At 42.5% G+C, this 288,358-nt stretch overlaps 1 protein-coding gene across 2 annotated transcripts; it reads left to right on the top strand.

The window, feature by feature from the left end:
- The first annotated feature begins 46,488 nt into the window (after window positions 1-46,488).
- GABRA1 (gamma-aminobutyric acid type A receptor subunit alpha1) lies at window positions 46,489-265,846 on the top strand. Of its 2 annotated transcripts, none has more exons than XM_063928756.1 (10): window positions 46,489-46,853; window positions 48,637-48,725; window positions 132,951-133,060; window positions 146,450-146,517; window positions 148,140-148,360; window positions 163,941-164,023; window positions 174,999-175,142; window positions 209,319-209,471; window positions 215,146-215,348; window positions 264,593-265,846. In XM_063928756.1, the coding sequence occupies exons 2-10, from the start codon at window positions 48,652-48,654 to the stop codon at window positions 264,896-264,898; spliced, it is 1,362 nt and encodes a 453-aa protein (XP_063784826.1). In that variant the 5' UTR covers window positions 46,489-46,853; window positions 48,637-48,651; the 3' UTR covers window positions 264,899-265,846. The 2 variants fall into 2 exon arrangements, with proteins under 2 accessions (XP_063784826.1, XP_063784825.1); XM_063928755.1 differs by lacking the exon at window positions 46,489-46,853 and adding an exon at window positions 46,980-47,271.
- Window positions 265,847-288,358: the final 22,512 nt, after the last annotated feature.

The raw sequence follows: 288,358 nt of genomic DNA, 5'->3' as shown, positions 1-288,358 counted from the left end.
TGCAGGACTATTGGCATTCCTGGGGAAGGAGGAAATTGACACTGAGGGAGTTGGTGGGGTGGTTTGCGTGAGCTTGGTTACAAGAGGAAGGGATTTACTGGTCAGTGGACTGCTTCCGCTGTCACCCAAAGTTTTTGAACTTGTCACTGACTTATTATGAATGCGCTGCAGGTGACGTATAAGGGAGGATGTTCCGAGGTGGTTAACGTCCTTACCCCTACTTATTACAGCTTGACAAAGGGAACACACAGCTTGACACCTGTTGTCCGCATTTCTGGTGAAATACCTCCACACCGAAGAGCTGATTTTTTTGGTATTTTCACCTGGCATGTCAACGGCCATATTCCTCCCACGGACAACAGGTGTCTCCCCGGGTGCCTGACTTAAACAAACCACCTCACCATCAGAATCCTCCTGGTCAATTTCCTCCCCAGCGCCAGCAACACCCATATCCTCCTCATCCTGGTGTACTTCAACACTGACATCTTCAATCTGACTATCAGGAACTGGACTGCGGGTGCTCCTTCCAGCACTTGCAGGGGGCGTGCAAATGGTGGAAGGCGCATGCTCTTCACGTCCAGTGTTGGGAAGGTCAGGCATCGCAACCGACACAATTGGACTCTCCTTGTGGATTTGGGATTTCAAAGAACGCACAGTTCTTTGCGGTGCTTTTGCCAGCTTGAGTCTTTTCAGTTTTCTAGCGAGAGGCTGAGTGCTTCCATCCTCATGTGAAGCTGAACCACTAGCCATGAACATAGGCCAGGGCCTCAGCCGTTCCTTGCCACTCCGTGTGGTAAATGGCATATTGGCAAGTTTACGCTTCTCCTCCGACAATTTTATTTTAGGTTTTGGAGTCCTTTTTTTACTGATATTTGGTGTTTTGGTTTTGACATGCTCTGTACTATGCCATTGGGCATCGGCCTTGGCAGACGACGTTGCTGGCATTTCATCGTCTCGGCCATGACTAGTGGCAGCAGCTTCAGCACGAGGTGGAAGTGGATCTTGATCTTTCCCTAATTTTGGAACCTCAACATTTTTGTTCTCCATATTTTAATAGGCACAACTAAAAGGCACCTCAGGTAAACAATGGAGATGGATGGATTGGATACTAGTATACAATTATGGACGGGCTGCCGAGTGCCGACACAGAGGTAGCCACAGCCGTGAACTACCGCACTGTACTGTGTCTGCTGCTAATATATAGACTGGTTGATAAAGAGATAGTATACTCGTAACTAGTATGTATGTATAAAGAAAGAAAAAAAAACCACGGTTAGGTGGTATATACAATTATGGACGGGCTGCCGAGTGCCGACACAGAGGTAGCCACAGCCGTGAACTACCGCACTGTACTGTGTCTGCTGCTAATATATAGACTGGTTGATAAAGAGATAGTATACTCGTAACTAGTATGTATGTATAAAGAAAGAAAAAAAAACCACGGTTAGGTGGTATATACAATTATGGACGGGCTGCCGAGTGCCGACACAGAGGTAGCCACAGCCGTGAACTACCGCACTGTACTGTGTCTGCTGCTAATATATAGACTGGTTGATAAAGAGATAGTATACTCGTAACTAGTATGTATGTATAAAGAAAGAAAAAAAAACCACGGTTAGGTGGTATATACAATTATGGACGGGCTGCCGAGTGCCGACACAGAGGTAGCCACAGCCGTGAACTACCGCACTGTACTGTGTCTGCTGCTAATATAGACTGGTTGATAAAGAGATAGTATACTCGTAACTAGTATGTATGTATAAAGAAAGAAAAAAAAACCACGGTTAGGTGGTATATACAATTATGGACGGGCTGCCGAGTGCCGACACAGAGGTAGCCACAGCCGTGAACTACCGCACTGTACTGTGTCTGCTGCTAATATATAGACTGGTTGATAAAGAGATAGTATACTCGTAACTAGTATGTATGTATAAAGAAAGAAAAAAAAACCACGGTTAGGTGGTATATACAATTATGGACGGGCTGCCGAGTGCCGACACAGAGGTAGCCACAGCCGTGAACTACCGCACTGTACTGTGTCTGCTGCTAATATAGACTGGTTGATAAAGAGATAGTATACTCGTAACTAGTATGTATGTATAAAGAAAGAAAAAAAAACCACGGTTAGGTGGTATATACAATTATGGACGGGCTGCCGAGTGCCGACACAGAGGTAGCCACAGCCGTGAACTACCGCACTGTACTGTGTCTGCTGCTAATATATAGACTGGTTGATAAAGAGATAGTATACTCGTAACTAGTATGTATGTATAAAGAAAGAAAAAAAAACCACGGTTAGGTGGTATATACAATTATGGACGGGCTGCCGAGTGCCGACACAGAGGTAGCCACAGCCGTGAACTACCGCACTGTACTGTGTCTGCTGCTAATATAGACTGGTTGATAAAGAGATAGTATACTCGTAACTAGTATGTATGTATAAAGAAAGAAAAAAAAACCACGGTTAGGTGGTATATACAATTATGGACGGGCTGCCGAGTGCCGACACAGAGGTAGCCACAGCCGTGAACTACCGCACTGTACTGTGTCTGCTGCTAATATATAGACTGGTTGATAAAGAGATAGTATACTCGTAACTAGTATGTATGTATAAAGAAAGAAAAAAAAACCACGGTTAGGTGGTATATACAATTATGGACGGGCTGCCGAGTGCCGACACAGAGGTAGCCACAGCCGTGAACTACCGCACTGTACTGTGTCTGCTGCTAATATATAGACTGGTTGATAAAGAGATAGTATACTCGTAACTAGTATGTATGTATAAAGAAAGAAAAAAAAACCACGGTTAGGTGGTATATACAATTATGGACGGGCTGCCGAGTGCCGACACAGAGGTAGCCACAGCCGTGAACTACCGCACTGTACTGTGTCTGCTGCTAATATAGACTGGTTGATAAAGAGATAGTATACTCGTAACTAGTATGTATGTATAAAGAAAGAAAAAAAAACCACGGTTAGGTGGTATATACAATTATGGACGGGCTGCCGAGTGCCGACACAGAGGTAGCCACAGCCGTGAACTACCGCACTGTACTGTGTCTGCTGCTAATATATAGACTGGTTGATAAAGAGATAGTATACTCGTAACTAGTATGTATGTATAAAGAAAGAAAAAAAAACCACGGTTAGGTGGTATATACAATTATGGACGGGCTGCCGAGTGCCGACACAGAGGTAGCCACAGCCGTGAACTACCGCACTGTACTGTGTATGCTGCTAATATAGACTGGTTGATAAAGAGATAGTATACTCGTAACTAGTATGTATGTATAAAGAAAGAAAAAAAAACCACGGTTAGGTGGTATATACAATTATGGACGGGCTGCCGAGTGCCGACACAGAGGTAGCCACAGCCGTGAACTACCGCACTGTACTGTGTCTGCTGCTAATATAGACTGGTTGATAAAGAGATAGTATACTACTAATATTATATATACTGGTGGTCAGGTCACTGGTCACTAGTCACACTGGCAGTGGCACTCCTGCAGCAAAAGTGTGCACTGTTTAATTTTAATATAATATTATGTACTCCTGGCTCCTGCTATAACCTATAACTGGCACTGCAGTAGTGCTCCCCAGTCTCCCCCACAATTATAAGCTGTGTGAGCTGAGCAGTCAGACAGATATATAATATATATAGATGATGCAGCACACTGGCCTGAGCCTGAGCAGTGCACACAGATATGGTATGTGACTGACTGAGTCACTGTGTGTATCGCTTTTTTCAGGCAGAGAACGGATATATTAAATAAACTGCACTGTGTGTCTGGTGGTCACTCACTATATAATATATTATGTACTCCTGGCTCCTGCTATAACCTATAACTGGCACTGCAGTAGTGCTCCCCAGTCTCCCCCACAATTATAAGCTGTGTGAGCTGAGCAGTCAGACAGATATATATAATATTATATATAGATAATAGATGATGCAGCACACTGGCCTGAGCCTGAGCAGTGCACACAGATATGGTATGTGACTGAGTCACTGTGTGCTGTGTATCGCTTTTTTCAGGCAGAGAACGGATTATAAATAAAACTGGTGGTCACTGGTCACTATCAGCAAAACTCTGCACTGTACACTACTGAGTACTCCTAATGCTCCCCAAAATTAGTAAATCAAGTGTCTCTCTAATCTATTCTAAACGGAGAGGACGCCAGCCACGTCCTCTCCCTATCAATCTCAATGCACGTGTGAAAATGGCGGCGACGCGCGGCTCCTTATATAGAATCCGAGTCTCGCGATAGAATCCGAGCCTCGCGAGAATCCGACAGCGTCATGATGACGTTCGGGCGCGCTCGGGTTAACCGAGCAAGGCGGGAAGATCCGAGTCGCTCGGACCCGTGAAAAAAAACATGAAGTTCTGGCGGGTTCGGATTCAGAGAAACCGAACCCGCTCATCTCTAATAAAAACTGTAATATATATCTCTATCCTTCTATACACTACACATATATGTATACAGCAGTGTCACCCGATGTGGCCAAAAGTGCTTGAAAAGGGGGTGTGGCCTTGCAGGAAGCACCCAATTACCTCACTCCAGGGTCGTGTGGGCTGCACCCAGAGACTCTTCCCTCTTCCTTGGCTCCTTCTCAGTTACAGGAGCCAAGTGCTGCAGTATAATGTTACACTGCAGCATCCGGCTCCTGTCACTGTGGATGACTCTGTATTTTGGTGTTACCCCTTGGATGTGGTGTGACACAACATTAGAGGCATGAGAGGTGTCTCCCCCACCCCTTGTGACACCTCTGATCAGAGGCGTAGCGTGGAGACATGACACCAGGAGCAGGGTCATGTCACGGGCCCCCACCCACCACCACACACACATACATACATACATACATACATACATACATACATATATGCATACATACATACATACATATATTCACACACATTTAGGCACAGACATACATAAACACACAAATACAGTATACACAGATATATACACACACACATAAACACACAAATATACACATATATATACACAGACATACACATATACACACAGACATACATAAACACACACATATACTCACACATACTGTATACAAAGATATATATACACAAACACACACATACATGTATACACATTAGCACACAGACATATACACACACATTTACACACAAACACATTTACACACAAACACAGACATATACACATAAACACACACTACACACAGACATATACACACACACATTAATTCTCACCAAGAGGGTAGCAGCAGAGCAGCTCCTCATTCCAGTCTGGAGGGGCGGAGCTTCTATGTGATTGACAGGCTGGATCTCCGTGGGTAGAAAGAAAGGACTGAGGAAAGGGAAGGGATGGCCACCACACTGCCTGCTTGTTCCAGATCACTGAATGCAGATCCCTGACAGCCAGGAAAGTTCTTCTGACAAGCCTTCAAACCTCCCCACTTCCCTAACAACACACCACACTGCACTGCACTACACTAGACTCTCTGCACTGTGCAATCAGTGATATGCAATATGCAGGCAGTGTGGTGGCCACCCCTTCCCTCTCTTCTAGTCATCTCCTCCTACCCCTGCCCGAGATCCCAGCTCTCAGCTGTGCAGTGAGCCGGCGCCTTCTGTCCCCAGCGGCGCCTGGAGCTCAAGCTCCACTTGTTCCACCCTCCCTACGCCCCTGCCTCTGATACACAGGACCTGATTTCTTCTTATAAAGGACATTATATAAAAGTTATGCTAAACTAAATCTTGCAAAGATATGGATTTCCCTAAATTTACTTTGCTTATTTTTCCTATATAATGTACAAAACTAAACGATTCCTTATTAAACTGGTACAGAACAAAAATATTGAAAATTGCTTGGCCAAAGTGGTGTCACTACAGATATGTGGGCAGATTTAACAATGAGTGATATTCTTGTTATTACTCATTACAATTGTTAAATGGTGTTCCAGCCAATCAGCCCAACTGTTGTTCACTAAACACATTACAGGAGCTGATTGGCTGGAGCACCATTTAATATTCGTAACGTGTGATAACAAGAATATCACTCATTGTTAAATCTGCCCCTTAGCAGCTTATGAGGTAAGAGGGATCCATAGTAAACTACAAATAAAAAGTTCAAAATTAATTTTAAAGCATAGTTGCCTTCCCTCCCACAGCTCCCGTTTCAGTCATAAGTCTCCTACTGCCCGGCATTGTACTTCAAATCTCTTGGATTCTTCCAATTCTGCAAGTGGCGCCCCATGGAATTTCTTTGCAAGGACAATGATTTGCTGTAATTCATGTGATTTGCTGTAGCTGCTCAGGAGTACCTTTTGATGACTCTCATTATCCCCCCTTGTGTTAACCCCTAATAGGAGAGACAGAGAGACAGCAGCACATGATCGCACACAAAGTCCTCTTACCTGTGTTGGTGTGCACTCATCCATAGCATGCTGCTGCTGAAAGTGTAAGAATTTTTGTTAGTAAATCTTTCTTTAGTTTAACACATTTGTTTAATTTAATTAGAGTATTTGTTGTCTGGAATGATTTGGCTAATGCTATAATGGTATGGAAAACAGCATATCAAATAAATATAGATAGGACCTACAAATTGCAGACAGTCCAGTGTTCACAATAAAATAACATTTAATACACCAAAAACACACATACTGTATGCTTACGGATGATTTCACCTAAATTCAAATTGCATTTGGAATTTATAGCATAAGCATCACATTTATTGTGCATATTGTGCTGAGTGAGAAGTAAAGAACTATCACAGCGAATATATACTGCAAACAAGAAACCCCATATTGCAGACAGCAATGATAGTATCATCAATACTTTCAAAACTTCCCGAAATATATTGTTACTAATGTTATATAGAAATCTCTCGCAACAGAGAGCATTTAAGAATATACATGCCCATATGTGGAGCTATACATGCCCTTTGGCAAAGTATTACATGCATCCTCAACCGCGCATGTGCTTTGCCAGGCACATCCTCCTGTAATCTCCCTGATTCTAGTTTTCAAAAGTAGGCAAGTATGTTTTAAAGAAATGGAGCAGTCCGGTCAATAGACTAAGGTTTGAATTTGTTAATGCAGCACTTTCTCTTTTCCTTTCACATGTTTAACCCATTGCTCTAGCCCATACACTTTATAATATATGGTAGAAATGACACACTGGAGTAGCAAACTCAGAGATACTGTATGATAGAATGTGTTGTTATTGGACACCAATAGCGAGTCTCCATTGTCTATGTGATTTATTTCCCCAATTTCAAACTTCATGTTAGTAGCCTTACAGTATAAACAGAATTTGGAGAACAACAAACACCAATGCATTCATTGTTGAAGTGTGGCGTAAGTTATAGTAGTGTTACATAAAGAATTGGGTCATTTGTGGTTTAAGTAATCTATTGTTGCTGAATACTGTCATTTGCTCTTCTAGTGCTGTATATCTTGAAAAACTGAGTTTTTCATCATAGTTAAATGTATTATTATTATTACTATTATTAGGTCTTGGTCCATAAATTTTCAGAAAAATATTGTCATTGTAATTGGTTGACTCCTTTTCAGAGTGGAAATTTACAGTATAATGCACCACCATAGTGCTCTGAAAAATGTGACAGTTGGTGAACTCTACTTGTGCACCTGCTAGGTTGTCCAGAAACTGTGACAGTTATTTGCAGCCACCAACTAAGCAGGGATTTAAAAAAAAATTCAACTCCTAAGGGGTGAAAAGGGGAAAAATGTTCTGCTCAGCAAACCTTTGCCCCAGTTGAAACAGGGCACACCAGCTAGTTATTATTATTTTTTAATTTTTTTTTTATTTGTAAGGTACCTCAGTGGTTTGCAGTGATGGACAAAGGGCAAAACTTTATATTTAAAACCTTTTTAAATATATGTTCTAATAATTATATCCCCTTAGTATGCAATAGAGATGAGCAAGAGAACCGAACCCACCCGAACATAGGGTATTCGGAGCGATCCGAGCCACAACTCGGATCTCCCTGCCTGCCCCGGATCCCCAAGTGAGTCAAAACCTTAGGATCCCAGTGTCGGATACTGAGGTTTTGGCTCGGACGCCAGTCTCTATAATAGTCTATGGAAGACCGCTGATTGGCTGAGAGAGAAGTCTGTCACAGCTTTCAGTCAATCAGCGTGTCCCCATAGGCTATAATGAGGCAAAATGTATGCCTCCACCATGCTAATAGCACCGCCACCCACACTGCCGACACTGCCGCCCTCACTGCCGACATTTCCACACTGCCTGCACCCGCACTGCCGAAACTCCAGCACTGAGGACACCTCTGGCACTCCCGCATTGCCGACACTGCCAGAACCCCTGCACTGAGGAAACGGCATGCACTCCTGCACTGCTGACACAGCTTCACCCCCGCACTGCTGACACCTTTATACAGAGGACGCTACCCACACTGCTGACTCCTCCATACAGAGGACCCCACCGGCACCCCCGCATTGCCAACACCGCTGGCACCCCCGACATAGGACACCACTGGGACACCCACACTGCCAACACTGCTGGCACCCCTGCAGTGAGAACACCGTCAGCACCACTGCACTGAGGACACCGCTGGAACACCAACACTGCTGGCAACCCTGCAGTGAGAACTCCATCAGCACCCCTGCACTGAGGACACCCTTGCATTGCTGACAATGCCTGAACCCCTCCCCGCTGCCAACAGCGCCAACATACCCACATTGAGGACACCGCAGTTACTCTCACACTGCTGGCTCCAGAACAATGAGGACACTGCCGGCACCCCTGCATTGCTGACACCACCAACACCTCTAGCCACAGTAAGTACACTATTATTGTATCTGACCTGCACTGTATCTCTACTGTATCCGACACGTACTGTATCTGACCTTGCACTATAGCCAACCCATACTGTATGCTACCTGCACTGTATCCGATCCACACTGTATGCTACCTGCACTGTAGCCAACCCACACTGTAAACTGCGATGTATCCAAACCACACTGTATCCAATCTGCACAATATCCAACCTGCACTGTAACCTACATTGTATTCGACCCGAACTGTATCCAACTCTGTATCCGGCTTGCACTGTATCTTGCACTGTATCTGACCTTGCACTGTAGCCAACGTGCACTGTATCCGACCAGCACTCTGACCCACACTGTATCCAACCTGCTCTGAAACCTGCACTGTATCTGACCCACACTGTATCCAACCCACACTGTATCCGACCAACACTGTACGCGACCTGTACTATATACAACCTGCGATGAATGTCACCGACATTGTATCTGACCTGCCCTGTATCCACCTGCACTGTATCTGACCCACACTGTAACCTGCATTGTATCCGACCTGTATTGTATCTGACCCACTCTGTATCCAACCTGCACTGTAACCCGCAGTGTTTCTGACCTGTGCTGTATACGGCCAGCGCTGTTTCTTACCAGCACTGTAACCTGGTCAATATTTAACTGTGTGTCCCAAAGTATTCCACACTGTACTACGCAGATACAGAATGCTGTTTATTTGCGATTGGGGAGATTTTGAGTAGCTGCTTGACAGAAAGGCTGATTGATCAGGGCTTTACATGGGCACAGGGTGCCAGTCAGCAGTGATCCAGGGCACCCAGGAGGGAGGTACAGACTGGGCACTGAGAATAGGCATGTGCTGGGTGCATGTGCACTTGTGTAGAGGGTTTTTATTCTTTGCTGTTTGGTAACTACTTTAGAGCAATGATATTGTACACACGATTCTCAGGAAATCTCTGCGTTGGATTGTTTTCTATTGATAGTACTTGCAAGTTGTTTTGATTGGTTATTGCTAATACATTACTAATTTGTAAAACATTTCTAAACAGAAATAACTGCTGTGTGTTTTCTCTTTTCCTTAGCCAGGCTTTGGCCTATGTTGGTGAGGTGGTCAAAATTGACTGGAAATGAGTGGAAATTAATGTTATTGAGGTTAATAATACCGAAGGAACAAAAACAGGACAAAACTCTAATTTTAGCTGTTTTTATGATTTTTCTAAAAAAAATAAATACAGATCTAAAACCAAAACCAAAACCCGCAAGGACGGTTTTGGCAAAACCAATCCAGATCTAAAACAGGAAGGAAATTCAGATCCAAAACCCAAGATTTGGCCTGGCGCACACCCCTAGTATGTAAGCACTTACGGGCAGAACCCTCCTCCATTCTGTTCTTACGTAGCACACTCCGGACCCTTATCTCTTTTCCCCTCCTTCAATTGCTCTGACTGTTTACTCACCCATACATTGGGTGCAAGATCACAAGACACTCTGTACAGGTGAAACTCAGAAAATTAGAATATTGTGCACAAGTTCATTTATTTCAGTAATTCTACTTAAAAGATGAAACTAATATATTATATAGACTCATTACATGCAAAGTGAGATATTTCAAGCCTTTATTTGTTATAATTTTGATGATTGTGGCTTACTGCTTAAGAAAACCCCAAATCCAAAATCTCAGAAAATTAGAATATTACATAAAATCAATAAGAAAAGGATTTTTAATACAGAAATGTCGGCCCTCTGAAAAGTATAATCATGCATATGTACTCAGTACTTGCTTTGGGCCCCTTTTGCATGAATTACTGCCTCAATGCGGCGTGGCATGGATTCTATCAGCCTGTGGCACTGCTGAGGTGTTATGGAAGACCAGGATGCTTCAATAGCAGCCTTCTTTTAAGTAGAATTACTGTACTGAAATAAATGAACTTTTGCGCGATATTCTAATTTTCTAAGTTTCACCTGTATGTTCCTGCTATTTCCTCACTGATAAAACCGGAAGTGCTTAGATTATAAGAACAAGTTTTAAATACAAGTGTTAATTAAAAGTTATTTAAAAACAAATAATATGTAAGTATTTATATGAGTATGCATTTGGATTTTATATGGAATATGAATTTTATATAGCTTATAATTGGATTCACTATAATGCCCCTGCCCACCATAGGTTGATATGGATAGGCATAAGGGATAAAAAGCACACAGAGCAGCCACTATGTAACCCCTGTAGGCAGTGTCAGACTGGGGCATGAAGGGCCCACCAGGGGAATGCAATGGTAGGGGCCCATATTTTGGGGTGTGGCCAGTCTCCAGAGGGAGTGTGGCCAGCCGCCACAGAGGCTTGGCTAACCATTAGAGAGGGCATAGTCTGGGCCCCTTAAAAACCAAAAACTGTTCCGAAATTGTCGTGTTTTTTTTATGAGTGAATTAAGTGAAGAACATGACTTTAACCCTATCCCAAATGATTTTAGTTAAAAAAAAGGAAAAAAATATATATATTTTTTTAAATATTTTTCAAACATCGAAACGTCGATCGGGAACATCGCGACCATCGGAACATTGGGAACATTGCGACTATCGCAAGCCGGGACAGCCTGCAGGTATGCAGGGGGGGGTCAGGGGGTGGCTTAGGAGGGTTCATTTACTCTTCCCAGCGGCTGCCATTGTCTGCAGCCGCTGGAGGGGGGGGGGGATCCTGCCGTGCTGACCGATCAGCAGTGATCGGCAGCAGGGCAGACACAGGGGAAGAGTGCAGGGAGACAGAGGGACCTTCCGGTCCCTCTGACAGCAGCAGCGGAGGGAAGTTTCTCTTCCCTGCCGCTGCTAACACTTTCTATCTCACTGGTCGCATCCCGTGCCACCAGGTCAGATAGAGCACTTGCAGGCATGGTCGCATCTGATGCGACCATGCCAGGCAAGTGGTTAATAAATATATATAGTGAATGCTGATAGTGCATGCATGATAATGTACCACATTAATAACTGCAATGCACTATAGCAGCAGTGGCTTTTGAGCCTCATGCGGCTCTTTATTCAAATGTGGCTCCCGACACTCGAAGTCACGTGACCACAACAGATCCAGAAACTGCTGTACTCCAGCCAGACAGGCAGCAGCACTACGGAGACTGAGAACTGAGAGAGACAGATACTAGAGGTGAGACACCCACTGGCATACAGGGGACACATAAGGGGGGCTGTAGTGACACATGAGGGTCCCGGCAGGAGTGACTCAGGAGAGTGCTGCAGGAGTGACTCATGGGGTAGCTGGCTGGAGTGACATACTGTAGGAGTGTGCTAGCAGGAGTGACACATGAGGTAGCTGGCTGAAGTCACACAGTAGGGTATGTGGAAGTGGCTTTTTAAATGTATTTTATGTTGGATCTAGCTTTAAAAATGTATTTTATGTGGATCTGGCTTTTTAAATGTATTTTATACCAGAGGTGTGGCCTAGCAGGCACAAGGCCACACCCCATTTTTGCATGTGCGCCTGTGGCTTGATGTCGGCTCTTTGACGTGCCTAGCAAGATTTTTGGGCTCTTTATTTCTGACTGGTTGGCCACCCCTGCACTAGAGAAAATACACCTTAGTAATGTGCAGTATAAGGTATCATTTATAATGTATAATTCAAGTACACAGTCTGAAACCTGATCCCTAGAGGAGGACCACCCACAGACAGTGGGGCCCACCGGGGGTTTCCCCTGTACCCCTGTGTGCCAGTCCAACCCTGCCTGTAGGAAGTTTTCATGTTGAAACGCACTGGCAGAGGACATAAACGATGTCATCATCCAGTTATAAGGTGATAGGACAATTATCAGGTGGCACTTTCCCAGTTCTCCTCATCAATGCAACTTTTGATGTGCCTTTACCATCCTGATTATCTGGTACATGGACATTTGTCCATTTATATTTGTCACATTGTTTTATATGATATGAATTTTAATTAAATACACTTTAACGCTATAATGCTGGGAGGTTATGAGTCACTAAATTCATTCCTGGTACAGAACCTGTGTAGTATTTGCTAGTTTTGATGTGCTAGGGAACAAGAAAGTCTGGTGTGAGTTAAATATACTCCCAACGTACTGTACCTCCTAACTCTATGGTGGTTCTACACATGTTATATTTACTTCTTTTGGAAGGTAAATGGTGACACCAACAGGACATTTATGGAGAGCCTGTATTGAACATTATATCCCATTTAGCCTAAATGGGAGGTAATGTTCAATATAGCCTCTCCAAAGATTACACACTGATACTGCGGCTTTCAACTTATCTGGTTATGTATAATATATCAATAAGGGTGGTGCAAGCCTGTACCCAGTAACAGAGAACTCAAAGATGTTCTGGAATACCCAATCATTTGTATGTACTACAGTATATAAGACATCCAGGTATCCCAAAGTTAAACCAGTCTCTGTTCATAGTTCAGACTCTTCCTGATGAAGGCTCGTCTAAAGGATAATTCAGTGAACCAAGTCCCTATTCAGCATTGTGAATATTTTTGAACTGTTTTACTTGGTTTACTTTGGGAATGGTTCTTACATACTGTACAGTCAGTCATGTGGACATCTGAGTCCTGAAGGGAATCCCTAATAGCCACTATAGACATAATGAAATGCTGTTCTAGAGTTTCTGATTCTTAATAGTCATTTAATGGCAGTTGTCTTAGTACCATTGAAACGGCATTGCCTGGATTTCACTGCAGCTTCAGTGTTACCAGAATGAACCAGTCTCATGTTCCAATGATGCTATTTCTGAAACAACATGTACAGTAAACTGATTACAGTAGGCTCAGTGAACAACATATACCTCTCCATTATTTATGGCAGTGCTTCCTGTTAACTTAGCTTTAGAATGTGGGTTTCTAAAAGGACAACTTGTTATCAACATGAATCAATATGCCAATGTACTATACGGTGATATCAGTGGCGTAAGTTTGTCCCAGTTGCCTGGAGACAAGATAAATATTGGTGCCCCCCATATATATATATATATATATATACACACACACACACACACACACATATATATATATATATTTATATATATATTATACATAATACATGTGTATATATATATATATATATATATATATATATAGACACACACACACACACACACACACACACACACATATTTCATTGTTATTTGTTTATTTAGCTGCTCAGCCACTCACAATTCTGATTATTTCTCTCACAATTATTTTGCGAATGTCATACCCAGGATTAGAACCCACAACCTATTATACTGGAAACAGGCACCTTACTGATGGAGCTATCTGCTTTTGCATAGGAAGTTTGAGAAATAACTTCATATAGTTAAAAATTCTCATGCTACCTATATAGCAGCAAATAGCTCCATCAATAGTGTCTGCTTCCAGTGTAATAGGTTGTGGGTTCTATTCCTAGCTATGACACTTGTAAAATGTGTATCTGCAATAAAGAGGGTGTGATTGTAAGGTGCAGTGTCTAGTGGGGTAGTTGGATACGGAAGAGATAGCAGCGGCTATCAATTAACTTAATTGAATGTTATCACGCAACAGCAGGAGAGGTGACATCACGCACACTGCATAAGACTTGGCACAAAACAAACTTTATTGTGCCAGCTATCGGCGGTCCACCACTTTGGCTCCTGGCCTCCCAATCTTTCTGCATTCAGCCTGATGACTACAGACTGGCAAAGGCAAGGCGGGAGGAGCGGGGGGGGAGGGGTAGGGGGCTTAAGATGATCTGGACTCCCGGGATTCCTGAAGGTCTGAGCGCCTTTGTCCCCCCCTATCGCCAGGCCTGATGTAGAGCAGGGGTATGAACTTGTAATTCTACAAGTTACAGTTATAGAGATGTATCATTTATCTGGATAAGCATTTTTCAGTTGAGACAGAGAACTTCTATTTGAATAATATAATGGGGGGAATATTGGCAGAATTTGACTCTTGATGTTATGCTGTCAGAAAGGAAAGAAAAAAGTAATCTATTATGATGCTTAAACATTTTGCATCTGGTACATGATGAATTCATGTGTATTGACCATTATAGGAAAGCTGATTGATGAATATTGCTTGGATGCATAGATGAGGAGCAATTTCCTCCTACTATATCTTCAGGCTTCATCTATAACCCTTCTTATTGTGGACATCAGCTAGACCATTTTAATTTAACCCCAGTCACGGCATAAAATGAGAATGTCTTACATGTTTCAAAACTAAAGTAACATAGTAAAAAATACCATTAATATAGTAGAAGACATTTCATCAATAGCAATTACATAACATAGTCAATAAAGCAAGCATTTTGTCTTAATGGTATTTATCTATGACAAAGACAAATTCTTAATACCAGGTGTTGCAATAATCTGATTACTCCTATAAATAAACTATTACCTGTGGACTCTTCATTCACATTAAGACAATAATGTTTGTCTTAAATTGTCATAATTAAATTTCTGTTTTAGAAGAACTTTAACCCACTGCAGAAATAGTAACGTTTTCTTGATGCAAAGATGTTCTTGTGTTTATTTTTCTTGACAGGCATAACTTGCCAAAGAGAATACTTACTTCATCAGGATGCTTACTATTTCAAGATTATTAGAAAGTGAAAGGCATGCATGCATTGACTTTACATATGCTTGAGTAATCTTGATCAAGGTCATCATTATCAATGTAAATATGTGTGTTCATAATACAAGTATTTAGACTAAACACAATTTAACTAAGCAGTATTAGGGACACACTGCACAGAATAATACGTATTGTAAAAAATAATGCATTATAAATTATGAAATAAAAATAGCCTATGTGAGAAAATGACACCAGATAAAATATTAATAATCCGGAATTTACAAAACCCATAGTGATTTGGGGCAGGGATGAGCACAAAGACTCGGCTTGGCACCATCCAACTAAGTACTGTAGATAGTTGTGTGCCTTGGCTTGCTTAATTACAGATGTTTATATTGTAAAGACTGAAATAATTGTGGGGTGAGGGCAAATTAATATTTTAGTCCTGAGAGCATTAGTGACCGCTATATAATACATAAAGTATCAGTGACCACTATATAATAGAGAGCATCAGTGACCACTATAAAACACAGTGAGCATCAGTGACCACAGAGAGCATCAGGGACCACTATATAATAAATAGTGATACAGTGACCACTATATAAGAGAGCATCAGTGACCACTATAAAACAGTGAGCATCGGTGGCCACTATATAATACAGAGAGCATCAGTGACCACTATATAATAGAGATCATCAGTGACCATTATAAAACACAATGAGCATTAGTGAGCACTATATAATAGAGAGTGCATCATTGACCACTACATAATACATAGAGCATCAGTGACCGCTATATAATACATAGAGCATCAGTGACCGCTATATAATAGAGAGCATCAATGACCACTATTAAACACAGAGAGCATCAGTGAAAACGATATAATGCAGAGAGTATCAGGGACCACAATATAATAAGGAAAGCAACAGTTACCACTACAAAAGACAGAGAGTATCAGTGACAACTATATAACACAGGGATCATCAGTGACCACTATAAATACATAAAGCATCAGTGCATATAATATTTTTAAACACTTTAGAATTTGGACCCCTTATCAATAATTAACCCTTCCTGAAAAACCATTAACAACATTAGCATCACAATAGTAACGGGTATGGGTCGTTGGGCAGACACAACTTAGGTCGACAGGCATTAGGTCAACAGGGACAATAGGTCGACATGGTAATTAGGTTGACACATACTAGGTCAACAGGTCAAAATGTCGACCTTTTTTTAACTTTTTTTGGCGTCGTTTTCTTCATAAGGTGATGAGGAACCCCAATTAGTGCACTGTGTCCCCTCGCATGGCTCGCTTCGCTCGCCATTCTTCAGGCAAGGTGCCTCGCTCCACTACTGCTTCGTTCGGCACATGGTTACCATTCCAATCGTAGTCCACGTGAATTGTTAAGTATGAAAAAATCCAAAAAATGAAAAAAAAGGGAAAAACCCATGTTGACCTAATGGCCATGTCGACCTATTGACCAAGTCGCCCTAATGCATGTCAGCCTTCAGTGGTCGACCTAATGACTGTCGACCTAAGCTGTGTCGACCTAACGATCGTATCCCATAATAACCCCATTCAATATTGATATAAAATCATTACTTTCATAATCCACATTGTTAACTAGCTCCAACATACAACAACCCAATAAATTATTTCATGGAAAGTAACATCTGCTATACCTCCTTTAGGGGTACATTTACTAAGCATTGATAAGAGCGGGGAAGTGAGCCAGTGGAGATATTTCCCCATCAACCAATCAGCAGCTCTGTATAATTTTATAGTATGCAAATTATATATGTTACTTCAGTGCTGATTGGTTGCCATGGGTAACTTCTCCACTGGCTCACTTCTCCGCTCTTATCACTGTTTAGTAAATGTACACCTTAGTCTCATTAAACAAACCTTCACCGTAAGTATCCCCAATAAAACATTAACCTCTTACCCCTTTACTCTGTATATTATTCCCTTGCATGTTATTTACCCATTCCTCCCCATACCCTAACTTACTAGTTTGAAATCATTCTTGAGGAAATCCCATCAAGACTGTGAGTGAGGAGGGGCCACCAGCATGGAGACAGGTTCCATGCAGCATTGCATCCTATTATTGAAGCGGTCGGCTCCTGTGCAGGGATAGGATATATACAGTACAGCAGACCGTACTTCCTGCCCACAGCCCCTGTGTCCTGGTTTACCAGAAAATTATATATTGTGTCCCGTGCAATACTGCTGATCCTTGTTCTTACTTTACTACCCATACATCATCTGGGGCATGTGCCCGTATGTCCCCCTATCTTTGCTCCTGATTTGGTGTTACAGTATATTGTTGCATCATTATAGACTGTAAGTCACTGGCAAGTTTAGCTACATTTTAATGTTATACAGTAGATTATAAAGGTCAAGGGTGCATATGCCAAAGTCAAATGTGAATTCATGTAACCATATAATCTACATCAGTTGGTAATGTGTGACCTTTTTTATGATCTCATAATGTTTCTATTGAAATGATAACATCACTAAATATTTGGTGATGAGATTAGTAGAAACAGTCTACAGCAAATAGTGCCTGATTCAGAGACATACAGTACACAAAGCCATGGTTTATGTACATCTCCAATGGTTGCTGTACTATGCATGCGCAGGACCTGTTCTGTGCATGTAAAGAGTGAGTTACTGTATGTGTCATCAGATGCAGTGCCTCCTAATCCACAGACTGATTGACAGGCAGCTGCTGTTTGAGAGTGGGGAGGCGACAGGTAGCATTTACCAAAATGGGGGCTTGTCGTCTCAATTTTGTTGGAGGGCCAAGGTCAGTGCCTGCGTCTTCCAATGCAGATTTACTGGCTTCTGCGGTGTGAATTCCCCGTCCATCCTGAGTAACCTGAGAAATAGATTCGATATGTCAGGAAGAGGTAGGGTAAGGGGAAACGGGAAGGGAACTAGAGCACAAGTGATGGAATATAGATTATATGGTCATGACAACCAGTAGTTTCATAAACCACAATTCTTTTGTAATTATGTCCTTAGGAGAAGGATTATAACCATAACTCATGTGGGGGTGCTCCCCTGAGAGTATATAATTACAATTGTAGAAAGAAGAGAAGAAACTCTCTTTTTCTGGGGGCACTCATTGAAAAATTAGTATATTTCAAATGTAACCTTTATTTGCTCAAGATTAAAATATTATGGCACACTACTAGACATAGACATTAACATATATATATAAGATAGACACTCAAAATGAGAAAAGAACAAAACAAAAATAAAGTAAGAGATAAAGCCACACTAATTATTTGTATGGCTCAGTGTCACTAACGGAGATAGGCGTTGTAATATATTGCCTAATAATAGCCCTGATAGTTTTAATTAAACAGCTTTAAGAGAGGTAAGTAAATCTCAATCAGTTTCATTGTTTATAGATACTCTCCCAATTTTAATTGGTATAGCTTAGTAGGGCAATTAATTGTACAGGTGTGACTTTGTGTTTATACCTCAACACTCCTCCTTACTGATTTCGTGACATACGTTCCCATTGAAGAGGTCTTAGCGAAATATTTAGGTATAAGTGTTCAAATATATTTGGTAAAATCCAAGATACACACATATAAATATGTATGGTATTAATTGATCTTAGTAAAATACTAACCCAGTGCAGTGAAATGAAAGAAATATAAGGTTGTTAAATAATCAATTCCCTATAGAAAAGAAAATACAGTGATCTCAGGCACCCTATTCATTGATTGTTCACTTTTAGAATAGCCAGCTCTTCAGGGTCGAGCAGAATAAAGTCTTAGACAATTGATGTATCACAAGCTGCTAGTTTATTGATATTATTGAGGCCTCAAATGTAGCCAGGTCTGTCAAATCTTTGAATAACAATGTATCAATAGATATCTTCACAGAATAGAGTAGTATCTACAGAATAGAATAGTATCCACAGCTACTAGCATGTAACTCTTTGGGGTTAGAAACATGTGATGGTCTCTCTAATAAATAATATAGTAGGTATTAATCTCACCCCTGAGTTAATAGGATAGAAGGGGCTGGCAATCAATAGAATTAAATGAAATAAAAGAAAAAAGAAAAGGAAAAAAGGCACACCTATCATTGGTGCAGCGGGGTGGCATCTGTTTGCTGTGTGTCAAACATTATACAGCAAATGAGCGTGTCCCGTCTGCATCTAAGGGTTAGAAAGAGCACAGTTGCTTCTGCTTTTGTCACGATTAACCCGGGCACCCTGTTGAATCTCTAATGGATCAGCGCAGGGAGTCCTCTAGATTTATCATAGGCAATGAGAGAGCATGATAAAGAAATTAGAAAGTATATATAATAGTCACAGTAAAAGATAATTATAGAGCACCGATTCCCTTATGTTTGTATGCTACTTCTCTGCATATGTATAACATTGATGCAGAGTGAGCGCTACAACAACAGCGTCTATGGTGCATAGAATTAGGTAGATAGATGGCAGTGCCGGATCCCTAATGATATCAGTGATCCTGATGCCGTACGGTATTGCAGGATCCACTGCTCTACATGCGGACCAGCTACCTGTCATCCGAAATAGGAAGAGATACCTGAGAGTGGGGATTTTTGTCAGCGTGCACGGTTTGCAGATACACTGCACTGGGTATGCGGCGTCCCGTTCGGCTGTCTGAAAGGACGCCCGCCTCAGACAGCTGTTTCGCTATACTTGCTTCCTCAGTGAGACACCCTGTAACCGGATGCAGGTGTCTTTTAAAAGGCAGTCCTCCAATCGCGGACCGGACCGTCTAATTATGCTAATGCTGATTTCTGTCTTAATGCGACCTGGTGCTTTGTGCCTATCCAGGTGTAGGTATTTTGGAAAACGTCTATAAGTTCCCAGTATTCAATACATCCTTATGTAGACGTTTATGATATGAGTGTATAATTGATTAAAAATAGTAAAAAGCTTCAGATAATTTGATAAAGATATATTTGAATAACTAAATAAATATTGGTAATCAATTAATTAATAAATACATACATATGTAAACACTTGACCACAAATTGATGACCAATAAGAGATTATTACAAAAATTTAACAAAAATATGTATATATATGAAAATTGGACAAAATTGTGTGAGTATTAGTAAGAATATTTATACATGTACATAGTTGAAAAAGATTGAATTTAAAACAAATGATGCTAGGGAATGAATTAATATAAAGCTATTATAAAACTATACAGAGATCAAGTAATTAATTGGTACATGGGTGGGTTTGTTTTGTCTCTTATCCCATGTATAATTGAGGGGATATTAGTCATACATGTGTATAAGTATTCCCCCATATATAAATCAGGACAGAAAAATAGAAAAATGGAAAAGATGGAAAAAATCCCCATCATACACGACAAAATAGTATTGATTATTGTTGATATACATATATACATATATGCATACACATACAAATATATATATATATATATATATATACACATACATACATATACATGTGCACACTCATAAAGTAAAAAGATAATATGACATATAGATATATATGACTGAAATGTATAGAAATTATTGTCTTACAAAGTATATTTGGATGAAGAAGATAGCATCCCACAAAGGTTGAGTGTCCTATATAGTGGAGATATTCGGAGAGATGTACAGCAAAGGAGTCTGATGTATAAGCTGGTGGCAAATTGTGCATAATATGTAGTATAAAGTGAACATCTCATTAATCTTAGAATAATTCATAATTAAGTGCTTAGAAATAGGTGATGATATGTTAGACATAGAGAAGAAAGAGTAATATCTAAAATTATAAAATAGAATAGAAAAAGAGAGACAAGAAGAAAAAGATGTGTACAAAATGATATATAAATTGAATTATTAATGTTAGAGAGTCAATTTAGAATAAAGAAAAAGGAATATCCCAAATATTCCAAGGAGTTTATGTTAGGCTGGTGATCAAAGTATAAACGGAGGGTAGTGTTATTATGGTGTTGAGTGAAAATAGGAAGTAAGAAAAGAAAATACGGGGGTCAAATTAGGTTTATGTGAAGTTAGTGATCAAATAAATGTCAATGTAAAGTTGGAAAATTATACAAGTACAAGAATAATAGTAAGAATAATAATAATAGGAATAATAAGAATAAGAGTACTATAAATAGATGAAAATAAATAAAGTAAAAAAGTGAACAAATGATACTGGTAATCATTGGATTCATATATAAATACTGTATTAACACCTGTAGCTATGGTGCTTGTGTATGAAAGAAACAGATAAAAAATAAGATGTGAGAGATTATCAGATTTTAGATACACAAATATTAATAATACTGTTAGTAATATTTATGAGCCATGAATGAAACAATTGGTGAGAGAAAAGAAAGTGTGTCTATAAGAAGACGTTATAATTTATCATTTCATTTAGACCATAAGGACTGACTGTGTTTAGTCTATAGGTCCACTTGCATTCTTTCCGAAGTAATTCCTTACTCAGATCTCCACCTCGTGACCCGAGTCTTACACGTTCCAGGCCAAAGGCCCATAGTTCTTGTGCTTGTCCATCATGGAATTTAATGAAGTGTCTAGCCACTGACGTTAGTTTTTTGTGTTTCAGTAGGTCTGAGGCAGCATTCCTGATATTGCCTACATGTTCTAAAATTCTTTGTTTGAATATGCGTGTTGTCATACCTACGTACTTTAGATTACAACTACATTGTAAACAATATACCACTCCCACGGTGTCACAGTTGATAAATTGTTCGAACTTGATGTCTTTACCAAACCTGTCAATGATTTGACTCCTGTTTGTAATGTAACTGCAGGCTTTACATTTTCCACATGGATATGTGCCTTTTAAGGGAGTTTTTCGAGGTGGATTCCTGATAAAATGGCTAGTAACCAATTTATCCTTCAGGTTACTTGCCCTCCTCCAACTGAAGGAGGGTCTCTCACCCAGGACTTTCTGCAGGTCATCATCCATAAGTAGGATTTTCCAGTGTTTCTGAACCACTGTCTGTAGTTCTTTCCATTCCTGACAAAAATTAGTAACGTATCTTATAGCTGTGGATTCAATAGATTCAATCCCTCTTTTCTCATTTTGCGGGAAGACAAGAGTGTCTCTCTCAATCTTTAGTGCATGATACTTGGCTGATTTTATGAGCTTGTTGCTATAACCTCTCTCCTGAAGTCTAGCTGTTAACTCCTTGCTCTTATCGAGATATGTTTGTTTAGTTGAGCAATTTCTCCTAAGTCTCAAAAACTCACCCTTAGGCAAGTTCTTGATTGTGGGAGGAAAATGAGCACTGCTCTTATGTAGAAGATTGTTAGTAGCTGTATTCTTCCGGAATAATTCAGTCAGAAGATGTCCATCTGTGTTCACATAGAGGTGGAGATCTAAAAAGATTGCTTCTTGTCTGCTGATGGTGTGGGTTAGTCTCAGGTTGTGGTCATTTTTGTTCAGTTTTGTTATGAATCCCAGTAGGTCATTTTCTGAACCTTGCCAGATCATGAGGATATCATCTATATACCTCAGCCACATTATTACGTGGCTGGTGTATATATCATTATTCTCATTGAATATGACCTCTTTCTCCCACCATCCGAGGAACAGGTTAGCATATGTGGGCGCACATGCCGCGCCCATAGCTGTCCCTCGGATCTGGAGATAGTACTTATCATCAAAAGTTAAGTGATTCTTTTTAAGTATAAACTCTAATAGGTCCAACAAGAACTGTTTGAAATCATCTATGCCCTCAGTTTCCAGAAAATACCTAATTGCTTTTACTCCATCATCATGTCTGATACTAGTGTATAGTGATTCCACATCGAGTGTTACAAGAAAGTGATCACTACTAAGTTGTATGTCATGGATTTTACGCAAGACATCCCTGGTGTCTTGTACATAGGATGGTAATGTGTATACATGATGTCAGAGACATTGATCCAAGAAAATGCTCCCCTGTTCTAGAAGGCCCTCTATACCAGACAGTATAGGTCTACCTGGGAGGTTATCAAGGTTTTTGTGTACTTTGGGCAACATGTAGAAAGTGGGAGTTTTTGGATGATCTACTTTGAGGAAAGTGTGTTCCTGTTTACTAATGGTTCCCTTATTGAGAGCCCCATTAATAAGTCTATTGTAGATAATACGAAAGTTGTCCATAGGGTTAAAGAGCATTTGACGATAACATGTCGTATCTGTCAACTGTCTTTGTGCTTCCTGCAGGTATAGTTCTTTTGGCCACAGAACCACATTCCCACCCTTGTCTGAGGGTTTAATCACGACATCATCCCATCCTCGAATTTCCTTACGTGCTCTTCTTTCCTCTGGGGTAAGATTGTCATCAGGTATTCTTTTCTTTATTTTACTATATAGATCATCCATATCCCTAGATACAAGGTTTAAGAAAACACCCACTTCTGGGCAGATATTGTCTTGTGGAGTAAAAGTACTCCTCTTTTTGCAGACATTCCGTCCACTATTGCTAGTGGTGTGGGAATTATCTTGTTCTGCTAAAAGTTCCTCCAGAATATCGAGTGCAGGTGCATCTTCATCGGTTAGGCCTATATTCATAGATGCGGGTATTGTATCTGTGGTACTCTCAGTCGTCCCTACTTCCATTATTTGTGACGGAATTGGGTCATTCTTTGGGGCAAAATTTTTTTTTGAGGAGTAACTTCCTCCCAAATAGGCGGAGATCCTTTTCCCATTGAAACCTATCTAGGGATGAGCAAGGTGAAAATGTCAGACCTTTACTGAGAACCGCCATTTCGATAGGGGAAATTACCCTCGAAGATAGATTGATAATCTTTAAATTAGTTGGACTGGTTGAATCAGTTATTTGGGTTTGCGTGTTCTGGGAGATTGTCTCTGACGTCTGGGGGAGTCCCAGGAATTGGTGTATTTTCCTCTTTTTCCTCCCCCTCCGTATCTTCCCCCTCCTTGATTCCAAGATCTCCCCTTGCTTCCTGAGCTTTCTCCTAAAAAAGCTGCCGTAGGTCTTGACTGTGGGGATGAGGGTCCGTCCGTCTCTGATGATTCTACTTCCGATGAGCTATAGTCCGTCTGAAATTTACGTTCACCAGACCAAGTTGGCCGGTTCCACTTAAAGATATTCTTGGATGTAAAATCCCGTTTGTCTCTCAAAAATGTATCCTTTTTCCGGTCAATAATTCCTTGTTCATAGGATTTAAGTTCCTCTTTAACTCTCTCAAAATTTCCTTGGAAGTTCGTATCCTTTTCCCACTCCTCCAATTTCTTGCCTAGTTTATCTATTTCTTTTTCACATACATCCAGTACAAGTGTATGATGTTTAACAAGGATATGCATAAATTCTGCTGAACATTTCAGCAGGGTTGCTTCCCAATCATCTCTGAGGGTGCCCGTGGCTAATTCAAAAGTGGGGAAGATTTTCAGACGCAGGCCCCTAGGTACAATCTTTTGTTTTAAATAATTATCTAGGGTAGATATCTCCCAATTAACTCTGGTCTGTTTTTGTAATATCACTCTCAATTTTCTCAAATCGTCTCCCCAATTTTTAGTTGATGAGGTTTCAGAAAGTGTAGTAGGAAAAATGTCATTTAAATTTTCATTGATTTTACTTGTAAAGGACAATTCCTTTCTGAGGCTGAATGACATGTTAGGTCTTAGTATGTGTGCTTATCAAATTCTTAGGGTAAAGCCGTAGTATATCGGTATGTATTTTTAAAACAAAATACCGTGCTTCTAGTGATGGAAACCTGGGGTAACCCAGAAACAATATATTCGATATGTCAGGAAGGGGTAGGGGAAGGGGAAAGGGGAAGGGAACTAGAGCACAAGTGATGGAATATAGATTATATGGTCATGACAACCAGTAATTTCATAAACCACAATTCTTTTGTAATTATGTCCTTAGGAGAAGGATTATAACCATAACTCATGTGGGGGTGCTCTCCTGAGAGTATATAATTACAATTGTAGAAAGAAGAAAAGAAACTCTCTTTTTCTGGGGGCACTCATTGAAAAATTAGTATATTTCAAATGTAACCTTTATTTGCTCAAGATTAAAATATTATGGCACACTACTAGACATAGACATTAACATATATATATATATATATATATATATATATATATATATAAGATAGACACTCAAAATAAGAAAAGAACAAAACAAAAATAAAGTAAGAGATAAAGCCACACTAATTATTTGTATGGCTCAGTGTCACTAACGGAGATAGGCGTTGTAATATATTGCCTAATAATAGCCCTGATAGTTTTAATTAAACAGCTTTAAGAGAGGTAAGTAAATCTCAATCAGTTTCATTGTTTATAGATACTCTCCCAATTTTAATTGGTATAGCTTAGTAGGGCAATTCATTGTACAGGTGTGACTTTGTGTTTATACCTCAACACTCCTCCTTACTGATTTTGTGACATACGTTCCCATTGAAGAGGTCTTAGCGAAATATTTAGGTATAAGTGTTCAAATATATTTGGTAAAATCCAAGATACACACATATAAATATGTATGGTATTAATTGATCTTAGTAAAATACTAACCCAGTGCAGTGAAATGAAAGAAATATAAGGTTGTTAAATAATCAATTCCCTATAGAAAAGAAAATACAGTGATCTCAGGCACCCTATTCATTGATTGTTCACTTTTATAATAGCCAGCTCTTCAGGGTCGAGCAGAATAAAGTCTTAGACAATTGTTGTATCACAAGCTGCTAGTTTATTGATATTATTGAGGCCCCAAATGTAGCCAGGTCTGTCAGATCTTTGAATAACAATGTATCAATAGATATCTTCACAGAATAGAGTAGTATCTACAGAATAGAATAGTATCCACAGCTACTAGCATGTAACCCAAAGTGACCTCACCGCTGACCTGAAAGTTCCCACCATTGGTTACAATGGAGCGCATAGGCGCTACATTGTAACACTGCCGTGTGCCGCCTGTCAGACAGTACAGGAGCACACAGCCAATCAGGAGGGTGCCACAACGTGGCGCTCCCTGATTGGCTGAAGAAACCCACTTAGACATCAGTCAGAGGGGGTTTCTGGCATTCGGGGAAAGGGGTCCCATGTGAAAACATGGGTCCCCTTTCAGTTCGTGGTCGGGTGTCCCGTTTTTTTATTTTTACAAGTACGTGGATTACAAATGGATTATCCGAGGAGCCCTCTACACTGGATTTGGTGAGTAGGATTTTTTCAACAGGTACACCATGGATTCTACTGGAGAAGGGGACCGACCCTCGTGTGAACATAAGGTAAGTATGTGTATATGGTGGTGTGTATGTATGCATTAAAGTTATACTTTCAAGGTGTGTGTGTAATGTCTTTATTGGGGTATTTTTTTAGTAGTAGTACTACAGGTACCAGCGGGCCCGGTTTTCCGCCGCATGCTGGTACTTGTGGTTCTCCAAGTACCAGCTTGCGGGGGAGGCTTGCTGGGACTTGTAGTACTGCTACTAAAAACAATATTCATTACTTTCAACAAAGGCTATCAGCCCCCCATCCGCAGCCCATTGGATGGGGGGGACAGCCTCGGGCTTCACCCCTGGCCCTTGGGTGGCTGGGGGGGGACCCCTTGATTGAAGGGGTCCCCACTCCCCCAGGGTACCCCGGCCAGGGGTGACTAGTTGGATATTTGATGCCACGGCCACAAGGCACTGTATAAAAGTGACCCCCAGCTGTGGCATTATCTGTCCAGCTAGTGGAGCCCGGTGCTGGTTTCAAAAATACGGGGGACCCCTACGCTTTTTGTCCCCCGTATTTTTGGAACCAGGACCAGGCGCAGAGCCCGGTGCTGGTCGCTTAAATATGGGGGAACCCCTGTCAATTTTTTACCCATATTTTTGCAACCAGGGCCGGCTCAAAGAGCCCAAGGCTGGTTTGGTTTAGGAGAGGGGACCCCACGCAATTTTTTTTTTTGAAAAATTATAACATTTCCCACCCCTTCCCACTGAAAAACATGCACGGATCTCATGGATCCGTGCATGCCTATACAAACACGGGATAAAAAAGCAGGTCTGGTTTTTTTTAGCACTTTTTCACGATTTGTATTTTAGCACGGCAGTATTTGGCTATTGTCGGCAGTGTTTGTGTTTTGCACTTTTTAGTAAATGACCGATTTCTACCAAATTGCAGGCGTATTTGACCGATGGTGTATTGATTCGTGATTTTTTCCTAGGACTTCCAAAATATTACGAATGCCCTCATAACTGCCGAGATTTTTGCTTAGTAAATTACCGAGATGACACTTTGAAGAAAAAACGGCATCTCGGTCAAAATCGGGACCTTAGTAAATATACCCCTATGTGTACATTGTGCACTATATGGAATAAATATGTAATGTGTTTTTATGGCTTTTCCATGTGATTACAAATACTACCGTAATTACCCATACCATGCGCTAATATGCAGGACCGCGGGAGCGATCATACGCAGATTGCGTATATGTGCACACACGGCAGAACAAGTACGCGCACGGAGGCCATCTGTGTGTAGTTTGTACGTGATGTGTGTACTGAAATATTTTCGACTTTGACACATACAGGTGGTGTCTATTAATAAAAGACACCTCCTGCAGCATTAGCATATTTGGGCACAGCAGCTGCATTCAATGACACAGCTTCTGTGCTTACTGCTACCATCTCTGAATCAGGCATATTATCTATCTACTGTATACATCTTATATATGAGAATGTTTGTTGGTTTGTTTGTTACAGAGGCGTAACTAAGGGGGGTCAAGCAGGGCACGTGCCCTGGGCGCCTTGGCAGGCCCAGCAGAAGGGGGTGCCACTGGCGGCCAGGGCATCATGCCCATTTGCCCCTGCTATCCCTCTGCTATGTGAGGGGAGGAGAGCGCAGCACCTCTCCTGCCACTCAATGTGCTGTGTCTGGTCTCTGTTTAGTTTGTTAGCAATGGATTTATGGTGGGTTTTACTGATCGGCGCTAAAACACTCCAAGGGTTCTCATAAACCAATAATCTTCCACAAACATGGAATGAATTAATAAAATGAATTTTTTAATATATACAATTTTATAACATATTAAAAACATTGAAATAAAAAATAATAAATAATAATATTTGGCTTTATACCAAATGGTACCAATGACACAGTGTGAGGAAATATCAAAAAGTCTCTGGTTGTGGTAAATCTCATAGGTCGGTGGTGCAGTGGTCTAGCTGATGAAGCATTTGAGGTCCTGCACAAAGAGCTCGGCACCACGGCAGATGACTTAAATCACCCTCCACACTTGAAAAAAGTTTGAATACTGAAACGCGTTGTTTGGACAGACTGCTTGGACTGTGGACACAGGAGAAAGAATCCATCTGGAGGGTGATTTTAGTCATCTGCGGTGGTGCCGAGCTGTGTGGGGGCAATGTGTAGCTGTCACTGTGTGGGGCAATGTGTATTGGCACTGTGTGGTAATATGTATCTGGCACTGTGGGGTAATATGTATCTGACTGAGTGGGGCAATGTGTATCTGGCACTGTGGGGTAATGTGTATCTGTCACTGTGGGGTAATATGTATCTGGCACTTTGGGGCAATGTGTATCTGGGACTGTGGGGCAATGTGTATGTGGCACTGTGGGGCAATGTGTATCTGGCACTGTGGGGTCATATGTATCTGGCACTGTGGGGCAATGTGTGTCTGGCACTGTAGGGTAATGTGTATCTGGCACTGTGGGGCAATGTGTATCTGGCACTGTGGGGTAAAGTGTATCTGGCACTGTGGGGCAATGTGTATCTGGCACTGTAGGGTAATATGTATCTGGTACTCTGGGGTAATATGTATCTGGCACTGTGGGGCAATGTGTATCTGGCACTGTGGGGCAATGTGTATCTGGCACTGTGGGGCAATGTGTATCTGGCACTGTGGGGCAATGTGTATCTGGCACTGTGGGGTAATGTGTATCTGGCACTGTGGGGCGATGTGTATCTGGCACTGTGGAGTAATATGTATCTGGCACTGTGGGGCAATGTGTATCTGGCACTGTGGGGCAATGTGTATCTGGCACTTTGGAGTAATATGTATCTGGCACTGTGGGGCAATGTGTATCTGGCACTGTGGGGCAATGTGTATCTGGCACTGTGGGGCAATGTGTATCTGGCACTGTGGGGCAATGTGTATCTGGCACTGTGGGGTAATGTGTATCTGGCACTGTGGGGCGATGTGTATCTGGCACTGTGGAGTAATATGTATCTGGCACTGTGGGGCAATGTGTATCTGGCACTGTGGGGCAATGTGTATCTGGCACTGTGGGGCAATGTGTATCTGGCACTTTGGAGTAATATGTATCTGGCACTGTGGGGCAATGTGTATCTGGCACTGTGTGTACTGTGTAAAAAGGGGACTCTGCCTGCGTACTGTGTAAAAAGGGGACGCTGCCTGCGTACTGTGTAAAAAGGGGACGCTGCCTGCGTACTGTGTAAATAGGGAACTCTACTGCCGTGATGTGCAAAAATTGAATGAAGGTGTGCTGAGAGACGACACAAGGGGTAGGTGTTAGTGTGCTGAGAGGCGACACAGGGGGTAGGTGATAGTCACGTTGGTATGTCCCATTTTCAGTAGCCATGCCCCTTCTGATATGTGGTCACGCCCCTTCTGGAGCATGACCATGCCCACTTTTTCTGTGCGCGCCTTCGACGCGCGCACACATAGTTGATTTTATGTTTTTTGTTTTTTGTTTTTTTTTTGGGGGGGGGGCGCCACTCTTCATCTTGCCCTGGGCTCCTAAAACCCTAGTTACGCCTCTGGTTTGTTTGTTTGTTTGTTTGTCTGATTGTGGTAAACTGAAACTAATGAACTGATTGCCATGCAGCTTTTACCATTGTGTAGGAAACTTTTCCCAGGCAGGTTTTAGACTAAGGGCCGGTCACTGCAGTGGCAGCATGCGCAGGCTGAAGCCCTGTGCTATGTGCGCATGCACAGCAGCCGCACTACGCATGTGCACACAGTGAGATGTGACAGCATCTCACTAGTGCGATCGCCTCTGCCTAACTGACAGGCAGAGGCGGTCATGTGGCGTGTCGGTGGTGTTGCAGCAGCATTTTTGGGGTGCGGGTCGGACAATGCAGCCATGCCAGAACGTTTGCGGGGTGAGTCATGGTGGCTGTATGAAGTCACACACAGCCGCTGTGACTCTAAACATGGCTAGGCTGTGTAGGCAGAGGGTTACTCGGCAGGTGCGAAGGCATCATCGCTGTGCGATGCTTTCGCACGTCTGTGGGAGGGGGGGCAGGACCCGGCATGCGGGGCAGACTTGTCCTGTGCTGGGCGTCCCCCTTCATGTCAGAGGTTTTGATCGTAGATGTGCGTTTTTTCACACATATCCGAGGAATTAGGCCCTAAGTACTGTATCATCACGATTGATTTTCAAGGGGCTGTGGGCAGGGCTCCACTTGGAGGGGCCCCGTCCCCTGTTGTCAGCAAGTTGGCAGTGACAAGTATACGCGCCTCAATAGCAATCAATCGGTCATCAGGGGGCTGTGCGCATGACTTTGTGGGAAGGTATAGTATCACCTGCACTACTCTCGGCAAGTCAGCAGCGACAGGCAACCGACTTCCGTTTTCACCGACTTCCACCTGAGCGGAGCCCGGTACTGCAGATAGTAAAGTTATAAACAGCTTATTGATGTTATTACTTGTAATATATAATTATACTGTCAACATGACGGAATGTATTACAAGCACAACGTACTTCAGTTTTAGCAGCATCAGCAGCACACTTACAATGCTTCCAGTCTACATACAGTTCAAGATGAGCAACCAGTGGACAGAAACGTTGTCTGCTATTGACTGAAAAACTGACAATTGTTCAGCAGTTGGACAATTAAATGTTAATATTGATTTTAGACTCTATCTGGAGTAAGAACCTAGATCAAAGATGCAGAGTTGCCAACTAAGAAAAAGTTGAACTGGTCAGCTCTGAAGAGGTGGATATGGTGAGGTTACTGTCAATTTGTTTGTGTTAGAGGCATGAAAGTTTGCTGGAGGTTACATGAGATCTGTCTTTACTTGTTAATCTACATAATTAACATGGCTGTTAGAACACTTCCTGAATACTGCATTATGCAATTTCCACCGACCCCAAACAGCATACACCTATCTCTCCCTTAGCAAGCATGGAAAAATACAGTATAATAGGGTTGAGGATGCAGGACAGTGTAACAGGTGTTGAATGGGAGACAGTGTGCAAAATGAAGTAAACTTGTATATGAGGCATACTAGTAGGTGGCAAAATATTGGAATTTGGAATTAGACCTGTAAATCCTACTAGACCTAGTGATAAAGAAAGAGACAGCTTTTTCTGTCTATCACGAAGTAGTCAGGGACATGGAAGTTCTGGACTCCAGCATGTACTTCCACAAGGAGGTCTCTGTACATGACAAATGGTGCTCTGACACTTCAAATAGGCTTAGAAACAGATGGATCTGGAGTTTTAGACACCCCCAATATGTGACAACTATTATGCTCATGAAAAGCACAGTATGATTCCATGACATGGCTATTGAGCCTGTTAGAAGATCTCTGCACTGGGTTCTGGATGTGAGCTGTCTGCCCCTCAAACAATGGAAACATTGTTTGAGTTGGCTTTAAGCTACAGGCTGTTATTCATTAATGCACTCTATGTTTCTCTCAGTCTGTGGGCTGAGTTTAGGTTAGTTGGTGGAAATAATGGTGAAGGTGTGCCTAGAGAGGAGGCAATAGACCGTAGACGTAAACTAATCTCTTGGAGTGTTTCTTAAGTTGAGGAGCACCATGAATATAGCAGATCCATCTTTGAATATTTTTCCAGTAGGTTTTTGCAGAATGGACTGCCCTCTCCACCAACCCCTTAGATTGTGTACAGCAAGTGCTGGTGATGGCGTGTGTAATGTGCCATTGACTTGTGAAGGTCTGGTTGCTGTTACTCATGAATTCCATTACATTGTCAGTGAGGTGCCTTGCACCCAGAAGTGTCTTTTTATCCGCTTGATGGACTGCAGTACTCCTAAGGTTTAATAGATAATCCATCTTGAACTAACCAAAGAATAAATATAATAACACTAAGTTATAAATCTAATAACACTCGGAGTTGGAACCCACTAGTGGGAACTACAGCCAATGGAAACTCAGAATCAAAATACAGTAAGATAAAACAAGTCAAGAACTTAGGCCAGGAGTAAGGATCTCAAGACTGTGAGCTACAAGCTCCCAGAAGGGATCATTCCTAGCTTTATACTATCTGGAAGACCCAGGAGCAGTCTGATATCACTGGTCACTATGTGGAACTGCAGCGGAAAGATTGGAGTGTGGCCATGCCCAAGGTCTTGATTACCTAATCCCTATATGCAAACAAATTCACTGTGTGAGAGTGGTCTGTGGGGGTGTTGGAGTCGTTGTGGTGAAGGAATCCCCATAACATCAGCGTACACTTGGTGCTAGTGTCAATTTGTTTTTTATGGCATTGTGGGTATCCCTGTATGTTATGGTAGTAAATATTTACATTTTTTTAGGCATAAGGTCAATACTTTCACAGTGTTAGCTATCGTCTGGTGTACTTTCTGGTGCTGAGTCCATGGTGCTAACCATGTGCAGTAGGCTGCTGGACATGATGTTGCAATATGAGGCTGCTTGTCTTTAGTCATAGGCTTGGCTCTGCACCAGTATGCAAAGTGATTTGCCACAAGTATTGTAGGATTTAATGGATGTGGAACATGATGATGCTCATAAGAATGGCAATCACCACAAAACGCACAGCGCACAAATGTCTAGGTGTGATGCCAGAAGTTACATATATGAGACTTCCTTTTAAACTCCCTAACATTTTTGTTAGACTGCCGTGCAGCATATAGATGTGTATGGCAGTCACTAGTGTTTAACTCATCTCAGATAGTAAGTGTGAACATGTCATATCAATGTTAGTCCCACAAACAATTCTGTCTCTAATCTTAAGCACATTTCTTTGCTAACGTATGCCTGTCCGTGGTGACATTTGTGACAGGTAAGCATATCTCGTCAAATTTTTTAAATAATGTCTCTTTTTCCTCATAGTGTAAGCTTGTAACTTTTTTTTATTTATCCGCCAACCTGTCAAAGCAGTGCATATGCCATTCCTTCTTGAACTTGAGTCTTGCTTCTGTGATGGTGTGATTGATCAGCAGTTCAATGCGTCTGCAATCCTGGGCCACCACTGCCAAAATCTGGCACCATGTAAAGTTGTCTATGTGCACAATAGGACACCAAACAGCTGCATGAATTCTGTCTTTACCCGTTAAACTGCACAACCAACATGGGCATTAGACATTTCCGAAATACACAGTGGATGACATGATGCAACTTCCATCAACTACATACAACATACATCTACAGTTACAAGAAATGGAATGATTAACATAAGAAGTAATGGGACTGGTCACAACAGAAGTAGATTAGGATAAAGTCAGGCTATGCAACTAACTGGGTATGTACAGAGTATTGAAGTGTCAATAATGTCAAGGGAAACATTAGTCAATGTTACTAGAGTCAGCATACAAACTAAACAGAGAGAGGTCAATATATAACATTAGCTACATTATAATTAATAGCATGATGATGATGAAGATGATGATGATGATGATGGCATTGATGATGGTGATAATGATGATGTGTTTCATTGTGGAAGTCATACAGGCAAACACATGAACAATCACGAAAACTAAGGAAAAGTCCTCTATGAGTTTATATGAGATGCGGTCAGCATTCTAATGGATGTGATGCTGGCGGTCATGTGACCGATGCCACAATCCTGATACCACTCCGGAGACCGGTGCCAGAAGATTGACGGCCAGCATCCTGAAGGTAAGTATTGGGGAGTATATTAGGGTTAGGGCCCAAGAGCGTGGTTGGGGGGTTAAGGTTAGGCACATTTGGGGGTTAGGGTAAGCCACTAGAGGGGATGGTTAGCATTAGCTGCTACCCCCCAAGGGTAAGCCCTAGCCGCCACCCTCAGAGAGGTAGCCCTAGCCCTGTTACACCTGGGGGGTTAAGGTAGGGGAGTGGGGGGCTAAAAATACTTACTCCCTCTGCCGTCAGTATCTTCAATGTCAGGATTCCATTTATACAGACCCATAACTCTAAATGACTTTATGACAAATGCTGGTGTAGACATTACAGGATCTATTTGGAGTGAATTCGTGAACATTTCTAGAATGTGTTTGATCACATTTTGTTGCATTACTGTATGTTAGACTTTGCTAAAGTGAATGTTATGGGGGTAATTCCAAGTTAATCGCAGCAGGAAATTTTTTAGCAGTTGGGCAAAACCATGTGCACTGCAGGAGGGGCAGATATAACATTTGCAGAGAGAGTAAAGGAGGGTACTCACGGGAGAGATGTGTGCTGAGCGATCTTGTGATCATTCAGCTTGTGAACCTTGACAAAGACCCCAGCCAGGGGTAGAAACGCGTTGGTTGTTTCCTGACAAGCCTGGAGACGGATGTTAAGGACCGGTGTTAAGTAAGAACTGCATGGTGGGACTATCCGGAAATCCCTGGTTACATCATACATGCGCATTCTGAACTGTCTAAACAGCAGTTCTGAATCATCTGGTAATTAGCCCGTCTTTCCATTGTACTTGAAGGGATTGTGCAATATCTTGGATGTTTTATCATTACTTTTTCTGATTGTATGTTATATATGCTTACTATTAAAACGGTATTACACTATATACATACTTTTTCCTTTTCTATGGTACCCCGTACGTGGAACAACAAGTACCAGCAGAAGAAAAAGACGCGCTAGCTAAGTCCCAGTTTCTATTCTTTGTTGTGCACTTTATGGGTGAGGGGAGAAGGAAAACCTCTTAAGAAACTTGTGAGCTTTACAAGCTGCTGTTGTTGCGCACGAAATTTTCCTATAATTTTTGTATTGTGTAACTACCAGTCCCAATGTCTAGAACAATCACATAATTTTGTGAGGAAAATAAAGGTACAATTGTAATATTTTTGATTTATGGCCGACTGTGGCCAGTTGGGGAGCTGGTCAGCTGGTCACCATCATCCTGTTGTGATGATAAGCCTAACTTTATGTGTAGGCTTGGGGTTGTAGTCTCATCTGCTCAATTGTTATCATGAGCCTGGCCACTGTCTAACATAGGGTCATCAATAAATCTTGTAAGCTGCTTTCCTATATTTAACTGGAGAAAATGACTCAATATTAATGGGTCTATTCATGAAGCAGTGAAAAGAGTGGAGAACAGGATCAGTGGAGAAGTTGCCCTTAGCAACCAATTAGCTTTGAAGGAAGCCTTTATCAAGTACATTCTATAAAATGTAAGGGAGATGTTGATTGGTTGTCATGGACAACTTCTCCACTGGTCTGTTTCTCCACGCTTTTCACTGCTTCATGAATAGACCGCTAAGTGATTTTATTTTAGGATAACAGTGACATCACATGAACATAGTTTTACAAGGTTATAGGCTGGGTTCTACTCAACACAATTTTAGAAATTTAGGAGGTAATTCCAAGTTGATCGCAGTAGGAATTTTTTTAGCAGTTGGGCAAAACCATGTGCACTGCAGGAGGGGGCAGATATAACATTTGCAGAGAGTTAGATTTGGGTGGGTTATTTTGTTTCTGTGCAGGGTAAATACTGGCTGCTTTATTTTTACACTGCAATTTAGATTGCAGATTGAACTAGTGATGTGCACCGGACATTTTTCGGGTTTTGTGTTCTGGTTTTGGATTCGGTTCCGCGGCCGTGTTTTGGATTCGGACGCGTTTTGGCAAAACCTCCCTGAAATTTTTTTGTCTGATTCGGGTGTGTTTTGGATTTGGGTGTTTTTTTACAAAAAACCCTCAAAAACAGCTTAAATCATAGAATTTGGGGGTAATTTTGATCCCATAGTATTATTAACCTCGATAACCATAATTTACCCTCATTTTCAGTCTATTCTGAATACCTCACACCTCACAATATTATTTTTAGTCCTAAAATTTGCACCGAGGTCACTGGATGGCTAAGCTAAGCGACACAAGTGGCCGACACAAACACCTGACCCATCTAGGAGTGGCACTGCAGTGTCAGGCAGGATGGCACTTCAAAAAAATAGTCCCCAAACAGCACATGATGCAAAGAAAAAAAGAGGCGCACCAAGGTCGCTGTGTGACTAAGCTAAGCGACCCAAGTGGCCGACACAAACACCTGGCCCATCTAGGAGTGGCACTGCAGTGTCAGGCAGGATGGCACTACAAAAAAATTGTCCCCAAACAGCACATGATGCAAAGAAAAATGAAAGAAAAAAGAGGTGCAAGATGGAATTGTCCTTGGGCCCTACCACCCACCCTTATGTTGTATAAACAGGACATGCACACTTTAACGAACCCATCATTTCAGCGACAGGGTCTGCCACACGACTGTGACTGAAATGACTGGTTGGTTTGGGCCCCCACCAAAAAAAGAAGCAATCAATCTCTCCTTGCACAAACTGGCTCTACAGAGGCAAGATGTCCACCTTATCATCATCCTCCGATTCCTCACCCCCTTTCACTGTGTACATCCCCCTCCTCACAGATTATTAATTCGTCCCCACTGGAATCCACCATCTCAGGTCCCTGTGTACTTTCTGGAGGCAATTGCTGCTGGTGAATGTCTCCACGGAGGAATTGATTATAATTAATTTTGATGAAAATCATCTTCTCCACATTTTCTGGAAGTAACCTCGTACGCCGATTGCTGACAAGGTGAGTGGCTGCACTAAACACTCTTTCGGAGTACACACTGGAGGGAGGGCAACTTAGGTAGAATAAAGCCAGTTTGTGCAAGGGCCTCCAAATTGCCTCTTTTTCCTGCCAGTATAAGTACGGACTGTCTGACGTGCCTACTTGGATGCGGTCACTCATATAATCCTCCACCATTCTTTCAATGGTGAGAGAATCATATGCAGTGACAGTAGACAACATGTCAGTAATCGTTGGCAGGTCCTTCAGTCCGGACCAGATGTCAGCACTCGCTCCAGACTGCCCTGCATCACCGCCAGCGGGTGGGCTCGGAATTCTTAGCCTTTTCCTCGCACCCCCAGTTGCGGGAGAATGTGAAGGAGGAGAGGTTGACGGGTCACGTTCCGCTTGACTTGACAATTTTCTCACCAGCAGGTCTTTGAACCTCTGCAGACTTGTGTCTGCCGGAAATAGAGATACAACGTAGGTTTTAAATCTAGGATCGAGCACGGTGGCCAAAATGTAGTGCTCTGATTTCAACAGATTGACCACCCGTGAATCCTGGTTAAGCAAATTAAGGGCTCCATCCACAAGTCCCACATGCCTAGTGGAATCGCTCTGTTTTAGCTCCTCCTTCAATGTCTCCAGCTTCTTCTGCAAAAGCCTGATGAGGGGAATGACCTGACTCAGGCTGGCAGTGTCTGAACTGACTTCACGTGTGGCAAGTTCAAAGGGTTGCAGAACCTTGCACAACGTTGAAATCATTATCCACTGCGCTTGAGTCAGGTGCATTCTCCCTCCTTTGCCTATATCGTGGGCAGATGATTAGGCTTGAATGGCATTTTGCTGCTCCTCCATCCTCTGAAGCATATAGAGGGTTGAATTCCACCTCGTTACCACCTCTTGCTTCAGATGATGGCAGGGCAGGTTCAGCAATGTTTGGTGGTGCTCCAGTCTTCGGCACGCGGTTGCTGAATGCCGAAAGTGGCCCGCAATTCTTCGGGCCACCAACAGCATCTCTTGCACGCCCCTGTCGTTTTAAAAAAAATTCTGCACCACCAAATTCAATGTATGTGCAAAACATGGGACGTGCTGGAATTTGCCCAGATGTAATGCACGCACAATATTGCTGGCGTTGTCCGATGTCACAAATCCCCAGGAGAGTCCAATTGGGGTAAGCCATTCTGCGATGATGTTCCTCAGTTTCCGTAAGAGGTTGTCAGCTGTGTGCCTCTTCTGGAAAGCAGTGATACAAAGCGTAGCCTGCCTAGGAATGAGTTGGCGTTTGCGAGATGCTGCTACTGGTGCCGCTGCTGCTGTTCTTGCTGCGGGAGGCAATACATCTACCCAGTGGGCTGTCACAGTCATATAGTCCTTAGTCTGCCCTGCTCCACTTGTCCACATGTCCGTGGTTAAGTGGACATTGGGTACAACTGCATTTTTTAGGACACTGGTGACTCTTTTTCTGAGGTCTGTGTACATTTTCGGTATCGCCTGCCTAGAGAAATGGAACCTAGATTGGTACCGGGGACACAGTACCTCAATCAAGTCTCTAGTTGCCTCTGAATTAACGGTGGATACCGGAACCACGTTTCTCACCGCCCAGGCTGCCAAGGCCTGAGTTATCCGCTTTGCAGCAGGATGACTGCTGTGATATTTCATCTTCCTCGCAAAGGACTGTTGGACAGTCAATTGCTTACTGGAAGTAGTACAAGTGGTCTTCCGACTTCCCCTCTGGGATGACGATCGACTCCTAGCAGCAACAACAGCAGCGCCAGTAGCAGTAGGCGTTACACTTAAGGATACATCGGAGGAATCCCAGGCAGGAGAGGACTCGTCAGACTTGCCAGTGACATGGCCTGCAGGACTATTGGCTTTCCTGTGTAAGGAGGAAATTGTCACTGAGGGAGTTGGTGGTGTGGTTTGCAGGAGCTTGGTTACAAGAGGAAGGGATTTAGTGGTCAGTGGACTCCTTCCGCTGTCACCCAAAGTTTTTGAACTTGTCACTGACTTCTGATGAATGCGGTCCAGGTGACGTATAAGGGAGGATGTTCCTAGGTGGTTAACATCCTTACCCCTACTTATTACAGCTTGACAAAGGCAACACACGGCTTGACACCTGTTGTCCGCATTTGTGTTGAAATAATTCCACACCGAAGAGCTGATTTTTTTTTGTATTTTGACCAGGCATGTCAATGGCCATATTCGTCCCACAGACAACAGGTGTCTCCCCGGGTGCCTGACTTAAACAAACCACCTCACCATCAGAATCCTCCTTGTCAATTTCCTCCCCAGCGCCAGCAACACCCATATCCTCATCCTGGTGTACTTCAACAGTGACATCTTCAATTTGACTATCAGAAACTGGACTGCGGGTGCTCCTTCCAGCACTTGCAGGGGGCGTGCAAATGGTGGAAGGCGCAAGCTCTTCCCATCCAGTGTTGGGAAGGTCAGGCATCGCAACCGACACAATTGGACTCTCCTTGGGGATTTGTGATTTAGAAGAACGCACAGTTCTTTGCTGTGCTTTTGCCAGCTTAAGTCTTTTCATTTTTCTAGCGAGAGGATGAGTGCTTCCATCCTCATGTGAATCTGAACCACTAGCCATGAACATAGGCCAGGGCCTCAGCCGTTCCTTGCCACTCCGTGTCGTAAATGGCAAATTGGCAAGTTTATGCTTCTCATCAGACGCTTTCAATTTTGATTTTTGGGTCATTTTACTGAACTTTTGTTTTTTGGATTTTACATGCTCTCTACTGTGACATTGGGCATCGGCCTTGGCAGACAACGTTGATGGCATTTTATCGTCTCGGCCATGACTAGTGGCAGCAGCTTCAGCACGAGGTGGAAGTGGATCTTGATCTTTCCCTATTTTAACCTCCACATTTTTGTTCTCCATTTTTTAATGTGTGGAATTATATGCCAGTATCAATAGCAATGGCCTACTACTATATATACTGCGCACAACTGAAATGCACCACAGGTATGGATGGATAGTATACTTGACGACACAGAGGTAGGTACAGCAGTGGCCTACTGTACCGTACTGCTATATATTATATACTGGTGGTCAGCAAACTGTGCAAAACTGAAATGCACCACAGGTATGGATGGATAGTATACTTGACGACACAGAGTTAGGTACAGCAGTGGCCTACTGTACCGTACTGCTATATATTATATACTGGTGGTCAGCAAACTGTGCAAAACTGAAATGCACCACAGGTATGGATGGATAGTATACTTGACGACACAGAGGTAGGTACAGCAGTGGCCTACTGTACCGTAATGCTATATATTATATACTGGTGGTCAGCAAACTGTGCAAAACTGAAATGCACCACAGGTATGGATGGATAGTATACTTGACGACACAGAGGTATGTACAGCAGTGGCCTACTCTACCGTAATGCTATATATTATATACTGGTGGTCAGCAAACTGTGCAAAACTGAAATGCACTACAAGTATGGATGGATAGTATACTTGACGACACAGAGGTAGGTACAGCAGTGGCCTTCTGTACCGTACTCCTATATATTATATGCTGGTGGTCAGCAAAATTATGCACTGTACTCCTACTATATACTGTCTACAATGCAGCACAGATATGGAGTGTTTTTCAGGCAGACAACGTATACTGGTGGTCACTGGTCAGCAAAACTCTGCACTGTACTCCTCCAATATAATATTATACTGGTGGTCCCCAGTCCCCACAATAAAGCAGCACACTGAGCACAGATATGGTTTGTTTTTTAGGCAGACAACATATACTGGTGGTCACTGTCAGCAAAACTCTGCACTGTACTCCTGCTATATAATACAGCTGCTCCCCAGTCCCCACAATTAAGCAGTGTGAGCACAGATATATTATGCAGCACACTGAGCACAGATAAGGAGAGTTTTTTTCAGGCAGAGAACGGATAAAACTGGTGGTCACTGATCAGCAAAACTCTGCACTGTACTCCTCCTATATTACATAGCTGCTCCCCAGTCCTCCCCACAATTAAGCAATAAAGCACAATCAAGTTCAACAATAAACGGCGAGGACGCCAGCCACGTCCTCTCCCTAACATTTCCAATGCACGAGTGAAAATGGCGGCGACGCGCGGCTGCTTATATAGAATCTGAATCTCGCGAGAATCCGACAGCGGGATGATGACGTTCGGGCGCGCTCGGGTTACCCGAGCCATATGGGAGAATCCGAGTATGCCTCGGACCCGTGTAAAATGGGTGAAGTTCGGGGGGGTTCGGTTTCCGAGGAACCGAACCCGTTCATCACTGGATTGAACTCACCACACCCAAATCTATCTCTCTCTGCACATGTTATATCTGCCCCCCTGCAGTGCACATGGTTTTGCCCAACTGCTAACAAAGTTCCTGCTGCGATCAACTCAGAATTACCCCCTTAATGTAAGCCATTGTAGCCCTCCAGATCTGTAGCTGATAAAATTGTGAGTATAAGTATGCAAAGACATTTACTACATGTGGAGGTGCTATTCAGTAATAATGTCCATGGGAGTGGTACACTATGGAAGTGGTATGTTATGTCAACAAAAACATTGCAGAGAATGTTCTTGTCAATACCATAACTGTGGCACCACGGAGTGGTTTATAGCTGCGGTGCGAGCGGGTCCGGAATGCGCATGCGCGGTGGCCGCACTGCACGTGTGTGACGTTGCCTGGCGACCCCTGTCGCCGGGTTACGTCACGTACAACGCTGGAAGGGTCACAGAGCCGACAGCAAAGAAGATTGACAAGAAGAAGGCGTTCCTGGGCGGATCCGGACCGTTGGCTGCCGTTTTTGTGGAGTGGTAATGAAAACGCAGGCGTGTCCAGAAGAACGGATGGCGGATGTCTGACGTCAAAGCCGGCTCCAGCATCGCAGAGATTGTCTCACAGGGTAAGTAGTTATAGGGCTGGTCTTGTTCTGCTTGAAACATTTTTAACTTAGCAGGACTGCACAAGCGATCGCAGCCCTGCTAAGCTAAAATACACTCCCCCATAGGCGTGGACTAGTTGATCCCAGCAGCAGCAAAAAGTTGCTGGCTGCGATCAACTCGGAATGACCACCCATATTTTGAGCCCTTTAAAATGCTAATGAAACATTTTATTGGTATTGGCAGTATAACTTTAAACACACTACTGTAATAGCATAATTACAGTTATACAATAGACAGCATTAAAATGCTTTAACTAGCATTTTATCAGGGTCAATATCATGTGTTGGGATTGATAGTTCCGACAAGAACATTGTCTGCAATGTTTTTAGAAACATATTGTACCACTTACATGCAGGTGACTGCTCTTCTGCAACTGTAGACTCAAACATGCATCTAGATTCCGTAAGCACAGAGTCACGGAGTTGTGACAGAGACACGTGAAAGACACACAGAAAAGTTTTCAATATGTATTCCTGGACACAACAGGGAGGTAGCTTAGTGGACACATGGAGATGGTCCATCTTCTGTGTGTGTTATTGAAGCGTAGGGGGCTTGTATAAAGATACGGAATCATTCACACAGGAGGCTATAATTAAATGGGGAATTTGCTCCTGCCATACAGATTGTAGTTTTTGAGCATCTGAAGATGCTCAAAGTGGGTGTCTCAGTCCTTCAACCTGCAGATTCGTGGCTGTACACCAGGTTAGTACTTGTGCATACATTCATACAAGCCATACTGGCAAAATATACAGACATAGGGCCTAATTCAGACCTGATCACTGGGCTGCTAAAATTGTTGTCCTGCAATCAGATAGTTGCCGCCTAAGGGGAGTATATATTCACCGTGCAAGTGTGCGATCACATGTGTACACCGAGCAGCTAAAAATCCCTCAGTCAGCAGACAGCTGCAAATCCATTCACACCTGACTCACCAGTGGATGGTTTTTACCAGTGTGTGCAGTGTGTGCGCAGCCCAGGACTTACTCCTACAGTGCAATGAGAACGGGCTGATGGGGGCCGGAGCTGATGTCACACACCCTCCCTGAAAACACTTGGGAACGCCTGCATTTTCCATGACACGCCAGGAAAATGGTCAGTTACCACCCACAAATGGCCTCCTCCTGTTAATCAGCATACGAATGGCTGAGCAATTGAAATTTTCTCACCAGTCATTGCTGATCGCCCACTGTGCAAAAACGCACAGCAATGATCAGGTCTGAATCGGGCACATAGACACTTGGGCATCTAACTCAGGATAAGACACATAGGGGGTAATTCAGACCTGATTGCTCGCTAGCTGTTTTTGTCAGTCCTGCGTTTGCATAGTCACCGCCCACTGGGTAGTGTGTTTTAGCTGTGCAAGTGTGCGATCGCGTGAGCAGCCGAGCGGTACAAAAAACCTTTGTGCAGTTTCTGAGTTGCACAGGACTTACTCAGCTGCTGCGATCACTTCAGCCTGTCCAGGACTGGAATTGACGTCAGACACCCGCCCTGCAAACGCCTGGACACACCTGCATTTTTCCAACCACTCCCTGACAATGGTCAGTGGCCACCTACAAATGCCTTCTTCCTTTCAATCTCCTTGCGATCGTCTGTGCGCATGGATTCTTTGTAAAACCCATTGCACAGCAGCGATCCGCTTTGAACCTGTGCAACGCACCTGCACATTGCGGTGCATATGCATGCGCAGTTCTGACCTGATCGCAGCGCTGCAAAAAATGCTAGCGAGTGATCAGGTCTGAATTACCCCCATATGGGGAGATGTACTAAGCAGTGATGAGCCAGTGAAGAAGTCGCCCATGGCAACCAATCAGCTGCTCTGTATAATTTTAAAGTATGCAAATTATAAATGTTACTTCAGTGCTGATTGGTTGCCATGGGCAACTTATCCACTGGCTCACTTCTCCAATCTTTTCACTGCTTAGTACATCTTCCCAGTAGTCTCTGTAAAAAAACAGAATTAATAGGACACTGTGATCAAAAGAGCCATTTGCTCCAAAGTGGAATGCTTCAGCAACTGATGTGAAGGTCATAACGTAACCACAGTAGTTGTCCACTGTGCACCAATGAAGTTCATAATTTCAATGTAGTGGCAATGGATTAAGGACATGACATTTTGTATATAAACTATATTATAGATATACCGTACAAAAAAAAAAAATATTACGGTGTGGTGTTCATTCATTTCCTTAACATAATTTATGTACTTAACATTATTGATTTTATATACTTTCTAAAAAGTCTGTCTAGAGGTTTCACTTAACAACTCCTGCAAGTAGCAATTCTACATCATATTTGGCTAACTAGCTCTTACGGAGGCCATGATTATAAAACCACTGATATATAAGCTGGGATTGTCCATCTATGTACATTGAGTGCATGGACTGTGTTTTGACTGCTGTATTCATCAAACCCTCCTCCAGCCACTTTTTAGGTACTTATTCCTGTGAACTAGTCAATACATAAAGATGATTTAGTGCCCTGATTGCTGGGAAGGCTGAAAGGCAGGATGTCAGTTATCTTTCATTTTCACTTAGTGGCTCATGTGCAGTTTATTTGCTTACTTATTTAGGGATATGATGACAGTGTCGGACTGTAGCATGAAGGGCCCACCGGGGGTATGCAGTGGTAGGGGCTAATGATTAGAGGTGTGGCCAGCCTCAAAAGGGGGTGTGGTCAGCCACCACAGAGGTTTGGCTAACCATTATAGAGTACCTGGTCTGGACTCCTTGATAATTTATATAGTAATTAATGTTAGTGCATGCATGATAATGTGCCAGATTAATGACATCAATGTACTGTAGAGAATACATCATAATCCTGTGCAGTATAAGGTAACATATGTATAATATATAATTCAAGTGCACAGTCTAGAACCTGATCCTTAGAGGAGGAGGGCCCCCCAGGCAGTGGGGCCCACCGGTGGTTTCCCCTGTACCCCTGTGGGCCAGTCCGAGCCTGTATGATGAACTGGAAAAGGGAACCAGAGATCATGAAATGCATGTGATGCCAGATGTGAACTTACTGTATGTGTCTTGAAGACACTATCTCAGGACAAAGTACACTTCAATGTAACAAATAAAGTGTTAAGTCTATGTTGACGTTGATGGTGTGTTATTTAAGACCATTCTATGAACAAAAATAAAAGACTCAACCAATTTGTTTGAAAGTTTGGTTCAGGCAGGAAAAAGGTGAACCAATCCTGAAAGCTATTAACCTCAGGAGTTTCACGTTGACACCGCAGATGTTGAAGCGTAATCAGTGGCAGTACAACTAAAATGTCATCTAAACTCTACATCTGTCCCCTATGTGCATAGAGAGGGAGAGAGAGAGAGAGAGAGAGAGGCAGACATTCCCATGGTGCAGAAAACAGGATGTAAATTTGTATATTATTATTATCATCATCATCATTTACTTATATAGTGGCAGCATATTCTGATACAAGACTGGGTAATATCAAAGAGTTAACAGGGCCTTACGTGCAAGCTTACTATCTATCTATCTATCTATCTATCTATCCATCCATCCATCCATCCATCCATCCATCCATCCATCCATCCATCTATCTATCTATCTATCTATCTATCTATCTATCTATCTACTGTATCTATCGCCTATCTCTATTTCCTACACGGGGGTAAATTTACGAAGATGGGAGTTCTATTTAAGATGGGATGTTGCCCATGGCAACCAATCACATTCTACTTTTCATTTATCTAGCACCTTCTTGAAGATAATACCTGGAATCTGATTGGTTGCTATGGGCAACATCACATCTTAAATAGAACTCCCATCTTAGTAAATTTACCCCACGGTCTCTATCCTAGCTTGCATTAGGTTTCAGCACCCTGGACAGCTGCTCTCAGCTGTTAATGCAGTTCTGAGTCAGTCTGATGAACTTGGAAAAACTTTCACAGGACACTACAGAGAATTCAGTAGCACGTACATTACCTTAATACTTTAATCATTTGTACTGTTGTCACGTTCTACTAAACACCTCCAGCATAAAAGTAGCCTCCACAGATACCAAATAGTACAGTCATACAGTAAAAACCACAAACAATAAAGTGCACTCTTACACGCTGACCTGCGGTCTGCAGCTATTTAATTACACACAACTCTGTATATGAATGAGTAATACAATATTCATCACGGGTCTTCCATGACAGCAGCAGCAGCAGAAGTGTTCCTACAGCTTTGATATCCTCCAGATACAGGAGACACTGACCATACAGCACAATAAAAAGGACAGCAGGCAAACGTTACGTGAACTGACTGCCCCCATATACTGTAAGCTTCTTCTTTTTTTTTTTTTCCTGGCAAAATGCAACGTTAATATAAACAAATAAATAAAATCAAAACAAAGCTGCAGATTGCCAAAGGATTTGAGCCTGCATCCAGAGAGAAGAGGATTAAGGGTGAGAGCAGTGCAACACAAGTTGAATTGTGTTGCATATAAAATATGGGCGGATTGGTCTATAGATGAGAGATTGGTACCACCTTCCTTTCTAAAATAAAATCTCTCTGGCATGAAGTCACAGCTTATTTCACATCCGGTTTACCCAGAGACTGTCATGGAATAAGGAAAAAAAAAGAAAAGGGGGAAAAAAATCATTTGTTGTAGCTGCGATCTCTAAACTGGGAAAATAATTTGGGGGGTTGCATCTCTCAAGGAGGGAGCTGCAGCCTGTGATTGCTTCTCCTGGGTGAGTTAGAGGCAGGGCCGTGCAGGACTCCCAGCATCAGCCAGCCACTCTCTCTGCTTGTTCCCTGGCTTCTCCAAGTCACTTTCACAAGACTGGATTTTACAAGCGACCTCCTTTTCTTTTTTTGCCTCCCAACCTGAATTTTTTTTGTGCCCTCTCTCTCTCTCTCTCTCCCCCCAGCATCAGGGGTGTCATAGGTAAGATCATTCTATTTCCTAAATGTCATCACTTTGCATCCTATGTGATTTTTTTTTTTGCAAAATGCTACACTGGTGCTGTAACCATTTTCCTTGTCAGTTTGCAAATCCGCAGCGATCGATGGACAGTTTTTAAGATCACCTGTATTGTTGTATTATTCTGCATTACATGCATACCGAACAAGCCTGCTGGGATTGATAGGGTGGAGAACAAAACAAAAAATATATATATGTATTTGCTTTTATTGGGGGAGCAAATGTGGATTTGCTATTCTACAAGTCTATTCCACTGATACAACCTCGGCTGTCTGTATTTTTTTTTTTTTTTCCTCCTGGCTGTAATTCCTTTGAAAGGCAGTGCATATGGTTTATGCTGGCTGTTAGGATCATGTAGTAGCATTTGAGCATGAGATGTAAGGTAAGCATTACTGGTATTTATTTTCAAGAATGACAAGATTCCTAGGAAGAGAGGGGGATACTGTAGTTTAGCCAAGAAGCACATCTGTGTTTTTTCCAGTGCATGGTACCCTGTCATAGCAAGATTGTGTATATTCAGTGTTGTCTGATGTTCACCATTCATCCACATCTTGCAGCGTTAAATGATTAAACCTCATGCACGTTTCCCATCACAGTACCTTCAGCATGTGCTGTCAGAGTAACAATGAAAGCTGCCATCAAACCCATTTTGTCAGTTTGCCAGTGTTTACATGAGAATAATATATTAACTGTGCTTCATTGGTGTCAGCTACTCAAGGTGTGTGTGTGTGTGTGTGTGTGTGTGTGTGTGTGTGTGTGTGTAGGTGGAGGAGGGCTGTGGGTGTTGATTTATATGTCCTAAAGCCCAGATATCACCCTCAAAATGAGTGTTTGCACAATGGGGGGTACTGTGAGTTGGTTATAGCTGCTAAAGCTCAGAAACTGTGAATGGCTATTTTTTTGCCACTGGTAGTTTCATCTAGATAACTGTGAATTGCAATGTCTGGAACACCACTGACAATATGGAAACTTGTCCTGGCTTGAGTTTGTGTTATTATGCAAATATATGAGTTCTGGGTAAGAGCAGACCCCCCCACCGCCCTCACCCCCAAACAATCATACAATCATAGGGGTAATGGAAGAGCTATGGCAGATTTCTGTGCTTTTATGGCATTGTGCACTTGTATTGTGTTTTAGGCATTTGTTTATTTATTTATTTATTTATTTATTTTAGCCTGAAGGGGGTTGTGTGTCTGAGCCAAAAACTCATGTGTAACAATGTGGGGAATCAAATTATGAGATTAAATTGCAGATCGGAAAATGAATAAGAATTTGACGTAAGAGATAAAGTGTTTGGGAAGCTTTAACTAAACGAGAATGGAAAGGCATTACTGAAACCGCAATGAGGTGAAGTTCTACCCAGATGTCTTTCAAGAATGTTGATAGCTGACTCACTTGATCAACGTTTTTTGCGTTGGGACCAGTTCTCTCAGAAGAATTGACACTTTATTGCATTTTAAACGCATCAATGAAACACAATCCAAATTAGAAGCTACAGTAGCATCAACTGATTAAAAATAACATATTTTCAATGTATATACATATATATATATATATATATTATTTTGATTTATTTTTCAGGGTGACTGGCAGCTTTCCTGTAGTCCTGTAGTGTTGAAACTGTAGTGTTGTATCAGCCATGGATACCTTTGTGAAAGAATATACTTGCAGTATGTCTATAGTGAAAAAAAACAACAACTTTATTTTACCATGTACTTTTATTGACTGAAATTATTTTAATTCACAGCCACAAAAATTTGCCATGAAGAGACAAACCCTCTTGATAGATATTCTATGGGCCTGGACGATACTTTTAAATATTTTAACAGAAATAAGGTGAGTGGATTTCAGGATCATGACTTTTGTGACACACAGTTGCAGGCAAAGCTACATTGTTATCTGATTTGTGTACATACACAATGAACCTTTTGCCTACTTTAAAAAATCAATTGAACTATTTTTTTTAACCCATTACTTTTCTGCAACGTGATCACAAATTCCTCCTATCTGTGATTAAGCGTTAAGATTGGTGAGAACATCACAAATGAATCACTGTTGCATTTAAGATGTGACACAGGCCAAGACTTTGTATCATACACTCATAATGTGCTATTTCCTGTTTATTTGTGACAAATGTTATTTTTAAAACTGATGGCATAATATATACTGGATTTTTTTACTAGATCATTTTGAAATATGTAACTCTGAGTTGAATATGACATTTATGCAGTATGAGCAAATGGATAATGCTTTAAATATATTCTTAAATATCATTTTTCTTGTCAATGGTTATTACAAAATAAACTCTACTTAACCAGTTCTTGGGTCTAGTCAATAAATGGAAACTTTTTTTTTTCACCTCTTGTTTTAATACTGTCACTGAGTTTTGTATCGTTAAAATCAGTCTCAGCAATGTCAGAGGGGCCTGGAAATGATCAGATGCAGTCAAGGTGGCGGTGACTTTGGATGTCATATCTTTGCTCCTCAGGGCAGGTACTGATCACTGCTAGAAGCTCTCCGGTATATTTTATTTTACACATGTTTATCCATCAGGAAAACAAGCCAGTGTCAGTAAAACATATATAATGAACCAGGAAAAATCAGCCACTTGCAGAAAGCTTTTATTTGCTAATGTTAAATCTTTTTTACAATTGGTGTTTTTCTAAGATAAAATGTGTGGGTTTGTAAACCAAATGGTAATTAAATTATCATACGAACATTGATTCTCATTTCTTAGTTTACTTATGTCTTAGTTTGCTTCTATTATGTAAAGATGACTAATTTGTGTATGCAGTATGCTTACTTTTATGTTGATTGCATTTTGGTGGTTGATTTTTTTTTCCTTTTTTATCATGTGTACCCCTATCTATCTATCTATCTATCTATCTATCTATCTATCTATCTATCTATCTATCTATCTATCTATCTATCTATCTATCTATCTATCTATCGTCCTGTCTAAATCATGGTGCTAAAATTCTGAGAAAAATATAAAGTAAGGCACTTGGAATATTTATGGCTGAACCCTATAGAACGTAAAGCACGTGCCACTATGATAATGACCTGTAGATGGAGTCAGTGCACAGTGTTTTAGTATATACTAAAGGTGAGGAAACCCTTTTTAGACTCAAATTCATTAAACAGTAAATACAGTATAATAGAAAAAATAACATGAAATTTCAAAAGTACCGTACCAATAGCCATAACTTTATTATTGCAGTAACCAATGATAGTAATGTTAATTTTAATGTTTGGGAAATGTCATGTTTTATAACAGTCCTTTTTTTTTTTTTTTTTTTGCAAGAGTATGATTTTTATACAAGTGGCTTTACTTTTTAAACTAATATAAGTAGTTAGCGTTTAATGTCTATTTCCTTAGTTTGTCTAAAATGTATCTAATTATAATGTTTTATAGCATGAAAGTCAGATCTCTTCTGTATCAATTCATGAAAGAATATGAACTGTGGCACAATTCATTCTGTCTTGAAAACAAGTTATTCATTGTTTGATAAGGGAATACAGTTTACATTTTGAAGCCAAGAAACCTATTAAGGTTATAATTATTGCTTATCCCAAATTTTCAGCTCATGTTGTTTCTCATCCATCATTTTCTATCTTCGAGTGGATCCCATACTGTATTGGCTGCACAACCACTAAGGTGTTCGTGTAACTGACATTCACCTTAATCTTGATGCCCTTCTATTCTCCTTGAGAATTGCTCACAGATCAGTTTGTAGCAATAGACAATAAGTGTTTATAAACTGCTACTTCTGGAGAATAATTGTAATCCACAAAACTGTAAAGCAACTAAGAAAATAAATAAATAAATAAACAAAATAAATAAACAAATAATAAAAAAGACATCAAAAACATCAAACAAGCACATCTTTTTGAATGTTCAGTGTTGTGTGGGTTTAAAAAAAATATTTGCAAAGCTTCTTGTTATTCCCAATTGTCTCATATTCATATCAAGACTGTATTATTGCATAATAGAGTAAGCAGATACACATTTTTTTTACTTTCTATTAGAGATGAGCGCCGGAAATTTTTCGGGTTTTGTGTTTTGGTTTTGGGTTCGGTTCCGCGGCCGTGTTTTGGGTTCGACCGCGTTTTGGCAAAACCTCACCGAATTTTAATTGTCGGATTCGGGTGTGTTTTGGATTCGGGTGTTTTTTTAAAAAAACCCTAAAAAACAGCTTAAATCATAGAATTTGGGGGTAATTTTGATCCCAAAGTATTATTAACCTCAAAAAACATAATTTACACTCATTTTCAGCCTATTCTGAACACATCACACCTCACAATATTATTTTTAGTCCTAAAATTTGCACCGAGGTCGCTGTGTGAGTAAGATAAGCGACCCTAGTGGCCGACACAAACACCGGGCCCATCTAGGAGTGGCACTGCAGTGTCACGCAGGATGGCCCTTCCAAAAAACCCTCCCCAAACAGCACATGACGCAAAGAAAAAAAGAGGCGCAATGAGGTAGCTGACTGTGTGAGTAAGATTAGCGACCCTAGTGGCCGACACAAACACCGGGCACATCTAGGAGTGGCACTGCAGTGTCACGCAGGATGTCCCTTCCAAAAAACCCTCCCCAAACAGCACATGACGCAAAGAAAAAAAGAGGCGCAATGAGGTAGCTGTGTGAGTAAGATTAGCGACCCTAGTGGCCGACACAAACACCGGGCCCATCTAGGAGTGGCACTGCAGTGTCACGCAGGATGTCCCTTCCAAAAAACCCTCCCCAATCAGCACATGATGCAAAGAAAAAGAAAAGAAAAAAGAGGTGCAAGATGGAATTATCCTTGGGCCCTCCCACCCACCCTTATGTTGTATAAACAAAACAGGACATGCACACTTTAACCAACCCATCATTTCAGTGACAGGGTCTGCCACACGACTGTGACTGATATGACGGGTTGGTTTGGACCCCCCCCAAAAAAGAAGCAATTAATCTCTCCTTGCACAAACTGGCTCTACAGAGGCAAGATGTCCACCTCATCTTCACCCTCCGATATATCACCGTGTACATCCCCCTCCTCACAGATTATCAATTCGTCCCCACTGGAATCCACCATCTCAGCTCCCTGTGTACTTTGTGGAGGCAATTGCTGCTGGTCAATGTCTCCGCGGAGGAATTGATTATAATTCATTTTAATGAACATCATCTTCTCCACATTTTCTGGATGTAACCTCGTACGCCGATTGCTGACAAGGTGAGCGGCGGCACTAAACACTCTTTCGGAGTACACACTTGTGGGAGGGCAACTTAGGTAGAATAAAGCCAGTTTGTGCAAGGGCCTCCAAATTGCCTCTTTTTCCTGCCAGTATAAGTACGGACTGTGTGACGTGCCTACTTGGATGCGGTCACTCATATAATCCTCCACCATTCTATCAATGTTGAGAGAATCATATGCAGTGACAGTAGACGACATGTCCGTAATCGTTGTCAGGTCCTTCAGTCCGGACCAGATGTCAGCATCAGCAGTCGCTCCAGACTGCCCTGCATCACCGCCAGCGGGTGGGCTCGGAATTCTGAGCCTTTTCCTCGCACCCCCAGTTGCGGGAGAATGTGAAGGAGGAGATGTTGACAGGTCGCGTTCCGCTTGACTTGACAATTTTGTCACCAGCAGGTCTTTCAACCCCAGCAGACCTGTGTCTGCCGGAAAGAGAGATCCAAGGTAGGCTTTAAATCTAGGATCGAGCACGGTGGCCAAAATGTAGTGCTCTGATTTCAACAGATTGACCACCCGTGAATCCTTGTTAAGCGAATTAAGGGCTGCATCCACAAGTCCCACATGCCTAGCGGAATCGCTCCGTGTTAGCTCCTTCTTCAATGCCTCCAGCTTCTTCTGCAAAAGCCTGATGAGGGGAATGACCTGACTCAGGCTGGCAGTGTCTGAACTGACTTCACGTGTGGCAAGTTCAAAGGGCATCAGAACCTTGCACAACGTTGAAATCATTCTCCACTGCACTTGAGACAGGTGCATTCCATCTCCTATATCGTGCTCAATTGTATAGGCTTGAATGGCCTTTTGCTGCTCCTCCAACCTCTGAAGCATATAGAGGGTTGAATTCCACCTCGTTACCACTTCTTGCTTCAGATGATGGCAGGGCAGGTTCAGTAGTTTTTGGTGGTGCTCCAGTCTTCTGTACGTGGTGCCTGTACGCCGAAAGTGTCCCGCAATTTTTCTGGCCACCGACAGCATCTCTTGCACGCCCCTGTCGTTTTTTAAAAAATTCTGCACCACCAAATTCAAGGTATGTGCAAAACATGGGACGTGCTGGAATTTGCCCATATTTAATGCACACACAATATTGCTGGCGTTGTCCGATGCCACAAATCCACAGGAGAGTCCAATTGGGGTAAGCCATTCCGCGATGATCTTCCTCAGTTGCCGTAAGAGGTTTTCAGCTGTGTGCGTATTCTGGAAAGCGGTGATACAAAGCGTAGCCTGCCTAGGAAAGAGTTGGCGTTTGCGAGATGCTGCTACTGGTGCCGCCGCTGCTGTTCTTGCGGCGGGAGTCCATACATCTACCCAGTGGGCTGTCACAGTCATATAGTCCTGACCCTGCCCTGCTCCACTTGTCCACATGTCCGTGGTTAAGTGGACATTGGGTACAACTGCATTTTTTAGGACACTGGTGAGTCTTTTTCTGACGTCCGTGTACATTCTCGGTATCGCCTGCCTAGAGAAGTGGAACCTAGATGGTATTTGGTAACGGGGGCACACTGCCTCAATAAATTGTCTAGTTCCCTGTGAACTAACGGCGGATACCGGACGCACGTCTAACACCAACATAGTTGTCAAGGACTCAGTTATCCGCTTTGCAGTAGGATGACTGCTGTGATATTTCATCTTCCTCGCAAAGGACTGTTGAACAGTCAATTGCTTACTGGAAGTAGTACAAGTGGGCTTACGACTTCCCCTCTGGGATGACCATCGACTCCCAGCGGCAACAACAGCAGCGCCAGCAGCAGTAGGCGTTACACGCAAGGATGCATCGGAGGAATCCCAGGCAGGAGAGGACTCGTCAGACTTGCCAGTGACATGGCCTGCAGGACTATTGGCATTCCTGGGGAAGGAGGAAATTGACACTGAGGGAGTTGGTGGGGTGGTTTGCGTGAGCTTGGTTACAAGAGGAAGGGATTTACTGGTCAGTGGACTGCTTCCGCTGTCACCCAAAGTTTTTGAACTTGTCACTGACTTATTATGAATGCGCTGCAGGTGACGTATAAGGGAGGATGTTCCGAGGTGGTTAACGTCCTTACCCCTACTTATTACAGCTTGACAAAGGGAACACACGGCTTGACACCTGTTGTCCGCATTTCTGGTGAAATACCTCCACACCGAAGAGCTGATTTTTTTGGTATTTTCACCTGGCATGTCAACGGCCATATTCCTCCCACGGACAACAGGTGTCTCCCCGGGTGCCTGACTTAAACAAACCACCTCACCATCAGAATCCTCCTGGTCAATTTCCTCCCCAGCGCCAGCAACACCCATATCCTCCTCATCCTGGTGTACTTCAACACTGACATCTTCAATCTGACTATCAGGAACTGGACTGCGGGTGCTCCTTCCAGCACTTGCAGGGGGCATGCAAATAGTGGAAGGCGCATGCTCTTCACGTCCAGTGTTGGGAAGGTCAGGCATCGCAAACGACACAATTGGACTCTCCTTGTGGATTTGGGATTTCAAAGAACGCACAGTTCTTTGCGGTGCTTTTGCCAGCTTGAGTCTTTTCAGTTTTCTAGCGAGAGGCTGAGTGCTTCCATCCTCATGTGAAGCTGAACCACTAGCCATGAACATAGGCCAGGGCCTCAGCCGTTCCTTGCCACTCCGTGTGGTAAATGGCATATTGGCAAGTTTACGCTTCTCCTCCGACAATTTTATTTTAGGTTTTGGAGTCCTTTTTTTTCTGATATTTGGTGTTTTGGATTTGACATGCTCTGTACTATGACATTGGGCATCGGCCTTGGCAGACGACGTTGCTGGCATTTCATCGTCTCGGCCATGACTAGTGGCAGCAGCTTCAGCACGAGGTGGAAGTGGATCTTGATCTTTCCCTAATTTTGGAACCTCAACTTTTTTGTTCTCCATATTTTATAGGCAGAACTAAAAGGCACCTCAGGTAAACAATGGAGATGGATGGATTGGATACTAGTATACAATTATGGACGGACTGCCACGGTTAGGTGGTATAAAAAAACCACGGTTAGGTGGTATATATTATAATAATAATACAATTATGGATGGACGGACTGCCTGCCGACTGCCGACACAGAGGTAGCCACAGCCGTGAACTACCGCACTGTACACTGGTTGATAAAGAGATAGTAGTATACTCGTAACAACTAGTATGACACTATGACGACGGTATAAAGAATGCAAAAAAACCACAGTTAGGTGGTATATATTATAATAATAATACAATTATGGATGGACGGACTGCCTGCCGACTGCCGACACAGAGGTAGCCACAGCCGTGAACTACCGCACTGTACACTGGTTGATAAAGAGATAGTAGTATACTCGTAACAACTAGTATGACACTATGACGGTATAAAGAATGAAAAAAAAACCACGGTTAGGTGGTATATATTATAATAATAATACAATTATGGATGGACGGACTGCCTGCCGACTGCCGACACAGAGGTAGCCACAGCCGTGAACTACCGCACTGTACACTGGTTGATAAAGAGATAGTAGTATACTCGTAACAATTAGGATGACACTATGACGGTATAAAGAATGAAAAAAAAACCACGGTTAGGTGGTAGGTATATAATAATAAATAATACAATTCTGGTCGGACGGACTGCCTGCCGTGTGCCGACACAGAGGTAGCCACAGCCGTGAACTACCGCACTGTACACTGGTTGATAAAGAGATAGTAGTATACTCGTAACAATTAGGATGACACTATGACGGTATAAAGAATGAAAAAAAAACCACGGTTAGGTGGTAGGTATATAATAATAAATAATACAATTCTGGTCGGACGGACTGCCTGCCGTGTGCCGACACAGAGGTAGCCACAGCCGTGAACTACCGCACTGTACACTGGTTGATAAAGAGATAGTAGTATACTCGTAACAATTAGGATGACACTATGACGGTATAAAGAATGAAAAAAAAACCACGGTTAGGTGGTAGGTATATAATAATAAATAATACAATTCTGGTCGGACGGACTGCCTGCCGTGTGCCGACACAGAGGTAGCCACAGCCGTGAACTACCGCACTGTACACTGGTTGATAAAGAGATAGTAGTATACTCGTAACAATTAGGATGACACTATGACGGTATAAAGAATGAAAAAAAAACCACGGTTAGGTGGTAGGTATATAATAATAAATAATACAATTCTGGTCGGACGGACTGCCTGCCGTGTGCCGACACAGAGGTAGCCACAGCCGTGAACTACCGCACTGTACACTGGTTGATAAAGAGATAGTAGTATACTCGTAACAATTAGGATGACACTATGACGGTATAAAGAATGAAAAAAAAACCACGGTTAGGTGGTAGGTATATAATAATAAATAATACAATTCTGGTCGGACGGACTGCCTGCCGTGTGCCGACACAGAGGTAGCCACAGCCGTGAACTACCGCACTGTACTGTGTCTGCTGCTAATATAGACTGGTTGATATTTAAAGAGATATTAGTAGTATACAACAATACTATACTGGTGGTCAGGCACTGGTCACCACTCCTGCAGCAAAAGTGTGCACTGTTAATTAATATAATTGTACTCCTGGCTCCTGCTAACAACCTGCAGTGCTCCCCAGTCTCCCCCACAATTAATTATAAGCTTTTAATTTATACATTGATGACTGTGCAGCACACTGGGCTGAGCTGAGTGCACACAGACTGAGTCACACTGTGTGACTGACTGTGCTGTGTATCGTTGTTTTTTTCAGGCAGAGAACGGATATAGCAGAGAGAAGTGAACGGATATATTATATTAAATAAAAGTTAACTAGCAACTGCACTGGTCACTGACTGTGGTAAACTAACTCTGTCTGCGACTCTGCACAATCTCTCTCTATCTAATCTATCTATCTCTATTCTAATGGAGAGGACGCCAGACACGTCCTCTCCCTATCAATCTCAATGCACGAGTGAAAATGGCGGCGACGCGCGGCTCCTTATATAGAATCCGAGTCTCGCGATAGAATCCGAGCCTCGCGAGAATCCGACAGCGTCATGATGACGTTCGGGCGCGCTCGGGTTAACCGAGCAAGGCGGGAAGATCCGAGTCGCTCGGACCCGTGGAAAAAAAAGTGAAGTTCGTGCGGGTTCGGATTCAAAGAAACCGAACCCGCTCATCTCTACTTTCTATATATCATATTTAATAACATATACACATATAACATATATACAGACACACTAGAGACGAGCGGGTTTGGTTTTACTCGGATTTACCCGGATCTTCTTTTTGGCTCTTGGACGTCATATGTTTTGGTTATCCAATAAGAAAAATCCAGAAAATCAGAAATTGAGATACTGTAATTCTAGTGTTAAGAACCAAGTAAATCCGAAACTGCTCATCTCTAATACACATATATATGTGTGTGTGTGTGTGTGTGTGTGTGTGTGTGTGTGTGTGTGTGTGTGTGTGTGTAAATCAGTCACAATACACAAGTAAATATATTAGTTTACATAGTAGCTTATTACGTAGTTGTAGTAGTATATTTTTCAGTTGTTTCAACCATCTGTGAATATATTGTACACTAGTTGTATGCTAAATAACCACCATCTAGCTTTATTATAAATATTTTAGCTTTACTTAGACCAGGCATGTCCAAACTGCGGCCCTCCAGCTGTTGAGAAACTACACATCCCAGCATGCCCTGACACAGCTTTAGCATTCTCTGACAGCAAAACTGTGTCAGGGCATTCTCGGATATGTAGTTTCACAACAGCTGGAGGGCCGCAGTTTGGACATGCCTGACTTAGACAGATGTAAAAGACATGGGGGGAGGGGTTTGTGGCAGTAAATGCGGGAAATACAGTACTGTGAATAAAGACTGTATAGTAGTTGCCTAGTCTAGCAAAACAGGTTTGGAATTACACTACTGTACTATGACATTCCCCTTGATGATTATGGTAATGTGATCTACAATATTTCACATAGAACCAAATTAAGGTTTGTGGGGACCCCAGGGCAACTGGCTTGTGGGGGCTTCTACCAATAAAATTGTCAGGGCGGTAAATATTATGCATCGCATGTTGCATGGGATACATCCCACAATTTATCGCATGCCTAGCTGTGTTTATTAATACCATATGCATGTAGAATTTCCAAATGTTTATGCAAAGGACAGATTTTCCAAAAAGAGCTGTTTTTGAGGTGTGAGGAATTCCGTGAGTATTATTGCGCCATCAGCCAATGGAGATTTGACCACATTTTAGTGTTAGTACGTCTCACCCACAATAAAATATACTGGAGATGTTATTTAAAAGTATAATGTGTAAATACTCCCAGAAGCACAGATGTGTTCAACACACTTTAGTGCCCCAGTTCATATTATGTTACAAAGAACCCCCAGTTCCCATTATGCCACAGTGCTCCATTGCTAGAGAGATGCCAGGCCCCCGTGTTTTGGTTATGTTTTGGTTTTGGTTTCTTTTAAAATCCCTAAAAACCGATAAAAAATTGTAAAAACAGCAAGTGACTTGGACCTATTTTTGTCACAATAGTATTATTAGAATTAATGCTGTAACATTAATTTTCAGTTATTTCCAGTCAGTTTTGTCCACTTAATCATATACTCTCCTGAATGAACTGGCCCCTGAAATCATGAGAGATGGACATGCATGCAATCAAAAACCCAATGTTTGTTTTTTTAAATCCAAGTTCTGAACTTGAACTTGAACCCGTATCAGTACTCAGCCCATTTGAATTCCCAACATTAATGCCAGCTTGGACTGGGTTTTACTGAGATCCCCAAAGTTCGGGTGTGTTTGGTTTTCAACAAAACTCAACTGCTATCTAGATAGATAAAGTGGACGGAGATATAGTAAAAGCCAATCAGCACCTAACTGCCATGTTACAGGCTGTGTTTAAAAAATGACAGTTAGGAGCTGGTTGGTTGGTACTTTTGGGGCAGATATATTAAGCCTGATGAAGTGATAAAGCAGTGATAATTGCAAGGTGATAAATGCTCCAGCCAATCATTACGGTTTGAAAAAAATGACAGTTAGGAGCTGATTGGCTGGTGCGTTTATCACCTTCCACTTATCATTGCTTTATCACTTCTCCAGGCTTAATACATATGTACCTTTATCTCTGTCCACTTTATCTCTATTCAAGGGTTAGTAAATACATCCCCCCAGTTTAATTATGAAACAGCACATTCTATTAATATAGATGTGTCTTCACTTACCTATTCTCAAATTGCGACAAAGAGCCCAGTTTTTCATAACTTGAAAAATGTGACTAGCTCACACTATGTGTTCCATTGCTGATTATTTTTTACTGATTTTTTTTGTCTACTTTGCACTGGTGATGCATTAAAAACACAAAGTACGTGCACCCTGTACATCACTATTTCATTTGCATGCAGTAGAAGGATATTCACCTGAGAAAAAGACAAGGGACCAGTATGCAGGGCCAGAACAGGTATCTATGCTGCCCTGCATTGACCCTGTCCTTTAATCCTCTTCCAGCATGACATCACATCTAGGGGGAGGGGCCACTGGCTCTAGGAAAAAAAGCACTGCTTAAGAGGATGCTTGGCAATTCCACAGGTTGCGGGGTCCCACACCACACACCCCGCACCCATATATTATACTTACCTCTCCGGAGTCCCGTGGCAGCGGCCCTGCACTGTGGACACAAATCACTTGAAAAATGGCCACCACAGACATTTCCAAGTTATTTGCGCATGTGCACTGGAAATGTTCCTGGGAACAAAGCGTGTGCGCCATGTCCCCAGAGACCTGCACATGCGCAGTAGACTTTGGCATAATGCCAGAGCTTACTCGCTGCTGGAGAGGGGGTGCCCACAACGAAGGCAAAGTCCGTTGCCAGCTATCCATGGTGTGGAATCTACTGTAAGTTGACCAATGCATCTCTATCATATCGTGCAAAAACCCCTGGTGAATACTGACACATCTGTATGGTGAAAACTTTAAAAAATTGTAAACCGGATAGAAATTTGGAGTACATTGGGGTTAATGGTAACATTCTCACTACACCATCTTTCAGTATATAAAATTATTAAAATAAACATATGATTGGCTGCTGAGGATTATGCTCTATAATTACAATGATCCTAAAGTGTGTATAAAGCTATATGAACATTTAATTTTGTCATCCAACTACTTGTAATCTTTCGCATTTTTCCACACTATCCCCTCTCATTCTTAGGTCATTTTGTGTCTAGTTTCTAAATTCCGTTTTGACTGAAGTTCCTTAACATTATGGTATTTGTTCTCTTCTTTATGTCGAACTTTCAAATTTGTCTTCACGTGAGACATTTCAATGAAGCTGCTAGAACTCTATATTCCAATAGTGTTCTGGCTGAAGATCATTAAATCTCGCTAATTATTCTAGAGCTATCTCTAGCTTTTGATATTGTTAATCACCTCCTTCACATACCAAGTCTGATTCCCTTGGGCCTGTGGAGTACTATACTGTCTTATTTTATACATCCCGTCGACCCTGCAACATGTCCTTCAAAGTCTCTATACGTTTTCTCTGGCTAGGGTATAAATTAGTGCTGGGTACTTCTGTTCCTTATATATACTATTTCTCTAGTCAAAATAATCGACAGTGTTGAGTTTCAGTATGATTTTGATCTACACACAGTGTGGGGGGCACTGGGGCATTTGTGTACTGGGATTTCTATGTGGCATAATGTGAATTGGGGCAAAAAAGTGTGTTTAACACATCTGTGGTGCTAGCAGTATGTATACATTATACATTACTTTTTAATAACAACACCAGCATGACTTATTGACAATTTTATTGGTAGGGAGGCCCCACAAGTTATACCGCTTTCACACCGCACAAATAACCCGGTATCGACCTGGAATATTGCCATGTCAACACGGGTCGATGTGCAGTGTGAAAGGGCCCATAGCAAATTCCCGGATCACCTGACCTGGTAATTCAACCTGGTAAAAAAGCTAAATTTTTATACCATAGAGATGAAGCCATGCTAATCGTGTCTCCATCTGTGACTGAGTGCGCCCGGTGAGGCAGACTACTGGGCATGAATGGGACTCGCGTGCGTCGTAGATGCGCACAATCCAAAGTGAATGGGAGCGTCTCTGTGCGCTCGACGGCATGCAAGGTGCAGGCGTGCCCAAGCATTCCGGGCGTCCCCGTCTGCAATGTAGCCACACTCAATGAGCTAAGCTCCATCTGTATATCAATCCTTTGTCAGATTTTACACCCCCTTTCCCATCAATACAACAGTTCAATATACTTGTCTCACATAATTAATCCCAATTTTTTAGCTCTTTAGATAACGTCACGCCTTCATTGACCAAACTATATTCTTTAAATACCTCCAAATACATTATTATTCATTAAGAGAGTTGTAACAGTGGTACTACGCTATGTCCCAACGTTGCTGCCTTAAAACAAGGATTTACCCAGCTTTTTACCTACTTAGGTGCTCACAATTGTTTTTATTTTGCCGTATTAAGTGATCACGGATTTTTAATTGAATTACAAAAAATTCTTCAGTTCTAACCTCCCTTTTTTAATCTAGCAACCCAATGCTCTACTCATTGATTTGCCCCTTTACATTATACTAGGGAGGCCAATTCTGGGCCTTTTTTTTTAATCCCAGGTATTGGGATTAAAAGAAAAAAATCCTGGTATTTCCGGGATACCCGGGATTGGTTTGAAGACCTGCCCAGCCCACTCAAATACTCACCATTGTGGGTGGGAGCCAGGCTTGCAGGCTGCTGGTGGCGAGGTGTGGTCCAGGTAGCGTGGGCGGCTGGTGTCAGACTCACCATCATGTGTGGGAGGGCTCGCGGGTGGCGAGAGGTGGCACGGGTGGCTGGCATCAGACTTTGCAACGTGACCTCGGACATCATGTCATGCTGCACATTACGCACTGCCGGAGGCAGGGGGAGTTAGGTGGAGGTAACCGGGCAGCGTCTGAGCCTCCTGAGGATGCTCAAGGCAGCCCGGCATTCAAAAAATAATGGGGCAGGTAAATCCCACAATCACCAGGAATGGAGCTTCCAGCGCCGGGATTGAATCCCAGCCGTGTTTTGGCCTAAATCCCAGGAACCTGCCAATCCCGATACCGGAATTGGCCTCCCTACATTATACTAATCAACTTGAACATTAGTTAATAAAAGCAACAACTATTTAAAATGTTTAGGAGTCCTCACATCATGGACGGCTCACAAATTCTCTTCATGGACATGGCTGCAGGTTGCACAAATATCGTAAGAGATTAAACAACTACAGCAGCCATTGAGCTGGCTCCAGTTATTACAAATAATAAAGATCCAATTCCATACTGAAATCTCAATGACAAACTACTCTCTTATAAAACTCACACCACTACATACTGTTACAATGTATTTTAAGATTTTAACTATGGGCTGCAGGACTGTAGCTCCCCCCAGTAAAATACGCCACTTCAGTGAGCTCAGCTGAGCCAGTTGCAGTCTATGTGACTGCACTGGCCCATTGGCTACACTGCAACTCTCAGTGACTTCCTATTGAAAGTCCTACCTGGCATTCACATGCAGGACAGACAGTCGCATTGGGATGTGTTTCCTCCCTCCGGACTGCCAGACCGGTCTGCAATTAGTAGAGAGTGTGCTTCCAGTAGGAAGCCCATCCCTGCCTAATCATCAGCCCAATCTGGCTTTTATGGGCTGCAGCAATGCAGTCCATAGAAGCCAGGGGTTTGTGCATGTGCACTCAAGCCACTGTTTGTGCACATGAGCTGGTCCCGGTGCCCGTCAGCTCCATTACGCAGGTGCCGGGACCCATCTGTCCAGGGGCCAGCTCTCTCCTCTCCATCTTATGGACAGCGCCAGCCCCCCTGCCTGAAAAAGGTAGGAGCCATCACTGATTTTAACACAGTGATGATAAATCATTTAGACCTGGAACATACTGTATTCAAAGAAAAAAATAATAGCATAAAAATAATCGCAGGTATTACATTTACCCCAAAATGTTCACTTAAAAAAAAAAAAAGAACAGCCTTATTATATGGTGACAATGAGTTCTTGGTCAGACATGAAATACAGAAAAAACTGACCTTCAATATGATTGCATTGGAATTTCCATTTATTGGCTTATCAAAGTAAAAATAACATGGTATCCTGGGAAAACTGGCATTTGTCACCCCTGAACTTGGGCTACATGACCGTTAATGTGAAATAATTGTAAAGGGAATTATTTACATCCTAAGGAGGAGTCACATGATATCTAGGTCACATGATAATGTCACTTACAGTACCAAGTCTTACACACAGCTTACAACAGAAAATTGGAATGTATAATGTAGCTTGCTGTATGCGCTCTATAGCTCATTAAATAATAAAATAAAACAAGAAGTCATGTAGGTGCATAAATACAGGCAATAGCAAGCTCCTGATGTCTTCCCCAACAGACGTCCTGTGTGTGATACATATTTTAAATAAGTATATACCATTTAACATTTGTAATGTAAAGATTATTTAGTAAAGTGTATTTATTAAAAATCAACTTTGAAACAATATTATTTTATACTTAAGGAGAAGGCTTCAGTCTTTCATGTTTACCATACATCAGCTGAATTGTAGACTCTCAGGGCCATATGTTGTTAGGTGTTGATACACAATAATACTCATTATTGTATAGAATGAAATGTATACACTGTATTAGTTACATTTGCCATCTGCTCCAGAATCAAAATGTTCCCATTATAGACAATAACACTTTCCGTATGTATATAAATAGTGTATTATAATATTCATTTGGCCAGATGTATTGGAATGCGAGACGACCGGATCTCTGAGACGCCGGACGAACTCGTATGTTTTTTAAAGCAGCAAAGTTTTAAAAGGCAAAACCAACCTGGTTTGCTGCTCTGAATGCAACCAAAAGCATTGTATTGGCATGAGGACCTGCATATACCCAGATTGTACAATGTTATATCTTATTGGGCTCCTGGTAGTTGTGAATTTTATAATGTTTTTGCTTGTTTTCTACCAGTGCTGACCTTGCCTTTGATTTTTGACTAGTGTTCCTAATCCATATTTTGTTGCTGACCTCAGCTTGATTCTAACTTTGGTTTTGGATATAATATAATGCACCACCTTGCTAATTATAGCTGAACCTGTCCTGATTTTACATTCAATATCTTTGAATTGTTATCTTGTTTTATTCAAGTGGTTTATTGGGTGTTGTACCCCTATACGACTAACTATAGACATCACTAACTCATACATAACTCATGTGGACAAATAAGTAAGCACAACTTACTTTAGGAAAGTGGGCTGTGTAGTTGACCATGAAGCACATGCTAGCCTGATCAGAGGGTCATGATGGACAATGCTGGATGGTATATTTGAAAGAGCATGTTAGAGGTCATCAAGGTTATGCATGACGAAGATGCATTTAGGGTGTAGTCTACCAGAATGTATGGAATGCAGGGCCGGCTCCACCATTAAGCAGCCATCTAGGGCACCATGATCTAGGGGGCAACCCCTGAGTCTGCCTATCATGAAATGAAGTATGTCTCTGAGAGAGGCATCTTTGTTGAGTTAATACAGGCGGTGGTTGTTAAACTTCTAAGATAACACCTCCAGGGCAGTAGAGAGCCTGGTTGGGCCCAGGTACTTTGCAGGGGGTGTGGCCTGATCACAGAAGGCGTGGTCATGCACCCTTGCAAAAAATACCAAATTTTGTTTATTTTAAATGGTGTGTGTGTGTGTGTGGGGGGGGGGGGGCGGGGGCAGTAGAAGGAGGTCTTGCCTAGGGTGCCGAGGAACCTTTCACCGGCACTAATGGAATGATTTATGTAGCCCACTTGTCAATCTCCCAGTGTCGGCATTCTGGTGTATATATTTGGATATACTGTAGTTTTCTGGATGTTGGCAAGACATCTACGTACCGTTCGGATGCCTTCCTATAGAACAAATAACAATATCATGAACAGAATAGAATATAGTAGGTTTGTTTTTGTGAGTGTTTTTAATACATTTTATGTTAACAAAGTACAAATATCAGACTAGTAATAAAGAAAAGGACATTTGTAAATACAGTAGGATAATGTAAAAGTGTATTGTTAGCATACTTGACATATACAGCCTTTTACAAGTTTGACACTAAGAAGTAAAGGAGAAGGGAGACATTTAGTTTACTATATGTTCTAATTAGTTTCTAGGAATGTTTAACTAATGATAAAGAGCACCTTTTTATTTACCTTATTCTGTCTCTTTCTATGTTGCTGCCTATTTGTTTCTAGCCTTTTACCTTAAAAATAGTGGCCTGTTCATTAAGGTGTACAGGCCGATGGGGAAAGAGTAGTGACTGCCCACTGGTCCTGATTCAGATGCGGTTGCAATGCCAATGCAGCAGCAGTCTTTTTTTTAGTGATGGAACTGCAAGGCATCTCAGGTGTTGATTATTGAAGCAGCTGTCTCAGCACTGATGTCCACCACAGTTAGATACTAAAATTGTGCCACCGCCAATTCTAATGAATAGACCCCAGAACGCATTGTGGAAATGTAGGGAAACAAAGGATCTGATTCTGATTTGGGAATAAAGTAGCAAGTAACTATGGGGTCATTCCGAGTTGATCGCTAGCTGCTTTTGATCGCTGCGCATCGATCAGGCAAAAAAATGTCACTTCAGCGCATGCGTATGCGGCGCAATGCGCACGTGTGTCGTACTAGTACAATGAACGATGTAGTTTCACATAAGGTCTAGCAAAGCTTTTCAGTCGCACTGCTGGTTGCAGAGTGATTGACAGGAAGTGGGCGTTTCTGGGTGTCAACTGACCGTTTTCAGGGAGTATTCGAAAAAACGCAGGTATGGCTGGGCGAACGCAGGGCGTGTTCGTGACGTCAAAACAGGAACTGAACAGTCTCAAGTGATCGCAAGCGCTGAGTAGGTCTGAAGCTATTCTGAAACTGCACAAAATTATTTTGTAGCCGCTCTGCGATCCTTTCATTCGCACTTTTGCTAAGCTAAAATACACTCCCAGTGGGAGGCGGCATAGCGTTTGCACAGCTGCTAAAAACTGCTAGCGAGCGCATAACTCGGAATGACCCCTATGGGCCTAATTCAGAGTTGATCGCAGCAGCAAATTTGTTAGCAGTTGGGCAAAACCAGGGGGGTAATTCCAAGTTGATCGCAGCAGGAAATTTTGTAGCAGTTGGGCAAAACCATGTGCACTGCAGGAGAGGCAGATATAACATGTGCAGAGAGAGTTAGAGTTGGGTGGGTTATATTGTTTCTGTTCAGGGTAAATACTGGCTGCTTTATTTTTACACTGCAATTTAGATTTTAGTTTGAACACACCCCACCCAAATCTAACTCTCTCCACACATGTTATATCTGCCCCCCCTGCAGTGCACATGGGGGGTGATTCCAAGTTGTTTGCTCGCTAGCTGCTTTTAGGAGCATTGCACACGCTAAGCCGCCGCCCTCTGGGAGTGTATCTTAACTTAGCAGAATTGCGAATAGAAATTTCTTCGCAGTTTCTGAGTAGCTCGAGACTTATTCTGCCACTGCGACCAGCTCAGTCCTTTTCATTTCTGGTTTGACGTCACAAACACACCCAGCATTTGCCCAACCACTCCCCCGTTTCTCCAGCCACTCCTGCATTTTTCAACTCGAACGCCTGCGTTTTTCCGCACACTCCCATAAAACGTCCAGTTTCCGCCCAGAAACACCCACTTCCTGTCAATCACACTCCGAACAGCACAGCGATGAAAAAGCTTTGTTATGCCGTGAGTAAAATATCTAACTTTTGTGTAAAATAACTAAGCGCATGCGCTCTGCGAACCTTGCGCATGCGCAGTAAGCGACTAATCGCAGTATAGCGAAAATCGGCAACGAGCAAACAACTCGGAATGACCCCCATGGTTTTGCCCAACTGCTAACAAATTTGCTGCTGCGATCAACTCTGAATTAGGCCCTATGCACCTTGGTAAAACATTGTTGAACCGCGGGGGAGTGGGGGGGGGGGGCAAATATAAACGTGCAAAGAGATTTAGATTTCAGAAGGGTGCGTCCAGTTGTACAGTCTGTACAGTTTTTGCTCCCCTTTCATTGCACATGGTTCGTCCTTGTGTACTTAGTACTTGCTCTTTCTTACTATGGGCAGGGCCGGCAACAGAAATCTTGGGACCCAGTACAGTGATAGCTCTTGGGCTCCCTCAGGTTATATATATGATGCAGCACAGGGACGCTCTGCTCCCCTCCCGACCTCTCACGCCCCACTTTCCGTGACCCTGTAGCTGTATCATGGTAGCAGGATTTGTTTGATCAGATGTATATCTATTATTATCCACATCTATGACTCTTATGGCTGTGTCCGGATTTGCTATCATTTTGTGCTAGAAAGTTTTGATGACAATAATCTGATCTTAGATACATGATTAAGATTTGATGAACGATGTTAACCTAAAGAGTTACTAGTCTTGAGAAAGGTTCGTCATACGGACCGAAACGTCGACATATAAGGCTTTTCGACTTCTTCAATAAAAGTCTTTTTTATGAACGGACTTCATTCATTTCAGCGAGAGTGCACCTTCCACCTAGTGGAAATACTGCTATATATATATATATATATATATATATATATAGTAGAGCAACAGTCCTGCACTCATGAAAACTGGTATATTAATCATGCCTTCACAGAAACTTTCACATAATTCACATACCAGTGCGGCACTCAGCAATCAGAAAACGGAAGCGAACAACCATATGGTAACAACGTTTCAGTGCTCTTTATTCAGCACTATCTTCAGGATACATTAAACAAACAAAGATACAATCTTACCTTATGTACACTTGCACCCATGTGAAGAGGCCGTGGTCGGGCCTGCCGGAAGCCCCGACCCGCGTCCACTCAAAATGACGTCACCCCCAAGGGGGCGATGCCGTGCACCATCACCATAACAACATCAAACAACACCAAATTTTATGCCCTTGCGCATTGTCTTACATTGGGAAGACACAATGTACATTTAAGGAACGTATGACCATGCATCGTTCCACGATTCGAGCAGCTTTGGCAGGGAAAGGTAAATTGGATCACCCAGTAGCTCGCCACTTTGTAGAACAGAAACATAGTTTAGCATCGCTCCGGTACAGAATGATCGACTTTGTACCGAAACCACGTAGGGGAGGTGATAGGAACCGTCTGCTTCTGCAGAGAGAAGCACAATGGATTCACTGCTTATCAGTTTTGAGTCCTCGTGGTCTCAATGAAAATTTTAGCCTTGCATGCTTCTAATATGTGTTTTCATGCTCTATGGTATGTTTCTATCAGTAATATGATACTACTACTAATGTTGTCTCTCTAATTGGATTGTCTGATTAGCCGCTGCTATACATGTTATTTTTTGTTTAGATGTTGTTATGTTGATGGTGCACGGCAGTGTCGTAACTAGACATTTTAGCGCTGTGTGCAAGAAATGGCATTGGCACCCTCCCCCCATAAAGTAAACCGGCGGCAGTGCGTGCCATAGGCGCGCGCAAAAAATATAGGGGCGTGGCTTCAGGTGAAAGGGTTGGGCCACAAAATAATACCAATTCATATAATGGTGCACAGTAGTCTCCATTATTCAAATGACGCCGCACGGTAGCGCCACTACACCAGGTAGAGCCCCTTTTTACACATTACGGCAGAGAGCGTCCTCTTTTTACACATTACGGCAGACAGCGTCCCCCTTTTTACACATTACGGCAGACAGCGTCCCCCTTTTTACACATTACGGCAGACAGCGTCCCCGTTTTACACATTACGGCAGACAGCGTCCCCCTTTTTAGACATCACGGCAGACATCGTCCCCCTTTTTAGACATTACGGCAGACAGCATCCCCTTTTTATACATTACGGCAGACAGCGTCCCCTTTTTACACATTATGGCAGACAGCGTCCCCATTTTACACATTACGGCAGACAGCGTCCCCTTTTTACACATTATGGCAGACAGCGTCCCCTTTTTACACATTATGGCAGACAGATTCCCCTTTTTACACATTATAGGGTGGGATGTACTAAACTTGTCCACAGCGCTAAATGGCCTATTACCGCTCCGGGCACTCTTCTCCATGCTTACCTACCTCTCCAGGCGCCCAGCGCTGCCTTTCTCTTATAACGTTATCTCTGCTAATCACCGCCGGTGAACAGTAGCCCCGCCACTCCTCCATTGCAGCCACTCCGGGCTCGGCGCATACGGAGCCAGAGGAGGACCTGATAGCCACGGCTCGTGTGCCAGGGAGTACATGGACGGTGGTGCCATGGGAGAGGGGGCGGGCCGCGGGAGCATTAGACAGGGATGGCCTGGTTAGTGGGAGCGCAGGGGGAATATGCGCTCTAACTAGGTGTGCGCTGTGGGCAATGCCCCTTCTGCACACACCTAGTTATGGTACTGGCAGGGAGCGAGGCATTTGATGGCGGCCAGTGGTGGTGGATGTGGATGGTGCGCCCACGGCACCATCTGCCCATACCTAGTTACGGCCCTGGGGTGACAGGGAGAAATGGATGAGAGGGGAGAGAGATAGTATTATGAAGAGAAAGAGAGAAAGGCAGGTCAGTCAGAGAGAGAAGGAAAGGGGGGAAGCCAGCATTAGAGTTACCCTACTCACTACAGCACATCCACGAGTCTCTCATGGGGGCGGGCTCTTCACGGCATTAAGCCCCGCCCCCTAAATACCCGCGAATTGCGGCGCTCCCCTCCCCTCCTACATGCTCAGTGTCTGCCTGCAGCAGCAGCTGCCGCTGGGATGGGGGGGACCATGATAGCAGTTGGACCCCCACCCCCTTTTCCCGGCTTGTGTGAGAGAGGAGAGGGACGGGTCAGCCCCCAGCAGCCAGCTGAACAGGAAACACAAAGCGTCCCATACTCCCATTGTACCCGGGGGAGGATGGGGAAGGGGACAGGACGGTCCTCTCCTCCGGAGGACCGGACGGCTACCTCACCTCCTCCCTCCGGACGGCTACCTCACCTCCTCCCTGATTGTGACGGCCAGTACGTCGCCTGCCAAGTACTAATGAGTCAGGCCGACTCATTAGTACTTGGCTGTCTTGCATAATGCCGCAGGCACTTCATTGTAGCTTGTTCTGCCCCCACTGTCTCTGTTGCAGCGCGATCGGAGCTGAGCTGAGAGCTCCGATCACAGCTAGCAGCCAGAGCGGAGCCAACGAGCACCCGTCAGCCACACCACAAACCAACCATCTGCCCGCATCGTCAGTGAAAGAGGGAGGGAGCCGGGACTCCAGCGCTCCTCTCCTCGGGTTGCACTGTAGCTACAGTAAATGGCGGCGCTGGCTGGTGGGTGGTAGTGTAGCGTAGCCCGGCGGGTGCCTGCGGAGATTTTTCCGCCTCACAGCGCACTGCGCTGTGTGCAAAGCCCCTCTCGCCCATAGCTAGTTACGGCTCTGGTGCACGGCATCGCCCCCTTGGGGGTGATGTCATTTCGAGTGGACGCGGGTCGGGGCTTCCGGCGGGACGCCCGACCACGGCCTCTTCACATGGGTGCAAGTGTACATAAGGTAAGATTGTATCTTTGTTTGTTTAATGTATCCTGAAGATAGTGCTGAATAAAGAGCACTAAAACGTTGTTACCATATGGTTGTTCGCTTCTGTTTTCTGATTGCTGAGTGCCGCACTGGTATGTGAATTATATATATATATATATATATGTATATATATATAATCATACATTATGCATTATAAATTGTAGTTTTGCATCTTGAAATCAGTTTTTTTTGTACAACTGAAACATTATTAAAATATGCTGGTCTTCTAATTGATTGTGCCACACCTATGGAGGTTTTATACACATATATAAATATGTATATTTCTCCTTCCTCCCCCACACACACCACAGTCTGTGTCTCCCTAGTGAACTCCATGCTGCATTCCCAGCTTCCCCAGCAAATCCCAAAGCCCTGTATCCCCTCACCAATGCACTCTTACGCTGGGGAAAGACTCACCTGCGCTGCACTCCCCAGTATCTAGACCCGAACTCTGCACAGCAGGTAACATGCGACCGTCACACCCCACCAGAAGAGGCCGACGCAGGGTACAGGAATCCTGGCCAGTGGAGCTGCTGCCATGTCCCATAACCGCCTGCAACAGAGCAGGACACGGAAGAGCAGGCGCACACTCACGCCGCACAGTCACTGTGTGTGAGAGGATCTTGTCACTCTGAATGATGCGTCCACACCGCCTACAGCTCACATCCCTGCCGGGCACAAAGTGGCATGTCTTTGGGGCCCCTCGGATCCTTGGGGCCCAGTACATGTGTCTCCTTTGACCCCCCTGTTGCCAGCCCTGACTATATCGCATAAGTATCAAAACTTGGCGAGAGATAATGTGGAGAGAGATAAAATAACAACATATTACCTCCTGACTGTCATGGCTGTGTTTGAAAAATGTCAGCAGGTGATTGGTTGGTACTTTGGGCCCCATTCAGATCTGATTGTAGATGTGCTACAATTAGCATATCTAGGATCAGAATCTCTGACACGCGGGGGGACGGCCAGCACAGGGCTAGTCAGCCCCACATGTCAGGCCCTACTTCCCCCGTCCACAGGTGCGAAGGCATCGATCGAAGGCATTGCTGTGCTGGCGGGCGGTTACCCACCATGTTTTGGGTTGCAGCGGCTGCGTGTGATGTCACACAGCCCGCCCCTGCAATGGTCACGACACGCCTGCGTTGTCTGGACTGTGCCCCCCCAACAGCATTCTATCGTTATTGCAACGCCCCCACCTGCCCCGCGACCACCTCTGCCTGTCAGTCAGGCAGAGGCTTTCGCAGTTTTTCTCTCTGAGACATATGTCCGTTTATTCTCCAATCAGAATCAGACCCCAAATCAGTAACAAAGAATATATCTGCTGCTTTATGCTTCAGATTACGGGGGTCATTCTGAGTTGATCGCTAGCTGCCGTTGTTCGCAGCGCAGCGATCAGCCTAAAAATCGGCATTTCTGCGCATGCATATGAACCGCAATGCGCACGCGCGACGTACGGGTACAAAGTCCTTTGTGGTTTTGCACAGGTTTTAGCGACGTTTTCATTCAACTGGCGCACGCAAGAAGATTGACAGGAAAGGGGCGTTTCTGGGTGTCAACTGACCGTTTTCAGGGAGTGCTAAAAAAAACTCAGGCGTACCAGGGAAAACGCAGGCATGGCTGGGCAAATGCTGGGCGGGTGTGTGACGTCAAAAGCCAACACACCAACATAGTGATGTGCACCGGAAATTTTTCGGGTTTTGTGTTTTGGTTTTGGATTCGGTTCCGAGGCCGTGTTTTGGATTTGGACGCGTTTTGGCAAAACCTCCCTGAAAAATTTTTGTCGGATTCGGGTGTGTTTTGGATTCGGGTGTTTTTTTACACAAAACCCTCAAAAACAGCTTAAATCATAGAATTTGGGGGTCATTTTGATCCCATAGTATTATTAACCTTAATAACCATAATTTCCACTCATTTTCAGTCTATTCTGAACACCTCACACCTCACAATATTATTTTTAGTCCTAAAATTTGCACCGAGGTCGCTGGATGACTAAGCTAAGCGACCCAAGTGGCCGACACAAACACCTGGCCCATCTAGGAGTGGCACTGCAGTGTCAGACAGGATGGCACTTCAAAAAAATAGTCCCCAAACAGCACATGATGCAAAGAAAAAAAGAGGTGCACCAAGGTCGCTGGATGGCTAAGCTAAGCGACACAAGTGGCCGACACAGACACCTGGCCCATCTAGGAGAGGCACTGCAGTGTTAATGTCCTTACCCCTACTTAATACAGCTTGACAAAGGCAACACACGGCTTGACACCAGTTGTCCGCATTTCTGTTGAAATAATTCCACACCGAAGAGGTGATTTTTTTTTAATTTTGACCAGGCATGTCAATGGTCATATTCGTACCACGGACAACAGGTGTCTCCCCGGGTGCCTGACTTAAACAAACCACCTCACCATCAGAATCCTCCTTGTCAATTTCCTCCCCAGCGCCAGCAACACCCATATCCTCATCCTGGTGTACTTCAACAGTGACATCTTCAATTTGACTATCAGGAACTGGACTGCGGGTGCTCCTTCCAGCACTTGCAGGGGGCGTGCAAATGGTGGAAGGCGCATGCTCTTCACGTCCAGTGTTGGGAAGGCCAGGCATCGCAACTGACACAATTGCAGCACGAGGTGGAAGTGGATCTTGATCTTTTCCTATTTTAATCTCCACGTTTTTGTTCTCCATTTTTTAATGTGTGGAATTATATGCCAGTAATATATCAATAGCAATGGCCTACTACTATATATACTGCGCACAACTGAAATGCACCACAGGTATGGATGGATAGTATACTTGACGACACAGAGGTAGGTAGAGCAGTAGCCTACTGTACCGTACTGCTATATAGTATATACTGGTGGTCAGCAAACTGTGCAAAACTGAAATGCACCACAGGTATGGATGGATAGTTTACTTGACGACACAGAGGTAGGTAGAGCAGTGGCCTACTGTACCGTACTGCTATATATTATATACTGTTGGACAGCAAACTGTGCAAAACTGAAATGCACCACAGGTATGGATGGATAGTATACTTGACGACACAGAGGTAGGTAGAGCAGTGGCCTACTGTACCGTACTGCTATATATTATATACTGGTGGACAGCAAACTGTGCAAAACTGAAATGCACCACAGGTATGGATGGATAGTATACTTGATGACACAGAGGTAGGTAGAGCAGTGGCCTACTGTACCGTACTGCTATATAGTATATACTGGTGGTCAGCAAACTGTGCAAAACTGAAATGCACCACAGGTATGGATGGATAGTATACTTGACGACACAGAGGTAGGTAGAGCAGTGGCCTACTGTACCGTACTGCTATATATTATATACTGGTGGACAGCAAACTGTGCAAAACTGAAATGCACCACAGGTATGGATGGATAGTATACTTGACGACACAGAGGTAGGTAGAGCAGTGGCCTACTGTACCGTACTGCTATATATTATATACTGGTGGAAAGCAAACTGTGCAAAACTGAAATGCACCACAGGTATGGATGGATAGTATACTTGACGACACAGAGGTAGGTAGAGCAGTGGCCTACTGTACCGTACTGCTATATAGTATATACTGGTGGTCAGCAAACTGTTCACAACTGAAATGCCCCACAGGTATGGATGGATAGTATACTTGACGACACAGAGGTAGGTAGAGCAGTCGCCTACTGTACCGTACTGCTATATAGTGTATACTGGGGGTCAGCAAACTGTGCAAAACTGAAATGCACCACAGGTATGGATGGATAGTATACTTGACGACACAGAGGTAGGTAGAGCAGTGGCCTTCTGTACCGTACTGCTATATAGTATATACTGGTGGTCAGCAAACTGTGCAAAACTGAAATGCACCACAGGTATGGATGGATAGTATACTTGACGACACAGAGGTAGGTAGAGCAGTGGCCTTCTGTACCGTACTGCTATATAGTATATACTGGTGGTCAGCAAACTGTGCAAAACTGAAATGCCCCACAGGTATGGATGGAAAGTATACTTGACGACACAGAGGTAGGTAGAGCAGTCGCCTACTGTACCGTACTGCTATATAGTGTATACTGGGGGTCAGCAAACTGTGCAAAACTGAAATGCACCACAGGTATGGATGGATAGTATACTTGACGACACAGAGGTGGGTAGAGCAGTGGCCTTCTGTACCGTACTGCTATATAGTATATACTGGTGGTCAGCAAACTGTGCAAAACTGAAATGCACCACAGGTATGGATGGATAGTATACTTGACGACACAGAGGTAGGTAGAGCAGTGGCCTTCTGTACCGTACTGCTATATAGTATATACTGGTGGTCAGCAAACTGTGCAAAACTGAAATGCACCACAGGTATGGATGGATAGTATACTTGACGACACAGAGGTAGGTAGAGCAGTGGCCTTCTGTACCGTACTGCTATATAGTATATACTGGTGGTCAGCAAACTGTGCAAAACTGAAATGCACCACAGGTATGGATGGATAGTATACTTGACGACACAGAGGTAGGTAGAGCAGTGGCCTTCTGTACCGTACTGCTATATAGTATATACTGGTGGTCAGCAAACTGTGCAAAACTGAAATGCACCACAGGTATGGATGGATAGTATACTTGACGGCACAGAGGTAGGTAGAGCAGTGTCCTTCTGTACCGTACTGCTATATAGTATATACTGGTGGTCAGCAAACTGTGCAAAACTGAAATGCACCACAGGTATGGATGGATAGTATACTTGACGACACAGAGGTAGGTAGAGCAGTGGACTACTGTACCGTACTGCTATATATATAGTTATACTGGTGGTCAGCAAAATTCTGCACTGTCCTCCTACTATATACTACAATGCAGCACAGATATGGAGCGTTTTTCAGGCAGAGTACGTATAATACTGGTGGTCACTGGTCACTGGTCAGCAAAACTCTGCACTGTCCTCCTACTATATAATACTGCTCGTCCCCAGTCCCCACAATAAAGCAATTAGAACATCTGAGCACAGATATTTGCAGCACACTGAGCACAGTCAGATATGGAGCATTTTTCAGGCAGAGAACGTAGATATTTGCACTTGCAGCACACTGAGCACAGATATTTGCAGCACACTGAGCACAGATATTTGCAGCACACTGAGCACAGATATTTGCAGCACAATTTGCAGCCCACTGAACATAGAAACTGAGAGGACGCCAGCCACGTCCTCTCACGATCATCTCCAATGCACGAGTGAAAAATGGCGGTGACGCGCGGCTCCTTATATAGAATACGAATCTCGCGAGAATCCGACCGCGGGATGATGACGTTCGGGCGTGCTCAGGTTAACCGAGCAAGGCGGGAGGATCCGAGTTACTCAGACCCGTGAAAAAAAAGGTGAAGTTCGGGCGGGTTCGGATCCCGAGGATCCGAACCCGCTCATCACTAATTAGAATCAACGCACACGAAGAGTAAGTCCAGGGCTGGTCTTGTTCTGCACAAAATGTTTTTGCAGGCGCTCTGCTGCACAGGCGTTCGCACTTCTGCAAAGCGAAAATACACTCCTCGGTGGGCGGTGACAATGCGTTTGCACGGCTGCTAAAAACTGCTAGCGAGCGAACAACTCGGAATGACCCCCTACATACAGTATTCTGCTAATAGCTTACTTCTGTAAAAGTACAGTTCACCACAATGTCTATCTCTCAGTGGAGGCAGAACAACTGAATATGAGGGTTGTTAATACAGAATTCCACAACATACCAACGCACCGATTATTAAATAATTTCTCACATACAGTAAATGTATAAATATGTTGTCTGATACGCATTACAAATAACAACTGGTAACTGAAATCATTGTAGAGCTTCCCTTATTGTTTGCAGAGTAATTTAACCATCCTGGTGATTTCATCAGCTATCACTTAATTTTATAATACAAATGACACCGCCATTCATTTTGAACATTAGGGCAGAAAGACATCAAAGAACTGTATTGTGAAGAACAGATAACAGCCACATAATTAAGCTGTCTTTCCACAGTAAAATACACTTTAAGCTACATGATGAAAGGTAAATAGAACTAAAATATATGTAATGATGGTTTTTCTTTAGAACAAAACTGCCACCTATTGAAACTCCTTTGCTTATTTACAGTACCTGTTTTTTGTTTGTTTGTACATTCTCAATAAGAAGTCACAGCCATAACGTGAATTATTCACAAATTCAATTTGTATTACGGATAAACAATTTGAGAGGTATTTTTTATTAATATAGTTATTATTATTATTATTATTATTATTATTATTATTATTATTATTATTATTATTTCCATAGCTGATTTAAATGGTTGGATATATTTGTATCCATTTGTCTTCCTGTCTATTGTGGAAAAGCAACATTTTGAAATACAATTACGCCGGCATGATTTCAGAATACTGTAGCATTGTTTCAACAATGGAGCTAATTCAGACCTGAGCGTTGCTGTGCATTTTTGCACAACGGGCAATCAGGTCTGAACTGCGCAATGCACAGGCGCCGCAGTGCACCGACGCATGCCAGAGATGCGATTGGCATCTCAGCCCAGCGATCACCTCTGCCTGATTGACAGGCAGATGCGTTCGCTGGGCGGGAGGGGTCGGGCCAGGTGGCATTGGGCCACTATTTTGGGGGCATGGTCCGGGCAACGCAGGTGTGCCCGGCCATGCGGGGGTGGGCTGCCGCTGTGACTCGGAGAACGATGGGTAGCTCCCTGCCAGTGCGCACAGGAGCTGCACTGGTAGGGAGCTACTCTTCAGGTACCAAAGCATCGCCACCATACAATGCTTTTGTACCTGTGCAGGGAGTGGGGGGGGGGGGTGGCGGCAGAGCCAGACGGTATCCGTTCACATGGTCGACCATGTTATGGTCGACAGTCATTAGGTCGACCACTATTGGTCGACATTGATATGGTCGACATGGACACATGGTCGACACATGAAAATGGTCGACACATGAAAAGGTCGACATGAGTTTTTTTACTTTTTTTTCTTTTGGGGCCCGAAGCATGGTGAGCGAAGCGAGCCATGCGAGGGGACGCGGTGCACTAATTGGGGTTCCCAGTCACTTTACGCAAAAAACGACACCAAAAAAAGTAAAAAAAAACCATGTTGACCTTTCACGTGTCGACCATTTTCATGTGTCGACCATGTGTCCATGTCGACCATGTCAATGTCGACCAATAGTGGTCGACCTAATGACTGTCGACCAAAACATGGTCGACCATTCATACCGGAACCGAGCCAGACATGCTGGGCGTCCCCCTCGCATGTCTGTGAAAGTGATTGTAGATGTGCTAAATTTAGCACATCTACGATCAAGTCTGAATTACCCCCAATTAGAGATGAGCGCCTGAAATTTTTCTGGTTTTGTGTTTTGGTTTTGGGTTCGGTTCCGCGGCCGTGTTTTGGGTTCGAACGCGTTTTGGCAAAACCTCACCGAATTTTTTTTGTCGGATTCGGGTGTGTTTTGGATTCGGGTGTTTTTTTCAAAAACACTAAAAAACAGCTTAAATCATAGAATTTGGGGGTCATTTTGATCCCAAAGTATTATTAACCTCAAAAACCATAATTTACACTCATTTTCAGTCTATTCTGAATACCTCACACCTCACAATATTATTTTTAATCCTAAAATTTGCACCGAGGTCGCTGTGTGAGTAAGATAAGCGACCCTAGTGGCCGACACAAACACCAGGCCCATCTAGGAGTGGCACTGCAGTGTCACGCAGGATGTCCCTTCCAAAAAACCCTCCCCAAACAGCACATGACGCAAAGAAAAAAAGAGGCGCAATGAGGTAGCTGTGTGAGTAAGATTAGCGACCCTAGTGGCCGACACAAACACCGGGCCCATCTAGGAGTGGCACTGCAGTGTCACGCAGGATGTCCCTTCCAAAAAACCCTCCCCAAACAGCACATGACGCAAAGAAAAAAAGAGGCGCAATGAGGTAGCTGACTGTGTGAGTAAGATTAGCGACCCTAGTGGCCGACACAAACACCGGGCCCATCTAGGAGTGGCACTGCAGTGTCACGCAGGATGGCCCTTCCAAAAAACCCTCCCCAAACAGCACATGACGCAAAGAAAAAAAGAGGCGCAATGAGGTAGCTGTGTGAGTAAGATTAGCGACCCTAGTGGCCGACACAAACACCGGGCCCATCTAGGAGTGGCACTGCAGTGTCACGCAGGATGGCCCTTCCAAAAAACCCTCCCCAAACAGCACATGACGCAAAGAAAAAAAGAGGCGCAATGAGGTAGCTGTGTGAGTAAGATTAGCGACCCTAGTGGCCGACACAAACACCGGGCCCATCTAGGAGTGGCACTGCAGTGTCACGCAGGATGTCCCTTCCAAAAAACCCTCCCCAAACAGCACATGACGCAAAGAAAAAAAGAGGCGCAATGAGGTAGCTGTGTGAGTAAGATTAGCGACCCTAGTGGCCGACACAAACACCGGGCCCATCTAGGAGTGGCACTGCAGTGTCACGCAGGATGTCCCTTCCAAAAAACCCTCCCCAAACAGCACATGACGCAAAGAAAAAAAGAGGCGCAATGAGGTAGCTGACTGTGTGAGTAAGATTAGCGACCCTAGTGGCCGACACAAACACCGGGCCCATCTAGGAGTGGCACTGCAGTGTCACGCAGGATGTCCCTTCCAAAAAACCCTCCCCAAACAGCACATGACGCAAAGAAAAAAAGAGGCGCAATGAGGTAGCTGACTGTGTGAGTAAGATTAGCGACCCTAGTGGCCGACACAAACACCGGGCCCATCTAGGAGTGGCACTGCAGTGTCACGCAGGATGTCCCTTCCAAAAAAACCCTCCCCAATCAGCACATGATGCAAAGAAAAAGAAAAGAAAAAAGAGGTGCAAGATGGAATTGTCCTTGGGCCCTCCCACCCACCCTTATGTTGTATAAACAAAACAGGACATGCACACTTTAACCAACCCATCATTTCAGTGACAGGGTCTGCCACACGACTGTGACTGATATGACGGGTTGGTTTGGACCCCCCCCAAAAAAGAAGCAATTAATCTCTCCTTGCACAAACTGGCTCTACAGAGGCAAGATGTCCACCTCATCTTCACCCTCCGATATATCACCGTGTACATCCCCCTCCTCACAGATTATCAATTCGTCCCCACTGGAATCCACCATCTCAGCTCCCTGTGTACTTTGTGGAGGCAATTGCTGCTGGTCAATGTCTCCGCGGAGGAATTGATTATAATTCATTTTAATGAACATCATCTTCTCCACATTTTCTGGATGTAACCTCGTACGCCGATTGCTGACAAGGTGAGCGGCGGCACTAAACACTCTTTCGGAGTACACACTTGTGGGAGGGCAACTTAGGTAGAATAAAGCCAGTTTGTGCAAGGGCCTCCAAATTGCCTCTTTTTCCTGCCAGTATAAGTACGGACTGTGTGACGTGCCTACTTGGATGCGGTCACTCATATAATCCTCCACCATTCTATCAATGTTGAGAGAATCATATGCAGTGACAGTAGACGACATGTCCGTAATCGTTGTCAGGTCCTTCAGTCCGGACCAGATGTCAGCATCAGCAGTCGCTCCAGACTGCCCTGCATCACCGCCAGCGGGTGGGCTCGGAATTCTGAGCCTTTTCCTCGCACCCCCAGTTGCGGGAGAATGTGAAGGAGGAGATGTTGACAGGTCGCGTTCCGCTTGACTTGACAATTTTGTCACCAGCAGGTCTTTCAACCCCAGCAGACCTGTGTCTGCCGGAAAGAGAGATCCAAGGTAGGCTTTAAATCTAGGATCGAGCACGGTGGCCAAAATGTAGTGCTCTGATTTCAACAGATTGACCACCCGTGAATCCTTGTTAAGCGAATTAAGGGCTGCATCCACAAGTCCCACATGCCTAGCGGAATCGCTCCCTTTTAGCTCCTTCTTCAATGCCTCCAGCTTCTTCTGCAAAAGCCTGATGAGGGGAATGACCTGACTCAGGCTGGCAGTGTCTGAACTGACTTCACGTGTGGCAAGTTCAAAGGGCATCAGAACCTTGCACAACGTTGAAATCATTCTCCACTGCACTTGAGACAGGTGCATTCCACCTACTATATCGTGCTCAATTGTATAGGCTTGAATGGCCTTTTGCTGCTCCTCCAACCTCTGAAGCATATAGAGGGTTGAATTCCACCTCGTTACCACTTCTTGCTTCAGATGATGGCAGGGCAGGTTCAGTAGTTTTTGGTGGTGCTCCAGTTTTCTGTACGTGGTGCCTGTACGCCGAAAGTGTCCCGCAATTCTTCTGGCCACCGACAGCATCTCTTGCACGCCCCTGTCGTTTTTTAAAAAATTCTGCACCACCAAATTCAAGGTATGTGCAAAACATGGGACGTGCTGGAATTGGCCCAGATTTAATGCACACACAATATTGCTGGCGTTGTCCGATGCCACAAATCCACAGGAGAGTCCAATTGGGGTAAGCCATTCCGCGATGATCTTCCTCAGTTGCCGTAAGAGGTTTTCAGCTGTGTGCGTATTCTGGAAAGCGGTGATACAAAGCGTAGCCTGCCTAGGAAAGAGTTGGCGTTTGCGAGATGCTGCTACTGGTGCCGCCGCTGCTGTTCTTGCGGCGGGAGTCCATACATCTACCCAGTGGGCTGTCACAGTCATATAGTCCTGACCCTGCCCTGCTCCACTTGTCCACATGTCCGTGGTTAAGTGGACATTGGGTACAGCTGCATTTTTTAGGACACTGGTGACTCTTTTTCTGAGGTCTGTGTACATTTTCGGTATCGCCTGCCTAGAGAAATGGAACCTAGATGGTATTTGGTACCGGGGACACAGTACCTCCAACAAGTCTCTAGTTGGCTCTGCAGTAATGATGGATACCGGAACCACGTTTCTCACCACCCAGGATGCCAAGGCCTCAGTTATCCGCTTTGCAGTAGGATGACTGCTGTGATATTTCATCTTCCTCGCAAAGGACTGTTGAACAGTCAATTGCTTACTGGAAGTAGTACAAGTGGGCTTACGACTTCCCCTCTGGGATGACCATCGACTCCCAGCGGCAGCAACAGCAGCGCCAGCAGCAGTAGGCGTTACACGCAAGGATGCATCGGAGGAATCCCAGGCAGGAGAGGACTCGTCAGAATTGCCAGTGACATGGCCTGCAGGACTATTGGCATTCCTGGGGAAGGAGGAAATTGACACTGAGGGAGTTGGTGGGGTGGTTTGCGTGAGCTTGGTTACAAGAGGAAGGGATTTACTGGTCAGTGGACTGCTTCCGCTGTCACCCAAAGTTTTTGAACTTGTCACTGACTTATTATGAATGCGCTGCAGGTGACGTATAAGGGAGGATGTTCCGAGGTGGTTAACGTCCTTACCCCTACTTATTACAGCTTGACAAAGGGAACACACGGCTTGACACCTGTTGTCCGCATTTCTGGTGAAATACCTCCACACCGAAGAGCTGATTTTTTTGGTATTTTCACCTGGCATGTCAACGGCCATATTCCTCCCACGGACAACAGGTGTCTCCCCGGGTGCCTGACTTAAACAAACCACCTCACCATCAGAATCCTCCTGGTCAATTTCCTCCCCAGCGCCAGCAACACCCATATCCTCCTCATCCTGGTGTACTTCAACACTGACATCTTCAATCTGACTATCAGGAGCTGGACTGCGGGTGCTCCTTCCAGCACTTGCAGGGGGCGTGCAAATGGTGGAAGGCGCATGCTCTTCACGTCCAGTGTTGGGAAGGTCAGGCATCGCAACCGACACAATTGGACTCTCCTTGTGGATTTGGGATTTCAAAGAACGCACAGAAGGCACAACTAAAAGGCACCTCAGGTAAACAATGGAGATGGATGGATTGGATACTAGTATACAATTATGGACGGGCTGCCGAGTGCCGACACAGAGGTAGCCACAGCCGTGAACTACCGCACTGTACTGTGTCTGCTGCTAATATATAGACTGGTTGATAAAGAGATAGTATACTCGTAACTAGTATGTATGTATAAAGAAAGAAAAAAAAACCACGGTTAGGTGGTATATACAATTATGGACGGGCTGCCGAGTGCCGACACAGAGGTAGCCACAGCCGTGAACTACCGCACAGTACTGTGTCTGCTGCTAATATATAGACTGGTTGATAAAGAGATAGTATACTCGTAACTAGTATGTATGTATAAAGAAAGAAAAAAAAACCACTGTTAGGTGGTATATACAATTATGGACGGGCTGCCGAGTGCCGACACAGAGGTAGCCACAGCCGTGAACTACCGCACTGTACTGTGTCTGCTGCTAATATATAGACTGGTTGATAAAGAGATAGTATACTCGTAACTAGTATGTATGTATAAAGAAAGAAAAAAAAACCACGGTTAGGTGGTATATACAATTATGGACGGGCTGCCGAGTGCCGACACAGAGGTAGCCACAGCCGTGAACTACCGCACTGTACTGTGTCTGCTGCTAATATATAGACTGGTTGATAAAGAGATAGTATACTCGTAACTAGTATGTATGTATAAAGAAAGAAAAAAAAACCACGGTTAGGTGGTATATACAATTATGGACGGGCTGCCGAGTGCCGACACAGAGGTAGCCACAGCCGTGAACTACCGCACTGTACTGTGTCTGCTGCTAATATAGACTGGTTGATAAAGAGATAGTATACTCGTAACTAGTATGTATGTATAAAGAAAGAAAAAAAAACCACGGTTAGGTGGTATATACAATTATGGACGGGCTGCCGAGTGCCGACACAGAGGTAGCCACAGCCGTGAACTACCGCACTGTACTGTGTCTGCTGCTAATATATAGACTGGTTGATAAAGAGATAGTATACTCGTAACTAGTATGTATGTATAAAGAAAGAAAAAAAAACCACGGTTAGGTGGTATATACAATTATGGACGGGCTGCCGAGTGCCGACACAGAGGTAGCCACAGCCGTGAACTACCGCACTGTACTGTGTCTGCTGCTAATATATAGACTGGTTGATAAAGAGATAGTATACTACTAATATTATATACTGGTGGTCAGGTCACTGGTCACTAGTCACACTGGCAGTGGCACTCCTGCAGCAAAAGTGTGCACTGTTTAATTTTAATATAATATTATGTACTCCTGGCTCCTGCTATAACCTATAACTGGCACTGCAGTAGTGCTCCCCAGTCTCCCCCACAATTATAAGCTGTGTGAGCTGAGCAGTCAGACAGATATGTAATATATATAGATGATGCAGCACACTGGCCTGAGCCTGAGCAGTGCACACAGATATGGTATGTGACTGACTGAGTCACTGTGTGTATCGCTTTTTTCAGGCAGAGAACGGATATATTAAATAAACTGCACTGTGTGTCTGGTGGTCACTCACTATATAATATATTATGTACTCCTGGCTCCTGCTATAACCTATAACTGGCACTGCAGTAGTGCTCCCCAGTCTCCCCCACAATTATAAGCTGTGTGAGCTGAGCAGTCAGACAGATATATAATATTATATATAGATAATAGATGATGCAGCACACTGGCCTGAGCCTGAGCAGTGCACACAGATATGGTATGTGACTGAGTCACTGTGTGCTGTGTATCGCTTTTTTCAGGCAGAGAACGGATTATAAATAAAAGTGGTGGTCACTGGTCACTATCAGCAAAACTCTGCACTGTACACTACTGAGTACTCCTAATGCTCCCCAAAATTAGTAAATCAAGTGTCTAAACGGAGAGGACGCCAGCCACGTCCTCTCCCTATCAATCTCAATGCACGTGTGAAAATGGCGGCGACGCGCGGCTCCTTATATAGAATCCGAGTCTCGCGATAGAATCCGAGCCTCGCGAGAATCCGACAGCGTCATGATGACGTTCGGGCGCGCTCGGGTTAACCGAGCAAGGCGGGAAGATCCGAGTCGCTCGGACCCGTGAAAAAAAACATGAAGTTCTGGCGGGTTCGGATTCAGAGAAACCGAACCCGCTCATCTCTACCCCCAATGTTTCAATAGGATAATAGTAGTCATGAAAGCTCAACTGTAGCAAACAGGAAGGGAAGTGAGAGTCCACACTACAATGGCAGGATTTTATTTAAAGCAGTGGCACAATGTGGGGGCGGGTTCGGGGTTCTGAGTAGCTCGAAGCCCATCCTGATGTGCCAAATTTCTTTTTGAGAGACAGAGACAGCTATGTCTCTGTCTCAGCACAGTGACTGCGATCGCAGATGTGCCGCCACAGGGGGTTCTCATAAATGGAGCTTTCTGCATACAGAATGTTGGAGGGGCGGGGGAGCTGCTGCAGCTGCCCCACCCCCTCAGTCTCAGCCCAGGGTATGAGATTACTGTATTTAAGTATATATGTATGTATGTGGAATACACACCATTTACTGGCAGACTGGATGCCAACTGTCAGTACCGACAGCAGCATCCTGTCAGTTGGAATCCCGGCGCAATCGCTCGCCACAGGTTTTATTCCCACTGATGGTGGCATCAGGGCCGTCTCAACAGCAGTGTAGGCTCCTGGGCACAGCAATGCACTGGGCCCCCTACCCATCCTCCAGCGGGGTTCCGGTATGAAAGATAGATAGTGTCTAGTTAGACAGTCAATAGATAGACACCATATGTTAGATGGACGGGTGGTCTTCTGTATGCCGGCGGTCGGGCTCCCGGCGCTCAGTATACCGGCGCCGGGAGCCCGACAGCCGGCATACCGACACTTATTTTCCCTCGTGGGGGTCCACGACCCCCATAGAGGGTGCCCGTAGCGTGGAGAGCGCAGCGAGCCCGCAAGGGGCTCATTTGCGCTCGCCACGCTGTCGGTAAGCCGGCGGTCAGGCTCCCGACGCCGGAATGCTGGTCGCCGGGAGCCCGACCGCCGGCCAGCCGTAGTGAACCCAGATGGACATTAGGTCGACAGGGTCAAAAGGTCAACAGGATCAAAAGGTCGACATGGAAAAGGCCGACAGGTCAAAAAGTCGACAGGTCAAAAGGTCGACAGGGTCAAAAGGTCGACATGAAAATGGTCGGCATGAAAAAGGTAGACACCATGTTTTTTGCATTTTTGTGGTTTGTGTGGATAGTTTTGTCATCTGGGACCCACAATTGTAGAAAGGCATACCCTCGCGGGGCTCGCTTCGCTCGCCACGCTTCGGGCACGGTGGCTCGCTGCGCTCGCCACAAGGTTTATAGCCATTTCTATGCCGACATGGATAGAGAAAGTATGAAATAATCCAAAAACAGGTTACATAAAAAAAAACCATTTGTCTATCTTTTTTATGTCGACCATTTTCATGTCGACCTTTCGACCATGTCGACCTTTTGACCATGTCGACCTTTCGACCATGTCGACCTTTTGACCCTGTCGACCTTTTGACCCTGTCGACCGAATGTCTGTCTAATATATGGTGTCTATCTATTGACTGTCTAACTAGACACTGTCTATCTATCAAACGGATAGGCCTCCAGCGGTAGGGGTGGGGGGTACTATCAGCGACACCTTTGATGTCCTGAGGGCGGTAGGGGGTGTTCTGTCTTCCTCTCTGCATGTAGGACCTGGGGGTCTGGGACTGAGGGTCGACAGCACAAAGGTCGACACACCTTAGGTCGCCGCCAATTGGTCGACACACCTTAGGTCGACATGAACAAAAGGTCGACATGGACACAAGGTTGACAGGAACAAGGTCGACATGAGTTTTTTATGTTTTTTTGGTGTCGTTTTTTTCGTAGAGTGACCGGGAACCCCAATTAGTGCACCGCGTCCCCTCGCATGGCTCGCTTCGCTCGCCATGCTTCGGGCATGGTGCCTTCGCTTCGCTCGGCACACTTTACCGTTCCAATCGTAGTCCAAGTGGATCGTTAAGTATGAAAAGGTTCAAAAAAAGAAAAAAATCGTGAAAAACTCACGTCGACCTTTTTTCATGTCGACCTTGTTCCTGTCGACCTTTTGTCCATGTCGACCTTTTGTCCATGTCGACCTAAGGTGTGTCGACCAATTGGCGTCGACCTAAGGTGTGTCGACCTTTGTGCTGTCGACCTGGAGTCCGGATACCGGACCTGGGGGGTAATTTAGAGTTGATCGCAGCAGCAAATTTGTTAGCAGTTGGGCAAAACCATGTGCACTGCAGGGGGGGCAGATGTAACATGTGCAGAGAGAGTTAGATCTTGGTGGGGTGTGTTCAATCTGAAATCTAAATTGCAGTGTAAAAATAAAGCAGCCAGTATTTACCCTGCACAGAAATAATATAACCCACCCGAATCTAATTCTCTCTGCAAATGTTATATCTGCCCCACCTGCAGTGCACATGGGGGGTCATTCCAAGTTGATCGCTCACTAGCTACTTTTTGCAGCCATGCAAACGCATAGTTTCCGCCCAGTGGGGAGTGTATATTTGCTGTGCAAGAGTGCGGTCGCATGTGCAGCCGAGCGGTACAAAAATAGTTTGAGCAGTTTCTGAGTAGCTCAGGACTTACTCAGCCACTGCGATCACTTCAGCCTGTCCGGTCCCGAAATTGACGTCAGACACCCGCCCTGCAAACGCTTGGACACGCCTTAGTTTTTCCAAACACTCCCAGAAAACGGTCAGTTGCCACCCACAAACGCCTTCTTCCTGTCAATCTCCTTGCAATCGGCTGTTTGAATGGATTCTTCGTTAAATCCATCGCAGAGCAATGATCCGCTTTGTACCCGTACGACGCACCTGCGCATTGCGGTGCATACGCATGCGCAGTAGTGGCTTGATTGCTGCCCTGCGAAAAATGGCAGTGTGCGATCAGGTCGGAATGACCCCCTTGGTTTTGCCCAACTGCTAACAAAGTTGCTGCTACGATCAGGTCTGAATTAGGCCCTTGGAGCAGTAATTTCTGCTAATTACTCCTTTACTGCACAGATGGGGCTAAACTGTAGAAGGGAGCATTTGGCTGAATGAAGAAGTCCTGGTACATGACTTCCAGGGTGGTAGGGGGTGTTTAATATGTAGGGGAGGGGTGGATAGTGGAGTGAGCTTAATATTTATCATTTTCCGGTGGGAGGGCAGCTTGCTTGACTGCAGATATCTCAAGTTCCTGAAAATATATTTCTTAGCTTTGAATGGGATAAAAAAAAACTAGAGAGTTACAAGTTTCAGAAGGTTCTGGGGACCAGAGTTCAGAAGCCAGAGCAATTCACCAACAAAAATCTAAAACTGCATATTAGGCGTTTGGAGCTGGAGCAAGGACCAGCTGCTTGAAGGCTGATATCTCTGGTTCTGGGCATAGTAGAGACAAGCTGCCAGTGTCCACCAAAAGTGGAGAGTCCCAGATTTTGGCTTATACCTCAGAAAAACTCTAAGTCAGACAGAACCCGAGATATCTGGCTGGGAAGAGAAATTAACAGGTTCGGATGGGGACAACTGCTTTCAAGTCGGATATCTCCAGTTCCCCAGTGCCGATTTTCAAAAATCTGGTACCCCTGGAAAGAGGGGACCCTCAGCTATCAGCCTAGGGCACTTATACTCCTGGGGCCCTTGGGCAAGAGCCCATTGAGCCCATACGAAAAGACGGCCCTGGGTGGCATGGAACCACCCAGGTGGGAATACCATGCATTTGTTGGGATTCCAACAGCCGGTATAATTACTGCATCTCATGTATGTATGTATGTATTTATTTATTGTGTGTATATATACATTTTGTGGATGTGTGTTTGTCTGTGTGTGTGTGTGTGTGCGTGTGTATATATATATATATATATATACACACACACAGTACATATGTATATATGGTATGTGTGAATAGTGTGTGTGTGTGTGTGTGTGTGTGTGTGTGTGTGTGTGTGTGTGTGTGTGTGTGTGTGTGTGCATGTGTATGTATGTATGCAGCATCTTCTGTTCCTCAGAGTTAGGGGGAGATGTTTCAAATCTTGGAGAGAGTTAAAGTAGCGAGAAATAAAGTACCAACCAACCAGCTTCTAACTGTCATTTTACAAGTTATGCATGAAAATGGACAGAAAATTATAGTCTGCTACTTTATCTCTTTCCACTTTATCTTTTTCCAAGGATTGATACATCCCCCCTTGGAGTGTCAACTGGCTATGACATCATCACCTAGCACACACTCCTACGTAACACTGACTTTAACAAGAAACTGGTGGGTGCTTCTCCTTCAAGTCAGAAGACAACACTTCAGAAGCAGGGCCACCAAAGGTCACATTATGTAACTCATTGAGTGGTTTCGGTTACGGCTAAACATTGGGGCCCTAGTCAGATTTATTTGACTAGGTTTGCCTAATGGTAGCACTGGCCCTGGTAGGACATAGCATTGTACCAACTAAGCATACAGATAAAAATGTTATACATTACTTCCTGCACACAATCAACTTATTCAGTAAGGATTGCAAAATTTGCGAATCACAATCTGGCTGATTATCGAACGACTGCGCATGCACGAGTAATAAATAGCGACAGAAAATGTGTACACATTGTGATTGTAATGCAGACGCTGTTTGACTGACAGGAAGCTGACATTTCTGGGCGGAAACCTGTGGTTTTCTGGGTGTGTCTGAAAAAACGCAGGCGTACCCAGGCATATTTAAGGAGGGCCTCTTACATCAGCGATGACCACTTTCTGCCTATTGTGTCACAGGAATTGTGGACGACCTTGCCTAGCGCAGATGGAAAAATCTTTGATGTCTCGGTAATTGCATATGGTTTTGCGTTTAGACCTCGTATTGCGATGCATTCGCAATTTCTGCAATGGGCGTATTTTCTCTATTTCTGGGGGGAACTATTTGATCGCAGTAACTGTTTGATAGCAGAAACTGCAATCCTTATTGAATAAGGTCCAATGAACATTACAGGTACTTCACACAAAGCATTCCTGTGGTACTGTATTTTAAACATAACAGCAGAACATGTTACAGAGTAATTCCACATTATAAATGCTGGCATATTACACATTCCATTGGGTTCCAAATCTGTCTTGAGATGAGAATGAAGAGAAGGAGGTCACCAAATCCATGTGGAGTTTTGGCAACTAATTACTATCTAAAAGAAGATAGGCAGTCTCCTAATCCGTATGCCACGCATGATAAAATCAGGGCATAATATTAGTAATGTATTTCTAGCTATTCTGAATCTGAAGCTGGGTGCTGTATGGTCTATTGCGATAGAAGCTTCAATATATAAACACAGAGGTCTGATGAAAAACAGTCGGTGGAAAGTACTGTACACGTTATTATATTCAGTTGATACAGTATGTGTGGTACAGCACAGTAATTCTATTTCATAGTATATACTCCATCCAAAAACAAAATAAAAAATTCTTATTTACAAGATTTTGGAGGGACATTTACTAAGCAGTGATAGAAGCGGAGAAGTGAGCCAGTGGAGTGGAGAAGTTGCCCCATCAACCAATCAGCAGCCCTGTATCATTTTATAGTATGCAAGTTATAGATGTTACTTCAGTGCTGATTGGTTGTCATGGGTAACGTCTCCACTGGCTCACTTCTACGCTCTTATCACTGCTTAGTAAATGTTTTCCTAAGTTCTGTGCCCCAACACAAACTGTTATGAAAAATGCAAAACGTTTCTCGGAATTTCAGTGAATGTCCAAACATTACAGAACAAATTTTTTTTTTTATCACTGTGATTTTTATAATGTTGGTTTCAGGGGCAGTGTAAAAGAGGAGATGGCCTGTGTGCTGTTTCTGTAAGGTAGGGTTGCACGGTAGACCCTGTCACTGTGCTGGATTCTACTGCTGAAGCACAGGTCTCCAGGAACATGGCATCATGCCACATTCCCAATCGCTTCTCAACTGCGCATGTGCATGTTTCCGGGAGTGTGGCCATGTGCTCATGATATCTGCAGTGCCAGACACTGATGAGGTTAGTATAATGTATGGGGGCAAGGTGTGCGGTGTTGGCCCCCCTGGATACAGATTGGTGGGGAGGGGGGGTGCACTGTAGACCCTGCACACATTATATATATATATATATATATATACCCATGGTTGGTTGCAAATGTATGGTAACACTTCCACTGGTCTGCAAATAGATGTGTCCTCATACATCTAGCCTCAATACGCCAATCATCATGAGATGCCAGGCGTGAGTGTGCATCCAGGTCCCATACAACTCTGCTAGCATTAGGCATCTTTCTTTATTTGCCTTTGTCAACGTGATGCAACTAGGATGCCCCAGGAGTCTCTGCTGATTAATTTGATAAGCGACACATGTATATTGTGTGTGGCTGAGTCTGTATACTGAGCACAATGGAATTTTTTTGAGAACTTTTTGGAAAAAAGCTGCAGCTCCTACTTTGTAGCACTTTGTGTACAGATTCAGAAACTCAGTTGCACACAGATATAGAAGTGTCATATATCACATTTATTAGCACAGTTTCCTGGTGCATCGCAGCTGTATCGCATTGTGATTAAGATGCATTTTCATAAAAAAACGCAAAGAAGAGGCCCGAATGCAGTAATAATGTATGAGGGCACATCTGTGCATGAAACATGCATTTTTGGGCTTCAAATTAGCAGTAACTCAGCACACACACAAAAGAGACCCTCCCTGTGGAAATGTCATGAACATGTAGTGGGCGTTTTGCCAGTGTTACATATACTGAGCCAATGCCTATGCCAAGTGGATGCCTATTTCAGATGGATCTCTTGCACCAAGCGTGGGCTGTAGGAGTAAATGCCGATACTCCAGTGATGATGGATGCATTCTTGTAGGGCGATGCAATGTGTAGATATACTGATGTGTCCTCATATTTCATTGCTACAGTCTCACAAATCAGTCTCTCTTGGCACGTGAGACTCTGCTAGCATTGGACATCTTTTTTGCATCTTATTTGCTGAAAATGCATCTTAGTCACAACCTGGTGCAACTAGGATGCAACAGCAAACCGTGCTGTTTAATTTGATATGTGACACTTGAATATCAGAGTGCAACTAAGCCTCTGAATCTGCTTATGAAGTGCTATGATGCAACGGCGCATTTTTTTCCATGACAAGGTTGTTGTGCTTCATATACTGTACCTACTCAGTTGCACACAGTGTTGCATATCAAATTAATCAACACAATCTCCTGTTGCATTTTCAGCAAAAGCAGCTGCAAGACCAGTGGCGGCTCCTACTTACTTACAGGAGAGTGGTTGTCACTATCCTCGTGCACAATGGAGCTGACAAGTGCCAGGACTGTAGCATGCGCACAAGCCGTGTTGCGACTGTACATGAGCATAGCAGCGGCTCTTATGGACTGCAACGGCTGCAGCCCATAGAAGCTGGCAAGGGTTGTACAAAAAATAGGGAGTGGCTTCCTACAGGAAGCTCGATCTCTGCTTATTGCAGCCCGGTCTGACAGTCCCAGAGGGAGAAAACACCTACCAATGGGACTGCCTGTAGTGTCTGTGACTGACAGGTAGAACTTCCAATAGGAAGTTACTGCCAGTCACAGTGAAGCCAGTGCAGTCACAGACTGTAATCTGGCTCCCTGACACTGATTGGGGTGGAGGAGTTTACTGAGGGGGCTGCAGTACTGCAGTCCATAGGTAAAATACGATACTGCATAAGACACTAGCAGAGTTGCACAGGACCTTTGGGCATTGTGCTTGAATTGGGCGGTACTGGAATCTTCACAGTTAAATGGAGAAAAATGGAATGTTGTGTAGGTTTCTGGTTGCATGTCTAATAAATCTTTGGTAAAATCTAGTATACTGTACCATCAGAATTGGTGAGCAGTCAGAGAGGATGGCAGCTCATTTACTATAAATGATCTTCTTTGTTTGGATCTTTCTCATAGCAAGACACACAACTAATATGTATCCCACATTAATCTGTGGTGCTCATAAATAATTGACCTTGCAACATTCTTATTCTTTGCAGTGAATACTTTTTAAAGGGGATGTTCAAACAAACCAAAAATACTCATAAAACTGAATCCTTTGTGCAGTATTGAACTGTATATTGTCTAAAACATAATAGCTGACAATAAAGCAGAAGTTCTTAAAAGAGCTCAAATACAATGCTATGTAATGGGCTTGGGTAGCATTATGTGTTTACGTGGAGTTCCAAACAGGACTATCTGGTGTGCCACGGACTTTGCGACTCAGCCACGCAGGTGTCTTTTTCTTTAAATATGCATCTTATTTATATCACTAATGTGCAAGGGTGCAATAACTACTGGGACTGGCACTAAATGTCCTTCTGTGTCTGACTAGTCTCAAATCTGTGACTTCTGCCTGTATTGTTATGCTTAATATCTGACTTAATATCAATTCCTTTGTGACAAAATCACTAATCCATTATCCCTGTTACACTGTGAAAGACTTTATTTGTAGCTATCATGTGAATAAGTATGAATTGCTACCCATTGTGGTGCATCTAAGTCCCATTCAAATTTTGTAAATACAGTAGGTTTAGTCCACCCCAATTATTAGGACACAAGTCTAAAAACAATATTATGATCATGATAAAAGTTGTGTGTACAGTATGTATAAATTCAGTAATACAGGGATGTAATATCACAAGACCAGGGTTGGACTGGCCCACTGGGGTACAGGGAAAACCACTGGTGGGCCCCACTATCTGGCGGCTCTATCGCCTCCTCTAGGGATCAAGTTCCAGACTATGCACATGAATTATACATTATATACTGCACAGGACTATGGTGTATTTTCTGTAGTGCATTGCTGGAATTATTCTGGTACATTAATATGCATGCACTATCAGTATTTACTATATACAAATCAAGGAGATCAGCTTATGCACTCGCTAATGGTTAGAAAAACCAATGGGTCACACTCTTGAGACTGGCCAAAACCCTAAACATGGGCCCCTACTACTTCATTCCCCCGGTGGGCCCATCATGCCCCAGTCCGACACTGCACAAGACAATACTAAATTCCAATAGAATGGTTTGTAAGCATTGAATGGGGCAGATATGGAGTAAGACCACGTGGGATCTGGGGCAACTGATTGATTTAGACTGCTTCTTCCATTAATTCATCCAAAAAAACAAAAACAAAAAACAATAGCATAGGTTTGGGTCTGGGAGCCTCAGTGACCAATGAACCCTAAGTAGAAGCTTAGGTTGGCCAATGTATGATCTGGCCTACAGTATGGCGTGTCAGATATCTTTAATGGATGACGATTAAGTTATGGCTATTTATTTTAGAAAATTACAGTACACATTGAGGGAAATTGGTAGGAGCCCTATAAATGGCTGATATTATATGATGTCTTTGTGGACTGATTAAACTTTTGTGCAATTTCAGCAATGAATCAATAAAGGTCCTAATTCTGAGTCACACATAAATCTGTTCATAGATGCGTCTACTAATTTCTCAGGGCGGCAGCTGGGTGTCAACAATGCAACGGCACACAAGAGAATAGTTTTGTGAGTGTGTCAGGCATGGATGGATTGGGGGCCGACGGGGGCGTGCTGTGGGTCAAGGGGGCGTGGACTCATGGCACGCCCCCATTTCCATGGAAATGGGCAGGGGCGTGTTGCGAGTCAAGGGGTGTGGACTCGCGGCACGCCTCCATTTCCATGGAGATGGGCAGGGGGCGAGGGAGCGTCCACCCCCGAGAGCCGGAGGCTGCACTGCACGTGGCCTTCCCGACTCTCTGAATGACAGGACCGGCCCACCAGCCCATCGGCCTTTCTGGCATTTGCCAGAAGGGCCAGATGGGCAGTCCGGCCCTTATGTCAGGATATGTCATGGCCTGCTGCCAGGAATTCATCCTATTCTGAGTCATGCGTGTATACAGTGATCACCAGCAGGGCCATTTTAATGTGTAGGCACTCTGGGCAGCTCCCCAGGGACCCATGATTCAAGATACCGTCAAGAAGGGGCAGACTGGGCTGGGATTATTTGGCCTGGGCCTCCTGAGCATCTTGTAAGTCAGGTAGAGATTGCTACTCAGCCACTCTCATTCAGAGTGGTGAGGCAGCATTCTCTACCTGCCTCAAAGCCTACAGCCAGACAGTGAATGGCTGTCAGGATGCTAATTGGTGGATAGCTCGAGCTATCCACCAATCAGAGTGCTGACACCCATTCACCTAATGGAAGCATGTGGAGAGAAGGCACAGGATGAGAAGGCGCGGGGAAGATATTTATGGGTGTATAAGCTCATTAGTATTCTGTTTGCATTCTGCTCACAGCAGGTACCCGGAGTTGCGTTCCCATTCCGTGTGACTCAGACTCAGCCTCAAAAGCTGTATCTTTTTTGTTGCAATTCCTTCTGTTAGACTATTATTCATAAACAAAAATAAGCCAAATCATACTTAAAAACCTTAGTTGGGTCTTTAAATATGCACTGCAGTACTGGTGATTTAGAAAATAATCAGCTTCGTTCAAATACTCTGGACAATTCTATACCATAATTCTACCCCTTCATCTACAGATTTTATCCCCAGGCTAGGCTTATTTTTTTTCTTTTAGATCAATAGAAATGCACTCTTGTATACAGAAATGTCTCTTCTTTTTCCATCTTTTCAGATGACAGATTTCTTGGCATTTTCTGCAGATAGTTTGATTAAAAACAAATATCTATGAATCTACATTAGTCATCCGTGGGCTAAAATTCTGATGTTCTCCTAGTAGGATAAGTAATTAATTCATTGTATAATTCTTTGTTGATCTACATAACGTACATTTCAGGAGTTTTATCTCAGCATTAATCTCAGTCTATTAAATATATACAGTAATTTACCTCACTACTAAAAAATAAAAATAAACTTAATATTTTTATTAAACATTTATTGATTGTAACAAATGATATTTATACATGGTAACTCTATTTGCGGGGATACTAGCTCCGGAGTATAGATTGAGATTCCAGTTGTTTCTTCCACTTACATAGAAAGTGCTGTACTTAAAATAAAGAATAATTTCACATTTGGACAATGTGAGATAATTTACAGGAACTGCAGTGATGAGTCAGAAATTGACATATTGCAAAATGTCTTACAAAGATCTAATAAAGCAAAATATCCAACACTATTATTAACAAGTCGGAAATATCTCATTCTAAAGATTCTGACCGATACCGTTTGGTACACTATACGGTATCCGGTCTCTAGGTCGACAAGACTTAGGTCAACAGTGTCTAGGTTGACCACTATTGATTGACAGTAACTAGGTCGACAGGGTTTCTAGGTCGACAGAGTCAGTAGGTTGACATGTTCTAGGTCGATAGGTCAAAAGGTCGACATGAGTTTTATACATTTATTTCCTTTTTTTTACTTGTTCATACTTTACGATCTACGTGGACTACGATTGGGAATAGTAACCTGTGCCAAGCGCAACGGTAGCAGAGCGAGGCACCTTGCCCGAAGCCATGCGAGGGGACGTGGTGCACTAATTGGGGTTCCCAGTCACTGTATGGTGAAAACAACACCAAAAAAAGAGTTAAAAACTCATGTCGACCTTTTGACCTGTCGACCTAGACCATGTCGACCTAGAATCCCTAGAATCAACCTAGTTACTGACAACCAATAGTGGTCGACCTAGACACTGTCAACCTAAGTGTGGTCGACCGTCAATACCACACCCACACTACACTATATGGCCAAAAGTTGTGAATACCCCTTGTAATTAGTGTATTTGGCCATTTCAGATATACACAGGGATGCAAAGAGAAATCCTGGGCCCCAGTACAACAAGTTCCTAGGCCCCTGTGCCCACCCTGGAGGGGGTGTTACCACAGCATGCTGGGGGTATGGCCACACCTCTATGGGGGCATGTCTAGCACATGAGAAGCACCCACTCATAGGAGCATGGTATGCCTCCCAGCCAGGGGAGTAGAGAGTGGGCTGGGCCCAAGTAATTTTCAGGGCAAATGGCCTAATCACAGGAGGCGTGGCCATGCACACTTAGAAAAATAATACAGACAAAAATTGTATTTTAAGCACTTCCCTGGACACACTGCAGTCCTAAATACAGCAGCGTGTTGCTGGGCTGTGAAGAAAAGCTGCAGCTGCTGCTTCCAGCTAAGAGGGGGGGGGGGGGTGGAGGACCTGGTCCCCCACTGGTCCCCTCCATCATACCTGGGCCCAGGTAATTTGTACCTTCTCCCCTCCCTCCCTGGATATACCCAGTGCATTATATCAAGAATACAGTAATGCAATTTCCAGTGTCAAACTTTAGCAGAGAATACGGAAGAGCTCAATGACTTTCAATATAGCAAAGGGTGCAACTTTTTCAACAGTGTACTTCATCAAATGTTTGCCCTGTTAAAGCTATCCTGGTCCACAGTGTGCTCCGCAATTGGGGGTCATTCCGACCCGTTCGCACGCAGTGGTTCTTCGCTGCGGTGAGAGCGGGTCGGAACTGCAGCTGCGCGGGGTCCGCATTGCGGGCAACGAGGCCAGTACCGATTAAAGCAATCGCAGGAGCAAATGCAAGAAGATTGACAGTGGGAAGGAGGATCGGGGCGTCTAATCACCGTTTCCCGGGCGTGGTAAGGCGATTGCAGGCATGTCCAGGCGTTTGGAGGGTGGATGTCTGACGTCACAGTCGGGACCTTCATCGCTGGATCCGTCGCACAGGGTAAGTAGCTGTAAGGCTGGTCTTGTTTTGCTTGAAACTTTTTTAGCATAGCAGGACTGCACAAGCGTTCGCAGCCCTGCTATGCTAAAATACACTCTCCCATAGGCGGCGTCTAGTTGATCGCACGAGCAGCAAAAAGTTGCTACATGCGATCAACTCGGACTGACCATCATTGTGTAGTGGAAATGTGTAGGACCAAAACCAGCTCAGGTGATTAATCCGTAGGTTACACAGGGTCACAGAACAGGGAACCCTGACTGTTGAAGGGCATAGTGCAGCTGATTCCACAGATAGGGAAATTACGCAGTGTAACAAATTTCGGTACCATGTGAAGGTGCAGGACTTGTACTGCGCATATGCAGTATAGGTCCTGCGCCATAATACGTACTAAGGCTGCAGACATCAGGTGATCAACAGTCTGCAGCTATTTGAGGGTGAGGTGGGGGCGGCGATGGTCTCCGTTCTGATGGAGATTTTCTGGCTTCAGCGACAGAGCTTGGCAGCTGGTCTGCATAACCTCATGGGCTACACAACCGGCTGACGGTGTCACAGGTGATCCGATGCTGTATTGTCGTATGGCAAAGGATCACACATGCATGCAGGAAGCATGTACTTATACCAGATGCCTCCTGCTGCATTAGCATATGTTAGTGTTGCTGCTGCTTCCAATGAATTACTTATCCTCAGTTGCAGCTCTCGCCACTGAGTTCCAAAAGCCTGTGCACCAATGTTATGGGTGTGTTATGGGAGTGTTATGACTAGAGATGTGCACCGGAAATTTTTCGGGTTTTGTGTTTTGGTTTTGGATTCGGTTCTGCAGCCGTGTTTTGGATTCGGACGCGTTTTGGCAAAACCTCCCTAAAAAATTTTTGTCGGATTCGGGTGTATTTTGGATTCGGGTGTTTTTTTTCAAAAACCCCTCAAAAACAGCTTAAATCATAGAATTTTTGGGTAATTTTGATCCTATAGTGTTATTAACCTCAATAACCACAATTTCCACTCATTTCCAGTCTATTCTGAACACCTCACATCTCACAATACTGTTTTTAGTCCTAAAATTTGCACCGAGGTCGCTGGATGACTAAGATAAGCAACCCAAGTGGCCGACACAAACACCTGGCCCATCTAGGAGTGGCACTGCAGTGTCAGACAGGATGGCCGATTTAAAAAATAGTCCCCAAACAGCACATGATGCAAAGAAAAAAAGAGGTGCAATGAGGTAGCTGTGTGACTAAGCTAAGCGACCCAAGTGGCCGACACAAACACCTGGCCCATCTAGGAGTGGCACTGCAGTGTCAGACAGGATGGCACTTAAAAAAATTGGCCCCAAACAGCACATGATGCAAAGAAAAGAGAAAAAGAGGTGCACTGTGGTCGCTGGACGGCTAAGCTAAGCGACACAAACACCTCAATATCACAGGAATTATTTGTTCGAATCAATGGTATTATTGGTCCAAATCACTGGAAGAAAATGACAAAATCACTGGAATTATTTGTTCTAATCAATGGTATTATTGGTCCAAATCACTGGAAGAAAATGACAAAATCACTGGAATTATTTGTTCTGATCAATGGTATTATTGGTCCAAATCACTGAAATAAAATGACAAAATCACTGGAATTATTTGTTCTAATCAATGGTATTATTGGTCCAAATCACTGGAATAAAATGACAAAATCACTGGAATTATTTGTTCTAATTAATTGTATTATTGGTCCAAATCACTGGAAGAAAATGGAATGGATGGATACTTGCAGTGACACAGAGCTGCAAGATACAGCAATGGCCTACTGTACAATTATATACTGTTAGTCACCAAAATACTGCACTGTAATACTAGAAGCTATAGAAAAGTATATATATTATTGTATATATCAGTACAGAGCGGTGTAACTGTGACCCATGTGTGTCCTGACAAGCAGTATAGAAGCTATAGAAAATAAGAAAAGTATATATATTATTGTATATATCAGTACAGACAGAGTGGTGTAACTGTAACACATGTGTCCTGACAAGCAGTATAGAAGCTATAGAAAAGTATATATATTATTGTATATATCAGTACAGAGCGGTGTAACTGTGACACGTGTCCTGACAAGCAATATAGAAGCTATAGAAAATAAGAAAAGTATATATATTATTGTATATATCAGTACAGACAGAGCAGTGTAACTGTGACCCATGTGTCCTGACAAGCAGTATAAAAGCTATAGAAAATAAGAAAAGTATATATATATTATTGTATATATCAGTACAGACAGAGCGGTGTAACTGTGACACATGTGTCCTGACAAGCAGTATAGAAGCTATAGAAAATAAGAAAAGTATATATATTATTGTATATATCAGTACAGACAGAGCGGTGTAACTGTTACCCATGTGTCCTGACAAGCAGTATAGAAGCTATAGAAAAGTATATATATTATTGTATATATCAGTACAGAGCAGTGTAACTGTGACACATGTGTCCTGACAAGCAGTATAGAAGCTATAGAAAAGTATATAAAATATTACTGTATATCAGTAGAGAGCGGTGTAACTGTGACACATGTGTCCTGACAAGCAGTATAGAAGCTATAGAAAAGTATATAAAATATTACTGTATATCAGTAGAGAGCGGTGTAACTGTGACACGTGTCCTGACAAGCAGTATAGAAGCTATAGAAAAGTATATATATATTGTATATATCAGTACAGAGCGGTGTAACTGTGACCCATGTGTGTCCTGGCAAGCAGTATAGAAGCTATAGAAAAGTATATATTATATAGTGGTGGTCTGCAGTCCCCAAAATGCAGCACACTGATCAGATATTTGCAGCACACTGAGCACAGATATGGAGCGTTTTCAGGCAGAGAACGTAAATATTTTCAGCACACTGAGCACAGATTATTTGCAGCACACTGAGCACAGATTACGGAGCTTTTCAGGGAGAGAACGCAGCCACGTCCTCTCCGTTCAATCTCCAAAGCACGAGTGAAAATGGTGGCGATGCGCGGCTCCTTATATAGAATACGAATCTCGCGAGAATCCGACAGCGGGATGATGACGTTCGGGCGCTTTCTGGTTAACCGAGCAAGGCGGGAAGATCCGAGGCTGCCTCGGAACCGTGTAAAATAGGTGAAGTTCGGGGGGGTTCGGATCCCGAGGAACCAAACCCACTCATCTCTAGTTATGAGTGTGTTATGGGCATGTAATATTGTAGGTGTGTTATGGGCATGTTATGGGAGTATTATAAGAGTATTATGGGAGTGTTGTGGGAGTGTTGGGAATGTTATTGGCGTGTTAAAGGAATGATGTGGGCGTGTTATGGGCATGTTTTGGGAGTGTTGTGGGTGTTTTATGGCCTTATTATGGGAGTGGTATTGGAGTGTTATGTATAATATGTATCATGAGCATGTTGTGGGCATGTCATGGTCATGTCATGGGAGTATTATGGGAGTATGGACTTATGGATATCTGCAAACGGCGCATGCACCACAAAGAGCAGTTGCCGAATGCCCCCGATACTGGCCATACAAACACATGTGGGTCGGCTTAGAAGTGCAGGTAGATTGATCCCATCCATGTACAGATCTTTCTTTGTGTGAAATGGTCATTTCTGAGTGGCAGCTGATCAGTTTCAAAGAACCACTTCGTGGGTGTGTTGTGGGCATGTTATGGGTATGCTATGGGAGTGTTATGTGTGTGATAGGGGAGTGTTGTGGGTGTGTTGTTGAAGTGTTATGGTCCTGTTGTGGGCATGTGACGGGAGTGTCATGGGTGTGTTGTGGGTGTGTTATAGGTGTGTTATGGGAGTGTTATGGGTGTGTTATGGGTGTGTTATGGGAGTGTTATAGGTGTGTTATGGATGTGTTATGGGTGTGTTATGGGTGTGTTATGGGAGTGTTATAGGTGTGTTATGGATGTGTTATGGATGTGTTATGGGAGTGTTATGGTTGTGTTATGGGTGTGTTATGGGAGTGTTATGGGTGTGTTATGGGAGTGTTATGGGCAGGCAATGGGAGTGTTGTGAAAGTGTTGTGGGAGTGTGGATAGTGTGTTACAGCAGTGTTATGAAGGTATTATAGGTGTGTTATGGGTGTGTGGATAGTGTGTTATAGGAGTGTTATGGGATTGTTATTGGTGTGTTATAGTAGCGTTATGAGTGTATTATAGGTGTGTTATGGGTGTGTTATGTGGATGGGCTTAGAAGTGCAGATAGATTGATCCCATCCATGGACAGATCTTTCTTTGTGTGAAATGGTCATTTCTGAGTGGCAGCTGATCAGTTTCAAAGAACCACCTCTTGGGTGTGTTGTGGGCATGTTATGGGTATGCTATGGGAGTGTTATGTGTGTGTAAGGGGAATCTTGTGGGTGTGTAGTTAAAGTGTTATTGTCCTGTTGTGGGCATGTTACGGGAGTGTTATGGTTGTTTTATGGGAGAGTTATGGGTCTGTTATAGGTGTGTTATGGGAGTGTTATGGGTGTGTTATGGGTGTGTTATGTGTGTGATAGGGGGGTGTTGTGGGTGTGTTGTTGAAGTGTTATAGTCCTGTTGTAGGCATGGGACGGGAGTGTCATGGGTGTGTTATGGGAGTGTTATGGGTGTGTTATAGGTGTGTTATGGGAGAGTTATGGATCTGTTATAGGTGTGTTATGGGAGTGTTATGGGTGTGTTATGGGAGTGTTATGGGTGTGTTATGGGAGTGTTATGGGTGTGTTATAGGTGTGTTATGGGAGTATTATGGGTGTGTTATAGGTGTGTTATGGGAGTGTTTTGGGTGTGTTATGGGTGTGTTATAGGTGTGTTATGGGAGTTTTATGGGTGTGTTATAGGTGTGTTATGGGAGTGTTATAGGTGTGTTATGGATGTGTTATGGGAGTGTTATGGGAGTGTTATGGGTGTGTTATGGGAGTGTTATAGGTGTGTTATGGGAGTGTTATAGGTGTGTTATGGATGTGTTATGGGTGTGTTATGGGAGTGTTATGGGTGTGTTATGGGTTATGGGTGTGTTAATGGAGTGTTATGAGAGTGTTGTGGAAGTGTTGTGGGAGTGTGGATAGTGTGTTACAGCAGTGTTATGAATGTATTATAGGTGTGTTATGGGTGTGTTATGGGAGTGTTATAGCAGTGTTATGGGTGTATTATAGGTGTATTATTGGTGTGTGGATAGTGTGTTATAGGAGTGGTATGGGAGTGTTATAGGTGTGTTATAGCAGTGTTATGGGTGTATTATAGGTGTGTTATGTGTGTGTTATGGGTGTGTATTATGTGGGTGGGCTTAGAAGTGCAGATAGATTGATCCCATCCATGGACAGATCTTTCTTTGTGTGAAATGGTCATTTCTGAGTGGCAGCTGATCAGTTTCAAAGAACCACCTCTTGGGTGTGTTGTGGGCATGTTATGGGTATGCTATGGGAGTGTTATGTGTGTGTAAGGGGAATCTTGTGGGTGTGTAGTTAAAGTGTTATTGTCCTGTTGTGGGCATGTTACGGGAGTGTTATGGTTGTTTTATGGGAGAGTTATGGGTCTGTTATAGGTGTGTTATGGGAGTGTTATGGGTGTGTTATGGGTGTGTTATGGGAGTGTTATGTGTGTGATAGGGGGGTGTTGTGGGTGTGTTGTTGAAGTGTTATAGTCCTGTTGTAGGCATGGGACGGGAGTGTTATGGGTGTGTTATGGGAGTGTTATGGGTGTGTTATAGGTGTGTTATGGGAGAGTTATGGATCTGTTATAGGTGTGTTATGGGAGTGTTATGGGTGTGTTATGGGAGTGTTATGGGTGTGTTATGGGAGTGTTATGGGTGTGTTATAGGTGTGTTATGGGAGTATTATGGGTGTGTTATAGGTGTGTTATGGGAGTGTTTTGGGTGTGTTATGGGTGTGTTATAGGTGTGTTATGGGAGTTTTATGGGTGTGTTATAGGTGTGTTATGGGAGTGTTATAGGTGTGTTATGGATGTGTTATGGGAGTGTTATGGGAGTGCTATGGGTGTGTTATGGGAGTGTTATAGGTGTGTTATGGGAGTGTTATAGGTGTGTTATGGATGTGTTATGGGTGTGTTATGGGAGTGTTATGGGTGTGTTATGGGTTATGGGTGTGTTAATGGAGTGTTATGAGAGTGTTGTGGAAGTGTTGTGGGAGTGTGGATAGTGTGTTACAGCAGTGTTATGAATGTATTATAGGTGTGTTATGGGTGTGTTATGGGAGTGTTATAGCAGTGTTATGGGTGTATTATAGGTGTATTATTGGTGTGTGGATAGTGTGTTATAGGAGTGGTATGGGAGTGTTATAGGTGTGTTATAGCAGTGTTATGGGTGTATTATAGGTGTGTTATGTGTGTGTTATGGGTGTGTATTATGTGGGTGGGCTTAGAAGTGCAGATAGATTGATCCCATCCATGGACAGATCTTTCTTTGTGTGAAATGGTCATTTCTGAGTGGCAGCTGATCAGTTTCAAAGAACCACCTCTTGGGTGTGTTGTGGGCATGTTATGGGAGTGTTATGTGTGTGTAAGGGGAATTTTGTGGGTGTGTAGTTAAAGTGTTATTGTCCTGTTGTGGGCATGTTACGGGAGTGTTATGGGTGTTTTATGGGAGAGTTATGGGTCTGTTATAGGTGTGTTATCTGTGTTTTATGGGTGTGCTATAGTAGTGTTATGGGTGTGTTATGGGAGTGTTATGGGCATGTAGCGGGAGTGTTATGGGAGTGTTGATAGTGTGTTATAGGAGTGTTATGGGTGTGTTACGGCAGTGTTATGGACATGTTATGGATGTGTTACGGGAGTGTTGTTGGAGTGTTGTGGTAGTGTTGATAGTGTGTTATGGTAGTGTTAATACAATTAGTAATGTGTAGCACTCAGCCTATTAGTAATAATTATAGTGTTTCAAACAAATGACAAAAAATTTGATTAATGAGAATTAGTTTGTTTACTAAAGTCACTCTTACAATTTAAACATTTTCTTTATTGTGTGTTGATAGTCAGGAAAAAATGCAAATATCTAGCTAGAATAGGTAAAGCAGGGCAGGGGTGTATCTGGAGGTCCGAGCACCCCGCCCCCCATACTTGAAATATGGAAGTCGCGTGTGCCAAAAAGGGGCGTGGCCACACAATAGTACCCTTAATTCATATTACACCACACAGTAGTGTCCCTTACTCTCATTACACCGCACAGTAATGTTCGTTATTCATATTATGCTACACAGTAGCACCATGGACGGATTCACAATGGGACAGATGGAGCTGCAGCCGCAGGCCCCCACTGAAAATAGGCCCACGGGCTCTCCTGCAGTCATCACAACACCTCACTCTCTTCCCTGCCACCGGAAATAACACCACGTGAATATCCATGCCACCAGCCGCAAGACAGAAGCCCCTCCTACGTCAGACTCAGCGATCATGCATCCACACTCCCATACCACCCACAATGAGGCCACACCCCCTGGAATACCAACCTAACTGCCCCCTCCTACATGGGGCAGCCAGAAAGTCTGGCACAAAGTGAACCTTAGATGTGGATCAGTCTGTTTATGAGAAGAACCCCTAATTAGAAGAATGCGAGCCATTAGTTCAATAGTAAGCAGTAAGCAAGAAAATAAAATAAAAACCATTAATAATAACTTATACCAATGTCTATGCAGCTAGAGCCCTATGCAACAAACACTGCTGTATTCCAATCACTCACCATATGATTTAAACCATGTCTCTGCGATCAGACTGCCATTGTTCACAATGCTGACACTGGGCAATTGCAGATCTTGCTTGCAGCACTCGACAAGTTTTCCAACTGTTCTTGGTGCCTGGGTCCAGCACCATTCCGCAGTCCGCACTACAATCAAGTAACTCTGTAAAACTGCAGCTCCCAGCAGCCATTGCTGCGAGGAGCTCACAGCAGCAATGGCTGCTGGGAGCTGTAGTTTTGCAGAGTTACTTGATTGTAGTGCGGTCTGCGGAGCAGTGCCGGACACCGGTGCCAAGAACAGTGGCTGCCGCTTCTGCCTTCTGTGATCTTTGCCGGGCATCCCTGCCAGTGGGGGATACAGGGGCATAGTGAATCTACCCCCTGGCCGTGGGTGGCACAGCCAGGCGGTGCCCCTCCTTTGCTGCTGCCCCTGGTGAGTGCCTATACTGACCAATGGGTAGATACGCCCCTGAAGCAGGGTAAGTTGTGGAAGCGATCTAAAAGGAAAGTAAGGAATGGAGAAAAGACGAAAAGCGGAGAGGGGAGGATGGGAAAAGGAAAAAATAGGGAATGGAGATGAGTATGCTGAAGATGGAAATAAAGGAATGAATTGATGAATAAAAATAGAAATAAAACTACGTGAATATAAAATAAATGAAACAAGAATGTTTTTATAAAATTGGATTATGAAAAATGCACTGTGTGAGAGTAATCGGAATGAGTAATGGCAACAAAGTTCTTGATATAGGTCACAGTTCCGGAGTATTAGCGTATACATGAACAGTCTTTTGTAGTGAAATATAGGCTTTGTGGCTCCAATAAGTGTATTACAGTTCTTAATGCAGGCTTGTTAATTGACGTGGTTGGTGAGTGGCGGCGTCCTGCTCACTCATTGTTTTACCTTTGGTAGCGCTATCGGGATTAAAAAATTTTTTACGGTAGTGTTAGTGGCGTGTTATGGTAATGATGTGGGCGTCTTGTGGGCGTGTTATGGCCTTGTTATGGGAGTGGTGTGGGAGTTTTATGGTTGTATTATGGGCATGTTGTGGGCATGCTATGGGAGTGTTATGGGAGTGTTATGGGAGTGTTAATGGTGTGTTGTGGGCATGTTATAGGAGTGACGTGGGCATGTTATGGGAGTGATGTGGGCATGTTATGGAAGTGATGTGGGTGTGTTATGGGAGTCATGTGGGCGTATTATGGGAGTCATGTGGGCATGTTATGGATGGGATGTGGTTGTGTTATTAAAATTATGACGGAGTGTTATGGGAGTGATGTGGGCATGTTATGGGAGTGATGTGGGTGTGTTATGGAAGTGATGTGTGCATGTTATGGCAATGATGTGGGCGTGTTATGGAAGTGATGTTGGCATGTTATGGGAGTGTTGTGGGTGTGTTATGGAAGTGATGTGGGCATGTTATACGAGTGATGTGGGTGTGTTATGGAAGCGATGTGGGCATGTTATGGAAGTGATGTGGGCATGTTATGGGAGTGACTTGGGCATGTTATGGGAGTGATGTGGACATGTTATGGGAGTGATGTGGGCATGTTATGGAAGTGATGTGGGCATGTTATGGGAGTGATGTAGGGGTGTTATGCATCTGTTGTGGGACTGCTATGGGCATGTTATGAGAATGTTATGGGCATGTTGTGGGCCTATATATATACATGTGTCTTAATGTATCTTGTCTCAGTATGCCATGCAGTGGGAGATGCCTGGGGTGAGTGAGCACACAGGTCCCATTCAACTTCTTTAGTGCTGGGCATCTTTTTTTTGCTGAAAACACATTCTATATGCATCGCTATATGACTAAAGGGGGGTACTCACGGAGCGATATTCTAAGCAATCTGACTAGATTGATTAGAATATCGGCATGATCGCTCCGTGTGTAGCCCCCTCAGCGATAGCGATGCGCGGCCCCGCACTTCGCTATCGCTGCTGCTAGATTGGCCTGCATGCAGGCCAATCTAGTGGGTCGCTCACTTCACCCGCTGGGTGAAATGAGCGCCCCCCCCGTCTCCCCCCGCACGCTCAGCACAGATCGCGCTGTGCTGAGCGGCGGGAGAGATGTGTGCTGAGCGGTTCGCTCAGCACACATCTCTCCTGCATCGGCCCGTCTATATGGGCCTTTAGATGCACCAGCAGCTTTTGCTAATTTAAATGATATGAAGCATGCCTATATTATTTGTGCTGTGTCTGCATACAAAATGGTATGTTACACTGTTTTCTAACAAAACACTGTAATGTTGCATTTTGTAAGCAGATGCAGCTGCAGTTACACACAGAATATAGTCATGCTGAATAGCAATTACATCAGAATATTCTGCTTGTGCTTGGATGCCATAGGCAACGCCATCTTCAATGCACTATAGAATTCCTACAGTGAACACTATCTAATCCTCTACAACTGTTAAGCCAGGGCTTGGTCAATTGGGAAAAAGTCTCCCCGTTTCTTTGTGCATGATGTACACCAATGAAATGCCAGCTGTACCTAACAGAACTAACCAAATACCAAATGTCTGACTGTGGCCCATGTTTACATCCCCTGCAGGATGAGCTCTGTTGTGTGTATTTTAACACAGAGAATGATGGACACTTGTATGTTCTGTTATATTTGTAAGAGCATAAACTTAAGGGTATATTCAATTACAGTCGAACCCTCTCAGAAGGAGAGGCTCCGACATGTCAGTATTCAGTAGTGGGCCGTTTCCACCCATTTCCCCTCCCATTCTGACCATTCATTTCTGCCCTCTCTTATGGGCGAAAATGAATAGTTGAAAACGGACCATTTTCGACTACGGTGGGGTCGAAAGCACGTGGATTATGCTCAGCCATGTGGTTTTTGACTTGTCAGAAGTTCCGAAAAGGCATAAAAACAGCACTTCAGTTGAATATTGAAGTGTCGGAAAGTTCAGATTATCGACGGAAAGTACCATCTTTCTTCCCTGTCAGAACTTCCGACTGTTATTGAATATATCCATAAGAATAAGGAATAGTAAAGGGAGGAGCCTATGGCAGGAGCCATATGCTGAGCGGGGGTGGTCCTGTGTGCTTTAAATGCCAGGGCCTATAGTCTCAGTCTGGCCCTGCATTTTATGGACATAAAATATTTAAAGAAGTAAATTTTTGTCATATGTAACATAATAATACAACATTGGTGCCCTTGTGGTATTTGTATTGTGAGTGTTTTGCTTTCAGACCCACAACGAGGAGCAGCCAACCAAACTATTTGCTGATATTAGACATTTAATGAACTATGGTGGTCATTCCGAGTTGATCGCTCGCTAGCAGTTTTTAGCAGCCGTGCAAACGCTATGCCGCCGCCCATTGGAAGTATATTTTAGCTTAGCAGAAGTGCGAACGAAGGGATCGCATTGTGGCTACAAAGTTTTTCGTGCAGTTTCTGAGTAGCTCTAAACCAACTCAGCGCTTGCGATCACTTCAGACTATTCATTTCCTGTTTAGATGTCACAAACACGCCCTGCATTCGCCCAGCCACACCTGCATATTTCTTGGCGTGCCTGCGTTTTTCCGAACACTCCCTGAAAACGGTCAGTTGACACCCAGAAACTCCCACTTCCTGTCAATCACTCTGCGGCCAGCAACGTGACTGAAAAGCTACGCTAGACCCTGTGTGAAACGACATCGTTCATTCTAATAGTATGTCATGTGTGCGCATTGCGCCGCATATGCAGGCGCAGAAGTGATGATTTTTTTGCCTGATCGCTGCGCAGTGAACGAATGCAGCTAGCGGTCAAATCAGAATGACCCCCAATGTGTGTCCTAATACAGTAGCACAGGATAAGAGATATATTTTTTGTGTTTTGTTGCAGTAGACAAATCAAAAGTTGGTGATTTTAATCCACAATGTAAGAAAATATTATAGTATTACATGCATGAATGTTATGATTCCTATATATTGGCCATTTAGTGTCCAGGGATATACCCTTAGAACCATTCCATTAATAATTAAGTGTTACTATATTTATAATACAGTTTCTACACAGAGAGCCTCGCATTTAAGATGCTTTTGACTGGGATCAGAGCCCATTATTGTATTAAATCTTAATCTCCTCCTAATCTTGATTTTTTTCTAGATCATTGAACTTTTCACAGCAGTACAGAACATTTTAAGAGTGCACTGATGTTGTGGGCGTCGGATATCTATTCAATATCCTGTGTGATTAGGTTAGTGAGGGCAAAGCTGCTTGAGACAAGGGCAGCGTGACAAGGTAATCTTGGAGCCACAGACTGAGAGTAGTGATAGAAGATTGTGCTGTCAAATTAATCTCTGCGTGAAATAAATTGATACATCCAGGTGTATAGAAGGAAATTTAAATAAACATTAAAGGCGGATACATACCTCACAACTGTCCCGATTTTGGCATGACAGTCCCATTTTACTGAGAACATCCCGTTATCCCACCCATAAATCCATGGTGGGGGGGGGGCGCAGTTGGGAAACTCTCACTTACTGTGAATAGATGCTGTGCGTACAGCGTCTATTCAGATTCAGTATGATTTACCAGCGACCGGTATGCCGGCTGTCAATATACGACAGTGGCATACCGGACGGCAGTATGCTGGCAGCGGGGCGTGCGCAAAGAGTCTGCTTCAGTTCTGAGTGGCTCGATGCACTTGCCAAAGGATCTATTCCCAATCTATGAGTGTCGTGGACACCCATGAGTGGGAATAGTCCTGTAGCGCCGACGGCATTGGCGGTGGCTGGCGGCATTCCCGGCTGTCAGGATTCCGGCATCAGTGTCCTGACTGCCAGGATCCCGACAGCGGGCAAATTAAATCGATCCAGTCTGTTCACCGGAAGAGGGGACATGCCAGCAACTCACAAGGTACTGGGCATGCCTCCCAGCAGCTAGCCACGAGGCCACGCCCTCTAAATTGGGTCACAAACAGAAGGCACGTGCATTTGTCCCTCTTCCCATTCTGCAAAAGTTGGGAGGTATGCGTATATAAGAATCAGTTTAGGAAAACATTGAGAATGGTGTATCTAGTATCAATGAGCTTGATTCAGATGTGGTTGGAGGTGCAATCGTTCCTACTTACATGAAAGCAGCAGCAGCAGTGAAGCATTATTAAAGTAATGCAGCAGGAGGCATCTGGTAAAAGTAGATACCTCCTACTTGCTTTAGTGATCTGCGCTGCATCTTAAGACGCAGCATCAGATCACCTGCAACACAATCGTCTGGCTGTGTGATCCATAGGGTCACTCAAGCCGGCTGGTCACCACAGTTCCTACAAATAGTCCAGGAAATTTCCATCTTGCAATGGAGATCTTGGTCTCGGGGGTTTCCCCCAAAATGAAGGGCCCTCTTCACCCCTCCCATCACCTAAACAGCAGCAGACTGTCAATCCGACACATGACCTGTACTACATATACGCAGTATGGGTTCGGCGTATCCACAAAGTACAAAACATTGGTACATTGCGTTATATACCACACCTTCAACCACCTCGGAACCAGCCCCGTATTGATAGAAAGTTGATAGGTTTTAAATATGGATTAGGCAACTGTGAACAGGGTTATTTAAATTGAAGATGGACTACCTGGTTATACTGTGTAAATGATTGCTGCTTTAGAAAAATGGGAGAACTCACAGTCCCTACTTCTCGCAGGATAGTACATTCCCCACATCATGTTAATCTTGCTGAAATTTAAGTGCGTAACAGTGCAGACTTAACGTTGCTGATCCTGCTGGTAAGCTTCATTCCCTGTACCAAGATGGCCACAGAGGCTACTACTGAATATGTTTGGAGCCATCTTGGGACTGTGTTAGAGTGCCACAATGAACAACAGTAGTTATCCACTTAGCTCTGGGGAGACCCTGCAATTACCTGCTGTTTTAGATGCTGTTCCAGTATTCTGTACTGCTACCCGGTAACTACTGTGCATTCCCTCTCTGACTGATGAGTTATATGACACCCCTCTCAGCTAAAGATCTGCTCCATCTACCAGTGTGTATAACAGTGAGTACAGCTATACATGCTATTAAGTAACTGGTTCACTGGTTAAGTAACTGGTCTGTTGGCAGATGTAAAGCAGCCACTAGTGTGTACAGAAACTCTGCTATATCCTTAAACCTGTACACATATATTTCTAACAAATCTGATAATAATTGGCTTTATAAAATAAAAACTGTACTAATTAAGGTTTTATAATAAGCTTTAAGCTGATTTTTTTTCTTTAACTAATCAATCAATCAATCAATCAATCAATCAATCAATCTTAGATTGGGGGAAATAGGAGTATACAAATTGAATTAAATTCTAGGCAACAGATTTGCGAATCAAGTGAGGGAATTTTATTCAATTGAATAAAGCTTGTAATAAGTGTGTGCAATCAATCATAGAAAATAAGTATATAAACTAAAAGAATGAATTGTATTCATAAGATTATTATAATAAATTATAGTAGAAGATATACAAATTGAACGCAAGAAATAAACACTTAAAAGAATTGAAAGAAAATATTACTGTATGGAAAACTGGTATGCAGACTGAATGAAAGAATGGGTATATAGATTGAATGGAAACACTAGGGGAAAGTAAGGTGCAACAAACGTATTAGGAAATTGAGTTAGTGGATAAGAATAAAACAATGTTAAGGAGAAACAATGGTACAGAATAATTTATAATTGTTTTGCTGTAATGGCCAAAAAACAAGAAGATTAATGGATTGAATACATGTTACTAAAGTAAATAATGACCATTGCAAGATAATTGATGGTGTGAAAACAGAATGTGGAGAATGTACTTGGAATTTTTCATGATATTGACAAGAATGAGCCATTAAACAAAGGGAGTCTGTAGTGATACATATAATAAAAAAAACCTTTTGCAATACAAGGGAAAGCCAAGTGAAAAATAAATATAATTGGCAGGGGAATGGATGAGCACTTGTATTGACTGTTTGTTGAGACTAGATTTACTAAAGTGCAGATTTATAGAAGTGGAGAAGTTGTCCATAGCAACCAATCAAATTCTACTTATCATTTATCTACGGTAGCACCTTATAGAAGATAATACTAGAATCTGGTTGGTTGCAATGGGCAACAGTTCCACCTCTATAAACCCACACTTTAGTAAATATACCTCTTAAGGGCTCTACACATTTACAGATTACATTGAAAGATATGAACGATCTCGTTCATTAATGAATGAGATATCGTTGATATCTTTCAGTGTGTGTGCATCAATAATGTACGATGCGTGGCCCCGCACTCCTTCATCATTGGTGCTGGCTCGTTTTTGCCTGCAAGCCAATATGGACAATATCGTCCATATTAGCATGCAGGGATCTGGAGCCGGGTGATGGGGGGAGTGAAGAAACTTCACTCCTTCCGTCACCCCCCTCCCCCGCGCGCCGCCGGGTCATCCTTCGGGCACCTTGGCGGCAAATCAGCCAGTGTGTAGGGCCCTTTAGAGAGGGGAAGAGCTTGGTTCAAAGGTAAAAACTGGAATGAAAACCTGGGTTAATTTTTTTATACTAGTGGGTACAGTATGTAATGACTTCAAAGAAAAAGAAAGGAGATTTCAAATTATTTGGAATTGGTATAAGCAGTGTTTATAGTAAAAGTTAACATTTTAAGACAATCGGGAGAATTCTGAGAATCTATGGAGATTTGTGGTCTAGAAATATGAAGACACATGCCTTAGGACATGGAACAGAATGAGGCAAAAAAGGATATCATATTATGAGAAAAGAAAGCAGGGAAAATTGGAATCCTGAAAACTTCTGTTTGTTAATGAATGCAATGGAATAAAGTTTTGTAAATTCACAAGGGAAAAATGACTCGTGACATTGTACAGTACGATGAACAAGAAGTGTTAACTTCATTATTTTGTGCTGCTGTGGAAAGGATTGATGACCCCAGACATGGTGACATAACTCTGCCTGGGAGAGTGACAACTTTTTATAGAAAGGTTTCACATGGTTTAAAATAAAGATGTGCAGCGGGCATTTTTCGTGTTTTGTGTTTTGGTTTTGGATTTGGGTCCACTGTCGTGTTTTGGATTCGGACGCGTTTTGGCAAAACCACCCTTTCGGATTTTTGTCGGATTCGGATGCGTTTTAGATTCGGGTGCTTTTTTTTTTTTAAAAACCCTCAAAAACAGCTAAAATCATAGAATTTGGGGGTAATTTGGATCCTATAGTATTATTAACCTCCATAACAATAATTTCCACTCATTTCCAGTCTATTCTGAACACCTCACAATATTATTTTTAGTCCTAAAATTTGCACCGAGGTCGCTGGATGACTAAGCTAAGCGACCCAAGTGAGCGGCACAATCACCTGGCCCATCTAGGAGTGGCACTGCAGTGTCAGACAGGATGGCACTTAAAAAAATAGTCCCCAAACAGCACATGATGCAAAGATAAATTAAAGAAAAAAGAGGTGCAAGATGGAATTGTCCTTTGGCCCTCCCACCCACCCTTATGTTGTATAAACAGGACATGCACACTTTAACAAACCCATCATTTCAGTGACAGGGTCTGCCACACGACTGTGGCTGAAATGACTGGTTGGTTTGGGCCCCCACTGAGCACTGATGATACTGAGCACTGATGATACTACGGAGAACTGACACTGAGCAGCGCGATTAGCACAAGACACAGTACTAGTATTAGTAATGTAGTATTACTGAGCAGCACAAGACAATGAGCAGTGATACTGAGCACTGATGATACTGAGCACTGATGATACTACAGAGAACTGACATTGAGCAGCACGATGCAGCACAAGACACTGTACTAGTATTAGTGAGCAGCACAAAAGCACTCTGGAATCGTCACCCCCCCAGATACCACTGTGACTGGAATGATGATGACCGATGCACAGTCACAGGACACTACTACCACAGCACCCTACAGCAGCAAGATGCCGCACAAGAGAGACACTGTACTAGTAACTATTACTGAGCAGCAATAAGCACTGATACTGAGATTTGACACTGAGAGAATGTAGCCACGTCCTCTCTGTACCCTCTACAATGCACGAGTGAAAATGGCGGCGACGCGCGGCTCTTTATATGGAATCCGAATCTTGCGAGAATCCAAAAGCGGGATGATGACGTTTTGCCTCGTTCGGGTTTTCCAAGTCACGTGGGAACAACCGAGCCTGGCTCGGACCCGTGTTTGACACGTGAAGTTCAGTAGGGTTTGGTTCTCAGAGAACCGAACCCGCTCATCTCTAGTTTAAAATCATGAATACAGTAGCACTATGTAGATATTTATGTACAGAAGAAAAGCAAAATATGAAAGGGAAGCACTGTATACTGTACCAGGGCTGTATCAAAGGGGGTGTGACCACTGCTGCCACCCAGGGAGGTTGGCATATTTGCTGCGCCAAGTGGTACCTGTACCCTGCTTTTGGTTGCTTGGAGAGGGAACTGGGCATTTCCTTATATTGTGCTCAGCACCCTGCATTCTGATCATGGCACAGACCTCTGATATGCCATGGAATGGCACTGCTGTATACATAAAGGATAATGAAAAAATTATTTGTGGAGTAACAAGGTAAGAAAAATGAACACTAAGAACTAGTAAGAAGCAGGGCTGCCATCGGGGGGGGGGGGGGGGGAACTGTGAGTACTGTAATCCCAGGCCACGCCAGGGAGAGGGATCCACCCAGCCTGCACTGGCAGCCACTGTCACTCTGAACAGTATCGGGCTGCTGGCAGCCATCCAATGGTATACCAAGTTACAGCATACAGCTGTGCAGGCTCTCATTGACTGGCCAGCATGCAGCCTGCAGGGAAGGAAGAGGCACGCACATGGAGGATAAGTGCAGGGACCTGCTATCATTCATCAGCAGCTTTACTTCTCTACTATTGCTGGATCCTCCTCTCAGCACTGCCTCACTGGGTTGTTCAACTCTGGGGCTGGCTACTGCTTTCACTGTCCCCTAATAACCTAGGTTCTGGCATCAGGCTGCCACTGCAGGCTTCATTTTTTGCAGAGCCGCACCCAGGGCTTGGCTGATTGGCGAGGCGTCGGGCTCTCAATAGCTGAATGGGAACTGGTCAAACTTGTTACTTGGCTACAATTACTTGTCGTGACCACTGGCTGTCCCCCATCAAACCACTTCGTTCTCACCAACACCTCAGGTAAGAGTATGGTTGGAGGGGGTCTGTTTGGGGATGGGGCCTGCCTATTTTGGCAGTCCTGGGCACCACAATTTTTGATGGCAGCCCTGCTAAGAAGTAACATGTAATAATCTGAATTTGTGAAAAATCTGAGAAAACACATTTGAAATTTACTATGCCAATTGGATGGTAGTAGTAACCAAGGGTCTAAGGGGCTGTGAGAGAGAAGAGAAACTGTGGTGGCAAATAATACTGGCTCATGAATAATATGTGGAAAAGTTGAATGAACAATTTACTCTAAACTAGAGGTAGGGCAGTTTCTTGGGCCGGGTGCGCAATTGCACGGGGCGCCGTGGCCACTGTTTTCAGCAGTATTCTATGCGGTCTAGCCAACGGCATAAAATACTGATCAAATGTCCTACACAAAATGGCCACCACCATAGAGGAAACAGATGCTAGATGTCCTACTGGACCTGTAACATATGCAGGGACGAGGACCTTGATAACCGGAACGGAGATGCTGTAGTGCTGCGGTCGCCAAATGGGAGGCAGCCCGCGGTGTGAAACCCCTTGACAAAAAGCAAAAAGGTATCCATTAATGGGCAGGCAAAGGCATAACTGGGGCATTATAAATTATGTTGGGCTGTGCGGTGTGGGGCATATCATACACAGTAATGCCCCTGACACTTTATTATGCCCCATGCAGTACTGCACAGGACAAGTTATTATGCACCACAGAGTACAGATAATTATTGTGCAGGGGGAATTATTGTGTGGCATATTATGGTATGTGGGCATTACTATGTGGGGCCTATTATGGTGCTGGGGGAATTATTGTGTGGGGCATATTATGATGTAGGGGGCATTATTGTGTGGGGCATATTATGGTACGGGGCATCACTGTGTGGGGAATAATTTGGTGCAGGGGGCAATACTGTGGGGCATAATTTGGTGGTATTTTATTCTTTCCTGCAAGACCACACCCATTTTAGTGAGGCCACGCCCATTTTAGCGAGGCCACATCCCTCTCTGTGGGGGGCTCACATAAAAAATTACTTTTTTAATGTCTTGGGGGGGGGGGTGCATTTTTGTACGTTCGCACTGGGAGCCAAAATTTCTGGAAATGGCTCTGACAAGAAGTATGAATGATAACATGAATTGATTAGGATGCTGAGACAGGAGTGTAAGGGAAAGTGAGGTGAGCACTTAGGAATAGAGGAAGGTAGTTGTGAATGAACAGAAATGAAAATAAAGATGAAACTGATTACTAGCAGAACTTAACGGAGAAGTTTCAGACATAAACTGAGTGGGAAGAAAAGAGAGGACAATTTATTGGAGATAAATACCATAAGACAGGAAACTGCAGGTCTTAGCATTGGCAGGTGTTGGGCTTGCTATTGCGGCCACGGGTGGTGGGAGTATCCGAACCAAATCTTAACAACAAATCTGTGGATGCAGCTGTGGTAAATTAGAGTTTAGAAAGCCTTCCATCAAACTGCGGTGGGGAAAATTAACTGTATTAGAGTAAATTAGTAGTAAAATAAACATAGGAAAGCAGAGAGGGAAATGAGCAAGAAAAACAGCAAGATAGGGAGCGTCGAGAAATAAATAATGGAATAAGGGTGGGCTGCATGGTGGGAAGACTCCAGAAACTGTCAAGAAGACATAGGAAATGAAACAAGACAGGGTATAACTAAGTACTCCTCCCCTCCCACAGCCCAGTGCAAACTTACCAATGTCACACTCAAAGCAACATAAAAAAAGTCAAAGTAATTATTAAACAAGACATCATATGAACCCTCCATCCATAAACGTTATATTACAGACTACATTCAATACAATTCCAATTTATAAAATTACTATCCCACAAATGTGGCACACAAAAATAATAATGCTACCAATTCAAATAACATTGGGGGTCATTCCGAGTTGTTCGCTCGTTATTTTTTTGTCGCAACGGAGCGATTAGTCGCTAATGCGCATGCGCAATGTCCGCAGTGCGACTGAGCCAAGTAAATTTGCTATGCAGTTAGGTTTTTTACTCACGGCATTACGAGGTTTTTTCTTCGTTCTGGTGATCGTAATGTGATTGACAGGAAGTGGGTGTTTCTGGGCGGAAACTGGCCGTTTTATGGGTGTGTGCGAAAAAACGCTACCGTTTCTGGGAAAAACGCGGGAGTGGCTGTAGAGACGGAGGAGTGTCTGGCCGAACGCTGGGTGTGTTTGTGACGTCAAACCAGGAACGAAACTGACTGAACTGATCGCAGTTGCCGAGTATGTCTGGAGCTACTCAGAAACTGCACAGAGAAGTCTATTCGCAATTTTGCTAATCTTTCGTTCGCAATTTTGATAAGCTAAGATTCACTCCCAGTAGGCGGCGGCTTAGCGTGTGCAAAGCTGCTAAAAGCAGCTTGCGAGCGAACAACTCGGAATGAGGGCCATTATGCATTAAAAACATACATTTTTACGCTAAATTAGTTGGGGTTTTTCAATACTTTATTTTTAAAGAAATAATGGGGCAGATGTATTAATTTGGAGAAGGCATAAGGAAGTGATAAACCAGTGATATGTGCAAGGTGATAAAGGCACCAGCCAATCAGCTCCAATATGTAAATTAACAGTTAGGATCTGCTTGGCTGGTGCATTTATCACCTTGCACATATCGCTGGTTTATCACTTCCTTATGCCTTCTCTAGGTCAATACATCTGCCTCAATGTTTGCACCATAATCAAAGCAATTTCACTAGCAGATTCTTATCAAAACCCCAACTGCTACATGTATAAACGTTACCTGTGGTGAAATGATGGCATTATGTCATGGCAGCAAATTCACAGCACCATGCATTACAGTTTTCTCTCACTATATTTCCTGGAAGTCTTGTTAAAAAAGTATGGTAGGTAAGTATGGTGTGTGCTCACATTGTGATACCTTCATGGGCAGGGCCATCTTAATGTATAGGCACACTGGGCAGGTGCACATGGAATTCACAATTCTAAGGGCCTTCAAGCAGAGACGAGCTGGGCCAGAGGGCACCTGTCTCCCAAGACGGGTGCCTTCGGAGCTTTTTGGGAGGCAGGTAGAGAATACTGCCTGGCCGCTCTTATTGTGAATTACGTCCAATCAGAGTGGCCAAGAGGTATCCTCTGCTTACCTCCCAGCCTGCAGACTGACAGTGAGTGGCTGTCAACTTGATGATTGGTGGATGGTTGGAGCTTTCCAGCAATCAGAGTGCTGATAGCCATTCACTGTATGGAAGCTTGTGAAGAGACGGTTCAGAATTGCAGGAGAGGGAAGTTATGATTTTATTTTTATTCCCATGAATGGGTGTGTAAGGGTCCCAGTGCATTGTTTTGCCCCGGGCCTTCAGTGCTGATAAGATGTCCCTGTTCGTCAACCAGGTGCGCCCAGGGCTGGATTGAGCCTTGGGTATGCAGGGGCCACATAAGACAGAGGGGCCCAGGAGAAGTGTAACTGGGGGTGTATATTAGATTCATTAGATTATGTGCATACCTCCCAACATGACCCATTCCAGGAGGAACAAAATGCTCTCTATCTGGACTACTCTCTTAATATATAATTGATGTCACATGTGTTGAACTATTTAATTGATAAAAATGGGTTTTTAACACATATGATTGCAATCATAACTTAAGAAGGAAGTCCAGGTAGAGAGCATTTTGTCCCTCCTTGCAGGGCCGGTTCTGTGATCTGTGGCGCCCCGGGCAAAATATGGGGGGCGTGGCTTCGATTGGGGGCGTGGTCAGCTCGCTGAAAGAAAAAATAAAAATAAATAAAAACTATACTTACCATCCCCGTTCCTGATCCAGACCCCCTCCGCCGGCGGCGCCGCTCTTCTCCTCTCCTCTGTTCTCTTCGATCTATGGGAGAGACGTTATTACGTCTCTCCCATAGAACAGCATAGACACTAGAGGTCAATTATGACCCCTAGTGTCTGTGCCACTATGCTGTGCGGTGCGCGATGACGACATCGCGCATCGCACAGTAGAGGTCCTCAAGACGAAGGGAAACTAGACCGTAGCGTCTACTTTCCCTTCATGGAGAGGACCTTTGCTGTGCGGTGCGCGATGACGTCATCGCGCACCGCACAACTAAGGTCCTCTCCATGAAGGGAAACTAGACGCTACGCATCTGGTTCCCTTCAAAGCGGGGGGGCACAGCAGGGCACTACGGGGGGCACAGTGGCGGATCTTGCCCTGGTGCGGCGCCCTCCGGATGGCGCCGGCGCCCTCCGGAAGGCGGGGCCCTGGTCAAAAGTACCGCTTGCCCGTGGCAAGAACCGCCACTGCCTCCTTGAATGGGTCATGTTGGGATGTATGGCTTGTGTGTATTACATTTAACACAATGTTGTACAGTATATTAGATTTAGCTCCATCTAATTGACAAACAACTATTTTATAACATTGTTTTGTAGTGGAACAAAGAAAACTTAAACAACCTTAAACTACACATAGAAAAATAAAATCTATAATTTATCTTGTCACATGCAAGAACAGCAGCAGCCTCTGTACTACTTACACACTGGGACAGGACTCAGGAGGTCCCACTCTTGACCCTCATAACAAGTTACACAGAACCTAGACATCCAGGTAGGGAGGTGGAGAAGCTGAGATTCTTGTGTCACTTAGAGCTCACTCCACATTCCTATCTCTCCTATGGTAGCGTAAAGCTTCATCAGTAGCTCATGAAACCTGATGCTCCTGTGTTTCTGCCTGCACTGCATACTCTACTGCTCACATTCTGGCTGTCTGATTCTGTTGCTACATTAAAGGGAAAGCTAGTAATGTCAGTGTGCTCTGGCTGGGGGGCCCCCTGCAAGGGGGGGCCCGGGGTACAGTATGCCCTGTGACCCCCTCTTATCTGGCTATGGGTGTGTCGTACAGTCCTTACAAGTTCCGGAGTTAATCGTGATAAGTATTGCATTGCTGCCAGTGCTCTTTAATATGCTAGAAGGAAGACTGCCAGTATGGTACAAAAATTAGAGATGTACGGCAGGCACTTCTCATGTTATGTGTTTTGGTTTTGGTTCAAATTCCCCACTTGTGTTTTTGGTTTTGGATTGGTTTTGCCAAAACTACCCTTTTCGTGTTTTGGTTTTGGATCTGGATGATTTTTGAAAAAAACGTAAAAATGGCAAAAATCACAGAATTTGGAGGTAATTTTGATCCTATGGTATTATTAACCTCAATAACATTCATTTCTACTCATTTCCAGTCTATTCTGAACACCTCACACCTCACAATATTGTTTTTAGGCAAAAAGGATGCACCGAGGTGGCTGTATGACTAAGCTAAGCGACACAAATGTGCGGCACAAACAATTGGCCCATCTAGGAGTGGCACTGCAGTGTCAGACAGGATGGCAGATATAATAAAAAGGCCCCAAACAGCACATCATGCAAAGAAAAAAAAGAATTGCAATTAGGTAGCTGTGTGACTAAGCTAAGCGACACAAACAATTGGCCCATCTAGGAGTGGCATTGCAGTGTCAGACAGGATGGCACTTAAAAATAGTACCCAAACAGCACATCATGCCAAGAAGTAAAAGAGGGCAATGAGGTAGCTGTATGACTAAGCTAAGCGACACAAGTGTGCGGCACAAACACCTGGCCCATCTAGGGTTGGCACTGCAGTCCCACTGCACAAATGGCAGATACCGGACGTACGTCTAGCACCAGTATAGTTGTTATGGCCTCAATAATCCGCTTTGCAACAGGGTATATATATATATATATATATATATATATGGCAGTATCACTGGAATTATATGGCAGTACCACTGGACATATGAGGTAGGATCACTGGTCTGGACTTATATGCCAGTACCACTGTAATTATATGGCAGGATCACTGGATTTATACGGCAGTACCGCTGGACATATACGGCAGCACAGAGACACCACCACTGAACTGATGCCGGACAACACAGCACCACTGCAATGGACTGGACTTATACAGCAGCACTGGACATATGGCAGCAGAGGACACCACCACTGTGACTGGACTGATGCAGCACAGCACAACACACCACCACTGGACTGATGTAGGACAACACAGCACCACTGGACTGGACTTGTACAGCAGCAAAGGACATATGGCAGCAGAGGACACCACCACTGTGACTGGACTGATGCAGCACAAGACACCACCACTGGACTTATGCAGCACAACACAGCACTACTGGACTGAACTTATACAGCAGCACTGGACATATGGCAGCAGAGGACACCACCACTGTGACTGGACTGATGCAGCACAAGACACTAACACTGAGGACACTGAGGACGGAGACAAGTCCTCTCTCTACACTCTCCAATGCCGGAGTGAAATTGGCGGCGACGCGCGGCTCCTTATATGGAATCCAAACCCTGCAAGAATCCGACAGCGGGATGATGACGTTTTGCCTCGTTCTGGTTTCCGAGTCAGGCGGGAAAACCCGAGCCTGACACGGATCCGGGCTCAGGTGGTGAAGTCCGGTAGGGTTTGGTTCTCTGAGAACCGAACCCACTCATCTCTTACATAAACATGCTCTTCTATATATGCTTTAGTTTCAAAGCATTTTTACATTTACAATTATCCCGAGAATGGCTTCTTCTAAAACTAATAAAGATCTCTATTCTTAATATTGTTGTAGCTCAGAGCAATACTGCACAAAAATCCATTATCCTTATTTTCACCTTAATTAAGAAAAAGAACATTAAGAGGATATTAAAGCACATGCAATGAACAGTCAAATGGCCAGTTGGTTCTGAAATAAAGATATGTAAACTGTAGAAAAAACTTTAATGCTTTTGTTTCATATCTTGCTTTAAACTCTATACTAAATGTAGGATTGATTTTTGTATGTGTGTGTGTGTGTGTGTGTGTGTGTGTGTGTGTGTGTGTGTGTGTGTAGTTACATTACCGTTTTTCTGAGCTACATTAAATTTGAAGCAGTCTGACCTGATGCAAAGATACTCAGAACTCTCTGATCGTGTCTACCCTATAAGCTGTCTATGAAAACTGCAGGGATGCAGAACTTGTCTTACAGGAGATTTAAAGCCCATTGAATTCAAAAACAGAATACAATGTACTGTATGTATTTGCAGGCTCATAGACATGGGCCTACACATGGCAGAATTATAGGGGTGGCAGAATGCTCTATGTTCCTTCCTTTTTTCCCCTTGTATATAGCTGCTAATAAAGATAATATGATTATTTAATTGACAGGATACAAGTATTTGTTGAAATCATAGAGTCTGTGGAAAAAAGTGGATTGTACTGTATGAATTAGCTTGGCTGATGAGAGTTAAAACTAACACCAGACATTAGGGACCTGTCCCAACTGTGTCACACACAAAATGGCCACAAGTGTAGATGGCAACAGCAGCCAGATGTACCACCTTATACTAATGCAAGTGTCCACAGAGCTTCATGCATATACTGTAGCTGCACTGTACATTGTTTTTTTTCTGTGGAGCAGTAACATTAGTATGGGCACCTACACTTACCCCATGCTGAGGGAAATAGATAGGTAAGAGAAGGCGTTCTTTTGTCATATGCACGTCTCAGGATGACAGGGAAGTCTTGCTACAGTATATACTCATCAAATGCCCATGAAACTGATCTATTGCATGGATTTGACACCCAGACACTGAGGTCTGGCTGTGCATGGAGTGCAGTTTTCTGGAAAAAAAAAAGTTATCTGTATATATATACTGATATACTGTATCTATATATATATCTATATGTATATATATATATATATATATATATGTATATATACCCCTTCACAAATCACGGCACTGGAGACAGGTTTCAAATGCAATAAAAAGCCTGTAATTAAGGTAGACGCACGTTTCAGAGCTTCCGCTCCGTCCTCAGTACCATACAAGATATGTATGGTACTGAGGACGGAGCGGAAGCTCTGAAACGTGCGTCTACCTTAATTATAAGCTTTTTATTGCATTTGAAACCTGTCTCCAGTGCCGTGATTTGTGAAGGGGTGTATGCTGTTTTACACTGGCACGGGGACCCATTGCTGATTGAACTCTAGAGTGCCGGCTGCTATGGACAAATATATATGTATATATATATATATATATATATATATATCTCCAACCTAGGGGTGGAGATTCATGTGTGCACCACATTCCTGGAAATGGCCGATGCGGTAGATTCCTGTATGTGTAGAATAGGGTTAATTTTTAATGAGCCCTTTTGTGATCATAGCTCTCCCATGCAACCCCCTCTCTAACCTAATTTACGTTAAACCTGTGTCATCTTTTTCATTGGGGTGCTGGTGACTGTCTCACCTTTAAAAGCCAGTAGTCAGGTGAGCTTTAAACCAGGTAAACACATGAGTGGAGTTGTGTTGGTGATTTTCTCACCTTTAAAAGCCAAACGTTTGTTGGCAGGTGAGCTTAAAACCAGTTAAGTACATTTTCTCCTATTGGATAGCAGTTTCCAGGTTTCCAATAATTCTATGTGAAAAATGTATGTGATAGAGTAGGACTTGCAGTGAAATGGGGTCCCATGATGTGGGCTTCAAGCTTAAATGCATTGCACAATTCATGAACTAAAACCCCATTATTTATTTAGCTATGTATTAAAGTTTCGAAGTGAATGAGGTTACTGAGGAGAGTGCTGGGTCCTCTGTATATGTCTATCTATCTCTCTATCTATCTATCTATCTATCTATCTAGATATAGATATATACTGTATATCTTATTAAAAGAAGAGACACATGTGTGACCCCTTTCCTTTTGTCACACAATACAAGCTGCAATGTCCTTAGCAGGGTTGAACTGGGCCACAGGGGTACAGGGGAAACCACCGGTGGGCCCCACTGCCTGGGGTCCCTCCTCCTCCTCTAGGGATCAGGTTCCAGACTGTGCACTTGAATTGTACATTATACATATTATTTAGGGTGCATTGCAGTTATTGATATGGTACATTATCATGCATGCACTAGCAATATTTACTGTATATATTTATCGGGATCCGGTCTGAAGATCGACAGTGTCTAGGTCGACAATGTTTAGGTCGACCACTATAGGTCGACAGTCACTAGGTCGACATGGATGGAAGGTCAACAGGGTTTCTAGGTCGACGTGTGCTAGGTCGACAGGTCTAAAGGTCGACATGAGTTTTTCAATTTTTTTTTCTTTTTTTGAATTTTTTCATACTTAACGATCCACGTGGACTACGATTGGAACGGTAAAGTGTGCCGAGCGAAGCGGTAGCAGAGCGAAGGCACCATGCCACAAGCATGGCGAGCGAAGCGAGCCATGCGAGGGGACTCGTTGCACTAATTTGGGATCCCGGTCACTCTACGAAGAAATCGACACAAAAAAAAACCTCATGTCGACCTTTAGACCTGTCGACCTAGCACATGTCGACCTAGAAACCCTGTCAACCTTCCATCCATGTCGACCTAGTGACTGTCGACCTATAGTGGTCGACCTAAACATTGTCGACCTAGACACTGTCGATTTGATGAACCATACCCATATTTATCACGGGGCCCATGCCATGATTAGCCATGCCTCTGTGGCAGCTGGCTACACCCCTAAGCATGGGCCTCTACCACTACATTCCCTTGGTGGGCCCTCCATGCCCCAGTCTGACACTGGTCTTTAGTATATACTGTAGACCTCCTTTCAGATATACAGTGGCACAGCAGCTGCATCAGTCTTTTCTGGATGTGTGGGGGTGATCACACTGATCACACCCCCATTAATCTGGTCCTGACTGTGGAAAACAATAGTGCCACCCTACGTTTTTTTTTTTTCAAAGGCCTTTACATTAGGCCATGCCCCATTCTCTATGGCCCTGCTGTTATATGAAGCTGCGGGACCAATCCACTTAAAAAAAGTTATTAAGTGAGACGGCCTCTGAAGTAGATACAGATAATTGTATAATATACCGCATGTATCCAGCAAAATGGAGAGTTAGCAGTTAATACTAATCCAGAAATAGTGTCCCATAGTAAACAAATAAGGAATCAATAAAGGACTCAAACCCACCAGAATATGGATAACAGGAACAACTGACACCGCTATACAAGCAGTTCACCTGATAGTATATGAAGCATTCTTGGCTTGCAGCCATCTAGCAATGGAGTGCTCATGTTCCTTCTAATTTAATGTGCAAAAGTAACTAATGAATGATAATACAGCTGATAGGGATGGTATTTCCCAATCTTCTGAAGAATAGCTGTCCACTGACGCGTTTCTCCTGATTAATATTTCCAAAGCAAAAATTTCGAACGTTTCTAAAAATGTAGCTTGAAATTTTATCACTATGTTTACATCCTTCTTTTTATATTATGGTTATATGCCATTAGGTCGACACGTATTAGGTCGACCTGAACGTTAGGATGACAGGTACTAGGTCGACAGGTCAAAAGATTGACATGAGTTGTTTTTTTAAATTCATTTTGGGGATTTTTTTCGTACTTAATGATCCACGTGGACTATAATTGGAACGTTAATCTGTGGTGAGCGAAACAGCAGCGGAGCGAGGCACCTTGCCCGAGGGGACATGGTGCACTAATATGGGTTCCCCTTCACTTTACGGAGAAAACGACACCAAAAACAGTCAAAAATATCATGTCGACCTTTTGACCTGTTGACCTAGTACATGTCGACCTAATGCCCATGTCGACCTAATGCATGTCGACCTAATGGCAATGTTAACCTTCAGTGGTTGACCTAATGAGTGTCGACTAAGTTGGGTTGACCCAACGACCCATACCCCACAATTTGTGGTGTATTGCATCATGATGGCCCAGCCCCAGCTGCCACAAACCATGACATTCCACAGTGGTGCCACAATGACATGATATAAAGAATCAGATCTCTGATGGAGTCCATTCACAGTCTACCAGAGTTTTCATAGCAAGTCACATTTTATAAGGTTATCATTTTTATATTGCCCAGGTTAGAGAAAATAATGGTTATAGCTGATGACAAATGAGGCTTAGAATTACATATTCATGCCATACCTGTTTACTTTCAGCATTGAACTTTCTGACTCCTAATTAAATTTTACAGTCATTGATGGTGTCCCCACTGTGAGAGAAATTTATCAAAGTTTGGAGCGAAGTACAGTAGAGAAAGATAAACTACCGACCAATCAGCTACTGTCAGGTTAAAGGTTGTGTTAAGAAATTGTCAGTTAGGAGCTGATTGGTCGGTCATTTATTTATATCCACTTTATATCTCTCCAAGCTTTGATAAATCTCCAGCTGTTACATATTATTAACTTAAAATTTAAAGAAAATAATATAAATTCTCATAGTGGAGATGTATGCTATATGTGGATATTAGACCATTGCCAAGCTCTTATTATTCAAGAAGTGTTTGTTATACAGGAAGTGCTTGTGAAACAGGAAGTTTCTATGCTGCCATTGTTCAGTATGCCTGAACAATGGCGGTGGCGGCTCCAGAAGAGGGGCTGCAGGTCAGTTAAAATTTCAAATAGGGGAGCCACACCAACTGTCACCAACTGCCATTTCAAACTGACTTACTGGCAGTTGGTGTGCCTCCCCTATTTGAATTTTGAACGGAGCTGTAGCCCCACCTCTAGAGCCACCCCTGGTAAAGACACACTTCTTCAGTCCTGTGGTGATTTGCACCTACTGTATACCACTGTACACATAGCACATTGATGTTGAGGCACACAGTTATATTTTATGTGCTACATTTTCAATGAACAGTGATCAATTTACACTGCTCAAGTGACTCAGAATTATGTGTCACTAAGTTACATATTAGTGTGATTACATACAGTACATTTTTATGTATACACTCATTTTTTATTATACTAATCAGTTTATTTATTTTTTCAAGGTGAAGATTACTATATCAATCTTTGGTGTATTTATGTAAATGATATCAAATGACCGAATTGTATATTCATATGAGTGTAAATGATTGTGTTATATATTATGTGTTATATTTTACTGTACAGAAAGAATTGGTCTCATGTTCATAATTCAGTCAACTGATATATTTTATGTTTTGACCAAATACATATTAATGGTGTAAGGTGTGTGGTGCACATGATCCCCTGGGTCAGGGAGAGCCCACTGCCTGCATTCATTGTTGCATTTACTTACCTGTATTGGACATCCTGCAAATAGCATGGACGATTATTCCGGGGATATATTTGGAAATATATCGCTGACTCCATATTTTGGAAATAAGAAGCATTGTGCCAGTGCCATATTGATGAAGAATGTGCCGGAAAATACAGCGTTTGCGTGATGCTGTGGGCACATTCATCTTCTCATGGGCCCCATATTGGGGGGGTCATTCTGATCTGATCGCACGCTGCCATTCATCACAGCGCAGCGATCACGTCAAAAAAGCGTATGCTCCACCGCCACAATGCGCCAGTGCATGGCTGAGAGCCTAGCAATCGCCTCTGCCTGATTGACAGGCAGAGGCGGTCTCTGGGTGGGAGGGGGCGGCATGGCGGAATTTGGCTGCTGTTGTGTGGGCGCAGTCTGGCCAACGCAGGCATGGCCAGACCATGCGAGGGGCAGGCCGCAGCATCTGCGTGACGTCACACAGCCGCTGCGACCCGGGCAGGGATGAGTAGCTTCTGGCCAGCACGCAAAAGCTGCGCCTGGCCGGGAGCTACTCCTGAAGTGCGAAAGCATCGCCACTGTGAGGGGGGGAGGGCCTGACATGCAGGGTGGACTAGCGCTGTGGTGGACATTTCCTCGCATGTCAGTGTGACGGATCGTAGATGTGCTGAATTTTGCAGGGCAATTATCAGGTCTGAATTAGGCCCATAGTCTTAATAGTTCTCTGTTTTGACCATAGAGTCATCTTCTAGCTATGGTCTAAAATAGTATCTTTAAAAACTACTGTTTTCACAGTGCTTACATTTTAAGGTTCTCCTAATTTTACTGCAGGATAACTTTAAGAACATGTTAATACAGTATATAAAACTACTCTAACCAGTGATATTTCTCTAGATGTTTCTTCACTTTAGATTTAATTACCAGTGGTATAAGGATTTTCTGGTTGTCTTGAAACTTGTCTTTGGAACTGGATTATTTTTTCATCCCTTTTATCCCCAAATCATCAACAAAATATAGTAATACAGTACTACAGATATAGAGAACTAAGTTTTTAATAAAATATATATGTTACCTAGTATATAGTTCTTTCAACTCTACATTGCAGCATTGTAACTTGTTTAGCCAGTGGGACAAACAAACCTCAGTCCTACACTGCACTGGCCCCATTTTATCCATTGAATCTGGAGAAGAAAGAAAAGGCAATGCGAAAGCTGTGCATCCTTGAAATTCAAGGTTTGCTTTTTATGTTGTACAGTATACTGTTTTTCACTAGTGACTACATGGCTTTGATTTCACATTATTCATCTCCTTGTACATATCCCTACGACTGCAGAATTCCTAGTCTACCACTGTTTGTCTTGTTTAAGAGCTAAACAAAACATGCCTGTGTATTATTAACCCCAGTGGACTGCTATTTATAAGATACAAGCTGTTCTACATATAAAAAAATAAACATAAAGGTTTTTTAAATAAAGCTGTGATTGTGGTGGGAACTATTGTTTTATGTATTACTGATATCCAAGCCTATGTTATAACATGACAGCACAGGATTTTGCATATATAAATATTAAGATGAAAAAAATGAAAAGTTTATTTGAGAAGAGCACAAAGTAAGCTAGTCCATTTGAACCAGATGTGAAAATATATGAGAAGTGATTGTGATGAGCAACACTGGCTTAATGCTCTGATAGATGGAGGCTTAACAGAGATTGCAATCAACAATCTCTGAGTCTGAAATGGCTGATAACAGAGCAAAATAGCTCAACCTTCAGTGCATAGAAAAAAAAACCCAGTACAAATACAGTTGTCATATTGTTAGACGTGTTTGTGACTTTTACATGAGATCACCTACATGAATATCGGACATCTGAGGAACCCTGAGGATGTCCAGTGGAATCATGCTGCAGCCAAGAATGTAGCTACTGGTTGTTTCATGTCCAGAAAATGGGGCCAACTGCTTTCTGGAACACTTTAATAGCCACCCATAAATGCCTTCAGCAGACCAAGGGGTAAATTTACTAAGATGGGAGTTCTATCTAAGATGGGATGTTACCCCTGGCAACCAATCAGATTCCAGGTATTATCTTCTAGAAGGTGCTAGATAAATGAGAAGTAGACTCTGATTGGTTGCTATGGGCAACATCCCCATCTTAAGTAGAACTCCCATCTTAGTAAATTTACCCCCAGATGTGCACATGAGCAGAGCATTTACTAGGCATGTGCAGATCTTAAAACATTGGTCCTCATTCCGAGTTGATCGCTAGCTGCCGTTGTTCGCAGCGCAGCGATCAGGCTAAAAATTAGCACTTCTGCGCATGCGTATGGTGCGCACTGCGCACGCATGACGTACTTTCACAAAAGCCGATGCAGTTTTACACAAGCTCTACCGACGCTTTTCAGTCGCACTGCTGGCCGCAGAGTGATTGACAGGAAGTGGGTGTTTCTGGGTGGTAACTGACCGTTTTCGGGGAGTGTGTGTAAAAACGCAGGCGTGCAAGATAAAAACGCAGGAGTGGCTGGGAAAACATAGGCGTGGCTGGCCGAACGCAGGGCGTGTTTGTGACGTCAAAGAAGGATCTAAACAGACTGAAGTGATCGCTAGCTAGGAGTAAGTCTCGAGCTACTCAGAAACTGCACAATCTTTTTTTGTAGCAGCGCTGCGATCCTTTCATTCGCACTTCTGCTAAGCTAAGATACACTCCCAGATGGCGGCGGCTTAGCGTTTGCACTGCTGCTAAAAGCAGCTAGCGAGCGATCAACTCGGTATGAAGGCCATTGATGTTTAGCAAAAACATGTCAATAGCAGCCACCTCTTATTCAGCCACATACTCACCACTTTATATCCCATGACATCTCTTGGACAAATTCTTAACCGATCTGTCGTACAATAATTTATTGCCATACTAATTCACTTGTGTTAATTTGGTGCACTGTAACTGCATGTAATCCTCTAGTCCTGTCCTAAAGAATTCTAAGAGACATATTCAATTATTACTCTGGGCCAATTTAATTATCAGGGATTAACCTACATGACAATCCATGAGGGCGTACCCCAAGGGTGTACATTGCAGCTTCAAGAGCTGCAAAGAAAAGTCCACAAGAAAAAGGTAGTATCGAGGGTTAATGCACGGGGATACCCATTAATTTTGCAGTTTATGTGGAATCAGCAAGTTTTCACACAACTCCTGATTTTCGGTGCTGGGAAAAGGCCGTTTGATTGAGTATCCTTTCCCCACGCAGCACAGTAATTAGGCGGTAATTAGGTGCAGTGTAAATGCTGCATTTAATTGAATATGCCTCTAAATACTGAAAATCCCAAGCGATGCAATCAATTTTTAAAATGCAACCTTGTACCTTCTGCCTCCTATGTCCTAGCTTTATTTTCATTCATAAATTATATCTTACTTACACATATTAGAAACACGATCTAAACATCAACTGAAATTTTGATGCTATTGAATATGCACCAGTAATTGACATATAAACAGTAATTAGTGCATATTCAATAAGAGATTGTAGAGATTGCCTTCTATGTCTGTTCACATCGATATACTGTATCATGAATATTCATTCTTCCCATCATTTCTGGAATTAATTTTTTAATATACAGTATGGTATATGTGTATTTTCTTTTATTGATGGAATTATAATATGTTATAAACAACAGTAACTACAACATTAAACACTTAGAGACAAAGAGAAGAGAAAACAAAACAATACAGCAGAAAGATACAAAACCATTGAAAAACAGACAAAAACAGTCAATTATGAGGACCGACATAGGGACTAGGGGTGGTATTCAACTATTCTCCCTCTTGGGGGTCCGCAAGGTGCTCATTTGCGCTCGCCCAGCTGCTGGTATGCTGGCGGTTGGGATCCTGACGCCGGTATACCATACGACACCCACAATGGATCCAGATTAAATACATCCTCTCTGCATACCCCTGCTATACTGCACTCTTATGCAAAGGTTTTTGTAATTCTAATTAGAAGATTATACCAGGAGGCAGATTATGACCAGACTAGGTTAATAAATGTATGGCTATTCCTCAGTTGTTTATACACACAACATACAGTAACTGTGATGCCACATCTTAAGCATTCCTCAGTGCCCTACACTTTGTACCAGCCCCAAGTATACCCAAAATAAACCAACCAGTACTCCATCATATTCACCCAGCTTGCATTACCATCATACATTTTCCATGCTCCATCCTCCAGTGAGCCATAATTCTACCAGCCTCCGGTACCCTCTACGTTAAACCATCCTACAATTCCTCCTCCAGTCTCTATTGCCTACACCCTATGAAAGCACCAGTGATCCAATCATTGGGCTTGATTCAGGTCCCGGCACAAGTGGGCAGCATGTCGCAAAGTACAGATGTTCGTTACTTTGATCAAGCGCCGGACCTGTACCGCGCACATGCAGTATGGTTCCTTGCTCATTGGGTGTTAAGTGATTGATAGCTTAAAGACATTTGGGGGCGGGGAGGGGGGCACGACAGCTGCTGTTTCCCAAAATAGCAGCATGTTGCTTCTGTTTTGGGGTAGTGCCGAGGCCAGTATCTCCGTAGAAAGATGGAGATTTCCTGTACCCTTGGTGCCCATGGGGTCATACAGCTGGCCAGTCATGTCACTGATGATCTGATGGTGCATACTAGGATGCTGCACGGATTATTAATGCATGCAGGAGGTGTCTACTTATACCGGATGCCTCCTGCTGCATTAACATAGAGCACAGGTTCTCAAACTCGGTCCTCAGGACCCCACACAGTGCATGTTTTGCAGGTCACCCAGCAGGTGCACAGGTGTATTAATTACTCACTGACACATTTTAAAAGGTCCGCAGGTGGAGCTAATTATTTCACTGGTGATTCTGTGAGGAGACCTGCAAAACATGGACTGTGTGGGGTCCTGAGGACCGAGTTTGAGAACCTGTGACCTAGAGCATCACTGCTGCTTCCAACCACATCTGAATCAGGCCCATAATACCAGCTTTCAATTTGCCCACCTTATACCAGTTCATGGGTTTATTCATCAAGCAGTGAAAAGAGTGGAGAAGTGAGCCAGTGGAGAAGTTGCCCATGGCAACCAATCAACATTGAAGTAACATTTATAATTTGCATACTATACAGCTGTACCAAGCAGTTGATTGGTTGCCATGGGCAACTTCTCCACTGGCTCACTTCTCCACACTTTTCACTGCTTGATGAATAGACCCCATATGTGCTGGAGTTACTTAACTTCTGAGCTTACTGATGATCTAATGTACCACACATACAGTGGGGCAAATATAATAGGGTCCGAGTTTGCTGGAGGTGTGAGACGCCGGTCGATCTCGTATGTTTTTTTAAAGGGGAAGTCATTTACAAGGCAAAACCATGTTGTATACTGTAAATGATTGCCGCTTTAAAAAAACATCTGAGAACGGCCAGAATCCCACACCACAAGCAAACTCTGACCCTATTACACATGCCCCAGTAGATCCAAGCTGCTGACTATCTATTCTGTGAATAATATGTGATAGCAATGCCTGCAGTTGGTATTTATCTGTGACCTAAACACTGCAATAAAACATGCTCACTTTGAATTATAATGTAAAACTGCTTTGTGAAGTCATACTCTCAAAATGGGTCACATTGTACTGTCCACACAACGTGTACAATCCCTAGCATTAAACATAAATATGCCTTATTTGTGCCAGCAGTCACTTCCTTCCAATATGACCCACAGTATTAAGGATTGAGTGATAACGTTGATTAAAAATGGAAAGAGCTGAGTGAGTTAGGGGTCCATCTTTAGCAGTAATTGCTTTGGAATGACAATCTGCTTGAATAGAAGAGATTTTGTGTCTCTGAATCAGCATAAGCATAGGATAAGTAGATTGTAGAATTACTGATGGCAGGATTGTATTCAGCTCAATGCTTACTAATATATATATATATTTTCAATGTCCTGTAATTTCAGTTGTGGACAAAGCACACAGGATGAGATTAGAGACAATACCACAGTTTTCACAAGGATCCTTGATCGTCTGCTAGATGGCTATGATAATCGCTTAAGACCTGGATTGGGAGGTGGGTAATTATTTTAAACTATGCAATTGTCTTTAACCACATACTGCATGATTGCCTGCATGCAGATATTTATACCTAAAAATGTACTTCCTTAAATGTTCATTTATAATAGCTACAATATTATAGAATTTTATAGTAGTTAATGGATTCATTTTGGGGAGTATTTAAAACTAATGGGTACATTTACTTGCAAGCCATCACTTTTGGGCCTGTTTAAGCAGGAAAATAAAAACAGCAACAGGAAAACATGGCATGTTCAACTTAATGTAGAGTAGAACTGACTTTTTAAAATTCTAGCTTAAACTTGATGAGAATTTTTAGCCTTTGCAAGCCACCACATAATAGGCTTACCCATATCCACTGGCGTATTTATAATGGGTGCAGTGTGTGCAGTGCCACGGGGCCCCCGGGAGTCCAGGGTGGCCTACACCACACACCCTGCATCCATTAATTGAAATACTCACCCTCCGGAGTCCCGTGGCGCAGCAGCAGCGCTGCCGAAATCACTGGGAAAATGGGCGCCATGCCATTTATCCTGGAGATCTGTGCATGCGCGGTAGACTCTGGGACAGTGCTAGGGTCCCCTAGGGACCCTAGTTCCCAGAGTCTACCCAGCACTGCCAGCTAGAGAGGGGCTCAGCCAGAGCCTGCATATGGGTCTGTTCCTCTCTAGAAACGCCCTATGCCTAGTTAAGAAGGTTTTAATGTATTCATTTACTGCACAGTAATAAAGGAAATTGCAGTGGCATTCCTTGCAACCATTGCCGCAGGACAGACTGTTTTATATGGTGGGTAGGAAGTTCCAGGAATAGTTTTCAAGGAGGATTTCGCTTTACCATTATGTATTTCACCAAATTTGTAGTTTATGGGTAGATCTGGGATGATAAGAAAACACAAGACACTGTATAAGTCATTGGTACGGCCTAATCTAGAATACTGTGTTCAATTCTAGAGGCAGTATCTTCAGAAGGATAGTAATACATTAGAGACTGTACAAAGATGGGCAAATAAAAAGGTGCATGGCCTACAGTACATCAGAAAACTTGCCTGGAAAGACTAAACGATTTTAACATGTATAGTTTGAGGCAGAAAAGGGAAAAGGAGGACATGATAGAAATGTTTAAATATATCAAGGGTTTAAACAGGTTACAGGAGGGAGACATTTTTCAAAGAAAGAGAAGTATTAGAACACAAGGACATGCGCTGACACTGGAAGAAGGTAGATTCAGGGAAAACTTGAAGAAAAATTACTTCACAGAAAGGGTAGTCAACAAGTGGCATAGCCTCCCAGCAGAGGTGGTAGAGGCGAAGACAGTAGATCAGTTTAAACATGCCTGAGCATAGGCAAACAGAGGGGGGGGGGGGGGTTCCAGCTGCCCCTAAACCCCCCTCCTCTTGGTAAGTTGCTCAAATTATGACAACAGAAGCAATGGTATATAATACGATTACTAGAGCTGCCACCACATCATGTAGTTTGAAAAACAGAGCAGAGCTGTTGCACATGCACAGTGATCGCAGCTTCTTCTACCAATTTTGCTGTGTGTGTGGATCTCAGTCCTCAGTCACTGTGCTGGACAATGAGAGTAGCAACTAGGAAGAAGAGACAGGAGCCTTACCATGAGGTGGGAGAATGTGTGCTTATAAAGTGCAGTACCGTACAGGTTCCATTATTATGTTTGTGTATTTCTTTATTATGGTATGTTTAACCTATTCCTGACTACTTATTTATATTATTTAAATGTTTGATACAGCCTATACTATAGACCATCTAAAGTGTTAAATATTAAAACTGTATACCTCATAGTATCCAGTGTAAAAAAAAGACCAATGTTTACATTAATGTCCCCCAAACTCCCGCATTTGCTCCAATGCTCCACAGAGTGGGAGATTGGCACTGATGGAATAGGCATAAGGATATACTTACAAAGATCAAATAGAGTTTGAGGTAACAATATGGTTAAAAAAGGGGCACACTAGATGGGCCAATTGGTTCTTATTTGCAGTCAAATTCTTTGTTTCTCTGCTTCCATCACACTAAGTATACTCACCTCCCTGGAGTCCCACATTGGTGGTCCTGCAGCAACAACAGAAATCACTGTGAAAATGGCCTGGTGGCCACTTCCCATAGATTTGTGAATGTGCAGCAGAGAAGTCACTGGGAACATGATGCAGGTACCATGTTTCCAGTCTACTGTGCCACAGAGAGGAAGGGGCCTGCACACAGCTTACACAAGAGTCCCCACCTCTCTTAAACCACGCCTGCTCGCACCCTACATAATAATAAAATGCAGAGGACTCAGGTATACACATTTGCAAACATGACAAACCTGATGATAGACCTGGCATGATGACATTCACTTACTTCTGCTTGGTGAAATGTCTGTAATAGGATTGGGATTACTGGAGGTCAAATTCCTCCATGAAAAACTTACAATACTTTTGGCCAAATGTGTAGTTGGGTGAATATTTTGTAGAACAGCTTTGAAAAATTCACCTTTCTCTATTTGAGCAGTAGCTTCAAGAACTGCAGTCAACTTTCAGTCTGAAGTGAATGGCCACGCACCTTTTTTGGGTGTGCATATGGTTCCAAAGGACCCTTATAAGGTCAATATTCTGGCCAATATCTGGTGAAGTAAGAGACAAAAGTGCACTTGTTATCAACTTAATGGTCACAGGCTAAATTATCCACACCTGTGCATACAGACTTGACTGACAATGAGAGTTGAACTTACCTCAGCCTCTGCACATCACTTGCTATTGGGGTCATTCATGATCAGTGAGTGCTCAGTCATAGCTATGTATGACCATGGACCATCTGGAGAGTACTGTCATCTGAAGGTGCAGTGAGGATATGATAGGAAAGATCTTCACATGTAATTTGCTGGAGTGGAGATGGTGGTATTGCTAGTAATGGTAGACTTCTCCATAATATGTATGACTGACAATCAGAGGCCTAACTGTGTACTATATACTGTAGATGGCAAAAGGAAGCATGTCTAAATGCTTCCCAATGGGCATTTTGCCTCTTGTCAACCTCACTATGTAACTATGTAAGAACACAGGTAAGTTTGTGTGAACTGTGTAGAGGGGAGGTAATTGGGTAGAATAGCTAATGAAAGTTACATGGAAGGATCAGGAATTTTAGATGTGCATCTGATGTGGTAGATATCAAAGAACACGGTTTGGAGTCTAGATGAAAGTTTTGTTCTGCAAAGTAGGGAATATTGCAGCAGTGAAAAAAGACCTGTAACTGTGAATGAGAGTAGGTAATGAGTGTGGATGGAGTACACAAATCTTGTGCAGAGTGGAGAGCTTGATTTGGCAGATCTATGAAAATAGGTGAAGAGATGTATGTTGGTGTAGTTTTGTTGATAGTCTTATATGTAAGCACTAGCAGAGGTATATTATATTGAATCCAGTTAAGTATAGGCAGCTACTATAGAGACTGACAAAGCAGAGCAGCAGTAGATTAATGTTTTGTGTAGAAAATCAGTTACAGATAAGTCACTGCATTCAAATAATAGATTGTAGAAGTTGAAGTCTTTATATGGGAAGACCAGTAAGGAGACTATTGAATTCTAAAAATATTCCTTGGTGTTATTAAGAATTTGAACAGCCCATGTACAGTACAAGCAGGAGAATGTTCCTTTTCACAAATTTCCTTTCACATAAAACAAGTGATTACCGCCATTTTCCCATGTGTCCATGATTTGCTTTAATGATTATTAGTGGAACAAGAACTCAAGCAACTTATGTAAATAATGGCTATTGAATGTTAGTGATGTGGTGGAGAGAGAGAGAAATGATCTTCTCAAGAATGGTAAGTTCACTGAGTGGCCAAATTATTATGACCACCAAGCAATGTTCATGCAAAATACTATTCCAAAGATAATACTGGTTTCAGATGTCTGAATCTTAATAAAAACAGAAAGGTGACGGTCAGGGCCGGTTCTAGGTATTTTGGCGCCCAGGGCGGAGAATAGGGGTGTGGTTTCATACAGGGGGCATGGTCAGTTACGCTTCCTGTAGAGTTGTGCCCCCATTTGTGCCCCCTGTAGCGTAGCGCCGCTTGCACACACACAAAAAAATAATAATACTTACAATCCCTGCTCCTGACCGCTGCAGACCTCCGCCGGCGCCGCTCCTCTCCTCGGATCTATGGGAGATACGTCATGACGTCTCTCCCATAGTACAGCATACACAGACACTAGAGGTCAAATATGACCTCTAGCGTCTGTCAGTCCCACAATGCTGTGCGGTGCGCAACGACGTCATCGTGCACCGCACAGCAAAGGTCCTCTCCAGGAAGGGAAACTAGACGCATAGCGTCTAGTTCCCTTCACTGCGGGGGACCAGTGGGGGACACAGCGGGGGTCACAGTAGCGGATCTTGCCATGGTGCGGCGCTCTCCGGATGGCGCCGGCGCCCTCCGGAAGGCCGCACCCCGGGCAAAAGTCCTGCTTGCCCGTGGCAAGATCCGCTACTAGTGAAGGTATGTAAAGACCAATGAAGTATATCAGTCATGAAATAATGGGTGAGTAAAGCAGTCTGATGTACTTTGAAGTGGAATGATTATGAGTAATGAAATGGCTGCACTGGCCAATTGTTCAAAGGCAGCAGTTGTACACAGAGTGGACCAGCAGACAAGAAAGTATGTCTGTGCACAAGCCCTGTGGTTGTAAATAGCTAGTTTATGGTCAAACGGAACGGACAGTGGGCAGACTTGTTCAGTCCCATAGATGGGTAACAGTGTATCAAATTATGGATAAACTGAACCAGGGACCAATTCAGATGGCCTCTCAATGAACAGTGTGCTGCACATTACATCATATGGGCTGCAGAAGCAGAAGTCCAGTCTTCAGGCCTCGATTTTGCTCAGAAAGAAAGATATTGGACAGTAAATGATTGGAAATGGGTAATATGGTCTGATGGATCACATTTTCAATTACACCACACAGATAGTAGGGTGACCACATGGAGACAATATCACAAAGGCATGGATCCTTCCTGCAACATCAAGACTCTTCTGGCTGGTGGAGGCAACATGTTCATCACATTTGGGCTAAAAATCCTCATGTAAAAAATGCTGACAGTAGAGTTAATGCCTAAAAGAATTCAAGCTGTATTAGGGGCAATAAGTGCCCCCAAAAATTACTAGCCCATTGGTCATAATAATGTGGCCACTCAGTGTATATTGGTCATGCCTCTTAATGGTTTCACTGTTACAGTGCTGATTCAGTGTTGTTAAAATGGGTGGGGTTTATCTGAAATGGGAGTGTCCAAGTGTTTGTTTTTGTACTTGAACCTATTAACTTTGTATTTTAATTGAAAACCTTTTGTATTCTGGATCAAATTGGGGTACAGCATAATCTCCCAAATGCATACTGTTCCATTACTTACATTTGTAATGTCCTGTCATGGTGGCCCCAATTAAAGTGTTTTTTCCCCCTTTATTAAAATGGTACTTACAGAAAAACATAGCTTGTGATGACGTTAAAATCTATCTGGTTTCCTCTACTCAGGCTGGATGTATCTCAGTAAGCTACTGAAAAACTGTTAAGAAATATAAAACATAAACTAAGATTGGAGATAGTCCATGTCTTGTAAAAACCCTCAAGTGTTTTTATTTAGTCTATATTCATGAATTTAATTTTAGTATTTTTAGTAATAAAATGCAGTATAGTATATAGCAGAGTTTCTCTGACCCGGTCCTCAAGGCACCCCAGCGGTCCAGGTTTTAGGTATATCCATGGCTCAGCATGGATGGTTAAATGAAATTGCCTGAGGTGCTAATTAAGTCACCTGTGGCCAAGTATGGATAAACTTAAAACCTGGACCATTGGGGTACCTTAAAGACCGTGTTTGAGAACCTTTGGTAAAAAGGGTTGATTCCACATTAACTCATCCAATTTTTTATTATTATTATTATTATTATTATTATTATTATGATGTTGTTGTTGTCTTTGGTTTCCCAATTTGTATTGCACTTTGAATACCAAATTGGACATTAAAGCTTACTTTAAATCTTGAATATTTTTTTTTAATCTCATGTAGTTTTATTTAGGGATGTGCGCCGGCCCTTTTCTCGGGTTTTGTGTTTTGGTTTTGGCTCTGTATCTCCTTTCCAGTCAATTTTGACAACACATAACGTCATATTGTTTTCATCCAGTGCCGGATTTGCAGGTTTTGGATTCCATATAAGGGAGCCGCATCCGGGACTCAGCGCAATTGCACTCTCTTTCTGCCACGATATCTACAATAAAGTGGAAATATGTTGATTTAATACAAAAATTAGTGGTGTACTGTATATTGGTCAAAAACATTTATTTACATGATATTACATACCTTGCGTAAAGCTGGATGAAAAATGTTACTGTCCCATAAAAATCAGGACAGCTGGGTGGTATGCTATACTATTCTTTTTCTGTGACACTGCCAGTCATACCACAGTGTATAATCATACATGTGTTGTGACACTGCAGGTGGTCTGTGCTTTGTTGTATGTAAAGGGGTCCTCTGCCAATCTCAGGGTGCTCTGCACCAGTTATAAAAGCTAAATATATCATTTAAAAAACATATATTGTTTTAGTGCTAAACCCCAGTGTATTATGCTATTATTTTTCTGTGACACTGCTGGTCAGACTGCAGTGTATAATCATACATGTACTGTGAGAATGTAGGAGGTCTGTGCTTTGTTGTACATAAAGTGGTCCTCTGCCAATCTTGGGGTGCTCTGCACCAGTTATAAAAGCTAAATATATAATTATTAAAAAAAATAATATATATATATATATTTAGTGCTAAACCCCAGTGTACTATGCTATTATTTTTCTGTGACACTGCCGGTCAGACCGCAGGGTATAATCTCATACACATATTGTTCGACACTGTTGGTAAAATTAAACCGCTGTGTTTGATTACTATTTCTGACTCATACATTTATTGTGTTACACTGTAGGTGAAAATAAACCGTAGTGTTAGATAATTATCTCTGACTCATACATGTATTATGACACTGTAGGTGATTCATTTTTTGAACAAATTGTGGTGTGTGCTGTTGCCCACTTGGTTCATGTTTGTTGATAAATATGGAGGACGAACAATTGAGAGGAGAGCGGGAAGCACATACTAGTGCTCAATGTGCTGCCACTAGTCATGATGATACAAGTCCATCAACATCATCTACTAAGGTTGATGTCCAAGGGCACAGACAGCTTAAGTCAGGACAAATAAAATCAAACAAAAAGTAAATGTTGCATTAGTGGAATAATCAATAAAAATTGCAATCTATGCAATAAAGACACGGTCACCAATGCCCCCATTGATTAACTTACAGTTTTAGAATGAAACAAATTAAATTAAATTAATAATCAATCCTTCCTTCCTCTACATACATATTACACATCTTTTGGGCCCCTGGTCTAGTTAATTTATTAATACAAAAATTAGTTTTGTGTATATATATATATATATATATATATACCCAAAACATAACTTTGCAATGGTACAAACTCAAACTCAAAGGGACGAATATCCTCCGATTAACCGGTATTTAAAAAATATGAATATATCAGCACTTTATCTTCTCCCCACTCTTGGGAACGGGGTGAGTTAAATGTAATTTTCAATCACTGTGGCACACTAACAAATATAATGTCATGATATCTTCTGACAAACTCTCCATGCTCAAATAATGAACCTTCTCCAGGTCAAAGATGTCTTTTCAGGAACTGAACAACTTAATCCTACTTTGAGTTCGAAAATAATTTTAACAGATGATTTGCGAACTTTCTCCAGATCAAAGATGTCTTCAGGAACTGAAGAACTTGACCCTGCTCTATATTAAAGTTGAAAATTATTTTAACAGATGATTACAGCATTTAAAAATATATTGTTAACTGCCACGTGTTTGCTGCCCACTGCTGTAGCTTAGCTTAATAAAAAAAAAAGATAGAGCTGTGCTAACAGAAGTTGTACCACTATCGTTGAAAAAAAATCATAAAAATGATTCAATTCATAATGTATAAAATACACATTTTTATTTGTTATTCATTCATACAATAAATGTTTTTAAAAACATATATAGGTACACACCTGTGTCAGTCTAACTCAAAGGGACGAATATCCTCCGATTTACCGGTATTTTAAAAATATGAATATATAAGCACTTTATCTTCTCCCCACTCTTGGGAACGGGGTGAGTTAAATGTAATTTTCAATCACTGTGGCACACTAACAAATATAATGTCATCAAGTGGATAGCTACCACTTCCAATAAGCTTACCGAGAGCTGTTTCAAGCGGCACTCACCCTCTTCTCTATGAAGTGTAGTGGGGGAAGGAGCTGCCCACAGCTACCATCGGTTCCTCTTTCTCCTATAGCAGAAACAAAAGGGGCTCCATGGTTTGCTGTATAGTCTCCATGCAGCTCGAATGTCCAGATCAAATGGCCGTCCGTGGCTGTGAACGTGAAGCACCTTGTGTATCAGTGTCCCAGAGGAGATCCACAGCGAATATGTATTGCAGCAACAGGTCCTCCAATGCGTTTCGCTCGAAGGAGCTTAGCCAGCTAGCTTGCAACCTTTTGGCTTAAACTGGATGCAATTAATATTATGAGTTGTGATTTGTGTTCCATAGAGAGGAACTGACTGTAAATAAATGTTATTGAGGTTAATAAAACTGTAGGAACAAAACAGGCCAATATTCTGTAATATTAGCTGTTTTTATAATTTTGTAAAAAAAAAATACAGATCTATAACCAAAAGCCACAAGGGTGGTTTTGGCAAGACCAAATACAGATTCAAAACATGAAGGAGATACAGAACCAAAACCTGTGATTTGGGCAGCGCACATCCCTAGCAACATTACTTTCTCCTTTTGCCTGATACTTGCTAGAAGAGTAATTTATATATCCATAGTATTGCCCTTGAAATGATTATATTACAGAAAATCATTGTATGTGAGCAGCATATACATTGTTCACAGGGAATGCGGTTACATTGCTGGCAGTCACAGCTGATGTCTTCTTTCTACAAGGATACAAACCTATTGTGTTGGAGGTGACAGAATATAATGTATACTGTAGCTGCATGTATCTTTTTTTGTTCATATAGATAAATATTCTATGTGTACTGTATTTCCTTTGTACACAAATTATTTTAAAAGTGAACTCTGCGATAATACATCTCTTTATTTACAATTTGTACGTTTTCAAGTTTTCATTTGGACTCTTCATAATGTACTATGGGATATTTATCTTTACACTGAAGCTTTTATACATTGTAATCTTCTTTCCAGTGTGGGTGATGTTATCATGGTTGGTTTTAGGCAAAAAAGCTCAGGAGGTAAAATTTGAGGGTCGTTCTAGAAGATACCATAAGTGAACATTAATGTATATTACATTTAAGAGCTCAGGCACGTGATGGTCTGTTCAGCTGTCATGAAATCAAGCTCTAAGTGCTCTAAGCATAGGGATTATTAGAGCACATTGGAATATCAGAAAACCCTTGAAGGATCACAAATACAGCATTTACTAATGCTGATCATTAAAGATTTTCTGGGCATAGTATGGTCTTTTTAGTGTTTTTATATACGAATGTCATCACTACCTCACACCTTAAAATCAACTTTATGGTCAGGGCTGTTGCAAAGTTTCTCAGCAAACTAGACAAAACTTCAGCCTACAACACTCCCCACTCCCTCTACCCCCCCCCCCCCTCCCCCACAACCACCGCTACCAATATCCAATTCCCGGTATCCGGTCAGATGGTCGACAATGTTAAGGTCGACACTCATTAGGTGAGTTTTTAAAAAATATATATTTTTTGGAACTTTTATCATACTTTACAATCCACGTGGACTACGATTGGGAATGGTAAACTGTGCTGAGCACAGCGGTAGCAGAGCGAGGCACCTTGTCTGAAACATGGTGAGTGAAGCGAGCCATGCGAGCGCACGTGGTACCCTAATTGGTGTTCCCCGTCACTTTACGCAGAAAATGACACCCAAAAAAGTAAAAAAACTCATGTTGACCTTTTCATATGTCGACATTTCATGTGTCAACCATTTTCGTGTGTCGACCATTAGTCCATGTCGACCATGTCAATGTCGACCCATAGTGGTCGACCTAATGAGTGCCAACCTTAACATTGTCGACCATTCATACCGGAACCCCAATTGCCACCCCCTTAGGGAGGTAGAGTGTTATCAATTCCATAGCCACTACCTGCATCAAGTATAACTGACTCAGAGGTGACCCCCATGATCCTGGCACCCTAGGCAGCTGCCTAAAGCTGCCTCATGGTTGAGCTCGCCCTGCCTTTTGTGCACCATACCCTACCAGCTCAACAGAGTTGTTTGAAGACACTTCTGTAGTTGGGCCCTTGCAGTTTACATTGTCCATGGCGGAAACATTTGTTTAAATAACTGTATTTCTTAACCACACAGTATCTGTACCTAGTAAATGACAATTGAAAACTACCTAGAAGATAATGGAGGCCCAGAGCCTATCTTCACTACCATATCTCCTGAATGATTAATATCAGCTGAATCACAGACCAGTAGAAATGGAAGGGACGATGATCTGGGGCAGGTATGGGCAAGCCTTATTTTGTCCTTATTCTGCATTTGCAGTAGGTCTATTTCCTGGTAATTTCCAATTTAATTTTATCCTAATTTATGATGAAAAGTTCGCCCGGGCACCTGAGCTATACTTAGCTCTCAAGCGACGCTTGCTGGTAACAATAAGATGAGTCATAAGGTTGTATCAGTCAGTTGTGCCATTTAACATATGCAGTGGAACTAGAAGGCCATACTTAGGTAGGATGTAAGGCAACAACTGACACATCCTAGCTCTATTTAGAACATTTTTGCAAATTATTAATGCTTTTTTACAAATATACTGCAGGAGCCAATTCAAATCTTGGAGCAAATCGAAAAAGTAACTTTTGGACCTAAGGAAACCCATGCTGAACTGCAGATGGGGTAGATTTAAAATATGCAGAAATTTAGATTCAAGAGTGGGGTGTCCAAACACAGATCTAAAATGCAGTGTAAACATAAAGCTGTCCAGCATCTGCTACATGCAAAAGCAGCCAATATTTGCCCTGTATGCTAAATGGAAAAAGAATATAGATTTGCACCTCTTGCATTGCAACATGGTTTGTTCAAGTGGAAAGTTGCATTTTATTGCTTTAGCTATAACTCAGAATCAGGCCCTATAGTGTGGAAATGCTATATCACTGAATGACGCTGAACTCAAAGGATTGCAGCCTGTTCTTCCGTGAAATTCTATTTTGTTAAATTGGGTTAAAAATTATATGATCTCTAGGTGCGTTATGAAGAGGGGTAGGTGCATTATGAAGAGGGGTATACAACATGTTTGTGTGGCACTCTATAAAAGTACTGTATGAACTGTCAGAATAGGAAAACAGGAGGCACAAAATGGTTTAGTATTTTGTCTAATCAATGGAATATTCTAAAAGTATAATAGATGGGGGGGGGGGGGGGGATTACATATTTTTAATACCCATATGTCTTTTATTTTCCTGCTTAAGAAAACTGTCTGAGGCTGTTCTCCTAACCCTGTTAATATAGATATTCCCATCAGGAAAAAATATATAAATGTTAATTCTAAAACTGAAATTCTTATGAATAATGAAAAATGACCAAATAAAACTGTCTAAAAAGACACAATAAAGATAGAGATAACATAATTAAATATTCACCCAAATTCAATTCTAAAAGGATAATAATAATGAATAATAATAAGTATAATTATAATTTGAAACTTAGAAATTATAAATATATATATATATATAGCTGCTCTACCCATTCTTTGGGAGTTTCTGATTTTCACAGTTGTATATATAAATGAGTGTTCAAAATTTGGTAAATCTGTAGAGCTGTAAATTTGAGACGTCTTAATGTAAGTAAATATTAATCCATGGTTCTTGGCATTACCTGAGGAGCACCCATAGCAGATACGGTAAAAAGTGACAGGACCATTTTTGTAGTTTATTAATTTCTACACACACTGGATATGTAATCCAAATTTTGATCCAGTTGTCCGTTTGGGTATTATCATTCACACAACGCAAGCCATGCATCGATAATGACATCATTATGTCAACCCCCTTTTCATCTCCTTAGGGGAGGTTTATTGAAATTCTAATTACATAGTTTTCCTATTTCCCACATGCAGAATACTTATGTTAAATTTCATCTTCCTAACATATCGGGAAGTAAGAAAATTAGTGATGAGTCAGTGAGTGAGTCAGTGAGTGAGGGCTTTCACATTTTTGTAGTTTGTTAAATTCTACACGCTGGAGGTCTAATCCAAATTTTGATCCGATTATCCATTTGGGAATTATCATTTCCACAGAGCAAACCATGCAGCGGTAATGACGTCATCATGTGATGATTGAGTGAGTGAGGGCTTTCACATTTATATATATATATATATATATATATATATGTATATATATATACAGATGAACACATCCGGCACTCAATACAGCAGAATAAATGCCTGGTTGCCCTCCTAGAGATCATACAGTGGCATATCCTTCCCCACCTGTGGCTCAGGTGTATGCGGCAAAGGAACAGAGGCGGCACTCCAAGGTCTTAGTAAAAGCTTGTATTCAAATCATGGTGCAAACAAGGCAAACGTGTTCATAACAATAAAAAGACATGGCAGGCTTACGACGTTTCAAGGCATCAAGCCTTTTCCTCAGGTAAGAATACCCATGTGCAGTGAGAACATGCAAAGTGAAAGAACTTTCACTTTGCATGTTCTCACTGCACATGGGTATTCTTACCTGAGGAAAAGGCTTGATGCCTTGAAACGTCGTAAGCCTGCCATGTCTTTTTATTGTTATGAACACGTTTGCCTTGTTTGCACCATGATTTGAATACAAGCTTTTACTAAGACCTTGGAGTGCCGCCTCTGTTCCTTTGCCGCATACACCTGAGCCACAGGTGGGGAAGGATATGCCACTATATATATATATATATATATATATATATATAGTTAAAAATAGTAAGAGAAAAAACAATCTATGCTGCTTCCCTTTTATTTGCCAGTACTGTGCGAATGGAGCCTGGGTGCCTCAAGAGCTGCGAGGAAAAGACTGCATTAAAATGCAGGATTGCTGGGATTTAACACATTGAAGAGACCCACAGATTACATTTTACACAGAATCTATGGGTTACCGTGCAGGGAAAAAAGTATATAATTTTATATATATATATATATATATATATATATATATATTTATCATACATATTCATGGATCCCAGTTAGTAGGCATGGTTGGATGAGAGAATACTATTTTAGATGTAATAAAGATTGTTAGTAGATATTGAACATCCTAATTTCCTGCTTCAACAGAGCGTGTAACTGAAGTGAACACAGACATCTTCGTCACCAGCTTTGGACCAGTTTCAGATCATGATATGGTGAGATTTATGCTTTTTCTTACAATTAAGCTTACAATTAAAAATGTTGTGTTAGTTGAATATGACTTCGAGTTACTGCATATGTCCTGTAGAAAGGTAAAAAAGATTAATCATTTGCAAATGGTAAGGTGAATATATGTTTTTGCCTATCAAGCATCTGTAAATTTCATTTTATTCTTGCATGTCATGGCTGACCTATATTTGTGATATGCTATAAATTAAGTGAATATGGCCTACACAAAAGAAATGGCCTGTAAAGAAATGTAATTGTATGTTTTTAAAAGAATGGCATAATTTACAGGTAATTTGTCAAAATGTTTGCAACTAATGCTAAAAGAGCTAATTTTTATAAATTTTATGTCAAATTAGATAAAAACTAACATTACATTTTTGCCTGTAACAATGAATTGTGATTATGTTAAATCTAATTTCAGTATTTAGAGAATATTACATGTTACATTATAGTGCATTTTTTATTTATATTTTATATTTTTATATTGTCCGGTCTTTATTGTCCTTATCTTTTCTTAAATTTTCCATTAACATTTCCCATAGTGCATTTCAAACCAGAATCAAGCAAATTGATATTATTAAGTTGCTCATGGGTGGTAAGATTTAAAAAAAATATATGATAAATTTGAGTAGAATAAGGTTGTATTGTGAATTGGGCTCATGACAGATTAAGATCAAATCTGAATAAATAAGATTTAGGGATAAATGTACAAAATGATCTCTTCATGAAAATTAAGGCAAGTTTCATGGGACAAAGGGCCTGTGTACTAAGCTTTGGAGAGAGATAAAGTGGGCAGCAGTGGCAGTTAGGAGCTGATTGGCTGGAACTTTATTGCTGTCCACTTTATTTCTTCCCAAGGCTTTGTACAGACTCCAATCTCTGATCTACAATTCCAATACTCAGCATTGATAATCAGTTTAATATGACTCTTTGTTTCTAGTTCGCAATACAACTTGTTTCTAAATTGCAATTTAACTAAAATAAATAACTGCTCTAACTTAGTCATAAAGGAAAGATGTATCTAACCGTCAAGAGAGATAAAGTGGAGAAGCTACCCATAGCAACCAATAAGCTTCCAACTGTCATTTTATAGACTGTGTTAGATAAATTATAGCTACAAGCTGCTCCTTTGGGCAACTCCCCCACTTTATCTCCCTCAAATGTTTGATTCATCTCCTCTAATGTCATCAAAGCATATACAGTACATTAAAAAATACCTCTACTTACAATAACTATGAGGAACATGGAAAGTAATTTAACTAGGTAATGAAACATTGTGTGAGAAAAGACAGGGGGCATTTTAAAAATGTAATTTAGTATATTAGTCATTGGCCAATACAAAAAGTAGAAAAATGCCCTTTATTTTGAATAGCAGCAATCCAGAGTACTCCATAACATATCCCATACATCCCATACAAAATAATGCAATATTTTAAAAGTAATTGTATTTGTTAAATTGTAATTTAAAAATATATATTTTATGCTTTTAGTTAATAATTATTTTAATATAATTTGTTCTCCCATACAGAAATGTATAGGTTTGTGATACTGAAATTGAAGATAAAAACATTTCCAGTAACATTCTGTTTCTATATTCCTTCACAAACAGGAATACACAATTGATGTATTTTTCAGACAAGGATGGAGAGATGAAAGGCTAAAATTCAAGGGCCCGATGACTGTTCTCCGTCTCAATAATTTAATGGCTAGTAAAATATGGACACCTGACACATTTTTTCACAATGGAAAGAAATCTGTAGCTCACAATATGACGATGCCAAATAAACTGTTACGGATAACAGAGGATGGTACACTACTTTATACAATGAGGCAAGTATTCTTACAATGTACTCATAATCTTTTTTTATATTGTCAATTTTTATATCACTGCCATGAAAAAGTTTATACATGTCCTGCCGGATCCGGTATGTGTTACCTGCAGATAGGATGCTGGCTGTCAGTATACCTTTGCGGGCTTGCTGCGCTTCAGGCCCGATGGCTCACTCCACTCACCACAGTTTCTATTCCCACTCGGATGGTGGCATGTACCCTCCAACCGAGTGGGAGAATGGGGTGGCGAGCGGCAGTCAGGATTTTAACTGCACCCCGTCCTGCTGGTTAAAACAAAAGCAATAGATACCAAAAAATTTTAAGCCTGTTCTTCATAAATGCACATTTCATCAGCATATGGTAGATTGGCTTCAAGTATTCCCAATCTTACTGTAACTCAACCCCACCACACAACAAAAAGAATTGCCCATTATCATCATCTAATTTATAAGAAATGTGTATTTAGAAATATAATGGAAAATGGGAATTGAATTGCAAAGTATAAATGAAATATAAAGATTATAGTGCTGAAGCTTCTCACCATTGCAAAGTGGCCTGTTCCACCATGAAATTTGATAGGATTCAATGCTTGCCATAGATCTGCAAGTCTGAATAACTACGATACAAATCTTTTAGATTGAATAAATGAATGTCAAACCAGATACATTTCAAAGAATAAATATTAACATGATACAATAATAAAAAACAAATATATCTTTTAGAATTTTATACATAACTAATAATTGTTTTCTGTATCTTTTAGAATTGTCAACAGAACGAATAATTATTTTCCTATACCTACTGTACATGTTCATTTGAGTAAAAATTGTATTAAAGAAAAAAATATTAACCTATAGCACAGGAGCAAAAATGGAAAACTTTTTAAAACATACAGATGTCAAAATATTTCTTTTCTTGAGATTCTGTGTATTAAAAGCACAGTCTGAGCTGCATTATGTCATACCAAAAACTTTTTAATAGAGGTTCCATCCTAGTGCTGAACATTCTGGGAGCTAGCTTTTTATTTTTATTTTCTCTAACGTCCTAAGTGGATGCTGGGGACTCCGTCAGGACCATGGGGTTTAGCGGCTCCGCAGGAGACAGGGCACAATAATAAAAGCTTTAGGATCAGGTGGTGTGCACTGGCTCCTCCCCCTATGACCCTCCTCCAAGCCTCAGTTAGATTTTTGTGCCCGGCCGAGAAGGGTGCAATCTAGGTGGCTCTCCTGAGCTGCTTAGAATAAAAGTTTAAGTTAGGTTTTTTATTTTCTGTGAGTCCTGCTGGCAACAGGCTCACTGCTACGAGGGACTTAGGGGAGAGAAGTAAACTCACCTGCGTGCAGGATGGATTTGCTTCTTAGGCTACTGGACACCATTAGCTCCAGAGGGAGTCGGAACACAGGTCTCACCCTGGGGTTCGTCCCGGAGCCGTGCCGCCGACCCCCCTTGCAGATGCCGAAGTTGAAGAGGTCCAGAGGTCCAGAAACAGGCGGCAGAAGACTTTCAGTCTTCATAAGGTAGCGCACAGCACTGCAGCTGTGCGCCATTGTTGTCAGCACACTTCATACCAGCGGTCACTGAGGGTGCAGGGCGCGGGGGGGGGGGCGCCCTGGGCAGCAATGTATTATACCTTTTTTATGGCTAAAATACATCACATATAGCCCTTGAGGCTATATGGATGTATTTAACCCCTGCCAGATCTCACAAACTCCGGGAGAAGAGCCCGCCGTTTTAGGGGGCGGGGCCTATTCTCCTCAGCACACTGCGCCATTTTCCTGCTCAGCTCTGCTGTGAGGAAGGCTCCCAGGCTCTCCCCTGCACTGCACTACAGAAACAGGGTTAAAAACAGAGAGGGGGGGCACTTATTTGGCGATATGATTACATATGTGAAAATGCTATAAGGGAAAACACTTGTATAAGGGGTTGTCCCTGTATAATTATAGCGTTTTTGGTGTGTGCTGGCAAACTCTCCCTCTGTCTCCCCAAAGGGCTAGTGGGGTCCTGTCCTCTATCAGAGCATTCCCTGTGTGTGTGCTGTGTGTCTGTACGTGTGTGTCGACATGTAGGAGGACGATGTTGGTGAGGAGGCGGAGCAAATTGCCTGTATTGGTGATGTCACTCTCTAGGGAGTCGACACCGGAATGGATGGCTTATTTAGGAATTACGTGATAATGTCAACACGATGCAAGGTCGGTTGACGACATGAGACGGCCGGCAAACAAATTAGTACCTGTCCAGGCGTCTCAGACACCGTCAGGGGCTTGTAAAAACGCCCATTTACCTCAGTTGGTCGACACAGACACAGACACGGACACTGACTTCAGTGTCGACGGTGAAGAAACAAACGTATTTTCCTTTAGGGCCACACGTTACATGTTAAGGGCAATGAAGGAGGTGTTACATATTTCTGATACTACAAGTACCACAAATAAGGGTATTATGTAGGGTGGGAATAATCTACTTGTAGTTTTTCCTGAATCAGATAAATTAAAGTGTGTGATGATACGTGGGTTTCCTCCGATAGAAAATTATTGGAGGTATACCCTTTCCCGCCAGAAGTGAGGGCGAGTTGGGAAACACACCTTAGGGTGGATAAGGCGCTCACACGCTTATAAAAACAAGTGGCGTTACCGTCTCCAGATACGGCCGCCCTCAAGGAGCCAGCTGATAGGAAGCTGAAAAATATCCAAAAAAGTATATACACACATACTGGTGTTATACTACGACCAGCAATCGCCTCAGCCTGGATGTGCAGCGCTGGGGGGGCTTGGTCGGATTTCCTGACTGAAAATATTGATACCCTTGACAGGAACAATATTTTATTGACTATAGAGCATTTTAAGGATGCATTTCTATATATGCGAGATGCGCAGAGGGATATTTGCATTCTGGCATCAAGAGTAGATGTGATGTCCATATCTGCCAGACGATGTTTATAGACACGACAGTGGTCAGGTGATGCAGATTCCAGACGGCACATGGAAGTATTGCCGTATAAAGGGGCGGTCCATCGGACCTGGTGGCCATGGCAACAGCTGGAAAATCCACTTTTGTTACCCCAAGTCACATCTCAGCAGAAAAGGACACAGTCTTTTCAGTCTCAGTCCTTTCGTACCCATAAAGGCAGGCGGGCAAAAGGCCAGTCATATCTGCCCAGGGTTAGAGGAAAGGGAAGAAGACTGCAGCAGGCAGCCCATTCCCAGGAACAGAAGTCCTCCACAGCTTCTGCCAAGTCCGCAGCATGACGCTGGGGCCATACAAGCGGACTCAGGTGCGGTGGGGGGTCATCTCAAGAGTTTCAGCACGCAGTGGGCTCACTCGCAAGTGGACTCCTGGATCCTACACGTAGTATCCCAGGTGTACATTGGAAATTCGAGACGTCTTCCCCTCACAAGTTCCTGAAGTCTGCTTTACCAACGTCTCCCTCCGACAGGGAGGCAGTATTGGGAAAAAATTCACAGGCTGTATTCCCAGCAGGTGATAATCAAAGTACCCCTCCTACAACAAGGGAAGGGGTATTATTCCACACTATATTGTGGTACTGAAGCCAAACGGCTCGGTGAGATCTAAAAGATTTGAACAATTACATACAAGGGTTCAAATCAAGATGGAGTCACTCAGAGCAGTGATAGCGAACCAGGACGATATGGTGTCACTGGATATCAGGGACGCTTACCTACATGTCCAAATTTTGCCCTTCTCACCAAGGGTATCTCAGGTTCGTGGTACAGAACTGTCACTATCAGTTCAGACGCTGCCGTTTGGATTGTCCACGGCACCCCGGGTCTTTACCATGGTAATGGCCGAAATGATGATTCTGCCTAAAAGAAATATGGACGCTTTCCTGATAAGGGCAAGGTCCAGAGAACAGTTGGCGGTCGGAGTAGCACTATCTCAAGTAGTTCTACGACAGCACGAGTGGATTCTAAATATTCCAAAATCGCAGCTTTTTCCGACGACACGTCTAATGTTCCTAGGAATGATTCTGGACACAGTCCAGAAAAGGATGTTTTCTCCCGGAGAAGAAGGCCAGGGAGTTATCCGAGCTAGTCAGGAACCTCCTAAAACCAGGAAAAGTATCAGTGCATCATTGCACAAGGGTCCTGTGAAAAATGGTGGTTTCTTACAAAGCGATCCCATTCGGTAGATTTCACGCAAGAACCTTTCAGGGGAATCTGCTGGGAAAATGGTCCGGATCGCATCTTCAGATGCATCAGCGGATAACCCTGTCTCCAAGGACAAGGGTGTTTTCTTCTGCGGTGGCTGCAGAGTGCTCATCTATGAAAGGGCCGCAGATTCGACATTCAGGACTGGGTCCTGGTGACCACGGATGCCAGCCTGAGTGGCTGGGGAGCAGTCACACAAGGAAAAAATTTCCAGGGAGTGTGATCAAGTCTGGAGACTTCTCTCCACATAAATATACTGGAGCTAAGGGCAATTTACAAGGCTCTAAGCTTAGCAAGACCTCTGCTTCAAGGTCAGCCGGTATTGATCCAGTGGGACAACACATCACGGCAGTCGCCCACGTAAACAGACAGGGCGGCACATGAAGCAGGAGGGAAATGGCAGAAACTGCAAGGATTCTTCGCTGGGCGAAAAATCATGTGATAACACTCTCAGCAGTGTTAATTCCGGGAGTGGAAAACTGGGAAGCAGACTTCCTCAGCAGGCATAACCTCCACCCGGGAGAGTGGGGACTTCAGCGGGAAGTCTTCCACATGATTGTAAACCGTTGGGAAAAACCAAAGGTGGACATGATGGCGTCCCGCCTGAACAAAAAACTAGACAGATATTGCGCCAGGTCAAGGGACCCTCAGGCAATAGCGGTGGACGCTCTGGTAACACTGTGGGTGTACCAGTCAGGGTATGTGTTCCCTCCTATGCATCTCATACCAAAAGTACTGAGAATCATAAGAAGGAGATGAGTAAGAACGATACTCGTGGTTCCGGATGGGTCAAGAAGGACTTGGTACCCGGAACTTCAAGAGATGCTCACGGAAGAACCGTGGCCTCTACCTTTAAGAGAGGACCTGCTCCAGCAGGGGCCTTGTCTGTTCCAAGACTTACCGCGGCTGCGTTTGACGGCATGGCAGTTGAACGCCGGATCCTGAAAGGGCATTCCAGATGAAGTCATCCCTACCCTGGTCGAAGCCAGGAAGGATGTAACCGCAAAACATTTTCACCGCATTTGGCGAAAATATGTTGCGTGGTGTGAGGCCAAGATGGTCCCTACAGAGGAATTCCAACTGGGTCGTTTCCTACATTTCCTGAAAACAGGACTGTCTATGGGCCTAAAATTAGGGTCCATTAAGGTTCAAATTTCGACCCTGTCGAATTTCTTCCAGAAAGAACTGGCTTCAGTGCCTGAAGTTCAGACGTTTGTAAAAGGGGTACTGCATATACAGCCTCCTTTTGTGCCCCCAGTGGCACCTTGGGATCTCAATGTTGTTTTGAGTTTCCTAAAGTCACATTGGTTTGATCCACTCACCACTGTGGAATTAAAATATTTCACATGGAAGGTGAAGATTCTATTAGCCCTGGCTTCAGCCAGGCGTGTGTCAGAATGGGCGGCTTTATCATATAAAAGCCCTTACTTAATTTTTCATTCTGACAGGGCAGAATTGAGGACTCGTCCTCAATTTCTCCTTAAGGTGTTTTCTGTTTTTCACATGAACCAACCTATTGTGGTACCTGCGGCTACTAGGGACTTGGAGGACTCCAAGTTACTTGACGTTGTCAGGGCCCTGAAAATATATGTTTCCAGAACGACTGGAGTCAGAAAATCTGACTCGCTGTTTAGCCTGTATGCACCCAACAAGATGGGTGTTCCTGCTTCTAAGCAGACGATTGCTCGCTGGATTTGTAGTACAATTCAGCTTGCACATTCTGTGGCAGGCTTGCCACAGCCAAAATCAGTAAAAGCCCATTCCACAAGGAAGTGGGCTCATCTTGGGCGGCTGCCCGAGGGGTCTCGGCTTTACAACTTTGCCGAGCTGCTACTTGGTCAGGGGCACACCCTGACTGAGGAGGACCTGGAGTTCTCTCATTTGGTGCTGCAGAGTCATCCGCACTCTCCCGCCCGTTTGGGAGCTTTGGTATAATCCCCATGGTCCTGACGGAGTCCCCAGCATCCACTTAGGACGTTAGAGAAAATAAGAATTTACTTACCGATAATTCTATTTCTCGTAGTCCGTAGTGGATGCTGGGCGCCCATCCCAAGTGCGGATTGTCTGCAATACTTGTACATAGTTATTGTTACAAAAATCGGGTTATTCTTGTTGTGAGCCATCTTTTCAGAGGCTCCTTCGTTGTTATCATACTGTTAACTGGGTTCAGATCACAGGTTGTACGGTGTGATTGGTGTGGCTGGTATGAGTCTTACCCGGGATTCAATATCCTTCCTTATTATGCACGCTCGTCCGGGCACAGTATCCTAACTGAGGCTTGGAGGAGGGTCATAGGGGGAGGAGCCAGTGCACACCACCTGATCCTAAAGCTTTTATTATTGTGCCCTGTCTCCTGCGGAGCCGCTAAACCCCATGGTCCTGACGGAGTCCCCAGCATCCACTACGGACTACGAGAAATAGAATTATCGGTAAGTAAATTCTTATTTTTTTAATAATATGAACCTTATATTCCCTGTAAAAGTGATAATCAGCCCAGGCTAACTAGCTGTGGGTCTGGTCAAAGGGTCTGCATTGAGGTATGATGCTTATTTTTAAACTATTTATGTATTGATTTTGTTGAAGGTAGTTATCCTTCCTGACTAGGAAGACCAGTGGTGATTCAATATCAGGTTCTCATCTTGACACCTCCTATTGTCATAATTACCACCTCCTGGACTGGTTAATGCCCAAACTAGAGAATGAGGGGGATGCACATGTATGTTCCCAACTCTTGTGGTATGCCAGCCCTGTACTGAACTATCCTGGTTCATTAGATACAGAATACTCAAATATTACATACGGTAATTACATTTCGATTACTACAGTTAAGGCAAAAAATGTCTGTATTTCTCTATACACAACATAGTTCAGCACATAATGTATTAAGATTTTCTATTTTAGTTTGGTGTATTTTTACTATTTTAATTAATGCTATAAGTTCTATTTATGTATTTGATACATAATGAATGTACTGTAAGTGCCCCCTCCGCATCAGCATTGTAAAATCACTTGTATTAATAATCTTAACCTAGATGGCATATCCTTTAAGTAGGAAAAATGCACTTCTGAACTGGGGGCTTAGTGCTTACACTGAGCTTTGCTTTTTACCTTAGTGCACCTGAGATCTAAACCAGTCAGCTCCCAAGGCACGATCCTGGAGGCTGAGTGACAGATGATGGCTAATATATGACAATGAAATCACATATATACTGTACATACAGAGTGGGGTTCTACCAGCTTCTGTCAGTCATTCTGTTTGCCACACTTTGGAAAAACTGGGCAGGCGAATTACAGTGGCCTATAAGATTTAAGTTAGCATTCCATGCTATGGCGATAATTAAATGTTTGATGCACTGTAGCATGGAGCACAGTGATGCAAAGCAAATCATTTGCACAGCTTGGCCCACAAAGCAAACATAGTACAAAGCTCATATTCACTCAGGCGGCAGTAGCACAATGGAGAGTCCATATGCTAGCTACCACAGTCCTTTTACAGGTTTGAATATATTGTAAATTTAGCAAAGTCTTCTTTCTCAACTACAGTAGAATTCACCAGGAAGTGCCTGTAATGAGGCTGTGTAGATAGGCCAATCAGAAAACCAAATCCTAATCACCTTTATCTAGGGGAGGTGCAAAGTGTTAAGGTGGGTACACACTAACAGATATATCTGCAGATCAATTGATCTGCAGATATATCTATGGACGGATCGAGCAGTGTGTTCAGCATACACACTGCTCGATCCGTCGGGGACTGACGTCATGAACTGGGCGGGCGTGTACACACGCCCGTCCAGTTCAGCTGTCAATCACCGCCGCCTGCCGCAGCATGTGTACGGGCGGTCGGCCGACCGCCCCGTACACACACAGCGACGCGCCAATATATCGGTAGATATGTTGGCCGTCGGCTGTGCTGCGCGGCCGACGCGATACGTCTGTGAACGACGGAGTTTAAAGACGTATCAGCCGTACACACTGGCCGACGGTCCCGCGCTATATCGGCCGTTCAGGAGAACGGCCGATATATCGACCAGTGTGTACGGGCCTTTAGGGTCAGAGGGAGGAAGACATGGTTGCGACATCATCCAATCAGGATACCGCTTGGGAAGAGCTCTGAGTTTAAAAGGATTGTGTTTTCTGGATGTGGGGCAAATGATACTGGAAATTTTATGACAGAATTGAACTTTTGTCTGAATATTTTTACTACCCTGACACAAATAGGGAATTCTTTGGATAACAGGATGTTGTTTTAAATCCTCATTTAGGAGTCACAAAAAGCTTTATACAGTTTAATGAAAGATACTATTTTTTTTTTCAAGCAGTTCTGTGATGGCCATTATGACAGGGATTAATGTTGACTATTGGGGAGATATAGCAATCCTTGGAGAGAGACAAAGGGGTCTATTTACTAAAGGCCCATATAGACGGGCCGATGCAGGAGAGATGTGTGCTGTGCGAACCGCTCAGCACACATCTCTCCCACGGCTCAGCACAGTGCGATCTGTGCTGAGCATGCGGGGGGAGACGGGGGGGCCACTCTCTTCACCCAGCGGGTGAAGTGAGTGACCCGCTAGATTGGTCTGCACGGCAGGCCAATCTAGCAGCAGCGATAGCGATGCGTGGGGCTGCGCATCGCTATCGCTGTAGGGGGTACACACAGAGCGATCCTGCTTAAATTCTAAGCAATATAGTCAGATTGCTTAGAATATCACTCCGTGAGTACCCCACTTAAGACTTGTAGAGATATAAAGTGATAAAGATAAAGTACCAGCCCATCAGCTCCTAATTGCCATGTTACAAGCTGTGTTTGGAAATTGACAGTTAGGAGCTGATTAGCTCACACTTTATCTCTGTCCACGGTACTTCTCTCCAAGGCTTATTAAATAGATCCCAAAGTGGAGTATATGTCCAAACCAAAAAGTTTCTACCTGTTCTTTCATAGACTGTGCTAGGTAAATGACTGAAGATAATTGGTTGCTTTGGGCAACGTCTCCAATTTATCTCTCTCCAACGCTTGATGCATCTTCTGATTTATGTGTCAGTCGATTGGCAGCAATTTACCTATGAGCAAATGCAACAAATCAAGATTTTCCGTAAAAACTCTTTACCAAACAGAAGTTTCCATTTACAGTACAGCATGATTTGTAACTCTGTATTTGTGCTGTTGATGTAAAATATTAGGTGGAAAGCATTTTATGAGCACACTATTATTTTACTTGGACTGCAGAACCTCCATGTTTAAGGCTAGATGCTCCATGAGTTGTGTTTACATCCTCAGACAACCTTAATTTGCATGATTGAAACAATCTCAGCATAAGCCTTTTGGCATATACAGTAATCACCAGGGTCAAAACATTCAAATCCGTGTGAACAATTGGCCCTCTTTGTAGGAAGCAGAATGCAATCAGGCACAGCCTTTATTGAAATCAGACTCTTAGGTATACTGTATGCTTGAAAAGTCTTCTGTTTGTGGTTACTAATAATGTGAAATATAATAGTACCGGGCACCAGTGTTTTATCAAATAGAAATGGAAAAGGCTTATATTAGAGTATAAAGCATGCAATCTTGCCTTCAAATATAATAGCATATTATAAATGTATCAAATGGCAGTTGGGGTCATTCAGATCTGATAGCTGCTGCGCGTTTTCGCACAGCGGGTGATCATATCAGAACAGCGCATTCATCTCAGCCGCAGTACAGCTACAATGGGCATAGGCGGTCAACAACAGGATAGTGTGAAGGATCCATTCGCATGGGCGTTTGCTAGGTTATTGAAAGGAAGAGGAAGTTTGTGGGTGACAACTGACCGTTTTCAGGGAGTATACAGAAAAATGCAGGCGAACTCAAGCATTTCAGGGAGGGTGTCTGACATCAGCTCCGGCCCCGATCAACAGGATTCAATCGCACTGGAAGAGTAAGTCCTGGGCTGCACAGAGATTGCACAAACTGATTTTGAGCAGTTCTGCTACACATAGGAACGCACACTTGCACAGCAAAAATACACTCCCCCTGTAGGCGGCGACTTTCTGATTACAGGACAGCAAAATTAGCAGCTCAGCAATCAGATCTGAATGACCCCCAATGTGCTGTAGCTGCAGTGTCAAGTCAGTAGTAAATTCCAAACGTGTACCCTTTATCTTCAGGACTGGCGTGCAGAAACATCACATAGAAACACATGCTTAGTGGTCAGGAACATAGCATAGCAAGTCACAACAAACAAGTATAAAGCAAAAAATAGCACGATTCTTGAAGGTCAAACTAGATGCTTCACAGGGATTTCTTCCCTCTAGCAGGACAATAAACTCTCGGAGGCACACATGTAAAAGCTGTAGATAGCCCAACCCAAAGAGGTCTGCTTAGAGAGAAAGGGCCGTGCTGATACAATGAGGTGTCAACTGAGAGAGCGGGAGATATTTGTTCCCACTTAGTCCATGACACATTGACCATCTGTTCCCACGAGCCACATTGTTAGTCTGGGTCCTCTACTGTTGTACCTATCATACCCACAGATTTGGACACATTCCTGAACACAATCAGAGAACCAACTCCCCCAAAGGAATGCCCCTGATTGTACATTTTTAATATGTATGCAGTTTAATCAGTTTCATCCCTGACAACCGCCCTTTTCTGGCAGCTTTTCTGGTGGATGTTGTAGTTTGTTTGTAGAACAGCTGCTTCTGTAAATCTGTCCATTTGTAATCTTAAAAAAAAACAACGTTGTGGTTTTGAGGCTAATTTCAAGCGTTTCTGTCTCTAAGCAATCCAGTGGTGTGTAAGCCACCCAAAAATACACCAATAACCAGAAAGCTTAATAAATCCCCCCCCCCCCCTCACCGAGGGATGTAAAGGCACCAGTGGGCACTGAGGGGCCCAGCTTTCTCTAACCTGTATTATGTTTCTGGGTAACCATAGTCGACACCCCCGGAGAGTAAGCCCTTGCTGACACACCCCCAGGGTTGGGGTTAGGGTAGGGGAAGGGAGAGGGGTAAAATACTTACTTCCGTCCAGTGTCTGCATTCTCACTGTTGGGATGCCGCCATCAGTCATGTGACTTCCAGCTTCCCGTACGCCGGCATTTCATACCCAACCCCATGCCTTAGCTCTCCTCACTACAGCATCTCTATATACCCAGTTATTAGCTGCATGCCTTCATAGAAGCAGATGTGGTGAGTGGAAACTGTCTTTAATGAGTGGATAGTCACATAAGGAGCCAGGTCTTTGGAAACATGGCGGTTACCTGAGGAGCACACCTAATAGATAACAGCATTAAAAAAAACACAGCGTTTCAAGAACCTTTTCACTTCTGACACCAAAGAAGTGGAACTTGAAAATTTGTTAGCTCCTCCAAAATCGAATATAGTTTATTTTATGACTTCTAAGTACGGGCACCGAAGTAATATATATTTCTAACATTACAGTTTCAATTTGTTTCTTGCACCTGCTAAAATATTTATGATGACGCATCTGGTAATATAATATTATCCTGTACGAATACGTACTTAGGCCAGTAAGAGTAAATTGGTGCTACCAGGTCCAGGTAAATGCTATTGATCTGGATTGATGGGAACATCTGTCATCTCAGAGTTCCAGTGAAATAAATTGTTAACTCTACAGCAAGCATGAATTACTTGTAAATATTACTGGCTTGAATATATATATATATATATATTGTTGGTAAGTTGTTATGTTAATTGTGGTTATCCAGCACCATCTAAAGAACAGTGGGGGTCATTCCTACCCAATCGAATGCTGCGCTTCTTCACAGCCGTGCGATCGGGTCAGAACTGCGCATGCGTGGCGGCCGCATTGCACAGGCGTGTCATTGCTCGGCACCGGCTGTTGCTGGCAGTGACTTCGCTAATGACGAAAGCAGTTGCAGTGGCGACTGCAAGAAGATTGATAGGAGAAAGGCGGAACCGGGCATCAACTCACCGTTTTCTGGGCATGGAGATCCAAATGCAGGCGTGTCAAGGTGTTTGTAGGGCGGATGTCTGACATCAATTCCGGGACCTGCAATGCCAGATTGATAGCACAGGGTAAGTAACTCTTATCCTGGTCTTGTTCTACACAAAACAATTTTTGCATAGCAGGGCTTCACAAGCGATCGCAGCCTTGCTATGCAAAAATACACTCCCCCATAGGCGGCGTCTAGTATATCGCATGAGCTACAAAAAGTTGTAGCGCGTGATCAACTCGGAATGACCCCCAGTTTCTTGAGTAAAGTGAATTTTTTTTGAAGAAAGGATATAACCATTTGAGTCTGGTCAACCCTCTCTGACATACTAGGGGGAATCAAGGGAGCTGAAACAAAGTGAACACACCACCTTGACTCAGTTATACCCCTTTCACACTGCCTGAGGTGGGTCGCAACCTGGAGCCTGACATGGAGCTCCCAGGGTGCGACCCGCCTCAGTCACCCTGCCGCTGCCGCTGTCCTCAACCCAGCATATTGCCAGGGTGGTGACGTCAGGGGTGGTGCTTGGAGATCACGATCTGACAAACAATGGTAGTTGCTCAGTCATTCCTGGAGATAATTATGTATCAGGTGCTGGAAAGGGGGAGGGGTCACAGACAAACAACAGACAGAGGGGGGGGGTGCAAATCCCCACCCCTAAATTTCCCTTCAGCACACTAAAAATTACCTATAACCATACCTGAACCTATCTGGTAATAGAAATTCAGAGAATTAGTCACACCTGTTTGCAAACACATGTTTAGCAGCTAAGCCACTTCACAGCTTCTCCGATATCAGCAGTCCTAACACTACATAATAGCAGTGCCCACATAGTGCCATGTAATTTTTCACAGTAGGCCTCATGATAAAGGCTAATACTAAAACACATCCAGACAGAGAGCTAACTTACCCGGGAGCCACCCCAAGATCTCCCATTGGCACTACAAGGAACAGCATGCCTTCCAAATACTGCTCCCATTCAATGCCTTTCGCACACAACCAGACAAACAATGGTAGTTGCTCCGTCATTCCTGGAGATAATTATGTATCAGGTGCTGGAAAGGTGGAGGGGTCACAGACAAACAACAGACAGAGGGGGGGTGCAAATCCCCACCCCTAAATTTCCCTTCAGCACACTAAAAATTACCAGTAACCATACCTGAACCTATCTGGTAATAGAAATTCAGAGTATTAGTAATACATGTTTGCAAACACATGTTTAGCTGCTGAGCCACTTCACGGCTTCTCCGATATCAGCAGTCCTAACACTACATAATAGCAGTGCCCACATAGGGCCATGTAATTTGTCACAGTATGCCTCATGATAAAGGCTATTACTAAAACACATCCAGACAGAGAGCTAACTTACCCGGGAGCCACCCCCAGTATCTCCCATTAGCACTACAAGGAACAGCATGCCTTCCATATACTGCTCCCATTCAATGCCTTTCGCACATAAGCAGACAAACAATGGTAGTTGCTTGGCCATTCTTGGAGATAATTATGTATCAGGTGCTGGAAAGGGGGAGGGATCACAGAAAAACAACAGGCAGGGGGGGGGGGTGCAAATCCCCACCCCTAAATTTCCCTTCAGCACACTAAAAATTACCTGTGACCATACCTGAACCTATCTAGTAATAGAAATTCAGAGAATTAGTCACACCTGTTTGCAAACACATGTTTAGCAGCTAAGCCACTTCACAGCTTCTCCGATATCAGCAGTCCTAACACTACATAATAGCAGTGCCCACATAGTGCCATGTAATTTTTCACAGTAGGCCTCATGATAAAGGCTAATACTAAAACACATCCAGACAGAGAGCTAACTTACCCGGGAGCCACCCCCATGATCTCCCATTGGCACTACAAGGAACAGCATGCCTTCCAAATACTGCTCCCATTCAATGCCTCTCGCACACAACCAGACAAACAATGGTAGTTGCTCCGTCATTCCTGGAGATAATTATGTATCAGGTGCTGGAAAGGTGGAGGGGTCACAGACAAACAACAGACAGAGGGGGGGTGCAAATCCCCACCCCTAAATTTCCCTTCAGCACACTAAAAATTACCAGTAACCATACCTGAACCTATCTGGTAATAGAAATTCAGAGTATTAGTAATACATGTTTGCAAACACATGTTTAGCTGCTGAGCCACTTCACGGCTTCTCCGATATCAGCAGTCCTAACACTACATAATAGCAGTGCCCACATAGGGCCATGTAATTTGTCACAGTAGGCCTCATGATAAAGGCTATTACTAAAACACATCCAGACAGAGAGCTAACTTACCCGGGAGCCACCCCCAGGATCTCCCATTAGCACTACAAGGAACAGCATGCCTTCCATATACTGCTCCCATTCAATGCCTTTCGCACATAAGCAGACAAACAATGGTAGTTGCTTGGCCATTCTTGGAGATAATTATGTATCAGGTGCTGGAAAGGGGGAGGGGTCACAGACAAACAACAGGCAGGGGGGGTGCAAATCCCCACCCCTAAATTTCCCTTCAGCACACTAAAAATTACCTGTGACCATACCTGAACCTATCTAGTAATAGAAATTCAGAGAATTAGTCACACATGTTTGCAAACACATGTTCAGCAGCTAAACATGTGTGACTAATTCTCTGAATTTCTATTACCAGATAGGTTCAGGTTTGGTTACAGATCACATGATCTGCAAGCACCGCCCGTACACACACAGTAAATGAGAAATGGGTTGAACATGAATTTAACCCTGCTCGCTACCAGGGTTGAAAAACCGGGTTGCTCGACCTTGTATTATTCCCCTGGCACCTTTTAGACAGCACATGAACATGGGTTATGTGCTCTCATGTACCAATAACCTGTGTTCATAGCTAGCGTCTGAAAGAAGTATAAGATTTAAGGAAAAAAAACCACACCCTTTCACCATCTGGCCACCCCCCCCAAAGTATTACCCAGGCCCGCCTACTTCCAACTGGTCCTTCACCACTAAACACTGCCAAGTTCAAACTCTCTACTAATCTCTTCTTATCGTTGCTTCTCTGTTAACAGTTGTTTAGTAAACTTTCCATAACCACCACTGCAAAAACGAGGGCTGAGAGACAGTGGTCAAAGCTATTTCTTAATTAGGGGAAAGTTACTATACAAATGTACTATACAGGATATTTCTAATATTGACTACTTATTCTGGGGAAAATGTATCAGAGCTTGAAGAGAGATAAAGTAGAGAGACTGATAAAGTGGCAACCAATAAGATCCTTTCATTTTTTCAAACACAGCCTCTAAAATAAAAAGGGGTTGATTAGTTGCTGCTTTATCTCTCTCCACTTTATCTCTCTCCGATGTTTGATACATCTCTCCCTGTCATTTAGCAAAATATACTGTAAGCTAGGATGAGTGCTATATTAAGTGTTAATAGGTATCACTACATATAACTAGAAGCGTATGTACTGAGCAAACACTACTTTGTTTTTCAGACTGACGGTGAGGGCTGAATGTCCCATGCACTTAGAGGACTTCCCTATGGATGCTCATGCATGCCCTTTGAAATTTGGAAGCTGTAAGTATATAAATAATGCATTATACAGAGTTCACATGAAGACATGAAATCATATACAAGCATACTGCTCTTTTGTGTAATAAAAAAATATACTTATTCGTCCAATTCATAAATCAACATACAGCATATGTCAGCTGACTTCTACCCCTATTACACCAAATTTATAACCCGAGTTATTGCAGGCACAAATCTGGGTCGAAGTTTGGTGGGAAAGGGTCAGATCAAAATGACCCAGGTCACATTACCTGGGAATCCATCCCTGGTAGCTACCAGAGTGGAACCCGTATCCAACCCAGGTAGCCTGCCTGTGTAAACGGTGTGACCCGGGTCATTGGACCAGGGTCAAGCAGATGGAGAGCTGAATCACTGGTGCTTTGACATGATATCATTGTTAAGCGCCAGCAGAGTAAAGACCCAATAAATCGGGTCCAGCCATCGGTGTGAATGAGTTTTCAACCCACCGTGATACAGCTTGAAACCATGTTCCATTACCCAGGTAGGACACAGGTTTTTAATGGAAAAGGGACATTACACAGGATGCGGTCATGTAGCCACCGCTCGGGATCCCGTTGGTCACCATACCGATGCCGAGATCCAGAGCGATCAAACACCCGACAGTCAGCATGCCGACTCAGGTAATATTCCCACTCTTGGGTGTCCATGACAAACATAGAGTAGGAATAGAATCTGTGGCGAGTGCAGCGAGTGACAGAACCCATTGCATGGTGACTGCAGCGAACCTGCGAGGGGCTCTGTTGCGCTTCCCCCCACCCAGCAGCATTCTGCGGTCGGGATCCCGGGGTTGGTATGCTGACCTCTGGGTTCCCGTGCTCCTGTCTCCCAGCCCCAACCCAATTACACACTATGCAGAGGGACTTATACTTTCCTTGTTTCAACCCTTTTTTTTGTGGCAGACAATTTAAAATAAATGGGTCAAGATCCACAATTTTGGCTTGAAACGTACAATTTTTGCTTTCAAAAATAAAAAAAAGCTCTGCTTAGTTTCAATGATGGCTTGTATTACTTGCAAGAAAAAAGACCTGGGAACCGTCGTTATTACACGTGGCACTTTTACTGTATATGCTTGAAGCTTTGATTACATTTAGCAGAATGTACTTAGAAATGTGCTGATCTACGTAAGTACAACTGGAATATGAAAAATACATCCCATGAAATGTATATGATGCTGACTTCAGACTGCTATAAAACCAAGTCCTTTTTGGTGAAGAATTGGCTAAAATTCATCCGGTAAGGGTGATCTCATGCACCCCTCGACATGACAGCAATAGCTACGCAAAGTCAATCAAGCCTAATTTGTCTCCACATGACCAGCTGCACTGACATAACAAGCTGGAAGATAGTTACACACCTCTGTGAACTGCAAAAATGAAATGTCATGTATTCAGCTGTATGAAATAAATGGTTTCTCAGGCACTGTGAGCTTCATATGGTACTTGTAAAATTAATTTACAAATAGAGTAAGGGGTCTATGTACTAAGCCTTGGAAGGAGATAAAGTGGACGGAGATAAAGTATCAGCCAATCAGCTGCTAACTGCCATTCTACAGGCTGGGTTTGAAAAATGACAATTAGGAGCTGATTGGCTGGTACTTTATCTACATCCTCTTTATCTCTATCCAAGGCTTAATAAATAGACCCCTAACTTACATGTTCATACAGGAGAGGTGAAACTAAAGAGGGTCTGTTTTTAATATAATGACCTTCAACTCATGGCATGAATCAGATAGCCTTATTCAGTGGTGGATGCTAACTGAATGCTTTGCTGATGTTTGTGTAGCTGCACCATTATTTGCTACTGCATATTCGCAAGTTATGCCTCTTTCACGACGCAATCCCAGGTCTATCCCAGGTCCCTGAACTTGGATTTCAAGCCTTGTCACAGTGGCTTGAAACCAGTTTACACTGCAGGTTGGCCTAAGCTATTGCCGGTGCTTCTCTTCTGCCGGTGCTTGGAGATGACATCATCTCCAAGAGCCTGAACAGATGGCATCATCTCTAAGAGCCTGGACAGATGACATCATCTCCAAGAGCCTGGACAGATGACATCATCTCAAAGAGCCTGGACTGCCATTCTCTCTATGCAGTGAACGGGACCTGGGTCGGTCGATTCCAGTTACCCATTCTCATTACCCCGTAACCCAGAGATAACACCATCTCTAAGTGCCTGTACCGCAGCTCTCTCCTAGCAGTGAGCGGAGCCTCAGGCAGGTGCAAGTATAGATGAAGGATGCAATAGTGCACTCATAGTGGACTGTCTAAAACTACTGGTGGTGCAACTGCATGCAAGGGAGCAACAAAATCGTTTTTCACTCTCCGACGTTCAAGGAGAAAGCTGAAACTGCATTTGCATATTATCATGCCCGTGACTCAGCCAACGGGCACTAAAGCAGACACTGCGGCTTCCAACTCTGAATCAGGTCCAGAGTCTCAAGCCATGTTGCCCAAATTCCGTACACTGTGAGTGAATGAAATTCTGGGGACATACTGTATCCGCCCATATTCTGAGCAGCACCGATTTCTGCAAGTGCACCACCACTAGCCCTTTGTTTTTTAGCGCAGCCACCAGCACTATTCTCAGAACTTACAGCTGTCCCATGCTGAGTTCAAGAGATGTAACTGAAATAGGCGTCACCTCGGCATACGCACAACTCTGGATACATGCCTATGATGTGCTCACGAGATGGTTCTATTACATGATGACGCCTATTAATGCCACCTGCGTCACTTGGATATACGCAGAGACCCATATTGTCACTGTGGCATTTAAAATGAACACTATTAGCAGCCATATTCGAACTTGGAAAAACAGGCTCAAAATATCCAATGTCTTCTCTATGGCCTTCAGTAGGTGGGTGTTGTGGCCAGAGGGACAGTCTTTCTATTCTCTAAGTAACCTTGTAATTCCTGCAAAGATTTATTTTAATTAGACATCTTCATGCCTGAATAAGAATACCTCAGGAAAACACACAGAGACCAAGCAGGGGAAATGCTCCGTATCTTTTTACCACTGTTGCAAGCAATAGACTTTACACTGAGAAGCGTTTATTTCCTTGCATGATACAGTAGGAAGACATCAGTTGGAGGTCAGTTTCTTGAAGACAGACCCTCATTAGCATCACACCTCTGCACATCTACGCATTATAATATAGCCTCTTTTACGTCCTTACTTATATGTCACCTCTATTATCTTATTAATTACACAATATGCCTGACTCTTCCTTGTACTGTATGTAACTTTGACCCTCTTTTTTATGTTCCCATTCACAAGGAACATTTATTGTAACACGTCTTTTCACACTCTTTTCCATGAGTTTTTTTTAGAACTGGTGGTGTTGCCCATAGCAACCAATCAGAGTATATCTCTAGAAGCAGCTAGATAAATGTCAAGTAGAATCTTATTGGTTGCTAAGAGTAACATTGCCAGTTCCAAAAAAAACTCCCACCTTAGTAAATTTACCCCTAGAGGAGAGTCTTATTGTAGATGGGAAGGCATTACACAGAGTGAGTAATGAGTGTGGATGAGAAACATAGATCTTGTGAAGAGCGAAGAGGTCAGGTTGGGAGATATTTTGAGATACGCTGAGAGATGAATGTTGGTGTAGTTTGCTTAATGTCTTTATGTGTGAGTAAAAGTATTTTATATTGAATATGGTAGTAACCAATAGAGGGACTGACATAGTGGATCTGCAGACGATGAAGGTCTAGCGAGGAAGATTATACTCACAGCTGCATTCAGAATGGATTGTAGTGGTAAGAGTCTCTTTTTGGTAAGACCAGTAAGAAGTGTCTTGTGTAAGATATGGTTGTATTTTGGATATGTTTTGTAGATGCGTGTAGCATAATTGAATGTGAGGAACACAGGACAGTTCAGAGCCAAGGATGACACCTAGGGAGCGAGGTTGTTGGGTAGGATTGATTGTCTTTCATGGATCAAATTTGTATAGGCAGTTTTCTTCCTCTCTCTATTTAATGCTGTGTACTCACCTGTTACAATATACAGTGGGAGATTTATCAAGCCTTGGAGAGAGATAAAGTGGAGTAGTTGACCAAAGCAACCAACCAACCAACCAACCAACCAACCAACCAGTTTCTAACTGTTATTTCAAAGATTTTGCTAGATAAATGACAGAAGCCTCTCCAAGGCTTGATACATCACCCCCTATATATGTTAGTCGATTGACAGCAAATACCCCTTAAGCAGGGCCTGTGCTAGGTTTCTAGACACCCTAGGCAAAGCTACAAAATACCGCCCCTGCTCCCCCAAATATCTTCCCACCCCACGCCCAGTCACTCACATACATAATTGACTACTTTTAATATTATTATATTCATTTTTAGATTTATGAACAATATAAATATATGCCCGACCACCATGTACTGTAAACTAAGAGCATTTTAGTGACCACCAGACAACACAAAGAGCATATAAGTTAATGCAAGACAATAAGGTGTCAATTTAAGTGAACACAAGACATTACGGAGAGCATTACTTTGACCACCAGAGAACACTGACTGCCTTTTAGTGACTGTCCCACAATACTAAGAGCATTTTTGTGACTACTGCACAATAAGGAGATAATTTTTAGGACCACCAGGCATATGAAGAGAATTTCAGTGACTGTCAGATAATAAGACTATTACTGTGACTGCCATACAATATTAACAGCATTTAAGTGTCTGTACCACAATACTAAGGGGGATATTTACTAAGCAGTGATAAGAGCGGAGAAGTGAGCCAGTGGCAGCTCTGTATAATTCTATAGTATGCAAATTATAGATGTTACTTCAGTGCTGATTGGTTGACATGGGCAACTTCTCCACTGGCTCCCTTCTCCGCTCTTATCAGTGCTTAGTAAATGTCCCCCTAAGAGCGTTATTTTGTCCACCAGGCAATACGGAGAGCATTTTTATAACCGGCAGACAATACGGAGAGCATTTTTATGACCGCCAGACAGTACGGAGAGCATTTTTATGACAGCCAGACAATACGGAGAGCATTTTTATGACCGCCAGACAGTACAGAGAGCATTTTTATGACAGCCAGACAACTCGGAGAGCATTTTTTGACAGCCAGACAATATGGAGAGCATTTTTATGACCGCCAGACAATACGGAGAGCATTTTTATAACCGCCAGACAATACGGAGAGCATTTTTATGACCACCATATAATACAGGGAACATTTTTGTGATCCTCAAACATCTTATCTCATCATTAAATAACGTTCCTAAAATGTAATTCGCTTCTTCAGCAACAACCTCATTCAACATAATTCGCCAATAATAATTAACTCCCTCATACCCACCATACCCCTACATTATTAATTACATTTATATTCCATAATATGCTCAATCTGCTCTATGTAATCTAAACTACCAATTCCTAACCTCAATAAAAATATTAAGCCAACCATACAGGAATAACCCATTACACTATAATAAAACCTACACAGCTTACCCCTAATACGTATTAATAGCCATATCATCTCTCCCCTGCGTCTCTCTACTACATCATCTCCCCACTGCATCTCTCTACCGTGTCATCTCCCCACTGCATCTCTCTACCACGTCATCTACCCACTGCGTCTCTCTACCACGTCATCTCCCCACTGCATCTCTCTACCATGTCATCTACCCACTGCGTCTCTCTACCACATCATCTCCCCACTGCGTCTCTCTACCACATCATCTCTCCCCTGCGTCTCTCTACCACATCATCTCCCCACTGCGTCTCTCTATCACGTCATCTAACCACTGCGTCTCTCTACCATGTCATCTCCCCACTGCGTCTCTCTACCACATCATCTCCCGACTGCGTCTCTCTACCACATCATCTCTCCCCTGCGTCTCTCTACTACATCATCTCCCCACTGCATCTCTCTACCATGTCATCTACCCACTGCGTCTCTCTACCACGTCATCTCCCCACTGCGTCTCTCTACTACATCATCTCCCCACTGCGTCTCTCTACCACGTCATCTCCCCACTGCGTCTCTCTACCACATCATCTCCCCACTGCGTCTCTCTACCACGTCATCTCCCCACTGCATCTCTCTACCATGTCATCTACCCACTGCGTCTCTCTACCACATCATCTCCCCACTGCGTCTCTCTACCACGTCATCTCCCCACTGCATCTCTCTACCATGTCATCTACCCACTGCGTCTCTCTACCACGTCATCTCCCCACTGCGTCTCTCTACCACATCATCTCCCCACTGCGTCTCTTTACCACATCATCTCTCCCCTGCGTCTCTCTACCACATCATCTCCCCACTGCGTCTCTCTACCACATCATCTCCCCACTGCGTCTCTCTACCACATCATCTCTCCCCTGCGTCTCTCTACTACATCATCTCCCCACTGCATCTCTCTACCATGTCATCTACCCACTGCGTCTCTCTACCACGTCATCTCCCCACTGCGTCTCACTACCACATCATCTCCCCACTGCGTCTCTCTACCACGTCATCTCCCCACTGCATCTCTCTACCACATCATTTCCCCACTGCGTCTCTCTACCACGTAATCTCTCCCCTGCGTCTCTCTACCACATCATCTCCCCACTGCGTCTCTCTACCACATCATCTCTCCCCTGAGTCTCTCTACTACATCATCTCCCCACTGCATCTCTCTACCATGTCATCTACCCACTGCGTCTCTCTACCACGTCATCTCCCCACTGCGTCCCTCTACCACATCATCTCCCCACTGCGTCTCTCTACCACGTCATCTCCCCACTGCGTCTCTCTACCACATCATCTCCCCACTGCATCTCTCTACCACGTCATCTACCCACTGCGTCTCTCTACCACATCATCTCCCCACTGCGTCTCTCTACCACATCATCTCCCCACTGCATCTCTCTACCACATCATCTCTCCCCTGCGTCTCTCTACTACATCATCTCCCCACTGCATCTCTCTACCACATCATCTCCCCACTGCGTCTCTCTACCACGTCATCTCCCCACTGCGTCTCTCTACCACATCATCTCCCCACTGCGTCTCTCTACCACGTCATCTCCCCACTGCGTCTCTCTACCACATCATCTCCCCACTGCATCTCTCTACCACGTCATCTACCCACTGCGTCTCTCTACCATGTCATCTCCCCACTGCGTCTCTCTACCACATCATCTCCCCACCGCATCTCTCAGCCACACCATCTGCCCGTGTCTCTCAGCCACACCATCATCTCATCTCCCCCCATGCATCTCTCAGCATCCCCATCTGCCCGTGTCTCTCAGCTACACTATCTCCCCCCTGCATCTCTCAGCCACAGTATGCATGTATATAAGCCAAAATACACAGTAACATAGTAACATAGGGGGTAATTCCAAGTTGATCGCAGCAGGATTTTTGATAGCAACTGGGCAAAACCATGTGCACTGCAGGGGAGGCAGATATAACATGTGCAGAGAGAGTTAGATTTGGGTGGGGTGTGTTCAATTTGCAATCTAATTTGCAGTGTAAAAATAAAGCAGCCAGTATTTACCCTGCACAGAAATAAAATAACCCATTCAAATCTAACTCTCTCTGCACATGTTATGTCTGCCTCCCCTGCAGTGCACATGGTTTTGCCCAGTTGCTATCAATAATCCTGCTGCGATCAACTCAGAATTACCCCCATAGTTCCTACACAGAACATACATAGAATATACCAGCTACACACATAGAACATGCATATAACCAAGAGCAAACAGTAACATGGGTCCCACATAGACCATACATAGCATACACCTGCTGCGCGTGCACACACACGCACACACACACACACACACACACACAGTCCGGGGCTCGCATGGCAAGCTTTGCGAGGATCTAAGGGTCACCATGGCAACCAAACAGCTCCCCAGCGGGCCGCTTACCATCAGATCTGCTGAGCTCTCCCCCTCCACATCCCAGACATCATGTGGACCGGGGGTAGCAGAGTACAGGCGGCACTGCAGGCAGGTACACTGCATTGAGCGCATAGCAGGAGTCCTGGATCCTCTTGCGCAGGGACAGGAAGCGTAACTTCACGACATCAGCATCATGTTCCCACCTGCCCTCCCTGGCTACTCGGAAGAGCTGTAACACCACCGAGCAAATTCCACAGTGTAGTTAAGTTTTATAAACTTGCACTGCTGTTGTGTCAGGAGGGGGGTGGGGGGAATGGATGGGGGGAGCGGGTGACAAGATGTGAGAGGAGCAGGTAACATTGTGGAGTCGGGGGGGGGGGGGGTCAGCCAGTGTCTTCTGACTGCAGAAGACACTGGCTGGCACTATCTCTCTCGTCTCTCCCTGTAACAGCAGCACTGACAGTGACAGCCGCATGCAGGTCACTGTCAGTGCTGCTGCATCTGCTGCTGGCAACAGGTACCATTCGGTGAGTGCCAGTGCTGATCAGATGCGGGAGCCAGTCGCGGGATTGCATTGAGGGGGGGGGCGTGGATAACAAGTTGCAGACGATCGTACGGGGGAGGCGGCACCGGAGCGGTAACACGATGCGGCAGAGGAGTGGACCAGGCCAGTGGGTGACTGCTTCATGTGCCCAAATGCAGGGGAGTTGGGGGGAGGCGGCGCCGGAGTGGTAACACGATGCGGCAGTGGAGCGGACCAGGCCAGCGGGTGACTGCTTCATGTGCCCATATGCAGGTGGGTTGGGGGGTAGGCAGCGCCGGAGCGGTAACACGATGCGGCAGCGGAACGGACCAGGCCAGTGGGTGACTGCTTCATGTGCCCAAAAGCAGAGTGGTTGGGGGGGGACGCCAGAGCGGGCATCATCAAGCGGGAGACCATCGCGTGGGGTGCTGCAGACGGCAGTGATAGCTCATAGTGGTAATGTGGGACCCCGGACTCAGGAGCACACGCGGCAGGCGGTAGCAGCCTGAACATAACACATTCCACTATGCGGGCCAGGCTATCGCTGACGTTAGTGGGCGGCACGGCAGGGTGGCAGAATCAGGGACTCACAAACAGTCAACTCACTCACGTTTGAAGACAGACAGACGTTGTGGGCACCCACGAGCTGCTCCTCTGTCTCTTAAAGAATGGGAGGAGTTTGGCTGGGCTGAGATGGGCAGATTATAAAGAAAGTGTTCTCTTTCATGCACTAAGCGGTGCCGCCCTCCAGTAGTCGCCGCCCATAGGCAGCTGCCTAAAGCTGCCTAGTGGTAGCGCCAGCCCTGCCCTTAAGCAAATGCAACAAAACAAGATTTTATATAGAAATGTTTCTACAAAAAAAAGAAGTGTCCACAGTACACTACAACATGTTTTGTAAAGCTGTTTTTTGTGCCATCGATGAGAAATTTTAAAATGAGATAAACTAAAAGATAAAGTAACAACTAATCAGCTCATAACTGTAATTTTCCAAAACGTCAAGAGATGATTGTTTAGTACTTTTTATCTCTCTACTTTATCTCTCTCTTCAATGCTTGATCATTTTTCCTCCCTCATTGGAACGTTCACATTATTTTATAAACAAGATGGTCTGTTGTCTATTTGCTATAAAAATGCTTATTTTTCTTTGCTTAACTATTTCTATTTATCAATCTCTCTTTTAGAGCCCAATGAAAGTCACACTACAGTAGTTTGTAAACATAGATTGTGGAATAATTTTTTTCCCTAATACTCCTTTCACACTGAAGCCCCAGCTCCAACCCGTGTCCGAACCAGAATATTTAACATGTGTCGGAACCGGGGATTTAGATATACTTACCCCTTTCACACCGCCACCATCATCTCTGCTCACACAGGAGTGCTTGGAGATGACATCATCTCCAAGTGTTACTGAGCCAGCCAATCAGCACCCTTTTAAACAACTGCAGTTCACCTGAGCCTGAACCGGAAATAACCCTTGTTGTGATCCAGGTTGACACTTTCACACCGAGCCAGACCTGGGATGCACCGGCTTGCCCCAGCAATGAACCCGGGTTCTCTATGTGAAAGGGGTATAAATAAACAGATTAAAATGAAAGGTACAGTTAGGTAAACCAATTCCGGGCCTTTTTTTCAATCCCGGGTATCAGGATTAAAAAATGATCAATCCCGGGATTCGCGGGATATCCGGGATTGGGTTGAAGATTTTTAGATTAAAATCTTCGTGCCCCGTCCCCCCTTCCTGGACCTGCCCAGCCCACAGAACTACTCACCATCCTCTGAGAGTGCGGGCAGGTTCACTTGCTGCAGGTGGTGGGCGGCGAGGTGAGGTCCGGGTAGCGCAGAGGGCTGGCGTCAGACTGCGCAGTGTGTCCTCTGATTTCATGTCAGGCTACACAGTGCACACAGAATGGGGCAGGGGAGCCGAAAGGAGGGAGCTGGGCAGCGTCTGAACCTTCTGAGGACGCTCAACGCTGCCTGGCATTGAAAAACAAGGGGGTTTTCTAATCCCAAAATACAGGGATTGATGCCGGCCAATTTTAGGCCTAAATCCCAGGATCCCGCCGATTCCGCTCCTGGGATTGTCCACCTTAGGTACAGTACAGTAGGCCCTTGTCACTGTAGGAAAGAAAATGTCACTATACAGTATCAAATTCTTTCTATTTTTAAAAAGAAGCTATTGATAAAATAATAATTTTATGTGTAGTTTTATATGGCAGTGTTTTGTCCACAGTAAGATGGCTACATGTGCCAATTTCATAGATCCAGACTAAATTGAGAAAAAAATGGCATGCATCAGGTCTAAAACCGAGTTGGCTGATTTCTACTTTAGCACAAGTGTGCAATTATAGTCCTACAAAAATAAGTTTTGCAACTTGTTTCACCTGAGCAACCTTATCTTCCACAGTGTGGTCATTATACAAGCAATGGCGCCGAGAGGGGGGTACTAATTACCTGGGACTAGGTCTGATGGAGGTCCCAGTGGTAGCCTAGTTTCTGCCCCCCCCCCCCCCCTTCACCTGTATACAGGTGTGAACACAATAGAGCATACAGCAAAGTTATAAATAATTACAATATTTTTGTTTAAATATAGATGCTTATACGAGAGCTGAAGTCGTCTACTCCTGGACACGGGAACCTGCGCAGTCTGTTGTCGTTGCCGAAGATGGTTCGCGGTTAAATCAATACGATCTGCTAGGTCAAACGGTGGCATCAGGAATTGTTCAGTCTAGCACAGGTTTGTGAATATCCGCACTGTGCCTTCAGATATTGTACGTTTAACAACCTATAGACTTTTCCTGTCTCAAGTAATAGAATCTCGCTCCAGTGGCTCATGAGTTGCTATGGCAACTAGAAAAAATCTAATGATCAATTATTTTCCAATACTATCATTTTCAGGCTCAGTTAATCCTGGTAATGATGCCCTTTTCAACATCTGTAGCAAAAACAAAAAGGGCAGATTTTAAATAGTAACTGGAGAAGTAGATTTTTGGCCTGTTTAGATTGCCAGAAATAATTGTCATTTGTTTTAAATTGCAATTGTATTGAAGAATGTACATGCTGGTCGGTTTTTGGCATTTCAATTTATATCGGACAGTTAAATTATCCTAAATAATAAAAAGTGAATTTCAGAGACACAAATGAATGTAGCGTGTAAACTAATACAAACAGGGACCCTAGGTTCTATATATCAATGTCATGACCTTGAGTGCGTCACCTTCTATGCCTGCCTCTCCAAGTGCTTGTTAGCTCAAAATGTACAGCGCAAATTTGCATGTAAAGGAAAATGTGTATAATAGTACAAAATAAAGAAACAAAAAACAATGCATAATAACCTTTGCAATTGGAAGATTGCTTATGTATATTTACATGTGATTAATTAGTTTTCTGTTTTGTAAAGGGAAGATAGCTTTGCAATTTTCCCATTTAATAAATATAACATTTGTAATATGTTTCTTTAGAAATAACTTACAGCACCCACACTTGCGTTGTTGTTACCCATAGCTACCAATTAGATTTTAGATTTCATACTGTAAACTGTGCTATAAAAAGTTACAGCTATAATCTATAAGGTTACAGTAAATTTTAACACATTTGATAATTTGATTTAATATACCTGTGTGTTTCTAAGCAGCTATTGTTGGCATTTACATACACCCCTGCAGTGACTTGCCATCCTGCCATTTTACATGCCCACAGATAAGAATTTATTAATGTATGAGAAAGAGTCTGTGGTTTTATAAATATACAGATGGGTCCTCCATTATCTTGGCTGTTTCTGCGCCTAGACGGAGATTTATTCACACCTAGGTGATAGTTTAGGTTGCTGAGTTTATTCACGGACAGGCACGTTGAGGCACGATTACATACTCAGAATGCAATACACATCTCCACCACTGGGTGGCTAATGCTCCACTAATCCAGTACTTTAGTTCGAATTTTAATATACAGTCCTGTACTGCATACTGTACACACAGATGACCAATGGTCAGACGGAGAGAGTAAAAAAAAAAATAGTTTATACGGACGCAAACGAATGTGGTAAAACACTTGTGTATGCAGACGCAACTAGTGTGTGAAAGGAATAATGTAGCTCATTGACTTTAAAGTATGTACAGAAGAACTTAATACCATGTTTTACCATATGAGCGTCCGAGTCCCCTAACGGCATAAACAAACACCAATGGGTAGGAATCGCTGCTTACATTAGTTTTACACATGAACTTGTGTATCTTTCATGCAGTGATGTGGGCAAGCGGTGAAGGCTTCCGCCTCCCAAGCTGAGAGTCCCAGGTTCGATTTTCAAAGTGACAATCTATATTTTTTTCCCCTGACATTCACTGTATTATTTTTTTTTCTTTGTAATCCATTGTAATACATTCAATGGAAGGGTGCACACAGGTTTCACATAAATCAAGGTACATCTGCATCTGATTCCGCTATCTAAAATACACAGCGGTAATGAGAACCCGTAGACATACCAGTAAATATAAATGAGTGTATCCTGACGCAATTAACTGTTCGTGCAACACAGTGCTGTAGATCATCGGCGACAGAGAATCTGTGTTTTACTTTATAAGAAGGGATCACTGTTACTGTACCATTTACACATCTATCAAAGCGACTGCAGTTCTCTGTGTGATTTTCATATACGGTATACTGTAGTATTGTGTTGCACATTTATTGTACCCTGACCTCCCTCCCTGTCTACTGTATGAACTGTGTAGGCTTCCAGGGGGGAAGGGGGATGGGGGTAGGGGAGACGGTGGAATTACTGTGTTTTGCAATATATAAGCGTCCGAGTCCCCTAACAGCATAAACAAACACCAATGGGAAGTAATCGCTCCTTGCACTACTTTTATACATGAACCCACGGGTATTTTAGCTAGGGTATTGTGACACTTCTTCAGCATTGCCCTGTAGCCTGCAAAACCTATGCCGTCACTCGCTCCATAGCTGAGGGCTTCCATGAGGCAAGAAGTCACAGGTGGTAGCCATTTCAATCGAGTCTGCCCTGCTACAGAATTGATGTATACCGTACGGTGTATAGAACCTTATCCTTGTAGCCACTGTGTATTTTACAGTAGATACGCTCCTGCAGCTTTGCCCTGCTTTATGTAAAACTTGTGTGCACTTCTATTGACTGTAAAAGTATAGTGCAGTACGATAGATAAAAAAATAAAAAAATAATAAAGTGTCTGGAAAAAACTAACATGCATTCGCACTTTGGGAATTAAACCCGGGACTCTAAGCATGGGAAGTGGAACACTTCACCACTCGGACACATCGCCGCCCACAGATGAATAAGCACATTGGTTTTGATTATGCCGTAATGGCTACGGGATTAGTACGCTAACATACAATATCCCTAACATCAATAGACCACAATGTACCTGTAACACATTCGTTTGCGCCTGTGTACACTATTGGTTTTATTTGTTGATTTGTCTGCGGTACTTGGACGCTCACATATTCCTAATGTCAATGGACTATACTGTGGCTTTATCATGTTCGTTTGCATCTGTATACACTGTACTACTGTATTTACGTCTGTACACTGTAATATACTGTATGACATACTGTAGCATATTGTAGCGTAATGAGACGCACTAGTAAAGTAGTTCTTACTATGTATTTTGGTATTGTATTTTAATGGAGACCACACGCATGCGTAATGGTGATTTTAAAAAGCAACATCTGGTGGATGATCACAGGTATTACACTTAAAGGTAACGCCAAACGGTCTGTGCACCTCCCTATGACTAGGCACGCCTTCCTATGACTAGGCACACCTCCTTGCACCCAGGCACGCTGCATATGCCGATCGTGACTAACGAGGCTGCAGTTGTTTATATAAACAGCGTGAATCAAATGTCGTAGTACACCCTTTTGTTTCAAAAACTGTGCAGGGATACTCTAGTAATGTATAGGTGAGGTGAGCTATCTTTTAGGCTATGTACCGAACATGGATGCCATCTTGAAATTGGCCATCTTGAATCTAAGTCAGTTTTCCCATTTTCTGCACAGTTTTTGAAACAAAAGGGTGTACTGCGACTGTTGAATCACCCTGTATATATATACACAGTAGATATATCCATGTGTATATATATATATATATATATATATATATATATTGTATATGCTATTCAAAATTTTTGTACATAAACTAAAAGTTTAAGGAATACAGGTTATTTTCAATTGATTTTAAATATGGTGTATATGGTGGACTTTATACATGATACACATTTGTAGTCGATTCTGAAGTTTTACATCACTCGGCGGGCCATTTCCGGTGTGATCACTGCAAAAATCCAGACGAAGCTCTCTTTCATTTGTCTGGCTACGTTAACAAGCATTAATTCCGTTACTGGGTTGAAAACAATCTTCATCACCAACATGAGAGGCCGCTGCACAGCCAACGGGGCCATCTGAATGCTGAGGTCTACAAACATCCAACAAGAACCATTGATGAACTGAAGGCTGCTATATGCCACGAAATGACCAAATCATATTCAAAACCAATTGAAAATGAACTGTATCGCATGCACTTTCATATTACGTACTAACATTTTGAATAACATTTACTGTACCATGCCTTTAATATCTTGGGTTTTCTTGTTTGTTTGTTTTTTTGCCTCACCTTGTATATAAATTCCAACATTTTCTTATGAAATTATTGTAACCTGAGTATCGCTATAAAAAAATATTTGTATAAAGGACAGAGCAGATAAATTCTCCCTTTATTTTTGTTTGCGTAAGCAGCTCTAAATATTTGTGTACAGTAATAGGGGAACTCATTTAAGTAATGGTTTTTCTGTCTATATTGCCTTGGCCTATCAATCAGGGCCCTCAACCAGTGTAAAAGTGCCTTAATATGCCGAAAACCAGAAAATGTAAAATAGTCAATCTATACCACTTTCGGGGCACTTCCCTGGAGAAGAACAGGTGGCACCCATTTGTTTGATCATTATACACTTAGGAGGAGATGTGCAGTATCAAACCTTCTAAAGAAGAACATTGGATACCATAGCAACCAGTCATCTTTAGCTTTCATTTATGTAGTACATATTTGATAAAATTATAGGAAAAATATGGTCCTCCTTAGCAGGACCTCCACCCCTTAATCTATGTCTCATCTCAGAGTTAACCCACAAGTGTATTTTTGTCCACAAGCGTCTCCACTGAAGACTGTGGGGGACATGTATCAAGTCTTGGAGACAGATAAATTGCAGAACTTGCTCATAGAAACCAATCAACTTGTAACTGACATTTTTTTTTTTTACACACCTGTAAATTGACAGTTAGTAGCTGATTGGTTGGTACTTTATCGCAATCCATTTTATCTCTCTTGATAAATCTCCCCCTGTATATCAGCAAAAGAAAAATAGATCAGATTATTTTGAACAATTTACCCCATTAAATCCAATCCTACTGCTCCAGATGCTTTATTTAGCTTGACTATCACCCAGTGGTTGGAAGTTCTGAAATACACGTTTCTTGCCTGTCAATTGCTATTCCTCTCACAGTGCATATCTTGCCTGCTCGACAGACCATGCAGTATTTTCCGGTGTGAGCAGCATTCACATAAAAGTGACTAAGTCAATGGCAGCCACATTTACACCTGACAGATTTGAGATCCTTGGCTTTAACCTGTCATTGGCACATCGGATGAGAATTTGAAAGTGTTTCATCAACAGGAAAAGTGCCGTAGCTTTTTGCTGGCTGGCTGAGGTAGATAAAAGCAGCTATGGAAATATACATTAAATATATCATATGTAGGCTGTATGAAACTTTGGAAACACAGTACAACAAACTACAAAGAAATCTGTAATGCTGCTGGCTATTTCATTCGTTACGGCAAAACGCAAATATGTATGACAAACATTTTCACTGATGGGTAGGGGCTTAATGATGGCCTTACCCCTATGTAGTGTAAAGATTAAATTAAGAGGGGGCGGGGCCATGGTGATATGATTCATAACTTCACCACACCCCTGCACATACCACAAGGACCCGCCCCCTTGAATCCTCATCAGAAGAGATTTCTAAAGTAGGCAAATTATGAGCAAGATGTGTAACGCAGCATTACGCTAAAAATGCAAGTAAGTATGATACGATTAGAAACTCTATTGTACACTTGGGTTTACATGCAATGCACAAACATTAAAAATATACTAGTAAACACATGGGAATCTCCACAGTAAGTATGAACTCTGAGGCCAGGTTGTTGAAGTGCCACATACTGTATATATATTATGTTAATTAGAAATTATATCATGCCGTAGAGTCTGTAGATGTTGTCAGGTAGAGTAGGGATCACAGCAACATCCTGGCGAGCCAACATCAACTCACAATCCTGTTTTTGATTGGCCCTTCACTAAAGTATTAATGTAAAAAACAAATAGTGAAGAGACGATTTGTCTTAACTGTAAAGGGCCCTACACACTTGGGGGTATATTCAATTAGGGTCGGATCCATTCCGACATGCATTTGTCCGAATGGATACGACAATACCTATTCAAATCTCATCTCAATTCGACTTTTAAAAAGTCGAATTGAGATGAGGGACCCATCGGAGGAGAGGGGGGAGGAGCCGCGGGGAGACCAGCAGGGACTGCCGTGGGCAGACGGAGGAGAGCAGTGCTACAGTAGCGTTACAGGAGGATGTCACACAGCCACCCGACCTCATGGCAGTGTCCACCCGGCTCCAGCAAGTGTGACCTAACTTGCTGGAGCCAGGCGGACGCTGCCGTGAGCCGCACGGCTGCGTGACATCCTGCTGCAGCATTGATCTCCCCTGTATGCCCGCGGCTCTCCCCAGTCTCCCTGCGGCTACCCCCCTCTCCTCCTCTGGGTCCCACATCTCAGTCCGACATTTTTTTATGTCGGACTGACATGGTCGGAAACGGGGCCAAATCCTGTGGTTTTGGCCCAGTTTTCGACACAAGCACGTGGATCGGCAGCTATTCCACCAATCCACATGCTTTTCGACAAGTTGAATTCCACGACTTGAATAGGACTGAATAGGTCGAATCACGATTTGACCTTAAAATGTCAAAAACTGTCATCTTTTCGACACCAATTGCATATACCCCTTAGTGACATTGACGGGCGATTTGAACGATCTCATTCAGAACTGAACTATATATAATTCATATCGTTTAGTATGGAGGCACCAATGACGGGTCCCCGCGGTCATTCATCGTTGGTTTTCCATCAATTTTCAATGCAAGCCAATTTGGATGATAATGATCATCATTCAGATCGATCATCGTCCAAATCGCTGACATCGCTAAATGTCCTTAAGCTAAAATAACTTGTCTCATTTTTGTTTTCATTGAGGAAATAGAAGCAAAGATATCATTGGTCACTACTAACTATAACTTTTATAGTTGTCAGTTCAGAACACTACCTTTTACTCCCCCATACCGAACAGGCTCATTTGCAGAAATGTGCCTGCTTGTAGATATATATTCACCACACAGATGGTTACATGTGATAGCTGGCTATGGCAGCCTATCTCCCTAACCACCATACACTGTCTGGTTCTTTGGTTTCAAGGCTCACACTTAAGGGTTGCATATTGTTGTGTTACTGGTGCCATAAGTGGGAATAATGATCTACAAAACAAAAAAATATTGCAGAGTTTGGACTGTTTACAAATGGCCAGAGACATAGGGGAAGATGTACTGTATCTAAGCTTCTAGAGAGGTCAAGGGGAGAAGTTGCCTGTAGCAACCAATAGGTTCTATTTATCATTTATAGAATGCTATTTTGTATCCTTCACAATACAGTATATAGGTAAAATGATTTGCAGCAAGTGTCTCTCAACATAGAGAGCCAAAACAATCACACGATAGCTGATTTAAGGTGGTAACGTCACTATTGAATGAAAGATGGAAGCAAGAGTCTCCAAGTAGCTTGAACAAAAATTCTGCTGCCTTTTATTGGTTTTCTGGTTCAGCCAACAAGGCTTGAAATGAATAAGACTCTCAATGACATTTATTTAGAGTCAGCTAGTGCACAAATGTCTAAATGTATAGATACAAAAGTGGGGTCTTTTTTAAAACTTATTTTGAACTTTTTGTGTATTACAAACAGAGATGGATGGAAATTCAATGCCGATTGCAAGCAGCTTTGACTTTCCATCCGATTTTAAGGAGGAAAATGCATGATATGTCTCAGCAGAAGAGATGCCTGCACGTACTGTAGTTGCGATCCCAGCACTGTGACCGATGTCACAAGCTGGGTTCCAACATTGCGACCATCGATGTTCATAAAGACGGCCAACTGAGCAATCCTCAGTTTCCTCATCTTACTAATGGAGGGGGGTCTGTGAGGCCAGGAAGTCTGCATAATGAAACGAAGATCCTTGGCTCTTCCCCAAAAAATTGGGGTGACACCACCCCGCCCATTTCCAGGAACTCAGGCCTCCCCCCATCTCCCCAAAGATGCTGCTTGTCACTCAGTCAGTGTCAGGAGGGAAATATGGGTGACATCGCACAGCCCATTCAGGGCATGTGTAGAACGGACCTTTCACAGCTGCAGATCATTAATAATCAGAAATTTGTGTTCTGCAGGACTCCTGCATCTATCTCAGAATCAGGCCCAGAGTGCAGCCACAATGTTTGCTACTGCCAGCAAACCCAGGGCCTGATTCATACTTGTATGCTATGCTGATATTTAGGCAGTTGAGTGATAATCAGATGACTGCGCTGACTCCTCGGTCATACTGCACGTGCACCAACGTACCTTAGCAATGCCACTCGCAGTGAGGATTTCTTCATAAAGTGATTCTCAGTCAGGGACTGTTTGTGGAGGGTGGCGGCAAAAAAACGCAGGTGTATAGCATGGTAGGTGTGACTGCGATCCCATATGCAGATAAAATGGCGCCAACATCTTAGTTGCATTGGCCATTCTGAGTGACCATAGGGAGTCAATGTTTGCAAGATCTGCGTACAATGCTGCCTATGTTGCGTGCACAGCTGGCATGGCTCCGGTGGGCGTCTCAGTACAAGTTCTGGTGGCAGTTGCATTAGTCCATCCAAAGCTACATAAATCAGTGATTCTCAAACTGAGGTTGCCTCAGGACACTTGCAGGTATGCCCTGGATTGGTGGTCCAGGACCAATTCAAATTATTTATGGTCAATGTAATAGGCAAAACCAGTGCTGGTGACTGTTAATCATAAAATATGTGGACAAACAGAAGCAAATCCTGTCCCTCACCACATAACTGAACGAGTTGGGGCCACGTGACTGGCGGCTGGGATCCCGGCGGTTAGCATCCCGATGCTTGGATCCCGGCGCAGGATGCAGGCGGTGGGGGCGAGTGCAACCAAGCTCCTTGCGGGCTCGGTATCTATTCCCACTCCCGGTATCTAGTCCCTGTCAATATTTTCAGTTTTCGGGATGCAGGGGGAGGTTATGTGACCTGCAGTCTCCTGACCGTTGGTCACTTAACTACATCCCAATTGATCCCAAGGATGACATATAAACAGAATTTACTTAATATAATATTTATAATATTTCTTATTAAATTTATCAGTTAAAAAACTTTTGGCCTAGGGGTGCAGTGAAAACAGTTCCAAAAAGTTTGAGAACCACTGGCGTACATGTACAGATGGACGCATGCTAGTCGTTGCTTCGTCTATGACTAGACATGCCCGCCTAACGGTGAGAGCATCCCAGTCCACCTGGGCGCGCGCGCCCGTGACGGAGATACGCCCCATACACTTGAATGGAGAGCATCTCCATCCGCACGCCCGGACAGAGACGCTCTGAATGGGAGCTTCTGTCTGCACTCACGGCGTGACTAGGTGGACGGGAGTGCTCGTTTGCGATGGAGCCACCTCAGGTGAGCGCGGTTCCATTTGTATGAATCAGGCCCATGGAAAATGTCAAGAATGTTCAGCAGGCTGTAATGACACTACACAAATTCTACTGCTATGCATATACTGTATTTGTGGGCTTGGGGAAAGTCCAGCATAGAACACATTGAAACAATTACACTAATTTTCACCATTACAGGTTATAAATTTATAAAGTAGAAATAAAACATAACGGCGTTCCTCGAAATTTATGTGCCCTACTTACTTGTTCCAGTTTGTCATTTTCATTCCGTTTACATCATGTTAGTATTGTACATCATCTCCTCATTTCCCACCTGCTGTGATTAGAGAAAATATAAAAATAAGTACTGTTGTCTAGAGCACATGATTATCTGTGATGCAGGTAGAGATGTAAACTTTAAACAACACCTCAAGACAGCATCCTATAAATAATTGACATTATTATATTGCATTGTTATGACTGATCTAGTTTGAATCAAATAGGGAAACACACAGAATGAATACTCTAATCTGGGTCACTACGAAATTAGCTTTGCTCATTTCATTACAGATACTACAGTAATATGTCATGCTTGCTTGTAGAAAGATTTATTTTATGTAAACTTAGTAATACTGTATATAACTTTAGGTATCAGCACCTTTTGTGATCAGCTTTGAGTTGTAAGGTACCTGTGTGGTTTATTTACTAATGTTCGATTTTTAAAAATGTTGAGGGGTTTTTGTGATTTTATATAGGATTTTCATTCGATTTTGCAATGTGGAGATTTACTAAAAGCAAAATTTAATGTCAAATTTAATATTAAAAAAATCCCATTCAAAACTGAATATTGGCAAAGCATCAGTACTTTTACATAGACGAATATAGGATCCCCTGATTTACTAGCATTCGATTTGAAAATCGAACACATATCGGACACAAAATCCCCCAAAATAATAATAGACAGACGATTTTAACTTCTAAACAACATTGTATTCATTGGTAATTAATTGTGATACCTATAAAAGTGTCCAGATGCATGTGTGGCCTGGTGGTTGTAGCATACCTCCCAACTTTTTTGCATGCCGATGAGGGATGAATTTAGGGGAAGTGGCCTCCGAATAGGGGGTGTGACCTCATGGCTAGGGGGCATGGCCTCATGACAAGCTGAAGCTCTGCAATCACAAGACATGCCCCCTTTTTTATTAGTATCGGGGCATGAACCACTCTCAGTGTGCTGCTGTCCCTCTCCGCTGGAGAATAGAAGCTGTATGCATGTGCACAGCATCTATTCACCTCTGCTCTGCTCAGATCTCCCAACTCCCCCCCCCCCACACACACACACACACACACACACACACCATCACCACAGAACACTGCAACCCACGGCGTCGGACAGACCATGAAAACGGGGCTGTCCCATCAAAATTGGGACAGTTGGGAGGTATGCTGTAGCAATAATGGCTATACATGACTATACTATGCTGTCTACATTTTTATGTTTTCCCCTACTCCTGCCAGCCTCCATAACATGGTTATGAGATTGGAAGGAAAGAACAGGTCAGCAGTAGATCTAAGAGAAGAAGAGGAACAGTATCTGAATAAGGTCAGAGATGAGATGTGTGTCACAACTCTCATGAAGATGGTATGGATGCTGGTCTTACTGTAGGATTGGTGTAGACTCAGAGCAGAGGCGCAGAGTTTAACATATTGGGGGTTTGGGCTTTGCTGCATCCAGTATGCAGGTCAAATCCCTCTAATGTGTGGGGCTGGGGGCACTGGAGGAAATGACGGCAGGTAGAGCACAAGGCATCATGAACCATGCTGTAATATAGTCAACAGAAACGGGTCAGAACAGGCAAATGCAGCACCAAAAGATGGGCAGAATCAGGTCAGGACAATAGCCATGGTCAGAACCGGAAACTCACAAGAAGCAGCATCTACAGTATATATAGGGATTGGTTGAAATTAAGTTTTGTATAGGTAGTGTTGCACTGAAAGGCACCCCTGTGTGATGGTAAGTGTTTTACCAAGTTAACATTAAATGGTATTTATACCAAATTTGCCCTAATGAACCTGACTCCAAGTTGCACACATCCGCATTTCATCTGACATACTTTCTACCCTATGCAAATGTGAGAATCTACCTGTGTATACAAAATTTAGCTGAGTCTCTATTCATGTGCAGTTGGCAGTTTCTTTCTATAGCATAGTGGTGGGTGTGGGCAGCATGGATGATGTAATGGATAGCATTACTGTCTCACAGCACTGAGGTCTTCGGTTTGATTCCTATGTGCATGTATGCTTTATTAAAGTTGTACTTTGTATGGTGTGCCTATTTTAATATTTCTTTTACAGGAGGACTGCAGGTATCAGCAGGCCTTCTAATGCAATGCATGCTGGTACTTGTGGTTCTCCAAGTACCATCATGTGGGGGAGGCTTGCTGGGACCTGTAGTTACACCTGTAAAAGACAATATTAAATCTATTTTTTACACTTTGAAGCTATGAAATTGGCATCCACTGCTAAGGGATGCCAGCCATAGCACTGGGCCTTAGGTGTTTGGGGAAAGGGGGGTGGAAGGGTTCTAAGGGCCGACTAGCTGGGGGGAGAAGATGCTATGACTGCAGGGACCAATATAAATGTGTCCCCCTGGCTGTGGCATTACCTCCTTGGCTAGGGGAACCCAGTTCTGGTTTAAAAAATGTCTCTCCCCCCTCCCCCAAGCTAGTTATGCTTAGGAGTGGGGACCCCATGCAGTTGTTTTTTTTTTTTTTTTTTGTACTCTGTCTAGAACTTTTCATAGAGAAGTATACACGAATCTCACTGATCTGTGTAGGCTTCATGTTTGGGAGTGTTTGGCTGTTGGCAAACCTGGCAGCCAAACATGTCCAGATTCACCATTGGAGAATCCAATTCAGTGAAACATGGGAATATAGTACATTTCTGTGTTTAACTTAGAAATAAAAAAAACCCTGTGTTTAATTGGTCTCATCTGTGTTTGAATTTGAAATTTACCCCTTAGCCTCTACCACCTCTGATGGGAGGCTCTTTCACCTATACACTACCCTTTCTTTAAAGTAATTTTCCTCAAGTTTCCCTGTGGATGTCCTTGTGTTCTAATACTTATCTTCCTTTGAAGAATGTTTCCCTCGTTTAACTTGTTAAAAGCCTTGATACAGTATATTTGAAAGTTTCTATCATGCCCCCTTCCTCTTCTCTGCTCCAAATGATACAAATTAATATATTTTAATCTTTCCTTGAAAGTTTTGTGGTAAAGACTATGCACCATTTTAGTTGCCCCTCTTTGTACAGTCTGTAATGTATTTATATCCTCCTGTATATATGGCCTCCAGAACTGAACACAGTATTCTAGATGATGCTGTACCAATGAACTATACAGTGGCATTATTACTTATTTCTTTCTGGTACTGATTTCTCACTCTAACCAAGCATCTGATTTGCCTTTCTCTTTGCATTGTTACATTGCTTACTTGACTTTAAATCACATGAATTAGTCACTCCTACAGTAGATTCATTTCCTCCTCTGTAGTTTCCATTTTAGTGCGGTTAATACTATATTTAGCCTATGGTTTTTTGAGACACAAGTGCATGATTTTGCATTTTTCTGGGCATTAAACTGTAGTGGCCATGTTCTTGGCCATTACTCTTGACTACCTAAATCCTCAGTCATTTGTTTCATCCGTCCTGGTGTGTCTACCCCATTGCATACTTTTGTGTCATCTGCAAAAAGGCATACTTTCTCTTTTATATCATTTGCAATGTCCTTAACAAAGATATTAAAAAGCACTGGTTATAATTAGCCCCGATAAGCCGGCGTAAGATGCAGCTTATGAGGTATTTTGTTTCACCAGCCTCAGGCAGGCGAAACCAAATCCCCGGCAGCAGACCCGTTTTCATACGAAAAAGGGACTGTTTCTACCAAAAACACACAGGTGTCATTAAACCTTTGTGTTTTCGGGAGATAATGTATTTTTTTACAGGTGACCAAATTGGGTAAGCCTGTAAAGAAATATTGGTGAAACATCGGAAAAAAGTCAAAAAGAGATCGTTTTTCGCACCTGATATGGTTTCAACTTTAATTGGATAATCCCCCCAAACACTTGTAACCTTTCCCACCTGAGACTGCACTCCATTTACTACAATTCTCTTTCCTATCCTGAAACCAAGTTCTTATACATTTAACCATTTTGTAATCCAAACCTACACTTTTGAGTTTATTTAACAGTCTGTGATGTGGGACCATGTCAAAAGCCTCTATCACACTTGATGAAACCCTTTTTTATAAACCATACTGACTTCCTTTTCAAATTGCAAAAGAGCCCTTCCAGTTTACATAAGGTAGATTAAAGTCTCCCATGACTATTTACCCCCCTTTTAAAGCCATTTTAGCGATGTTCTGCAGTAGTTCTTCCCCCTGGTCTGGTGGTCTATAGATCACCCCAGTGCAAATACTGTACTGTCCTTTTCCAACGTTTCTATGGGCACCCAAAAGGTCTCAGTTTGTTGTCAATATTTTTATTAAATTAGAGTTTATGCTCTTTTTTTCAAACATTGCTACCCCTCCTCTGGTCTTCCCCATTCTGTCCTTTCTAAAAATTAAGTGTCACGTTTTTCATTGCACCCAGGCTCTGTAATAGCCACAATTTCCAAATCATCCATAGTCTCCATTGCAATTAGTTCTGACATTTTATCTCCCAAGCTCCTAGCATTTGCACACACAACTCTAAGAGTTTTGTTTGTGCATCTCCTATTCTTAGCCATGTTCAGACACTTAGGTCAGTACATTAGAAAATTTAATTTTTTAGGTTGTAAGTACCTGGTCTCAGATGTTGCTCAGTGTTTTATATACTGTTCTGAATATAAATATTAACTTTGTGATTTCATCACCAGCTGCTCCCATCAGCTAGCTGCCCCCTAGGTTGAAGTTAGGTTATAGAAAGTCTGATTAAGATTAAGATTAAGTGGCAGCCCTACATTTTTGGAGCCCTGAAGCTTGAACTGCTATGGGGGCCCTTTCGTAACCAACAGCAATAGGGCAACATCCAACAAGTTCCAAAGAACAACAATAAGGCAACATCCAACAAGGCCAAAGAGCCTTTCTGCCTTTGTTTGCATGGACCTTGAGAATGAGGTAATGGAGTGGAGTCCTTGAAAATTGGCCAAACATTGAACCCCTTACCACCAGCCTGTGTCTGCAGGGATGGGTTACATATTTGGCATGGTGTAGAGAGTCTACAGGAACAGATGTGGCGGGTGACAGGGTGAGTCTGTGGGGCAGATGTTAGTGACAGAGCTTGTCCTGCAATGTCTTGTACTGTAAGTCACAATATACTTTGATTGTCTTGTTTTCTGCTTGCAGAACCCTTGTGTCACCATATAAATAAAGGATAATAATAATAATAATAATAATAATAATAATAATTGTCTATGTTGAAGAACATAGACATAAAAACATTTTACATCTAAACAGTACAGAACTGTGAGGTCCATTTATTAACAAGAGATAATCACTGTGAATCTCACAGAAGCAGCTAAATAATGCTCAGCTGCCTTGGCATTACCAGACAAGCTACCATGGGTTTTCTTACCAATTTGCTGGGTCAATATCTCCATGTAAATGAGTGAAATAGACAACTGAATTCTCCAGGCACACTGCAACTGAAGGAATTGGGGGTAGATTTACTAAAGCTTCTAAAAATGAAAGGTGATGGTGTTGCCCATTGCAACTGATCAGATTTTAGCTATCATTTCTCTATTGCATCATAGAAAATATTAGATAAGATCTGTTTGGTTGCTATGGGCAATATTACCACTTCCCATGTTTAGAAACTTTAATATTTTTTTTAATTTTCATTAATAGTGGAAAAAAACTGATCAAAATATAAAAAATACAAATATTTAGAAAATATTGTAAATTGATAAAAAAAGTTTTTGTTTTCTTAAATCACTATAACTGAACAAGGACTTGTTAATTAGGCTTCACATATAATATAAAGAATGATAATATTGGCAAGACCGTAGAATCCTGTTAGGTTAAGGACGTACTGGAGTTACCTCTTAGCTATAACACTACAATGGTGGTGTTTTTTGAGTCTTCTTTTCTACACCTTGCCGCAAAGAATCTTGTTGCCAGTGGAAAAATAGCGAGAGAAGCTTTAAAATTTGAATAGTTGTTAATTGCAAAGAGTCTGATTCTGGGCCTAATTCAAACTTCCACGATGCAGCGATCGCAGTCTGAAGCCCTTTGCGCACCCCGGGAGTCCAGTGAGATGCTAACAGCATCTCAGGGCTACGATCGCCTCTGCCAGATTGACAGGCAGTGGCAGTTGCGGGGCAGGAGGGGGTGTGCAAACGGTGCTAGAATGCTGGTGGCAGGACGGGGTCTGGACCATTGCGGGGACGGGCCGCTGTGGCTGTGTGATGTCACACGGCGTCCTGCAACCGAGGATGTGGCGGGTAGCCGCCTGGAAGTGCAGGTGCTGTGCTGGCAAGGAGCAACTCAGTGGGTGCAAAACCCTTTGCGGGGGGAAGGGGGGGTGTAGGGCATGTCTGAGAATCTGATCATAGAAATGCTAAATTTAGCACATCTATGATCAGCTCTGATTCACACCTTCTGATCAGATGCATCTTCAGCCTGCTTGCTACCATATTGTGGCTAATGTGTTTATCCACCCGTCCTGGGTCCAAACGATTCTTCAGTAACATACACCTCATATTTATACACGTGCTCCAAATAATCACAGGAGTTGGCTTACATGCATACGACACAATCATCATCATGACACTCCCGTAAGATGTCTCTATACCGTGCGTTTGCTCAGTAACCACCCAGTTGCTGTCCAGAAACACAAAATCTCACACAAACAGAGATCCGTCAATAGACAAATCAATCTGGCTGCACGTTCCAACTCCATCTATGCGCGTATGCTTGTTACAGTGCATGCACAGTCTGCGATTGCTTTCTGCAGGGCATGCACAATTTGTAGATAACTACGTGATTCATTCAAATTTAGTCTTAGAGTCACGCCGTAAGTGCCCAGCCCCAGCGCTTGCATCTACACCATACTTACCGATTTTGTGGCTGCTCTCTCACTGGGAGAGAGCAGCCACGTTGGCTCGGCAGTGGGCGGGGCAGGGCAATGATCGGCAGAAGAGGCGGAGGCAGAATAGAGGTGGGACGGAGGCGGTATGGGGTTGTGGTTGGCAAGGTGCATCATTTAAGCCACACACGCCACTCTGTAATGCTGATATTACAGGCATTATACTGCAGGAGGTGTGGCTATGATGATGCGATTCAACAAGAATCGCGTCATCGAGTACCCAGACCACCCACTTTACTGACTAAGTGGGCGGCCGGGCAGGGGGGACCGCAAAAATCGGGAGACTTGACTGCTCTTCCGGGTGGGGGGGGGGGGGGGGGTCGTGAGGGTCACCCGATATTCGGGAGCTATTCCGGGAGAGTAGGCAAGTATGGTCTACACCCCATGGTAGCAGTGTACATTAAATAAATAAATCAGATAATTTTTTTGATCTTTTTAAAATAAAGTATTGTTCATAGAAAATGGAATCTCAAGTTGACAGTTTTCTATTAATCTGCAGTTCCAAATACTTGGTAAACAATGACACTATAACTAAGCTCGTGTTCTGATAAAAAAAACAAATTGACATAATTATTCTGTGCACCATCACTCCTGTACATGCCCTACACACACATTGTTCATTGTGATCTCATTGTGATAAAGTACACAAGACAATGACAAGTGAAGGTCATTTTAATATGGAACATCAAATATTAACTGAAGATCCTTGACAGAAACAAAAGAGTCTATTACAATCGTGCATGTTCAAATGAAGACATATCTTCATATTTTTTGGCTGTATAATAGGATACCAATACCACGAGCACACACATTGTACAATGGGCCTAATTCAGACCTGATCGTTCACTAGCATTTTTTGCACCGCTGCGATCAGGTCAGAACTGCGCATGCGTATGCACTGCAATGCGCATGCGCGTCGCACGGATACAAAGCGGTTCCTTGCTCTGCGATGGGTTTGTGCGAAGAATCCATTCGCATGGGCAAACACAAGGTGATTGAAAGGTAGAAGGCGTTTGTGGGAGGCAACTGAACGTTTTCTTGGAGTGTCTGGAAAAACGCAGGCGTTCCTAAGCATTTGCAGGGAGGGTGTCTGACGTCAATTCCAGGCCCGGACACGCTGAAGTGATCACAGTGGCCGAGTAAGTCCTGGGCAACTCATAAAATGCACAAACACTTTTTGTACCGCTCGGCTGCACATGCGATCGCACACTTGCACAGCTAAAATACACTCCCCGGTGGGTGGTGACTATGCGAACGCAGGACTGCAAAAAAAAACCCTAGCAAGCGATGAGGTCTGAATTAGGCCCAATATATGTAGCATGATGATAAAAGTGCTAGCTCTAATGGCATTATAATATATAAGTAATGTTAAAATATTTAGAAATTCCTGCAAATAATAGCTATGTAAATTATGATCGTTGACTTACGTTTTCATCCCTTCAGATAGAAAAAACAAGTTCATTAGGATTTCTGTGACCTGTTAACGAACCATGGTCTTCAGCCATCTGTTTTTATATGTGTGCTGAACTCTTTGGTGACTTGCAGTATCCATGTGATTTTCATTATGCCACATTACAAAAATATTAATAACAAAATATTGATTATAATAATAATAATAATAATAATAATAATAATAATAGCCCATAAATGTATTACCTAACATAAAATAAATATTAATAATCAGAATACATATGGTATGTCAACAGTTACGCTGTCAAAATGTCCACAGCGTATTTCGAAGGAAGAATGCTAATGTCATTATATCTTGTTTAACTGAGTCGGTATTATAACTTTAAACATGATACCAAAGCATCATGTTTAAAGTTGTAATGAAGACACAGCTAAAATACGTTAAATAGCATTACTTCTACATTGGCATTCTCTAGTCAACATTTTGAATGTCAACAGTATAACTGTCAACTATGGCTCTCATTCCGAGTTGATCGATCGCTAGCTGCTTTTAACAGCAGTGCAAACACTAAGCCGCCGCCCTCTGGGAGTATATCTTAGCTTAGCAGAAGTGTGACCGAAAGGATCGCAGCGCTGAGGCCAAAATATTTTCTAGCAGTTTCTAAGTAGCTGCAGACCTACTCCTACCTTGCGATCACTTCAGTCTATTTAGTTCCAGCTTTGACATCACAAACACGCCCTGCGTTCAGCGAGCCACTCCCCCGTTTCCCCAGACATGTCTGCGTTTTCATCTGACACGCCTGTGTTTTTTAGCACACTCCCGGAAAATGCTCAGTTACCTCCCAGAAACGCCCCATTCATGTCAATCACTCACCGATCAGCAGAGCAACTGAAAAGCGTCGCTAGACCTTGTTAGGAACTGCTTAGTTTTTTGTGAAAGTACGTCGCTCGTGCGCACTGCGGACCAGAAATGCCAATTTTTAGCCTGATCGCTGCGCAGCGAACAACGGCAGCTAGCGATCAACTCGGAATGACCCCTTATGTTACTTCATCCCTTACAATCTCTTTAAAATAAAAACCTAAAAAACTTATATATATATATATATATATATACATACATACATACATACATACATACATGCATACATGCATACATACATATAAAAATAAATAATAATAATAATAATTATATGGTGTAGTATGTGATCCATGCATTATCAAAAGGAATATATACAAACACCGCCCAATACCATTGAGGATAATAGTTGAAAGTGCAGATGGTGGTTATAACACTTGCTACCTGTCACCACTTAGGTCCTCCAGATTGGTCAGTTCAGTGGTATCTCTTAACTGCAGCTCACACTGCTGGGGCTTCAGTGGGTCTGCAAGTAACCAAGAAAAGAGTTAAAAAGGTAGGTGTGCTTCAATGGTGTTTGTATGCAATCATAATGTACAATGTAAAATGGATTTGCACTTAAGGAATGATTTGGTAATTTAAGAAACATAAGTCTTAAGATGTATGAAGTCTTAGAGAACGAGAGAGAGATAAAGTGAAAAAATTTCCCAACCAATCAGCTTCTAAAACAGTCATTTCATATACTGTGCTAGATTAATGAAAGTTACATGCTGATTGGTTGCTTTGGGGGGAACTCTCCACTTTATCTTTCTCCAAAGCTTGATACATATACCCCTTAGAGTGAAGCAGGTTTTTTGTGTTCAATGTCAGGCCGTTTGTGTTATGTTCAGGTTTCAGTGCCCATAGCTCTCATCAGAAGATCCATGATATCCTCAAAAAAAGGGAACATCAGAATCTAGAACGGTACGCATCCCTGTGTATGATTGACAGTTGCCATTCCCAGACTCAGTCTCAGAGCTAACTCATCTTGTAAGTGCTGTACATATATTTTATAACCGTAGATGAAAACCCCTCTTTCATTATTGTTATTATAATCTAAATTACATATTAGAGTCATAGCTGCAAAAATTGTACCAGACATCCTGACAACAATAATAGACAAAGAATCCTGCAACAGTATAAACAAAGAGCTGGGGATTTAGAGGGTCACATGATAGAATAAACCTTAAAAAAAGGAAAAAAAAATGTCATGTGTCTGCAGGGCACAGCATTTATTAATGTTGATATGTTGTTGGGCGGTATTCATGCCTAGTGTTCCAGATGTGAAAGCATCATTGAAGCAGTGTAGTTAAAAAGTAACTAAAGTCCTTTTACATACAGTAGCAGGTTTCTACGATCTTGTCAACAGTTTAAATGGTATCCAGCCCAGTAGAGGAAAAGAGGGAAGAATGACACATCATTTAGAACAGAGCTGGCCAAACCGGTCCTCGATATCTACCAACAGTTCACATTTTCCAGACCACCTGGCTAGTGCACAGGTCTAGTCATTACTAATTAAGGTCTCCAGGAGGCCTGGAAAACATAAACTGTTGGTAGATCTCGAGGACCGGTTTGGCCAGCCCTGATTTAGAATATGCTCGGCTCACTAGAAAAACATGAACCTATTGGAGTCATTTCTTAAGCTGGCCAACCCTTAACTGAGTCTACAGCATGACCTAAATGTAGAGAAACGTGGTTGCCTTAGAATTATCAGTAGGTCCCTAAATTTGACAAGAAGTGGACACTTATTCCAAAGTCATTTTGGAATGCAACCCCTTAGAAGTTTTATGAAGATTATGAACTGTAATTCTTTTTGCATCTGTGATAGTTTTTTCCAGATTACTGTATATTGTGCATCTCCTTGTACTAACAGGTTCATCAAAAGGGCCATTGAATGTTATCTGAAGAGTGTATTAATTGACACTTTAGTAAATACAAATGAATTCACACATAGGGGGTCATTCTGACCTGATCGTACGCTGCCATTCATCGCAGCGCATCTATCAGGTCAGAAGTGCGCATGCGCCGGCACCGCAGTGCGCTGGCGCATGGCTGACAGCAAACGGCTGTTGTTGACTAGAGATCGTCTCTGCCTGATTGACAGGCAGAGGTGTTCACTGGGTGAGAGGGGGCGGCACGGCAGCGTTTGCCCGCCGTTTTGTGGGCATTGTCCAGCCAATGCAGGTGTGGCTGGACTGTGCGGTGAGCGGGCCGCAGCAGCTGCGTGACATCATATGCAGCCATTGTGACCCGGGGCAGTGACGTGTAGCTCCAGGCCAGCACACTGGAATTGCGCTGGCCGGGAGAGACTCCTGAAGTTCAAAAGCATCGCTGCTGTGCGATGCTTTTGTACTTCGCAAGGGAAAAGGGGCCGGACCTGACATGCGGGGGCGGACTAGCCATTTGCTGGGCGCCCCCCGCATGTCAGTGTGCCTGATCGGAGCCCTGCAAAATTTTGCAGTTCTACGATCAGGTCTGAATTAGGTCCATAAGACCTGGAGCACTTCTTGCTATATCCATTGGTATGGACCAGAATGGTTAGCATTCTAAATAACCAGATCCATTGATGTATGCACTAGAGCTAATTCCTGATGTCCTGGACCATGTTTCTCATCAGGTGCATACCCATCAGTTCTGCCAACACACGAGTGTGTTGTAGTACTGAATTTTAAAAAATGTTCTCCGCTGTCTCTGTGTCAATGATCCCAATGGAGTGAGAATCTGAAAATTAGAGGAATGATGGTTAAAAGGCCACTGAGTTATGGGGAGGGGGTTGGCTCTAAAATGTTTACGTCACGGTGGAGTTTTTTTTTTTACTATGCACCAGTAATCTGCCATTTTTACTGCAAGTCAAACTGAATCCACAACTATCCCAGAATAGATTGAAATATAGTCTTGTAAACTGCTTATGTTTTCTTGTGTAAACCTTCTTTTCTTCCAGTTAAATACTCAAGTTTAGATAATGGGGGAGATTTATCAAATCTTTAATAAAGATAAAGTGGAGAGAGATTAAAAAAAACAACTACTCAGCTCCTAACAGTCATTTTGAAAAATAACAGAAGCTAATTGGTTGGTACTTTGGAGGTTATTCCGAGTTGATCGTAGCTGTGCTAAATTTAGCACAGCTACGATCGTAAATTCAGACATGCGGGGGGACGCCCAGCACAGGGCTAGTCCGCCCCGCATGTCAGTGCCCCCCCCCCCCCCGCACAAATACAAAAGCACCGCACAGAGGCGATGCCTTTGTATCTGTGGAGTAACTCCCGGCCAGCGCAGCTCCTGGAGTTGTGCCTCGCTGACGCTGCCTGCAGCGGCTGAGTGATACGTCACGCAGCCGCAGCGCCAGGCCCCCCTAACGGTCTGGCCACGTCTGCGTTGGCCGGACCGCGCCTAATAAATGCCGGCTTAGCACCGCCATTCAGCTCCCTCCCGCCCAGCGACCTCCTCTGTCTCAGAGGCGATCCCTGGGCACTGATGACTGCCATGAGCCGGCGCACTGCGGCACTGGTGCATGGGCAGTTCCGACCCGATCGCTGCGCTGCGACAAACTGCAGTGAGCGATCGGGTCAGAATGACCCCCTTTATCTCTTTGATGTGATTATTATTTTATGGCCAGTTTGCCACTGAGAATGTTAAGGGAATTTCTCACAATTTCTCCATATAGTTAGAATACGGAATAAATGTGGACCCATCTATAATATACTTAGGCCACATTAGGAGTTCTGTCACATTCCCTCTCTTTAGCTTGCCATCAGAACATAAATGCCACTATCCTCCTAGGCTGGAAGTAGAATAATGTATTTGAAATGCTCTGTGCATATTCCAGCAGCAATGTCTAGACATTATTTTTTTAGACTAATTCAGATTCTCTTAAGAGAGAAATGTGTGCCGTTTTATCTGTCATCTGTTTAAAAACACATTTTCAGAATCCCATTTTTCTAGAAGAAAGAGTTCTTTCATACCTGTTCTAGATGCCAAATACTGATGATTTATATCTGATCCAAATATCTCTTTTGTTAGTTTTTGTCTTTGTGTGCTTATTTCCTACGATAACTAACACTGAGATTTTTCCAAAGCTTGCAAGAATATATATTAATAAAAGTTACCTAAATATAACATATTTAACAAAACAGTATTCTTGTAAACTCTGAATTTTAGTGTTTAAGCTTTGCATAGTCATTTATTTATGGCATACTGGAATTAAACACAAAAGCCAAGGAAAAACCATAATGGTTATATAATGGTATTTAAATAATTTCTGACAAACTGTTCTAAATCAAGATTGCCCATATACAACTTCAGAAAGTTTTACCATATTTTAAAAAGTACTGTGTACAATACTAGTAATATGGACCCGGGAAATGCCAGGTCAACTCAGCCTGCCACCTCTGCGTTGGACCAACCAATCAATGGTGTACTACTGTAACCTGTGGAGCTCACTTATGGCCAAATAATACAATTCTGGTGGTGGAACTATTTTGTTGATACATGATGGTAACCACTATTCCACCTGCAGCAATGATAATTTGGCACTACCTGCACCCACTATGAACACCTTTCAGCACAGAACAAGCAATATTTTGTATTGTATGGTTAAAATACTAAACCATCCCTTGTACCATATTTGCTAATACAGGGGCGGATCCAGAAGAAAATGAAGGGGGGGCACCATGATAGTGGAACGGTAATAGTTATATTTACATGCACCTAAGGCATGCATGCTCCCAGATAGGGGGTGTGGTATCACAGGGGGCATGGCCTCACAGAATACACCATCAGGTAATGATTGGCTGTAGGAGCGCATCCTGGTTAATTGCCAATGTTTCACCCTGATGAAAAGGCTGATTGGGCCTTGAAATGTTGGTCACCTGTTCCATTAGTTATGGGAGCCTGGAAGGCACCCCAGCACGATATAATTATTATAGTTTTTAGTTGGTGGTGGCAGGTGCAGCATACCTTGTTTTGGGCACTGCACTGAGACTCAGACTGCAGGACATGAACTGCCCATCTTTAATTAGCAGAAGCAGCCAGCTGGATCTCCAACAAGCAGCATAAGACATCTGCAGGACAGCCCTGTCACAATCACACGGGCCGCCTTCTCAAAGCTGAGGCTGAGTGTGACTGCACCTAGCATGGTGGTAAAGGAAGTGGAGGAGGAAGCGCTGGGAAACTGTGCGGTGCAGTGAGGGCTAATGAAGCTTTCTGCGCCGTCATAAGAAACAGTCTTACTCGATGCTGGCATTTGAACCCCGCACCTGGGATGGCAGTGGGGGAGGTAGGTTGTAGTGTGAGCAGGGAGCCTCCCCATTGGTTACCACACAGACTTGGTGTTAGAGCCGCAGCGGGTCCTAGTGCCTGCCGGCTCTTTTATCAAATCTGACTGATGGAAATAGCAGTAGTGCTGCTGCTGTTCTCCTTTTGAAACAAAAAAGAAGTCAGAAATGACAGGTGGGGGGGGGCACGGGCCCGTGTGCCTCCCTCCTGTATCCGCCTATGTGCTGATACTATGGAAAGAAGAATTAGCACTAAAAAAAGCAACGTCCCTCATCCACCCATTCCATAACCTAATATGCCCAATTATGCCCAAAACAACCAACCATGCTCCCATTTATCCAAAGCTGTACCCTATTATCATAAACCACCATACTTTTTTTGTTGACCTAAAATTAGAGCTACCCCACCCAAAAAACAGGACTAATAGAAGGTATTATATTACAGAAGGATAGTCAAAGATGTATACCAGCCTATTGACTAAAATATATTTTAGGCTCTATTTACTTTCCATTAAGAACCCTTGCATATACTATTTACAATTGATAAACCAGTAAACAGTGTTTTAAAAAAAAAAAGTTTAACTGCACGTAACACAATTTTATTTAAAAAAATAAACACAATTTCTAAACATTGGTTAAACATTAGTGGGCGAATTATCATCCATTGACCGGAACATTGCGACCATCATGAACCCATATTTTCCCAGCAGTTGCTTCTCTCTGCAGCCGCTGAGTGTACACAGCAAGGTAATGGAGACCTCTATTACATTTCCCCAGCGGCTGTTAATGTCTGCAGCCGTGGGAAAGAGGGGGCACCGCCAGGCTGTTTGATCAGCAGTGAGTGGCAGCACAGCAGACATTGGAGGAGAGAACCAGGAAGCAGAGGGAATGGAAGGTTCCTTTGTGAGCAGCAGCTGCTGGAAGATTATCTTCCAGCAGCTGCACAGTTGCCAATTCTGGCTGGCTGCATCAGATGTGACCATGTCAGGAAAAGTCCAGCATGGTGTGGTCACATCTGATGTGACCACACCAAGCAAGTGGTTAATCAAGGGCAAGTGATATATGCTTTGACCTGTCTTTTATACCTCTGCACCTCATGGTCAAGATACATAAACAAAGAGCACTTATTGCAATGCATATAAACACCAAGGAAAATGTTAATGTATGTTTAACACTATATCATCTTTGCTTAATATTCGTTTGTATAGTTGGAGACAAATATTGCAATATAAAAGTGGCTTGACTAAATAAACTACAATACGTATACTGCAGCTATTTAAATGACACTGAGCAATTTGTCATATCAGATCTAAACTGTGAATAACTCATTAGTGGTTGGAGCCCAAATTACTCACATTATTATTTCTTGTTAAAATATATTTATATAACAGCAGTATACTCCAGAGATGGTGGTTATTAACAGACAGAGGAGTAAGTGAGTCTTGCACACAAGCTTACAATCTATAGCAGTTTGATATGCGAGGTTAAGTGCTACAGACCAATTTTTTTTTGCAAAAAGTACAATTGGGAAAACTGTCCAGTGAGGTTATATGAACCAATGGCAAGGTTAATGAGATAGGAGACCAGGGAGTAATGGTAGCAAGGATAGTACTAGGAATAAACATGAGGAAGTAGGGCCCTGCTTAAGAGAGATTAGATACCAGTTGTTCAAAGTACTGTATATCTTTAATTTTTAGATTTTTTTATGTGGGCTCATTTTTATTTTCTACATTTTATTTTGCATAACTCAGATACATGTGGTTAATTTGCCTTGTTTTTCTGTTGCTCTACCTATTTGGAGCTAAGCTCTTATAAGACCAGCTTGCATACCTCCCAACCATCCTGATTTTGGTTGGATAGTCCTGCTTTTTGGGCATTGTCTCACTATCCCACTTGCGGACTGCAGTATCATGTGGGAGGGGTGTGTGTGTGTGTGTGTGTGTGTGTGTGTGTGTGTGTGTGTGTGTGTGTGTGTGTGTGCGTGCGTGTGTTGCAAGGTTAGTAGTTCGCTCATGGCATCCAAATACTATAGAGAAGGACTGGGATCAGCAAAAAATGGAGGCATGATGTGCAGCAAAGCCCGCGTGCTGCTTGGCTATCCCCCTGCATCACTAGGCCACACCGCTTTTCTGCCTCCCCTGCAAACTAATATTGGGAGGCACAGTATGAGTGTGGGTGCTGATTGTGAGGTTGTTATAAAAAGTGTATGTGTTTGCGTTGGCTTGTGGAGTAGGGGTGGAATGTATTGCATAGGATTTGCTCTGTATTCACAAAAATTTTTATATTTTTTTATGCTGTTCACTGAGAATTTCTAATAATGTTTTCTTCACTTTGCAAGTGAAGACTACTGATCTCTGCTCTGTTTTGTTTCTGCCTAGCTCTTTGTACTATGCAACTGTTGTGTATTATCGCCTCAGTTTATGCTGTGTGTAGCTTCTGCTGCCAGCCCCACAAATACCCACAATAACTGTGAGCATCAGGAAGCAGCTTTAAGAAGCCACAAATATCTTATTTCTATATGACTGTGTTATTAACAAGGTGGAAGGTTCTGGAAATATCAATGTCTGTGATACAATGGAGATACTGGGTTTAGTTATCTGAATACACTAGAAAAGAGGCGTCTAAGAGGAGACATTATCAATATCTTCAAATATACAGTATAAAGGGAAATTACAAAGAGTTATCAGAGGAATTGTTTATTAAAAGAACTCTGTATAAGACGCGAGGTCACTCGCTGAGGCTAGAGGAGAGAAAATTCCATACTCAACGTAGGAAAGGGTTCTTCACTGTTAGGGCAATAAGGATCTGAAATTCCCTGCCAATGAAGGTGGTAATGGCCGACACTATATACAGTATGCATTTAAAAACGGATTGGATACATTTCTGACTGAAAAAGAAATCCAAGGTTATAGCATTTAACATATTTACATTTTTAATCTGGGAAGAACATGATTTACAGTTGATAACTAAACATAAAACATTACTTCAATTGGGACATTATAATGAACTCGGTTTAAGACAGATTACAGGTCGAACCCGATGGGCATTTTGCCTCTTTTCAACCTCTGTAACTATTTAACTATGTAATAATGACTTTGAATGGGCTTAATATAAGGATTTCCAACCAAGAATGATCCGGTCTATAAATCTACACTAAAAAGGTCTACAGTCAAAAGGTTGACCACTAATGGTTGATATGTATTAGGTCAACAGGGTCAATGGTCAACATGGTCAAAAGGTCGACATGTAAAAGGTAGAGAGTTAAAAAAGTCGATGGGTTCAAAAGGTCAACAGGATCAAAAGGTGAACATGACAATGTTTGACACACATACAGTATGGTCGACACAAGTTTTTTTCTTTTTTCATTTTTTTAAAACTTTTTCATACTTTACCATCCACGTGGACTACAGTTGGGAATAGTAACCTGCAAGTGAAATGAGTCATACAAGGGGACACGGTACCCTGGGCTTTTTTTGTGGCAGAAAACTGACAAAACACCCCATTTTTTTTACAATGTGTGTCAACCTTTTTGTGTCAATCATTTCCACGTCAACCTTTTGAACCTGTTGACCATTAGTGGTCGACCTATTGACTGTAGACCTTTTTAGTGTAGATCTAAGATCCACACCCCCCAAGAACATATGCTCACTTACTATAATGCATATTGCCAAGCTGATTAAGAAATTCAATAGCATGTTAGCATAGTTAGAAAGCGCAGTTAAGACTGAATAACTGTCAGCTGGTGTGGAGAAAATACAGATCTTTGCAGGAATACTGGTGTAATGGATATGATCTCTTTAAAGTAATTCTCTTTCCAAACATTTTGCTATATAATATGTGCACACTGATACTTTTTTATTTTAAGTAGAAATGTGTCCAGGGCTCGCGTACAGGAATAAGGGGGAGGTGCATCAAACCTTCTAAAGATGACAAGTGGAAAAGTTGCCCATAGGAACAAATCATCTTCTAGCTATCATTTAATAGAATGCACTTGACAAATGATAGAGAAAATGTGATTGGTTGCTATGGGCAACTTCGACTCTTGTCCTTTTAATATAAGTAGAAGAATACATGTACTAACAGCAGATACTATACTCCCTTTGAGCAGACATTCATTTTTCACAGAAAAAATATTGCACAAAAGCATGCAAATAAACCTATAGCACAGAATACCACAGACTGGCAGCCATGCTGTCCTGATCATAATGGGGGCCCAATAACACTGGGACTCACCGGGCAACAACACCAGCCCTGGAGCCCTACAGCACATGTTGCAACTGAAGCACATGTTCCAATAACCCTGGCCATGCTACACTTCTGGACAGTGGCGTAACTAGAAATTTTTCTCCCCCAAGCCAAAAAATCCTTCGGCGCCCCCCCCCCCCACCCCCCAATCCCCCCCATAATTGGCACTAGTAAAGGGTGTGTGGCTTCGTTGAAATGGGCGTTGCTTCGCATAAAGGGGCGTGACATTGCAGGAAAAGACTACCTTATACCCCAGTTTTGCAACCTGCATGCCCAGACATTAGCCACCACAGGAAAGAAAAATAATCCTGATTCATGCCCCTTACATTATTTGTCATTTTTCCTCCTTATAGTAATGCCCAGTATACATTATTCCACATACTGCAATGGCCTTAGCCATTATGCCACACACAATAATGCACATGACACAATATGCACACACTGTAATGCCCCCGACACATTATGCCACACACCGTAATGCCTGTGACACATTATGACAGGAATCGCAATGCCCGTTATACATTATGCTACACACTGCAATGCCCCTGATACATTATAGCACATACAATGTCTGTGACACAGTATGACACACACCACAATGATTCTGAGACATTATACCACATACCACAATGCCCGTGATATAGTATACAACACACCGTAATGCCTGACACATTATGACACACACCGCAATGTCCGTGATACATTAAGTTCTACAGTAAGGCTTCTAATTACTTTTAAATTACCTGCTCGTTGCCAGGGGTTTCATGCTCTTGGTTCCATGCACGGTGCCAGGGGTTTTCATGCTCAGGGTGTCATGCTCGTTGCCAGGGGTTTCATGCTCAGGGTGTCATGCTCGTTGCCAGAGGTTTCATGCACTGGGTGTCATGCTCGTTGCCAGCGGTTTCATACTCTTGGTTCTATGCACGGTGCCAGGGGTTTTCATGCTCAGGGTATCATGCTCGTTGCCAGGGGTTTCATGCACTGGGTGTCATGCTCGTTGCCAGGGGTTTCATGCACTGGGTGTCATGCTTGTTGCCAGGGGTTTCATGCACTGGGTGTCATGCTCGTTGCTAGGGGGTAGTGCTTGTTGCTAGGGCCATGCTCCCAGTGCCACATATGCCAGCAGTGCCAGATATTCCCCCACAGTGCCAGGTATATGCCCCCAGTGCCAGATATACCCCCCCCAGTGCCACATATGCCCCCTCAGTGCCTGCTCCCCCCAGTGCCAAATATTCACCCACAGTGCCACACATGCCCCCTCAGTGCCTGCTCCCCCCAGTGCCAGATATTCCCCCACAGTGCCAGATATATGCCCCCAGTGCCAGATATTCCCCCACAGTGCCACATATGCCCCCTCAGTGCCTGCTCCCCCCAGTGCCAAATATTCCCCCACAGTGCCAGGTATATGCCCCCAGTGCCAGATCTTCCCCCACAGTGCCAGGTATATGCCCCCAGTGCCAGGTATATGCCCACAGTGCCAGATCTTCCCCCACAGTGCCAGGTATATGCCCCCAGTGCCAGATCTTCCCCCACAGTGCCTGCTCCCACCCCCCGCTCCTTTGTGTTGGAGGGACACGGAGCGCATAGCGCGCCTCTCCTGTGTCCCTCCTGGCTCTACTGCCGGTCTAATAAAGGAAGTGCCGGTTCGTGAGCCAGAGCTTGTAAGAGGTGTGGTTGTGATGACTTGAGGCTTGTCAAGTCATCACAACCATCTGTCAGAGTTTGTAAGAGGTGTGGTTGTGATGACTTGAGGCTTGTTTGATGTACTATGGAACACATTTCATATAAGGAGGGAAGGATTGAATGGGAGATATTTAAGAAAGGCAAAGATATAAATATTGATTAAGAGTTTGGGAAATTTTCTATTAGTAAAATATTTTATTTTATATATAAGTACAAGCAACCAGTGTGGGGACTGTTACAGTGGAGCAGCCATAGAGCAAAAATCAAGACATAAAATGAATTCGCTAAAAAAAAAAATTAAACTTTTGCATAAGCAAAGTTGCGAGTGTGCCAGGTTTACAGTATGTCAAACATAATTGGTGTTATTGTATCTGATAATAATCAGAAATAATAACACCCAACCAACAGTTCTTTGTTAATGAAATACACACTCGTTATTAGCTTTAAAAAATACAAAAACAGTCTAACTCAGTATGAGTCAAAAGTGCATATATCAAGTTATTGCAGTGTCTATATATGTTCATTTTATCAAGATGTTATTTACAGTAGTTACTTGGATTTGGAGACAGATGATACAAATAACTTCTAAATATGTTTGACAAATAAGAAGCAAACCTGAGAGATAGAGTTTGTTGTTGTGTTATCAACTGGAGTAGATAGGTACAGATGTAGTGATAGAGATAAAATTCTAAATAATGATTTTGTTCAAATATATGCTGACATTTAGAAATGAGGATTTGTCTTTTAGGTTGATATTCTCAGATATTTTCTCAGAAGTTGTATAGTTTCAATTCCCACATACTTCTCAGCAAAGTTACTTACAGCAGCGAAGGGAAGGAGACTGCAGATTGACATGCGGACGCTCGTCCGCATGTCAATCTGTGCAAAGTCAGTGGCGCCCCCGCAGCCCCTCGCCCCCAAGCCACCGCGAGGACTGCGGGGGCAGTAGTTACGCCACTGCCTCTGGATATTTTGCACCAACACAGGTTTACAAGCATACTTTCCATAGTGACTGAAGGGCCCCATACACTATAATGATATGTCTGAGGCTGAAGTCGGAGACGATTTCCCTTGAACTCTCCCGGGAGTGGTTCCATACGATTCCATACGATTTGGTACATTTTGCATGTGATATATCGTATGCGATCCCAGCCATGCATGCGGGAACTGACATATCACGAGTGCAGCACTAACGATCTAGGGGAGCCGATCCGACCCTCACGGGAAAGCGCATCGGATTGGTTCAGATTGGAATCACATCCAAAATGCTCGAATTCACTCAATATATCCGCCCGAATGCCCAAAATTGGCTAAAATCGGGCATTATCGTTCTAGTTCAAATATATGCTGACATTTAGAAATGAGGATTTGTCTTTTAGGTTGATATTCTCAGATATTTTCTCAGAAGTTGTATAGTTTCAATTCCCACATACTTCTCAGCAAAGTTACTTACAGCAGCGGAGGGAAGGAGACTGCAGATTGACATGCGGACGCTCGTCCGCATGTCAATCTGTGCAAAGTCAGTGGCGCCCCCGCAGCCCCTCGCCCCCAAGCCACCGCGAGGACTGCGGGGGCAGTAGTTACGCCACTGCCTCTGGATATTTTGCACCAACACAGGTTTACAAGCATACTTTCCATAGTGACTGAAGGGCCCCATACACTATAATGATATGTCTGAGGCTGAAGTCGGAGACGATTTCCCTTGAACTCTCCCGGGAGTGGTTCCATACGATTCCATACGATTTGGTACATTTTGCATGTGATATATCGTATGCGATCCCAGCCATGCATGCGGGAACTGACATATCACGAGTGCAGCACTAACGATCTAGGGGAGCTGATCCGACCCTCACGGGAAAGCGCATCGGATTGGTTCAGATTGGAATCACATCCAAAATGCCCGAATTCACTCGATATATCCGCCCGAATGCCCAAAATTGGATAAAATCGGGCATTATCGTTCTAGTTTATGGGAACCTTTAGATACATTTAAAAAATGAACCACATTGTTAAAGGCACACATCTGTCAGAGTTTCTAAGAGGTGTGGTTGTGATGACTTGAGGCTTGTTTGATGTACTATGGAACACATTTCATATAAGGAGGGAAGTCCGAGAGTTTTGCAACTGGGGATGGAAGATGAGTAAGAACGAAAGGAACATGTATTGGGTAGAATAGAGGATTGAATGGGAGATATTTAAGAAAGGCAAAGATATAAATATTGATTAAGAGTTTGGGAAATTTTCTATTAGTAAAATATTTTATTTTATATATAAGTACAAGCAACCAGTGTGGGGACTGTTACAGTGGAGCAGCCATAGAGCAAAAATCAAGACATAAAATGAATTCGCTAAAAAAAAAAATTAAACTTTTGCATAAGCAAAGTAGCGAGTGTGCCAGGTTTACAGTATGTCAAACATAATCGGTGTTATTGTATCTGATAATAATCAGAAATAATAACACCCAACCAACAGTTCTTTGTTAATGAAATACACACTCGTTATTAGCTTTAAAAAATACAAAAACAGTCTAACTCAGTATGAGTCAAAAGTGCATATATCAAGTTATTGCAGTGTCTATATATGTTCATTTTATCAAGATGTTATTTACAGTAGTTACTTGGATTTGGAGACAGATGATACAAATAACTTCTAAATATGTTTGACAAATAAGAAGCAAACCTGAGAGATAGAGTTTGTTGTTGTGTTATCAACTGGAGTAGATAGGTACAGATGTAGTGATAGAGATAAAATTCTAAATAATGATTTTGTTCAAATATATGCTGACATTTAGAAATGAGGATTTGTCTTTTAGGTTGATATTCTCAGATATTTTCTCAGAAGTTGTATAGTTTCAATTCCCACATACTTCTCAGCAAAGTTTCTATGTGTCCCTTCTTCCAGTTATGCACATGTTGCTATATGCTTATTCCAAGTCTAGCACCTGCATGTTCATAGATAATGAACAAAGACTTTTTACTGCTTGCTAAATTGTTAGAAAAGACTAGAAATTCTAATTATTTGCATATTAATGATTTAGCAAATACTGCCCTTTGCTGTTAATACAAAATTAAGCTTAAAGTGTAAACATGACATTCATATCAAGATTGTAAATAATTTGCACATGCTCAAAATATGAGATGACGCCTACTCAGAAAAGATTTATGATTCCTAGTGATACAGGTTGAGTATCCCATATCCAAATATTCCAAAATACGGAATATCCGAAATATGGACTTTTTTGAGTGAGAGTGAGATAGTGAAACCTTTGTTTTCTGATGGCTCAATCTACACAAACTTTGTTTAATACACAAAGTTATTAAAAATATTGTATTAAATGAACTACAGGCTGTGTGTATAAGGTGTATATGAAACATTAATGAATTGTGTGAATGTAGAAACACTTTTTTTAATGCACAAAGTTATAAAAAATACTGGCTAAAATTACCTTCAGGCTGTGTGTATAAGGTGTATATGAAACATAAATGCATTCTGTGCTTAGACTTAGGACCCATCACCATGATATCTCATTATGGTATGCAATTATTCCAAAATACGGAAAAATCCGATATCCAAAATACCTCTGGTCCCAAGCATTTTGGATAAGGGATACTCAACCTGTACTAATAAACAGAGTACAGCTGTAACACCAATCTTGTGTGTGTGTGTGTGTGTGTTTCTTTACTCTCCGGCTGTGAAATTAATTCTTTATTTTACAGATAGCCTGGTTGATTGATACTTGCCACTGTCAGTAGCCATGTTCATGTTTGCTGTGATGCAGCATGCTGTATGGAGTGCTTGGCTTGGACTACTCACACCCAGCAATGGCTCCATTAATTCCTAAAGGAATTAATGGAGTTACAGTATTGCAAGCTGCAAATAGTCACAGCCTGGCATGCCAAGCAGCATGCTATGATGCAGCCTTCCACATCGCAGCAAAGATGAACATGGCTTCATCTGTAACCAGCTTCCATTGGCTGGTGTAAAGTGTAATAGCGCAGTTTTTGAAAGCTTAATGAAGGTAGTAATTCATTCATGATGACATGGCAAAAGACATTCAGTATTGTTGAATGGTGAAAGATCTTGGAGGAATCAGAGGATCGATATACAGTCTTTCTGTGTACAGTATAGAGGTGACATATTCATAGAGGTGGCACAGAAATCCAAATAAGATTATTAGTTTTCCAAGTGAGGCTGTATAGATAGAGAAAAACAGCGGTTTTGGGATTGAGGCTTGTGCTATACCAATTGATAGATAAAGCAGCAGAAGGTGAACCCATAGCAATTAACTCTGAAGCAGTGATTTGATGCGATGAAATCCAGGTTTGGACTGTGCCCTGAAGGCCGCGGAAACTGAGCAATAGTATGGGTAGTGGGTGTAAAATATACAGTGTGTCGATTAAACTATAGTTTGGCCTTAAAATAAAATGCTAAAACATTCTTTCTCTTTACATTTCAGGTGAATATGTTGTCATGACAACGCACTTCCACTTAAAAAGAAAAATTGGTTACTTTGTCATCCAAACTTACTTACCTTGCATTATGACAGTCATACTGTCCCAGGTGTCTTTCTGGCTCAACAGAGAGTCTGTCCCTGCAAGAACCGTATTTGGTAAGTTTTAGGCATACTGCAGGTCCTCCTTGAATGTGTGTATTACAACAATCCAGTGTTTTTAAAATCACTGTCAATTAGGAGATAATGTACCCTGTACTTTAACGGAGTTCATTTCTATGTACAGTAGTTTATATACAATACAGTAAGGTGCATATTGAAGCTTCTTATACTCTGAATGGAACAACTCAGCTGAGCTCATTGTGAAAACAGTCATCTCCAGGTGCTAATCCCTTCAAGTCTACCTGTTATGTAGAGTATATTCCACAGACTGGCTAAGGCACCTTGCCAAAACCTACTGTAACGTTTTATCCTTGTCAGTGACAGCATGACATCTGGTTGTGGGACCAGAAACTGTTGATCCTTGTGACATCTTCCTGTCAGGCCGCAGGAGTTTTCAAAGGTTCTCAGAATGTATGTGACCTGGAATAGACCTCCCATGCAAAGCAACACTAAGATCCATGTAGAACAGAATTATTGGTATGAGTTATGCAAGTTACTATGGGGTCTATTCATGAAGCAGTTAAAAAGTGTGAAGAAGTGAGCCAGTAGAGAAGTTGCCCATGGCAACCAATCAGCTGCTACGTATATTTTTATAGAATGCACTTGATAAATGTTACTTCAATGCTGATTGGTTGCCATGGGCAACTTCTCAACTGGCCCACTTTGCCACTCTTTTCACTGAATAAAATACTATGAGATTAATTTTGGCCATTTAGTGTATTCGTATTTGGAGTCTGTCATTAAAAGGAGGAGGTTAATGATCTGTGGTTCTAAACTGCATTATACCTTTCAAAATGTCTGAAAACTAAACAATGAAACTGAAAATAATTCATCCAATTCCTTGTCTTTTAAAAATTAAGCTCTATAAAATTGTTTTAAAGTATAAAGGTGCCTAGACTTGCGTTTACTACAGTATGTCCTGACATCAAGGGTCGTCACAAATGTTTCACGAGTACAGCTGCCGTATTTCAGGTACACGGTAGGGTTGAAGTTGCCATCATAGAATGTATGTCATGCAGGGCAGTAGAGAGCCTGGCAGTGCCCAAGTACTTTTCAGGGGGGGGTGGCCTATACACAGGAGGCGTGGTCATGCACCCATTGAAAAAATACTGAAAATATTGTATTTTAAGCACCACCATGGCCACACTCCAGCCCAGCAGTCAGCAGCGTGTGCTGGGCTTAGGAGAAGAGCTGTAGCTGCTGCTGCCAGTTAAGGGGGAGGAAGCTCAGGGCCCCCACTAGGCCCTCACTGGGCCCCTCCATCAAACCTGGGCTTGGGTAATTTGTACCCTCTCCCCCCTTCTCACGGCACCACTGATGTCATGTATTGAACATAATGCCTTATTCAGCACGAGTCAGAGATGCATTGCATTTGCATTCTTCTGACCCGTGCTGTAGTGCGAACACGCATCAGTGAAAATAGGCCAGGATATTGTGGTCGTATTCCAGAAGGATGCGACTGCAACATGAGTGACAGCAGCGAATGGATATCGACTCAGCATTGCAGGGACGTTGCAGGGAAAATGGGGGCAGATTGGTGACGTTTTCAGGGCAGCTGCGTGACGCCACACATGACTGCTGCAAGTGAAAACTTGGCCGCCCTGCGCAGGCTGCAGATAAAACAGACAAGAGATACTGTAGGTCTAATAGAGTACGCTCATCAAGCATCCTTACCAATTCCTTTGTGACACAAAATCTTCCTAATCCCAAGCACCTACCACACTATCTGCAGTACACTATTTGTGAATTTACACATATAATTTAGAAAAAAAAAAGCCGCAACATTGAAGACAGAGGGCCTAATTCAGCATTACTTGTAGTTTTGTGAAAAATCGCAAAACTACAACTCATTTCTCTAGCTTGCGGGGGGCCACCCAGCACAGTGCAAGGCCTGTCCGCATGCCAAGCCCCCCCCCACTGAAATGTGAGCACATTGCTACACAGCGATACACTTGCTTTTTAAGGATTCCCCCTGCTTTTGCAGCCTTGCTGCCAAGGCAGTTGCCGGGCAGCCATGTTTTGGGTCACAGTGGCTGCGTGTGACATCACGCAACCGCTGCTGCCCGCACCGCAAACCTTCCAGACACGCTTCCGTTGTCCAGACTCTGCCCCTCAAATGCGCGTTGATATCTTGTATCAATCTATATATCATGGGTCTATCTATGTATCTATCAATCTATATTTCTGTCTTGTATGCATCTGTCAATATTTCTATATTGTATCTATCTATCTGTCATCTATCTATTTCTATCTTGTATCTACCGATTGATCTGTCTGTCCCTCTATCTATCTTGTATGCGTCTATCTATCTATCTATCTATCTATCTATCTCTCTATCTATCTATCTATCTATCTATTGCATGTGTATATCTATCGATCTATATTTCTATCTTGTATGCATCTGTCTATCTATATTCTTATTTTTTATTTCTATCTTGTATCTATCAGTCAATCGATCTGTCTGTCTGTCTATCTATACATCTATCTTGTATGCATTTATCTATTTATTTATCACGTCTGTCCATCTACAGTATCTGTCTGTTTCTGTCTATCACATGTCTATCTATCTATCTATCTATCTATCTATCTATCTATCTATCTATCTATCTATCTATTAATTTCTTTATTGTTTGCATCTATCTATCTATCTATCTATCTATCTATCTATCTATCTATCTATCTATCTATCTATCTATCTATCTATCTATCTATCTATTAATACTGGATAAAGTCACATTTGATAGTGTTTTGAAAGGAGACATATTCATAAGAATCTTATTAAGCTCAACTGCCCAAAATATTTACCATGGTCAAAAAATACCCCTCCCTGGTAATTCATTACCACGGTGACTGCTACTGCATTGTGCTCATTAGTATATCTCTGCAAAGATGTAAAACAAGATGAAAAATATTTAAAAACCTCTGCACCTACTTTTGCTGCTCAGCAGAAAATCTATTTCTTTTATAATTCTGTTATTTGTACATTTGATATTTCCTTGGGGAATAAAATAACAGGTTTCCAAAATATCTTATTAAATGCCAAAATCCATTGCTCATTAAGTGACATTCTTGGTATTCATACAATTTTCATAACAAACAACATGGTGAAAATACTGCAGTACTGTAGATGTAATATATTAATATCTACAGTTGTCAAGGTAACCAAGAGACATGTGATGCGCAGGACAAGTTCAGACACATCCTTAAAAAGTAGACTTGAATGCTGAATCCGCATTTCAGCACACAATTCATATTCATTGCAACCTTAGCTAATTAGCTCAGACAAAACATAATTTCAATCCCAAGAGACAGATCAAATTAATGTCATTGCAAGTCTACAATAAAACATTTGCGTGGAGTTAATATTTTATGGATGAAGCAAGATAACATTATCTATTCGGTGATATTATTGATGGAACTCGATTTATTGCAGTGTAGAATGCTAAACCCTTTGGAACTGTTATTTTCAGCGGTACAGAAACTGAAACATACTAATTGTACTGTACAGTATAACTACAGAAGGGAAGAAGTTATCTTCCCGACGAACGGGATCCCGGCGGTTGATATACCGACGCCGGGATCCCGAAAGAGGACACAATTTCCTGCGTCAATATACCAATGCCAACTGGGATGCCTGTGTCAAAATACTGACACCTAGGTTTAGGTAGCAGAAGGGAGGCTGGGCTTAGGGTGCAGGCACAGGAACATTAGGGTTAGGGACCAGGGAGGGAGGATTAGGGTTAGGGACCGGGGAGGGAGGGTTATGGTTAGGCACATAGAAGGGTAGGTTAGGGTTAGGCACCTAGCGGGGAGGGTTAGGTTTATGCAGCGGGGAAGGGAGGGTTGCGGTTAGGCACCAAGCTGGGAGGGTTAGGTTCAGGCAGAGGGGAAGGGAGAGTTAGGGTTAGGCACCACCGGGGAGTGTTAGGATTAGGCATCCACAAGGGAGGGTTAGGGTATGGAAAAGATGAGGGATAGGGGGCTAAATGGGGGGCTGTCAGGATTCTGATTGATGGGATGCTGCAGTCGGTATACTGATCACCGGTGTCCCATCCATCAGTATATCATTCTGAATCCCTACAGAATATGTACAGATGTGGCTGTACAAATATAAGGGCCTAAACAGAGTTGAGCACAAGTCAGCCATAATTGCTCTGGGATTGAGTGCAGAGTTTGAAGCTTGGTTTGATACTCGCAGTTATCATCAGTGCACATTTGCACAATTATGCACCATAATGGTGCAAAAGATAAGTCTGAATACAGGTATAATGTAGCCCACAGTTCCATCAATATGCCCTTACAAAACATTGCCTGCATTAGAACACGCCATTACAGCCCAGGAACACCCCTTACATCATACAGCAATTGAAGACTCTGGGGTCTATTCATGAAGCAGTGAAAAGTGTGGAGAAGTGAGCCAGTGGTGAAGTTGCCCATGGCAACCAATCAACATTGAAGTAACATTTATAATTTGCATACTATACAATTGACCGGAGCAGCTGATTGGTTGCCATGGGCAGCTTCTCCATAGGCTCCCTTCTCCACTCTTTTTACTGCTTCATGAATAGACCCCTCTGCCTCTAGTATAGTCTCAAAGTGTCCCTTGTCGACAGTTCTGGCAGCAGGATTTAAAAGGGCAACGATATTAAATGCACAATGCTCCTGTTGCCAGAACCGCCTACAAGCTGCTGCTTTGAAAAGAGCTGCTTAGTAAACATATCCCCCAAACTAGCAGTTGGAACATGAAACACTATTATGTTCATAGAGACAATTGCCTGGATCAGAGGTGGACATTAATGTATGTGCGACAGCAACTTTTTGCGGAGTCACAACGGTGATAATATGGAAATGTTAGTTTCAGCCTTCCCTTTGTGTACTGGTGTGTGTAGTACTGTGTATGCCCTGATACACCCACTTTCAATGCTCATGAACAGTGCAACTCTACCTTTGGCTCTGAACACTCCAACATCGGTGCATCTTCACATCGGTGTAACATCGACACTAGCACCAGCCTATGACAGACGCAGTGTCTTCTTCTGCATTTCCTCTAAACATGGCCTCTGTGGCCCCAGGTCTGCATTTGGGAAGGCAGCTGTGTGATCTCCCAAAACACGTCCATGAGACACTCTTATTTTGTATTCACTTCGTGTCCCCAACCAGGAACACTTATGGTTTAGAGCAGAGGTTCTCAAACATTGACCTCAAGGAACCCCAACGGTCCAGGTTTTAAGTTTGTCAATGCTCGGTCACAGGTGACTTAATTAGCACCTCAGTCAGTTTGATTTAACCATCTATGCTGAGTCATGGATATACCTAAAACCTGGACCATTGGGGTGCCTTGAGGACCGTGTTTGAGAACCTCTGGTATAGAGATGCTAGTTCTAATGCCAGTCACTTGAGAAAGCATGCACCGTAGGGGTTTTCAGGACTTTTTGCATTTGCGCAGTAGCAAATAATCGCTCAACTGCGCAAACTTCAGCATTTCATTTACCTCTGAATCTGGTCCATTAATTATCCTCATGACACCTTGGGTGGCTTGTTATCCTTATTACGATACTGTATATTACTTTGTTTTGTAAACAGTGTTTAAATATCTTTTCTAAACATTTGAAGTAGTATGTGCATATGCATAAATTGGTGTAATCACAGTTCTTTTATATCTCATTTGCAGGTGTAACAACTGTACTTACCATGACGACACTGAGTATCAGTGCTAGAAATTCTCTTCCAAAAGTTGCATATGCCACAGCCATGGACTGGTTTATAGCAGTGTGCTATGCGTTTGTATTTTCTGCATTGATCGAGTTTGCAACTGTAAACTACTTTACAAAGCGAGGCTATGCATGGGATGGAAAAAGTGTAGTTCCAGAAAAGGTAATATTATATTTTCATATATATGTTTTAAATAATATTTGCAAGCATACTGTGAGAGTACCGCATTTAGGACATAAAGTCATTTAAACACAGCGCTCACACAGATAAGGAGAAAGGTGCATAATAATCACACATTTTTTGAAAGAGCTGTTAACAAGGGTATAGCTACTGTACCATAGGTGCAGGCAGTACAGCTGCTATGGGGCCCAGAGCTGAGAGGGGCCCACCTTATCTCTCAAATTTACATGTGTTATATACATTTTTGCCATTGGGTGGTACATAGGGGCCTTTTAAAACATTGTCCTTGGGGCCTGCAATATATCTAGGTATGACCCTGGACCTGCTCATTGTAGTGTGGTATAAAATGAACTGGAGGGCATTCTAATGTTATATAATATGGACCAGGCCACTGCAATGAGGCACAATATGAATGGGGGGGGGCACTATATATAATGAGGCACAATATATCATAATGTGAATTGGGGGTACTGTGTGGCATAATGTGTACTGGGAGCTCTGAAATGTGATATAGGGTGCACTTAAGCACTACTGCGATTCATGAAATAAACTAGGGCACTACTATGGGGCATAACATTAAATAAGGCTCTACTATGGTTCAGAAAATGAACTAGGACACTATTATAGGGCCTAACGTTAATAACTGCTGCAGAGAAGTGTCTCTCTAGAAGCATTGGGACGGGCACCACTTCAAAATGTTGCTATGGGGCCCACAAAGTTCTGGCTACGCCCCTGGCAGTTAACTACATCTCATAATTAACAAGTTAAACACCATTCTGTCCAAAAGTCCTGAGCAGAGTTCCCAAAGCTCATCAGAGGCAGATACCCCAGTTTAACACAGTTCCTACCAAGATCTCAGGTAAACATTTCTAGCAGACTCATGTAAACAGCTACAGAAAACTTTCCAGGGTCCCAGATTCACATCCACTGCATTTCACCAATATGGTGGGGTTCCAGCACTATACCCTGTCATCTGCAGCTTGCAGATATGCCAGTGGACAACCCCTTCCCCCCTCCCCCAGTGCCCTTTAGGATACCTGCTGCCTGGGCTCTTGGGAAATTCCGGCGCACATGCATTAACGTACATCTCTGAACTAGGCCCTCTGGTAGAAGGAGCCACCATCAGCCGTAACCTCTGTCACAGATCTTAGAGTCGCTACTTGCAGAGGTCACTTACTGTATGCAGTGGCGCCGAGAAGGAGGGGGGAGGGTACTAATTACATGGGCCCAGGTCTGATGGAGGGACCCAGTGGGAACCCAGGTCCTCCCCTAGCTTACCTGGCCCCAGCAGCTGTCGCTTTTCTCCTCAGCCCATCAAGGGTGCATGGCCACACCTCCAGTGAATATGCCACACTCCCTTAAATGTACCTGGGCCCAGCCAGGCTCTCAACTGCCCTGAATGTATGCTGACTACTTCTCATGCTTTCTCTGCCATGCCAGTGCCATTGAGGAGACAGACAGAGGAGTTGCCATTATGTCTCCCAGCACTATCACCATGTCAGGAGACGGGATAGGCTGCTATATCAAATAAAATCTTCCCTGTGTCATTAAATTAGCAAGGGCCTGTCTGTATTCCAGACAATGGATCACTGAGGTCCCTTGTTCAGTATGCAATTGTAACCAAAATAAATATAATAAATATAATTTGTGCAATACAATGAGCTGCTGTGAAACAGCATATGAAGAAGAAGCTAAATACTATGGTATCCGATCTCTAGGTCAACCACACTTAATTCGACACTGTCTAGGTCGACCTCTATTGGTCGACAGAAAGTAGGTCGACATGGTTTCTAGGTCGACGTGGTCTCTATGTTCTAGGTCGACATGACAGAAGGTCGACATGAGTTTTTAACATTTTTTTTACCTTTTTCATACTTTACGATCCACGTGGACTACAATTGGGAACAGTAACCTGTGCCATGCACAGCAGTAGAGGAGCGAGGCACCTTGCCCGAAGCATGATGAGCAAAGTGAGCCATGCGAGGGATATGTTGCACTAATTGGGGTTCCCGGTCACTCTACAGAGAAAACGACACCAATTTTTTTTAAAAAAAAGCTCATGTTGACCTTCTGTCATGTCGACCTTGTACATGTCAATCTAGAAACCATGTCGACCTACTTACTGTCGACTAATAGTGGTCGACCTAGATACTGTCGACCTAAGTGTGGTCGACCCTATGATCCACACCCAAATACTGTATGTCATTGCATGTGGCAATATTTATATTTAAACAGCATAGAAAGTACTCTTTTACTTCCCTTTTCCGTATAAAGCTAAAGTGCAAGTTAATGTGCAAGTTAATATGATATAAAGTTAGACATTATGGGGTCTATTCACGAAGCAGTGAAAAGAGTGGTGAAGTGAGCCAGTGGAGAAGTTGCCCATGGCAACCAATCAGCTGCTCTGTATGATTTTGTAGTATGCAAATTATAGATATTACTTCAATGCTGATTGATTCTTTTCCACTGGCTCACTTCTCCACAGTTTTCACTGCTTCATGAATAGACCCCTATGTAACATGTTTTTTTCCTTCTTTGAGGTCTATTCATGAAGCAGTGAAAACTGTGGAGAAGTGAGCCTATAGAGAACTTGCCCGAGACAACCAATCAGATGCTACATATAATGTGATAGAATGCACTTTTTAAAAGTTACCTCAACACTGATTGGTTGCCATGGGCAGCTTCCCCATTGGCTCACTTCTCCACTCTATTCACTGCTTCATGAATAGACCCCTGTGAGAGATTGAGCCTACTTTGTCTACTTACGAAGCCTTAGATGGAGATAAAGTGGATGGAGATAAAAACAAATCCCAACTAACCAGCTCCTAAATGTAATTTTTCAAGCGCAGCCTGTAACATTTATCATCGTCCACTTTATCACTTTTCCAGGCTTAATACAGATGGAGCCACGCTCATTGAGCGTGGCTGCATCGCGGGCAGGGGTGAGCGGCGTTCCAAGGTGTGCCTGCGCTTCGGCATGCCACTGAGTGCACACAGACGCTTCTATTCACTTTGAATGGGGCACGTGCGCGTCTACGATGCACGCGCTCCCCGTTCGCTCCTGGCGGTCCGCCTCGTCGGGCGCGCCCAGGCACAGACGGAGTCACGATAAGCGTGGCTCAAACTGTACCTCTGCCCCTTGGTTGCTTCCTATACTGATTACAGCTTAATTCAAATAGAATCAGTTCTTAAAGCATTTGCTGTAAATACTCATATTGCAATATTGTTAATATATTACTGTGGACATTACATAAAGCAACTTGCAAAGCTTATTTCATGGCCTTTTATGTTATCATGAATGGGATTGACATACTGCTTGCTCTTCTGAGGTAAAAAAATTAAACACTGCCAATTACATACTGTAAAAGGAGCATTGCCACCTAGTGGCTTTGTCTGGAAGTAACAGAATGATGCATGGTACTATTGGGTCCTTAAGAAAAAAAAAATAGCTACAGTGTATGAACTTATTCAAATATACAAATTTACTACAACCATGGGCGTAGGTATCATAGGTGCCCGGAGTGCAGCTGCTGTGGGGTCCAGAGCTGTGAGGGGCCATCTTGCCTCTCACAGTTACATGTGTTATGTACAGGGGCATAGCTATCATATGCAAGGAGTGCAGCTGCTATGGAGCCCAGAGATGAGAGGGGCCACCTTGCCTCTCACAGTTACATGTGTTATATACAGGTTGTAGCTATCATAGGTGCCTGGAGTGCAGTGGCGTTACAAGGGGGGTGCGGCCCCCACCCAGGTGTCACCCGCCGAGCGGTGACACCAAAATGCCAGCTCCTGCTCAATGACAGGAGCCAGGTGCTGCACTGTAACAATACGTGCAGCACCTGGGTCCTGCGACTGTGTAGGAGCCGGCACTGCAGCCATACCCCGTTCCCTGTGCTCGGCTGACGCTGCAGCTGCTGGCACACAGTGTCCAATCAGCGGGTGCCGCGGTCCAGCCTGTGTGCAAGAGATTTGCTGCCACTTCACCCACAGCATGAAAGACAGAGACCGCCTGCGCTGCGCAAACACACGCACGAAGCACCGGGAGGGCCAGACACAGGTGAGTCACACACAGTGACAGGAGCCCCACACTGCAGGTTGAGGGGAGGCAGCAGCTTGGTATAGTGCATGTATATGCCGGTGTGTGCATGGGACCCAAATGTGGGCATGTGTGGGGCACAGTGTGTGTCATGTGGGTATGCGTGGGGCACTCCACGGGGGCAGCCAGCATCTCCAGAATCCCCCAGAGTGCCTAAAATGGGGGTTCATCCCACGTGACCATGTCCCCTTGCGCAAGGCCATGCCCCCATTTTGCAGCCTCCCGCATCGGGTGTCATCAGGGGCAGTGACGCCCCTGCCGGAGTGCAGCTGCTATGGGGCCCAGAGCTGTGAGTGGCCCACCTTCCCTGTCACAGTTATATGTGTTATATACAGGGGTATAGCTATCATATGTGCAGGGAGTGCAGCTGCTATGGAGCCCAGAGCTGAGAGTGGCCCACCTGCCCTGTCACAGTTTCATGTGTTATATACAGGGGTACAGCTATCATATGTGCAGGGAGTGCAGCTGCTATGGAGCCCAGAGCTGGGAGCGGCCACCTTCCCTGTCACAGTTACTGTACATGTGTTATATACAAGGGTGTAGCTACCATAAGTGCAGGGAGTGCAGCTGCTATGGAGCCCATAGCAGGGGCCCACATGTGTTATATATATTTTTCAACATTGGGGGATACACAGAGGCCCATACAGACTTCTGCCTAGGGCCCTATGAACCTGTTCGTGGTATAAAATAAACTGGAGGGAATTATAATTGTGCATAAAATGAACTAGGGCACTGTAATGTGGCACAATATTTGTTATTATTGCCAGTTATTTATATAGCGCACGCATATTCTGCAGTGCTTTACAGAGAGAATATTTGCCCATTCACATCAGTCCCTGCCCCAGTAAAGCTTACAATCTATATTCCCTATCACATGTACACAAGCATACATTCACACTAGGGTTAATTTTTTTGTTGGGAGCTAATTAACCTACCAGTATATTTTTGGATTGTGGGAGGAAACCAGAGTACCCGGAGGAAACCCACGCAATTACGGGGAGAATATACAAACTCTGGACAGTTATTGACATGGTGGGAATCGAACCCATGACCTCAGTGCTGTGAGGCAGTAATGCTAACCATTACACCATCCGTACTTCAACATGAAGTGGAGGCACTATAGTGTGGTGTAATATGAACTGGGGGCAATGTAATGTGACATCATTTGAACTGGGGACACTTCATGTCATAATAACTACTATGGTGCATAACATAAACTAGGGCAGTACTATGGTTCAGAAATTGAACTAGGGCACAAGCATGGGGCATAAAATGAACAACTGCACAAAGAGGTGTCTTTCTAGAAGCACTGGGACATGCGCCCCTTCACAATGTTGCTATGGGGCCCACAAAGTCCGGGAAATGCCCATGATTACAACACTTCTGTTCTGCATTATTCCAAATTTGTACTATCTAACTATCTAACTAACTATCTATCTATCTATCTATCTATCTATCTATCTATCTATTTGAGACATATACTTCTAGGGACTGTTTATGAACTATGGAGACAAAAAAAAAAAAAATCTGAATTTTTGTTTGTCTGCCTGTCTGTCTGTTAGTTCCGGCATCATGCAAAAACTATTGGATGAATTTGGATGTGGTTTCACTGTATACCGATGGGTCCACGGTTATCTTGACTAGTTTTCTGCACCTAGACACAACATGACTTATTAGCATAAACCCTTCATCTCTTGTTCTCAGCTGCAATACAATACCGAGAACAATACAGCAGGGGATTAAGTCATTACAGCAAGGGGATTAAGTCCAACCTGCCAGTCTCAGTTAATCCTATTAATGGTCAAGATAAACGTGGACCCATCTGTAGTTTAGTGACCTAGAAAGAAACTGAGGTATGTATGATATCATCAGGGAAAGGAGCAATAAAGGAAAAACGCTTGACGTTTGGGGCAAACGCTCAGGGCTGCAGACATAGATCTCAGTAGCAGCTGCTTCTCCTATGGGCAGCTTTAAGTGGCTAGTTCACAAGTTAGTAGCCCCAAGCATCCCTTTGTGTTAATCCCTGAAAGAAAAACTACAAATATTGTTTACAAAGAAACTTTGTGATCAATGTGTACATTATAAATAAACATCACAAGATTAGATGGTACTACTGTCTTTGTAAAATTAGTTCTGCTGAGCATTAACAGATATCCAGGCGAGCTAAGTCCCAACAACCGAGTGGGAATAACCGGAGGTGGTTGGGGTTCCGGCTGTCAGTATTTCACTGGCTGTTGGGATTCTGGTGTCGGTCTCCTGAATGCCAGGATCCCAACAGCTGGTATTTTAACTGCATCTCATCACTATCCCAGTTGGTTTCCCAATTAACCCAGAAGAAAGGTTAGACAAAAGATATGAGTAATGACCTCTTGCGCTATGTCATAGTGCCAGAGGTCATTATTCTTATATTTTATGTCTCTCTACAGGTATGTGTCTATCATAAAGCTACTATTCAGGAAAAAAATGTGTTACCCAAACTCTCTCCCAAATTCACATTCTTTTGTTATCTCCTTTGACACTTCAAGCTTCTTGAGAGGCTTATCTTCACTACCTTCACACACTTTCTTTCCTCACACAGGCAACTTCAGTCAGGCTTTCCTACCTAACACTCTATAGTGACTGTACTTACTAATGTTGTCAATAATTTGATCACTGATAAATCTAAAGGCCAATACTCACTATGAATTCTTCTGGACCTTGCCTCTGCATTAAACACTGTTGTTGACCAATCTCTTCTTATACAAATGCTAGAAACCCTAGGCCTTCAATATACTGTCCTATCCTGGTTCTTATCCAGCTTTTCTAATCACTAATACAGTATTCATTATTCTAGATCCACCTCCTCTCTGCTTTCTTTATCAGTTGGACTAAAGTATTCACCCCCCCTTGGTTTTTTACCTATTTTGTTATATTACAACCTGTAATTTATTTATTTTTTTAATCTGAATTTTATGTGATGGATATGCGCAAAATAGTCTAAGTTGGTGAAGTGAAATGAGAAAAATGTATATAAAAAAGAATTTTTAGAAATAAAAAATGTAAAATTGGCATGTGCATATGTATTCACCCCCTTTGCTATGAAGCCCCTCAAAAGGTCTGGTGCAACCAATTACCCTCAAAAGTGACATAATTAGTGAAATGAAGTCCACCTGTGTGCAATCTAAGTGTCACATGATCTGTCAATATAAACACAACTTTTCTGAAAGGCCCCGGAGGCTGCAACACCACTAAGCAAGAGGCATCACACCATGAAGACCAAGGAGCTCTCCAAACAAGGCAGGGACGAATTTGCTGAGAAGTACAAGTCAGGGTTGGGTTATAAAAAAATATCCAAATCTTTGATGATCCCCCAAAGCACCATCAAATCCATCATCTTCAAATGGAAAGAACAGGGTACCACAACAAACCTGCCAAGAGAGGGCTGGCCACCAAAACTCACAGACCGGGCAAGGAAAACATTAATCAGAAAGGCAGCACAGAGACCAAAGGTAACCCTGTAGGAGCTGCAGAGTTCCACAGCAGAGATTGGTGTATCTGCACATGTGACCACAATAAGCCTTACACTCCATAGAGCTGGGCTTTATGGAAGAGTGGCCAGAAAAAGCCATTACTTACTGTTAAAAATAAGAAGACATGTTTTTAGTTTGCCAAAAGGCATGTGGACGACTCCCCAAATGTATGGAGGAAGGTGCTCTGGTCATATGAGACTAAAATGTAACTTTTCGGCCACCAAGGAAAACGCTATGTCATGCGCAAACCCAACACATCCCATCACCCCAAGAACACCATCCCCACAGAGAAACATGGTGGTGGCAGCATCATGCTGTATGGATGTTTTTCAGCAGCAGGGACTGGGAAACTGTTTTGAGTTGAGGGAAAGATGGATGGTGCTAAATACAGGGATATTCTTGAGTAAAACCTGTTTGAGTCTGCCTGTGATTTGAGACTGGGACGGAGGATCACCTTCCAGTTGGACAATGACCCTAAGCATACTGCTAAAGCAACACTCGAGTGGTTTAAGGGGAAACATTTAAATATGTTGTAATGGCCTAGTCAAAGCCCAGATCTCAATTTAATTGAGAATCTGTGGTCAGACTTCAAGATTGCTGTTCACAAGCGGAAAACATCCAACATGAAGGAGCTGGAGCAGTTTTGCTTCGAGAAATGGGCAAAAATCCCAGTGGCAAGATGTGGCAAAGTGGCTCTACAAAGTACTGACTTTAGGGGGGTGAATAGTTATGCACGCTGAAGTTTTCTGTTATTTTGTCCTATTTGTTGTTTGCCTCACAATAAAAAAAAAAACATCTTCAAAGTTGTAGGCATGTTCTGTGAATGAAATGACGCAAACCTTCAAACAATCCATTTTAATTCCATGTTGTGAGGCAACAAAACATGAAAAATGCAAAGGGGGGTGAATACTTTAGCAAGGCACTGTAATTGGTATACTGGCCAACATAAATTGCCTACCTGACATCTCTATTTCTACTGACAACACCACCATAAACTCTTCTCTAAGCAACGTTATCATTAACTTAGGACTCCCCTTTGAATTCTTTATCCAAATCCTGTTACATACATCTAAGAAACATATGCAGATATCTCACACAGGATGCAGCAAGGATGTCTACAGACACTATGATGACAGTGACTATGAAGACAAGAGAAAGCTGGCATATTTAAAGCCTGCATAGTTAATAATGCCTTAAGTAGCACTGTAACTTTGTCGGGATCTCAGTGTCTGCCTTGTCCTGTCTACATAGTCAATGTCAATAAGGTAATAGATAAGGGGGGGCATAGCTAAAGCTTATCTAGACTTTAGTAAAGCTTTCGACACTGTCCCACATTGCAGACTGTTAAATAAACCTGGAAGCGTGGGATTGGATACGGAGGGTTTTACCAAGGTACAGGAGGGAGACATTTTTAAAGGAAGAGAAGTAATAGAACACAAGGACATGCAGTGAAATTGGAGGGAAGTAGGTTCAGGGGAAACGAGAAAAAATTACTTCGAGAAAGGATGGTGGACAAGTGAAATAGCCTCCCAGCAGAGGTGATAGAGGCTAAGATAGTAAAGCAATTTTAACTGGCATGGGATAGGCATAAGGATAGGCTTCCAAAAAAATAAGGATCAAATAGGGTTTGAGGTAACTATATGTTTAAAAAAGTGGCAGACTAGATGGGCCAAGTGGTTCTTAGCTGTCATTTAATTCTGTGTTGCAGTATAGTTACTGTATACATAATGTACCCATCCCTCTCACCCAATATACTGCACATACTTTAATTCATGCACTCATTGGGCCAAATGCAGCATTGGATGTATAGTAGAGTTCCTACGTAACCCTCTCCTGGTATTTTCTGCATCCATAGTCCCTAGACCACAGAGAATAATACCACCTGGAGATGGTGTTAGCTGCTGGGTTAAGCGTTGGAGTGCTTCACATTCTGGAGTTTGGAAAATCTGACAGTTTAGCAGCACTCAAAGAAACCTATAGTGACTGCTTCTGCTGTTGAAAATGGAGGGACTGCAATAGATATTGGAGAAATCTGCTGTGGTCTCTCCTTGATATGGATTCAGCATGATTTCCGACTGTCGAGATCCTGGCGGTTGCAATACCAATGCCGGAACCCCCGACTCCCGACGTCGAGTGCAGCCTGTTCCAGTGGTGACCATTGGTCATAACACTAATCTATTCCTCCTCGAGTAGTGGCGTGGACCACCACCCAAGTGGGGATTCCAGGCAGAGGGCTCCCGCGCACGGAGGGGGGGTTTCCGAGTACCTAGAAACCCCCCCTGGCAGCGGATCCATCGGAGAGCTTAAGCAGGGTATCCTCCTGCTTACACGGCTGCAGAGAAGAAGCTGGCTGTGTGGCTGCTGGCTGCATGTAGGGGGAGCAGCAGCATCACCACACAGCTCCTCTCAGGCAGATCAGAAGTAAAAGTTAACGTGGAGCTTGAGCTGGTAGACGCTGTTATTGTCACTAGTATTCCCAGTGACTCTGCAGCAGCCAGGTGGGTGTTACATATTTTCGGGGGGGGGGGGGGGGGGTGAAGGAAGGCCAGTAATGTCAGTGGAGTTACATGATGTCCCAATTACAGCAGCAGTTTGTGTGAATTGTCTGAACAACATGTGTACAGGGAGGGGAGGGGGGTGTCCTGCTGAGTTTCATGTTAATGGTATGTAATTATGTATGCTGTGTGCATGTATACTCTGTGTGTATGTGTGTGTATGCTTTGTGCATGTATATTGTGTGTGCATGTATGCTGTTTGTGTATATATATATGTGTATGTGTGTATGCTGTGTGCTTGTATACTGTCTGGGTGTGTATACTGTGTGTGTGTGTGTGTGTGTGTGTGTGTGTGTGTGTGTGTGTGTGTGTATCTCTATGCTGTGTACATGTTTACTGTGTGTATATGTATGTATGTATGTATGTGTGTGTGTGTGTGTGTGTGTGTGTGTGTGTATATGTATGTGTATATATATATATATATATATATCTATATTATACAGAAACCGCCCCATGAAAATCCTGTGATTGCCACTGGCGGTCGGGATTCTGACTGCCAGCATTTCAACAGGTGTTGGGATTCTGGAATCGGTATTTCGACCACCGGTTCCCGACAGTCGGGAAATTAACTGCATCCCCTTGATACATCTAAGAGATGCTTAATATTTGCAGGTACCCCTGAAAACTGTTGTTTTTTGGGAACCTCCCACAAATATAATTTGATAAATAGCTTCCCAAATATTTTCCATTTTTGGGCCATCATTGATGTAGGGGAACTATTTAATGGTTCCCCTATATCAATGATGGCCCAAAAATGGAAACATTCGGAATTTGATACATGACCATTTGTTCATGTGAAGTTAAAGTCAAAAAGATTTTTAGATATATCTAAAATAGTTTTTGTCCTGTAAGTGAACTACCTATAGGAAGATAGCACCATTAATTATTCTCCCACATGACGGCATACTCCTGGCTTGGATTGTCATGCCTCTGTGAATTGCACGTTCACAGAGATTATTGTTTTCATAAAATCTTACTACACTATATTATATTACATTTCTCCGGTCTCTCTTTCTAAACACCCACTGAGGAATCAAAGTATTGGAAAATGGCCTTAAAACAGACTGTATTTAGACAGTATTAAGGTCCAGTATAAGATTTTTCATTTGTTTTATTTTTATATTTTGTTAAGTGTTGAAGGTTGATGTGTTGGTGATACTTTAGATCTTTCCTATTCATGCAAATATAAATATTGTGCATCTCTAGCTACTATAAATACTTCTACTATGGAGCATATTAACCAAACTGCACTAACATACATTTATTTACTTGTCTCAAAATATCTCCCTTCTTGACCCATCCTCTCTGCACATGATCTACTGTACATTGGGGGTCATTCCGAGTTGTTCGCTCGGTATTTTTTTCTCGCAACGGAGCGATTAGTCGCTAATGCGCATGCGCAATGTCCGCACTGCGACTGCGCCAAGTAAATTTGCTATGCAGTTAGGAATTTTACTCATGGCATTACGAGGTTTTTTCTTCGTTCTGGTGATCGTAATGTGATTGACAGGAAGTGGGTGTTTCTGGGCGGAAACTGGCCGTTTTATGGGAGTATGTGAAAAAACGCTACCGTTTCTGGGAAAAACGCGGGAGTGGCTGGAGAAACGGAGGAGTGTCTGGGCGAACGCTGGGTGTGTTTGTGACGTCAAACCAGGAACGACAAGCACTGAACTGATCGCACTGGCAGAGTAAGTCTCGAGCTACTCAGAAACTGCACAGAGAAGTCTTTTCGCAATATTGCGAATCTTTCATTCGCAATTTTGATAAGCTAAGATTCACTCCCAGTAGGCGGCGGCTTAGCGCGTGCAAAGCTGCTAAAAGCAGCTTGCGAGCGAACAACTCGGAATGACCCCCATTGCTCATCCACACTCATTACCTGCTCCCATTTCCAGACACAGGACTCTTTTCCTTTTTGCATCCACTCTGTGAAAAACACGTCCTTTCACAAGACACAAGACTTTCTTCTAGTTTATAACTCGTCAGAATTTCCAGAAAATGCACCTCTTCAGGAAAGTAATTCAAATGACCACTTATTATCTTTCGTTTGCAAGTAGCCACAAAGTTTCACCCACAAGAGTGACCCCAATTAACGTTGCGGTTAACCGCAGACCGCAAAGTTCCCATCATTGGTTACAATGGAGCGCCGCTACGCTACATTGTAACCAGTGCGCTCCGCCTGATTGACAGTGCAGGAGTGCACAGCCAATCAGGAGAGTTCCATGACGTGGCTCTTCCTGATTGGCTGGCGGGACCTTCACTGACAGGAGTCACGGGGGGTCCCGCCAGTCGGGGAAAGGGGTTCCATGTGTAAACATGGAACCCCATTTAGTAGTGTGGTTCGGGTTATTAATTTTTTTATTTTAAACAAGTCCCTGGATTACAAAGTGAAAGAAGAGGACAGAACGACACCGGATTGTTTGTAAGTATCATTTTTATTTACAGGTACCCTGTGGATTCTACTGGACAAGGGGACCGAGGTGCTCCGTGTCAACATAGGTAAGTATGTGTGTGTGTAAGTGTGCATGTATGTCAATTAAAGTTGTACTGTCACGGTGTGTGTGTTCTGTTTTTTGGGGGGTATTTTTTTTGCAGTAGAACTACAGGTACCTGCAGACCCGTTATTTTCCTGCATGCTGGTACTTGTGGTTCTCCAAGTACCAGCTTGCAGGGAAGGCTTGCTGGGACTTATAGTTCTTCTACAATAAACAATATTCTTTAATTTCACACAAAGGCTATCAGCCTCCCATCCACCACCCACGGATGGGGGGGGCAGCCTCAGGCTTCACCCCTGGCCCTTGGGTGGCTGGAGGGGGACCCCTTGATTCAATGGGTCCCCCCTCCAGGGTACCCCGGCCAGGGGTGACTAGTTGGGGGGTAATGCCACGGCCGCAGGGACCAGTATAACAGTGTCCCCCGGCTGTGGCATTATCTCTCTGTCTAGTGGAGCCCGGTGCTGGTTTAAAAAATACGGGGGACCCCTACGTGTTTTGTCCTCCATATTTTTTGAACCAGGACCGGAAGCAGAGCCCAGTGCTGGTTGACCCTAGTCAATTTTTCCCCTGTATTTTTTCAACCAGGACCGGCTCAAAGAGCCCGAGGCTGGTTATGCTCAGGAAGGAGGACCCCACGCAAAACATTTTCCGATTTTTTACCCTTTAACACCCCTTCCCACTGATAAGCATGCACAGATCTCACTGATCAGAATACGGATAAAAAAAGCAGGTCTATTTGAAAACTGCTTTTTTTTACGAATTGTAACATTTACCGTCAGTGTTTGGCTATTGACGACAGTGATTGTGAATACAAATTCTTAGTAAATTACCGCATTGTATACCTAAACAGGCATGTTTGACCGATGGTGTATTCATTCGTATTTTTTTTCTCTGCCGTCAAAACAAATACGAATGCCCTCATCATTGCCGGGAATTCTGTTTCGTAAATTCCTGAGATGACACTCTGAAAAAAAAAAATAAATTGGTCAAAATTGGGAGCTGGTGATCCGGCGGTGACTGCTGCAGTGAGCGGTAGCGCACCTGCCGCTGCTGCAGTTGTGACAGGCACCAAAGTCCCGGGTGCCCGTGTCACTGCACTGCGGGCCATAACAAATGAAGCACTCACTGGCTGGCTGTCTGCCCATGTGACAGAAGATAGGGGGTGGGGACCATGGTGGTGGCTGCATGACTCAGGGTTGCTGCTGTCAGCATCTCTCCTGCTCCGCTGTCTACGTGCACACTAGATGCAGGGAGGAGGGACAGGGATCAAGGCACCACCATGGGAGCGCCAATGGATCTCTTTGCCGTGGACTCATACCACTGGAGCCAGTGACAACCAGCATAGCAAGTATGTTGGTACAGTAAGAAAAGTAATTCTTTTTTCAAAATTTTCTATAGAAAAATATTTTTCTTTCTAAAGATCACTTTTTGTGAAAGACTTTTTATGAGGATTTTGTTCTTACCTGATGGTTTCACATGCATGTTTGTTATTGATTTATTAGTGATGAGCGGGTTCGGTTTCTCGGAAACCGAACCCCCCCGAACTTCACCCTTTTTACACGGGTCCGAGCCATACTCGGATTCTCCCGTATGGCTCGGGTAACCCGAGCGCGCCCGAACGTCATCATCCCGCTGTCGGATTCTCGCGAGATTCAGATTCTATATAAGCAGCCGCGCGTCGCCGCCATTTTCACTCGTGCATTGGAAATGTTAGGGTGAGGATGTGGCTGGCGTCCTCTCCGTTATTGTTGAACTTGATTGTGCACTATTGATTAATTGTGGGGAGGACTGGGGAGCAGCTGTATACTATAGGAGGAGTACAGTGCAGACTTTTGCTGATCAGTGACCACCAGTTATCCGTTCTCTGCCTGAAAAAAACGCTCCATATCTGTGCTCAGTGTGCTGCATATATCTGTGCTCACACTGCTTAATTGTGGGGACTGGGGAGTAGCTGTATTATATAGCAGGAGTACAGTGCAGAGTTTTGCTGACAGTGACCACCAGTATACGTTGTCTGCCTGAAAAACACTCCATATCTGTGCTCAGTGTGCTGCTTTATTGTGGGGACTGGGGACCACCAGTATAATATTATATAGGAGGAGTACAGTGCAGAGTTTTGCTGACCAGTGACCACTAGCAGAGACGGATTGGTCATAGGGTTTACAGGGAAGATTCCCGGTGGGCCGATGCACCCGTGGGCCTGTTTTGTTTGAGGACATGTGGTCCTTTTTATAGACCTAATGAATAAGATGCTAAATAATTTGCATATATGAAAATTACTTTGCCACTTAGCCTGTGATTGCAGATGATCTAGTGTATACTCTGTCTGCCTGATTGGCTGACATATAAGATTGAGTGAATAGTGATTGGGATACGGTTGGTGTAATAAGCAAGAAAAAATATCTTTCAAAAGAATTATATAGTTTCCTAAATTCTGAAGGTGTATCATATAATGTGCTCATAAAATTTAATTTTATTTATTTTTAACTTCCCCCTTGATGCTGGACATGCCCACTATCTGGAAAGTCTTGGGGGAACGGTGCTGCTGCCATGGCCCATGGCTAGTCCTTACACCTCTGGTGCTGCGCATGTGGGGCCACTAGTACAAATTTTTCCAGGGCCGATTTTTGTTCCCAATCCGCCCCTGACCACCAGTATATAATATATAGCATTACGGTACAGTAGGCCACTGCTGTACCTACCTCTGTGTCGTCATTAAGTATACTATCCATCTAGATTCTATACCTGTGGTGCATTTTAGTTTTGCAGTTTGCTGACACAGTGACCACCAGTATACTATATATAGCAGTACGGAAGGCCACTGCTGTACCTACCTCTGTGTCATCATTCATTAAATATACTATCCATCTACATTCTATACCTGTGGTGCATTTTAGTTTTGCAGTTTGCTGACACAGTGACCACCAGTATATAATATATAGCAGTACGGAAGGCCACTGCTGTACCTACCTCTGTGTCGTCAAGTATACTATCCATCCATACCTGTGGTGCATTTCAGTTGTGCGCTGTAAATATAGTAGTAGGCCATTGCTATTGATACTGGCATATAATTCCACACATTAAAAAATGGAGAACAAAAATGTGGAGGTTAAAATAGGGAATGATCAAGATCCACTTCCACCTCGTGCTGAAGCTGCTGCCACTAGTCATGGCCGAGACGATGAAATGCCATCAACGTCGTCTGCCAAGGCCGATGCCCAATGTCATAGTAGAGAGCATGTAAAATCTGAAAAACAAAAGTTCAGTAAAATGACCCAAAAATCAAAATTATAAGCGTCTGAGGAGAAGCGTAAACTTGCCAATATGCCATTTATGACACGGAGTGGCAAGGAAAGGCTGAGGCCCTGGCCTATGTTCATGGCTAGTGGTTCAGCTTCACATGAGGATGGAAGCACCCATCCTCTCGCTAGAAAAATGAAAAGACTTAAGCTGGCAAAAGCACAGCAAAGAACTGTGCGTTCTTCTAAATCACAAATACCCAAGGAGAGTCCAATTGTGTCGGTTGCGATGCCTGACCTTCCCAACACTGGACGGGAAGAGCTTGCGCCTTCCACCATTTGCACGCCCCCTGCAAGTGCTGGAAGGAGCACCTGCAGTCCAGTTCCTGATAGTCAAATTGAAGATGTCACTGTTGAAGTACACCAGGATGAGGATATGGGTGTTGCTGGCGCTGGGGAGGAAATTGACAAGGAGGATTCTGATGGTGAGGTGGTTTGTTTAAGTCAGGCACCCGGGGAGACACCTGTTGTCCGTGGGACGAATATGGCCATTGACATGCCTGGTCAAAATACAAAAAAAATTACCTCTTCGGTGTGGAATTATTTCAACACAAATGCGGACAACAGGTGTCAAGCCGTGTGTTGCCTTTGTCAAGCTGTAATAAGTAGGGGTAAGGACGTTAACCACCTCGGAACATCCTCCCTTATACGTCACCTGCAGCGCATTCATCATAAGTCAGTGACAAGTTCAAAAACTTTGGGTGTTAGCGGAAGCAGTCCACTGACCACTAAATCCCTTCCTCTTGTAACCAAGCTCCTGCAAACCACTCCACCAACTCCGTCAGTGTCAATTTCCTCCTTACCCAGGAAAGCCAATAGTCCTGCAGGCCATGTCACTGGCAAGTCTGACGAGTCCTCTCCTGCCTGGGATTCCTCCGATGCATCCTTGAGTGTAACGCCTACTGCTGCTGGTGCTGCTGTTGTAGCTTCTGGGAGTCGATGGTCATCCCAGAGGGGAAGTCGGAAGACCACTTGTACTACTTCCAGTAAGCAATTGACTGTCCAACAGTCCTTTGCGAGGAAGATGAAATATCACAGCAGTCATCCTGCTGCAAAGCAGATTACTCAGGTCTTGGCAGCCTGGGCGGTGAGAAACGTGGTTCCGGTATCCACCGTTAATTCAGAGCCAACTAGAGACTTGATTGAGGTACTGTGTCCCCGGTACCAAATACCATCTAGGTTCCATTTCTCTAGGCAGGCGATACCGAAAATGTACACAGACCTCAGAAAAAGACTCACCAGTGTCCTAAAAAATGCAGTTGTACCCAATGTCCACTTAACCACGGACATGTGGACAAGTGGAGCAGCGCAGACTCAGGACTATATGACTGTGACAGCCCACTGGGTAGATGTATTGCCTCCCGCAGCAAGAACAGCAGCGGCGGCACCAGTAGCAGCATCTCGCAAACGCCAACTCGTTCCTAGGCAGGCTACGCTTTGTATCACCGCTTTCCAGAATAGGCACACAGCTGACAACCTCTTACGGCAACTGAGGAAGATCATCGCAGAATGGCTTACCCCAATTGGACTCTCCTGGGGATTTGTGACATGGGACAACGCCAGCAATATTGTGCGTGCATTACATCTGGGCAAATTCCAGCACGTCCCATGTTTTGCACATACTTTGAATTTGGTGGTGCAGAATTATTTAAAAAACGACAGGGGCGTGCAAGAGATGCTGTCGGTGGCCCGAAAAATTGCGGGCCACTTTCGGCATTCAGCCACCGCGTACAGAAGACTGGAGCACCACCAAACATTCCTGAACCTGCCCTGCCATCATCTGAAGCAAGAGGTGGTAACGAGGTGGAATTCAACCCTCTATATGCTTCAGAGGATGGAGGAGCAGCAAAAGGCCATTCAAGCCTATACATCTGCCCACGATATAGGCAAAGGAGGGGGAATGCACCTGACTCAAGCGCAGTGGAGAATGATTTCAACGTTGTGCAAGGTTCTGCAACCCTTTGAACTTGCCACACGTGAAGTCAGTTCAGACACTGCCAGCCTGAGTCAGGTCATTCCCCTCATCAGGCTTTTGCAGAAGAAGCTGGAGACATTGAAGGAGGAGCTAAAACAGAGCGATTCCGCTAGGCATGTGGGACTTGTGGATGGATCCCTTAATTCGCTTAACCAGGATTCACAGGTGGTCAATCTGTTGAAATCAGAGCACTACATTTTGGCCACCGTGCTCGATCCTAGATTTAAAACCTACGTTGTATCTCTCTTTCCGGCAGACACAAGTCTGCAGAGGTTCAAAGACCTGCTGGTGAGAAAATTGTCAAGTCAAGCGGAACGTGACCCGTCAACATCTCCTCCTTCACATTCTCCCGCAACTGGGGGTGCGAGGAAAAGGCTGAGAATTCCGAGCCCACCCGCTGGCGGTGATGCAGGGCAGTCTGGAGCGAGTGCTGACATCTGGTCCGGACTGAAGGACCTGCCAACGATTACTGACATGTCGTCTACTGTCACTGCATATGATTCTCTCACCATTGAAAGAATGGTGGAGGATTATATGAGTGACCGCAGCCAAGTAGGCACGTCAGACAGTCCGTACGTATTCTGGCAAGAAAAAGAGGCAATTTGGAGGCCCTTGCACAAACTGGCTTTATTCTACCTAAGTTGCCCTCCCTCCAGTGTGTACTCCGAAAGAGTGTTTAGTGCAGCCGCTCACCTTGTCAGCAATCGGCGTACGAGGTTACTTCCAGAAAATGTGGAGAAGATGATGTTCATCAAAATGAATTATAATCAATTCCTCCGTGGAGACATTCACCAGCAGCAATTGCCTCCACAAAGTACACAGGGACCTGAGATGGTGGATTCCAGTGGGGACAAATTAATAATCTGTGAGGAGGGGGATGTACACAGTGAAAGGGGTGAGGAATCGGAGGATGATGATGAGGTGGACATCTTGCCTCTGTAGAGCCAGTTTGTGCAAGGAGAGATTGATTGCTTCTTTTTTTGGTGGGGTCCCAAACCAACCAGTCATTTCAGTCACAGTCGTGTGGCAGACCCTGTCGCTGAAATTATGGGTTTGTTAAAGTGTGCATGTCCTGTTTATACAACATAAGGGTGGGTGGGAGGGCCCAAGGACAATTCCATCTTGCACCTCTTTTTTCTTTAATTTTTCTTTGCATCATGTGCTGTTTGGGGACAATTTTTTTGAAGTGCCATCCTGCCTGACACTGCAGTGCCACTCCTAGATGGGCCAGGTGTTTGTGTCGGCCACTTGTGTCGCTTAGCTTAGTCACACAGCGACCTTGGTGCGCCTCTTTTTTTCTTTGCATCATGTGCTGTTTGGGGACAATTTTTTTGAAGTGCCATCCTGCCTGACACTGCAGTGACACTCCTAGATGGGCCAGGTGTTTGTGTCAGCCACTTGTGTCGCTTAGCTTAGCCATCCAGCGACCTCGGTGCAAATTTTAGGACTAAAAATAATATTGTGAGGTGTGAGGTGTTCAGAATAGACTGGAAATGAGTGGAAATTATGGTTATTGAGGTTAATAAAACTATGGGATCAAAATGACCCCCAAATTCTATGATTTAAGCTGTTTTTTAGGTTTTTTTTAAAAAAAACACCCGAATCCAAAACACACCCGAATCCGACAAAAAAATTTCGGTGAGGTTTTGCCAAAATGCGTCCGAATCCAAAACACGGCCGCAGAACCGAATCCAAAACCAAAACACAAAACCCGAAAAATTTCCGGTGCACATCACTATGATTTATTGTTGTTTTTCACTGTGTTTGATATTTTGATAATTTACATGCTTCCTCTAGTGGTGCAACCCTGCTACTATAATCCACATTGTAGGTAATACTACTTTGACAGGTATGTTCCACCCGCATTATGGGGGGAATGCACATCATTCGAAAAGTGTGCTGTTGGGCCTCTAGCGCCCAGTGCTGAAACTGCTCCTGCTGGGAGTTCCGTTTATGCACTTCCACGGGACGCATATTGCTCCTGAGGAAGCTGGCAGTTTATAAGACCAGTGAAACGTGTTGAGCCTAATACCGACCACCAGCACCTGATCTACTCGTGACCTTTCTGGTAAAAATTGGACTCTTTGCCTCTACTGGATTTTTCAAAGTGTTTTAGTACTGGGACCCGAAACTTCCCCCTGCTGCTATTTGGGTCATTGGGGCAGATGTATTAACCTGGAAAAGGTATAAGGAAGTGATAAACCAGTAAGAAGTGCAAGGTGATAAACGCACCAGCCAATCAGCTCCAATATGTAAATTAACAGTTAGGAGCTGATTGGCTGGTGCATTTATCACCTTGCACTTATCACTGTTTTATCACTTCCTTATGCCTTCTCCAGGTTAATACATCTGCCCCTCTGTTTGCAATCGAGATTTTTTGGGGACTGCACCTGCAAAGGACCAAGTAACACCAATATCCATAAGCGAACCAATGGCTTTATTGAGGAATGAGCCCTTAACAGTTATTGTGCACAGGACTGAATCCGAGTAAGATCTAAGTGGTCACCACTACTATTTTATAATGTCTACACTTTAGTCTAAACAGACGATGGTGTTAACTTTTTATTTCATTTTATAATATATGTAATAAATTGCTGTAATTTTTTATTCAAATTGTTTTATTGTCCCTTATTGTAGAAACAGCCGGCGCCAGTATACTCCTCTTGTCTAGTCTCACTGATTTTAGGGGCTGACCCCCCCCCCCCCCCCCCCATACAGGCTGCGGTTGAAAGCGCACTCATAATTCTTTTTCTTATATTAAGAAACATACTGGTAGGTAAAAGGTCCTTGCTCATAAGATCACAATCTGTAGGAGGATCGGTATAGGATGCTCATGCACAGTATGCCAAATGTTAGTATACCGACATCGGCATCCCGTGCGCCAGAATGCAAGCAGGGGGTGAGCGCAACGCGGGCTCGCTGTGCTTGTCATGCTGCGGGCTCAGTGGCGAGAGGTTCTATTCTCCCTCTATGGGTGTTGTGGGCACCCACAGGGGGAAAATCACCTACTTTGCCGGTATTTCGGCAGCAGGATAGTACTCCTGTCAGGATCCTGGCATCGGTATTGAGACAGCTGGGATCCTGACGGGCAGTATTTTAACCGCACACCTTTGTATGGTAACAGAAGTCTAATACATGAGATTAAATGCTACAGTGTATATGGACTGTTGGTCCAGTCATGTTGCAAGGGTTAATAAGTGTTTTGGATATTTATAATCCAAACACACTTTAATGTTGGTCTGAAGTTTGAAGGTTGTTTGAGAAAGAGAAACTTGTAAATTGTGTGTGAACTGTATGGAAGGGTGGTAATTGGGTTGAAAAGCTTAGGGAGTTTATTGTAAATGTTCCGATTCACCGCTGTTTTGGAATGCTTTTATTTTTACCCTGTATGGAGCTGTAGAAACTTTATGGGTATTTTTTTGTAGTAGAACTACAGGTACCAGCAGGCCCGTTATTTTCCTGTATGCTGGTACTTGTGGTTTTCCAAGTACCAGCTTGCGGGGAAGGCTTGCTGGGACTTGTAGTTCGTCTACAAAAAATATATATTTCTTACTTTTACACAAAGGCTATCAGCCTCCCATCCAATGCCCACGGATGGGGGGGGACAGCCTCGGGCTTCACCCCTGGCCCTTGGGTGACTGGAGGGTGGATCCCTTGATTTAAGGGGTCCCCACTCCTCCAGGGTACCCCGGCCAGGGGTGACTAGTTGGGTGGGTAATGCCACGGCCGCAGGGACCAGTATAACAGTGTCCCACAGCTGTGGCATTATCTCTCTGGCTAGTGGAGCCCGGTGCTGGTTTAAAAAATATGGGGGACCGTCACGTGTTTTGTCCCCCATATTTTTTGAACCAGGACCAGACGCAGAGCCCGGTGCTGGTTGTTTAAATATGGGGGGATCCCAGTCAATTTTTCCCATGTATTTTTTCAACTAGGACCGGCTCAAAGAGCACGAGGCTGGTTATGCTTAGTAGGGGGGACCCCACGCAAATATTTTTAGGATTTTTAACACTTTCCACACATCATATAATGTATACAATGAAGCCCTGCACGGATCTCACTGATCAGGTCGGGATTCATTGTGTTAAGTCCGGCAGTGTTTTACTAATCACTCCCGTAAAACACTGCCCGACAATATGAATCACATCGACTTCGGAAAATGCAAAAGAAGTCAACTCGGCAGCTTAGTAAATTACATGCACTTTATTCAAAAAGTTGAAAAAAAAAAACACGACCGATACAATTCGTGATGAAACTCCCTCCAAATCGACATAAATACGAATATTAGTAAATATATCCCCAGGTGCCTGCTCCTCTGTGCCCCCCTGATAGCGAAATGCCCAGAGTCCAATGTCTCCATTAGTGATGAGCGGGTTCGGTTTCTCGGAAACCGAACCCCCCCGAACTTCACCCTTTTTACACGGGTCCGAGCCATACTCGGATTCTCCCGTATAGCTCAGGTAACCCGAGCGCGCCCGAACGTCATCATCCCGCTGTCGGATTTTCACGAGATTCGGATTCTATATAAGCAGCCGCGCGTCGCCGCCATTTTCACTCGTGCATTGGAAATGTTAGGGAGAGGACGTGGCTGGCGTCCTCTCCGTTATTGTTGAACTTGATTGTGCACTATTGCTTAATTGTGGGGAGGGCTGGGGAGCAGCTGTATACTATAGGAGGAGTACAGTGCAGACTTTTGCTGATCAGTGACCACCAGTTATCCGTTCTCTGCCTGAAAAAAACGCTCCATATCTGTGCTCAGTGTGCTGCATATATCTGTGCTCACACTGCTTAATTGTGGGGACTGGGGAGCAGCTGTATTATATAGCAGGAGTACAGTGCAGAGTTTTGCTGACAGTGACCACCAGTATACGTTGTCTGCCTGAAAAACACTCCATATCTGTGCTCAGAGTGCTGCTTTATTGTGGGGACTGGGGACCACCAGTATAATATTATATAGGAGGAGTACAGTGCAGAGTTTTGCTGACCAGTGACCACCAGTATATAATATATAGCATTACGGTACAGTAGGCCACTGCTGTACCTACCTCTGTGTCGTCATTAAGTATACTATCCATCTAGATTCTATACCTGTGGTGCATTTTAGTTTTGCAGTTTGCTGACACAGTGACCATCAGTATACTATATATAGCAGTACGGAAGGCCACTGCTGTACCTACCTCTGTGTCGTCATTCATTAAGTATACTATCCATCTACATTCTATACCTGTGGTGCATTTTAGTTTTGCAGTTTGCTGACACAGTGACCACCAGTATACTATATATAGCAGTACGGTACGCAGGGCCGGTGCTAGGGTGTTCGGCGCCCTCCTGCAAAATATAAATTTGTGCCCTCCCATACTTTACATGCAGGGCCGGAGGGTTACCATGGCCTCTTGGGCCCCTGAGCTGCAGGAGATCCGTGTAAGCCTATGGATGTGAACTCTCTGCCCATACACACCCTGTGCAGCGCTAGTTACGGCCCTACACACAGACAGTGCCGTAACTAGACATTTTAGCGCTGTGTGCAAGAGAGGGCATTGGCGGCCTCCCTGTATGTAGAATAGGGGCACTGCGTGCCACAGGCGCGCGCGAAAAAATTAGGGGCGTGGCTTCATGGGGAAGGGGTGTGGCCACAAAATAATACCAATTCATATTACATATTATAGTAGTCTCCATTATTCAAACTACGCCGCACAGCAGCGCCACTACACCAGGTAGAGCCCCTTTTACACATTACGGCGGACAGATTTCCCTTTTTACACATTACGGCAGACAGCGCCCCCCTTTTTACACATTAAGGCAGACAGCATCCCCCTTTTTACACATTACGGCAAACAGCGTCCCCTTTTTACACATTACGGCAGACAGTGTCCCGCTTTTTACACATTACGGCGGACAGAGTCCCCTTCTTACACATTACGGTAGACAGCATCCCCTTTTTACACATTACGGCAGACAGCGTCCCGCTTTTTACACATTACGGCGGACAGAGTCCCCTTCTTACACATTACGGTAGACAGCATCCCCTTTTTACACATTACGGTAGACAGCATCCCCTTTTTACACATTACGGCAGACAGCGTCCCCCTTTTACACATTACGGCAGACAGTGTCCCTTTTTTACACATTACGGCAGACAGCGTCCCCTTTTTACACATTACGGCAGACAGAGTCCCTTTTTACACATTACGGCAGACAGTGTCCCCTTTTTACACATTACGGCAGACAGCGTCCCCTTCTTACACACTACGGCAGACAGCGTCCCCTTTTTACACATTACGGCAGACAGCGTCCCCCTTTTTACACATTATGGCGGACAGTGTCCCTTTTTTACACATTACGGCAGACAGTGTCCCCCTTATTACACATTACGGCAGACAGCATCCCCCTTATTACACATTATGGCAGACAGCGTCCCCTTTTTACACATTACGGCTCTGCATACAGATACACACATACATAAATACAGTATATACATAAATACAAACACACACATACATACACATACCCAGACACACACACACACACACACACACACACACACACACACACACACTTTCTCTCTCACTCTTTTTACATCCACTTACCACAGTTGTGCTGGCCAGATCTTCAATAGCATGATCCTGTGTAGCTCCGCCCCTTGGTCCGTGTAGCTCCGCCCATTTTCGGCCGACTGATCACTGACACTCCTCTGCCTGTCACAGGGGAGAGAGGAGAAGGCTTCATGCTGCCGGCGCTGCTGCAGCTGCCTGTCAGTGTGACAGGGCAGGCGCAGCAGCAGCAGCAGGGGGGGACAGGACGGCGCTTCAGCTGGGATGCAGAGCAGTGAAGGCGCCTCTCCTGCTCGCCGCCTACCTGCACTGCATCCCTTTGCTGAGTGGGTAGCGCGGGGCATGACAGTACGGAAGGCCACTGCTGTACCTACCTCTGTGTCGTCATTCATTAAGTATACTATCCATCTACAGTCTATACCTGTGGTGCATTTTAGTTTTGCAGTTTGCTGACACAGTGACCACCAGTAAACTATATATAGCAGTACGGTACGGAAGGCCACTGCTGTACCTACCTCTGTGTCATCATTCATTAAGTATACTATCCATCTACATTCTATACCTGTGGTGCATTTTAGTTTTGCAGTTTGCTGACACAGTGACCACCAGTATACTATATATAGCAGTACGGAAGGCCACTGCTGTACCTACCTCTGTGTCATCATTCATTAAGTATACTATCCATCTACATTCTATACCTGTGGTGCATTTTAGTTTGCAGTTTGCTGACACAGTGACCACCAGTATACTATATATAGCAGTACGGTACGGAAGGCCACTGCTGTACCTACCTCTGTGTCGTCATTAAGTATACTATCCATCTACATTCTGTACCTGTGGTGCATTTTAGTTTTGCAGTTTGCTGACACAGTGACCACCAGTATACTATATATAGCAGTACGGAAGGCCACTGCTGTACCTACCTCTGTGTCGTCATTCATTAAGTATACTATCCATCTACATTCTATACCTGTGGTGCATTTTAGTTTTGCAGTTTGCTGACACAGTGACCACCAGTATACTATATATAGCAGTACGGTACGGAAGGCCACTGCTGTACCTACCTCTGTGTCGTCATTCATTAAGTATACTATCCATCTACATTCTATACCTGTGGTGCATTTTAGTTTTGCAGTTTGCTGACACAGTGACCACCAGTATACTATATATAGCAGTACGGAAGGCCACTGCTGTACCTACCTCTGTGTCGTCATTCATTAAGTATACTATCCATCTACATTCTATACCTGTGGTGCATTTTAGTTTTGCAGTTTGCTGACACAGTGACCACCAGTATACTATATATAGCAGTACGGAAGGCCACTGCTGTACCTACCTCTGTGTCGTCATTCATTAAGTATACTATCCATCTACATTCTATACCTGTGGTGCATTTTAGTTTTGCAGTTTGCTGACACAGTGACCACCAGTATACTATATATAGCAGTACGGTACGGAAGGCCACTGCTGTACCTACCTCTGTGTCATCATTCATTAAGTATACTATCCATCTACATTCTATACCTGTGGTGCATTTTAGTTTTGCAGTTTGCTGACACAGTGACCACCAGTATACTATATATAGCAGTACGGTACGGAAGGCCACTGCTGTACCTACCTCTGTGTCGTCATTCATTAAGTATACTATCCATCTACATTCTATACCTGTGGTGCATTTTAGTTTTGCAGTTTGCTGACACAGTGACCACCAGTATACTATATATAGCAGTACGGAAGGCCATTGCTGTACCTACCTCTGTGTCGTCATTCATTAAGTATACTATCCATCTACATTCTATACCTGTGGTGCATTTTAGTTTTGCAGTTTGCTGACACAGTGACCACCAGTATACTATATAGCAGTACGGAAGGCCACTGCTGTACCTACCTGTGTCGTCATTCATTAAGTATACTATCCATCTACATTCTATACCTGGGGTGCATTTTAGTTTTGCAGTTTGCTGACACAGTGACCACCAGTATACTATATATAGCAGTACGGAAGGCCACTGCTGTACCTACCTCTGTGTCGTCAAGTATACTATCCATCCATACCTGTGGTGCATTTCAGTTGTGCGCAGTAAATATAGTAGTAGGCCATTGCTATTGATACTGGCATATAATTCCACACATTAAAAAATGGAGAACAAAAATGTGGAGGTTAAAATAGGGAAAGATCAAGATCCACTTCCACCTCGTGCTGAAGCTGCTGCCACTAGTCATGGCCGAGACGATGAAATGCCATCAACGTCGTCTGCCAAGGCCGATGCCCAATGTCATAGTAGAGAGCATGTAAAATCTAAAAAACAAAAGTTCAGTAAAATGACCCAAAAATCAAAATTAAAAGCATCTGAGGAGAAGCGTAAACTTGCCAATATGCCATTTACGACACGGAGTGGCAAGGAATGGCTGAGGCCCTGGCCTATGTTCATGGCTAGTGGTTCAGCTTCACATGAGGATGGAAGCACTCATCCTCTCGCTAGAAAAATGAAAAGACTTAAGCTGGCAAAAGCACAGCAAAGAACTGTGCGTTCTTCTAAATCACAAATACCCAAGGAGAGTCCAATTGTGTCGGTTGCGATGCCTGACCTTCCCAACACTGGACGGGAAGAGCTTGCACCTTCCACCATTTGCACGCCCCCTGCAAGTGCTGGAAGGAGCACCTGCAGTCCAGTTCCTGATAGTCAAATTGAAGATGTCACTGTTGAAGTACACCAGGATAAGGATATGGGTGTTGCTGGCGCTGGAGAGGAAATTGACAAGGAGGATTCTGATGGTGAGGTGGTTTGTTTAAGTCAGGCACCCGGGGAGACACCTGTTGTCCGTGGGACGAATATGGCCATTGACATGCCTGGTCAAAATACAAAAAAAATTACCTCTTTCGGTGTGGAATTATTTCACCACAAATGCGGACAACAGGTGTCAAGCCGTGTGTTGCCTTTGTCAAGCTGTAATAAGTAGGGGTAAGGACGTTAACCACCTCGGAACATCCTCCCTTATACGTCACCTGCAGCGCATTCATCATAAGTCAGTGACAAGTTCAAAAACTTTGGGTGTTAGCGGAAGCAGTCCACTGACCACTAAATCCCTTCCTCTTGTAACCAAGCTCCTGCAAACCACACCACCAACTCCCTCAGTGTCAATTTCCTCCTTACCCAGGAAAGCCAATAGTCCTGCAGGCCATGTCACTATCAAGTCTGACGAGTCCTCTCCTGCCTGGGATTCCTCCGATGCATCCTTGAGTGTAACGCCTACTGCTGCTGGCGCTGCTGTTGTAGCTTCTGGGAGTTGATGGTCATCCCAGAGGGGAAGTCGGAAGACCACTTGTACTACTTCCAGTAAGCAATTGACTGTCCAACAGTCCTTTGCGAGGAAGATGAAATATCACAGCAGTCATCCTGCTGCAAAGCAGATAACTCAGGTCTTGGCTGCCTGGGCGGTGAGAAACGTGGTTCCGGTATCCACCGTTAATTCAGAGCCAACTAGAGACTTGATTGAGGTACTGTGTCCCCGGTACCAAATACCATCTAGGTTCCATTTCTCTAGGCAGGCGATACCGAAAATGTACACAGACCTCAGAAAAAGACTCACCAGTGTCCTAAAAAATGCAGTTGTACCCAATGTCCACTTAACCACGGACATGTGGACAAGTGGAGCAGCGCAGACTCAGGACTATATGACTGTGACAGCCCACTGGGTAGATGTATTGCCTCCCGCAGCAAGATCAGCAGCGGCGGCACCAGTAGCAGCATCTCGCAAACGCCAACTCGTTCCTAGGCAGGCTACGCTTTGTATCACCGCTTTCCAGAATAGGCACACAGCTGACATCCTCTTACGGCAACTGAGGAAGATCATCGCAGAATGGCTTACCCCAATTGGACTCTCCTGGGGATTTGTGACATCGGACAACGCCAGCAATATTGTGCGTGCATTACATCTGGGCAAATTCCAGCACGTCCCATGTTTTGCACATACATTGAATTTGGTGGTGCAGAATTATTTAAAAAATGACAGGGGCGTGCAAGAGATGCTGTCGGTGGCCCAAAGAATTGCGGGCCACTTTCGGCATTCAGCCACCGCGTACAGAAGACTGGAGCACCACCAAACATTCCTGAACCTGCCCTGCCATCATCTGAAGCAAGAGGTGGTAACGAGGTGGAATTCAACCCTCTATATGCTTCAGAGGATGGAGGAGCAGCAAAAGGCCATTCAAGCCTATACATCTGCCCACGATATAGGCAAAGGAGGGGGAATGCACCTGACTCAAGCGCAGTGGAGAATGATTTCAACGTTGTGCAAGGTTCTGCAACCCTTTGAACTTGCCACACGTGAAGTCAGTTCAGACACTGCCAGCCTGAGTCAGGTCATTCCCCTCATCAGGCTTTTGCAGAAGAAGCTGGAGACATTGAAGGAGGAGCTAAAACAGAGCGATTCCGCTAGGCATGTGGGACTTGTGGATGGAGCCCTTAATTCGCTTAACCAGGATTCACAGGTGGTCAATCTGTTGAAATCAGAGCACTACATTTTGGCCACCGTGCTCGATCCTAGATTTAAAACCTACGTTGTATCTATCTTTCCGGCAGACACAAGTCTGCAGAGGTTCAAAGACCTGCTGGTGAGAAAATTGTCAAGTCAAGCGGAACGTGACCCGTCAACATCTCCTCCTTCACATTCTCCCGCAACTGGGGGTGCGAGGAAAAGGCTGAAAATTCCGAGCCCACCCGCTGGCGGTGATGCAGGGCAGTCTGGAGCGAGTGCTGACATCTGGTCCGGACTGAAGGACCTGCCAACGATTACTGACATGTCGTCTACTGTCACTGCATATGATTCTCTCACCATTGAAAGAATGGTGGAGGATTATATGAGTGACCGCATCCAAGTAGGCACGTCAGACAGTCCGTACGTATACTGGCAGGAAAAAGAGGCAATTTGGAGGCCCTTGCACAAACTGGCTTTATTCTACCTAAGTTGCCCTCCCTCCAGTGTGTACTCCGAAAGAGTGTTTAGTGCAGCCGCTCACCTTGTCAGCAATCGGCATACGAGGTTACTTCCAGAAAATGTGGAGAAGATGATGTTCATCAAAATGAATTATAATCAATTCCTCCATGGAGACATTCACCAGCAGCAATTGCCTCCACAAAGTACACAGGGACCTGAGATGGTGGATTCCAGTGAAGACAAATTAATAATCTGTGAGGAGGGGGATGTACACAGTGAAAGGGGTAAGGAATCGGAGGATGATGATGAGGTGGACATCTTGCCTCTGTAGAGCCAGTTTGTGCAAGGAGAGATTGATTGCTTCTTTTTTTGGTGGGGTCCCAAACCAACCAGTCATTTCAGTCACAGTCGTGTGGCAGACCCTGTCGCTGAAATGATGGGTTCGTTAAAGTGTGCATGTCCTGTTTATACAACATAAGGGTGGGTGGGAGGGCCCAAGGACAATTCCATCTTGCACCTCTTTTTACTTTAATTTTTCTTTGCATCATGTGCTGTTTGGGGACAATTTTTTTGAAGTGCCATCCTGCCTGACACTGCAGTGCCACTCCTAGATGGGCCAGGTGTTTGTGTCGGCCACTTGTGTCGCTTAGCTTAGTCACACAGCGACCTTGGTGCGCCTCTTTTTTTCTTTGCATCATGTGCTGTTTGGGGACAATTTTTTTGAAGTGCCATCCTGCCTGACACTGCAGTGCCACTCCTAGATGGGCCAGGTGTTTGTGTCGGCCACTTGTGTCGCTTAGCTTAGTCACACAGCGACCTTGGTGCGCCTCTTTTTTTCTTTGCATCATGTGCTGTTTGGGGACAATTTTTTTGAAGTGCCATCCTGCCTGACACTGCAGTGCCACTCCTAGATGGGCCAGGTGTTTGTGTCGGCCACTTGTGTCGCTTAGCTTAGCCATCCAGCGACCTCGGTGCAAATTTTAGGACTAAAAATAATATTGTGAGGTGTGAGGTGTTCAGAATAGACTGGAAATGAGTGGAAATTATGGTTATTGAGGTTAATAAAACTATGGGATCAAAATGACCCCCAAATTCTATGATTTAAGCTGTTTTTTAGGTTTTTTTGTAAAAAACACCCGAATCCAAAACACACCCGAATTCGACAAAAAAATTTCGGTGAGGTTTTGCCAAAACGCGTCCGAATCCAAAACACGGCCGCGGAACCGAATCCAAAACCAAAACACAAAACCCTAAAAATTTCCGGTGCACATCACTATGATTTATTGTTGTTTTTCACTGTGTTTGATATTTTGATAATTTACATGCTTCCTCTAGTGGTGCAACCCTGCTACTATAATCCACATTGTAGGTAATACTACTTTGACAGGTATGTTCCACCCGCATTATGGGGGGAATGCACATCATTCGAAAAGTGTGCTGTTGGGCCTCTAGCGCCCAGTGCTGAAACTGCTCCTGCTGGGAGTTCCGTTTATGCACTTCCACGGGACGCATATTGCTCCTGAGGAAGCTGGCAGTTTATAAGACCAGTGAAACGTGTTGAGCCTAATACCGACCACCAGCACCTGATCTACTCGTGACCTTTCTGGTAAAAATTGGACTCTTTGCCTCTACTGGATTTTTCAAAGTGTTTTACTACTGGGACCCGAAACTTCCCCCTGCTGCTATTTGGGTCATTGGGGCAGATGTATTAACCTGGAAAAGGTATAAGGAAGTGATAAACCAGTAAGAAGTGCAAGGTGATAAACGCACCAGCCAATCAGCTCCAATACGTAAATTAACAGTTAGGAGCTGATTGGCTGGTGCATTTATCACCTTGCACTTATCACTGTTTTATCACTTCCTTATGCCTTCTCCAGGTTAATACATCTGCCCCTCTGTTTGCAATCGAGATTTTTTGGGGACTGCACCTGCAAAGGACCAAGTAACACCAATATCCATAAGCGAACCAATGGCTTTATTGAGGAATGAGCCCTTAACAGTTATTGTGCACAGGACTGAATCCGAGTAAGATCTAAGTGGACACCACTACTATTTTATAATGTCTACACTTTAGTCTAAACAGACGATGGTGTTAACTTTTTATTTCATTTTATAATATATGTAATAAATTGCTGTAATTTTTTATTCAAATTGTTTTATTGTCCCTTATTGTAGAAACAGCCGGCGCCAGTATACTCCTCTTGTCTAGTCTCACTAATTTTAGGGGCTGACCCCCCCCCCCCCCCCCCCCATACAGGCTGCCGTTGAAAGCGCACTCATAATTCTTTTTCTTATATTAATAAACATACTGGTAGGTAAAAGGTCCTTGCTCATAAGATCACAATCTGTAGGAGGATCGGTATGGGATGCTCATTCACAGTATGCCGAATGTTAGTATACCGACATTGGCATCCCGTGCGCCAGAATGCAAGCAGGGTGTGAGCGCAACGCGGGCTCGCTGTGCTTGTCATGCTGCGGGCTCAGTGGCGAAAGGTTCTATTCTCCCTCTATGGGTGTTGTGGGCACCCAGAGGGGGGAAATCACCTACTTTGCCGGTATTTCGGCAGCAGGATAGTACTCCTGTCAGGATCCTGGCATCGGTATTGAGACAGCTGGGATCCTGACGGGCAGTATTTTAACCGCACACCTTTGTATGGTAACAGAAGTCTAATACATGAGATTAAGTGCTACAGTGTATATGGACTGTTGATCCAGTCAGGTTGCAAGGGTTAATAAGTGTTTTGGATATTTATAATCCAAACACACTTTAATGTTGGTCTGAAGTTTGAAGGTTGTTTGGGAAAGCGAAACTTGTAAATTGTGTGTGAACTGTATGGAAGGGTGGTAATTGGGTTGAAAAGCTTAGGGAGTTTATTGTAAATGTTCCGATTCACCGCTGTTTTGGAATGCTTTTATTTTTACCCTGTATGGAGCTGTAGAAACTTTATGGGTATTTTTTTGTAGTAGATCTACAGGTACCAGCAGGCCCGTTATTTTCCTGTATGCTGGTACTTGTGGTTCTCCAAGTACCAGCTTGCGGGGAAGGCTTGCTGGGACTTGTAGTTCGTCTACAAAAAATATATATTTCTTACTTTTACACAAAGGCTATCAGCCTCCCATCCAATGCCCACGGATGGGGGGGACAGCCTCGGGCTTCACCCCTGGCCCTTGGGTGACTGGAGGGTGGATCCTTTAATTTAAGGGGTCCCCACTCCTCCAGGGTACCCCGGCCAGGGGTGACTAGTTGGGTGGGTAATGCCACGGCCGCAGGGACCAGTATAACAGTGTCCCACAGCTGTGGCATTATCTCTCTGGCTAGTGGAGCCCGGTGCTGGTTTAAAAAATATGGGGGACCGTCACGTGTTTTGTCCCCCATATTTTTTGAACCAGGACCAGACGCAGAGCCCGGTGCTGGTTGTTTAAATATGGGGGGATCCCAGTCAATTTTTCCCATGTATTTTTTCAACTAGGACCGGCTCAAAGAGCACGAGGCTGGTTATGCTTAGTAGGGGGGACCCCACGCAAATTTTTTTAGGATTTTTAACACTTTCCACACATCATATAATGTATACAATGAAGCCCTGCACGGATCTCACTGATCAGGTCGGGATTCATTGTGTTAAGTCCGGCAGTGTTTTACTAATCACTCCCGTAAAACACTGCCCGACAATATGAATCACATCGACTTCAGAAAATACAAAAGAAGTCAACTCGGCAGCTTAGTAAATTACATGCACTTTATTCAAAAAGTTGAAAAAAAAACACGATCGATACAATTCGTGATGAAACTCCCTCCAAATCGACATAAATACGAATATTAGTAAATATACCCCCAGGTGCCTGCTCCTCTGTGCCCCCCTGATAGCGAAATGCCCAGAGTCCAATGTCTCCATTAGTGATGAGCGGGTTCGGTTTCTCGGAAACCGAACCCCCCCGAACTTCATCCTTTTTACACGGGTCCGAGCCATACTCAGATTCTCCCGTATGGCTCAGGTAACCCGAGCGCGCCCGAACGTCATCATCCCGCTGTCAGATTCTCGCGAGATTCGGATTCTATATAAGCAGCCGCGCGTCGCCGCCATTTTCACTCATGCATTGGAAATGTTAGGAAAAGGACGTGGCTGGCGTCCTCTCCGTTATTGTTGAACTTGATTGTGCACTATTGCTTAATTGTGGGGAGGGCTGGGGAGCAGCTGTATACTATAGGAGGAGTACAGTGCAGACTTTTGCTGATCAGTGACCACCAGTTATCCGTTCTCTGCCTGAAAAAAACGCTCCATATCTGTGCTCAGTGTGCTGCATATATCTGTGCTCACACTGCTTAATTGTGGGGACTGGGGAGCAGCTGTATTATATAGCAGGAGTACAGTGCAGAGTTTTGCTGACAGTGACCACCAGTATACGTTGTCTGCCTGAAAAACACTCCATATCTGTGCTCAGTGTGCTGCTTTATTGTGGGGACTGGGGACCACCAGTATAATATTATATAGGAGGAGTACAGTGCAGAGTTTTGCTGACCAGTGACCACCAGTATATAATATATAGCATTACGGTACAGTAGGCCACTGCTGTACCTACCTCTGTGTCGTCATTAAGTATACTATCCATCTAGATTCTATACCTGTGGTGCATTTCAGTTGTGCAGTTTGCTGACACAGTGACCACCAGTATATATAGCAGTACGGTACGGAAGGCCACTGCTGTACCTACCTCTGTGTCGTCATTAAGTATACTATCCATCTACATTCTATACCTGTGGTGCATTTTAGTTTTGCAGTTTGCTGACACAGTGACCACCAGTATACTATATATAGCAGTACGGTACAGAAGGCCACTGCTGTACCTACTTCTGTGTCATCATTAAGTATACTATCCATCTACATTCTATACCTGTGATGCATTTTAGTTTTGCAGTTTGCTGACACAGTGACCACCAGTATACTATATATAGCAGTACGGTACGGAAGGCCACTGCTGTACCTACCTCTGTGTCGTCATTAAGTATACTATCCATCTACATTCTATACCTGTGGTGCATTTTAGTTTTGCAGTTTGCTGACACAGTGACCGCCAGTATACTATATATAGCAGTACGGTACGGAAGGCCACTGCTGTACCTACCTCTGTGTCATCATTAAGTATACTATCCATCTACATTCTATACCTGTGGTGCATTTTAGTTTTGCAGTTTGCTGACACAGTGACCACCAGTATACTATATATAGCAGTACGGTACGGAAGGCCACTGCTGTACCTACCTCTGTGTCGTCATTAAGTATACTACCCATCTACATTCTATACCTGTGGTGCATTTTAGTTTTGCAGTTTGCAGACACAGTGACCACCAGTATACTATATATAGCAGTACGGTACGGAAGGCCACTGCTGTACCTACCTCTGTGTCGTCATTAAGTATACTATCCATCTACATTCTATACCTGTGGTGCATTTTAGTTTTGCAGTTTGCTGACACAGTGACCACCAGTATACTATATTTAGCAGTACGGTACGGAAGGCCACTGCTGTACCTACCTCTGTGTCGTCATTCATTAAGTATACTATCCATCTACATTCTATACCTGTGGTGCATTTTAGTTTTGCAGTTTGCTGACACAGTGACCACCAGTATACTATATATAGCAGTACGGTACGGAAGGCCACTGCTGTACCTACCTCTGTGTCGTCATTAAGTATACTATCCATCTACATTCTATACCTGTGGTGCATTTTAGTTTTGCAGTTTGCCGACACAGTGACCACCAGTATACTATATATAGCAGTACGGTACGGAAGGCCACTGCTGTACCTACCTCTGTGTCGTCATTAAGTATACTATCCATCTACATTCTATACCTGTGGTGCATTTTAGTTTTGCAGTTTGCTGACACAGTGACCACCAGTATATATAGCAGTACGGTACGGAAGGCCACTGCTGTACCTACCTCTGTGTCGTCATTAAGTATACTATCCATCTACATTCTATACCTGTGGTACATTTTAGTTTTGCAGTTTGCTGACACAGTGACCACCAGTATACTATATATAGCAGTACGGTACGGAAGGCAACTGCTGTACCTACCTCTGTGTCGTCATTAAGTATACTATCCATCTACATTCTATACCTGTGGTGCATTTTAGTTTTGCAGTTTGCTGACACAGTGACCACCAGTATACTATATATAGCAGTACGGTACGGAAGGCCACTGCTGTACCTACCTCTGTGTCGTCATTAAGTATACTATCCATCTACATTCTATACCTGTGGTGCATTTTAGTTTTGCAGTTTGCTGACACAGTGACCACCAGTATACTATATATAGCAGTACGGTACGGAAGGCCACTGCTGTACCTACCTCTGTGTCGTCATTAAGTATACTATCCATCTACATTCTATACCTGTGGTGCATTTTAGTTTTGCAGTTTGCTGACAAAGTGACCACCAGTATACTATATATAGCAGTACGGTACGGAAGGCCACTGCTGTACCTACCTCTGTGTCATCATTAAGTATACTATCCATCTACATACTATACCTGTGGTGCATTTTAGTTTTGCAGTTTGCTGACACAGTGACCACCAGTATATATAGCAGTACGGTACGGAAGGCCACTGCTGTACCTACCTCTGTGTCATCATTAAGTATACTATCCATCTACATTCTATACCTGTGGTGCATTTTAGTTTTGCAGTTTGCTGACACAGTGACCACCAGTATACTATATATAGCAGTACGGTACGGAAGGCCACTGCTGTACCTACCTCTGTGTCGTCATTAAGTATACTATCCATCTACATTCTATACCTGTGGTGCATTTTAGTTTTGCAGTTTGCTGACACAGTGACCACCAGTATACTATATATAGCAGTACGGTAAGGAAGGCCACTGCTGTACCTACCTCTGTGTCGTCATTAAGTATACTATCCATCTACATTCTATACCTGTGGTGCATTTTAGTTTTGCAGTTTGCTGACACAGTGACCACCAGTATACTATATATAGCAGTACGGTACGGAAGGCCACTGCTGTACCTACCTCTGTGTCGTCATTAAGTATACTATCCATCTACATTCTATACCTGTGGTGCATTTTAGTTTTGCAGTTTGCTGACACAGTGACCACCAGTATACTATATATAGTAGTACGGTACGGAAGGCCACTGCTCTACCTACCTCTGTGTCGTCAAGTATACTATCCATCCATACCTGTGGTGCTTTTCAGTTGTGCGCGGTATATATAGTAGTAGGCCATTGCTATTGATAGTTACTGGCATATAATTCCACACATTAAAAAATGGAGAACATAAATGTGAAGGTTAAAATAGGGAAAGATCAAGATCCACTTCCACCTAATGCTGAAGCTGCTGCCACTACTCATGGCCGAGATGATGAAATGCCATCAACGTCGTCTGCCAAGGCCGATGCCCAATGTCATAGTAGAGAGCATGTAAAATCCAAAAAACAAAAGTTCAGTAAAATGACCCAAAAATCAAAATTAAAAGCGTCTGAGGAGAAGCGTAAACTTGCCAATATGCCATTTATGACATGGAGTGGCAAGGAACGGCTGTGGTTCCGGTATCCACCGTTAATTCAGAGGCAACTAGAGACTTGATTGAGGTACTGTGTCCCCGGTACCAAATACCATCTAGGTTCCATTTCTCTAGGCAGGCGATACCGAAAATGTACACAGACCTCAGAAAAAGAGTCACTAGTGTCCTAAAAAATGCAGTTGTACCCAATGTCCACTTAACCACGGACATGTGGACAAGAGGAGCAGGGCAGACTCAGGACTATATGACTGTGACAGCCCACTGGGTAGATGTATTGCCTCCCGCAGCAAGAACAGCAGCGGCGGCACCAGTAGCAGCATCTCGCAAATGCCAACTCTTCCTAGGCAGGCTACGCTTTGTTTCACCGCTTTCCAGAAGAGGCACACAGCTGACAACCTCTTACAGAAACTGAGGAAGATCATCGCAGAATGGCTTACCCCAATTGGACTCTCCTGGGGATTTGTGACATCGGACAACGCCAGCAATATTGTGTGTGCATTACATCTGGGCAAATTCCAGCACGTCCCATGTTTTGCACATACATTGAATTTGGTGGTGCAGAATTATTTAAAAAACAACAGGGGCGTGCAAGAGATGCTGTCGGTGGCCCGAAGAATTGCGGGCCACTTTCGGCATTCAGCCACCGCGTACAGAAGATTGGAGAACCACCAAAAAGTCCTGAACCTGCCCTGCCATCATCTGAAGCAAGAGGTGGTAACGAGGTGGAATTCAACCCTCTATATGCTTCAGAGGATGGAGGAGCAGCAGAAGGCCATTCAAGCCTATACATCTGCCCACGATATAGGCAAAGGAGGGGGAATGCACCTGACTCAAGCGCAGTGGAGAATGATTTCAACGTTGTGCAAGGTTCTGCAACCCTTTGAACTTGCCACACGTGAAGTCAGTTCAGACACTGCCAGCCTGAGTCAGGTCATTCCCCTCATCAGGCTTTTGCAGAAGAAGCTGGAGACATTGAAGGAGGAGCTAAAACGGAGAGATTCTGCTAGACATGTGGGACTTGTGGATGGAGCCCTTAATTCGCTTAACCAGGATTCACGGGTGGTCAATCTGTTGAAATCAGAGCACTACATTTTGGCCACCGTGCTCAATCCTAGATTTAAAACCTACATTGTATCTCTCTTTCCGGCATACACAAGTCTGCAGAGGTTCAAAGACCTGCTGGTGAGAAAATTGTCAAGTCAAGCGGAACGTGACCCGTCAACATCTCCTCCTTCACATTCTCCCGCAACTGGGGGGTGCGATGAAAAGAATAAGAATTCCGAGCCCACCCGCTGGCGGTGATGCAGGGCAGTCTGGAGTGAGTGCTGACATCTTGTCCGGACTGAAGGACCTGCCAACGATTACTGACATGTCGTCTACTGTCACTTCATATGATTCTCTCACCATTGAAAGAATGGTGGAGGATTATATGAGTGACCGCATCCAAGTAGGCACGTCAGACAGTCCGTACGTATACTGGCAGGAAAAAGAGGCAATTTGGAGGCCCTTGCACAAACTGGCTTTATTCTACCTAAGTTGCCCTCCCTCCAGTGTGTACTCCGAAAGAGTGTTTAGTGCAGCCGCTCACCTTGTCAGCAATCGGCGTACGAGGTTACTTCCAGAAAATGTGGAGAAGATGATGTTCATCAAAATGAATTATAATCAATTCCTCCGTGGAGACATTCACCAGCAGCAATTGCCTCCACAAAGTACACAGGGACCTGAGATGGTGGATTCCAGTGGGGACGAATTAATAATCTGTGAGGAGGGGGATGTACACAGTGAAAGGGGTGAGGAATCGGAGGATGATGATGAGGTGGACATCTTGCCTCTGTAGAGCCAGTTTGTGCAAGGAGAGATTGATTGCTTCTTTTTTTGGTGGGGGCCCAAACCAACCAGTCATTTCAGTCACAGTCGTGTGGCAGACCCTGTCGCTGAAATGATGGGTTGGTTAAAGTGTGCATGTCCTGTTTATACAACATAAGGGTGGGTGGGAGGGCCCAAGGACAATTCCATCTTGCACCTCTTTTTTCTTTCATTTTTCTTTGCATCATGTGCTGTTTGGGGACTATTTTCTTGAAGTGTATCCTGTCTGACACTGCAGTGCCACTCCTAGATGGGCCAGGTGTTTGTGTCGGCCACTTGTGTCGCTTAGCTTAGTCACACAGCGACCTTGGTGCGTCTCTTTTTTTCTTTGCATCATGTGCTGTTTGGGGACAATGTTTTTGAAGTGCCATCCTGCCTGACACTGCAGTGCCACTCCTAGATGGGCCAGGTGTTTGTGTCGGCCACTTGTGTCGCTTAGCTTAGTCACACAGCGACCTTGGTGCGCCTCTTTTTTTCTTTGCATCATGTGCTGTTTGGGGACAATTTTTTTGAAGTGCCATCCTGCCTGACACTGCAGTGCCACTCCTAGATGGGCCAGGTGTTTGTGTCGGCCACTTGTGTCGCTTAGCTTAGCCATCCAGCGACCTCGGTGTAAATTTTAGGACTAAAAATAATATTGTGAGGTGTGAGGTGTTCAGAATAGACTGGAAATGAGTGGAGATTATGGTTATTGAGGTTAATAATACTATGGGATCAAAATGACCCCCAAATTCTATGATTTAAGCTGTATTTTAGGGTTTTATGTAAAAAACACCCGAATCCAAAACACACCCGATTCCGACAAAAAAATTTCGGTGAGGTTTTGCCAAAACGCGTCCGAATCCAAAACACGGCCGCGGAACCGAATCCAAAACCAAAACACAAAACCCGAAAAATGTCCGGTGCACATCACTAGTCTTCATTGCCTCTGGGAGTTACGCCACTGAGGACATGCTAAACAGTGACATGCGGTGGGGTGAGGCAGGTGAGGCAAAGCCTTTCCTGTCATACTTACGTTTAAACCAGAATTTTTTCTGAATAAAGTATATGAAAAATACTAAGAATTTGTTTGAAATATCTTCTTTGCATTATTCTAATAATTTTTGTAGCCCAAACACTGGAGTGAAAAGTCTATGGCAGGTGAGACAGTGCCTCACCTGATAATCTTTTCAGAACATCAAACCTCACCAAATTTCCGGGCGTTTATACTGCTGCACCCAGAGCCGGCCCTAATCAATATGATGCCCTAGGCAAGATTTCGGCTGGTGCCCCCTAGCACCACCGCTAGTTCCGCCTCTGACCCTGCACCCCTTTTCCAGCACCATCACCCCTCACCCATAGCAGTCCTTATTTTGGTGTTCCTACCCCCTATAGTTTAAATAGGAACAGTGCGCACATTCAGTGCACAGCCCAAAAGGGGGCATGTTCTTGCTTGGAAGGGGCATGGCCACACAGTAGTACCCCCAATTTAAATTCCGCCACACAGTACTGCAACTTTATTCACATTTTATCATGCAATAGTGTTACATCACACAGTAGTACCACTTTACCTTATAAATGTTACTTCTCACAGCAGTGCCCCTTATTCAGATTATATCACACTGAATTGCTCTTTATTCACATAACACCACACCATAGACCACACAGTAGTGCCCTTTCTATACATTATGCCACACAGTAGTGCCCCTTTTTCACAATACATGACACTGAATTGCTCCTTATTCACATTACATCACACCATATTGCTCTTTATTAACATTAGACCACACAGTAGAGCACCTTATACACATAATTCCACACATTAGTAATGTATTTATACACAATATCATACAGTAATGCCCCTTACACATGGCACACATTATTAATGTCCTTATAAACATAATGCGCCATACATATTATGCCAACTTTTATTAATGCCCTTATACACATAATGTCCCTTACACATATGCTGCACATTATTAATGCCCTTATACACATAATGACACACATAGTGCTCCTTACACATTTGCTGCACATTATTAATGTGTTTATACACATGACACGCATAATTCCCCTTACACATATGCCGAACACTATTGCACAAACAACCCACTCACACACAGCACTCACACAGCCGTTAACGCTGTGACCACTGCTGGATACAGATGTGTCCTCATAAATCTTGCCTCAATGTGCCATGCAGCAGGAGATGCCTGGCATGTATCAGCTCGCAGCTCCCAGCCAGCTCTGATAACATCGGGTACCTTTTTTTTTCTTATTTGCATTTGATTTGCCTAGGGGCACCAGCAGCTTCTGCTGATTAAAATGATGTGCAGCATGCCTGTATACTGGGCCTAATTCTGAGTTGATCGTAGCAGCAAGTTTGTTAGCAGTTGGGCAAAACCATGTGCACTGCAGGGGGGGCAGATATAACATTTGCAGAGAGAGTTAGATTTGGGTGGGTTATTTTTTTTTCTGTGCAGGGTAAATGCTGGCTGCTTTATTTTTACACTGCAATTTAGATGTCAGTTTGAATACACCCCACCCAAATCTAACTCTCGCTGCACATGTTATATCTGCCCCCCCCCCCTGCAGTGTACATGGGTTTACCCAATTGCTAACAAAATTGCTGCTGCGATCAACTCAGAATTAGGCCCACTGTGTGCCTAGGACCGGCTCTGGCTGCACCTGTACATAATGGGCAGATTTACCCTTCGGCTCATATATTGCATGGAATTCTGGCTCTGGGGTTAGCCAGTGCCTCCTGAGCCATTTAGCTCACCGCACGTCCCTGACTCTAAATTTGCACCAAATGTAAAAAGTATTGTTGTTTTAGAATAGGTCTTGCTCCAGTTTGTGTAATCTGCTCTAAAGTTTGAAAATGTATAATAAATTGTTGAGCTTTACATAGGCTAATATGTTTCAACTATCTGCATACAGTGCTTAAAACTGAAACAGTACTATTCACTGTCTTATCCTATATAATAAAAGGCTAACACTACTTCTCAACTCTGTGGGGGGATTTCAAGTTTTTTTGTGTAATGGCGGCCACTAGGTGGCACCTGATGGAACAATTCAATTGTTGCTCTATTTGGCCATGCACAGCCACAGGCACTGACAATACTGTTAATTTGTTCTGTCATTTTGACAGGCTTGTAACTAGTTTAAAAATCTGTTTAAATTCTGTAAATTGCAGCAATAACACACAGTATAAATCATGCAATATTTTATAGTTTATTTGAGCATTGTTTGTTTTAACTTTAAGCCATGATTTCAGTCTTTGAACCGCAAACTTTATTTTGTGGTTTGCTGTTTGGAGTCTAGGAGGAATCAACACTTAAAATCAAAATATCCCAAAACTCACTATGGCAATGTGAACAAGTCTCAGAGTTTTGATAAAATTTAAAGTACTTAAAACATCATAGACCATCCTAAATCTTCAACAACAATTTACTTCTGTAATTATAGTGATTCAAAAATTATATGAAAACTTTGTAATTGTTGTATTTATGTAATAAAGCAATATAAATGTTTATGTGGTATTCAGACTCCAGGTCGACACCAATTAGGTCGCCACCACTTAGGTTGACACCAATTGGTCGACACACCTTAGGGTGACACTAGAAATACGTTGACATGGACAAAAGGTCTACATGAACAAGGTTGACATGGAAAAAGGTCGACATGAGTTTTTCAATTTTTTGGGGTGAACTTTTTCATACTTTACGATCCACGTGGACTACAATTGCAAACGGTAACCTGTGCCGAGCGCAGCTGTAATTGGGGTTCCCCATCACTTTACGAAGAAAACGACACCAAAAACAGTAAAAAAAACCTCATGTCGACCTTTTTTATGTCGACCTTGTTCACATCGACCTTTTGTCCGTGATGACCTATTTCTGGTGTTGACCTAAGGTGTGTCTATGAATTGGTGTTGACCTAAGTGGTGTCGACCTAATTGGTGTCCACCTGGAGTCCCAGACCCATTTATGTATTAGTTCTTAAAAAATAAAAATGATTAAAACTTATTTGCAAATATTTACATATTTTAATATGTTCATATTTACCCGTATATTAAGAGCTGGAAAGTCTATCTTTATCAATCTGGGGAATTTTGTGAATTACTGACAAATTGATGAATTACCTGGATGACAATCTGGACTCCTGGGACAGACTAGCATTGTTTTGCGGTGCTTTAAAAGCAGTACTTTGAGGCCATTTTATTAATTTTGTCTTCAGACAAAAAGAAAACATCAGCTGCTCAATATAAATTCTTGCGTTACAGGACTATCTCGCCTCTCAGACCAATGGATCATTACAGCATTACACGCAAGCTAAACAACTCTTAAATTACTTTCTGCAGTCCCTAGCCAAATGTGACCTAGTGTTCTCCAGATTTAAATATTTTCAGTGAGGAAATAAAACTGACCATCTATTGGTGACTATGGCTACAGTTGGGATGTCTTGGTGGTTTATTATAGCCATTAAAAACCCTCAGACAAGCTAAACATGACAAATGAATGTGAGACTGGAATCTACGCTCTCCTACTTCAGCCCAATCAGAATCCCTTAGTGAAGACATTACAATGAGATTACAGCATCCATTTCTAAGATAAACTTGCGTAAGTCCCCAGGTCTAGATGGCCTTTCTAGTGAGTGCCAAAAAATCTGACAGCCCCATATTGCCCCTGGTCTGCTGGAATTGTTTAATGACATTTTACACCAACAAGCCCCTTTCTCATACATTCTTACTATCTTGCTTCCAAAACCCCCACATGACCCCCAATTGCTTGAGTCCTACAGGCATATCACTGATTGATACAGGTATCAAGTTTTTAGTTAAAATCATGGCAATTAGACTTGAACGCATACTTCCCCAAAATCCTCACCAGCTATGAGCTTTGTTTTTGAGCATGGCCAGAATTCTGTTAGAGGGGTTTTGGTTGCTGTGGCTGCAGTGGATGCATGAAGGCATTCGATACTGTACTGTGGCCACATTTGTTTTTCATTCTACAGTGTTGGAACTTTCATCCTGTTTTTATTGATCTAATTTGTTATGCATACATGTCTCCAGCTACCTCTCTTTTACTTAAAGACCGTTGCAGAGATCCCTTGACTGTGTATCACTGTACATACCAGGGTTGTCCCCTCTACCCACTTTTGTTCAATCTAGCCATAGCAAATTCAATCTAGCCACTGCATTTATATCAAAACGGTGCCCAATTTAGGGGAATTAGTATTGCCTCCAACTAGTGGTCGAAGTGGAAATTTTGAAGTGGAGGTATGGAAAAGTGAAGGTTGTAATTATGCATGTGCCAAAGGCATGCACCCTATGGAAAAGGGGGAGTGGCCACTCAATAGGGGATGTGTCCTTAAATGTAGTGTACCCCACCATATATCTCTTATACACATTATTCACCATTATTCACCCTTACACATTATGCCACACTGAATGACCCAAAATTCACATTACACCATAGAGAATGAGCCAATATTCACAATATGCCACACAGTATGATTCACAATTCACATTATGCAACACATTATGAGTCAAAATTCACATTATGCAACACAGTATTAGCCAAAATTCACATTATGCAACACGGTATGATCCAAAAATCACAATATGCAACACAGTATAATCCAAAAATCACATTGTGCAACACAGTATGATCCAAAATTCACATTGTGCCACACAGTGTGATCCAAAATTCACATTATGCAACATAGTATGATCCAAAATTCACATAATGCAATATGGTATGATCCAAAATTCACATTACGCCACACAGTATGATCCAAAATTCACATTATGCCACAGCGTATGAGCCGAAAGTCACATTATGCAACACAGTATGAGCTGAAATTCACATTATGCCACACAGTATGATCCAAAATTCACATTATGCAACACAGAACCAAAATTCAGGGATATGGAGAGAGATAGCAGGGACATAGGGACAGGGAGAGTGACAGCAGGGACAGTGACAGAGAGAGTGATAGCAGGGACAGAGAGAGTGACAGCAGGGACAGAGAGTGACAGCAAGGACAGGGAGAGTGACAGAAAGAGTGACAGAGGGACCTAGGGAAGCAAGGTAACAGTGTCTAATGAGCAGCGGAGGGGGCTGTGGTCAGAGGCGCTGAGGAGGAGAAGGCACTGGGTGGCAGCGGTGACCAGGAGAAGGCCCTGGGCAGTGGTGGTGACCAGGGAAAGGCACTGGGCAGTGGCGGTGAGGAGAAGGCCCTGGGCAGCTGTGCGGAGGACGACGTGGGAGGCAGTGAAGAGGAGAAGGCCTGGGACAGCGGCAGTGTGGAGATGGCCTTCAGTCCCTATGACCGCAGTGCAGGGGCAGATCTAGACTTTTCTTTTAGGGGGGCGGTTTAAGAATGAATCTGGACTCCTCCCCACTGTACGCAGTACTCTTCCCACATTCAGTGCGACCCTTCTATTTTCAGTCAGAACTCTTTTGGGTCCTGCTTTTTACTAAAAAATGTCCGTTAACAACCATCCTTATTACTAGCGACATGTTTCACAAGCTCCTAAAATTATGATTATACAGTATACTATATGCAAACTCATTGTGGAAGAGGGATGGGCGGGGGGTTAGGTTATATTAGTGTCATTTGGTCTATGTCCTTTATTGGTCATTCCTTACAGTGTTCCTATATTTGTTCTGGAAATGAAGGTCTAGGAGGAGAGAGGCACAGAAAGCACAATACTAATATGTTACATTCCAGAGTTCAGGATCACTAGTCAAGACAGGTTGATGGAAATACTCTAGAAAGGAAATGGAGGATGGGAATAATATAATAAAGAGGGTTATGTGTGAATGACACAAATGGACTGAGAACTACAATACAGAAAGGAAATATATAGAGAGGATGATGGTACAATACAAATATGTGGGGTTAATGGATGCAGTCTGAAAATTGAGGCTCATGGGGACAATATAATGAGTATTGTGAAGAGGGTGATAGTGACAATATAAAGACTGATAGATGCAACACAGGGGTAACTGATAGGGACAATACTGAAAAGAAAGGCTGATGGAGGAAAACAAAGCAATAATAGAGGCTGATACGGATAGTAAAGGAGAGGCTAATAGGAAAATAGAGATAGGATTGGTCATTTGAATATTACAGGAGTTAAGGATGATGGAGATGATGCCGATAATACAGAGATGAGAGAATGGTGAAGAAAGGGGGGGCATGTGGCAAAGTGCACAGTACCAGCTATACTGAGGGATGGGGATTGGACTTTGCTGGCTGCTATAGGGATTGAAGAGCAGTGACAAAAGTGCTCTGGCTACTGAGCTCCCTGCTGCTACATACCGAGAGCTGGTATGCACATTGCCGAATATACAGAGGGGGCATCTGTTAGGCATGTCTCGCCTCCGATCCACTGCTCAAGTATAAGGAGCTGGTAGCTCAAACCGCTAGCGGAGCATCCATTCTCATGGGGCAGAAAGCGGAGAGGCTCTCCCAGGGGGCTATTAGAGTGTGACAACTGTGACACAAGTGGAAGGGTGCTACCTGGAGGAGACAAGTGACTGGTTAGCGAACCTTCACCGCCATGTCGGAAGTTGGACACAGATGAGCGCACAGCCGCTGCCACTCCTCTACCTATGATGGGGTGTTGCCAGCTTGGTGCTGCAGGTATGTGACTGGCTAGTCGCAGCTCACTCCCATTGAGTGCAGAGCTGCACTGCTGCTGCAGCATCAGTTTTAGTACATGGCATGGTGTCTGTGACTGTGTGTTTACAGGAGGCGATTACTCTGATCGCCCCCTGCTAAATCCGCCAGTGCCACGGCATCACCATTTGAACTCTGCCACGGATCGGCAGCCAATCAGGAGTGACCATGTGGCCACTCCTGATTGGCTGCCATTTCCAGCGCTTGAACAGCACGGAATATGAAAGGCAGCGGTGGGGGATCTTCAGTGCTTGAAGTGCCGGTATGCCATGCCGGTGTATACAGGCCCACTTCAAGCACTTCTTCCAAAGAAATAAAGTTGACTGTTTTAATGGATAACATTTTATTACAGAATATGTTCTACCCCTTCTGGTGCAATAGGTCTTATATTAACCCAAATTGATATCATTCAGTGATGAGTCAGGTTTTACAGTAAATTGGACTAAATCTATTGCACTTTGTATAGGCCTTCATGGGTCCCATGACTATAGAGTGAGTGATATTCCTCAAATCTGGAGATCGGACTTTTTCACATATCTGAAGGTTAAAAGTCCATGGAACCCAGAACTCCAATACAACCTTAAATTTACCAGCCTGTTGCGCAAAATCACTGCTGAACTGGAGAGTTGGAAATCCCTCCCCATGGGGGAAATGTACTAAGCCTTGGAGAGTAATAAAGTGGAGAGAGATCAAGTACCAACAATAGCTGCTAATTGCCATGTTACAGGCTGTGTTTGAAAAATGGCATGAGCTGATTGGTACTTTATCTCTCTCCATGTTTCACTCTCCAACACTTAGTACATCTGCCCTCTGATCTTCTATTGGTAGAGCCAGTCATTTTAAAATGATGACATTCCTCTGCCTTAAGTACCTAACCTCACATATTTTCTATTCTGGTGCTTTGTTTGGCAGGGAACACAGCCATGTAATGGCCAAATGAAGATGCAGCAGTCCAGGGCAAAAGGTGGTATTTACTTCACTAATGTCCATTGGTATACTCAGGCAGCCATTCTAAGTTAGCTAAAGGATTGGTTGCATTACCAGGAAGTCTACACTAATATGTCCTTGGAGAGCGAGTTTTTGGGGAACCTGATTTCCTTTTTGCACCTCCATGATCAGGAAGTACTTAACCAAATGGCCTCCCACAAAGTTATTGCACACAATGTGCCCCAAAAATGGCTTAAATGCACATAAATCTTTGCATATTCCTTTTTTGTCAAACCTGGACTTCTAGAAGGGACAGGCAGTATAATCTTTTAACTTGTGGATGATAAGAGGTAAGAGGGGTGAACTATGTTGGTTGCTTGGTCAGTGTATAATACTATGTTGCTCATTTAGAACACATATGTATATCAATTCTAAGAATGGTAACTACTAATAGAGGTGGATCAATTATCTGAAGTCAAAACAGTGCACAGTTAAAAGAAAACCACATGTTATCTTGTGGAAAAATAAGACATATTTAGACTGTAACCTTGCATCCCTTAGACCCCACACGGAGGCTTAGTATTGTCCTGGTGCAGGTTTTCACAGGTACTGAATAATGTTCATACGTTTGCAACTGTATGATGATTAAAGACAGTCTCAATTACCACACCAATGTGTGTGTATACGCTCAATCAAGCCACCTGTAGAGATAATAATGAGCTCACCGCAGTCCTCTAAATGAATGAATGAGTGAGACAGCTTCTCCCACGGCGGTGACAGGGAAATTACCACTGAGGACACGCTTGCATGGTCACCAGCTCACCACCCGTCAGTGACAGCACTCTATTGGGCGTTCATTGGAAGGCGCAACCGGCAATCAGACTGTGGAGGACGGAGACGTCCGGTGCCTCCTAGCCGATTCCTTCATAACACATTACTAATCCGCCATGGGAGAAGCTGTCTCACTCATTCATTCATTTAGAGGACGGCGGTGAGCTTATTATTATCTCTACAGGTGGCTTGATTGAGCGTATACACACACATTGGTGTGGTAATTGAGACTGTCTTTAATCATCATACAGTAGCAAACGTATGAACATTATTCAGTACCTGTGAAAACCTGCACCAGGAAAATACTAACCCTCCGTGTGGGGTCTAAGGGACGCAAGGTTCCAGTCTAAATATGTCTTATTTTTCCACAAGATAACATGTGGTTTTCTTTTAACAGTGCACTGTTTTGACTTCAGATAATTGATCCACCTCTATTAGTAGTTACCATTCTTAGAATTGATATACATATGTGTTTTAAGTATTTGGAGAAATTTATGCAGTAGGATAGGATGTATAATTGACTGAGCACAGTTTATGTTTTAATGGTATATTAAATTTGTGGGGTAATTGGCACTGTTTAGTGCAAATTTTATATTAAAAAATAATATTATATAAAACCATGTGTCTGCACTCATCTCATTTCAGCCGTTGAAATATCTATATTAGTGCAAAGTGAATTAGTGTAATTGGTTTGTTATCTCCTGTAGCAACAGGGGGTGATTTTTTATATGCACACACAGGCATATTATCACTGTTTGCAGCTGATTATGAATTAAGATCATTGGAGATTATTTTTCTGGGCATTTATCTAACAAACAGTATTAGCGCCAAGAGACATATTTTTAGTGCTCATTTAGAGGCACCTGGATGTTCAGCTAACTCACTTCAATCCCAGATGGTTTTCTGCTTTAAAAAATAGTTAAAAATGATCTGAATTGTTTGTTGATACTAATGCATTTTCTTATTATATAGCCAAAAAAGGTGAAGGATCCTCTTATAAAGAAGAATAACACATATGCATCAGCAACAGCAAACTACCCACCGATAGCTCGAGACCCTGGTCTGGCAACCATTGCAAAAAGTGCGACCATGGAACCAAAAGATATTGAATCAAAACCAAAGCCTGCAGAACCCAAGAAAACATTCAACAGTGTCAGCAAAATTGACCGGCTATCAAGAATAGCATTTCCACTACTTTTTGGGATCTTTAACTTAGTCTACTGGGCAACATATCTAAATCGGGAGCCCGCAATCAAACCATCAAATCCACCTCAATAACCCATCAACTCATACAGTATGTCCATGTTCTGTCTTTTGCACTGGGAATTGCTTCCAGTATCTAAAATGGAATAATTCCTATTTGCCATATTGCCTCTGTCTTAAGGAAATTGAAGGTTTGCTAGTTAAAAAACATAACAGAAGAGGCCAATGCTTGATGCCACGGTTCAGATATGGTCAGGTGTACAGTACAAGAGGTATCTGCGAATCCTGTTTCTTAAACTGAAAATGTGAAACTGGTTCTCAAGATTTATCAAATAGCATGTTGGTGAAATACCTAGCAGTTAGAGGTGTGTCCTAAACCATATATTCAATTTATAGTTTGCAGGGATTTGTTTTAAATATATAGATAATTACAGTAATATACTGAAAATACAGGTACTCCATGTGGTAGTTAAACTCTACTGTATGGCCATAAACACTATTTAGGTTGACAGCAAATTTTTATTATACACTGGTTAAGAGGTGGAAGAATTTATTCACTATAATAGCTATATCATCATGCTCAGCCATCTGTAATCCAGAAGAGTTGTACATTATCAACCTTTGCTATAAATATTAGGTAATGTTTGATGAATTGTAATGCTTCTAAAAACATAATCACAAAACCATTAAAATAAGAAAAAAGCAAAAAAATAAAAACAAAAAAGCAATTCAAACAGAAGCATTCCCTTTGCAAAACAACTTACCATTCACCTATATTTTTCCCTTTAAGGAATACTTATGAAGAGCTTATGTATGGTGTAGTCAAAATGATTGAAATCTGCACTGTTTAAAGACTAGGCTTCTATTATACTGTATGTGAAAAATGACACTGATACGAAAAACTAAAACTGCTTCACTCTAAAGTCTGTATCATTGCCGCATATTGCAAAGGATGGTTTTTAAATTTTGCATAACGTGATTAGTTCTAGAAATAAGATAATGGCACAGTGCAAATACCTATTGCGCCTGTGAATTTACATTTATATATATATATATATATATATATATATATATATATATATATACATATATATATATATATATATATATATATCTACAGTAAGTTTTTTCCATTATTCGTCACTTTACATTTATTTTATAATAGTACTATTTTTTTGTAACAGTACTACTGAACAGTCAAGTAATAAGGAGGCGCAATTAAATAAGTAGGGGCAATTAAAGATAGTGCTTTCTTAAACTGAAAATTGATATATTGGATAAATTATAAATATGTATTATGAAGGTACTGTATATACGGTTATAATATCCTTATGATAGAATCTGATCAAAGTGAATGTTTGAGTGGTTTATCCACAGTACCTGATGGGTAGATTCTCCTAAATGTTGGTGATCATATTCATGTACTCACATTGCCCATAGAGATAATGAACCTAAAGTTCTACTCTTTTGTATTATGTTACTACTATAATACTACTAATTTATTATGTATTATTTACAAACTGTAGCTCTGTATAGTTTGTCATATAACTTGGAGAATGCAAACTAAAGATTGTGATCGAATGAGATTGAATAAATAAACATTAGGCAGTTATAGGTATTGGTATAGGTAATAAGCCATTATGCTTTTACTCATAATGTAGCATAACAAAAACATTATTTTAACTATTCATTATACTTAATATATTTACTATAATTATTGGACTTGATTATGAACTTTGAATGGTAGTCAAAAGCTGCAAACAATTATCAGACTAATAGAAGTATTTACATTATTTTCTTAATTAGAAAAAATAGTGCATAATGAAAATCAGCTAATTTTTAAATAATAATTTACTAGAATTGTTTTTTGCAAATTCTTAGTTTTACTGTGGGTAATGCTGGTGAAACATATCACTTAACAAAGCATAATTTATGGATTTGTTCAATTCTTTGGCCAAAATACAATATAATAGTCTAAAAACATCTGTCACTCAAAGTTGAAAATTTTCCTAGAAATATGCATGGACCACAAATGAATATGTCGTCTCATTTATAGGTAAAACTGCGGTGTTTATGACATACAGTACATGCTCTTCTGTAAAAATGTCACATACACTCTTAGTAATCACAATGTACTGTATTACACAAGTACAGGTATACTGTATGTATAAGTTATTGCATTAATTGCTTTTCTTTATAGGGAAAACTTATAATTCATTTATGGGCATTTATATCTTTTAGAACAGAACACTGATTCTAGCAAAATTAAAAAATATTAAAAAAGCTTATTGTACAACTCTACGATGAAAATGTATGTATAAAACATATCCCAGTAGCTATTGTATATATAATCTTTCTTCTTTACCATTTAAAAAAATATGATAAAATAATGAAAATGTAAAGAAATTCAAAATTCCAATAAAATTCTTTCTTCATACACCATATATAAACAGGAAAATATAATTACAGTATCAAAATAATAATAATCATAATAATAATAATAATAATAATAATAATTGATATGTTAATATACATTAGGATTATGGCATTACATTTAATCCTTTATTCCCATATCACAAAAAGTCAGTATTGTTACATATGAATAAAAAAACCTTCTTTTATATAGTGTGAATAAAGTGTAGATAATTATGAAATATGAAGTGTATGATAGATTTAAATATTTACATCTTGTAGTTAAAATATTTAATTTCCCAAATATACAGTTATGCACTTTACCTAAATCAGACATTTTTATGTGAAAAGCATATCAAATACATTTAAGAATGAAATGCACATTTTTTCATGTGTACAGTACATTGATGAGTAAATTTAAAATGGAAAATGTTAGTACATAGCAATGTAAGTTTAAATGAGTTTTTGAACACCTGCCCAGATATTTGCAGTAGCAAGTAAAAATGAAAGAATTAAAATGATCACTATCAATCTCTTAAATATGGAATGTGTGATACTATTTACCATACCTATATTAAACTACTTCTACTTCTGTTACTATTGATAATGCTCATAATCAAATAATAAAAATATATTTTTTAAGTTTTTCCTATCATTCTGGAAAAATAACTGAACTTTACATTATAATTTGAATTTTACTCTTAACTTCAAGTCTAAAATGCTATAATTAATAAAAATGCTAAGGCATAGTGTCAAAATTACCTATGATAGCGAATATTATTTCCAATATTTGAAAATGATTTGTTACAATTTATAACAATTAAACATGTGACTGCAAGTCTTTGTATTTAACATCCTTTTTAAATTACTTAACACATTATATTGTAAAAATAAAGTTGTTAAACTAAACATTGAAGTAGGTCCATAATTAAAATTTTTAATTTCAGTAAAATAACCATACAATACATACCATAATACTTTACAGTATCTATAAGTAGATGATTATTTGTTTTCAATAAACACACCTTTACAAAAATATTGAATGTAATATCTATAAGTAAAATACTTTAGATTAAGTGAGAAAGGGTTTTTAACATGAATAATATTTACGCAGCATAAGATTGTAGATGTTTAAAATGTATTATGTAATATATATATAACATAATTGTATTTCTTTGGAGGTTATATTATATATTATATAATAATCTGGAACATATGGTATAGTGTATTTTACTGGGCCAAATGATTCTTTGCAAAATAAAAATGTATACGTGAAGTTAATATTTTTGCCAGTTATGAATGATATTGAGTAAAAACTGAAGAAGAAATTAGTGGGTCTTTTGCAAGCAACAATATAGTTTACATAACTGTAGTCTTATAAAAGTATCATACTGTCAAAAACACTAATACTTCCTGTGCAGTACTCAGGCATTTTGTCTTGGTATGCTTTCTGTGAATATAAGTAGCCTAGACTGTGGTACAATGGTATGATCAATGCACTTTCTATATAACAGTGTAAACAGTACAGTAGCACTGCAGTATAAATTAACAGCCGCAAAAGCACAATTGTTTACTATACCTCTCTTAGCACCATTTTCTATCTATTCGTAAATATATTCAGGCATTTAATTGGGAGCAGTTAATCTTACTGTACTTGTCATTAGAACCATTCCCTGTCTAGATTTCGGCATAAACAAGGAGCTAAAAGTCATATCAATACTGTATGTGTATTTTTAAGATGTTTCAAGAGGACAATTTGTTCAAATTTGTTGCTTCTAAGCTGGGGCATATAAAGAGAGGAGGAAGCCTGTGTACAGTCTACATCTGGGCTGCCACCTCTCTAGCCATCACAGCAATAGATTCTGGGCACTAGAGGCACTAGGAGACCTTAGCACTGTCCCATCATCTAGTGCCCATGTGAGGTATCTGGAAAAAGGTGCGGTGACCATTGATCCATAATTTTCCAGCTGCACATGCGCAAAATGTCAGGAAAATGGCCATGGCGCCATTTTTCTGGTAGTTTCTTCAGTGCTGCAGCTGCTGATGTAGGACTCTGGATAGTAAGTATTGTAAAGAAAAGGGTGCAGGATGTGTGGTGTGGGCTACTCTGGACACCATGGGCCTATATACACTGCACATACTGCACCCATTATACTGTAGATATGCCAGTGTGTTTAAGGGGTAAATTTACTAAGATGGGAGTTCTATTTAAGATGGGATCTTGCCCTTAGCAACCAATCAGATTCCACTTATTTATCTAGCACCTTCTAGAAGATAATACCTGGAATCTGATTGGTTGTAACGGGCAATATCCCATCTTAAATAGAACTCCCATCTTAGTAAATTTACCACTAAGAGTCAATACTTCTGCATTGTCAGCAAACATATTATATTGATAGAAATGGAGTGACCAGCAGCCAGCCTTATCAAAATTTACAATTAAAAGCTTGCCAATTTTCCAATATATTGTGTAAATATGTCTTCATTTCTACTGATAGCATTTTAACCAAAATGAACAGCAAGTTACATTATTCCCACAAAAACTGCGTGAATGCTGCATTCAGAACAGTAACTGATATCCTCTAAAATCACATCCTATTCTATACAAGATTCATAGTAAACTGTGTAAAACATTTAATGTACAGTACTATGATACTGTAGCTTTCACTTTACATTATTTAGAAACAAAGAAATATTGCATGGCAAGTAGGAACTCAATAAAATACCCAAAGTTACTAAACTGAAAACACAATTAGTAACTTATTTTAAATAGCTACTTACACTAATTACTTAATGTCATTTACAATGCACAAAATTAGCAATGCATGCAGCCATGCTTGATGACCTCATGTGAACCAATTTGTGTTCGCTCTGCTATGTTTCTTCAAAAGTGCACAGGTTTGTGGGGCAAGATGATTGTGATATATCATATGCAAAATCCAATCGGAAGAGTTGGGTAGAGCCAGAACACACCTTGCTTCACTTGAAGAAAACACGTTTTAGGGATCTTCCTTGCAGTTCCAACTGTCAAATTCTGGCACATTGAATTTCTGGAGTTTAAAAAATCTCTATCTCTACATATATCATGGTTCTACTATTCCTATCTATACTGCCACTGCTAAGAAGACAAAATCAGGGTCTGATCCAAGTCAGACTCAAGTCCAAGTGTGGATGATTCTTACGGATATCGGCAAACTGCGCATGTGATGCTACTATAATGTTCTTGCGTGCACTACCTTAATGTTTCCATTTTAAAAGGCTCTCATATATAAGTGTCATAGACTCTGTTTATGGCACATAGCCATAAAATGAACGGCGGACTCTTATGTTATGCATATACACTGCTGTTTCCCAAACTGATTATGAAAAATGCTTACTCTTTCCATGCATATTGTGTTATATGTAGGGAACAGAACATGAAAATTTGGTCCAGTAAATGCATATTATACTGTTACAGTAAAATAATAATAAAAAAGCAATATAAAGTACAGATGTGTCCTCATTCATATTGCCACAATATGCCACGCAGCGGGAGATGCCTGAGTAAACTGACAGGTACTGTGGCACTCTATTAGTGTTGGGCATCTTTTGTTGCCAAAAATGCATCTTATTCGCAGACTCTGCTGATTAAAATAATATGTAGCATGACTATATTGTATTTGCGACTGCTGCTGTATCTTCATACAGTATGAGCGCATTTTTGCCAAATAAGAAGCAAAAAAGATGCCAGACGCTAGAAGATTCTCACATGACCTGGCATACCAAGAGGGGCTGTTTGGCATAACTGCAGCAAAGATGTATGAGGACAGATCTGTAGTTACACAAATCTGCCTTTCTAAATGCTCAGTGAACTATGTTTTTGCCTGTGTAATTTGTTTCATTAATACCATTTCTTTATACTTTTCATTTATTTATCATATATAAACACTAGAATAAATCTAAAAAGAAATAAACAGTCTTGCACCCGAGAATTCCTTTGGACTTCATTTTATTTAACAGATCAAGAAATGTCAAATGACTATTCTCTTTAGTAAGAATTAATTCAATATCAAGTTATTTTACAGCTTGCTGATAGTCTCTTCCACTAGGGTGGATGAGAAAGTACTACAGGGTGAATGAGTACAGTATCATCCTGTAGAAGCAGCAAAACAGTACAAATTACATAATTTCCTTGTGAGTGCAATATTGCAACTCAATACATAGCTGCCATACTGACAATATTATGAATTGTGTTCATATTTTGAAAATTAATACCATAGGCAAATATTGTCACAAAATAAATATCTATTTATTGACATATCTTTTTTAACTTAATTTTCACAATGTCTTGTTTTCCATTAAAAAATATTTATTTAGAAAAGAATACTTTCACCACCAAAGTAAAAAATGAGCTCTTTCCACACATAACCACAGAGAAAAAGTGTGTTACCTAAGAAATATGTGTAGGGATTTGCAAATAACCATTTTCTCTGCTTTGAGTCATTTAAAAATATTATTTTAATAGGCATTTAAGTAGTTGGTGTGTTGAATGTTTTCTACCTTCTTTTTTGCTGTTATTTGTCCTTTTTGTGGATACCTAGGAGTATATTTACTAAAGCTCGATTTTGGTCAATGTTGGTTGATGTTGATGGATTTCAGATCATTTGCAGATTGATCTTAATCGGTGTTGGGCTTCCAGAGTTAAAACACACATTTACTAACATTAAAAATGTATATAAAAAAAATAATCTGCTAATAAATGTGTGTTTTAACCCTGGAAGCCCAACATCAATTAAGATTGATCTGAAATTGATTTGATATTGACCAAAATTGACCTTTAATTAATAAACCTCCTAGTCATTAAGGTACAAAGGTGCAAAATCAGGACAAACCACTATCCCCTTTTCATTCAGTTACCTCTATACTCCATTACCTTGAATCTGTTTGTTGGACTCTTCTTAACTTGTTGCCTTTAAACTTAGAGTAATATTACTTACTAGTATTTGCAAAATTAAATATTATTGTTTACTGATGCTGCTGGTCTGTCTTGGGGTACAAATGATGAATTTTAACAAATAAAATAAAATATAAATGGAGTGAGTATATTTGAGACAAATGGTATATTGGTTCCTCTAATATTGACAACACTGTATATGTATAGTAAATATTAGGTACCTGAGTGATCACAACAAATGATAAACATCATATTGTCTTACTAGTCTTAAATAAACTCACTTTCTTGTAGAATCTTCTCAACATGTACAATATTCAACAAATGGGAAAAATGTTTAGTGCTTTAAAGCATTTCAACATAAATTTGTTTATAGTATTGCTGATTACCTCCATTTTAGTTATTTTTCCCCCACAATATTTAGAAGTTACTTTTACAGCAGTAAGGTTTTCATGGCCTGAAAAAAAAATCTGGATTACCTATTTTTTTCTACATTGCATGATCAATTTTTTTTTTTATTTTAATGTAATTTCCCCAATTTATGGCTACATTCTTAAGTTGTTTCTTTGGGAATGTTTGAATAGTAAATCAATTTTGTAAACAAATAAAAAAAATCTATAGAAACATGTCAATATGCTTATTGGGGAAAAAAATCTTTTTGGCTTCAGTTAATTTATTGCACTGCAATATATTGTGTAATGAAATTGTATCAATATCCTAATTTAATATTCTAGGCAACCTATAATTTTTTTCAGCCTCTTCTAAATATGTTATTAATTGTTGTGTACAGAAATGTGTAGACACTAATCTGTGTGTTCTCTTTACACAGTTATCCATAGGATGTGAAATTTGCAATTGACTTTGCCATAGTCAAATTATTTAAAATATTTCAAACAATTACATGCTATGCCATTGAAAGGATTGTGTTAACAGCACTTTAAGGCTAATGTATTAAGATGCCCTAAGATGTTAAATAATGAAAATGTGTAAGGAAAAAACTTCAATGGATTCAGTTTGATCCTCTTAATGTTGGTCAAACTCATATTACATGGAATAGACATAACAGCAGCTTTTTTCAAACAAACTTGTTGTGTTGTAATTGAAGTTACCATCATCAATCTGGTATAAGCTTGTTGCAAATCTGATTTCTTTTATGAATATTGTTACATAAAACTGATGTTTTTTCTTATCATTGTTCAGTTTGTATTTCATTTGCACCTTATTAGCTCAAGAGTCAAAATGTAGTATTCAATTGTAATTGGTTTATGAGCATTACAGTGGCATTAGTTCTTATATTTTATATACATTTGTTCTTATTTAATAATTTTGGCTTCACCTAGCAAACCCAATTCATCTTAAGACAGAACAACATGAACAAATGTAGTGCGAACTGTTTTATGGCAATTTCAAGTAATGTAAAATATGTAGCATTAAATGCAGAACTATCATTAACAAAAAAATGTACATATTATGGTAGATTTTATTAAGTAATGTTTTTACAGTAGCAATATATTTGTAGGAACACTATGTAAGGGCTTTCAATACTGGATGTCTTGGATAGGTTGGACATTCCCTTTGATATATTGTAAGACAGTTTGGCTGCCTCTTATTCTTTATAGCTATTACATTATGTTTACTGAAAGTGAAGATACATTTTTTAGAAAGTCTCTGAATCTTAAAAAAATATTTAATTCCTATTAATATAATAGTGTTTCATTATTTTTATGCATTTATTACATAGTACTCTTGAGTTGTATCTAACAGTGTTAGCAAATACATTACTGTGGTATCTCAATGAAAAATTATTTAAACAACACCAAACTAATTAAGAGAAAAATATATCTTTTATAACAGTATAGTTTACTGTGTCTGCCATCATTACTACACATTTTCTACATTTGTATGACATTACCCCATTGAATATTGACAATGAATGAAATTGTTGTCTGTTCTATTTTATTTTTTTAATACTAAGCAAGTGGAATTCAGTTTTGATTAAGCTGCACCACTATGTGACTATTTACTAAAATGGAGTGTGAAATATGGAGGAAACTATACCAACCAACTAGATGTTTGCTTTCATTATATAATTAGACTAGATTGATCAAAGTTAATTATTGATTGACTGTTTTGGACTAATGCATTTTAGTAAATAACACAGTTTCCCTGTTTGCAGAATGTTTATTCCATTCACATGCATCATTTGTAATTTGTATTTTAATTATGTGTAAGTCTGCATATATAAGGCTTATAAAGCTGCTTTCTGTAGTACATGCTCTAATAATGTCATCATCAGAATACTGGACACTAACAACTGTCATGAGGAAAGACATGAAAGAATGTGGCATGTAACAGTTCACTTCTATAATTACTATTTATTTACTCAGCTTGTTGTCAGAAAGGACTGCTATACATGTATCTTGCATAAATCTGAATTTCTTTATTTTATTTAGCTCATTATATATATATATATATATTTACATACATATATATATATATATATATAGTACATTTTAAAAAAGGAGCATGACATTAAAAACGTTTAAATATACATATATATATTTAATATATTTATATTTAATATATATATATATATATATGTCCATAGCAGCCGGCACTCTAGAGTTCAATCAGCAATGGGTCCCCGTGCCAGTGTAAAACAGCATACACCCCTTCACAAATCACGGCACTGGAGACAGATTTCAGATGCAGTAAAAAGCTTGTAATTTAGGTAGACGCACGTTTCAGAGCTTCCGCTCCGTCCTCAGTACCATACAAGATAAGCACAGCTTAACAATACACATATTTAAATACCTGTGTAGGTCCCGCCGGGCATCGCCGCCGTCCCCCTGGTTCCCGTTCACCGCCGCTGCTCTCACTTCCGCTTCTGCTCCCGACCTCATGTTGCCAGGCAACGCTGAGCTTGTGCGTCACCAGCCCCACAGTCTGTAGAGCGGGACGTCACTGATGTTGCAGCTACGGAACTGGTTCCCCCGGGGTCTGCAGCACAAGCCTGACAGGGACCTATAACAAATACGACACATATATATTTATATTTAATATATATATATATATATTTAGAAAGAAAGGGAAAAACAGTACCACTTGTGAGGCAGAATTACCAAAAAACATTCAAATAAGATGATGAAACTATAAAGGCACACCCCCTATATATGGGTGTTAGCCAACCCCTAAATAAATGACAGCTCTGGTATAGTGCTGTGAGGATTAATGTAGATAAAAAGAATAGTGGTACGGTGACTATTTGTGACTAAAAGTGAGTAATCTAAATGACCATAAAAAATGGAACCAAAAAAGCCAGTCACAAAAATAAAAAAATACATATATTTAATTATAAAAAAAGGTGAGCAAAGTTACAAATGCAATTATAAAAAAGAGAGCATAAAAACAATGAATGCTGAGTATGAAGGGTAAACCAACTAATCTCAGAGTATAGTGGAGGTCAAAATTAGGGGAGTGTTTTGCCATACATTATTTTATGATGTAGGCAGCATTTGTAGTGCTAAAATAATAAATATTTGACAAGTTTCAAAAACATGTTTACACCAAACAGCAATATTGCACCTTTAAAATAATACATAATATTGCTCTCATCATAAAAATAAACTTTTATGTTGTCCTCTAATATATTAATAAAATTATATTGTCCACATAAGAGAACTAATAATATTGTTGCCTTATTTAAAACACAATGATTGCAATCATATTTTATTCTTCTTCTTCACCTTTGATTGACCAGATAGATATATGTTACAGTTTTATGGTGGTTTTGTGGTGCTTATTCCAGGGGTTTTGAAACTCTGGTGATTTGGCCTTTTATAAACCACTTAGAAGTTTGGGAATGACCTTCCATATAGTACATACAGTGGTTTTGATGTCAAAACCACTGTCAAAAATCACTGTCAATGTATGGTGGGTTCATACACCTGGCAGAACCAATTCTTAGAGAATCTTACCATGTTAGTTTTAAAATGGTAATTAGAGTAGTTAAATATGGGTGTACTATGATTAACTGGCTGTCGGGATCCCAGTACCCAGCATACCAATGCCAGGATCCTGACAGCTGGAATGCTGGCAGCGGGGCGAGCGCAAAAGTGCCCATTGTGGGCTCGCTGCACTCGCCACACTGTGGGCAAGGTGGCGCGCTATGCGTGTCACGCAATTTATTCTCCCTCCGGTGGTGTCATGGACACCCCAAGAGGGAGAATAGTTTTCGGTATTCTGGTGGTCAGGATCCCGGCGCCGGTATGCTGAGCGCCTGGATCCCGACAGCCGGTATATAGAGTGCCTCCCATTAAATATGTCTGCTACAGGGGAAAATGTACTGTAGGCTAGTTTTATTATCTTCTTTAAAAGCTATGAGAAAATGTATGCTCTTGAGTTAACACTGCATTGCATTGTCTGTTACTATTTTCTTAAATGTTCTTAGACCAGAAGACTCCTCAGGTTAAGTAATATCATGTCCCTATTAAGTTTTACCTAAAGGGAATATGGGAAAATAATTAGAAGCACCATCACTGAAACTTTTGTAGTTAAAGTCCTCTAACAGGAATATTTTCACATAAATACATTACGCAATACAAATAAAAATAAAAATTTAGGTTTACAGTGCCTTTAAAATATATACATACAGGTATATAAATATTCACAGCTGGCTTAGACAGTTAAGTTAGCTAAACAGTATTAATTCTGTAACTAAAGTAATGCCAGTGAGTGGAATTTAAATATGTCCATCTGAACACCATAGAAAATAACAGGACCCCTGATGCTATAGTCCCAAAAATAATACAACAAAGTCACCCCAAAAATTAAATAGACTTTTCAACTATTATTTTAATGTGACATTAAAAGTTTTTAGAACAAAGTGTCAAATACAAATTAATCAGCAAGCTTACTTGAAAGATAGCTATTTCAATAAAGCTATAAAAAAAATGTAATATTATCCAGTTGTAATGAATGAAGCTAAATACCATAACATTTATAAAGATCATTTTTTATTTTTATGTTTCTGATGAATAGTGATTATCTCTTCAAATATTTCAGATTCCTGATGAATAGTGGGATATCTCTTGGAATTTTTCTTAAAAAGTCAAATGTTCAAATCAATAAGTATTAATAAGCTAATCAAATTTACACAGCGTGTTGTGTGTACATTCATTTTTGTGATGTACATATACAAATTTCTACACTGTGAATGTGTATCAAAATGCTCCCAAATCTAGATTTGAGTGTATATTTACTCTTACATCTTATGTGCATGCACAGGTGAGAGTACAGTGAGGTCATGTTCACAATACTGTAGCATGTCCTATGGAGATGCATTATTATAGGACATGGATAAATTCCCAGACACTTTTCTTTTCTTGTATTTTTTGTAAGTACCAAATATCTGATACTTGATGATGACGACACCAGTAACTTCCTACAGCTACTTCTGATTGGTGTTTACATACTGACCGCGCCAGTTAGTACTTAATGAATTAACATTATGATGATATACTAACAAATCATGGCCTGTTCATGTACCTTATATGTTATTGCCATTTGCACTACTGCAGGAAAGAAGATCACATTTAATTTTTAAAGGAGTAAACACACTAGATTTGGTTGTATGAGTGTTTATATTTCATTACATTTTATACGGAAAATGCAAGTCTCGCATTTATTAATAACACTGTCAGAAAGATATTCTGTCTTATGTATAGAACACTTCATTATATGATTATTTTGTGCAGAATTAGGGTAATGTGATGTGTATTAACTACTAATATTGTTATCCGGCATATCTATGGTATAGTTAGGTGTAAGCATCCAGCCAATCAGATTCTAGCTATCATTTATTTATTACATTCCATAAATTGGTTGCTACAAGTTGATTGGTTGCTGTGGGTAAACCTCCACTTGTCCTCATGTGAAAGTTTGATAAATAGCCTCTTAAAACACTAAAGTAAGCTAGAAATGTAATGCAACCCAATTATTAATAGTTGAAGGTGGACATGTACAAGCCATGTATAGGCAATGTTGTTTAAGGCATAGGACTCTCAATGGCAAAGGGAAATATTAGATTTCACTATAAAAATGTGTTCTGGGTGTCATAACAATGTTCTCTTCATTTTAATAGCAACGTCTTTAAATAGTTTAATATATCATATATTTAGTGATCAAAATAGTTTTCGTCTACAAAACAACTTTACAAAATATATACTTATAAATATTAATTAACATATCCACAGTTAATTAATGTGTCTGTAGTGAGTGTTTTGCCATTCATGAGACAGAAGTGTTTTGCCAAGTTTTATTTTTATTTCTTCCTTGTCAGTTTGTAAAAATACATTTTGGTTTTGTATAAAAAAAATTGCATTGCAGTACAGGTACAGTAGGTATACGAAAGTACACATTATAAAATAGCGTAAAGTTTAAATAAAACCCATCAGCTTTATCAATGATCAATTTATAATTATTGTAACAACATGACCTTTTTACTCTATTGCATCTATTAATCAACAGCAATAGAATTCCTGTGACTTTAAGAAATTATGACTTGGAGGCTTGCCTCAGCACGGATGAGCCAGCTTGAGCATTTTTGTACAAAGGATGATTGGGAAAAATGGCAAGATGTACTTGCTGTTGATAAATAGGTGCCATTAGTTGTCTTATGGTCTAAGTCTTTGAGTCCTGTAGTATTTCTTCTTTTTTTACATGTTTTCTGGCTATAGCGTGATGATAATCCCCCTTTTGAACAAATTTATGCTACAAGAATGAGCAACACCATGTATGTAGATGTACCACTGGATACCGATCACTATAGCATTTTCTGTGTATGTGTACCATTGGGTACGGATAAGCATAGCAAATGTTAAATTACCTCATTATAAATGCTAATTACCCTGTTTCGTTTGGGAACAAATTTTGCTAAGAAAATTGCTATTAAAAAAAATGTTTATCTAATTGCAGAAATAAAGATTGGATGATTTTACCAATATTTTTAACCCAAGTGTGTGACACAAAATGACAAACACTATGTCTCTTTTTTTCATGAGTTATCATTAGGTTATCTATAGTAGGAACTCACTATTATCTTAATTGCATTGCATTGATTTATATAATTTTAGACTGTATTAGATTGGTTGTGATTTATGCTCAGAGAAATATAAAATGAGAAAGGAACTATTTTTGGGAACATTGTAGGAAGGTAGAAAGGTACAATCTTTAGAAGTCAGCTCCTGTAACCTGTAAAATCTGTGAGATAGATGAAGCTGCTTCTGACAGCTATATCATAAGGTCATATAAACTGGTGTATAATTCTAACAATTTATTCCAATAAGGATCTTACTGATGAAATACCAAAAAAATGAGAGAATATGGACTATATTGCTAAGGGGAGGTTAATACCCTACTCCCACATGTACCACTCAGTCAAATGCAGCCTCACAACTGTCCAAATCCCAGTTCACTAGTCTTGTTTCCACTGTGCACTCTTCTGTTTAGAGTGTAAGCTTTCTTTCAAACAGGACCCTCTTTACACTTTATGTTTATGTCTGCATTTATTGTTATTATTTATTGTCATCTACAGTATATGTTTTATAATCTGGTTTTATTTACAGTATGTCCTATTTTCCTTACAGTCTTGCTCTAAACAGATACCACAACTACTACTACTACTACTACTACTACTACTACTACTACTACTACTACTACTACAGTACTACTACTACTACAGTACTACTTCTTCTACTACTTCTTTTAATAATAATAATGAAAATAATAATAATAATAATAATAATAATAATAATATTGATTATATTTTAAAAAAAATGTAGATTCCTCCAATGTAAAGGCAATTTGTTCCATACATGTTTATATACATTTCTTAATAATACAGTATCAAAAGAAAATGGCATGCCTCTATTATAAATCTCTGAAAGACTTATTACAACATTATTCAATATTGAGACACAGAATCAGTAAAAAAAAGCCTCATCATTTTCAGCTATTTCCTCTAAATGCAGATTTAGTTTGAGCTAACCAAAATGACACCCCATCCTATTCCATTTACTATTTTCTAAAATAATTTGCTCATCTCCACTCCAAAATTAATTAGAATAGAGAAGTTTAATATAACCAAATTGACTTTGGGATAACAATGGCTGTTCTAATTGTCCATTATTGAACAACTGATGAAACTATGTATTTCTCAATATTGATATAGATACCATATTTTCTTATAAAGTAGCTTGAATTGATCTATTTTTTATTTAATGGTCGTGTAACTCTCCATTGAGAAAGCAAACATCTGTAAGATACCTTTTTATATCAACTTTTCATATTTTTACCTTTAAAGGCATCAATACTTAAAGCATATTCTCCCTTTTACTGAACCAGCAACAAAATCTATAAAATCTACACTGACATACAGCATAGTCCTCATGTTTTTACAAATTCTTTGAAGTGCAGTATTACTTTATAGCTTAAGTTTATACATATTTCACTGAGCAACACATTTTAGGAACTCTTTTTTTATTTTTACCTCAAGAACAAATGTAGGCATTTGTAGGAGACTAACAAACATCGGATTATCACCTAATGCATATCAAATTGGGGGATTATCAAGGACTATTTTGTCTTCATTTTCGAAGCTGTCCCTAAAGGACTATCTCAACTACCTCGGACAGTATGGGATATTTGTTATTCACTAGACCACACAGAACAGCATTACAGTCTCATCTAATTAAAATGTAACTGATAAATCCATTTGGCTGTATAGAGTGTTCTTAAACTATACTGAGTATGTAAGATTATGTACCCTTGAAATGTCAAAGTTCACCTACACTAGTAAACTTTATACTAGTGTATATAGTATACAAATTAGTATACTAATGTATATAGTGCATACTAGCATACTAATATATACCAGTGTATATAGAATGCAAATTAGTATACTAATTTTAATTGCTCGGTTTTGGGCACTCTAGGGTATAATTATTTTACATACAAAGATATTATAGCGTAACAAAAAATATAGAAAGACTATTGAAATAGATGAAAGCAGATTACAAAGTCATCAGAGGAAACAAACCGTACTGTAACCAACTTAGTTTAAAACTAAGTTGGATTCTTAAGGGGGATGTTCCACCTTTTAGTACCTTGTGTAGATATTTGTATAGAAAAAAATAAACTCTGGTTCTATAACTTTAGTGACTATTTATATTGTTACTTTGAGCGTTCACTTTTAAGACCTTTTTCTTTTCCTACTTACTACTCATAGCTACTTTTTTGGGCCTGCATTCTGAACACTAGCTGTGTATATTATTTACTTAGTCTGCTTTTGCTATGCAATGAAAGCATTTTCATTATCTCTTAGTTTCTTAGTATGTGTGAATAGTATAATACTGTACAAACCAAATTGCACAGTTTATCAAAGGAATGCTATTCTACGTAGCTTTTATACAGTGCTTTGCAAAACCATGTAATAATAGTAAGTCTTCCTTGGGAATAATGATCTACTCTTATAGAGGACAGCTTCTGTTTTACTCTTGGGTAATTTAAAAGATGACATTGAATGTTTATTGCACCTCAGTGCAGTGATGTGGCAATAAGTCCTAACAAAAAAAATCTAATTGAGGTTGTTTATGGCAGGTGCATGTATTGCTTTATAGAGTTTAGCTAAAGCTCTTTATTTTATGTCAGATTGTAATTCTCTTAAAATAATAAAGTTCAAAAAGTTCAATTACAATAAAATCTGTTTGTGTATTATTTTATTTGATGTAATATTTTATGGTTTTGACCACAATTACAAATATTCCCCTGCTGTCTCGGAATTTATGTGGATTATGCCGAAAGGGATCCTTGTTGTGAATTAGTACTGTATGACGACTCCCATGTGATTGGAGTAAAAGGATTACAAATAAAGCTTCTCTTGTAAGGAATACAAAATGAGTGTCCTTCAGGAAGTCCATATAATCATCATGGCCTCCCTTGAGGGCAAGTAAAATGCTTCAGTGCTTTCTATGTATTCAGCACAATGGGGACATGACAGGAAAAATAAATTTAGTTCCTATCTAAAAGCTTTCAGAAAGGACATGAGGAGCAAAAGAAAGGTGGATACTATAAACAAATAAAGAATCAGTATTGGGGAAGATATACTGTAGTAAGGCTATGGGAGGAGACACTGAAGAAAAGAACATGGGCTAACAGAGGTAAGGTCTCATGCTGGGTTAATGTGGGGCTATTGTTTAAACTACACAGGTTTAAATCCAACAGGGACTGGGCCATCTAGTGGTGAAATATACGTGAAGTGACAGTGTGACAAAGGTTAGTATAGTTGGGCTTGCACGTAAGAATAAGTGTGTTGAAATAAATGAGAAAAAAGTATGCAGCTAAGGTAACACCTTCTTGCTATAGGAAAGGTAACAAAAATTAGATGTAGTATATTAAATAAAGTCATTTATTGGTGAGACAGTCCATATCATAGTACTGTATAATTGTGAAAGGAGTGACAAAGTCAGTTATTGTAAAAGTGGAAGAGACACTACTAACTTACCATTACATATTACAGAGTTTAAGGGTATGGCAGAGGAAATGAGAGAAAGTGAGGGAGATGGAGGCATATCAAGCAGGAAACTGGTCTTGACAAAGGTAGAGAATGAGGATTAAAGTGGATGAGGTTGAGGTATAACTCCTGTTACACCTTAACAGCACTCCTAAATAAAGGATATATAGGAGTAGTCATAAAATTGCAGTTGTTACAGGATACATAGAGCATAGGGCATATATAGATATTAGAAATTACAAATGTAAAAAGGTTTTTGAAAAAGGTCTCAAATCTGTGGAAAGAAGACAAAGGTTCAGAAACAAAATAGAGCAAAGTCAACACTATGAAATGTAAGCAGAGTAATTCGAGTTTGACATCTTATCAGACCAGTCTAAGTAGACATTATTCAAGAAGTTGTCACTAAGCATAAAGCTAAATGCTTTCTTCCACTCAGGTGATCTTGTTCTGGGGAAAATGCAGAGAAGCTGAATGAGAAGATGTACAGGCCACGTTACCTTTTTCTCTTTTATATCTTCGACCTTGTCAATAAATACTACCCTACTCAACTACAATTCTGTCATTGAAATTTACCTCTCTTCCCCTATAATTATCTCATGCTCCCATCTTCAGGCCTTCCCTGGAACTGCTGCCTACTGTGTACATGGAAGTCCCTTCCCCACCTGACCAGACAGATTTTTTTTATTGCTTCTTTTGATGCTTTCCCCCTTTCCCCACTCCTTTCCCCCTCTCAGATCACAACCTTATCACCTGCATGCTCTCCTCCATTATTTCAAACTCTGTGCTGCTGAAGTCCTTCAATCCTCCTCAAACCCGCAAAAATATTAACACAATTAATCTTCAAGAACTTTCCACCTCACTCCAAATACTGCTTTCACCTATTTCTGCATTCACCTCTCCTGAGATGGCTGTATCACACCTGAACCAGATTCTAGAAATAGCCCATGATGAAGTGGCTACAGCTACCCATTACACTCCACGTAGGCCTAGATGTCAACCATGGCACTCTAAATTAACAAGACATCTACAAAATCTCACACGTAAACTTGAACATCAGTGGCGTAAATCTCGTATTTCAAGCAACTTCCTCAAATACAGGTATAAATAAGACTGTCTACCATTATTATCGAAATGCTTTGGACACTGCCAAACAAACATATTTCCAAACTCTCATCTCTGCTCAAGCCTCTAACCCCAAACAACTCTTTAATACATTTAAATCACTTCTGAATCCTCCCTCACCTACCCCACCAGCCACTATCAAGGCACAAGATCTTGCTTCCTACTTCAAGGAGAAGATCGAGAAGATCCGAGATGAAACGGTATGCTCTTCATCAACCAGTGACCTGCTTACTTCTTTACCTGAACCCTCTGACACTCTCTCTTCATTTGATCCCACTAATAAAGATGAAGTGTCATCACTTTTCTCATCCTGCTTCTCTACTACCTCTCCTCTTGATCCTTAACCCTCACAAATAAGTAAAGCTCTGTCTCCGGTGCTCAGCCCTACCTTAACTAACATCTGTAATCTCTCTCTCTCTACTGGTATTTTTCCTTCACTGTTCAAGCATGCAGTGATTACTCCCATTTTGAAAAAACAAAATTCTGACCCTAACTCTCTCTCGAACTACCACCCTATCTCTCAGCTCTCTTGTCTCTCAAAGCTACTTGAGAGACTTGCCCCTGACCCACTTCAGTCAGGCTTCCGTTCCCAACACTCCACAGAGACAGCACTGACTAAAGTGGTTAATGATTTGGTCACTACGAAGTCTAAAGGCCATTACTTACTTCTTATTCTTCTAGATCTACAGTATCTGCTGCCTTTGACACTGTTGACCACTCTCTTCTCATACAAACACTACAATCCCTGGGTCTTAAAGACACAGCCCTTTCTAGGTTCCTATCCTACCTATCTAATCGCTCCTTCAGTGTTTGCTTCTCTAAATCTACCTCCTCTTCGCCACCTCTTTCAGTTGGAGTACCGTAAGGTGCAATCTTAGGTCCTCTGCTTTTCTCAATCTATACCTCATTTCTTGGTAAACTAATCAGCTCTTTTAGATTTCACTATCATCTGTACGCAGATGATACTCAAATCTAGTTATCCTCCCCTGATTTGTCTCTATCTGTACTGGGCCATGTCACTGAATGCCTTTCTGCCATTTCCTCTTGGAAGACATCTTGCCACCTCAAACTTAATATTTCAAAAACAGAGTTAATTATAATTATATTTCTACCGGCCAATAGAAGGTACCAAACTGATATCTCTATCACTGTTGAAAACTTGACAATCAAGCCTACCCCACAAGCTCGCTGCCTAGGTGTCATCCTTGACTCTGATCTGTCCTTTTTTCCCCACATTCAGTCTGTCTCAAAATAATGTTACATGCATCTAAAAAACATATCCAAAATACGACCATACCTTACACAAGACACTGCTAAAACTGTAATCCATGCTCTCATTATCTCCCGCATTGATTATTGCAATAGTCTTCTAACTGGTCTTCCCAAAACAAGACTTTCACCTCTACAAATCATTTTGAATGCAGCTGCAAGGCTAATCTTCCTTGCTAGATGTTCATCGTCTGCAGATCCACTCTACTAGTCCCTCCATTAGTTACCAGTATTGTACCGTATTCAATATAAAATACTTTTACTCACACACGGCCATTAACCAAACTACACCAACATAGATCACTTTGCTTATCTCAAAATATTTCCCAACCTGAGCTCTTCACAAGATCTGCGTCTCTCATCCACACTCATTACTCGCTCCCATTCACGATTGCAGGACTTTTTCGGGCTGCACCCACTCTGTGGAATGCTTTACCATGCACAATTAGACTCTCCTCTAGTCTCCAAACCTTCCCTGAAAACTTACCTCTTCAGGCAAGCATATCAAATTCCAGAACCGCCCACATAACTTTCATAAACTTTCCTATCAAATTGCATCCACTCTGCACAGTCCACACATATCCTCACATGTCTTCTCATTCATCACTTTCCTTTCCTCCCGACCCCGGTTCATCATTGCTGTGTGACCATATCATACAGCCCACCAAGAACCTTTGCAATCTGGTGGACAACTATGCAATAGATAACACCTACCTATTTTCCTATAGATTGTAAGCTTGCGAGCAGGGCCTTCCTACCTCTATGACTGTTATTACCCAGTCTTGTTATATCATTGTTATTTTCAATTGTAAAGCGCAACGGAATTTGCTGCGCTATATAAGAAACTGTTAATAAATAAATAAATAAATGCTTTGCATACCTCAACTCTTACCAGCTTGTCCTCTCCTCTAGCTCTACTTGCCCTTTCTTACTCTTTCCTTCCAGCCCTGTTTTCTTTATTTCCTTTCCCACCCCATCCTAAAACTACCCCTTCTCTAAAATTTCCTCTTTAACTCATTTCCCTACACTACTATCATTTACTGTTAATAATAAATAAATACAGTAAATAAATAATAAATCATGCCCCATCATTCTTGAATATTAGCTCTCAGAAACATGTATTTCCTTGTCTGTGTACTCTCTCCTCATTCCTTTGGATTGCTTTCCTTTAGTCTGTTTGTGCCTTTTAACATAGTTGTCTTTGTTATTATTTTCTTTTATATTGACTTTACTGTTTCTATTTTTCCTTGTCTCCATACTTATTTATATTTTATTCTATGTATGTTTAGTCAATTGCCTAGTAATGCAGAAACTGTAGCCTTTTATAATCAAACCACAATATGGCGATAATGAGGAGGTGTAGATGTTTTTAAAGCCAAGCTACTCTAAGATGTCAGCTCCTTCTTTAAGAGGAAACAATAGTTATATTTATTGCAATGCTCTATCAGGTTCTTCGTAAATTCTCTCTCCATTTCTGGTCTATTTACAAGGGATTATTATTGAAGAATAACAATAAGTGACAGAAGGCACTTTTGTCAAAGCTTGCCCTAGTTTATCGGAATTCCGGTGCTGAAATTCTGACACGTGGCCATAATGCTGACGCCGGGATTCCAATACCTGATGAAATGCTGACATCGAAATACCGACCACCAGCATCCCGCATGTTAGTATGCGGGGACTGTCAGTGCTAGCCCGTGGAGGGGAGGGGGTTAGGTTTAGGCTGCGGGGTGTGGGGTTTAGGTTTAGGCACCTCGGGGAGGGTTAGACTACCCCATGAAAGGGAGGGTCACGGTTAGGCTACCCCAGGAATGGTTAGTGTTAAGCTATGGGGGAGGGAGGGTTAGGTTTAGGCTGCATGGAGGGGGTTTAGGTTTAAGCACCACTGGGGAGGGTTAGGGTTAGGCTTGGGGGGGGGGGTGTTAGGGTTAGGCTGTAGAAAAGGAGGGTTAGGGGGTATTGGGGGATGATAAGTATACTCACCTAGCCCCTGTTGGGATTCTCTTCATCATGATGCCACAATCAATCTGGCATCCCGAACGCCGGGATATCATATCACACCCCTTACTACAAGTAGTGAATTTGTAGCATAATGAGTCTTGGGGATTTAACCTGGAACCACTTGGGGTTACTGGCTTAATTTTTTTCAATGTAATAGCATGCGAGTTGAAAGCAGCTCCGAGATTTTGTTCATTTAGTTGCTAGTTTTAAAGCAGCAATTTTTTCTAAAGGTTTGTCTTTTTGATAAATTGATGCTTTATATCTAGCAGCTAAATTGCCAAAATCTTAAAGCTACCTGCAACTCGCAGGCTATTACATTTACCCCAATAAAGCCTTTTGACCTTATCCTTCATTAAATCTGTATTAGTTTCCTCAAGCAATATAAACAGGAAGAGCTCCATGAGGTACTGTAGGTTTATTTTATGATAAAGTATTTTTGCTTGGCACAGTTTTATAGATCCTCATATATCTTTGCAAATGTAGACTTAATGCCCTGAAATAGTGGTTTCATATTCTGCTCTGTTATAGGAGAGGGTTTTTAATCCTAAATTACAATAGTATGAAGAAAAACAATCCATAATAATTAGCAAACATTAAAAAAAATAAAAAAATAGCCAACTGTAATTTACCTTGTGGCACTGGTTAAAAAGTGATCGGTCCTTTTCCTGTACAGGGAACCAGCACAAATACAGTGTGATATCTTATTTTTATTACACAACATAATATATCTTATTTATTAGTTTACCTTTTTCTTTACAATTTGTATTGGTTATTTGTTTTATCTACTGTATTTGAATCTCATTGTTTATACCTCTATCCACACCTCTACCCACATAACCTCACATATAGACTCATCTACATCACCAATAAAATAATGTCACATATTTGAGCATATTATTTATATAACGCCTGCCACTACTCTAGTTCCCATTATTAAATTTTTTAATTAATCACACTTGTATCATCACCACCCAACATGTAGAGATGTTTGCTCCTGAGGAAGCTGGATTCTTAACCAACCAGTGAAACGCATTGAGCTTTCTTTGGAAACACCCACCAGGATTCCACTCCACACTCTGCAACCTTTGATCATTAACTGGCATTTTGGACAATCACCCATCACTGTGAACCCTGTCTACATTCCGGTACATCCCTGCAGCTTCAAATGGATTCATTCTAAGGCTGACGCATCCTCAAGGGGATTTCTACAATCCGGTAACATCACATTGTTTCA

This window comes from Pseudophryne corroboree, chromosome 6 (assembly GCF_028390025.1).
Source record: "Pseudophryne corroboree isolate aPseCor3 chromosome 6, aPseCor3.hap2, whole genome shotgun sequence".
In the NCBI taxonomy this organism is placed as follows: Eukaryota; Metazoa; Chordata; class Amphibia; order Anura; family Myobatrachidae; genus Pseudophryne; species Pseudophryne corroboree.
This window is presented reverse-complemented; position numbering and strand designations above follow the sequence as displayed.

Coding starts and splice junctions, on each gene's coding strand:
- GABRA1 (XM_063928755.1), top strand. Junction 133,061..146,449: donor CTTAAGACCTGGATTGGGAG/GTGGGTAATTAT, acceptor CTGCTTCAACAG/AGCGTGTAACTGAAGTGAAC. Junction 146,518..148,139: donor CAGTTTCAGATCATGATATG/GTGAGATTTATG, acceptor CTTCACAAACAG/GAATACACAATTGATGTATT.